A 288,358-nucleotide genomic window follows, 5' to 3' on the forward strand; every position below is an offset into this window, starting at 1 on the left:
GTCAGCATACAGAGATGAGGGAAGGAGAAGTGATGATAGTTGTCTTTCAAAGCCACCGTTATTCTTGATGGGGCCCTGCTTTCCTGAGCATGTCTGAACACCTGCCCGTCAATGAGAAGTGGTAAATTAATTTTGTGTTTTGCTTTGCTTGTGTGCACTTTTTTTGCTTCACCTATTAAACTGTCCTTATCTCAACTTATGAGTTTTCCAGCTGTTACCCTTCTGGTTCTCTTCCTCATCCTGCTGTAGGGGAGTGAGTGAGCAGCTGAGTGAGGCTTGGTTGCTACCTGGTCTTAAACCATGGCTGGAGGGGAAATGACAGAGAAGGACAACACATATTTATTTACCTTCTTCTGTACTTTTCCCATACTGAAGAGTTCCAACCAGGTCATTTCAGTTCTCAGGTGGAAAACACTCCAAAGCTTGAACATCCCTTAGGCTCTTGCTGAAGTTATATCAGTTCTGTTTAACTCTGAGATATACCTGAGGCACCAAAATGTCAAATCTGAAGGTGCTGACAAAACTTAGATTTATGAAGCGACATCATTGTCTTACCTGCACTGTAAGCAACTAAAAGAGAGAGAGCATGTGCTATCTCCATCTGCATTACTTTATACTGATCTACAATTAACTTTACCTGCCATTTCACTGCCTATTCTCACAATATCCTTCTGAAACTTTTAGTCATCTTTACTGATTTCATTAGTACTCAGCAGAAAAATTCCTTGTGATTGTTCAACCCCTTTCCCACAATACCTTTCAGTTTCTCTATATTTCCTCTTGTTCGGCTTCAGTGTGATGTGGCTGAATCAATCCATTCCCATCCCACAGAGCTTTAAAATGAGAGGGTCATGGACAGCATTTCTTGTTCTCCCCCAACTGAAGGATAGTACAGGAGCAAATTAATACTTGTTATACTTTCTTCTTAAAACATTCACTGTAATTTTTTTAAAGTTTAACAATTAACTCCATTCTGTCTGAGCTATGCTATTTTCCTCATTTCTCCACTAAGAAGTTACTGCTGCTGAAGTAGGATTCCCATTAATAAACCTTCAGTAATTTATACTTTGTACCACTAGGTGTCGAAAATATGTCAACACAAAGAGGAATGACTGTCTCTGAGCGTCGTATCTTCAGACATAACAAAGCAGGAGAATACTGTGGCAAACCATGTCATCATACTGTATCTCAGTACCCTACCATCACAGTAATGAACAGTCACCCAACTGCAGGGCTCCTGCTATTAACAGTAAGAGCAGGCAAAACCCAGGCAACCTAGGAAAGTGCAGTATGTAATGTATTACTTTTATGTCACTGCCATTTTTCTAAAATATTTATCACTGTCACTAATTCTTGCTCTATGACCTTTTTTTTATATTTTGTATGATCCATTGGGGCTTTCCTTTCAAAGATGTCATCTGTCCCTTATTCAAGCCAGCTCTGCTCTTCAGGTAATGACCATCAGAAGAGGACTGAAGCAACTTTTTAAACAAGGAATAAGAAACATTTCATATTTTTGTACATAAAAAAGATAATATAGCTGCTCTTTCAACAAATCTTTGTGATTTCTTTAATTTTGGTCTTGTATTGATTTACTTGAAATAAATATGAAATATGATAGAAATATGATGGAACACATGCAAAACAAAGTTTGGGAGGAATTTGTTTTAGTAAAGTGCTGATGTTACATTTTATACCATGGCCCTCAGGAAGGCAGTCCTGACATGTTAGCTTTCAGAAGTCACCAAAAATACAACTCAAATACAATTTTGTTTTAAAAACCCATCCAAAAAATCCCTCCACCAACTTTCTTCACTGCCAGTGGAACCATTATAGTTCAGAGGAAGACTGCTTAATCTACGTTTAATTTCTGGCCTAAATTTTATAGGACTCAAAATAAACAGCCCTATCACATTACAGCAGTGCCTCTAGCCTAAGAGAAAACATTATGTGACTGCCAGGAATATATAACAAAGCTGTGAAATAAACACCCCCCGCCCCTCCCCAATTTCAGTTTTTAAAGAAAGATTTTTTTTTCCAAGCCCCACAAACACCAAAGGCAGATAGAGCCAAGTTTGAAGAGATCATCATCTATAGTGCAAGCTACAAGTTCTTCACTGCATGTAACCAATTTAATTTTGAAAGAAATTTTAGGTTAGTATTTTATTAATATCCAATTTATCCACTCTACATCAATCTATAGCAAAAGAAAATGGGCTATTGAAGTGATTCACAAAGTGGAATGAAATACATAGGTAAAAACCAGAGCCATCCTGCCTTACCCCATGGCCTTTCGTAACGCTGAATACAAGATGATTTTACAAGTTTTGTGCTCACCAGATGTTAAGTGGAGTACACAGTCTTCCTCTTGTATTTTTCCTTCCAGCAACTCCTCACTTGCCTTGCTGTGGCTCTCGACATAAACCCTGGATACTGTGCCTCTGTGCAAATCCCACAATACATGGTGTTTGTTACTCCATTCCCATAAAACTCTTCAGGGTTCATTAGCTAAAATGAAATGAGGCTCTTGGAGCACATCTTGACAGAGCATAATTTTAAAGCATGTTAAGAAGTGGCTGGCCTTTCAAAAAGAGCTTAAATAGGGACTATTCTGGCCAATATGCATACTTCTGAGATATTAAACAAAAGATTGAAATTCAGGATGGAACAGCATACACAGTTGGATGGAGTATCTTTCTAATTAAAACAGCTGGAAAATAAATGGTCACACAAACTGGAATGTACCTTTTAAGACCTCAGCTGGTGAAACTTTAGAAAACATAGTTGTTACATTAGGAATAACAAAAATGCTAAAAGGTAATAAAAAGTTGGTAGCACAGAAAGTATAGATAATAGAGCAGACAAATAGTGACGCATTATATGCCTAGAAGTATATAATCACATCTTAGAGCTGCCCATTCTAGAAGCATTAGAGAATGGGAGCCTTTGAAGCATGGCTGTATACCAGCCAGTGCTTGGGATTCTGTTATTACAAGCAAGTTTTAAAATGTCATTTGTGCTTTTTTTAAAAAAAAAGTACCTCTGAAAATGAGCAAATTGTATTTTACTCCTCAGTGACACTTCTGATAAGCATAGTGGATTTATCTTCAGGAAATTACCTTTTGAATCATGACTGCCACAGTATGGCATAGGTATTCTGCTGACCAGGTCAGAGACAAAAGGTGACATGCAAATACTTCAGTGAATGTCTATATAATTATCCTCCTCTCAGTCACTTCAACATTCATATTTTTTTCCTTTGCTTCCAAATACTGACTGCCACATGGGTAAGTATAACCTTTTCTCCAGTTAGGCACAGCCACTGGAAAAGGGTCCTGAAGAGAATCATGTTGATAGCTTTGGATGACTTACCAGCTCTGCAAAACTCAGTATCCTCAAGCCTCAGCTCTTAAGCCTCTCTGACAGGCCACGTTTCTGAATCTCTACAGAATAAAAGGGGCAGAAATATGTAGGAGAATAAAGATAACAACTTTTAGTTATTAAATTAGGAGATTCACTGTTGCATGAAAAACTAAACAACCTTAACACAGGATCTGCAATAGTTTGTATTGCAGTTGATAGGCTTGTTCCACTGAAAGAAGGAAACACCTTTCTGTAACTGTAGGAACAACAGTTTGATATGCAGAACTAAATGGAGCTAGTGTGGAGATAACAAAAATGGCTTTCAAAAAAATAAACCTGAATTACTGAAAAGACATAAGGTTATAACAAAAACATAGGGTCTTAATACAACAGAGGCAGAAAAATTTTCAGAATGTTTATTTCAAGGAGGATACCTGAAGCAGGAGAAAGAGAATTTTTAAGGGTTATCAGAGAGGAAAATCTTTGTAGTAATTCAGCACTTTTGGAAGACTAATGTGTCCATTCTGTTAACCACTTTCATGGACGTACTATAATAAATGCTGAAATTAGCTTAACAATGTAATACACATAGTTACATGAAAAATCCATGACCATTTCCACTACTACAAGGCAGTGACAAGACCTGGGGAAAAGCCAAAGCAGATTTAATCTCTACTACTCATAAGAAGTCGTTGTTTTCCAGTAGGGATGTAATCCAAAACTAAAATGTGTTTTTGCTACTCTTGGTCATTTACCAATAAGTGTTCCTGATATCTGTGCCAGGCAATATTTTGAAGTGTTATCTGTCACTTTTTACTAAACAATAACACAAAAGTTGTCTTTCCATGGATGTATAAGGAAACAAATTTGGCCAGGGAGATGAGGTGGGGAACAAAAACTGAAAAAACATACCCCCAAAACCCAGAAGCTATTTCAGATACGACATTCATATTCTGTAGGATTCAGAACCACCTTCCACATCGGTTACCAGGGAAACAGCTCTCATGCATTCTAAAATCCCACATGTTAAAAGCACATTCTGGAGAATTTTTCTCAGCTGATGACAGGGAATATGATTCAGAATAAGAGTTTTTCCATTTCCAAGGTTAAATTAACAGAGGGAGAGGCTCCAAACATATATAATAATAACTATCCAAAATTCTGTGGAGAAGAAAAAAACTTAAAAAAAAATATTTTAAGTCCATATGGACTATTGCTATGCATATATCTGAACGTCTGCTTCTGGCACGGCCTATTTGACACCTACATAACTTGCTACTTCAGTGTTATTTCTGCTACTAAGTGTAAAGGTGGAAATGACAATGTATCTTCAAATAAGCCTTTAAATGATGAGAGTCTTAGAAAATCAAAAGATATTAAATACATAATTTTTAGTGAGGAACAATGATACAAACTTAAAGTTCAGTGTCTCATTCCTGTCCTTCATGCTATAGAAGTGCAGGACCAAGTTACTCTTAATTTAATCATTCGAAGTAATTCCAAACATTTTGAAGGAAAGCACTGGAGCAAAATCAGCATTGAAACCAAAAGTTACAACCTCTGGTCAAATCCTCTAAGGTTTTGCTCATGTGGTATGAGGCTTTGTAAAACATTTCACATGCTGAACAAGTAAAAGCTACTGTCCTCAGCCAGCAAAGAATCTGCTACTGTTGAAAATATCGATGCTAAAAGTACTTCTTTAATAATTTCATTAAAATAATAGAAAAGGTAGACCACAGACAACACAGACATGTGTGTATGCGTGCACGAGTGCATATGTGTCCTATAAAACTGATGGTAGCCCTGGACAGGTTTTAAATAGGGAACAAAAAAAATTTTTCAGGAACAACTTCCCTGGATAATTCTCTGATTAAACCTCACTTGTACTGGGGAGACCATAACTGAACCCATAACTCCCAGAGTGGCTGCACCAGCTTGGAAGAGGGGGAAGGCCATCTCCTTCCAACTAATGACTGCACTCCTCCTAATGCACCACATACAACTGGCCTTTGCTCCCTCAATGGCACATTGCTGGCTCACATTCAACTGGCTGTTCATCAGGACCTTTTCCAAAGCTGTTTTCCAGCAAGTCAGCCCACAGTAACTGGTGCATCAGGCTGTTCCTCCCCAAGACTTTGCACTTTCCTTTGTTTTGAATGAGGTTTGCATTCATTGCATGAGGTTTCTGTCAGCCTGTTGAGGTCCTGGAGATCTGGATAGCAGCACAGCCCTTGGGATTGTCAGCCACTCCTCCCAGTTTGGTGTCATCAGCACTCAACCCCATCATTCCATGATTCTATGCTTAAAGAAGATATCAAACAGGACTGAAACCAGCATTGCCCCCTGTGATACATCACTAGTTACCTGGCCTCCAACTATACTTTGTGCTGATGATAACACTCTGTACCTGACCAGTCAGTGCTCAATGCACCTCACTGGCTGCTCTTCCAGTCCATCACTTATCAGCTTCTCCATAAGGATCTTATGCCAGCCAGTGTTACATTACTTATTAACTGACAGTGATTATTCCCCAGATAATACACTTTCCCACAGAACTTGACTCAAGCTGACTTCTTAAGGCCATCTCACTAGGTATACAAGCCATGTCCACTAGTCCACACCATAACCCAGCTTTTAAAACCAAACAAGAAAGTGGAGAGAAGATGTCTACCCAGCCAAAACCACCAAGTCTCACCACTTCTGTGACAGGCAGAAAATATGGCAGGGGTGTGGAAACAGTTTGTGTTGAGATCCAGAACAGAACTGGGACAACTCTCACACTCCTTTCTGGGTGGACTACAGCTGGATTTAGTGACAGAAAACCAAAACAAACAAAAATCCTAAACCACTCTAGTTGTCCTCTAATTCTGGCAGTTGCAAGACAGAAAAATTTCATATACAATGCAAAAAAACCTAGTCAAAAAGGTGAAAAAACCCACTGAAACAGTAATAATCTAAGGAGGTCATCAACACAGACAAGTATTTTTACATTTTTAAATATTCTTCAAATTCTTTAAAAAAAAAAAAGAAAACTCCTATAGGAATTAGAGAAACTAAATGCCACATTACTGAATAATTTAATGAAAATGCAGGTGATGATAGAGATGCCATAATATATAATTGAAAATGTTATACGGGAAGACTGGAAACAAGCATGCAGAGAATAGGCAGGCCAGAGGAACCTGCATGTTACAGCACAGCAATACTCCTCTGCTTTGCGACAGTCTTGCTTATTTCCAAATTACCCTTCATGATTAAAATTTAAAGTTTATACATTCCTTTTTATTTGTTTTTGCAAGATCACATCAATAATTGTTTAATATTGCAGAAAGAGAGAAATTTGTTCTTGGAGCTACACAGGCCTTTGTACAGAGGCAAGATAGAAGCTGCAGCAGTGTGGACAGACTGGGGAATGAGGTGCTGGAGAGAAACCCTACAGAAATGAACCTGGGCATCCTGGTCAATGGCAAGCTGAACATGAATCAGCAGTGCCCTGGCAGCCAGGAGGGCCAGCCCTGTCCTGGGGGGCATCAGGCACAGCATCACCAGCCTGGCAAGGGAGGGGATTGTCCCACTCTGCTCTGCACTGGGGCAGCCTCACCTCCAGTGCTGGGGGCAGTTTTGGATGCCACAATATGAGAAAGACATTAAACTGTTAGAAAGCATCTAAAGGAGAGCTATGAAGATGGTGAAGGGTCTTGAGGGGAAGGTATGAGGAGTGGCTGAGATACTAGGTCTGTTCAGCCTGGAGGAGACTGAGGGGAAACCTCATTGCAGTTACAACTTCCTGTGAGGGGGTGGTAGGTACAAATCTCTTTACTCTTATGATCAGGGACAGAACCTGAGGGAACGGCCTGAAGCTGTCAGATGAGGTTTAGGTTGGATGTCAGGAAAAGGTTTTTCACCCAGAGGGTGGTTAGGCACTGGAACAGGCTCCCCAGGGCAGTGGTCACAGCACCAGCCTGACAGAGTTCAAGAAGCATTTGGACAATGCTCTCAGGCACATGGTGTGACTCTTGGGGTGTTCTGCACTGGGGCAGGGGTTGGACACAATTATTCTGATGGGTCCTTTCCATCTCAGAATATTATGTGATTCCACTATTCCATATCACAATCGTTTTTAAATGTCATCAACTTTTGATTACAATTATGCTGTTGTAAAAAAAAGTTATGTACAAGTTAAAAGATTAAATAAAAACCAAACAAAACCAACCAAACAAACCCAAAGACCCCCACAACCGCCCCCACAACCAAAAAACCAAACCAAACAAAAAAATCCAAAACTCCATCCCTTGCACACCAGAAACTCTAGCTAGAATTTGAAAGAAACACTTAAATAGGCAGCAGATAAACATTTTGTATCCACAAGTAGCTTTGGATTTGTCAAAATAGCTCCTCTATGTCATATCTTCCCAGGAGTCCTAGGAGCAGAGCTTTCCAAACTGAAGGTGAAGTGCGATGGGGACACTCACACATTTTTCACTGCTCACATTCTCTGCTTTAGTTAAATCAGCCATGAAGACAGGAGAGAATCTGGAAATCAGATTTGAAATCAAAAGCCATCCTCACGATGTAAGAAAGTAAAAACTTGATGCACAAAAGTCATCCTCTTTCTCTTAGAATGAAAGACCAGCTCTGACAATAAGAAGTATTTCCTTAAAGGATCTTACCTCTGGTACACACATCACAATACCACCTATTTCAGTGATATGAGAACATAACCACAGAGTTCAAACATCAGCCTTTTGCATGTGGATTTGGCACAAACCTATGAGAAGGTGTGGAGTAGCTGGGCAAGTCCTGTGATACGTGGGACAAAGACAAAACTATGAGTTACTCTCAAAACAAAATGTAGAAGTGGGAGATCAACAGCAATCAGTATTAACACACTTTGAGCTCCATCAAAAGAACATTTTAAGGACTAGTCTGAACATTAATCTATCAAGACTTGCTCAAAACTACACAAAAGTTTTCATGTGTCATCTTACAGACATAGAGACATTCACAGAGCAAGCACGCAAAATGAGAGTTGCCTCTGTGTCCACTACAAGTAGGTCCAGCCACGCCCGGTCAGCTCTGGACACAGCAGGCTGCGGGGACCAGCCTCCGGTATAGGAGTGACCGGAGGTCTGGCTCGTGGATCCTTCCGGGGGACCACAGGGACAGAAGCAGGCGGCGGAGGAAAGGAGGCAGGCTTAGAGCAGGGTTAAATCCAGAAGGTTTTATTGTACCTCCAGGCGGAGGTCCTCACCATCCAGGGGAGCCCAGCTCCAAGGCACAGAGCCAGGGTGTGCAGGGGATTTTATGGGGGGGTGGCGGTCAAGGGAGGGGTTACAAACGGACCAACCAGGGAAGGGAAGGGTAGGGCAAACAGGGTAACAGACATTAACAAGAGTCAATAGTAACAAAGTAAGGGAGGGGCTCCAATCCCAGGACCAATCACTTGGCCTCCTGGCTAGAACTTTCTAGAAGCCTGGGAGGGGCGCCAGAGTGACGGACAAGGCCCTGGGAGGAGACAAAGCCGATACATAGGGAGATTAACATAAAACAGGGAGGGCACCAACTGGGGTAAACCAAACATACAGAACTTAAGGGGATGCCCGGACTAAACCAACACTTACACTCCCACAGAGAGTTTCCCAGCACAACATTTCTTCCCCCCTTTTTTTCCCTTTTTTCCCCCCTTTTTTTTCCCCCTTCTCTCATGGAGGCTGGAGCCTATCTGCTTTATGAAACTTACACTCTTGACTGAAATTACTTTAAAACAAAAGAAAAATCTGCCATGCATTACTCATGATTTGCCTCTGAACCATGAGTAGTCTTCCACTCTTTATGATCCAGTGATATACAGTGCTCAAATACATAAATTGCAGTCTGTTTTTCTAAAATGTTTGCTGAGACTATCCTTCATTAATTGGATCTTATATTAGTATTTTGTGCTGCTGAACACAGGGAGGCTAATTTACTGTTCCCATAATTCTGTTTACTTTTGCTTACAAATGAATACTATCAGTGTGCATAAATATCTGATGGTGAGAACTTAGAAGATGGGGTTAAACTCCTCTAGTGTTGTCCAATGAAAGGACAGGAGGCAATGGACATAGACTGGAATAGAAGAGATTATATTTAAATGTAAGAAAAAACCTTTTTATTTAATGTGAAGGTGACTTAATATACAACCACTCTGTCCAGGGAGGTTGTCTTTATCTTTGGAGGACATTAAAAACCCAAGTGGACTCAGTCCTGAGTAGACTGCTTGAGGTAAGCCTTCTTTGAGCAGGAGCATAGCAGATGCAATCTCCAAGGTTCCTTCCTACCTCGATGACTCTGTTATTCTGTGACTGGGTGGATAAAACCACTGCCCAAAATAACACAGCAGTGCAGCAGGGAGAATCTGGAAGGCAACTGAAACCATGTCCTCAAAGACAGAGACACCTCATATAAAACTTCCATTGAGCCAAAATATTACTGAGCTTGAAAAGGTTATTCAGGTCAAAAGAGAACCAGAGAAGAACCCAAACACCACCAGTCCTGCACAGCTCTGGGAGATGAACCAAACAGGATCTTAAATAGAGAAAGAGTGGTGACTACATGGAAACAGTCTCCTAAGAGGCTGAGTGGGATCAAAGCATGGCTGCTGTGAGTCCAGTTCTGCATACCATCCAACTTCCATGTAGATGTTTGGACTGCAGACTGGAGATGATCTATTATTCTCCAACAGTTTTCTTTTTTTTTTTACTAGTAGTATTATTTAGTTCTGCTCAAAAAAGGCTAAAGTACAGACTTTATATCAGAAAAGATAGCAGGTAAACAGTTTGGAGTCCTCCAGTAAGATTATGGATTGCCAGAAAAAAAATTTGGGGCTATTCAGAAAAGAAACATAAAATCTCCCTAGCCCACCACATAATAATCTTAACTGCCAATCATAAAGAATGTCCTCATCTTCCTTTCTTCTTGGTCTCCCTGAATCAGCAGCTTCACAGCTTTCTAAATACTAATGAATGTTAATAGTAAACACTAATGAATATTAATAATAAATAATAATATTCTTGCTCTGTCTAAGGTTTTCTCTGATGGTTTTGCACTATAGTCTTTTTTATAGAAGGAGAAGCTGAATAGAGTGCAAGAAGAACGAGGGGATAAACCCAGAGATTACTCAAACTTAGTCTGGCCCTTTAAAGTTATAGCGCTACAGTTATTTAAAATTTTAAACTTGGACTCAAACATTGTAATGGAGAGGTTCACTCTCAAACCAATTCTCATTTTACATGGCAGCTAATAGGCACACAGGATTTCACCCTAATTTCTCTATCAAATCTAAGTCTTAAACTAGCCAAAATCTTTCCTCCAAGATAGTTACGCGTGGTAGGTTGACCTTGGCTGGATGCCAGGCACTTACCAAGCTGATCTATCACTTCCACTTCTCAGCTAGACAGGGGAGGGAAAATCAGATGGAAAACAACTTGTAGGTTGAGATAAGGCAGTTTGCTAAAACAAAAGTGAAAGTTTGTGTGATTACAAGCAAAGGGAAAGAAATTATTCCCTACTTTCCATCAGCAAGCAGTGTCTGGCCACCTCCTAGAGGGCAGGGCTACAGCACATGTACATGTTTCTCCAGAAGGCAAACATTGTAAATAACAAATGCTCCCCTTGCTCCTCCTTTCCTTAGTTTTATATCTGAGTGACATCACATGGTGTGGAGTGTCCCTTTGGTCAGTTTGGGTCAGCTGGCCTAGCTGTCTCCCCTCCCAGGGCCTTTTCCACCCCCAGCCTGATGATGGGGCAAAATGTTGAGAGACATGGCTGATGCTGTGCCAGCGCTGCTCAGCAGTAGCCAAAACACAGCTGTGTTATCAACACCTTTCCAGACACCAGTGCAAAGCACTGTGAGGGCTGCTGTGGGAAAATGAACTCCAGTTCAGCCAGAATCAATACACTATGAAAAATATTTTCACCTAACTCAAGGATTGGAGAAATCCAGATTCTAGAACCCAGCCTCTCCGGGCTGCTCATCCTGGGGGTCACCCCACCATGACTCAGCAACGTTAACCAAGCTGTAGACAGGAAGGCAGAAGTTTCCTAAAGACAACATCCCCACTTAAAATTTTTGTCTCATATTTTATGAAGCTATACACAGTTTCTAGATGAAGCAGCTCCTTATGATTTGCCTACTAGATTTTGTCTTTCCATTAAATTTCCTGTATCTTTGACTAAAATCACACTAAGATTCTGTTATTTCTTGTTAAAAAATCTACAAAATTATGCTTGGCCTGAAACTGCAAGAATTATTTGTATATTCTGCTTTATGTTCAAACTGCCACCCTGCTCAACAAAACAACTCGTCCAGTTGTGCACAACATGCAACAATCATAGCTGTACACTCCTACATGTAGCTGGAGAAAGTGTGCTTTTCAGTTTTTTCAGTAAGAAAAAATAGAAACACGATATATATATATATATATATATGTATATATAACTCTTTTAGCCTAGTGGAGTTTATTTGTTAGTCCTGTGTTTTTCAAAACAAACTGAACTGTTCTCATGCTCACCTGTTTTCCGGGTAAAAACAGTAAATGAATGGAGGAAACCACCTGGTGTTTTCAGTTAAAGCACAGCAACATTGTACATCATGTGATATCCTAGAAGCAAACAGGAGAGAAACAGAAAACAGTAACCACTATAACATTTAAATTACATAAAGGTAGAGCATTATACTGAGAAAAAGCAAATGGGAGTAAAAGTTACTTCACAATATTTCAAGACATCAGCAGCACAGATTAAAAACTCGTGTAGTGCAGTGTTTTAACATACAATTCATATTTCTTATAAATATTCACAACACAATGCAACAGATATCAGTGTAGACTCTTACAGCAGTCAGACACAGATTTCTACATGGTTAACAGGCAAAAGCAATTGCAAAATAGATATGTGACACTGAAGGTGGATCAGTGTTCAGGGTTTTCTCTTTTTTTAAATCAGTTTTGCATTAAAGAAGTTTTGTAATCCAATATTGAGAGAAGCCTGTTTAAATTTAGTTCTCGATCGACAGTTTTGTTCAGTCTTCCTGACAATTTTCTCTTTGAAGCCTGGTTGGTTATTTAGTGAGCTACAGTATTCATGGTGCTAAGTCTTGACCCATGGGCATCAGAGCTGAAGGCAGAGCCTGTAGCAAAGGAGTGTTAGCACTAGTACAGTGTACTGCCAGGTCACTGCACTCGCAGACTTCTCTGGTGCTGGTTGTAGCAGAGAAGCAGCTCCTACACTGGGATCTTTGACCTCTGAGACCTTTTGCATCAAGCTGTGAGAGCACAAACAGCTGCCACAGAAAAGCAAAACTTGCCTGACTGAGGCTGCTTCACCCCAGTTTAAGATTTTGTATCAGGTAGTTTGAAGTATCTGGTTTTCTTTTGGCCACTGCTGTGGGCTTAGTTTCCACCCCAAGCTGGTTCCAGAGCAGCAGGAATTCCATTAGAGGTGTGTTTGGCACCTGTGTGGAGCTTACTAGCAGTGGCTAGAAAGGCTTAAAGCTGTCAGCTTCATCTGACAGTGAGGGCACTGGAGCCCTCACCGACATCACACCAAGATGAACACCAGTGAAACAGAACTCGTGGAAAAAGTCATGTGGTTGATGTAGGATGTGGGAGTGCAGAAGGGACACTCTGCAGGGTGACTCCAGGCACTGGGCTCAGGCCTATGGACATCAATTCCTGGGCCTCAGCACAGCTATCCATGACACCACGGCATCCTCAGAGTACCGTGGTGCTCCAGGATGTCCTTTGGTTCCTCTCAAAGGAAAACCAGGAACCAGGGGAGGGAAGGGGAAGGGGAGGTGGAATGAGAGGATGCCTGTTGCAGCAGAGCTCTGGCTCCCCAAGGTGTGTGGAAGCTGTAAAGGGCAGGGGATGTGCCTGCCATGGGTGTTGGCCAGTTTTAATTTTGGAGGGCTTTTCTGGACTTACTTGTATTTAATTCCTTGCTTATATAGTTGAATCTAGCACTGCGCCTGTTGTTTTGTGTTTTTTAAGGCATAGAGTCTGGGAATATTGCTCACACCCAGGTCTCGCCTGCAGCAGTAGCAAAGCATCCTTCAGAGCGGCTGCAGTGCTGTGACAGGGGCTGTCTCAGTTGTCCTGCCATTAGCACCATCATTACAAAAGGCATGTTTGATGTTCCTTAATACAGAAATCACTGACTTAGAACAATTATTATTGTCTCCTTTGAGGACATGGAACTGCAAGCAAGCTGCTTAACGACTGTAACCACAGAGAGCTGCATAACCACTTGTGCTAAAATTGCAAACATACCTCTGTGCTGAGGGTGGTCGAGGTGGGAACTCCTTCAGGCTAAAGATCCCATGGCTTCAGGAATTTTTTTCAGGTTCAGCCCCTTCTGTTCTCAGGCTAGAATCAACTCCATAGCTGTTTTAGGACACACTTGATAATGTAGCAGTATGCCATACTCCATGTCCCAGAATTTGAGACTCATGTAGAGGTCTGCAAACAGTGGAGAATACAGTCTTTATGACCTTCTAAACATACTGAAGGTCTGTAAAATCAGAACATAATTTTTAAATCTCTTTTCAAGGATATTTCAGGTGCAGAAAGCTTTATATTTATTTTTTATTTTTCTTTTTGTTTTCTGTGTTGGGGAGAAACATTTATTGCATAGAAGCTTGATACTCAAGTTTATAATGACACCATATGCATTAAAACTTAAACTTTACAGGTTTTTAAACGTTACAGGTTGATTTTTTTCCTCCTCAGCTTTTCTTTCTTCATGCATCTGTTCAAAGTTTCCTTAGAAATTGCTACTTTACTTTATCATCCTCCTATCATGCTTTTCTCTACTTATTTATTCTAAAGAGAACAAACCTTCTAATGATACTTAAACTTTTGAACTTCCAGAGTTTTAAACACTTTTAATAACAAGGAACAAGATTTTGATTTAAAATTTATGCAACAGGGATAGGTGAAACCATTAGAAAATAGAAATATAAACAAATATTTAAACAAGCATGAGGATTTTTTTTCCTCCATAGGCATTTGTGTTTATATCTTGAATATAAAATATTTTTTAAAATCTAAGCTTAGTATTTCTAGGTCGATGGAAAACAATTGTCTCCAACTTTACAAAGTAAATATACAGGAGTAAGTAATTATATAACAGTAGTGTGAATATTTGAAAGTGAAATATTTTTGTAGTTTTTATTAATATTTAGTTTTTATATCACTCTCCTGACATGAGGATATGGCAGGTTTTAAAGGAGTCAGGATCTCTGAGTTTGCTGATTGTGGAGTTTCATACAAATGTGGCTATTCTCTGAATGATGTTACTCATTCCTAGTGCAAGTAAATATTTGCCTTGTTTAATAGCATTAGATGACCCATACATACAGTTTGAGATAAGTGTCAGAATTAGGTTTTTTGTTGGAACAACTGAAGGATATACACAGCAGTACAATTCCCACTATGCTAACCACTTAAAAAATTTACATCATATCTCTGTTCCCACATTAGGGTTGGCTCTCCAAGGAAAGAAATCAAGGTCTAAGTTTATTTTTTCTGTATTTGTCTTACCTCTATGAGCTTTATTCAAAGCACCTTTTAACAGGCTGAAGAACTTTCATAGACTCATAGAACTGTAAAGTTGGAAAAGACCTCTAACAGAACCGAGTCCAACCCTTTAACTCAGCACTTCCACACTTACCACTAAAACAGATCACTAAATGTCATATCCACATATTTTTTTTAACACTTTCAGGGAATATTTCCCAACATATCACACTCTGGTTCATATATTTCTTCATCTAAGAACAAGTTAGTATAATGCAGGCAATCCTCTGGGAAATTTATTTTTGGAACAAATATTTATATGATATGCTTAAGCTTTCTTCCAAACACTAATGGTCTTTTTTCCAGCTCACTAACTTTTTTCAATAAGCTTGCACTACTTACAGTCTGGTTATTCTGTAGCTGAGTAATAGAATTGTGCAGATTAGAAGACTGTCAATATTTTCTGCTGAGCTCCGGTGGGCTTTGTCAATTCAAAATTCTGCTACATCTCTCTTGATGCATGACATGGTTTAATCCCAGCCAGAAGCCAAGCCCCACACAGCCACTTACTCACTCCCCCACCAGTAGGACTGGGAGAGAATTGGGAGGGTAAAAGGTAGAAAATTCACAGGTTAAGATAAAGACAGTTTAATAGGAAAAGCAAAAGCTGTGCACACAAGAAAAGCAAACCACGAAATTAATTCACTGCTTCCCATGGGCAGGCAGGTGTTCAGCCATCTCCAGGAGAGCAGAGCCCCGTAACAGGTAATGGTGATTTGGGAAAACAAAAGCCATCACTCCAAATATCCTTCCCTTCCTTGCCCCCACTTTATACACTGAGTGTGATGTCATATAGTCTGGAATACCCCTGTGGTCAGTTTGGGTGACCTGTCCGGGCTGTGTCTCCTCCCAGCCTCCCATGCACTTCCAGTCTCCTCCCCAGTGTGACAGCATGAAAAGCAGAAAAGGCCTTGGCTGTGTGTAAGCCCTGCTCAGCAATAACAAAAACATCTCTGTATTATCCACCCTGTGTCCAGCACAAATCCAAAACACAGCCCCATACCAGCCGCTGTGAAGAGAATTAACTCTACCCCAGCCAAAACCAGCACAGTTCTGCTGAAGAGAAAAACAGCCACCTAAAATATCTGTCAGCCAGTGGTATTTCCTAGACCAGATATGAGCATCAAACCCATTTCCTTTTAACTCCTCTGGCTGATCCACCATTAATGAGAAACATCCACTCTCAGAGATTCAGGCATATGAACTCACAACAATCTTGATAAGGCTGCCAAAAACAAAGGAGTATGTAAATGGTTGGTGTCAGTACAGTTTTTCTTGAGAGCTGATTACAATATAAATTGTATTGTACCATCAGGAGTGAAAATTCTGCCCTCAGCTAAAAAGAAAAAATGTGTGTTTTGCAAGGGGTAGGTTTGAAATTTTAAAAAATCTGGGGTGATGTACAAAACCTTATAACTCAAACATCTTTTTGTCTGACATGCCCATATTACTGAAAACTAGCTCACACAGAGTTGGGAAAAATAAATCACCCCTTTTTGTTAAGCTGGGTGGTTGTTACGTTTGACCTCATGGAGGATAGTCAGAAGTAATTTTCAGCGAATATCTTGTAAAAAAAATCATAAAAGAGCTACAGGTAGTTCCCTCCTTCTTCTGTTGCACATTGTTATTCTTCAAGAGAAGAGACACAAACAATCATTTACTGCTCTCTTCTGCTGATCAGATTTCCATTGCTATGGAACCATTGTTATGGTTCCTTGAAGATGAACATAATCTTTAAATCAGGAGGGTACCAACCAAAAAGGCCAAGCAATAGTGCTCTCTAGCAACCAGGAAGAGAAGTGATATTTTGAGTAGAGGTAGGAAGTAGAAGGAAATGTTTACATGTTTCATAGGCTTGTAGTTTATGATGTGCTTTACATGGAAGTAGTTGGTTGAGTAGAAAAGGTAATGAGTACAGGAGTGGAGCAGATGATGTTTTGGAAAAAACATGAGCAAAAAGGTATTAATGTAGGTTCAGTGGGGAAGTAACCAGTTTTTCTATTTTTAAATGTTTACTGTTTTGGATTTTTTTTATGGCTCACAGCAGCTTTTTGGGTATTGTTGATATGGAGAGGGAATTTCAAGGCAGAATACTTGATACTAATAATATTTTAGTTTTACTCCTAACTTAACATATACACTTTCCTAACTATTTCTAGCTATGTGTATGTTCATACCTACTATGAGCGAGAGTAGTGGTGGAAAACCATGAGAAATCCTGCAGTCATTCACTCAAGAAGTACTGAAAAATGAGAAATCTCTTATTTTTTCTGAGCCTTCATAGAGCATGGTCATTTTAATCTGTAAAAAATGGATACAGATTTTTATTTGGCGGTGGCTTATATCCACTTTTCTTAGGAGCAGACAGCTATGTAGGACACAGACACTCAAACAGAAACAGACCCCAAATGTTATGCATATTCCAAAATTGGGAGATTAAAATAAACTTAATTTTGCTCTAACATAATGTGTGGCTTTCTCTTTAGGGTGGTGGGTTTAGTTTCTATTTGTTTTGCTATTCTATTGTTTTGCTATTTTACACTTTGATAAAGTTTTACTTCAGCTGACTTTTTTATTTTGTTTCGCACTTTGTGTACTTTGTGCATGTCATTGCTCAGTAACTCACAGTAGCTGCACTCCTTAAAAGGAATAGACTCAGAGAAACTTTCTTACTGGCCCAAACTAGTTTGACAGGTTCAATGACCCCAAATACTGGTGCAGTGAAAAATATCCCAGATTCAACCACCTTCCAAGTGCACACTGCTTAACATACCCTTCAATAGAAATGCCTGGGTTAAAGATATGAATTAGAGTAGAACTCAGAATGTGAATAATTAATTGTATAAAAATCACAAACCAGTCTAATTCTCAAAAGGGAAAACTTGTCCTTGCAATAGGAATACTTTTAAAACAACCAGCAGCAGCCCAGGTTTCTTTCTACCAGGTGTCTGAGACTTATCATAGCCAGATTTTGCTAATCTAATTGTATGGTAGGCTAATCTCATCTGGCAATGTGGAGCTATCCACTATCCTAACACTGCAAACAAACAAGAAATTATGAGAGCAAAATAAAACTGCTGGTGTACCTTATCTCCTGAGAGAAGTAAAAAAGACATTATGGATGACCAAATGAGGAAGCACTTTTCATATTATCATTCTCATAAGTGAGAGGATAAGGATTTACCTCTTGTAAATTCTAAAGGTTTGATCACATAGGAAAATTTTCCCAAGTAAATCCACATGTTTATGCTGACGTTAAGATTTACTAATGTTTTGTGTTGTAAAGATTTATGGTGTGGTGGAATAAAGGAGCTTACTGCACATCAATTATAAGTCTGCAATCCTGAGGTATGGGGAAAGAATTCCCATCTTTTCATTATTAAAACCACTAATTAAGATTAATATTACATAAATGTTTCTACATCTGTAGAGAGCTTAAACTCACCATCTCCTGTTAGAGCGATGCCCCAGCAGCAGTCTCCTCTGAGGTTTATGTATTTTATAAGGCTGGTAAAAATAAATTAAGTAAGGGCAGCTTCAGAGTGACAGAAACATTTTGGACTAAATGCTGTTTAATACATGTTTCTACAGCTGGAAAAAACAATGAAGTTTTGCACTTTTACATTATCTTTTAGTAGTCTAAACTTCACTAAAAATAACTGCATTACCTCCCATGAAAGTCAGTTTGGATGGACTGGTTTTACTCCCTGTGCTCCACTGACTGTACATGGAAAGCAGGAGAGCAATTCCACTGGATTGCATCACAAATATGGCAGAGCTGGAACAGGAAGACTGAGTATAATCACTGTTGTTCAGTTTATCATAAAGCATTCAGTAACATTAAGCAAATATTTTTGAAAATTTATCAGGGTGTTTACTTGTGCTCACTGTTGGCAGTGTTTAATTAGCTAAACTACAGCTGATAGTAGCACAACACCAGCGTTGTTCCACTCTTCTGGTGATTCTCTTGGAGTTCCTTATTTATTAAAATTTTACAGTAAATGAAACAAGACATTTTTTGAATTTTTGGCTGCAGGTTATCTGGGCCTGTTTTAATTTCTACTCAGTATTTTTTACAATTATCCTTATGGATTAGAAAGTATTTAATCATACCCACTTGACAGCACCTTGCTATGCTCCCCTCAGACATATACCAGACATATGCATCTGGTATGCTTGCTTCTTAATTTCTTCATACTTATGTTTTACCATTTGGGTAAAACCAAGTAGGATCTATAATATTGCTAATTTTGTTCTAATGTACTCAAAAGTATATGTTTGCTACCTCATCCTTTGGTATTTAAACTTCCCTTTAACAATTTTTGTACTCCTTATCCTTGAATTCTGATGATTTATGACTAGATTTTTTTCCCGTGTGTTGTATTTCCTTTCACTTCCCTTTGCTATTGAGTAAAAATGAACGTACAGCAATATCTGTCTTGTTACTGAATCCTCAGTATTAATCTGGTAAATGTCTTAAAAGTTGTGGTCTTTCTTTGCAGAACTCTGTATTTCTTTTTATTCCATACTTCACTTAAAATTTTCCCAAGCTATTGCAAACCAGCATTTTCAAAGTACCAGGTACATAAATTATTTCCAGGAACGCTCCTCTCTTGCCAGTAATAAATACCAGGTATGGGGATTGTTCAGTCTGAAGAAGAGGAGGCTCAGGGGAGACCTTATCACTCTCTGCAACTGACAGAAGGCTGTGAGGTGGGGGTCAGTCTCTTCTCCCACATAACAAGAAACACGACTAGAGGAAATGATCTCAAGCTGTGCCTTGGGAGATTAAGGCTGAATATTTGGAAAATTTCTTCACTGTAAGGGTTGTCAGGCACTGGAACAGACTGCCCCATGAAGTGGCTGAGTCACCATCCCTAGAGAAATTTAAAAGCTGAGTAGACGTGGCACTTAGAGACATGGGTTAGTGGTGAGCCAGGTGGACTCATTGGTTGGACTTGATCTTAGGGGTCTTCTCCAACCTAAAGGATTCTGATTCTAAATTGCACGAACTTTCTGAAGTCATACATACATATACACAGATGCATGCATGCATACGTACACAGGTACATAGACAGTAAATATCATCTACTGTGCAGTCATGGCTAAGTAAGCATGACTAAATGACCCCAGCTTATTGCAAATTCCCATCTGGAGAAATAAAGAACATCCCTGGACTGATGAGAGGATGCCGAGGACGAGAAGACGACCCCAGCACCTCTAACAGCTCTGCCAAGCCCCGCTGTCACCTTGTGTCACAGGGCAGTACCTGCAGCCAGAGGGACGCGGTGGAAGTTTCACTCAAGCCGGCAGCGGACGGATGGTGACAGCGCCAGAGAGGCGGGAGTCGCTTTGCGGAGCAGGGGTGGGGGTGTGGGGGTGTGTGTGGGTATGTGCGGGGGCGGGGAGACACGAGCTGGGTGATACTGCACGACTCCGACCAGGGAAGCGCGGAGGCAGCGAGGGGCTGCGGTGGTCCCGCATGGCTCAGCCAGAGGTAGGGGCATGGTGGGGCTGGCGTGGGGCCGCGGTTCTGTGCGAGGGGCGAGAGGCTAGTGTGCGGGGAGCCCAGGAGGGCTGCCGTGCGAGCTGCAGTGGGGCAGAGCGGGCTAAGAGGGCGGTCGGGGCCAAGAGGCTGCTCCCAGCGCCCCCCGCCCGCCGCTGTGTCCGGCCCGCCGCGCTCCCCGCGGGCGGCACCGCCCGGGCAGCTCCGGCTTTCCTCCTCTGCCTCTCACGAGCCCCAGCCAGGAAGCGTCCGGCCCACTTTCTCTTGCCTCCCCATCCTCCGTGGAGAGGGCACGGAGGCAGAGTCAGGGGAGGCGCCTGGCTCTCGCAAGGTACTTCTGGTCTCTTGACCACAGCATTCATGATTTCCTCATTATCATTATAGTCTGTGAAACATAATCCCCTTCAGCCAGCAGGAAAACCATAGCTGTCCTTAGACGTAAAATATCAAGGAAGTCAGGCTCTTGTAGAAAACACCTTTAAAACAAACTTGTTTAATTTAACGCAAAAAAAAAACCCAAAACAAAACAAAAGCAAAACCCCCAAACAAAAACCACCAACCAACCAAAATACAACTTGTAGTTTTCATTAACATCTATGAAATTACAATGGTTTTACAATAACTTCCTGAAAATTCTTTACATAGGTAAGCATTAGCTGTAAGACTATGGCACTCTCAGACATCACAAAATGCCTGGATATGCTTGCTATGCCAGTAGAAATGTGCATGTACAAAAAGAAAAATAGACTTAAATGCATTTGTACCTGTGTCTAATGAAAGCAGTAAAATTGTGTGGCCTGCCATTGGCTTAGTGTTGAATTCTTTATGTCATGATTCATATACCCTATTTTCCAAATGTCACAGCTCCTGAACTTATGGTTAGGTGATGCACAGATATGCACAAATATATTCTTGTGCTTTCTTTAATGACAGCCTTGAAGTCTTGGCAAAATGCCTTAGACTTTACCATTTTTATTTTCAAAGGTATTTTTATTACGTGGTATGATGTATTCCATGCTGCTGTTTTCCCAGTGTACTTTTGGCCTAAGCGTAAGTGGTTACTCAAATAGTTTTGCACAGTAAGAAAGTCCCCTCCCTCTGCACCAGTATCTTCGGTCTTTGGATGCTTCACAATCCAGTGTCCTGCCTGTTCTCACCACAGATCTCAGTACATGGTTAATGGCCATCTATCATTACCTACTTCTTCTCTTGCCACTTTAGAAAGGCATCTTCTTAAGGAACAGTACATACATATTTGATACCACTTATCAAATCCCCCTGATATTACAGGCTTGATGCAATTACAGGCTCAACGTCAACCGCCAGTGGTCATATTTGTAAACGTATTGGGCACTTGTAGGCTCAAACAACATGGCTGAAAGCTGTTGTCTGGAATGTGTGTCTAGTGTGTCATTAGTCTTCCCAGCTCCTTTGGGAGGTTTTGTTTGTTGTGGTGTTGTTGTTGTTGTGTTTTTGGGGTTTTTTTTAAACAAAAATGATAGGGAGAAGGAAGAAAACAGTTGTCTTTGTCACAGAGAAATTTTGTTCCACTAGAGCAGCAGCAGGTCTGCTCTTGCTTTGAATGCAGAAACACCAGACTTTCTGATAAAACTTCCACTCTTTAGGGCCCTGGGTTCACAGGTGATACAACAGGTCAAGGTGACTGCTGTGCACTGAATAGCCATTTCCACGTACCCATAAGAATTTTAAATAATGCCTTGTCAGCCTAAGTGATGGAAATACACACTTTCTTTTAATGCTTCAACCTCTGTCACTTACAGATCTTTGCCTACCAAGTTAATGTTTGGAATTTTCAGATAATCAGTGTTAAAAGAAGCCGATTTCTTTTTCATAGATGTTAGGGGAATCTAATTTTTACTCAAAAGACCTCCAGGCAGACAAGGGAAACAACTGTGTTGCTCACAGAATTACTGAAAGCAAAGACTATGCCAATATGAATAGATCACAGAAAATGAATCTGCAGCAGCTAAACTTGTCTGCCCTTTCATTAATTTCTCATGGTTAGGACCCGTCTTTTTGCTTGCTGTGCAACAGAAGGCTAAACAAAGGTCACACTCATGGCTCTTAAAGGCAGCACATCAGGACATTTAATGACAGAGAGTTCAGGAAAGGAATTAAGCTGTTTTTGTAGCCTAGGGTAAAACAACCACTCTTTCCTACTTTCAACAACTGAAGAGTAAAGAATTAAAAAGACTACGTGCTAGGATACTGAGGCCATAATAATATTTTCTACTGAGAAGAAAAAATAATTAAATTATGCGTATTTTGCAGGTAAACTAGCAAAATCATTTTCATCTGCATGGCTGGGGATGTAAGGTTTTTCTTCCATGCCTTGCAGCATTACACTGTTGCCCTCTGCTGCTATGTACTGTAAGTATGAGTGTGTATTACTCAAGTCTTCACCATCAGAGAAAGGGAGAAAGAACTTTTAACCTGCACTACTTTGTACTGCAAAATGTTTAAAGAAGTCTCTTAGAGAGATGCTAATAAAGTATCTCAAGCCCAGTTTGTTTTTTTTTTCTATTAACCTTGAACAAGAGAACAGTCACCCAAATGACTCACAATGGTTTCTCAGTTTACATAAACTTTTCTCTGCTTAGGAAATTTGTTTTGCTCATTTACATTGTACAGAATAATCTCAGTTAAGCCCAGTATCTACCTTCTAGCTAAGTAAAGTTTTACTCCTGGTTTTTAACTGAGGATTACATTTTGCTATCTACAGTGGAGTTGCTTTTGTTTCTTATTAGCAGAAATAAAATCAGCATGTATGAGTGTGAATATGTATCAAAAGAGAATTGTTTAATCCATAACCACAGAAATCTTCCACTTGTAGCACCATTTCTATAATTTCTTACAAGAGATTCAAACAATTTCTAGACCATATTAAATAATACCAAAATCAATTAAGCTGTTTTTACATGTATTAGTCATAACATTATTTGAACACTTCTGACATCTGGTAAAGAATCTGAATAATATGATTATGTATATAAGATAAGGAAAACTGATTTCTTCTTAGTACCACCACAGCCTGTTGCAATTCAAGAGGAATAGCTCCAACAGCTAAATTATAGTCATATAATTGATTTATATGTTAAAAGATTACTATGCAAGGGAAGTATCAAATATGACTACGTTTATATCTAGCCTTTTGCCTCTCAATTACACTCAGGTTGTTTAACTTCAGCAAAGTAAAATAAAACAGTGAAGTTCTAAAGCACCTGAAGAAAAACCTTGATAATGAATACTAAATCAGTTGATCTCTTGAGCTAAAATAAATCAGGTCTTATCAGTAACTGTGAGGGTTCTCCTAAAAACATGCTGAGAAAAGTAGTCACCAAAATACTAATAAAAATATTATTCCGCCTTTCCAAAATCGGCATTTGAAATAAACCAAGTATTCTGCAGCATGTGACAACAGATTAATTAACCTCTAGTATACAATAATCACACTTGTGTGCACAAGTAACGACAATTGTTAAGAGACTCCAGATACTTCATTGTGAGATAAATGGATTTTTATTTTTAGGGAGAGAGTGATTCCTCTTTATAATAAATGTATAAAAGTGCAATATCTTAAATATTTACTGCATGCAAGTAATCTTTTTTTTGTTGTTGTTAGCATCATATAAAGTAATCTTATGCAATAGTCTCTGCAAGAATACATTTGAACTTATTGTCTCATTAATGCTTCCCTTCACTTGAGTGCCAGCCTGATCGTTGCATTAACCACCTCATACAGGACTGCAGGAAAAAAGGCAAATTTTCAGCAACATCATAGCAAACAGCTCTCTATTGACAATGCGAAATAACATACTAAAATGGCATAATTTGGCCCATGTTTGCCTACTACATCCTTCAATCGACTGTATTCCAACTACAACGTTATAGTTTTGTTTTCTGAAGTGCCTGTCCAAAAGGCTAATTGGATCTGCCCCTGATTACAGGAACCTTCTGAAGCTGTTCTTATTCACAGTTTGTCTTTAATGCAGCCAGTATGATCAATTCTGTAATGACTACCAGAATTGAATCTGGTATGTCAAGAAACTTTCTCTTTGTGGCAAACAGGATAAAGGAAAGATACCAAAAAATAATCAGAACAAAATGGCAGGAGGAACAAGAAACAAGATTAAGCAGAAAGTGCGTTCCTCTTCAGCTGTACTACACATCATCAGTTGTTGAATTTTACCAGACCAATTTACATTTAATTCACAAGGATCAGAAAGTATTCCAGAGTGCACATATATAAAGCAATACTGTATTTTCTTCAGATGGCAGGAAGCAATTAATGGGTGTGATAGATGACTGTGAATGGAGAAGGGAGTGCCTTGCACAAGGACACAGTGAGCCTTGGATGTCATGCCCAGCAACACAGCATTTTAAATAAGATAGAAAACATAAAACATTTTCTTTTTTTTTTTTTTTTAGATCTTACTGGAAAAGAACTAGTTATGCTTTGTTTGGGTTTTTGAGGTGTTTTTTTGGTGAAATGAATAAAAGTCCAATTCTTGTATTTTTCCATCCTTAACACTAAGTTTGACTTGTTGGTAGCTGTCTGACTACAGTTGCATTTAGTCTATGTACACAGAAACTCGTGATTCTTAAAGGGGAGCAAGAGAGAGTTTTCCTTGTTCTGCAATTTCTTTTTTTTTAGAATAAGTGTGCAATCAAGACCTTTCAAAGTGAAAAGTGCAACACTTCCAAGCGAGAATAGCTAATATTCCACAAAGTGCATAAAATAAAGGGTTTAGATACTACAGCACTAGGACTAGGTTTTACAGGGAGGAAAGTGTTACTCCCTTTCTTCCTCATTTCTAAGCCTCTTGGCAACAAAATTCTACCTCTTCCGCTTGGTCAGCTTACCACTTGTTGGACATTGTTCAGCCAAAGTGGCTGAAATCCCTGAAAATTAGACTACTAAAGCAGCCAAGCAAGAAGAGCAAAAATAAGGTGTGGGGGTTTTTTTCACCCAGTTCATTGGCAAAGCAGAAGGGCTGACCCAAGAGAGAGGGAAAGCTCCCAGCAGATGAAAACCAGGATCAGAGGTGGTCTCAGAGGGTAGATCCTTTCGGTAGTAATGAGCTGTGAGAGGGGGTCTGGTGCCTTCATCTCAGATACTGATATGAGGTGTGCTCCTGAGGCAATTGTGTATTTTGTGGCAGTTTATAAACATTCTGGAACTCCTACGTGGTTGGGACAGTATCCTACAAAGTGCTTTGTAATTGTGTGAGATGATCGTAGTGTCTGAGGAAAGGTTTTAATCACAAGTATGCACAACTTATCACACAGTTACAGTTTCTACATCTATTTCACGCATCTAAAAGTCACAACTGACACTGTATTTTGTTGACATTCTCTTCACAGAGATACAGACATAAAATAAATCCTTCCCCACTGACTGATCCTTCTCCCATACATTCTGCAACTGGAAAGAAAAATGAGGAACCATTCACTCTAGTCCTTGCTTAGGCAAACTGTTTGCACTCCAGGAATCCTACTTAAACTGTTTTGTTCACTTAAAAGAGACCTAACTGATTTTTGCAACTTGCCTGAAATACTATTTCTTCAGTAATGAAGATCTGAGATCTACTGATTGTTGACCAGGTATGACTCAAAATCCTGCAAAGTAGCAGGAGGCCTCTTGCTGTTAACTCCTATCATGACATAGGTGAACAAAAAGATCTAAGAAACACACTGCCCTTGCAGCACTACTGCAATCACCCAAAATCCTTAAGAAATTTGCCTCACTGTCTGCAAAGTCTGAGTTTTCTTTTCCTTAGGCATACATTTTACTTCTTTTCTCCCATGCTTATGAGTTTCCACTGCAGACAAGCCAAAAACCCCCAACCTTTTATAATACTGTCAAATTACCAACCATCTCCACTGTAACAAACCCTAAATTTTTTGATTATCTGGCTGTAATAAAGATATTCTGGAAATTTTAGTATTTAGACAATGATGATGGAGCATGTATAATTAGAAAGTAATTTTGGAGTAATACATCTATCCAACATTTATAATAATAAGAAGCATTTTGGGGGAACAGTAAGCCCAAATATTTCAGAAAAACTAAATTACAAGGAATGAAGATGCTATAGTACGAAGATGTGGCCAAAAATACTGTATTTTTAACCAGCAACATTTCTGAGGGGCAGTAACTGTACAGTATTAGTTTTTCAAAAATTATTTCTGTCCCTCAAGCAACACACAATACATGCAAGTGACACTTTAGAACAGCAAATGCTATTTTTAAATACTCTTAAGTTTAAAAATGCATGTGACACACCTTCCTTGGAAGAAAAAAGATTAAAAACTGGTCAGATAAGGATTTCCTGTAGCAAGGTAAATGAGGAATCAGCTTAAACTGTATTTTGAGAGAAAAAAACCCTGCAACTGATTTACATTAAAATTTATGTATTTTTTGAATCTATTTTCAAAATCTCTATTCCTTTCTTACCTGCAGCATGACTACTGTGAAAAAGCTCAAGATATACTTACAGTAAAATTCTTTAATCATCTACATTGTGACCCCAATGTATTGGCTAGATAGAAAAATTTCTTGTTCAACTGATAGAACTGAAAATGCTATACATAACCAACGGCAAAACAGAGGAAATATCAGTAGCTCTACTTCTCAAACTAAAGATTTTTTCTTGCAAGATTTCTATTAAACTAACAAGCTGTACAGGCTTTAGTTGTTTAATGTCTATTAAATTTTAGAATTTATGGTTTATGTCAAAAGAGGGGCCGTATTTGCAAAAGTGTCTATTTCTAAAATACCATGGTTAATTTAATACCAGGACATCTAAATTTTCTAACTTACTTATGTCAGTCTCTCCAAAACATATCTACTTTACTGATCTTTTAACTAGAGGTAGGTCATGTGTAGGCCTTGTTAATATGCTGTGAACACTTCATTAGTTCACTAATGTAATAGTCTGCAGGATAACTATGCACAGAGCTCCAAGAATAGCAGCACATGTAATAAATTAAATGTCTAAACTTTATTTCTTTCATGTGGGTTAACATGTCTTTGTTTTCTCCTAATATTTCATTCTTTTGTGAAGAATGTTTAGCAAGGAAAGGGTCATGAGGTTGAGTAATCTGAAAGTCTTCTGCACCTTACAACTCAAGGCTGGGAGTCTAGCAGTATCTATATGCAGCCCTTTTCCCCCATACAGAGTTTTTGCAAATCATGCAGTCAATTCTGACTGTTATCCAGCATTAAAAGTCTCTTCTCCATTTCCAAACTTTAAAAAGTGATTCACAATCATGTAGCAGTATGATTAAAAAGTACAGTCCATACACCTTGACAATCAAAAGAGACTGAATTATAAAAAGTAAACTGCCCTTATAGCTGCATCATCCTACATCTGTAAGGACAGCGCCAGTTAATTTGTGAAAAAGGCAAGTTCCAGGTTTCTGTAAAACACGTATTACAGCTTTCTTGTGCTAGTGAACATTTAGAATACACAGGTTCCCAAGACATTTTCCTTCCCTCCTCCCCCATTTATAACATTCAAAGAAAACACATCATTTTGGCAAAGTTAAAAGGGTTTCTGTCTTGATGTTTTTGCCTTCAGCTTCATGTTAGAGGCACAAACTTCTGGACTTAAGCACTAATAAGGCATAGTAGAAACCACCAATTAAAACAACAGCAACACCACCACCATCACCACCACAATGGAATATACTACAAGTGGGAACAGCTGTGTTATTTAAAAAGAAAATGTTTTGTAAACTGTCATACTGCAATGCTGTGTTAGGTGATTCATGTAAAGCTTGCCTTGGCATGCCAAATATTTTTTTTTCCAGAACATGCTCAAATGATCTAAACATTGCCACAGGTTCATCTCACCTAAAAATACCAGAAAATAGCCCAGTGGCACACACTCTTGAAAACTTTTGCAATCACAATATAACTATAAAGCATGAGTAAACTTTTGTTTTGTTTTTATACAAAACTTGGAACCATATTTCCTTTTCCCCCTGCTCCCAATATCCCGTAAGAAAAAAACCCAAAACAAATTAAAAACCCCAAAACTTTTGTTAGACACCACTGTCTGGTGTGGCTTTTTGTTTCGTTGTGTTTTTTTTTTTTTTTTTTTTTTTTTTTTTCCCCCCCCCTCTTTTCTTTTTTTTTTTCTTTTTTTTTTCTTCCTTTTTTTGGCTACAGTTCCATTTCTAGCACTGAATCCAGTGTGGGCAAGGTATTCCCAGGTTAAAAAAAGAGATAGTATCAACAGCGGAACTGTGAAAACAGAAGCTCTGTTCCATTTACAGCATGATCAGGACCAATTTTGTTAAGCTGTATGTAACAAAGAGTCACTGCTCTGATCCCCTATTCAGAATGTCAGTGTCACTTTTTATAATCTAAATCTACCTGCTTTAGCTTCATTAAATAAAACACTTTAACTCCTTAAAATCATTAACAATAGTGACTTTTTGGTTGTTGTTTTTATACCTAAGGTTTCTGCAGTTTCTGAAAGACTGATTGATTGATGTTTTGCATTTTACCATGGTATTTGTAGGGCAACAGCATGTATACATTAGTACTTATGTACAATGGTTTGAAATATCTCTGAATTTACTTTTCCAATAAAGACTGTAAGAAAAGTAAAAGTAACCTAATGCAAATCAGTCAAATAAAAATTAAATTTATATTTAAAGCTTATGTTCCAATATGAGATAAAAAGGTCTAAGTTCTTCTAACAGGATGGTTTTCTATAGCTGTATAAAGCCCTGACAAGATTTACGCACTGTTTTGAATGTAAATCATCTCTGTCTTGGTATCTCCAATTTACTTCTACTCAGGAATGTGCAAATGATTTTATACAGCACGATGCTAGTACCGCTCTGTACTATAGTATTTTGTTTTGTAAATAAAAACAACAACAAATCCCTAGTCAGAAATAAACTGACAAAATTTACATTCTTCTCTCTTAAAAAAGTAAATAAAATAACATTATTTAAAATGTGAATTAGCTATAAGACATACAATACAATTACATAGATACATATCAATACAGCACATTCAATTTGCCAAAAATTAATGATTACAAAGCCAATATGGATGCTGCCATATATATATATATATGTATGTACAATGATTATAGCATTCATAATTGCACTATACCTACAACCAGTTTTAAATTACGAGGTGTTTTAAGAGGGAGCAAAAAATAGCAACTGTTCTTATTATTGTTCTTTTGGATTTGGGAGGGTTAAGGATGAAAAACGTCTCATTAGTATTTATTGTTAACTTTGGTAATCAACTAATAAGCCATTCTTTTTTCCACCTCCCATCTGCTGCTATGTGGCAGCCATTTTTGTATTAAGTGCACTCTAGTGCCAACTCTAGTTGGCATTATAGATAATCAATCCAATTACATGTCTGAAGTCTTGAGTTTTCTTGCTAGCAATCATGCACCTGGTCAAAAAACACCTTTCAACCTAAGCTGCAGAATAAAGGCTCATCAATGTGTGCTGCATTTCTGTTGTTAAAAAATTGCACATTTAAATTTCAAGAATGATTTTCTCACTGCTTCATTTACATTTATAAATCTCTTCTAGAGAACTTGAGAGAGGCTATTTTGCATGAAAGCCTATCAAATGCCTGTGAATCATTAACAATCAACCTTATCAAAAAAGGTTCCTGAACATGATCTCTCATCGGTAACTTCTTGTAATACAACTAAAGGTGCCTTGACTTTATTACAGAAAACAAGCTCATGTCATAATCTCTGACAAAATGAGAGATCTAAACTGTCTTTAAATTACTAGACTACATGAGGGTCCATGGTATACCTCATAGAATATTCACTTACATGTTGGTTTTGGCATTAGAAAATGGTACACTTTCTAAAAGAGGGAACATATGAACTGAAACTGTGTGTGTCAATCATTTGGCAGTTGACTCAATCAGGTCAGTTCCCAACCCATCCATTTGGCATTTCAATATCTTATGTTTCAAGCGCATTGGTTTTATAATAAGCCAGATTTGGCAACATGAATTTTGTACAATAAAAACAATTTTTCTACTGTGGAAAAAGAATACTTAAAAAAGCTCTAACTTAAGAAAAAACACCCCACACAAGTGAGAAAAACACTGTTTCAGGCTGTAGCCACCGGGGAAAATGTAGTGTCTGACTTTTCTATTTGGCATTTGTGAATAAAAGAAGAGAGAAAAAAAAATGGCACATGGCAATTAAAAAGAGATTCTAATATATTCCATGTACATCCCAGATTGTATCTTAATTACTTCATTACTGTCTTCTGTGCACCTTTCTTAACTGTAAAACTACGGTTAAATTTATTATCCTCAGACAACTGTAATTCTGTTTTGCAATTCCAATATTCTAGTCTCAGAAGTGAAGACAGAATGAAGACACCCATGTAAAGAATTTAAAAATCACAGTATCAATACTTTTTGATCCTTCAAAGAAAGTACATACTGTAAAATTAGAATGACTGATGACTTAAACTGTGATGATAGTATTTTCCTGACCAAATCTCTCAACAGAAAATATTTCACCCAGGAATGCAACTGGGGAAAAAAAAAGGCCATTGTACCTTTTAAAAGATAAGGGGAGTAGGAAAGGAGTGGGAGAGAAAGGGTTAGGGAAAGAGGAAACCAGCTCGATTTTGCTTCAATAGCAAAAAACTGCTATCCTTTGTAAATGTACGACTGCAAATTTGAAACACATTGAGTCACAAGGTTTTGCCTAAAAAAATGAGGAAATGTGCTGTGAATGTACTTCAGCATCTTTTGGTTTTCCTCCATACAGTTTAAATAAAATCATAATATTAACTACAAACTCTGTGGATGTTCACAGAGTCCAGGCCGGCAATAAATTAGTATTATGCAAATTGTTTTCACAGATTATAATACAGTCCCTCTTGTGTATCTTCAATCACGGGAAGTTGGTTTCAGAGGATGCCCCAGGTACAGTTAGACCAGGTTGTACTCCTTTAGGTTTAACTGTAGGATTGTGTCCTTGACAGCAGCAAAGACAAAGCGGATGTTCTCTGTGTCTGTAGCACATGTGAAGTGAGAGTAGATAATTTTGTCACTGTCTGGATTCAGGTCTACGAACATCTTCAGGATGAACTCTCGTGCTGCCTGTGCATCCCGCTGTGGTCCTGCAAGAAGAGAAATTAAGTTTTCTTAAAGTAAATTTAATGTATCAATCTCCTTAAAAGAAAATAAGAAAGGCTTAGTCTGTGGTCCCCACATAAGAGAAGATGGGGAGCCTTTTACTCATCAAAAATATATAGTGGCTGCATTCCTTGTGGTAGGAAGTAATAAAAATAAAGATGGAAGGAAATTTCCGAAGTTCACCAAGTCAGAGCTTTTTCCTGCTGACTATCTTCTTTCTTCACCAAGATAAATCATCTACCTGTTTAAACAGGTGATTTATAAATGCACAGAATGAAAACAAAAAATTAGCTACACAATTGAATCCTTAAAATGTCTGTAGAAATGGTGAATGTTCAGTCTAAACCTACTATATTACATTATACTGATTGTAGCACTGCAAGATCTACTAGTCTTATATGGATTTTAATAGGAAGCATAGTGAAATTATATCCTGAACCCGGTCTGACACTGTCATCAATAGAACTTAATTTACTTTAAGTGGTAATAAAATACACAGCTGCTCTCCAGCTAAAACTGTTGCCTGCAAAAGGCTCGTGTTCTAACCAATCAGTTGATATCTAAATTATGTATGTTAATGATCCTATCAGATCTAAATTAAGGTTGTAACTCTCAGAAGGACAGAGTCAATCTAACCAAACTACATTTTCAGCCTAGAAGATCACAGAAGGTAAAGTAACTACTTCCAGCCTGGAACACTGAGGATTCATTCATGTTTACAGTCAAAAGAGCAGTGCAGAAGCAAGAACGTAAGCCACATGTTGGTGAATTCTGTTCCATTATTCTAGTGCTGGCACCAAAAGTCATTGTTCCCATGCTCTCCTGTTTGTGAAATGTGGTTTTCTACAGAACACACATTTCTGTGCTTTCACCTCCTCCTATTTTCTTCATTAGTCCTGTTGTTACACAGAAATATAAATACCAGCACCCAGCTGTTATGTGTAGCTCTGTCCTTCAGTAATTCTAAAATCAATAGTTCGGTGCCCAGCACTTGTCCACGTTTCAATAACTGGATAACAGACCTTATTTTTAATACTTCTAGCTTAAAATTTGTAACACTTCCAATTTGCATAACTATAAAATTTAGGAAGGGAATGTGTGGAAGAGAAAGCACATACTTTCTGGTGTGCTGCAAATCCATGTGGAGGGGGAATAAGCTTTTGCAGTGCACGGGTGTATGCATGTAAACAGATATACCTACATGCACATACATACACAGATGACACATTTTCTGAGATTCAGAGATGTAAACAGATCATAAGCTCTCTGAGGCAGGACAGAGGGCTGTCCAACACTTCTACAGCTTCGAAAACACAACTGGCTCTAGCCTTCAGCTTAGTCAACCAGACTCTATAGATAAAGAGCAGCAATAAACAAGTCTCACAATAGTACAAATAAATGTGAGTACTGGGCTTCCAAAGACATTATTTCCTTATAATAAATCACTTAGTTTTTTAAACAGTTTCCTAAAATTTTGTTAAAGAGTTTCACAGTAGCTACACACAGTGTTTTCTCAAAATCTATTGGGCTATTCAAAGATATACCCAAATTTGCACACCTCTGCTCTTATGTTACTTCAACTTTTATTTGACTGAGGTTCCAGTATGTAAAAGTATGTTTATGACCTCAGGAACTTAGAAAAAAAATTGAATGAGGTAATGGTAAATCTAGACTTCAAAGTGTTTCAGATCTAAGTAAGAGACTTAGAAAAGAACTACCATATGAGTTAGTAGCATTCTTGCCCACTGCTCTCCCTAATCAGCAGTTTTCAATGTCTCTATATGATACAATGAAGATCTGCACACAAATGCTACATCAATATTTTTCTCTTCTTTTCCTCCCAACTATAGCTTCTTTTTGTGTTTGTCCTCTCTCCCTCTCCCAGCCTGTGAGCCAGTTTTCCAGTACTAACATGCAAAGCGTGTCCTCATGTGATAGGCTGACCTAGGAGCATGGCTCGGCCTCCCTTCCAAAGCTCTTACAAATGCACTGTGCAGCAGAGATCAGCTTAATTTAACCTGTCCAATTTGCCACCCTGGCCAGCAGCTCTCATTCTAGGCTACTTTCTCCCTTCTGCAGGAAAATGGATGAGAGAAGTGATCCAGCTGAAAAATACCTATTTCTGATACCTTCCTCAGATCTCCAACTTCCCACATCCCTAGTGTGCTGGGACAGAAGAGGGGACCACATGGTGACCTCTGCAAGCCACAGACTCCACCCTGCCACCAGAAGTAATCAAATCAAACTTTAACTTTGTCTCTGGAGTTAGGTCCTACAAGGTCTACAGAATTAGGAAACAAAATACTCTTGAAGATTTGCAGGTCTTGACTCTCACATCCCTACTAGTCCATAATGGTTTTTTCCCCCTCACCAATGGCAAGGGACAGGAGAAACAAAGTTTGAGTTCTGCCTTTTTTTCTGGACAAGCATTTTACACAGGCTTTGTCAACATTTTAAAGGAGGTAACAGAGCAGACTGTAGGGTCTTCTCACCTTTGGGATGTCATCTAGGGAACTTGTTACATGAAGTAAATTAGAAAGAACAAGCATGTTTCTATTCAACTGCCAGTTCTCTTTTGTACAGTACCATGAAACTAAATTTACACGGACTCATAAATAATATGATCTGATCCTGCAGGCTTTTTACTGATCTCTTTCCCTTTAACGAAAAACAAAATGCACACTTTTCCTATTACTACTTTCCATGTTTGAAGATGAGAGTTCTAATCTTTTTCTCAGCTTCCCAATCAGCTATTCCTTCCTGGCGGGACAAGATCGATTTTCTTTTTAAAAAATAGGAACATTTAGTTCTTTAGAACTCTTATTATACGAGTTTGATTTTTCTCTGTTACCAAGGCCTCCTCCACTCAGTGACCTCAAAATACTTAGCTTTTCCCCTCATGAGAACGTTCTGAAAGTACAGTTTTAGTAGAAACACTTACACAGACCACAATTTTTTTTTATGGACAAGCACATTAACTTCACCTAATTAATGTAAAATTAAAACACAATTTTAAAAGATACCAATAAAAGGGTGTAAGGGGTGGTACTAGTTTCTCTGAGTGTTACAGAGAGCCTGTGACACTTCCCCTTAGGTATTGAATCTTATACAAAAGCAAACCCTAAAAACATCAAAAATACAAAAGACTATATGTACAATTAAGGAATATGTTTCTATTTAACACTTGTATTTCAATTCAAACCCTCACCCTTATCTTATGAAAAATGACAGAATGTGGTTCACTACCAATATGACAATACTCATCTAGAAGTCAAAAATTTCCCAATCAAGGTTCTGGCATCCTACCCACAACTAATTACAGCATAAAATGAAATCTTAGCAGTCTAAAAATCCCACAAAAGTTCAATTACATTTTACAATTTTAAAATATTTTTTTAAAGGAATATATCAAAGGATCTGTCTGTCTAGCATTTGGACAAGACTAGCACAATTTGCCATTACTACAGTGTAAACAGAGAATGAGCTTTGATGCCATTATACTTACCATCATACTCTGGAAAATAATCAACTAGATGGGAGTACATAATTTTCTCCTCTAATAGATCTTTTTTATTTAAGAACAGAATAACTGAAGAGTTCTGGAACCATGGATATGTGATAATTGTCCTAAAGAGTGCTTTGCTTTCTTCCATTCGATTCTGGAATAAAAAAGAGAGGAGAATTTTGGTGGTCATGAAATTTTATTTTTTTAAATAAATTAATGCACTTTTACTTCATTTGGCGAAAGGATCCATTTCCTGTTTTGCACTTTCCTACCAATATACAAGATCCAATTAATTAAAGTAATAAGCAAGCAGTTAATTAAATATTCAGGCATTCTCCTTTTGCAAATTCAACCAGTTAAGTGTAAGTATTCTTCAAAATACTAGTCATGAACATGAAAGTTGTAACAAGTACATTTGCAAAGTTCGAATATGCACAGCTACAATCAGCCAACACACTGGTGGTTACTGAAATGCAAGTGATTCATGGTAGGGACAAGTACAACACTGCAACACAACTAATTCAAGGTTTAAGAACAGTATTTATTTTACATGCCTTTCCCAGATTTTGAATATGGAGTTAAGCAATTCTGAGAGATCAGCTTAAAAATAGTTGCAAGTAAATTTGAAACCTGAGAACATTTTGTCAACACCAAAGGTTTATGACATAGAATTTTAAAAAATTGTAAATTTTTCACCTTGTTTCTAACATTGTCAGGTGAGGAATTGTTTGCACCTGGTGGGCTAATACAATGCTTATTGTTCAGAACCCACTAGCCTATGGAAACACACAATGCTAATTCTGTAGGAAGAAAAACTGGAAAGCAACCAGCCAGCCCAGTTATGCTAACTTTTACCAGTTCATCAGGCAGTCAGGTATGACTGTGGGGTCACTGACCACCAGGAACCATCAAAGAGACTCCCCAGGACAAATGAATGCACATGCAGAGAGGAGAGACATGTCAAGGGTTTTGGGGAAATTATTATCATATGTATGTTTATTCTGGGACAATCAATGCATATGTATGTAACATACAGTACATAAACAGAAAATGTCCTGTATTCAACATACACGGTATTTGGAGGAACTAACCCCTCCTGCATCTGGCCAAATAAAGAATGCCTGCTTCTTAATGCTACACTGGGGCTAAGGAGTTTCATTTTTATTGATTTTTGATAACAACATCACTGGATTTACCTTTAACTCCTAGGCTGCTCCTGAAACGACTTTGCACTATAGCTGAAATAGCAGCGAAACCTACAATTCTATTTGTAACGCTCTTTTGTCATTGTAGATTAATGTTACAATTCGATTAGTTCTGAACTGTTAGGCTGACATGATGTGGTTAATACAGAGTCAGAACAAATATGGTTTGAAACATAGGAACTAACTTACTCTTTTTATTATTATTATTTGAAGCTGCAGCCCCTAAAAAAGACTGTTTCACCACCAAATGGGGCTCCAGAGAACGACAAGAATGTGAATCCTGCAGATTCTGCTGTTGCTGAGACATACAACAATCTGTCAGATAACTCAGACAGTTTTGCCATAAGTGTATCTTTACTTCCGTTAATTTTCATTTTAGAGAGGCCAACAACATAAACATGAATAGGAACTTGAAAAAACCCGAAGCATAAAACAAAAAACAAATAGTGAACTAATTCAATTTTGTAGTCGAAGTTGATGATTTGGTCTGTTAAACTTTATTGCATATTGCTGTGATGCATGAAAGTAAATAGCTGAATTTATATACTGAGAAACTAATATGGAGTAATAAAACACTTGCTTTCATGCAGTCAGATCTCATGACTCACATTGATTTCAATAGTGCCAAGATTTCATTCTGAAAGGAAAGAAGCTCTAATGTCAACACAGCTGAGCATAAAATGTAAGTCCTTAGACTAATTGTTAATATGATGGTATTTTCTTCTCAACATTTATGAAGACTTCTTCTCTGAACAAGACCTTAAGGAAAGGCAATGGGAACTACCTAGTATAGTTGTATCTGTTTTATGGTCCACCTCAAAAAGTTCAGCTCCATGGCACACCTGCAACTCCAGAAATACTTTTTGCAAGTATCAGTGTCTTCTTCATGAGACTAAACACGCTCAGGTCTCTCACACTGTCTTCACAGGACATTGGCTCTGGGTCTTTCATGGTTCTCCCAACAGATTATGTGACCATGAAGTCCCATTTATAAACCCTTTGCAAATTATTTCAAAGAGAAATTGAAGCAAACTGTGTGGGTAAAGACAGTGAACTGACATATTGATATCCTGTCATTCAGATGTGTGGTCTACAGATATTTTGCAGGAATTGAAAGATGGCCTAGAGATTTTCAAGTAAATTTTATCTGGCTGTATAAAGAAATACAGGTCCTCAGTTTGCCATAACAGATTAAAATGCTAAAATTGCTTCATTATTTTATTTTCCTATGATTCATTGATTAACAAAAAAATTTTAAGTGATTAGTTTTTTGACTAATCAATCTCTGCTTAACCTTCTGCTTTCATCTCTCTGTTTATCCAATTTTTAAGAGCAAGTCAACTTTTATGAATATCACAGCAGATGATAAAAACAATTTTTATGCCAGACTTAATTCCTCTAACAATATTGCTTATTATCCTCTAAAATTTGTCTTAAAATGGTTTTCTGTTTCTAATGATAGCTCACTCCTTTGCATGCTCACTCTTTTCCTTTATTAAATATATGTGCAACATTAGTGCCATAATATTTTTGATTAATCACAAGATGACATGGTTGAACTACTGTTCTGAAAAAAAGTTTTCATTAACAGGATGCCCTACTTCCTGTGTAAAAAACAGTTTCATGTTACAGTACTTTTACGAGAAGTAGGGATAGGATTACAAGGAGTATAGAAAGAGTCCAGCATTGGGGATCTGACCTTCTGTCAGATGCAACATGAAGGAAGCTTTGCCAAACCAAGCAAGACAGTGTGGCTCTTCAAAAAAAACCCAAAAAAACCAGCAACAGTGGAGAGCAGGCAGCATTTAACAGTTTGTTCAAGTACTTAATCTCCTTTTATGAGCAGCTCCATCTCACCAAATTCCTTCCAGAAAAATCTTGTTTCAGCTTCAACAAAAAATGCTGCAGATAGAAACTTGAATAAGTAATATACAGAAACATGCAGCTGGATCTGGCTCAAGGCTTTCTCAGTAGCCTTTCTCAATGACAGCCATTGTCAGCAGTGAAGCCAGCCTTCAACAGCAGCACCAACAGCTCATCATAGCCCCCCTGGCTCTGCACATGGAAAATAAGCAGCAGGATTACTGTTTTCACCATGCCTGAGGATCTGCTGGACTGGGCAACTTTCCTGCTCTGCTTTTGTCTGCAATGAGTCCCAAACTGCATAAAAACATACTGGTATCACCAGCTGTTCCTCTATTTTTCTTACTAGGCTATACGGATGCCAGCATAAAATTCTCCATCTTCCATACAACATGACAGAGTTGCCAGTCCAATGTAAAAATATCATTATGAAACAGAGTAAGAAATACAGCAGACATACTCCAATAGTGAATTTGTTAACTATAAACAGGATACATAGTCCTGGACCAAGTTATTCTAATATTTAAATAAGTATCAAGAAAAACCACTGTACTTGCTAATTAATCACATGACCGTCCAATTTTATGATTACATACATGTTTTTATGAAACAAAAATAAAATGAAATTTCTTTATACTATGTACCTCATAACAGATTCTATGCTGGAAAATATCTGTACAACCATTAAACATTAACACAAATACAAGCAGAAGTATAAACCACGTTTTCCCACATTTTATCCAAATGCAAACTTACTCTTCAGTAAGTTTTAATGGATTAAAAAGGATTACACTTCCTTCCAATTTTATTTTTATATGTATACTTTCAGTTTTCTTGTTAGAATGATGTATTTCTAGTTTAGATGTAAATATTGAAATTCTCTTTGCTATCTGTTGCTCTGGAAAAAATGCAATTACTCCTGCAATTAGAGAAATAGCAAAATTTAAGTAATTTATAAGCACTTGATTGTCAGATCCTGAAGAATACCTGCAAGAGTGCTAAAACAGCATTTAAGAGCTGTATCAGCTGGCACCCAGTGAAGGGAAAGCAGCATTTCCCAGCTAACAAACAGTGCTTTGACAGAAAACACTAAGTACAATATTAATCTGAAACAACAGAGAAGCATTAGTGGAGCTTCACCCTTTATTGTCTTTATGAATATCTAGAGTGGCATCTAGTGGGCATACTGTATCTCACATACTGAACGAAAAATGTAGCAATTGCTTTTCTCTTAAGAATTTGTTAGCGATTTAAGTAGCGTCTGTTAAAAAAAAATTAGGATTTCACAGATTCTGAGGAACTACATTTTATTGGAATGCAGTGGGAGAGAAGGTGGGGAGGAGGTAAACGATGCATTTTTCAGTGAACAATTTGTGTATGCTGGCAAAAATGCTTATTTGAGTCAGAGGGAATTCAGAGATGGTAACTGTAGAAAATGAGATACTGACGCAAGAGAGCTTCAGAAAAAGCACAGGTTAATATTTCAGAAGGTTAGTGTCACTGTAATGGACTCTATTATTCTGGTTTGACAAAACCTTTTATTGTGAATGTTTATTATGTACAACTCTGTATTAACTAGGAATGTCTCCATTATCCAAGTAAGACTTCTGGCAGTTATTTTCATAGAAGCAATGTCAAGCTGTACAGAAAGACCTACAGTGTATTTCTTGGCTAAAAATTTAATAAAGCTGCTACGCAAAAGCAGGGAAACAGTAGAGGAAATCAGGAAGTGGGAGGTAAGTGCAGAGTCCTCCACTATGTAAAAAAGTAAATACAGTATCAAAATTGGAAGTGCTTCACATTTTTGCCACCAGTATGAAGCACAATCTTGTAGCCCTACTGGTATGACTAGTCACCTAAGTAAAAACTGCAATGGTTTTACAAATATTTTGATGAGTAACACAAGTGCCGTGAGAGGCCATTTCAAACAGAGCTCAGGAATAATTCCTTTATTTTGTTCACTGTCTTCAATCATTCTGTAAACTAGCCTGAAAAAAACAGCTTCTGGTAGACGACTGGGAAGACATCTCTGTAGGTGAAAACTGTATTTTTAAATCACCTGGAAGAAGAACTCTCAACTCTCCAACAAACTGATTTTCCAACACTGCACTTCCAAATACATGGCAATTTTATAAACCTAGCAGAGACACAGATGAAGGAAGTGGCAGCTGAAATCCATCAAATCAACATGTTCAACAACCATCAAAATACAAAAATACTGTCCAAACAAAAAACGGTCTATAAAGTAGTCATAAAATGTGGTTCAAGTATTGCTGTCAAGTACTTTTTAAATGCAAAAATAGCTCTTAAATTATTTTTCATGATAAAACATGAATGCCAGAATCGGCTATCGATTATAAATGTAGGAACATTTACCAGCAGCATTTTTGGCAGCCTCTGTATGCTGTTTCATGATCATTCAGCCCCCCATTTTCATTAGGAACCACCCACTTTAATAAAAGAGAGAGAGTCTCTTGACTCTTCCTAATGCAAATCTTTCCCAGCATTGACAGTTTACATTCAAAAGGTTTTTCATCCACAAACCAAAAATAAATATGCATTTGTGTGGACAGGTATGAACAGATACAATACATCCAGCAATGAGGTCTGTCACAGGTAGTTAATGTGCTATTTTCTCAAGTATCTAAATAAACAATCAGTTCAGGAGATTTGATTTCCCATGGAGAAAAATAATTAAATAAGTATGAAGACTATTTGAGGATTTTAATTCTAACTGGGAGTTTATATAATTCCTCTGCCATATGCTCAATTGTTCTGGATTGTTGGTTGTTGATGAAAAAACCAGCCAACTGAAGCATTACATTTATTTATGATGTAGAAAGAGAGAAGTGCTCTGATCCCAGAATTGTTTTCTTTCAGCCTTCATGCTAAGTCATGTATGACTAACCTGTGAATAAGGAACACAGAGTGCTGGAAGAGAAGTGGAAGCACGCCCAGATGTGAACAGCATGAGAGTTCTGATGAAAAAATGAAATGTGTTGTTCAGATAATTGCCTCTATGAAGAGTAAACATACTCAGAACTGTGCAGCCTCGTGCCATTTCTTATTTTGCCCACAATAAAACAAAGTGTGACTGGAACACTGTACCAGTTTATTACCTGTTAACGTATTACACAAATGAACACTACACAACTTCCATCTAGGCTCATCTGTTTTGCAGATGTACTTTTGTTCAGATTCAAAATGTAAGCATGCGTGCCTGCATCTCCATACCTGTACAAACACAAATGAGCTAACAATAAAAATACCTATCCTGGGTTTCATGTAATTATTTTAATTTAATTTTAATAAATTAGATTTTAACTGGAATATTTGTTAACAAACTAAGCAACACTGATCCTTTGTATGTGTGACAATCTACAAATAACAAAATTTTCCATCAATCAAAAGAACAGTCCCTTTATTCAGTTACTTGAAGCACAAAAACATTGCAGAAAACCACGCTACAAAGTTCGTTCAGTTTCAATCTGCAGTTGTGGCTGAGATACCGAAGCCCTAATTTTCCTAATATCCTGGTTTGCCTTCATCTGATAAAATTGCAATACAGGTCTTCAGTGCAAATTAAGTACGGTGAAGGTAACAACATTAATACAGATATCTACTGTCAAATAAAGTAGGGTTCTTCATGGGTATTAAAGAAGCTATGGTAAAACTTTATGGCATGACTTCAAAGATGCTCCCCAAGGAAACAGAAAAAAACCCTCTTTTCACATGTCTAGAAAATACTAAGTTTTTTCTAGAATAAAAGAGGAATTTATATTGGAGTGGATCTTTATGTGGAAGTCATCAGGTACAACTCCTTGCTCCCAGCAGGAAAAACTTTTGTCATTGTACCATTTTACTCATGGCTGTGTTCAGTCAAGCTTTGAACATTTCTCTTCAGGATCTAGATCCTACCTCTCTAAACGAACAGTTCTGCTTTCAGCTCTCATGATATAGGAACACCAAATCAAAAACAGTTTTACTGAGGGCCACTGTATTTACAGACTATTAAGTCACTTTAATCATCCCCTGTTGGCAATGTTTCAGACAAAACATTTTTAAGACCAGCTTTCTTCCTGAAGCATTTAGCTCCATGCTGCTTCCATAAGAGACTCAGTCGTCTATCCTGTTCTTCCCGTCGTCTATCCTGTTCCACTTGTCTGAGACCCCTTGAATTCCTGAAAGATTTGTGCAATGGCTATTGGAAATGTTGCTCAAGCCACCTCCAGACCTCCTGGTTCTGTTCACATCTCAAATTACAAAATTATGCCTTTTTACTGCTAGTGACATGCAAACATCCGGTAGTGGTAAATGAACCCGCTATTCTACATTTCCAATACCTGGAAGACTTAATGGGGACCGCAGCTTACTTTGGAAATAACAGCTACTGCTTTAGAAGTCTGTAAACTCAGGGTAAAAAGCTGTCAGACAAGGGGATGCTGAATGAGAATGAGAGAGCATAAAGGTACAGCAGCAGAATTCTCAACAGTGCAAGCAGCAGTCTTCACACATCTGGCTGCTATGCCACTGCAGCAATGGAGCAGGTTTAGACAAGTTTCTGAGGAACTCAATTCAGAATGAAGAGAAATGTACCTCATGCAAAAATCTGTGTTGGAATATTTCAGAAGTGACTGATCAGGATTGGAAGAAAAAAGATCCAATCTGGTTATCATACCAGCTTAGTTGATGCAGGTTCTTAAAGGACACAAACCATTTGGTTCCATATTGTAAGGAAGTGAAAGCCAGTGGACAAGAAGATGGGGAAATATCTTTGCAGCATAATTTTTTTTTTAATGTCCATTGAGCAATACAGTATTTGCCAAGCTCTCTGAAGAGACAGATCCTAGAAAACACCATAATATGTCCGAAAGGAGGCCAGGCAGGAAGTAAGTGCAGTATTAGACACAGCCTGAAGACACAGAATCATGGAATGGTTTAGGCTGGGAAAGACCTTTAGGATGATAATGTGTCTAGAATTTGTTAAGCCAAAGAATCAATTTTCCTATTATTTTACAGAATTCTTAAACCATTCCTGCCTGCTTCATACATTACAATCCTTTTCCACAAGAACTGTAATCTGGGATCAAACCTGTAAATACATGGACTATAACCAGATGGTACATTTGATAAAACTTTAATGAAAACTGAGTTACAGTTTGATGATTAAAGGGAAGGGAAGGTACCACTGTTTTAAAAGAAATTCCATTGCATTATAATGTTAAAACTACCAATTTTGGCTGCAGCTAAATCAAATGTAATTTCTTAAGACATAGTACAAGCTAGAAAAAAGGCTTTAAAACAAAAGCTGTTTTTTAAAAAGTACAGTACTCTACTTAACAATCTCCTCTTACCAAGGAGGTTCATAATTTACCTCCAATCCTGTTAGAATCTCACATTTTGCAATTTAACCAAAATGTATTACTTCTGATGAGAAAAATCTAAACTGCCATTTTCCCCCCAAATATCTTGTGCAATGTTCAGAACACTCATGATGACTTACATCTAAAAATACTTCATGCTGTCTAATGCCTCTGTTGCTTTGTAGCCTCTGAAAAGACTTATTTTTGATAGTTTAGAAAATTTCTAATTTTCACTGAGCCTATTCATTCATTCATTTAGCTGAACTGAGGAAATTGTATTCTGTCTTTCTGGTTCTGCTCTGAGAACGCTAGAAAAACAAAAACATACATATAACCACCACAGAGCTATACAAACTATATGAAATTTCATATACCTTAAGACTTTTAGTGCACTAATAAAGATGTACAACCTTCGATAAACACTGATCTCTATTTTGCTGTTTCTAAATACTTAACTAGCTGTGTAAAGATAATGAAACCCTCTTTTTTATGGAACTCTATTTTACAAATATACTTCTATGTCTCTAGTTCTTCTGTAACTGCAAGTGATTACTAGTTCTCTTACAAAGCTGGAACTCATTTTTCTAATTATTGCACTGAGACTGAGATTTTACATGTTGAAAGGAGCTACCTCTAACACACATTCAAATGCAGAACATCCTGGAAATCTAGAAAAAAAATTCCTTCATTTAATCTAGAAAAAAAAAACTTTATTAAAAAAAGTAAGTTGATTTTAAACATGGAAAAAGTTCTAAACTGTGCTGCTTGATAAAACTGCCAATTTCTCCAAATTTGCTGGCATAATTCAGAGCCAGAGCGTGACCTAAAAGGCACAATATGATGATTCCTTCATTTTTTATCTCGCTTCTAATCCTATTGGAGTTTTCTGAAAAACTGAAAAGGTCAAACATCTAATAATTTAATTTATAACATGTTCTCCTTTGTCACATCACATCAGACTGATGGAATATTTACTTAATTTACCGTACTATTAATGTAATTAGTATATTACGTCCTCTGGTTCAAATTTTGTCCTCCTTTTCAACAATGAAACTAGACAGACTTTCTATTTTATTAAGGGCAGAATTGGGAACAGTTAGCTCTCTCTCCTTTGTGTATGTTGGAAGAAAGAAGCATTTCATGACTGTACATCAACTGAAATTTTTGCAGGGTGTGTTAAAATATACCATCCTTACTGACTCTTCCCATTTTGTATTTATGCACCAAAATCAAGTTATGCGCAATCTAGACACACACATAAAACAGAGTTTGCCATTGGGTCTGAGTATAGCCTGTTAGAGAAATCACAGCTAAAATACAGTTGGGACAGCCAGGCATGCTTATCTTCAGGACTGAAGCTCCCTACTCTTCAGATATTTGTCATGGGAGTGCAATTTCATGGATGTGTCATTTAGAAGTCATCCTTCAACGTCTCTGAATAACAGGCAGTCTGAACTCTTGTCTTATTTTCTATGTGGGTCCCCTTACACAGGAGTTATATTCCTCAGAACTTTGAATTCATAACTCCTTCAAGGGCATGAAAATATAAAGAGTCTCCAGCTCCACATCACTTATATCCAGTGCGAGACACTAACAAAGCCTCCCAACTAAGAGTAACCCATCCAATTTATAATCCAAATGCATTTCTCTTGAATAAGGTAAACAAGGAAAGAAATGAATTTACAGCTGACCATCCACAAGGCACTACATTTTGAAATAAAAATCACGAGTCTTCAGGGCTCTAAACCACTTACATAGTGAGGAAGGTCATACAACCCTCCCCCCCCCAATAGAAATAGTACTTTTTAAAGATTTCTATTTACTCATGAAAATCATATTAATGAAAAACTGTATTACTAAAAAGGATGTCAGAAATGATTAAACATTACAGTTTTCTTTGTAAAAATGTACTCAGGAAAAGAGACTTCAGGCAATATGCAGTGGACTAATTAGAAAAAGAAAGTAGGCCACCTTACAAAAATCACAGTTTAATCAGGCCATGAAAGCAATGAAAAGGAAAATAGCAGAACACTGTAAATTGTCAAGTCAGATATTTTAATTTCCGTATGAGGCACACAGACCAAAGAAGGATTAGATTCTATCCTAGTATCACACTGATGGCATATATAATAAGAAAGTAGAGCGTTTGCACACACTCCCTTCACTTTGGTGCTAAAATTTCAATACTGTTCCACAATTTAAAGGTAAGTGTGAAAAGTATCTCTTGGCTGGTTACCAAAGTCTTTGAGTTAAATCCCTGTCTTCCCTCTTGAGGTTGTCACACGTTAGTGAAGAACAAAAATATCTCTGCGGGCTAAATTTCTTGATTCAAGGTGTCAACAAACACATTTAAACCCATATTTCTGCCACACCCACATTCAGACAAACTATGCTTTGCTTTATGTGGAATAAATAAACACATTAATTAATATTAATTCCGGGACTGCAGTGTTTAGAAACACAGGGGAGAGAAAAAGAAGGGAAGAAGGCAGTGTCCTGGCATACCAACAAAACCTAGAAAGACAGGCTACAGGTTTACTGAAAGCCAAAACTTAGGCTCCCCAGATTGGTACTCAGCTCTATGACTGTCTGGATCCTTTCTAGCGTTGGAGTAACACAGGCCTAAGTGTGCTGGAAAGCCTATTAGGCTATGTATGTTATGGCTTGAAAACAAAAACTGGTCTGAATTAAAGTCATGAATGTATTTCAAACTGAAAGTCAAAAACGTTCGAAGTTTTCCTCTGTTGTTAAAAAGAAACATAAATAATTCAGTAGCAAGGTGTAAAAACCACCTGCAAGAAGGTTTTGACCTCCATGAAGCTTACTTTGGATAGATAGAATAGTATTTGGAAACTATCATAAATAATTTTTCTCTATGCAATTTCCAATACATTTTGCTTTGATTTGTATAATTTAAATGCTAAGTATTTGTGCGTTGACTTTGTGGCTACAAAAGAATAATGCAAACAGAAAAAGATAGAACCTTGAATCAAGCCAAGTCTGACAATTTCTCTTTTTTAACAACACATGCCTAGCTTCCAAAATTACAGGAGATGAAGTTGGTGCAGGCTACATCCTAATTTCTGGAAGTTCAGCTTTGAATGACACAGATGATTATACAATTAACATAAAAATAATTTTGCTTCATAAAAATACTACAAATGTAAAAGTTCCCAGAGCTCCCAGGCTTTTTAAAAAAATTAATCCTAAAGAAAGTTCAACATATAAAATGTGATTGTCCAGGGACATCTGTTTTACTTTATGTCAACCATTGTCTTAAACAGTGCAGCCATTTAAAATGTTCTCCTTTTTTCATGTAACTTTTTAAAATATGTGATTAAAGATCTGCATGGGAAAGTGCTAATAAGTAAAAATCATAAAAGTTTGATGAGTAACTTAAAATAGCCCTCAACATAAAAAAATTGTCCTTAGTCTGCATTCAAAATAATGGATAGTGTGCTTTCCACCCTCAGCCCACCCACTTGCTTACTTCTCTTTCTGACATAAAACTACAGTGTACACCTTTGGCTTTAAGTCAAAGGAATGGAGTTTACTACTTCAGGGTCTGTTCCTTAGGAATCTATACATTTTGTTTTCATTTACACCACCTATTATTGTGCCTCTGCTCATAACAGTAATTATGCAAACATTTCTCTCCATTCAACCATATTCCTCTTCAACACAAAACAGAGACTTCTTTGAATCCTTCATGGAGTGGGGCAGCGTTGCCCTACTTGAAGATTGAACCCTTCCTCCCCTTTGATCCCTGAAGTGCTTCTCACTCCACTGGGTGCCAGTTGTGCATGACTGATTGTAGATGCATTTAGAAAACACCTGGGACTGGACTGGTAAAACTTTTTTTTGAAGTCGTGGGTTTTGTTGACAATTGCTTACCTCATTATCTGACTCCACAAGCACTTGATCATATTCACTAAGAGCTACTAGGAACATGATGGATGTGACATTTTCAAAGCAATGTATCCATTTTCTTCTTTCTGATCGCTGGCCTCCTACATCCACCATTCTGCAAAATTAACAACCACATCAACTCCATGAACACATTAACAGATAAACACCCAATCACACACACCATGTCAAAAATCATGGGTTTAGTTAAAAACATAGTTGGTTTGTTTTTCTTAATGTTTCTTTTCCCACTGATATTTAATAGAATCTGCTTCAAGGAGACAGTTAATCATGTTTGCTTTAAGTCTGATTTGTTTTCTGTATTTGAACTGTTGTGAGTCTCAAACCCCTCAGAGTTATGAGATATAAAGGTCTCATGAGCAATGAGTTGGCAATGTATGCCCTGTGTATTCAGCAAAACAGATGTGAACAAAACAGACGGTGGACTGCCTTTTTCCCCCCAAATTAACAGAATCAAAATCCACAACTTGTTAAAGCCGCCCCATTTTAAGCAGACAAATAGAATATGTGTCTACTAAAGTTTTTGGTAGCCAAAATCAAAACTCAAGTTTGCTTGCAGTGTATTCCTACTTAATCTCATGTCTCCGTGTAAACACAGGCGTCTAACTTGTAATTACAATTCCATAGTTATTTTTTAAACAACTGTACTTGCACTAAAGTATGTTGATTCCTCTCTTAAAGGAAAGTAATTTATCTATAAAATCAACTACACAAATGGTAACCTTTTATTCCATAATTTACACAAATGATAAGGACATATATGGTTGTATTTTCAGATTATTACTCACAGTCAAACTTCGATATATATTATTGAAAAGATGAATTGCAGATTTCTATCAGTAAAAACTATTCTCAAAAATAACAAACCTAATTGCCTTTGATCCTTCTGACATCTCTGAGTTCCTTATGTGGACAATTACATGAAGATAAATTGACCAAGCTCAAATTTTAGAAATAGACTAATTGCTTTTTATGCACTTAAAAACAATATCCTATAAGTGGCATTACCAATGCAAAAGGAAACAAAAGAAACAAAGCAAGTGGCTGCTAAAACTTTTTTTCCTACCTGAAAATGACGCTTTGTAAGTCAAATGGATATTCAATGATCCCTGTTGTTGGGACTCGAACTCTGAGCACATCCTGCTGGGTTGGCAGATAGGTGGAATCTGCTATGCGGTCCAAGTCATTAAGATAGCTATAAACAGGGAGAAACAACAGGAATGCTAGACAGTGACACTATCATCCCACTGAGGAAAAGAGAAAGGAAAACTAGGGAAGGAAATGGGCTGTGGGGTAGGGAGAAATACAACAGAAAAAAAAAAGCATTATCGGCAGAAAAGAGGGCACAAAATATAAAAATGTATTCCATCCCCACTTATGTAGCTGCAAGCTAATTCTACAAGAAAGGTAGCATAATTATTACGTGTTTTTTTCCCATACAACTTTGCTCGGCTTTCTTTCACATGTAAATGCACTGAAGTTGTCAATTACATAATTCTAGGAAATTTAGAGACATAGTATTATACAGAGTGTGAGAAATACACAATTACTTTGAGTATGTAACATATTTCTTGATATTCATTCTGTAGTGCCTACATATACACACCTGGATAAACTAACATAAACCTTCCAAAGAAGAATGGACTGCTATAGAATATACCATTCATTACCAGTTATAAAATGACAGGAGGATAAAGAGCACTGTTTTGAGACTAAATTAAAAAAGGAAAATCCCAACCACTGACAATTAAAACATTCTCCAGATCTTGTTATCATAAGGCAGCACAAATTATTAGTGGGATCTCTGGCACCTGAAGTCCTGCATTCACACTGAAACTTCTAATTAGGTTGATAAGTCTGCAGTACATGAAACACACTCCAGCTGGCTAGCAAATAAGCCAAAAATACTGTAAAATGCTTGTAAAGGTTCAGTAACTACAACATAAAACTACTCTGCTTATTGGTAAATGGTGAATTTCAACCATAAAGCACTAGTGGACTGAAGGTTTTAATCAGCTATCACAAGAAACTTCCTCCAAAAAAAGAAGGTACCCATGTGTGTCCAGGAGCTGGACATCCCATGAAATCAGTGCACCAGAAAGCTTATGCTCCTCCCAGGGTGGACATCTAGCAGAAAGGCTGCTGCAGGAAACCACGTTCTTTGACATTTGGCTAGCTCACAGCAGAAAAATGACCTACAGCTAGCCACTAGATAAACTATCCTAGGGATTCCCTCATTCACTCTCGGGGATGAGAACAATGGTCTTTGTAATTTATTACATGATGATGAAGTGCCACCAACTTCTGAACATGTTCTTTTCCCTGTAGTAATTAGTGAAGGCACTGTTTTTAAATAAAGCCACACAAGAAATAATCAGACTTCTTCTAGATGTTCTGAATTACTTTTAGTAAAATAGTGAGAAGAAGTTATGCTGAACAATGACAGAAACAAGGAAGTTTAAATTCTACCTTACAGTAAAAATACAGAAGAATTACTTTGTTAGCTTTGGGGAGGCGCCAAATTATTATTGGCTCAATTATAAAATTTTATTATCAAATTTCATTCACTGTGCCTTTATTAATGGAGTATCAATCCAATAGCAAATACCAATGTGAGAAAGTTATATATATATAATAGATATATTTTTATATATATATTTATATATATGTATAATGAACAATAGATCTCAGATAAGCCAGAAGGTACGACTGTGAAAATATTTTCTGAGAATGCTGATTAGTTTCTGGCAGTGATAAAAAGGCTTGAGAGTCTGAGCACTGGATCTGCCCTCAGATTTTTTTTACATAGAAAGCAGCAGGAACAAGCTCACGACCAATTTGTTGGTGGAAAAGGAAAAAAAACCCATGTAACTGAATGAAATCCACCATAACCATCAATGTAAGAAGTGACAGACCCTGAACTAGATTCTTATTCCCTCCCATTCGCAGAAGAATTTGTTGTATTTTGTGATGAAATTTTGGAAGGATATAAAGAAGCATTGCCAGTCATTACGTGCTGCAGTGATATTCATACGAGCAGGAGAATTTTAACTGAATAAATTGGCAGGTGGCCCATTTACACAGTTGTCTTGCTGCATTCGTTTGGCCAGCTTTAGCTGCAGTCTCTAAGGTGAGCCTGGTTACTGCACCTCTGCACAGTGGACATGTTACTAATGCATCTGGTAATGCACATCTGGCTGGTTTTAGAAAGGTGATAAAGCAAAAGGATAGATACTGTTTGATTGTTACATCTCATTTGTGTTTCAAGAAATCAATAAACAAGCAGGTGAGGTTTTGTGTTTTTTTTTCTGTCCTAAGTTTCAGAAACATTACTTTATCCTTAAAAATACTTACCTTTTCCTCGTCCTCATTCTTTATGCTCAAGTTCTGCTCACTCAGTAACTAAACTCAGGTCAGTACCTTTTCATTCATTTCACCCATAGCCCCTTACAAAGTCTACACAGTCCACAAGAGTCTTTATGTATCCTTATGGAGTCTTACTTCATTCCCCAGATTTCTTCACTTAGCAGATTAAAGAGAGTTGGGCTCTCTAAGAACTGTCTTGACTTACATATTCAAACCCATAATCAAGGAATTAGTGTCAAAACCAGGAGGAGTATCTCACAGAAAAAGAAAATCAGAAGGATGCACTAAATCCCCTAAAAAGAAAACCTTTGTGACAGTCAGAATCTACAGGCTAACAAAAGCCATTTAGAAAATACCCTGCTTTTTTTTTTGTTGTTTTCCAATAATATTTAGCCCCTACCACTTTTTCTTCTAACTTAAAATAATAAAACTTAATAAAGGAATGTATTATTGTATCAATTTATTTAAATGAAAATATCCCAGTTATTTGTTGCCCAATTTAAAGTCTTTTATTATTGCTATTTTAATGCTGTGACTATACAGCAAACAGTCAATGAAATTCTTCTTAGATAGAAAAGAAACAGTTTTCATTTTGATTTGTGTTTTTTCTGTTTGGTTTCTTTTTCTGTTTTTTGGGGGGTTCTTTATATTCTATTTTAACACAGACACTTCTGCGGAAAAATTACTTGTGCTGGAACTCAGATTTAAATCAAGTTTTGCACTGTTGTTCTGAAGCAAAGGAACAGGTATTTTCTGCCACTGACAGTTCTACAGCCAGTTACACTTCCTGTTACCCTAGGAAGATATGTAACTTCATGTTCTGCTATCAAGTTCAGGAGGATTAAACATTTTTCTGAAAATCAAACGTAAAGTTTTGCCAGCAGCAGCAACACAAAGTTGCCTTAAAGATATTTGAAGATCACTAAAGATGGGGTGAGTTTCTTTTAAAATTTACATAACCTCTAAAATAAAGTAAGAATTTCAAAAAACTCTGTTTTCTTTAAGTAAGAACTTCCATCATTGGAATTGACATCAGGGCCTTTCCTTTCCATTTTATGCACTCTTTTATATCATTGTCTGAAGACTTCTGATCTGTTGCAGAAATTAAATGTCTCTTTTCAGTTAGGTGCCATCTTCCTAAAATAGCAGTGGGAGCAAATCAACACACATAAGCTCAATACATTATCATAACTTTTGTATTAATTGCAAAACACTACACCTCTACATCCATGGTACTACATAGACAAAACCAAATACATTTTCTCCTTATGAAGCACAAGAATGGATTTTTGCATTGCAACAGAAGTGGTGGGGTGATGGTCTGATTATTTTGAACAACTGGTTGCTGAGCTGAGTCACTGTTTCAAAATGCTGAGGGAATATGTAAGTGAATGCAGGTCACTACATAAAAAGAAAAGACAACTAGAATACAATCAATATTTAAAGACATACTAGCAGCACACACATTTTTCACATACTACTACTCTAACTGTTCCTGTAACACTGAAAATTTATTATTTGGCTTATGACAGTTAATCTGCTGTCAAAATAAAGACTTATACTTTCAAATCTTCCTTGTACCAAAAGAATTGACTATTTAACATTTTTTTTAACCCTCATGAAAGCTGGAGTTTAAACAAATTCCCTCATCATCAGGGAAGTGCAGCATTGCATACATAAGCTTCAAACATTCTACATCTTATTAAATAAGTAATTTATTTATTTTTAAATTACTTCATTAGGCAGCAACCTTAAATTAAAACACCGAAAGTGCCATCTAATGTCAGTTGTCTTCTGCTTTCAACTGTGCTGGCTCCAGACCACCCTAGCTGCTGCTATGCCCATCCCCAGCTGCCAGTTCTTTCACTTGTGCAATGGCTCGATAACAGATTTCCATCAAAATTATTTGGAATGGTGGAGAAACACTACTGAACTTGTTTTGATTAAGGTTTATTTGATGGATATGTCCTGGGATGTGGCAAGTCCACAAACTCCAGCAGGGTGGAATTACTTCCTCCACTGGCTTATCTGCAACCAGAAGAGAAGTTGTGAAGCCAAGGCTATGTGAAATGTATTGGGTTTCTGCAAACGGATGAGAAGTAAATGAAGATTTTGATGGGCTTTTTAATATATCTGCTTACTAATAAACTGATTCACTGTGGTTCTAAAGCACTTTAGCTAATGCAGCCCTGAAATACTGACAACCACACTGCTCCCGTGGGCAAAAAAAATCCTACCTACAAACAAAAAATTTTAAGCACAGTGTGTTTTAGAGTAGATGCCCAACTTGAAATGAATTAACGAATACTGCAATCAGTCTTAGCCATGCACCTAACTCTTCAATGTATACTACAACTGGGTATACATGTATTCTTACAAACAAACCACAAGACTTGAAGTAACCACAAGCTTCCACAAAAGGAGAGTTGCCAATAATTGCCCAGTCCAGATATTTTCTCAGTTTATTAGCTTCAATTTTTAATGTCATAGTAACAATATAGGTATTGGAAATACCCTGGAAGCCATCCTGAGAGCTAGTCCAACAGTGAGTAATCACCAGCATTACCACAGGAAATTCAGTTGTACAGGTAGTAGCAACTGTGCGAGACATTTAGCTCTCAGCTACACGGTACTCAGAGCTCCTTTTCACCACCTACTAAGAAATCTTGTTTTGATGAGTCACGCTTTAGCTATGTGGCCTCTCACCCAAACAGTACCTACTCAGTCAAGTATTCTACAAAGGAAAGAAAATGGGAAAATACATGGTTCTGACTAAATTTATAATACAGACCAAGTTTCAAAAGTTAATTATATCTGTAATTAGTTTTAATAAAAATGAATTTTAGTGTCTGCTGAGGTAATTTTCCAGGGGGTTGCTATAGTGACAGGCAAGTGCATTACTGAGGCGAAGAGTATGTAATGAGCTGCTGGCAGTGGCCCTCCCTTGATGTCAGGAGAAGCTGCCAGCATCTAGCAACATGCCTGTGATTGGCAGGCTGACCAGAAGCAGAGGAAGCCTTTTGTTTCCCAGTCAGAACCAGGAGCGATGTAATTAAGTTTAAGGCACTTTTTATCACCTATGACAAGGTCCAAGCCTGCAGCCAGCTTCAGGGAAGCTGCCAGGCTAGGGGTGTTCACAATGCCCGTGAAAGAAGCACATGTCCAAGGTACTGTCTGTCCACATTTCCAAATAAATGTCAGGAATGGGATTATGGGAGTCAACTGATTGGCTTTATACTTTCCTACATGTATTTCCCATATAGAAATCAAGCAAGGTAGCGAGACCACTAAGCTTAATAAGCAGAGCAGAATTGTTTCAACCAGTGAAGTTCTTTAAGAAATGAGTATGACTCCAGTCACCATGAACAGGTAGCTCAACACTGAGCCTTAATTTCCTAGGGCTACATCACCTAATTAAGACAGATATAAAACTTACTTGAATTTACTTTCAGAAATTAAGGTACTGGAGCACCTTCAACATGGGGCAGACACTTCAGCTCCAACTATGAGCTACTACTTACTAGCATCTTTGAGGCCAGATTTTTTCCAAGTAATCAGGTCATAAAGATGCATTTTCTAAGGAATAAATCCATAGGATGAATTTCTGTAACTTTAAACTATGTTCAGCGTATAGCCTAATTGATCAGGTGCAGGTAGTAAGGCATGGGCAGACAAAGGCAGAAAGGGTACAGCCTTCAATCCATCTCTAACATCATTTCCCTTTCTGAGGTTAAAAGTGAGACTGGTCTGCTCATCAGTACTGTCTAATAACTTTCCTAAAGTCAGCAGGCAAAACTGCTGTAAAAAGATGCTGAATTAATACTCACTACCACACTGTTAAACCCTGTGCTTGGAAGGAGTCTGATTGAGACACACAGTGAGCACAAGTCCCTGGAGAGCAGAATGCCTCTGAAATGCACTGCTGAGGAGAAAGGATCTGACTGGCACCACACCAGAAACACTCTGTTATAAATCTCTAAATAAAACCAAATGTGTTGAGATAGAAGTAACTATTGACACTGATAGAAAGGTCAGTATAAAACCAGTAAAGATGATTTTTTACCACCCAGCCAGCCAACATATCCATATGGGAAGAATGAGAGTACAGGGAAGAGGGAAGGGACAAACCTCAAGAAATTATACAGATTCTGTTGTTTAACATAAAAGCTTGTTGGGTGATTTCTGTGTAACCACAGCTATAACAGCAAGCCTTACCAGCAACATTTCATATGCAAATGCTTTCACTGCATTCAATGACACGACACATTTTGGTATGATAGTAACCATAAACATTTACATATTTTCAACCCCAAAGTTTTGAGGTTTAATGCAAAATAAAGTCTTTTCCTCAAAATTAAGACAGTTCATGGGTATGACTCTCTCCAAATGCTCTGTTTCATACACAGACAATGGCAGTGCAAGGGAAAACAGAAACCTAACCAAAGTCTGTGACTAAGGATAATGAGACAATAGTAAGATTTGATGTATCTCTGTCCTTTGCAGCCTGGCTATTCTGGAGTGGGGTAGGGCTATACTCCATACTATTGTTTGGATTTGGTGTGGTTTTGGGGTGGGGCTGGAGTTTTTTAGCTTGTTCAGCAAAACTTTGAGCTGGTTGATGAGACCACTCTCCTAAAAAAACCCTAGCACTAATTTTGACCATATGCTGAAAAACAAAAGCCTTGCTTTTTTTTTGCGTCTTTGAGAAACCATACAACTGGCTTTTCTTTCAACAGCACACAAGCAAAATGCTAAAGCTGCTGTAGCAGGATTTTTCCTGCCTCACAGAGCTGCCAGAATAATTGACACAAGTGTCCTCTATGCTAACAGGCAGCAGTCCAGTAAATTGAATCAATTTTCAGTGTACAAAACTAAATGTAAACAAGTACTGGCTGTGTTCTCAGAATTTCTGTAGAGGTTTGTGTTTCTAAGACTCTACACCACTGGTGAAGAGTCAATTGAGGTTGAAGCAAATTACCAGTTTCCAGAACTATCTCATCTTAATCTGAAGTAGACACAAAAAAAACTAAGATTGAAGTGAGGTAGGAAGAAGTCTGTACAGCGTTGTTTCTGTCCATATTCCACCCAAATCCTACCTAGCCGTCTTCCTCAATTTCCTACACCACTAAAAGCCAACCTTAGCAAAGGCTAAAAAAGACAAGTCACCAAATAAAAAAATGCTAATGCAAATTTTTCTTTTTAGAAAATGTGGTGTAAAAATTATACAGTCATTAATAACATGTTTGGAGTTGCATGAAAAAAAGGTCCTGAAACAAATACATACTGTATACTTCTTTACATAGTCCCACTTTCCTTTCTAAATTTTCCAAGTTCTGTTGCATAATCTGCAGTTTTTCTATGGGAAGCAGTACTTTGGTATGCATGTCCTATCTTTCTTCAGACAATGATTTTATTTTTGGGATTATACCTAAGGTATAAAATAGGATTTGCATGGTTTTGCTGGTAGCACTTGATCTCTGAATTTCAGACTTCCGTTTTTATTTGCTGTTTCTACCTTACCCTAAACCTTACATAAGGCTGTGTAAACTGTGAATACATAAAAGCAGAATCTATGATTCTGCAACACAAATTGACCTCAAGTATAGCTTTAGGACCGCCAGGTACATTTTTTCAAATGAAGGTAAGCAAGAACTAACGAACAGTTTATTAAATAATAATGTACTTATGCATCTTTGAAATTACGACTATATGGTTTTCTCACTGCAACCTAATGGCTGTTATGCAGATATCCCATAGATAGTTACTCAAAATTTGCTATCAGTTCAGCTGCATATCAGGTCCCAATTTCAGACAGTATTACTCCTGAAAGACCCATCATGCTCTGAGAGTTTGCTACACCTTTATGAAATAAAAGAATGATTGCTAAAGGCAATGCCAAGAAATGGAGTAAACTGCCTTAGTAAAAACTTAGATTCATACACTGATCCTGTGTACTCCTAAGCACACTGTATTTAACTGTATTTAACACATGCTAGATCCACTGAAATTTAGCTGTTTCAGAAGAGTAACGCAGATGCAAAATGTTATCTTTAGCTGACAGATATAAATGAATTGTTTAGCTGAAGTTTTGAAAATATTTCAAACTCAAATGGAATACTGTCATACAGAAATTACTAGATTACCAAAGCCTTACAACTCCTGCAGCAGTTTCACAAAAGGTGTACTTTACTGAGCAGACAATCACTAGGTTTCATCTCTTTCCTTCCTGTTAAAAATCAGTGATATGCTTTCAGATTCACACCCTTGAGCTCTTATTACATAGTAAAATTCAGGAATCTGCATTTCTATGCTAGCTGTCCAACTATCTCATCTCACAATATTTGCAAAACTGTGAAACTGCAGGAACTGAGCTGTTAAAGGTGACAGCAAGGCAGAAACAAAAGCTTGAAAGACTATACATGTATGAGAATGCCATGGGCATGTACGACTAATAAAGCAGTGCATTATATAATAACAAAATGCACTATAGATATATATATGGCATAGCTAACACACTTACGGGAAAATTACATTTAATTATCTGAAGTGTTAGAAAACATAGCCATGGAAGGGAAACTAAATAGATATGCTCAGTGCTTGTGTAGCAACGAGAAAGTCCTTGGTTGGAGGTACACAGCGGCCAAATGCTACAATTGCATGTGGCCTGAGAAAGATGAAACTGAAAATCTGAGCCAAGCAAGGCTCTGGGACACTTTCCAGGTCTTAACACTTCCTACATTTTGTTCATGAATGGTAAGACCTTAGTGTCATACTGGAGAAAAATGGTGATGAACGTTCGAAAATTCCAATTACAACCTAAATTCTCTAACACAGAAGACTACTGCCTTTTCTTTCCTCAGGCTTTGAAAAAGTATGATACAATCAAACAGTTGACTGGTAACCTTTTTACATTTGGGTTAAGGTCTTGGCACTCAGAACAGTATATTCTGAATGATCTCATCTCACCTCACACAGCTACTACTTAAGGCAATTCTCCATGTTATTAGTTTCATCTGTCTCACACTGTGGGACAGCATCTTAAAGGGAAGTAATTTAGTGGCAATTAAGTGGCTAAGTCACCCTGTAATTAGCATGGAAAGCAAATAACCTCTATGTATCTGATGTGCTCTTGACTTTGCTACAGGGAAGTCTAAAGGTGATTTTAAAACAACATGGGCATCCAAGCTTTGGAGCATCCAATGGTCAGGGAAGAGAATAGAATGTATTTGTTATGCCTCTAAGAAGTTCCAATCAACTCACATTATGCAAGGAATTTTCTTTCTTAGACACTACTTTCAGTAAACATACGTTGGATGTATTCTTCCAGAGTACAGGCAGTGTACTAAAAACATCAAAAGTGCAACTAACAATGACAAAACAACAACAACGCAGGTCAAAAGATGGCAGAAAGTGAAAGTATTATGTGTATGTATATACATATAGTATATATACAGAACATACCAGAAACCTGGAACATAATTTAGAAACAATAAAATAACAGGAAGAAGACTATGTGTAATTAGAGAATAATTTAGGTTGCAAAAGACCTCAAAGATCAATGAGTCCAACACCTGATCAATCACCACCTTGTCACTCAGACCACAGCACTGAGTACCACACCCAGTTACCTGAACAGCTCGAAGGATGGCGACTCCATCACTTCCCTGGGCAGTCTGTTTCAATGCTTAGCAACTCTTTCTGAGAAGAAATTATTCTTGATGCTCAAAAAAATGAGCCTCAGCTGGTGCAGCTTGAGGCTATATCCTCTCATTCTATCTCCTGTCACCTGGAGAAGTGTCTGACCCCCACCTGGCTACACCCCCCTTTCAAGACAGTTTTAGAGAGTGATGAGTTCACACCTGAGCCTTCTTTACTCCAGGCTGAACACCACCAGCTCCCTCAGCTGCTCTTCACAGGAATTGTGCTCCAGACCCTTCACCAGCTCTCTTGCCCTGCTCTGGACACGCTCCAGCACCTCAATGCCTGTCCTGCAGTGAGGGGGCCAGAACTGGGCATATGATTTGAGGTGTGGCCTCACCAGTGCTGAGTGGAAGGGGGATGAACCCTTCCACACTCTTTCTGATACAAGAAATACCAGATGGGGTCCTGCTAACCACACTATTTCTGATCCAACCCAGGATGCCACTGGCCTTCTTGGTCACTTGGGCACAAGCTGGCTCATGTTCAGCTGCTGTCAACCAGCACCCTGAGGTCATCATCTGCTAGGTAGCTTTCCAGCTACTCTGCCCCAGCCTGTATTACTGCCTTGACCTGCTGTAGCCCAAGGGCAGGCACTCAGCACTTGGCCTTGTTGAAGACATGGTGGAAAAAAGCAGTATAGGCAGCAGACTGAAAATACTACTACTACCACTACTACTACTACTATAAAAAAACAGTGGAAAACCACTGAGAAGATGAGAGACTCACGCAAGGGATGAACAAAGAACACATCTGACATTGACACATATGCTTACCAGACACTGGCACATATGCTTACAAGAGATCTGGTGGATAACAAACCAATCTGGTTGATACATCAAGACAGCGAGCACCGAGTGCTTGTTTCTGTCTTACTGCCTTGTGAATCTCAGTAGAAACTTTTAAGCAATTTGTTTCCTTGCTTTGTGACAGGGATATAATGCTAACAATTTTGTTTGGGTGCTTTACTGGTAAACACACATACTGTATTTTTGAAACAATGTTTCTTTGGTTTCTGATGATTTTTTATTTAGTGGACTTACATACCTGGAAAAAACTCTACTTGCAAGCATATGTATACATAGAGGTGTTTCTAAAGACTCGAATACAGTGACTAACAAGTCTAATTTAAAACATTTTGCAGAAATCCATAGTATGAACTATAATGAAGTCACCAAATCTGCAAAAACTCATGGTAAACTGCTAAACATGCTGAGCTTGAGAAATAACCAATCAACTACCACATGCACCTTTTGCAAGACAATGTACTAGGAATTTGTTTTTATAGCTATTCAATGATTATTCACGACTATTTTTAATGCTACTCAAAAGATCTAGTATGGTGACGATTTAACTGAAAGTAGGTCAACACTATGGTGTTCAGCACAATCTGATCGGAAGTAGCATCAGATCATTATTTTCTACTTAGGAGAGTAATTATGTTTTTAGCCTCTAAGGTAGAGCACACAAAATACATACATTTATTTCAACTTTAAAACCAGTATCACATCTGTTGTGGAAACAAAGTTAGGACCTACAAACACAAGAAATTCAAAATATGAGTCAAGTTCTGCTCCACCTTCTACTAAACTTTTCCACTCATTTCAGTCCAGAAACAATCTGAAAATATATTGTTAGTAACGTTGTCTCTGAAGTTTTCTATTCACCGTTTATGTATCCTGGAACTTTTCTCTTTATGTAATATTCTATGTTTCCTTACCACCTAAAACCAAAACACAGTATGGTATCTTTGGGGACAGTGAGAATCTAAACAATACAAGAGAGATGCCACTGTGCTTTGCACCACTCTACACCAAAATACATGTGCAAAAATGATGGGTTTGGAAGGTAACCAGGACAGAGAACTGCACAGGACAACAGAAAGGGCAAAGAGAAGTTATGGTGTGGTGACAATATTGCAATGAATCTGAGGAGACCTATGTCATGCATCCCTAGGTTTTCAGCTGCCTATATTGTATCAGCAAGATCCTAGTAAGCTTATCTTGACTAATTCACTTAAAAAGTGCTGTGCTAGATGACGATGCTCTGCACTACTGTGCAGATAAACGTCATTCCACAACTGTCATGTCTAATGTCCTGAGCCGTACAATAAGCTTAATGGAAGCTTCGTGGTACACTTTCATAAGTAAGAGGCTTCCATTCATGTACACATGCCAAATGGAGACTGGAATTATATCACTGCAATAATTTTTTTTCATAGCTAATACAAAAATTCATATAGAATCCATGGAGGTTTTTGCCTCGGCTTAAATAAGAAACTATGCTGTGTTCTGTAGCATTGGTCAACATCAAGAGGGCGTCATCCAGTTCTTTGACAGCAGCTGAGAAATTTTATCTGAGCTGTATGCTACATAACTAAAAGATAACTCAGATTCACAGAGTAAACCTTCAGGCAGACATCAGATTCCAGTGACAAATTTCACATTGTTTTTTAATCAGATGCTGGTCCCAAGAAACTAAAGGCATAACATTTCAGACATCTTTTAGCCACATATGCATTTTTATTATTGTTGATCTAGAACAAACAATTTAACTTGAAGTGCTTTCCTGATGTGTTCTTGGTAGTCACGTTCTTTAAACTTTGTTTCCATAATAGAAAGGCAGTTCTGTATAAAACAAATCCCTGTGTTTAGTACTATTTACCTTACCACTAAGACTGCAAATGCCAGGGAGGGAAAATGGAAAACAGGAGTTCTTGGACATTTCAATTTTTATGAACTGTATGGAGGTTTACTTTGATTGCACTTCCCAGTATTCACTACTGTCACACTACATGAAATTATTTTTGCCCATCTTGTATTTGTGATTATATGTTTGGAAGAGAGTAGGTTGAATAGGTTTAACAAAAAATCCTCTCCCCAAATTAACCATCCCTAGAATCTTAATTTAAGACTTTGAATGATCACAGAAATTGGTGAAATATTTGGTGAAATAAGCACAGATATAATTCTAAAACAGATGTATGCCACTCCTTAATTCAATTTGGTATGTGTATATTCAGCTATGTTTGTGGTGCATATGCATATAAATATGTACACAGACATGTACACTAAGCTGAAAAGTAAAAATTACTTTGTTAGAAGCAGGAAGTTATATACAGCTGTTCATCACTACCATGTACTTACTATTTAGTTGAATCTGATAATTGGTATTCCCGTCGTCTATCGTAACACTCCTGAATTCCAGGGTCATTCCACAAACTTCTTATTGCATCTACATACGGGTTCTCAAAACTCGACACCTTCTCTACATCAACTTCTCGAACTAACAGTGCATGAACCTAATTCAAAACAAATAAAACAGTAAAATTTACCTTATTTGCTGTGTTTGCAGACAACTCATATACAATGAACATGATTAATAATTCTTCACATTGGTCATATCACCAACATGTATGTTCAATCTGAAAAATCAAATACCATGAAGATGATTGTGAAGATGAAAAAAGGAGGTAACCTTTATGCTAACATCACAGGCAGTGATGCTGCTCTTGGGAAAATTGTATCTTCTTAGGCTTCTTTCTTTTGGGTCACCAATATTTTTGTTACCAAAACATGGAAACAAAGAAAAAATCGACATGACAGACAAAACGGAAAGATTCTTTAAGTACCACCAAATTCAAACTGGTCATTAAGATCTAACTACTGCTAGTTCAACTCTATCGTTCCATGAGCAAAATCTAGATGGTGTGACTGTTCAGTTCAATACACTTTTGACAACAGCAGACAACATTTTCTATGGCCTTCTGGGAATGTAACAATTTCCCCTTTATTTACCAGAAATCTTGTAAACACTCACTATTAAATTCTTTTTGGCAAACCATGTCCCCTAGATTTAGGATCGTCTTCATGGGTTTCTGCAAGTATTTAAAGAAAGATTCCTGAATAAGAAAACTGGAATTTTTGGGAATGGTAATCATGACATCTGCACCTGAGGAGATACTGAAATAGCTACCTTGTCTCCTTCTTTATCCCCCTCAGAAAACTGTGGGCATGATTAAAAACTGATTCTGAGCTTCAACAGTGTTACAGCTTTATGCTGGTCTTCCTGGCAATGCTCTTTTTTGCCACAATCCATTATATACTTACAAAAGTGTATTTTTTTTAGGATCTAGGCTTCATCATCTCAGTCTTCTACTTACTATCTTTATTATCTCTTATTTTTATGGTAACAGGAAAATGATGGCATTCCCAAGTTACTAGATGACACCTGACCCTTCACAACCTACTTCAAAGAGCTGAAAAAGTTCTAGTAATTCAGCACTATTATTAAGAAAAATGCTCATACTTTCTCTGTTCTTTGGCACTATAGGACAATGTTAATGGTGGTTAGATTTGAATAAGATCAGTTGACATTTCACTACTTGCTTTCTTTGGCTATTTGTGTACATTTAAATTAAGCTAGGTTTTACCAAAACGCTCTATATATTTCCTGAACTACCACAGTGGTTATGACAACAATAGCAGTTAGCTGAATAAACTGAGTAAATAAAAATGTTTAATGCCAAATATGTATTTCACTTCTCCAGGTATAGGAGGAACTAAATCAGTCATCTTTCTTTGTTTTTTTTTTTCATAAATCAGTGTAAATCTTCAGAATGAAAATTTTAGCCCAATCTCTGAGGAAAGGCTTCATCAACCAAAAAGCTTCTGTCTTCTGTAGCTTTAGTGTGGAGCAAAAATGCCCAGAGATCAACCCAAACTATTAGAAGTCAGAAGACTGGCCCGTCATCTTCTCCTGGACAATTCACGATCCCATTGAAAATAGAAGGGTAAAGCAACCAAAAAGCACAGCATGTTTTCCAAATGCCTGATTTGTAAAAAACATGCCAGAAAAACATCTCCATAAATACACTACATGAAAAGCCACAGACCTTTTTTCTCTTTGTTTTCTTATTTGATTTCTATGTTTGTCTTCTTTGAAAAGCAGGTACAACCTAAGGACTGGAGGGGATAACCACCCCAGAAATCTGATCTTGCCACGGACTACTGCAATCCTGTGACTGAATTATGAACCAGAAACTTCTATCAAGTCTGAAATTTCTTTCAAAAAAACTCTGAAACAGGATTTCAGACTTAGCTGACGGACAGATAAAGAAACCACCGATTGAAAAGGAGAAGCTAAGAAATAAATCATCTGCTTGGTGCCAAATGTCTGCCAGTGGTTGTTTTCTTGTGAAACTCCCCCAAACCTGAATTAATTGCAATGGGTTGATGGACAATAAAAGGAAAGTACAGTTAAGAACTACTTAATTGTTTCCTTAAACATTATTTATTTTTATTGCTAAAATTCATTCACTGCCTAGCCCTGCTTGAGATCAGGTCACCAGATAAAGTAGGAAAAAGAGGACATTATTGACACAGTTGGAATGGAAAACATAATAAAATAAATATAATCGTATCACTTTCCTTAAGCAATGTCTTTGGCTTCTGGATCACAATGTATGATATAAAAAATATGAATGAAAGCCAAAGTTTCAATTTCATGCATGAAGCAAGTTCAAATTTTTACAGCAGTGATTTTTAAAAAGCTGGGACCTACCCAGACAGCATATTTTATTAAGTTCATTTCCAAGAATTATATGTGCAAACCAAAATTATAACATCCAAAAATTTATGGGAGACCTCATAAAAGAGATCTGACGTAGCTTCTGATCCAAAATGTTTATAATTTAATGGATAACTAAACAGTTCTCTGCCCATTCTACCATGCAATTTTCTTCTATTTGTATCATTACATTAAAATGCTGATGTGACTTAAGGTGTTCATTAATAAAGATTTGTATGTTCCTGTCTAAAAATAATGCCACAATTTTCATTAAACATCTCTAATTTTGAATGTTTTACATTTTGTTAAAACATACTAAGACAGAGAATCATAGAATATCCTGAATTGGAAGGGACCCACAGGGATCATCGAGTCCAACTCCCAGCCTTGTGCAGAACACCCCAAGAGTCACACCATGTACTGATAGCATTGTCCAAATGCTTCTTGAACTCTTGTCAGGCTGGTGCTGTGATCACCGCCCTCTGGGTGAAGAACCTTTTCCTAATATTCAGCATAAAACTCCTGTTGCAGAGTTTCATGCCATTCCCTCAGGTCCCGTCACCGGTCACCACAGAGAAGAGATCAGTGCCTGCCCCTCCTCTTCCCCTTGTGATGACACTGCAGACTCAGATGAGGTCTGTCCTCAGTCTCCTCCAGGCTGAACAGAGCAAGTGACCTCAGCCGCTCCTCACACGGCTTCCCCTCAAGGCCCTTCACCATCCTCGTGGATGGTGTCCTCCTCTGGACACTAATAGTTTAATATTCTTCTTGTATTCTGACACTCAAAACCGCACACTGGACTCAAGGTAATGCCACCAGAGAGCAGAGCAGAGCAGGACAATCACCATATTCTAAAATCCCAGCTACAGAAAGACGATGACACCGTGACTTTGGATGATCCCAACACCTTCTGGTAGGTTGAACTTAAATGGAACTATGGATATGTACTTTAACACTTAAAGACTGAGAATCCTGCAGCTGTCAGTCAGTCAGTACATGCTACATGGTCATCCACATATAAGGCTGCCAAACCCCCACAAAATCTGTGAGAGCAGCATCTTCCTCATCATGGCTCCACTTGCAACACAAAGCTATAAACAACTATAAAGGCACAAAGGGAGAAATAAGGGTGCGTAAGAGCTTCTTTGTTCCTTCATAGTGAAACGGTGAAATCTCAGTTGGGTGAAATGAAATCCTTCAGAATTTCAAAACAATATACACAAAGCCTGTGTAAACTAATCTGTGAAGTGGACTCTATGATCACCTTATTAATGCCATTAAGGGGCTCCTCAAATGTTTAAAATACTACAGGAACATGCAAATGAGAACAGTGCATACATTTTGCACTCCAAGTATTACACAATGACTTCTCATAATCAAATAATATTTTAATGATCCCATGACCAAATTTTTTATTTGCAAAACATCCCCAAGAATTAAGATATGGAATAAGCAGATGTAAACTGTGCAGGTAAACTCTTCCATAAAGGTGAGAAACTGTATGCCATTTCTGAGGAGCTACTCAAAAATCTTACCTCTCCAGGTTACCTAACATAATTGTAGTATGGTGGGGCATTTTTCTCCTCCATGGAAGCCTTTATTACTGAAGTATTTCCAATGTTTTATCTGTGTCTGGTATACAAGGCAATTTACCAGGGATATAGTACCATTGCAGATATATTGGCAGAGATTTTAGGCTTGATGTAAATTAGAGATATAAGTTTGTTTTTCAAAAGCAAAATGAACTGGAAATGTATTCTAATATTTGAAATTATATGACATTAAATTAGTAACATTATGGTAATTTCTAATCATTTTTTATTCCCTGTGCTGCTGCAATATGAGGAAAGAACAGCCGAAACAAAAGATACCCGTTATTGGAAAGGAGCGGGGGGAGCATCTCACTCCGTCTCTTTGCTACACAAGATTTACGCTTCACAGAGATAATGCAATAATCTCCTCAACTGCAGTGATGACAGAGGCAAAAGAGAGAAATTTCACCTTCAGATTTTACTTATTAATTCTCCTCTTGTGTTTTTCACTAGATCTAGTTGTTTCAACTGTAGATATAAACTAAAATATGTAGATTTGTTAAACAAAAATTATAGGCTCTTTTGTCCTCTCTTCTAAAAGTTTAATACCTGTAACTCTCCAGGCAGATCCTCAAGACTTTTGGCTATTTTCTTTCTCAGAAGGTGAAATCATTAAGCATTAAAACTTTTAAACACTGCAATTTTGCTTGTTAATGACTGCATAGGCTGTTACACTCTTCAAATACTGACATGGCTATAAAGCTAAGCTGGAAGACGACATCACTGTGCAAAAACTGAACAGCAGGTTGCAAAAACCTACTACAAAAAAATCATAACTAATATTTACTTTTGCGTGTGTGGCATGTTACACTTGCAACAGATTACAAATTAGGTACTCTCGTATCTCCTGCTGGTAATAAATATAGCACCTTAGCTGAAATTTTCACACACTGATCCTAAAATTGTGCAGCTAATGAATACCTTCCTGATGAGTGCTGTAAGAATGTGTTGAGGATCCCAGAAACAGAAACAGCTTTATTCTCTGGAAAACATTTTTGCTTTGTAGGGTTGGGCAATTCTACTTCTGACTTTCTGAAATATCTTTATGAATCAGACAACTGCCATATCCTTTCCACTGCTTTAGTAATTCACCTCCAAAGAGCTGGTTTTGTCTTTTTAGGAGACTAGGTATTCTGCCCTGAAATTACTCAAGTCTGCCTAAACATCCTACTTCTTTACACTCACTTCTAAAATACTTTCAAAAACCCAAACAAACCCCACACATGCAATTTTATTCTAATTGTAAACAATAGCTTCAATTACAAGATTGATTTATACAGATTTAACTGCTTGACTAGGACTGACATTAATTCTCAAGTTCAACTTGTTTTCCAGGGTTGTCAAATTCCTTTTTAAAGAAAACACAGCAACAAGTGAAACACAGTCCATGTAAGCAAAGAGAGATCCAAAGCACTGGACTGCAAAGTTATTTTGCTAAGCTACTACTGGGTTTATAAAGTAAACACTCCCATTAAGTCACGTTTTGACTAGTTTTCCAAATGTTACTTTTACTGACAAATTTGCGGAGGTTTTCAGCAGCTGATGAAATTCTGTGATTAACACTTTGATTCAGATAAATCCTTAAAATTCCCAAGGATACAATGAAATATACCTACTAAAGTTTTGACATAATTAAAAATGAATTGTAGCATTTTATTTATCTAACTTTGATAATCTGAACAAAAAACTAAACTAAATCTTTTCCTTTTAGACGTAAGTCACTTGCAACAAATTAAATCGTCATCAAGTCCTCACAATTAGTAACTTACAAGGCCAAATAGGCAAAATCTTTTTCTAGCGATGAAACCTATTTCCAAATTTAATTCAAATCTTCAATGACAGAAAGAAAAAAAAGTTTCAGATTTGAACCAGGATAAGTAAGAACTGGCAACAAGATCTCCCCTCACAACAGTTTTTGTAGCTAATGAGAATTATCCAAATTATTGCTCTATCTATAAAAATACAGTATTATCACCATGTATTTACAAAAACACATTCAAGCACGGAGCTCTAAGCAACTTGGTCTAGTGGAAGATGTCCTTGTCCACAGCAGGGGGGTTCAAACTAAATGATCTTTAAGGTCCTTTCCATGCCATTCTATGTGTATACAATCACATTTTCAGAAAAAAATATCAATGTTCGAAGCTTTTTTTCCCCTATTTTTTTCTTATTTTGTGTGTTTTTTGTCTTTCTTTTTTCTCCTGAGGACAACTTTAAGCTGAGACCACCAAACCATTATTGTGCTGTAATCCTACAAATAATTACAAATTATTACAAATAATTAATGTTGTTGTTGTACACACAACATATAAGAAAATACTTCTCCTACTTTATAAACACCACAGGTTTTTAGAGCTTTGTAACAGGCTTTGCTGCTTTTGAAGAACAGAGCTCAGTAAGTCTTGAAAACAGTAAATTTTCCACCATATTTTTGTAGAGTGGTTCAGTTGAATTTATGGAAGAAAATGTTATGGAAACATGGACATGCTGAAATTTTCATTCCATTTGCAAGTAAAATAACTGTCTGTACTTCATAAGGCCGCAGGAATCTGCTACCTCAGTCAACCACTGCAGTACATGAGAAAGTGCATTAAAAAAAAAATAGAAGGACAATGTTTCAATACTAGAATTCTCACTCAAGAAGCATACCATTGAACAGAACTCCCAAGAGCCTCACTCCTGTGCCTTGATCCTGCACGACAGACTTTTATTTTTAAGAGTAAGAGCAATAGCAGCCTTGCTTGGTCTCATGGATTCAAGTAACTAGAAATGAGAAGACTATATGCCTCTTCACAGAGTGCAGGTCATGGCCAGTTGATTCACTCAGTTTAGCATCTACTTGCTCACACAAAGATACTGCAGGAATTGCACTGCATTTAAGACCTAGAGAAGAACCTATGGTGAACATAGGATGGGCACAGGGAAACAAACAGCAGGCTCTTTTTAACTGAATATCCTGGTTTTGGCTGGTATAGACCTAGTTTTCTTCTCAGCAGCTGGTAGAGTTTTGGATTTAGTATGAGAATAATGTTGACACATTGAAATTTTAGTTGCTGCTAAGTATGCATACTCTAAGTCAAGTCTCCCATGCTCTGCCAGCCAGCAGGTGCACAAGAAACCAGGAGGGAGCACTACCAGGACAGGTGATCTGAGCTACCAGGGGGTATTCCATACCACAGAATGTCATGCCCAGTATATAAACCAGGGAAAGTCAGCTGAGAGGCACAGATCACTGCTGTGGAATGGGCTAGGCATTGTTCAGCAGGTGCTGAGCAGTGGTACACGGCATGCCTTGTTTCTCTTGGGTTTTATTCCTCTCTTGCTCTCTTTTCATTCCTGTTATTCTTACCATGACATTTTAGTTTATTTCAATTATCAAACTGTTCTTATCTTATCCCCTGAGTTTAAATATTTTTTGCCCTGACTCTCCTCCCCACCATGGATGTAGTGATCAAGTGGCTGTGTAGTACTTCACACTAGGCTGGGATTTAAACCAGGACAAGGCATCATGTAATCATATCTGTGTTTCAATTCAGGAAAGGAAGTACTACATGGAAAAATAATCCTCTACACAATTCATACTAATTAGAATTGTCAGATGTGATAAGTTTTAAAAAAAAGAGCATATAAAAGAAAAACATTTTGCCTCCATATTTTTAAGCCACACTTTTTGATCTTTAAAGGAGGAGAGTGCCCTCTGCTGACTAACACATAACAGCAGAGGCAGTTTTTTCAAACTGGTATTTCTAGAAATATTAGAGAACTGGGAGGGTCCCTTTCAAAATAATGAATGATTCCAGCAGGAATTTTCCTCTGTAAAAATTGCAACTAACTTAAATGGTTGCATTTGTGTGCTGTCCAACCAAGAAGATTGTCTTTCTAAACAATTACCTCACTTCTTGGACGTAAACTCTGAAAATGAGCTTCAGACTTACCCTAGGCACACAAAGATACATGACACACTATCACCTACTTATTTTGAGTGTGTTCATTAATCCCTTGATGTTTAGAGCAATGAGTTGGCAGGACTGAAGTAAGAGGGCAAAATGTAATCTCAGATGAAAACCCATTGTTTAGAACAGGGTCACACAAGAATGAATTCAGCCCCAAGATGTCAAACATAGCAACCCCACATTATTTTCTCTAGAGAAGCCACAGACATATTATACCATGGTGATGAGTATCTATTTGAAACATTCCTTGAGGGAAAATTAAGGTTTTATGCCATGTGTGACCTAAAAAAGTGATAGCTTCCTTATAAATCAGGTACTATCTTCTCCATTCCTACAAACAGACTGTATTTGTACTGGCTGGTATCAGATGCCAAGAAGAGCTTATATAAAGGAGGATGGCAAAACACTGCTGACTCCTTTCAGGGCTTCAAGCAAAATACCAGTCTCCTGAAACATGGTGCCAAACTTATATCATTAGGAAGGAGGAAGAAAAAACAATAAACCACATCTTTCTATTACTGAAAACACAGAATCCAGTTTTCTGTTTTCAAGAGCTTGAAAAACTCCTCACTCTGCTGCTTGGTGTGTTGATTCATATGTATTTTTCAGTGATTAACTTTGCTTATTAACTATTCAGTATTTACAATGAGAGGTCACAGTAGCCTTTTAACAACCATTTGGGAAGGCTTATTTATCCACCACAGCACAATTGGATGAGACTCCCAGGAGAAATAAAGCATGTTCTTTATAAATGTACCATTAGTCATCACATGAGAGGAAACAGATTTTTGAAGGGTTATGTTTGCTTTCCTATAGTACATTTTAATAATCTATGTGGTTTATAAGAGCCTGTGCTTTCAATAAGAGTGACATTTATGTGAAGGCAAACAACATTGAGGGCTTTTTTGAATTAATTTTGATTAAATTGTATCTGGAAGAAGCTTGTGGGAACAGAACAACACAGGTAGAAAAGTCACAAACAGTCTACTGAGAAAAACTGTCTTCTCATTACTAGTATAACTAAGTTTCTGAATTCAGTCACCTAAGCCTGCTCTTCAATATTCTCTGGAGATTCTCCAAGCAAGGGGATAAGATCTACAGATGAAGTAAGCAGTCACATACTGACAATCACATCGAGTCTCCTGGAGTCAACAGGTTCTACTTAAACACAAATATATAAATTTACCCTCTTCTTTTTTTTTGGTTGTTTGTTAGTTTCAGAAATGTCCAAGGCGATTTCCCAGAAAATCTTCAAAACAAATTTATCAAGTTAATTTAGGGAAGCTGTTGATGTAGAAAAGACAGGCTGTTTGAGTTATATCCTGCTATCCAGAAAGAACGTTTATTAATAGGCCTTATCTACCCTGTTCAAAAGTATTATCAGAGACAGGCAGCTACTTCGGAAATCAGCATGCAACTATAACATGCACACAAACAAACGTTTTCAGTTGGAATTGCAGTATTAATGCAGATCCTGGTTGTAAGGCTGAACTGGATGGTTAGCAAAAATAATCTGTAATTAGTCTTTAAAACAAAATAATTAATCCATTGTAAGAAAAAAGGAGAGGATTTTGTTAAAAAAGCTAGCAAAGCACTCTTGCCCTGACCAAGTATCACCTGATGCATTAAAATTTGTTTTCTTCAGTGGGCTTTAAACTCTCTCTCAATATGAAAATAACCCTAATTACTTTTTAGACAGGGTAAATAGGTATTTTGTTTCAAACTTCTGGCATAAAATGAATCACAAATTGGATTAAACATTAATAACATTTAGCTTCACTGGATAATTATAGTACTTTGATTTCATGTAATCCCCCACCTGCAGAACACATCTCCCACTAGGAACACTTTTGCATGTTTACAGGTAGGTCAGGACATTATTAACCAAATAAAAGAGAGCACTGCTGGAGGGGAGGAATCAGAAGAAGATTTACCCTGGTCTTGCAGCTACCCAACACTTTCTTTGGAAGTGCTGATCAGTAAATCTGCAAAGCACCACAGCCCCACAATCACTCAAATTTGCAACGATGGTGAATGACCTGACAGCCCATGCCACAGTCAGCACCTGGCAGTTTGTGGATCCAGGTACATGATCACTGCTGTCCTTCAACAACCTCTGCAATGTAAAATACAAAGCAACAGGAGACTTGCACAGGACAAAACACTCTTCCGTAATTGTCATCACAAATCCTAACATGGAAATGCTATCAGAGGAGGGTAAAAGTTTAAAAGGCTAGAAAGCTAGAGAATACATGACACAGACGTGGCTTTGCCACCTCCTTTGTATGTTGGTGCACTCTCCTTCACACTACTGTATGCTGTTAATAATATATATTCTATATATTCAAACGACTGATTTAAATGACAGATTTAGTTAAAAAGGCCAACACTAAATAGATATAGAGAACACTTAATGATGCACACTAACTGGGTAACTATGGAATGTAGCATGGAATGTCCCTTGTAATAAAGTCTAAATTTAATGATCTAAATGCAATTATATCTTGGTTTAGGCATCAACGTAACAATGTTAGAGCACCTCCTATTCCATAAAAGTACTCTCAGTTGCAATCCGTTATACCATCAAAAGTGGGTTTTAACCAAAATTGACTGGCTGTGGATTATAGCAGATTTACAGTAGCTGAATAATTACACTGGCATCACACTGGTGGCATTATTTTTAACCGTATAATAAAATAATAAAAATCAATTGATGGAAAGCTAGAAAATTCACAGTAGAGTTCTAAGAAAATACTAAACTTTCTCTTATTTGTGTCATGTGACAAAGGAACCACAGAACTTATGTTTTCCAGAAGATTTCAGTGCTGTTTCCCCTGCATCTTCTTCATATCAGTAACTTCCTTTTATAGCACATTAGTTGCTGTAGCTGTTAAAACTGCTGCATAGTGAATGTTTAAAATTTTAGAATATGGCTTTAAAAACCCAACAAAAACGCCTCAGAAAATAGGGTATGAAATTCCGCTGTAAGATTTTTCCAAGCAGTAATCAGTCCTCTTCTTTGATGACAAATAGTCTTTTTATTATTTTTCAAAATTCAGCTTTTCGCAGTACATAAAAGCCTTCCTTATGTAGGGGACCTATGACAGAGAAAGTTACCACTATATCCAGAGGTCCCAGTAATTCACCACCAAAAAAAGTATTTATCCAAAAGTAAATTTGGATCAGCAATCACATTCACCTTTCATAAAACACTAATCACAAAACAGTAAAATCATTACATTCTATAAAGGAAAAAAGCTACCATTTTGAGGTCAGCAATACTTTTGCACTTGGTAGGCCATACTCTTTTCAGTTTAAGCAGCAAAAAGCTGGAAGTGTCTGCAGTGCTTCCTCCTGAGGGTCAGCATATGACTCAAGTTCGATGGAGGGAAAAAATCACATAAAGAACAAAACAGTTCAGACAAGAACAAGAGGCTCTGCCTGTCCACACTTCTGTGGCTGCTGGTCTGCAGAAGCCATCTCAGCTTCCTGCACCACAGTATCCCAAGTATTGCATAGTGCTGACAGGTCCCAAAAACTACCTCAGCTCTGAAAAGCCACTTGGAAAACACCTTAGCGAAGAAAAAAGTAACCAGGTTTGCTAAAATGCAGGCTCTTGAGAAGGAAGCACAAGTCTAACGATAATTCAACTCTGACCCAATGAAGATCAAGGATTTGACAAGCAGTGTCATCAAATGAAGAGTGTTTATACACATCGCGGTTGGTGTCTCAATGCTTTCAGAGAAGTATCGCAGTTTGTCCTTCTGACACATCATTTATTTTCTAACAGGAATCCACAAATTTTGTCATGCCTCCTTGCAACTCCATTGCTGTAACTGTAAGCAAAGCCTTTAATAAAAAAAATTAAATAAAGTGCTCAATCATTGTCAACCTTCAAACATATACAACCTTCTTCACCTTTACAACTTACAAGATCAATGGCATTGTATTTGGTATGGCACTAATGCTTCCATGTCAAGAAACAAATAAGAACAGGGAGGAAAAAGAAAGTGAATAAACAGCAAAATAAAATCCTCTAACTTTTCAGCAGTTTAGCAGCCTCATCTTCTGTTCACTGAAATCTAAAGCCAAATAACTCCTGCAATTCTTACTGAGTGAGCACTTCAGAAATCACTATCTCTACAAGAACCTGATAAATTGGGCAAACTCCATCAGGGTCTTACAAAGATCTGGAAGTTGTGGTGTTCTCCTTGCCTTGTCTCAGATCAGATCATACTGGAAATGTGTCAACCATATATATTTGATGAACAACAGTAAGTAGTTTTAAAGGCTGTGTTGTCTAATCACAGGTTTTGTATGTTCAAAATGCCCTGTAATCCTTCTGTGAATTCACCCCTGTGAATTCAGTGGCCTTAGTTTACTTCTGTTCATACAAAGTACAGCTTCTCAGAGCATTTTCCTGTTGCATGTGATACAAAAAAGCCCAAAAGAACAAAATTAGCCAACTGACAAACAAACAAAAAAAAGCCATCTCAAAATAATGGCAACAAGAAAGAAGAAATGGGAAAGGAAATGACATCTTTAAAGATGGTGATCAGTGTCAACTCCTACTTTCCTAAGATCATAGGATTATAATTATAAAAGCAAGACTGTATACTCTGAAGCCAGAGAAATATTAAATACTCCTAGAACATTATTTTATAAGCATATTTAAACTGATGCCGCTATACTGGTCTCCCCACTTTCACACAGAGATTCAGTGGGTGAGATAAAGAATTTATTATTTAAAAAAATTACCAGAGAAATACAGCTCTAACCATATGACTATAGATTTTTTACCATTATTTTCATGGTAAAGGCACCATCATATTTCCTTGTTTCATGTTCACCTGTGTAAAGCATCTTATTACAGGTAAGGCCAGCTCAGTATTAAATGTTCAAGTGATGTACCAGCAGTACCCACACCAACACAAAAACTTAACTGTTGAATCTTAGAGACACACAGCCCAAAAAACCTGAAGACAGATGATGTAAGCAGCACTTTTCACCATGAGATCTTCTCCCTATTAATGCTGGTCTTTCCTCCCAACATGAATAAATATAAAGATGTTGGAACAAGGAACAAGCAGAACAAGAACTCAGAGAAACCAAATTACTCATCCAAATGTCACAGTGACAGCCTGCCATGAGCTTGTGAACCACAGGCAAATGGCATCAAACAAAGCAGGACACAGCTGCTCCTCCTAAACGGCGCAACAATGAAGATGCCTTACAGCTTCTAGAGAACAGAAGAAGCTGGCCATGCCTAGTGATTCTACACTTTCATAATTAAATTGTGAATTGCATTTGCAGAATACCAGGGACTGAATTTGACTGTGGACTATATTTGGTAATCCCTAAAGTATGTTGTCTGAGTCAGGCTGCAAAAGAAAAGCTGAAACTGAAAAATCTGGTGAGGTTAATAACCGCAGATAAACCAGGAAGGAGGCGAATAGAAGAAAACGTAATTTATGAATGAGAAGAAATCTCCCTTTTTCCATTCCTGCTTCCATTGCCTTTAGATTATATTTCAAAGAAGGCTGATCCCAATCCTAAACCCCCAAAATGTCACCACTACAGTTCCCATCTCAACACCTAAACTTTGACAACATTACTGTACACCCTGAATCTTTACTTTTAATACCAACAAAGCACATTTACTTAATCCTAAATAAAACTTACAAAGCTGCTTGCCAGAGAGATGATAAATCCATTCAGCTGATCCTTCTGACATAAGCATCATCACTTTGGTTACAGTCATATGCTAACATCACACACAGTAATATGACTACGTGAGAAACCAGTAACACACTACAACCTAAAGGAAATGGCAGAAACTTTTGAACAGAAAGTACTATAGGAATGTATTTTACGAAAAGGTAATCCATATCTACAGAAATTCTAACAAGTCACCGTGTTAGGTATACCACAGGTAACAAAACTCTCTGTTCAAGCTACGGTATTGTGGTCTGTTCTCCAAATTTAGAACAAACTGATCCTTCTGTGTTTCTACAAATCTTAATTTTTAATTTTCAGAAGCCACACACTGTTGAAATCACCTACTCTGGACAACATTTACTGAATGAGCCTATCTGAATGCTAGTGGTTTTTTTGTACAATCTCTATCATCACCAAAGCCAGTACTGCACCAGTGACTCTGGATGACAAAACAAGGCTTTGGGAAGTGCTGAACATAGAGGAACAGAACAGACATAAGGAGAAGAAGAAAAGCAAGGCTTAATATTGTGAATAAATGCCAGATACAGCATATGTGCTTCACTACTTTTAAATTGAGTGGCTGGAAATAGTTCAAAATTCTTAGTGCAAATGAAAACATGGAGCTACATTAGAAAACAGCAAATACAGGAAATAGTGTGAAAGAGGACCTGAAACTGCCGTTTCTCAACTCTGCACTAGAGTTTCTCCAAAATGCAGAGAAAGCAGTTCCTGCGCCTTGAATCAGGACCTTACAGTGAACTGTATCTATTGACTTACCTGAAAAATGCATATTTATAGACTAAAGAGGGTAATTAGAAAGAAAACAAGAAAAAAGAGCCAAGCAAAACCTTTGATACAAAAATTGCTTTCCTTGGCATCATGTGAAATGAGTGAAAGGACCTCCTCTATCTTCCAACTAAAATCTATGATTTCACTCTTCTGATCAATATACAAAAAAAATTTGTCTTTAATTAAAACCTGAAATCACACATTCAGAATAGATTACCCTGCCTGTATCACCCTGAAGATTAATGTCTCAGCTATCATCAACATTACTTAACTGGCAAAAAAAAAGACTTCGACATAAAAAACTATCAAGCATATGTAATTGTGTTAATGCAAGGGTAAACTGCTGGCAAGACAGACTTCTGGCAACTTTGGAGCCAGACAGCAACCCTCTGAAATCAGAACTATTAAGCAGACCAACCACCAAAACCCACCAAACAAACCACGAACACACTCACATACTTTTCACCACTGCATCCTTTTTCACCCACGCCATACTCTTCTTACTTGTTTCCTCAGACAACCTTCCACTAGCCATTACTTACTTATTTTTATCCTACACTAAGCTCTTAAAACTTAACCAGATATACACAAATAATTGTATATAAATAACAGTTCTGATTAACACTCTGCAATTTCAAACTGTTTTGTTTGATGAAGGCCTCATAGGTAAGTTGATAACCTAGCCCCACCTTGAGGAAAACACCCAACAACAAATAACTTGTTACAGCACTGCAAAACTAACACTTTTTCACGTTCTGTTGGAACTCAGTTCAGGAGCCAGACATTTAGACCTTAACTTCCTTTAAAGACATTAAACTGTTCTGGGTCCTTTCAGAAAGCTTGTAAGCCATCTAGCTTTTATGTTCCTAAATACCAGTTTATCATATTAAAAAGAGAAGATCAACCAAACAAAAGAAGAGATACTGTCTCCCGAAACCTAAAGGCAAGTAACTCCTGTAATTCTGTACTGAATCCTGTGCTGTAGATGGGAACAGCCACTTTATTTTCTGGACATAAAAGCTAGATATTAAATTGAGTTCACTCTTTGGCAGTATGAGAGCTCTTAATGAATCAGAAGCTTTACTGGATTCCAAAGCTCCATACATTTATCATGCAGTTCTTCAGGAACTGAATTTGAAATTACTGCTTTGGGTTTCCTCTTTGATACATTATACATACACATATATATATTTTTTTACATCACAGCTATGGCTCCAGCTAAGTGCTATGCTTGTTGAAGTTATACCCACTGATGAATTTTTATATTAATTTAGGCTATTGCTTATGGAACATATTTTGTCTTTTTTCTTTTAATTTCTTTGCACACTTTTCTGAACAATGAGAAATACAATATTGGACCCTAATTTTTAATGTATCTATTTTAAGAATAAATTAAGAGGTTCCTACATTTTTCTTTCCTGCATATGTAAACCTGTAAACCCTCAGAAAAACTAAACGAAGTGTAGACATACTAATTTAGTAAACAGTCCTTTGTTCAGATCAGGCTGATTATGGAAAAATAAAAGGGGGAACTGTATTAGGATGAAGACTTGGCTTTTATCTGGACCTCCTGCTCACCTGTGAGTTCTGCCCTAGTTTGAACCCTGAGTGTGGGACACTGGATATGTTCACAGATGGCATATGTTAATGGAGATTGTTAGTTACTGTTTTCTCAACTACTTGGCCCAAGAATGAAAGACTGGAAAAGACTTCTGAGTGATTTTTGGTCACTTGAAAATAAGGTGAGCTACTTCAATTTTCAAGGTGCTACGTTTATTTCTCTAGAGAGCCATGTTACAATAAATGTTCATGAAATTGCAGCAAATTAGATCATTTAGATTTATCACTCCCGGGACTGTATATACTACTGAATTAAGATTTTCTGTAAGAAGAATCCACCAGACAGGAGGAACCATGTAGGCAGTTTGCAAGTAAAGATGGTAAATGGTACAAATCGCTCTTAACTCTCTTTCACTGTGGAAAATCATGGGAGGAGTCGGTAATCAGGAATATCTGGTGTACTGCAAGCCCCTGCAGCCACCTCCATTGCAGCAATCACCCAAAAACAGAGAAGGAAAGGTGCAAAACTGATTGTATGGAACATAGATGAGGTAAACAACAAGAAACTTCTGGATGTACATAGCCTTAATTTGGTTTTACTCATGAGATATCTACTAGAAATGCTGCCTTTAAAGGGCAACAGCTAAAACCTAAAGGTTTTTTTAGAAAGGTAAGTGTTCTGCTGACATAAAATATTTTACAGTATTTTAATACAGAAATGTATTCAAACTGAAATGTATTCAAAATGCATAATCCTTTGCCAAATTTCCAAAGTGTTCTTATTTCTAACACCTATACTACAACATCTGAATGAAGACACTTAGCACACATCCTTTCCTGTATGAATAATATAAACTCTTTCTAAAGCTGAGGGAGGCTAAAACTTGCTGTATATAAATAAATCTCAGTTACTGTGCTTGCAACTCTTTAAGTGAGACCCATTATTACATCAATATTGCTCCTCTTTCACTAAACAAAGAACAGTTATGTACTTATTCCACTTGTATAAAAATTTTTGAAAAACTGAAATCTTTAAATGGCGATTCATTGGTTCATTTTATTAAAAGATTACAACTTAAGTTATAGTTCAATAGAATAGTTCAATAGGTTTTGATTAAAAGCAAAATATATTGATTCAAGACAAATTTTCCCCTTTTTTTTAGGACCAGTATGAGAAACTTAAAAACTCTCATTCTTTCTTCCACATGTTATTTATTGAAGAAAATGAACTAGAAGTGTTCATAGTCAGGAGTTCTAAAAAATTCTGAAACTGAAAAAGATCCCGCCCCCACTATATGCCATATAAACCTTTCATAACACATTAAAGAATAAAGAAAGAAGGTGATTAAGTGATTTGTCGCTTTGTGTAACCATTCAGCAGTATTTAGATTTGACCACTTATGTGTTATCTTACTAAAATATAACTGAAAAACATCTACTGTGGGATGAATTGAAGCTTCTCTTCACACTAGTCTCATTTTTCCAATACTGCTTCTCTCCTTCTTACACAACCCTAGTTTGTGAGTTCTGAATATATTAAAATATTTTCAAGACAGAACACACTAGTCCTATAACAAACCTGCAAAATGGAAGTTTAACTCTGGAACCACCTTCCTAGAAAGCAAGCCTTTGGTGGCAACAGCTGACTTCTTTCATCACATAACCAATCACAATGGACATTTACGCCACTCTTGCATGGTTTGGATGAAATACATAAACAGGAGTGCTACAGTGTTTATATGCATTACAACAGCTGTTATGATGGAAACATCATTAGCACTAAATATATTCTAACAATGAAAATAAAACGCTAAATAGAAAAATGCATTTTAAAATGAAAAGGTTTCTTTTCACTGAGAAGTTGCAAATCTGTATAAACTTGGGACAATCAAACAAAAATAGTTATCTTCAATTGTTAAACGTGGATTGCAACTGGTGTGAATCAGGGTAGATTTCACTGAAACCACTGTGGCTCCGACAGGATTTTCCAACCTTCACCAGCCTCTTAGCCAACACCTTGTATTACATTATCAAACAAGCACCACCTTTTCATGAATATTACTTCAGGCCAGTAAATGGCAGACATATGATTGGTATGAATCCAGAATCTCTTCTGTCAAATGGATTCTAAGGGTTCACAGTCATTCTGGAGATATGAAGTATCTACCATGTATCTGAAGCTAGATGTTAAAGAGATGTCATTACATATAATGTAAATCTTTTCTATTAAGGCAATCTGCTCTGCTATTCATCTACCTAATTTCTCCTGGGTATGAAATATATGCCAAATAAAAGGCTGGTATTCAACACAGTTAATATTTATGATATTTATGACTGACTTCATATTAGGTCAAGAAAAATATATAATGTAATATATAAAAATGCATTCTGGATAACTTCATAAAATGATTAAATTGGGGTGATGTGTAAAAATACAGCTACTCTCAAATTTTCAGCCTCCCCTTGGATGCAATACTAAGTAAAACACTAAGAAATTACATAAATGAGTAACATGATTTCAGCAGAATATTGCATCACAAAGAAAAAACATTTTTAAAGACATAAAAAAATAATTTTTTCCTTGAGAAAACATGAAATATGTAGAAAGGAGCAAAATACATTAAACTACTTCCTAGTCGTATTAACTTCTTTAAAGTGCAAGGAAAGTGTTAGATATAACTGAAATTGCAAACAGATAGGAATATATCTGCTTTGTTATAAAATACTGTATTTATTTTTAAAGCTAGAAAATAAGCATCATGGAGGTTTTGCTTCTCATCATTTATCTATAGCAAGAGAAAGTAAAAAACGCTGGCAAGAGATCACTACTTTTGGATCAATAAATTAAGAGGGTAAGAGCCACAGGCCTCAGAAACAGCAAATAAACAAAAATTAAGTGCTATATGCACATAAGGAGAAAATAATCTCTTTATAAGAAGTCTGGAAAGTGAACAGGCTATGCCCCTATATATTGACTGTAATGTGCTTAATACAGCATTACAACCACCTTATTTGAACTACAAAGGCTGAACATTATTTCAAAACAAGTAAATAAATTCAAACTGCACATCAGTCATCTTCTACAGGTTGCAATATGTAATAAGAATTTAAACCCACTAAAAAAGGCATGGATGGCATCATCTTAAGAGAACACTGAATTCAAAGTTTTTAAAATACTTCAAGGTCTCCCATATAGAACTCTTTTAAGCATTATTTGTCTGCAAGTTTGTGGGCAAGAGTTATTTCTACATCCTCATATTTAGTAATATGCAGCTTAAAATCATTGGCAGAGGACATATACAGTGTCTGAGATAATGATATTTAAGCTTCAGTTTTCAGTATCATTAACAGTTGAATTTGAATTGGAATAATTAATTAAGTTATCTAATCTATTTACTATGAATTTTGAGTTATTTCACTAAGAGAAGAAGAAACAGCATGCATAGAGAGTTTTCTTAATTCTAGTCTGTTTCAATTACATTTTTTCTCTCAAAAGAAGGCCCTTCACTACTTGAAAAGAAAAAACTGCAGGTCGATAAAGACAAATTTACAGAACCAAGTTTTCAAACAGACACAGCTTCTTCATAAGCAAGGACAGATATTCTCAGCGGGAAGCTAAAGGAAGTAACATTAGTTTGGACTTCCTTACATAAGTCCTTGCACACTTCTCAGTTTATACTTTCAGTAGCTTTGTGCTCCTGCACAAGTCATCTAATCCCCTTGAAAAATTCTTAAACAGGAGATATAACTAAAATGAGAAACTTATAAACAACTCAAAGCAGTTTCTTGCTAGTCTAGACTACATACAACATTATGGAGAAGCTCCACTAAAAACTCCTGTTCAAGGAGCAGAACTCCTCCCTACTTTCTTGCAAGACAGTAAGAGAAGTGCTCCCAATGAACTATTTTCTGGCTCCAAGCTAGATAATCCACAAGATTATCAGAAAAGAAAAATAATTTTGAGGGATCAAGTTCTATTTTGTCTTCTGAGTATGCACATTCCTGCATGCATGTCAAGCCTCAACTTGGAGGATGCAAGAAGTTTGAAGAAGGTTTTGGGCTTGAAGAGAAAACAAGGGGGCAGAGGAGTGAAAGCACAAAAGAGGTGGCTTGAAAAGAACTGCTTCAGAATCCTGAGTGCAAAAAAATGCCAGTTCTGGCTAGCATTATACAAAATTAGGTGCATTTGACTTCCTTTTTGATTAATCTGTGATTGTTGGGTCTGACAGTCCATCTCTCCCATATCCCTGTCCTCACTCCAATCCTCATGCCCTCAGGTCTTCCCTTCAAACTTATTTGTAAGTAACACAAAAAAAAATTGCTAGCCCGGACAAGGAGCAGAATAAAACTTAAACCACAAAACCCAATCAAAACAACCACAAAAGATGCAGAATGGAACTAAACAAAGAACAAGACAAAGACAGTAGTTTCTTTATAATTAAGGCTAAAACAAACTTTCCACTAACTTCATCAACACAAAGTTTCCTTTTCAGTTTTTTACTTATTGTAATCTGACTGGAAGACAGTGAAGGTTTCAGAAGAAATGAACATAAACATTTATTTTCTTGTAAACACTCAGTGAAGATTTGTAACAACTTGAGAGTTAATGACTTGTCTCTTTTTTCCCTTTGTCAAAAACATACTCAGCTAGTTTATAAAACCAGAATACAAAATTCCACATGAAAAACAGGAAAAGAAATAACAAAAATTTTCTACGATTCCCACAGGTTGCCTTCTAGCCTCTAGTCTGTAAGAAAAACAAATACATTTCCACTCCTCCAGATCCTCCTGTCCAAAAGAGTAAGGATAATCCATTCAGGAATGCATTGCCCAAGAACTTTCAGGCATAAAAAAGTAAGATTGTGAAGGGAAGATTTTTTTTTTTTCCGGAGATGCCGTTTCCACAAAAATCATGAGTCCCAAGGTTCTTGGCAGGGTAGACATCCTACGGCTGACATCATATTGCCTCACCAGCCCAGAGGGGACCATATGAATCCCATCCAGGCCCAGAAGAAGGGCTCTAAAGGACAAATTGTAATCACACACAAACTGAAAAAAAATGAAAGTGAAGTATAACCACGAAGCATTAGGGACCTTCAGGAAGGCAGGCAACCAAGAAGACATCTGGGGCAGAAGGATAAATGGGGCTGTTCTAGGAATTACAAGGTAAGTCTCAAATTGTTCTCATGATCAATGAGGTTGTTAAAGAAAATTGCTTAATAAATTAGGAGAAAGGAGCTTTGAAGCGTGAAAACCCATGAAGCCTTTAAAAAATATGATTTTTTCCAATACCTGCAAATTATCTAAAGGAAGAACTATTTAGGGTATAAGATATTTTTTCTGAACAGCACTGAACTTGGGAATACTAATCCCTTCTTCTGTATGTCAAAAATAAGCATAAAAGAAGTATTAAAAACATGCTCCAGAAAAAGTGATGATGAAATATGATACAATGGACCTACTGCCCCAAGTAAGGGCAGCAATCACAAAGATATCTTTATCCCATCAAGATTCTGAAATTAGACAAATTATCTGAGAAAAAGTAATTTTGCTTATCTGATCTTACAGCAGATCACTCCAAACAGAGAATCTAACCAGGAAAAAGAAGGTTATCTAAATGTTCTCACCAAGCAGCTATCAAACTGCCAAACAGACCCACTTCCCTAGCCCTGTGAAATTACAGAAGTATTTCTGATCCACTGCAAGTCATCAAAAACAAAAGTAACTTGAAGTATTAGCACTCAGGTATGTGTACAGCACAGCCATAAAAACATGTTCAGCACCATGTCACTATTTTGTAAGTGTTGCTACAGAATTAGCTCCCTTTCAGGAAAAAATGTGTAAATTTTGAATTCTGCTAGTGATGTTAATTTTTCCAAATATAAGCAGAATGGTCCATCATGCAACATCCTGACCAATGTTCTGTTTACTGAGAAAGCAATACCAAAACCAGCAATAACAGAACCAGTTTTCCTATTTATGGCTTTCTCTGTAAGTACTCAAAACTTAGCTGAAGCTCAGCAAAAAAAGGTGTGTGTGCACATGCATCAAAGTCACATAAATGGGACAAGATTCAATGGCAAAAATATTGCTACTTTTGGTTTCCTGCATTACATTTTTTGGCTGAACATGCTCTGGTGTTGAAACTGCAAGTGTTTGCTTTTTCTTTACTATCAAATTTAGATTGACCAGAAAAGATAAAACATGTTTGCTTTTTTTTTTCTTCTCTAAGCAATGACCATTTAAAGCAATGTTTTATTTCTAATTATCTTCAAAATTTATTTCAAATACTTCCCTATTTTGACATTCATGATAAAAACTGTATGGTTTTGCACTTGGAAATAGGTAGCCATTTCAGTAGTTATATTCAGTAACTGAAAATAAGTTAAATTCAAAGTAAGTGAAAAAGCAGATTACACAGAATTTGGTATCTGTTGCATTGTATCACAATTTCAGAAACACAGAAAAATTGCTATGCAACTTAGTGCTTATCGCAGTTCCTAAATGTCAACAGCAAATATTAGTCTTTCTGAACAGTAAAACAATAGGCAATCCGATGAAGACTTTCTTTTTACAGTTCTAGTTATTTGTTAATTGTTATTCCTGCTGAAGGCAGACAGCAAACCTGCACAGTTAAATATAGTAACACAAAGAGAAGCTTATATAGCATATTAGGTATGATCTAAACAACTTCTGAACACTGGAAAACTGCAAGTTTTACAATCCTAAAATAAACCATAGTGCTTTTTTTCCCCGAGATTTAATTTTCTGAAACATCAGTGGCAGAGTAAAACCAAGTATAAATTAATAATTAAAATGAAAACCCTCATATGGAAGGGCAGAAGAGCTAAACTGAATCTAAACTAAGCTTAACTGGTTTTGATGGGGAGAAAAGGGCTGTGGGTAGGGAAGAAAACCTAAAGCAATTGATTGATTTTGTTAATTCAGCATATGAAATGGGACAGAGGAACCTGTTAGAACAACACAGTTTGGAAACATCTAATTCTGGCAGCAGGTGCAGAATTATTTTCTTAACAGAATCCTTCCTTACTGTGGAAATATATCTTCTGCCAGCAATAGAAAAATGAGAGAAATGTCTTGATTCCAAAACTACGTACAGACTAATTATTCTTGCGTTAAAGTCTCTGGAGACACCTTGACAGGTTGAAAGCAGAACGTTAGAAGTCTTGCAGAAGAACTAGGAGGCCCTGGCTGCTGAAACAAAACAAACAAACAAAACCTCAAACAAAACACACCCCCCACCCCAAACCCCCAAACAAAAACAACAACAACAACAAAACACCAAGAAACCCCACCAAAAAAAAAGGGAACAAAAAACCAAATAAAAAGCAGTCAACCAGCCCCATCCCCCAAAACCACACCAAAATCAAACCAACCAACCAAATAAATTTTGAACCAAAGCTGAGAACCACATTACATATCTGGTATTAACTTTTTCACTATCATTTTGAGAAGACTATCAGGAATAAATGGCAGGATCATATGTTGCTGTACAATTAATAACTGCATTTTTGCAATCTGTACTTTTCTCCTGTATGATTCCCTCCCTTCCATTCTTTTACATATTTTCCATTGCTGCAAGCATTTCCTTCAAAGACCTTGCAAGGTACTTCCCTAGGGGTTTGTCTTTGACCCCATACTACCTATAAACACTCCAGCTTCCAAAAGTGTGTCCTGGGGACAGGACAAGGGGAACAACTTCTAGTGACACAACTGTACAAAGTTACAGTACTGTACAGTACAAGCCCAAAAACTCCTATGAGATTTCTAATTACACCCTTCATCGTCTTTTTCTGTTTTCAAGCAGCATTTTCAAACAGAGCAATACACACCGCACTTACTTACATAAGACTCTGAACTGAAGGAATGTGCATACAGCTATTGAATTGTGCAGGAGTTAACAAATTTTGAAATTTTCTCCCAAATGTTATGCTTTTATTAATATGAACTAATGGGGTTTTTTTCCTCTTATTTCCTGAACATTTATTAGTAAGTTCCTAAGTACTACTACAAATCATGAATGCCCTAACATATGAAGATTTTGGTATGAAATTTTCCTATGTAGCCAACATTGTTTTTTACATCAACTAGAAATCTGGTTCTAACTTTATTTTATTATTGTCTTTCTTATACAGCATATGGTGCTGAATGCTTTCTCTATGCTTTTAACTGATATAATCCAGGATGTTAGGTTTTTTTATTTAATAGCAAAACGAGTTCACATAAAGTTATGTTAGCACAGACAGTTTAGGGTTGGCATGGTTTATCCAGTCTGTTACAAAATTACTTTCATCAAAAAGAACTAAAGCAGCATCAAGAAAAATTTTACCACAAATATGTTTATAAGAAGATATATAATAGATAGATAAGATACATAAGAGATAGAACTTAAAACCAGTTTTTCAAATAGCTTGGAACTTTTTCTGAAAGAACTGCAGTATGACACTCTCTTTTAAAAATGCACCTGAATATCTGTATTAAAAAAGCCAAACATCACGAAACTAAGAGCACTATTAATCAGTTAGCAAAACAAGATTATCAAAGAACAGACTAGTTCTGCAGATCCACGGAGACAAACCTTGCTCTAGCAGGAGATTACATGACAATCCACTTCATTACAAACACAGCTATGTTATCACAGCCTAACAACTGCCTGGGCACCTGTATGGAACATTTTCTGACCTCTGCCTAACTGTTTGTTGTGACTCACGTTGTTGTCAAGCTAAGAGGTAAAAAACAAGACTGAGGCAGTGAAGCCCTTCAGTACTGTGTCACACCTGATGCTCACACAGCTCACTGCCTTCTCCTCTTTAAGGCCTCTCACATCAGCATCAGAGAGCTCAGATTCAAAACCCTGCTTCTGATTTCTACAGGGTTCCCCACTTCACACTGAAATGAGAAGAACCTGGTGTCTAAAGGCTTATTTGAATCTAAGACATAGCACATGCAGAGCTTATAGAAAGGCAGATAGAGTTTATGAACTAAGGAGGTAACTGATAAACCATCTGCATACTGTGTTTATAGTGAGGGGAAAATATCAAGAAGAGAAGCAGTTTCATTGACAGGAGCAACACGTTAGGCAGACACAGCTGCACTAGCTTGTTCCATTCTAAAAGCAATTCAATCAGAGGAACAATGAAATGGCCTCCCCCAACCCCCAAATGACTGAATCTCACCATTTATATAACTGCTCATGTAGCAAGGTGAAAACCTGCTTGCTCTGTAACAACTATCAACCACTTTCCTAACTCCCTTGATATGCTTGTTTTGTTCCAGTTTTCAAGGCTATTTTATGAATAACTTAAGCTCTAAGTAAAGTATTACTACTTTGCTTGCCTCCTCCTTTTGTATTTACAGAGATAACAAGCATGACTCACATGCATATTAAAACAGTGCTGTCTTCCTGAGTTACTGGCCAAAAAGCTAAATTGCTTGTGCTGTTGTTCATAACCTCAGCACCAACAGAAGGTATTAACACGTTTACTATCAGCCTCACCATTATTTTTTTCAGCATTAGTGACAATTAAAATACTATGCTAATTTTATTCTGCTGCTAGTGCTTAAGGGAAGTTATGAAATGCAGAATTGTTGTTCTTCTAGACTTGAGTTCTTAGGGAGGAGAAAAACCTAAAATGCAGCCTGAGACAGTCATCAAAGGAAACATACACATGGAGGCTTTCATAAATAAAGGTTCCTCTTCTTTCTACCTTGAGCAGCAGTTACACCATCACCTTGTAATCAGATTCAAAAGGGAGATCCAGAAATTCCATTCTAGGACCTTTAAACAAATAACTAAGAGAATACTACCTTCTCTTCCCCAGCAGATACTCAGTGGGTGTTACCAAGACTTTAAAACAAAAAAGTATTGCAAATTGTAGATTTGTGTTTGTTTGGTTGATGTGGGGGTTTTTTGTGGGATTTTTCTTTTTTTTAAATAATTATTTTGTTTTATTCTGGTACATTAGGTTTAGTCTCCTTGGTAAGTGGAATAGGAGTGAAAAGTCTCCAAAATAAGAGTCAAATGAACTGATAGATGAATGGCTGTGACATGGTATTTACATCAACTACCAAAAAAAGTGTGACTTTGCCAGGTAATCAGCAAATTCCTCCCATTTACTCCAGCTACTACCACAGGAGCAACAACAGAAAAAAACCTCAAACACAACAACATACTGAAATTATAAAATTTACTTATCATTATGGGATTTATGCCAATCAAGGCCTACAATAAAATTCGTTTCACAGTTAGAAGAAGGAAAATAATGAATGAAGGAGATTAAAAAGAACACAGTTAACTAGACAGTGAATTATCAACAACAAAACTAACTCTGCATTAAGTAACATACTACTCCTAGTCTGCTTGCCATCAAGCATCCAAACCTAAACCCAAGGAGTATTGCTCCTGAACAATGTCTTTCTGGAGAAGGATTGCCATAAAGAGTTGCTGTCTGTACAGACTGAAAACACGATCAGCCCATTAGTAAGCACTTACTCTATTTTTTTTTTTAGCCCCTTAATTAAAAAGGAAACAGTACTTCAGCAGTTAGATCTTCAAAAGAGTTAAAATGAATCAGTTCAGGCAGTATGATTTGAGGTGGAGTTTTTTTTCACCACCCCTCCAGATAGCAGAGCTGGAAGGAAAGAGATGACTAAGGTAGCACAAGGACCACGCCATAGATTTATATGATTAAGAAAAAATAGTATTAAATATATCAAGTTTAAAAAAAAAAAAAAAAAATCACAGCATATTCCACCAACAAAAACAATAGTAACTGAATTGCAGTTGCTTACTACTGAAATCTTTCTCTGGATGTTTCCCCCATATTTTTCATATCAGTAAGGTATTCAGTAATAGTAACCTTTGTCTGTCAGGGGCTTAACAAAGAAAATCTTCAGAAAAAAGGAAAACTGTATCTTACAAAAACTGTGCTCATGTCGCTCACCAAATGACTCACTGAACACAGTCTCAAGCTTAATTTTAACTGGGTCCTATATAATAAATACAGAGCATAGAAATAAATCTGCAGTTTACTTGAACAGAGCTTTTATTACTGGCAGCACTCTGCATATCACATATTGTAACTTAGCCTTTACACCAAACATAGAAAAGATGCAGTAGCCCCCTAAGAAGGAATCTGGTAAGTGCCATACTTTGGGAGAGGAAGGCAGTCAGCTGAAGACCTGCCTTTTGACATTTCAAATATACTGAGCCAAATTATGCAGCTTTTGTTCACGCTTATGAAGCCTTTCATGAATAATCTAGTATTAATTTGAGCAAGTACTTATCAACATGATTACAAGGACAACCACTGGACTCATCCCAATTAGTGGTGAGTTTTAAGTGCCCTTGGATAAGATAAATATTTACAGGCCAGATCTAGTTCATTTTTTACTAAAACATGAAACAATTTCTTTTAATACTTGTTTAATGCACTTTTTTTCAAAAGGTTTTTACATGAAGACTTCCACTGACTTGTGAAACATGCTTGGAAGGATGCTTGATGTCAAGAGGGAGATGCCTTGTAGAACAAATAAATGGAAAGAACACATTTTTTCTTTTAATTTCAACTACATCTTCATTACTTTGCTGAGGAAAATTTGTAGGAAAGACTTGTACCATCTCTGTGTAATCTGAAATGCAGGTACAGTGGCTCCTGAATAGAAGCCTAAATACTGGTTAAAAGCCAAGAATAACTCCTCCTACTGATAATCTGTGTAAAATCAGAAGCAAATAGGTTTCCATGAGAAAAAGAGCTCTGGGGTAAACTACCCATTCCCGCTAACTGCATGCAAAACACATGGCAGATAAACCTCTGGTTCAGGCTGCTGGTCTGTAGTGGTAGTGGGGTGCTGGTTAAATAAACAACGAGAAGGTAACTGTAGGTCAAAGATGTTAAAACCTGGTGTTTTTTGAGCCAAGTTATGTCGTACTGGAAGTGTCTTGGTTTGCTTGCCTTGTGCACCCCACTGTCAGTACACCCAGCTCAGCTGCCCTATGGAATACAGATTATGATCGTTCACATGCACTATCTGTATGGCAGTGATGTGCCCCACCAATACATGCTGTGAACCCACACTGACAAGACAGAGGGGGAGGAGGAAAACACTGCTTAGTTGAGTCAGACTCCTTCTGGAGTCTGAGGCTGGCAGTGTAATTAAGAAGTATATTCTCAGAAACCTCACTATGCTTCCACTGTTCATCTACTAGGCAGAAATCACTTCTGTTAACAGCATTTGACTAGAAGAACTAGAATAGGAAGAAAATAAGCTTCGCATTCCTAATTTTTATGTCTGACTTCTACTCAGTTGTAAATACCTATCCCTCTGGTTTCATATAATTGCAACAGTGATAGTGGAAAGGTCCAAAACCAAGTGTGTAGATTAAAAAGATCAGAGGTGGTAATGCAAGGAAAAAAACAGGGTGGTGGCAGAAAGCAATAGCATTTATTTACTACAAATTGACTATGCACAATCCTGCAGTTTCCAAAACTAGAATTCATTTGTTACAACTTCTCACAGCAGAAGACAGATTTACTAACCCTAAAAAAAGTAAGGAAAAGAGTCAGTGAAAGCAGAATTCGCAGGTTGGACATCAAAAGTCCTTCCTTGTGTTTAGAAACTGCTAGTACAATTAGAAACCAATTGAAAAATGCTCTAAAATAATGTCAGACATGTTTTAGCAAGGAGTATATTTTGGTTCTAACTGTTTTAAAAAACCTGATGCCAGAAGAGGCAGCATTAGTTTTGTCCCATTAAAAGAAATTTACTGGAGCTTGTCTTAAACTGTGTTTAAGCTAGATTCTCTTTTTCCTGCTTGTTACATAGCCAATATTAAAACAGAAGTATTTTTTAAGATAATTTCTTTACAAATTGACTTACTTACAAGTTAAATTGTAGTTAAATCACTGCTGTTTCATACCCACAATACAGAATTGCACTTCTTAAAATTAACTTGCCCACCATTAAAAAAAATGAGCACTCAAAACCAAAACAAAACCCCAAACAATGTGTGACATTCAGAAATCAATGAAGGGAGAAAAAATTCTTGACAGGCAACAGTTCACACTTTCAATCTCAAAATAAAGATGTAAACTTACTTTTTTTTTTTTTTAACCATCAAAAATACTTTCCATCTTGATTTTGCAGGTAAGTGAATAGTATCAACCTCTATAAATTAAAAGGCAAATAGATCATCAGCAAAGAAATCAGGTAGGCAAGAAATGAAACCTGATAGCAAAACTTCAGTTGCTTACTTTAGTTTCAGGTAGATCACTTAATTTAGCTCAGGGAAGAAGTCTGTTTCTTGTTTTAATCAGTGGAAGGCATATTCAATTAACTGCACAATCCTGTAAGCTGGTATAAACATATATTAAAAATTACCCCCAGAAGGATCTGGTATGGACTTAATGACATTTTCTAGAATGTTCTATCACTGCATGTGAGGTCTGAGGTCAAAGTCAGAAAACCAGCCAAGCAATACTTATTTAAAGTGGGGGGCAGGGGAGGAGACTGGGAAGAACGAGTTAAGCATAAGATAGTGATAAATCATCTTTATACCCTCCTGACAGTTCATGCTTTTAGCTTCAGGCACTACTCCAAGTTAAGCTAGAACATCCTCCATGCTGACCTAACTTTCAGCAGCAGCTAATGGATCTGGCAGACACTGCTCTGCTTTCTACACCTCATGAAAGCCCATGGTGGTCAAATCACATCTCAGTACATGAATACTGCAGGGGAATGGAAGTACATGTGGGAATCTCAAGGCTGGGCATTGGTAACATGTATCCAAAATCACTGCAGTCCATTTTCTGAACCAGCTCTCAAGACTGTAGAGCATGTACTTCTGTATGCCTGCACAGTTGCCCAAGGCACTGACACACTTCCAGCATTCACTTCTGCAGTCATACAAGTTTTGAAGCAACACCAAACCAGCAATGATTAGTAATTTGGTAAAATGATGTCATAAAGGGAGGAAACAGTTTTGTTTCATTCAGAGCTCAGAAAGGGGGAAGAAAAAACAGTCAATTGCCATAGTCAAACTAGTTTGCTTGAAGTTTTCTATCTTTGAATTAACTAACATTAATATTAATTTAAATGCTGTGGGATACCATCCAAGATCCATATTTAGGCTCTTAGCTATGCTGCTTGTGGTAAATCTGACATTTTCAGGGCCATACAAGCCAGTGAAAGTGACAGGGACTGAAGAAAGGATCCCGACAGCCTACTGCAGCAGCTCACCAGGTATGTAAGAGAACTTAGCACAAAGAGACTGGGTAGTTCGTGGTGATCCAAGGCAGCACATGCTAAGCACGTTACTGCTGCTGCTCTCCCTTTGTGAATCCATGCAGCAAATTGGATGTGGGGTCACACTGGGACTGCTCAGGACAAGACTGCTACTGGAAGTAGGGCAAAGGGCACAGAGTCTGGGGCACTGGATGGAATCACAGCTAATGATGGTGGAAAGGAGGGAGGAAAAGCTCTGCCTTTTGAAGAGTCTCCCCACAACAGCTCTGAACACTTTTCCAGCAATGGTCTTCATTTTAAGGTCTAGTTAATAAAATTTCAGGCATAACCACTGGTCTCTATTGAGTACAGGTTTCCACACAGCAAGATGTTTTAGATGAGCGTAGAGACTAACATTCAGAATGGCAAGACTCCCACAGAAAAGATGAATTATTTTAAGGGATGTGAGCCTTTCCCTTATTCTATAATTGGTTGTGCTGAGGAAAAAAAATTCTATGAAGTGCAGAGGAGAATTCTTAGCTCACTTACTGATTTTATTTATAAATGGTAACCATGATGGCACCCATAACATACCGTAACAGTGGAGATTTATGGTTGTTTCTTTCATTAGACTCTTCTGCTGATGTAGTGAGGCATAATTAGGAGATGGAAATGAATACACATGTCTAAATTTTGCATGCAATAGGGTTCTGGTTAAGCACATTTTTACTCAGCCTTTCAAAATACCTATGAACTCCGATTTCTAAGACAAAATTACTTCATAGTGAAAGCATGCATTAAATTTCTGCTCATTGTAAAGATGAGATAGTTACTGTCTCTTTTCTTGTATTGTACAGAAGGGATGTTATATATTTTGTGCAATGCTGCCAACTGCAAACCCAAAGTTATGGCATTGTTTTCTATTTGATTCCTCAGCCACTTGGAAATACTTATTTTTAACAAGAACTGTAGTAAAATTACCTGGAACTCAGCAGCTGGTAAAAATCTGTATCTATAAAGCAGCTGCTGGAAAATGCAACTGTATCAGGAACCACAACCACATTTGTGTATCTAAACCACATTTTTCCAACTCTATGAAGCTGTGTCAAATACTGATTCACATGATTACTTCCATTACCCTTGCTGCTAGAGAAAACTAAGACTGTCCTGAGAAACTCACCGAATTCCAAGAAATCTGAACGTTCAAAAGGAGTATGGAAACCAGGCGCAAGGCACAGCAGTGTTAAGAGTTCTCATTTAGTATCCTCACTTACACTCTTCAGCTGAACACAATTGCTGACAAATTGAACAAAATTTAAGAATACCCAAAGTGAAAGGAAAAAAAATCCCACAAGCCTTAACACAAGGTGCTAACTGCCAAATATAAAAAAAACCCCAACAAAACAGCTGTCTAAGGAAAAACCTTATTTGATACCCTGTTGAGAAATAACTGTGTCATCTTCAAAGATTAATGAGGCCATCTAAACACTGAAAAAACATTACTAAACAAACTCTTTTCAGGGACTAACCCTTGCTTTACAAGTAGCATCCTGACAACTAAGCCTACCTATCAACTACATTCCTCCCTTCATCCACATCTCTACCAACCCTCTCTCTCTCCAAGGCATACTTACTTAAATTTCCTCTCATTGTAGTAGCTTCATATGAGAAATCTAATTTTCATCCCTTTCCAAAGAGGAAAGAATTTGTAAAATCTAATTCTTGTGTAGTTTAGACCAGTAATGAAGGACACAATGAAAAATTCCATTAAAATGTAGAAAAGCCAGAATTTGATTGCATTTTATGTTGGCAAGGATTCTGTCTGTTTCAGTACATCCAGACATTTACAACACCTGCCTGGGATGTGCTCATAAAAGGCTGTTTTCTTCTGCATATCCTAGCCAGTATATGATAAATCAGAAAAGACCTACTGGATCACAGAAATCCATCCCAGTATGCCTTAAGAAAATAACTCTGAATAGTACTGACTTTAAAGTAGAAAAAACTAAAAACATTACTGTTGCAGTTTCCTTATTTGTCAGATAGGCAAAACACTACCCACATTGCTGATTCATACGGTATCATCAGACAGCAGTGCACAGGAAGCTCTGCAGGAAGACCACAAAAGCTGACGAGTGTCCAAAAAGGGACAGATAGGCAGAAACACACCAGTAAGAACATACACACCCCACTGGAATCAGGCAACAACAAAGCTAGTGAGTGAGCTATAGCTCCTCCCAATCATTAATCCTCAGAAAAAGAACTTTTTGTTTAAAATAGGGCCTTTCATGATGAGTCTAATAATAAGGCCACACGATTTCTTTTCCCTATCAGAAGCACTAGAATATCCCACCGGTGAGATTAGAAAAATTCCAAGACTCAGCTTGGAAAAATGACTGGTGCTTAGACATTTTTCATAGAATGGGATTTTCAAGCAGTAAATAAACTATACACAACACAATATCATTACAAAAATTCTAAAAGAGCTTCTAAAAATCAACAAGCTTGCAAAAATAGACATATCCCCTCTAAATCACTAAAGGGTCCTTCAAACCTTCCTGACCATACTTTAAATGCCACCTGCAAGGTCTATGTTCTCTCTTTCAGAAATGCGTCATTTATCTCAGTGTGCAGGCTCCTCTGCAGGCTCTGCTGCAGCCTCCGAGAAGATGTGTCCATTCATGCATTCCTCAATCTTTTAATACATAAACAAATCCCGTTATGAGCAAGTTTGAATCAGACACAAGTAACTCCAACTTTCTTTAATAAAAGTCCATTTCATACTGCACGTTACAGTAGATACATGTACTAGTAAATATTTTCATGTCTTTTAGTGATGTCTCAGCTCAATACCAACAGCTCCGCCATGGCTCATTATCAAAGTCCTATTTAACTTGTTTTACTGCAAAAGAATTTTTAAAAGTTGCTGGCAAAGTGGCAAGTAGTTGGAAAAACTCCATCTTTTTCAAAACAAAGACTAAGTATTGATGTTAATTTCTTCCCCAAATTCCTAATGCACAGCTAAATAAAAATATCCATTAACTATTTCTGAAAAATGCCATCACATTTCATTTAATCCTGTGCCCCTCTTTTCTTTGTAGACTACTGGATACAGCAGAATTTACAATATCTGATATGTTTTTGCACTATTTTGAATGGTTTTATTTTCAATCATTCATCATTACTCTTTCAACTTTTCAAAGGTCAAGGCATTATTTAAAAGTTAAGAGTGACAGAGAAAGTAAAAGAAAGAAAAAGTGAAAAAAATAACTTAAGAAAATTCATGAAGTTCTAGGGTAATATTTCACCTTTAAAGAAATCCTTTTTCAATCCAGACTTTGAATAAAAGCAGCTTTAAAAAACGCATAGGGTCAAAGGAGTAACAAAACCATACATTAAAAGTGTCTCAAAAATGTTCTGTGTCAGAAAACAGTTTTACCCGATTCCATGGGTCTATGACTGAGGGTAATGCCTATCAGTACACTGTATCTACAAATGGCTTAGAAGATTAACAACTGAACAGTAAGCCACATTTTAACTCTGGCCAGTAGGTCACATTAAGAAAAATGGAAAGTCATCATCAGAAACAATCTTAACTACTACTCTGATCATAACAGCTTTTCCACAGTACCATTTGTCCCATCAAAGTGCTCAGAAACTCAGAAGAATGACAGGACCAATGAAGAGACATGAGAGTTAGAGAAATGTTAGGAAGCAACTCTTGGTTACTATCCCTAAAACCCAATATTCAGCTTTCTTTCTCATGTTTGAAATTGTTCACAGAAGCTACTTGCTCATAGTAAATTATTTTCTTACCTACCCAGTAACTTACGTCCACCACAGCAATCTAAATATTGAACAATCTACCATCAAGATCTCTACACTTTCTTGACAAAGACCAAGCACACAACCATAGCCTTGTGATTGTTTGTTTGTTATATAACTGTTAGGAAAAAATTAAAATGTAACATGACTAATGTCATGCTTCAATTTTCCTCTGCCAATCTACTCTTCCGGAAGCAAAACCCTGGATTCTTGCCTTATTACTTACCTTTATGCAATCATCCTAAGTGAATACAAAGTCTAAGAGTGGAGCTACACAGGCCCATAGCCTGAAAACAGGTAGGCATGTGACTGGACTGATGAAGTGTAAACATCTGATTACCTCTTAATGCGCAGACTTTAAGGCTACTTTAACCACAGGGGAAAGAAGAGCAAAATGATCTTTCAGAAAAAGTAGAGGTCAAAGGAAATGATGTGAATACCTCTAGTGGGCGATATATCCCACAATACAAAACAAATTATACTTTAGAAACAAAAAAAGGGGGGCTGGGGGGGGGAAGGAAGGCAGGGTGGGTTGTGTTTTGGTTTTTTTTGGTGGATTTTTTTAACAACTCTTTTGCCAAGCCAAAGCTGAATTTTATTATAAGACAAAACCTGCTTGCATCTCAGAAATTGTAATTTTTACCATAGAAGAAAAGCACACTGGACATGGGACTGAAAAAATCTAGAGAAAAATATTGTCTATTTAATCTGAAGAACTATTAATTGATTGCAGCAAACCTTATTTCAAGCATCTTGTGTGTTATTAGAAATTACAACGAAGAAACAAGTAACTTCTAGTCATTCTACATGGTATAACCAGCACACAACAGGATCTGAATTCCCAAAAAAAGTTTACTGCAGGAAGGAAATATTCTCATAAATTTTCAGAGGAAAATATGACAAAAATACTTCAATCCGAAATTAATTTTTGAAATAATTATTAGACAACCTCAGCCTATCTCCTGTAGAAATGAATTAACTAATTAGGAAACAATTAAGTATTTCCTTCTTGAAAATACTTATGTTTATCCATTATCTCTATAAAACTGTATTGTATAAATAGCTATATTTATATAATGGCTGTTAATCATGAAGAAAGTCAGAACCATTCCAAGAGTACACAATCTCACTACCTTAAAATATGTGCCAAACTCCTACTACACACAAAAGTTGCCCTGAGCGCATTCCACATATTCATTGTGAGAGAATACACTCACGTGAACATTTCCTTTCAGACACACAATATGTTCTGCAAGCAAAATAATTAAATAACAAACATATCTAAAATAAGATAGTCAGAAAGGAAGGAATAAAAAAAAAAATGCTAGAAGCATGCTTTCCTACATTTATGGCCCTTTATCCAGTGTGTGAGCAATCACAAAATCTACAAGAATCTGCCAGCATTATTACCACCCATTCATGCTCCACTCTAGCAGGAACTGTAAAACAATGGAACTGTAAAGATAAAACACGGCCATCAGGCCTCACACAAGTGTTTTTGTATGAATTACTACATCTCATTAGTGAAAGGCAGTTAATCACTTAAAATGCTGTATTTAAAAAAACAAAGAGCTTCACGTAAAATAAAATATTAAAAAAGGAAGAAATCTTTTTGCTCTGCAAAAAGAGTAGATAAAATTTAGTTTTCAAATTTATGTTGAACTGCAAGCTGACAATTTCCTCATTTCATATCAGTAAAATTAACTGCTGATTTACTGGAGAAAGGAAGAGTGTTCATTTACCTATATGTTTATTTTAAACAAAGGTATTATACACTCTTCATGGAAGCATTCAACCCTGCTTCTCCAGCTTACCATCATTTTCCCCACACATTTGGAAAAATAGCTAGAACTTGGGCTTCTGTTGGGATGAAATACTAAACACTTAAGCAGACCATAACAAGACAAAACAAGTAATCTACTAATCCTTTAGAGCAATACAGATAAATGCAAGAGACCTCTGCGGTAAACAGAGAGCAAGCAAATGAGTGACTAGGAGAACAGAATGTAAACTACTACATATATGGGGGGCTTTTTGTTTGTTTAATTTTATTCAAATATAAAGAAGGAAAACAGCAGGAAGCAGGACAAAATGGTAGGCCACAGGTAAGTACATAAAGACATGCTGAGGTCAAATGTATGTAAGACTTGAGAGGTGCCAGAAAGAAAGCCAGGGAATGAGAGGAGCAAATGTCTGACGGGAGACTGATAAAATGATGAGAAATACAGCTGAGGAGAGGCTGCTATCTAGTTAAGATTGTCAAAGTCCTCACAAAGGACTCTTTTCAAAGTGCTCAGGAAGAAACTGCTCATGGCTTTATTGGAATCCTAAAGCTCCCTGATCTATGTCCCCATGGAGGAAACACAGCTATCAGGGAGATGGGCTTTCCCTCATGTTACCGCTCCTGGGGAAAAAAAAACAAGCTATCCTCAGTTCCTTTGGCTGAATACATGTGGTTAAAGGACCATGGTAGTTTAAATCTTCTATACACTCTTGCATGTTATCAGACTGCAGCTATCTATTTCTTGCTGAAATAATGCCTATGGAGCTTCCAGGTATTAGAAGCATTCAACTCTTCTGCAAGACTTGCTACTTACTGGGTCATTTTACTTTGGTTTTGAGGGCATGGAGAAACACCTCAGAGAACTTAAATACCAACCAAGCACTACAGATTGTTAAATACTAACCAAGAACCATACAGGTTTCTCCATCTGCTGGAAGAGCCATTTAATTATCCCTGTTCCAAAGCAATAAGCATTTTATTTCACTGTCCCAATAACATCATTCTTGCTTTTTTTTTCTTTAATAAAACCCCTTTCTAAACTGAAAAACTTACTCTCCCAGTTTGCACACTGCTGCTTTATATTCAGTCCTTCACACTCTGTTTCAGGTGAGGTGTCTGTGGGAAGCCCGTTCCTCCAAACCACACTTGTTTAACATTAAATTTCACCAAGAGATCTAAAACACTTAACATCCCCAACTGTTTACCCAAGACAAAAACCTATGCAGCCTGACTCCATACCTGCTCCTATTGTCCCACTTCTGCCTGTAATTTTATTAGCTTTCTCCAGTGGATCTGTCTGACACAGAAAAAAAACAAGCTAACAAAGCAATTATGGACTTGAAGATAATGCCAGTAAGATTTTGAACTTTGAAAGCATTTCCGATATCTGCTCATTTTGACTGCAAAACATTTCCCAAAGGAAACAGGCATAAATACAGACAAAAATTAATCAGAAAACACTCTTAGAAACTTAACAGCAAATGTCTAGGTCTACCACAAAACTTGCTTTTATGTTTCCAGCCTCTTTAAAAACTTTCCTGTAGCCTGTTCTTACAGGCTACAGTTACTTACATTAGTTTTATTGTTATGAATATTTAAGAAGTCTCACAGGAAATTATGGGAATGGGATTCAAGTAAGGTTTCCTGCCTGTTAATCACCATGGAGTGACACCTTCCTGATACTGTCTGCTGGAACAGAGAGGCAACTTGTCCTTTGGAAGTTTTATTACAATGAAATAGTACAGGACAACAGTGGTATTTGGTGTTTAGTATAGTGGCAGATTCATTTGTCTAAGAAGACAAACTGCAAAAAGCTTAAACCTGTATTTTATTTTTTTAAAAATGTGCATTTGAATACCTGTGGTTGCACACGAGTTAGTTTGTACAAACAAAATTTGGAAAAAGACAGGCAATTTCCAGAATTGCTTCTGAACGTTTCTATAAAAACTCATGCTTTCCCTTATTTCATTAAATACTTACTACTCTAAAATTCAAAAGCCATACAAAAACTTCACAATTTCTACTTAAAAAAGAAGTTATGGAAGCACAGTAAAATTTACTCGGAAGGGAACTAAAAAAGTCTATAAGCAACCATTTCCTATGACAGACAAATTCCTAAGAAAAGAGATCACACTCACCCATTATCTTAAACCTCAGAAGAGCTCACATTCTGAAGTTTAAACACGTAAAAATAAATATCTTTCAGGATACAATGCTCTGCCATCAGTTCTGAGATATTAGCTTCTAAACATTGTTACACTTCTCAACTGGCTTTCACTACTCTGATAACAAATCTTTCAAAACAGTCTGGGTTATTATAATACAGGAAAATGCATTTCACTCTCTGCCTCTTTAGTTACATTTGTGACTATGAATCCAAACACAATCCCACAAGAACTAACTTGCTAAACTTAGAACTTGCCTCTTGCTGCACTGACTATGCTAAAATAATCCAAATGTTGTGATGTTGCACACCACACAAAGAACACACCTGCCTACTTAACTGACTGCGAGGTATAAGGGCACATCAAATTCCACCAGCATTCAGAGACTCAAAACACTCCAATTTTAATAAATCACAGTTAAAGGTATGAAAATTGGTACAGTAAGAGAAAACTATTTATACTGTAGCCCCCAAAGTCTATTGCAGAACATGAAGAATTTGATGGAAAACAAAGGGTAATTTTTCCTTAAGCCCAACCACATCAATACCAGTTTGACCTGCAATTTTCTAAACTACTGTGTACAACAGCTACTGTGCTAAAAATATGCTGTTACTCAAACTTTGAGATATTCTCTCCAGAGATAGGACCTCCTGATAGGAGATTCAAATTAATAGGAAGTGCCCTTCCTGTGTTTTCTAGACTGCTAGACTAATGAGTTTGTTTTCAACAGCCTGTAAAAAAAGGAGCAGATTTATCTGTTGACTGGTGTTCAGTGCTTTAAAGTAAGTGACCTTGTATACAAAGCCAAAGTGTAGTAGACCACAATCACATCTATTTAGGCACAATGCTGTAGCATGTTTGGTTTTTCCTGTATTCCTGACGGAATTCGTACAGGAATTGCCTTGAGAACATGGTAGTTGGTGACTTATTTTACTCTGCCAAGTAGCCCTATTATAAACTGATGGGAATGCTTGTGAAGGACCTGAGCGCAGACAGACTCCTACGCTCAGAAAAGTAATTTTTATGTAGGGAAAGTCAACAGTTCTGGCCATGTGTATACAGCTATGCTAAACCTACCCAACTCATTCAGCCATATAAAAACACTACAAAAAGTCAGCACGTCTAAAAAATATCTACAGAACACATACTCTGTAATATAATACAAGGAAAAAAAAATCCTAATCTACCTTTAGGATTTCCAGATATTAAGGCAAATTTACAATCAATGCCAATTTTTAAGAAAAAAATGTGCTTTATGATCAACTAACTTTTCAGGCCAGTATGCTTCATGCTTTGCACACAGCAAAAACATGGAGCCAAAAGGCTGAAATGCAAATGAAAATGCTAATACTAAATAGACATTTGATTTTGATTTATAGAGGATGAGGGGAAAACAGCTCCAGCATGCATTTAGACTAGGAAATTTAACAGTCAGGAGTCTTACCAATTACAAATTTTTCAATCTTTTTCATGTGCACAAAAAAACCCACCCACCATTACAGAAGGTTAACAATATTGATTCTCACAGATGGGATCCTCCTGACTTCCTACTGCATGAAGTCACGCTCCTGCAAGACTCTAGTTATTGCACCATTACATCACCAACAATGTGATGACCATCTGCAATGACTTCACCAAATGCACATGAAAAAAACAACTCATCTTTAACCTTGTAATAAGCTTTATCTTTCCTAAGTTAGCTGTCTTAAAACGCTTACAGCAGTTCAATTCTAATAATTAAACTTCTTATGTTTAGACACAAAAGACTTTAATATTAACTCAAGTTTATTTCATTTTCTCTTTCCCAGTTAATGGAAGCTTTTTTATTGTAAATTTTGCTGCTCTTCGATAGTTTCTCTTAATAAAAAAAAAATTGAATAAAAGAACTTTTGAGTAACTTATCAAAGAAAGTATTACTTTCATCCAGGCCTACTAGATAATAATTAAATACTCTTTCACAAGATGGAAAGGAAGGTGAGCCATCCACTTTGCAACAGATCTTAAATTCTTCATTTGACAAAGTTGCTATTAATGGATCAACAGTAAAAATGCAAACAAGTTCTCAGGAACTGTTATCAAATAGAGCCTGCTTGAGCAGGGAGGCTGGACCAGATGATCCACTGTGGTCCCTTCCAATCTGACCCATTCTGTGATTCTGTGATATTGGAAGATATGGACATGTAATTCTGTGGCTCGCCATGTATTTTAAGTAAATATTAAGCATTTCATTCCTATTCACAGAATGCGACAAACTGTTGTAGTAATCATACTATTAAAATCTGAATATTAAAAAAACCCGGGAAAAAGTCAAGCTAGTCAGACATGAACCTTAGATACATTTCAAATGTATTTTGTCCTTTTTAACTGCAGTAACAGCATCAGTCTCAGAAGAATCTGACTGTTTTAAGGACTTTACGGTGTAGAAAATTTTAATTTAACAATCTGTTCACACACAGGTATCCCCACCTATTTTTCTAATAATTTGAATTTTTTCCACTTGTAATAGTAACCCTTATGCAGTAAAGTTTTGCTGCACATCACAAGAATGGTTTAACTGTGCTCTAATCAGAACACGGCCTCACAGTAAAAGACAAGGGTTACTGAAGTCAAGTGGCAGCCTCCCATTAAACCTCTGTTCTGTGACGATCCCCCTCAGGCATCTTAAGAGAAGTCTCTTGTTTAAAAGCAGCACATTTGTGTGGTAGAAGTAGAAAGAAAGGCAGAGAACTAAATGCAGGACAGGAAACACCCTTTTCTTCTGAGCTTTTAGTATCACTTCTGTGATGTGCAATTTTTTTTTGAGACCTTCAGTATACTTCCCAAAATAAAAAGAGGAAAAGCTTCAGCTACAGAAATAAACAAAAATCTCACCTTGTTATTTTCACACTTGTATGGGATTTTGAGGGTATCCATGGCCTTGATCATGGCCTGCATTGCTGTAAATATATTCTGGTACACCAGTTTTGTAAAGCCCCTTTTGTCTTCATCAGAGTAACCTGATCCATGAATGATTCTCATCTGCTTGATAAATGTGCTTTTGCCACTCTCTCCTGTGCCTGCAAGACAAATAAGAAGGATATGCTTTACCCACTGGACACAAACATGACTTTTTTTGCACAATGCTGACAGCTTGCTTACTGCAGGGCTGAACAGTGTCAAGTGGTGCATGGAAGGTAACTACAAGGACCAGTTCGGGGTCAAACAGCAGCATCGGTAGCAACTGAAGAACTGAATTAAAATTTGCATTTTGATGTAACAACTAAACTAATAAGCAAAACTGAACTCCAAAATATACATATTATATATGACTGCATATTTGAAAATCTTCTGTTCCTAAAGGTGTAATTATTCAAAACTCTAACTTCATGTAACTACTATGAGACATTTCATCACAAAAATTCCGAGAGTAAGAAAAAATCTTCCTAGGCTAACGCTCAGGATATTACAGTAATCTATTGGTATTACAAGCAACAGATATATCTGTGTTTTGGTTTGGTTTTTTTTTGCAGGGATGTTGGCTTGTTTCGGTTTCTTGCCTTGTTGTGCTTGTTGGTTTGGTTTTTTGCTTGTTTGTTTGAGGGAGTGCAGTTGGGTTGTGGTTTTTTGTTTTAAGCTAGTATTGTAAAAATCAGAGCCCATTAAACTTCAATCTCAGAACCACGTGAAATCACTGTTAATTAAAATTTGGCTCATATTTATTAATGAGCAGTCATTCCTTCCATTAAATTTTTTTCATGTCTTTATATGCTTTGTACTAAAAGTAGTTTATTGATGAAATATGACTGTTTGTCAACTTAAAGTTAAGATCTGTGTTGGAAACTTCACAAAGGTTACAACACACAACACTTTACTCCAATTCAGCAAGCTCATCGGTGACTACAAGATCTTATCTATGTTATCCCTGTGTTTGCTTGTGAGGAGGAGTTAAATCTGCACAGCTACATAAGCCCTGCGTTCACCCAGCTACTCAGCCCTGCAGAAAACAAAACACATTGCTCAGTGCTGTGTTTTTCAGACTTTCAGTCTGGGCTTTATTTCTGTCATTTCTGTAAAGCTTTCATGCCTCATGGCCAGGACAATGGCAGCCTTATAGGCCTCTCATATAACGTTTTAGGCGTCTTCTCAGAAAAGTGTATTTCACAGCAGTGCAGTTTATAGGAGTAACCCTTAACTATTTCTGAGATAGCACACAGTGCAAAATCTAAGTCCTAAAAACTTCTGCCCTTACCACGAGCATAATTTTGAAACTTTCACTCCCATTTCCTGCACACATATAATGAACTTCTAATGCAGGTTTTCCTTACACATTCCCAGAAAATCAAACATGATGTCACAGACTACAGAATCAGAATGGCTTGGGTTAGAAGGGACCTTAGAGACCATCCAGTGACAACACCCCCTCTTGCCCTAAGCAGGGACATCTTCCACTAGAGCAGTTTGCTCAGAGCTCCATCTAACCTGGCCTTGAGTACTGCAAGGGATGAGGCATCAGCAACTTCTCTGGGCAGCCTGTACCAGTGCCTCACCACCTTCATATGTAAAGAATTCCTTCCAATAGCTAATCTAAACCTACCCTCTCTCAGTTTAAAGCCATTTCTCCTTGTCCAAGCACTACATGCCCTTGTAGAAGTCCCTTTCCAGCTTTCTTGTAGGCTCCATTTAGGTAACAAAGTGCTGCTTAGATCATCTCCCTAGAGATCAAGACACTGACTGATACCAACTTGTGCCTTCTACTGCCTCATTCATTCCTTACAGAACAAGTTAAGAAATACATTTTGGTAGTAAGTTCCTAAAATTTTACCTATTTACCATAATAAACAAAAATAACACTGGGTAACAGCCTGAACAGGACTGAGCGGGCCTGTTTCACCTGGTGAAAAGAAGAAAACCTGAAATATGTAAGAAAAAAAGTCTATGTGTCCTTCTGAGAGGATATGAACGCCATATGGGCTCTGCTAGCGACTGCTTCCACCATCATCATCCTACAAATACATCTAGCTGATACAAGGTGAGAGCAAAGGTGAAAACAGCAGTGCAGTGGATCAGCAAAATGGGGGATAAAGTCATACTGAGACCAGTTTCCTGCTGGCTACCACTGTATATTTAGATTAGTCAAGTCAGTTCTCTGAAGCCAGATGAGTAGTATCTTCTCATCTGTCAGAAGACTGCTGAGGCCACACAATGTACCTGAGTCTCCATCATAATCAGAATACCACCACCACACTCCCTCATCTTTTAAAAAACATGACTTTCAACCTCCCCCCGCACCCCTCCAATCCTAATACAATTCTTTGCCTAGTACTTAGGAAAGAATTGAATATTGTAACTGAAAAAAACCCCACACTCCTGATTCAAGCATGTAGCTTGATTGATCATCTGACTTTTAAAACTTTTTCCCAGATAAAATCGACCTAACAAATGAATAAAAAGAGATTAACTGTCTTCTAAAAATAATAAAGAAATGTCTGTAACAGTGATGAACTCCCATTCAAGCACGGCATAGAGAATTATCAAATTTTTAAGAGCCTAGCATCTTAAAAACTGAAAATTTCTGGAAACTTCTCTTTTTTTCCTTGAAATGTTAATAGCAACAAGTATTACTGTATCATCAAGAATTTTACAACCAGAGACCTGAAAGTACTACGAGTAGTATTATATCCAAAAACAGAATCAGGAAAGAAGTCAGGTTGCTTAAACACAGAGTAGATCCTTATACAGGCACTTGCACCACTTACATACATAGCATGTAAAATTTGTTGTATTGTTGCTATTTCTCCTGGTGCCTATGCTGCAAAAATCAAGCTACAGAACGTTGAAATGCAACATTCTTTGGTCTGTGAAACTTATGGAAAAACTTTAAACAAGGTTAATTTTAAATAGGTGACAATGCAGCTACTAGCAGAGCAGTTTCAGAACTCGAGATAACTGACAAAAAAGATACAGGAGACTGACTTAAAAGTAAGACAATGTCAGTCTAGAACTGACAAGCCTTTCCTTCATGTGGTTGTGCTATGCATACCTGTACTTGTTTTTGCAATTCTCTGCATTGCAACCTTAAAAAAACTCAAATATACTATCTTCAGATCAAATATGAAATTGTTTTTTAACTAAAACAACAAACATACCATTCTCTAAGCAAAATTCAAACTGGCATCTGTTAAACAGAAACACTGCTAAGCTACACCTGATAGTGTTTTCTCCCCCAGGTTTGACCTATGAAAATGCAAGAAAAACCCACTATTTTATTGCTTGAAATTTTATATTTAAATTAGATAGAAGAGGACATTAATCATATGTAAGGACAAAGGAGAAAGCCACTGAAATCCACTGCCCTGTTACTCACTGTACACACACTCACTGTAAACACACATATTTACTAGGAACTGTCAACCAACAGTGTGTACATTTGCAGAAAACTGGCTTTCATCTTGGGGCTTGGATGCAGAAAGAAGCCTAGAAGTACCTGGAAAGTGAAGCTTCATGGGTCAGAGTAGAATCAACATCCTACACAGATGAGCACAACCATACTACAACCACAGTTTCATCAAACATTTACTCAGACAAAGCAGTCGGTCGTACACTGCCTCACAGATTTACAGAAAAGTGGAGCAATCAACCTTATCAGATAGTGAATAGCAGAGTAACTCCTAGGAGGAGTAAGCGCTGAAAGAGTAATAGAGAGGTAACGTATGAGGAGAAAAATACTTGCTTTCAAATATTAAAGTTACATTTCACTTGGAAGAGAGTTTTATGTCCTCTGTGCTACTACTAATTCAGTAATAGAGAAAACAAAAAATATGGTTTAGTCTGTTGCTGTTCCAGCAGTGGAATGCAGCAGGATCACATTTCTGCCGAAACCAAGTATGGCTAAATGAAAACATAAAACTATGCAGAATTCAGGCCTTGGACCAGCTTGGCTTTGTAGGTGACAAAATCAGTAGAAACGTATTATGGAATGCATGAGATCATCCCGGGAGCTGAAGCAAAGAACCACTTGGAACAGCAGCTTTCAGGCTCACAGTTGAAGGCTACTGTTGGGATGGATTGGCTGGTAAGACTGCAGCAAAACTCCCTGAGGTGGAGATGAAGCTGCCCAGCTCACCCTGTAACATATATCTGGGTAAGTTCTGGCGCAGAACCAGAGTATCTCCTCTCCATCAAAAGAAGACAGCAAGGCCAGTGAAACAAGGAGGCTCCCACACAAACAGCTCAGTCCATGTTATGTGGTCATGCACCTAGGCAGACTGTGTTCTCAACTCGACACCTTAGGAAGAGATCCTTACCTCTACAGCAGCCTTGACCATCATCTTGGTCAACAGCTGCCACAATGGAGTTGTCCTGCTTCAAGCTGGTACAGCTATTGCTCAGCATTCCTTCCTAAATGAAGCCTGCTAGTGCTCTATAGAACTTTTTTCTCTACTGCTGAAAAAAGTGTTCTGTCCATGACATTGTATCACTGCATCATACCTCTTGAAAGACATGTAAGTACCAACCTACATCTCCAACCAATTTATACTACTATGTAAGTTAATAACTTCTATATAAGTTGTAAGTTAATAACTGAAACTGACCATCTTGGTCACAGAAACACCAAAGAATTTAAGTGACAACTCATCCAGAGACATGAACAGAATTCCTGTCAGGAATTACTACTAGTCTTGATAATAAATACAGTAGGCATACCTGTATTTTTCATAAAATGAACAGTAGTACCATTGTACCTTCCTCGTGTGATTATCTAACTCCTTAATTGACATTAATAGATTAAACCTTGCAAGAGTTGCTTGATGTTAGGAAACATTTCAATGGCATTTCATTTAGCATTACAGAAAAGCCTACGAAACAGGAAAGCATCTCAAATTTCAAGCAAAAAAAGCCAGAAAGAGAGCTAAGGTGTCCTGAAGTCTGTTCCTACATCAATAGCACCATGTTTTGCAGTTATGTTAAAAACTGAATGGAATAACTACAAAAAGCCAAGTTCGGTGAGAACCCCAGCAATGGCTTTTTGGGATTTAACAATGCACAGGTTTAAGTTAACCACTCAGGAAAAAATGGGAGAGGGGTACATATTCTTCTATTGCCAAGTGTTTGCTCCTCTGATAGAACATCTTTAATTTCAAATCACTATGTAATCTTCTCACTTGTTTTGCTTACAAACCACATCTGCATATTCCACTTGCTTTAAAAAAAAAAAAAAAGCATATAATCATTTCACCATTCACTAAATTATCTCCTCTGTATCATTTTAGTAATTTATAAACATTTCATTAAGATGACTGTCAATATTCTACACAATATTATTTCATTAATTACTAATGTAACAACAAAAAAGAGCCTGGCAACACGAGAAAAGGTTTCTTCCAAGAAAGGATGGATAGAATTTTACGAAGTAGCTCATGAAGTAGATAACTACCTCAAATAAGGAACATGAAACACCTACATTCATGTAGAGCAATTTGTTTCAAGAATAATCTTGAATATCTTAAATATTTAGGAAAAACTCAGCAAATGTTATCCATTACAAATATTACTAAAGTTGTTCCATCATTTCCTTACCTACATTATAAAAACTGTATTAACCATCTTCCTTTAAAAAGGGAAAGAATACCTGCTCTTATGTGGACAGCTAGTCTGAGTGCTTTTTACAGCAGAAAAATCGTCTTACAAATTTAATCTGGTTGTGTTTGAGAAGATAATAAAGTTATGATTTTGCTTGTCATTCTAGTGCAGCCACAAAACTTAAGAGAAACAAAACTAATACTCATCCCCATTGTGCAAGTGATGCAATTACAACAGTTCAAGTGAGTACTACAATAAAGCCTAAGACAGACAAAAAATGGAAGGAAATGGAGGATAGAATTAAAACATGAAATTCAGGTGATATTCTGTAGCTTCTTAAATTAATGCAAGCTTTTTCATAAACCAGAACTTCAAACTCCTTTACAAGAAATGCAGTTAACCAAATACCGCTTTGTGCCAGATAACCAAAACTACACTGCAAAACTACTATTATGCAGCTAGGCACAGCTCATTACTGAAAGTCAGCACCCTCTTCTCTACACCTTCAATTCAGAAAAAAACCCCAAACCCAACAACCAACCAAAGAAATCCAAACCAGCAAGCCCCCCCCAATCAAAACAACCAGACAAATCAACAAAAAAAAAATTACGACACCCCCTAAGCCCCCACCCAACAACACAGAACCTCCTCCTTACCTTTTATAGCTATGAACAGGTAATCCTCACCATTTTAGAAGTATCTTATTATGGTTTACATGTAACTAAGAGGCAAGAAACTGAGAGAAGAGATAAACTGACTGCTTTCACAGAGCATAAGTAATTCCTCAAGAATTCTCACAGCTTTATAAATGGGTTCAAAGCAGGGCAGGATCCCACCTTGTGTGACCTTCTCCTCCTTTCTCTTGAAAGGATCCCTCTGATAAACCAGGGACTCCTTAAAGAGAAACAACTCTTTCCACTCTGTGCTTAATTTTCCATTTTATACCATTTGGAGCAACTTCGACAAATTCTGCCTAAAGAATTAATCTGTGCAGAAAAAGTGCCACAAATCAAATTTCACCCTCAAAAATATTTTCGTGTTGCTATTCAAAACTCAACGGAACAAGAAACTGTTTAAAATCAGTCTGTTGGCTGCTGTTTTTCCATGGAAATGTTCTAAACAAAACCAGAAGCAAACATAAGCATTCATAAAAGAAGGTATCATACAAACTCTTACCTTCCTTGCACAGAGGGAAGGCAAAATCTAGCACGTGATTAATTTCAAATTAATGTTTATATGAGGGCGTTGGAAAGCAGACTCAAGTAGATTCCAAGGCACATGCATGTCAGAATTGATCGTTTATTATCTTTGAGATCAGTATAGTACACAACTATCTACAAATCGACATGTATATTTTCTGTAACCTATTTGTTAAAAGAAAATTGTAATAATACACTGACCACCACCTGATTTTCTGCGAAAACTACCTTAACTACTATTTGGATAAAGACTGGGTTTAGCGCTTAAATCTTTTATGTTTCCTTCATATTCCACCTGCAGCTCTTCAACTCTGCAACTAAGCTGGACTGAAAATGATGGGGGCTGAGACAGGCCATACAACCCTACACGTCATGCAGGTCTCCAAGAGGATTCTCCAGGAACTGCAGTATGAGACCTGTCTCCCTGCCCTGCAATATAAGGCTTGAGTTAGCTCTACACTTTTATTAAGGAAGATACATAAAATGTACTTACCTAATGATTAAGTCTTTCAAGTTTCTTTCACCTTCTGTTACTCAGAGGAATTATGAACATATGTTCATAATTATGAACATTATATACATAACTAGTATTCCTAACAACTCTGAGAGACACCATTTCAGGGACAGTATAAGCCACTGTGATTAATCAAAAGCAAGGATAAATAGTGGTAGCATTCAAAATTGCAATAGTGTTCCTTTATTTTTATCATGGAAGGGAATAAGAGACCTTTACTACTTTAAACCCTATGTCTTCAGAAAAAAGTGGTCTTCATGTCTAAGATACAGCAACAGAGTTTGTTTGGCCATCTGTGTTTCCCCCATGTCATGGGCTAACATTCTTCTACCATACTGAAAACTGCAAAAGATGAATATTTCTCTGACATGTTCATCATCAAACATAATTATCACGCACAAGAACATATCAACAAAACAACAGCTGTATTTACCATGCACACAAAGCCTTATACTTTGCATGTTCTGCTTTCATAAGGTATAGTTAGGAATTCTGTGAGCTGTTTTCTACTCTGTTTTCAAGAAGTACTATAGTACTCAGAGTATATTGGATGTGCATTTGCATCCATCTGAAATACCAATACTAATCAGTGTATTATGTAATTTGTTCATTTTTAACAATACATTAACAACAACTAAGTGCAAAAACATGACAACACCTTTTCCAAAGTTTTTTTTAAAATAATATTTACTCTATTCTATGTTTGTGAACTCTGTTTTGAAAACCTACCACTCATACATAAAAAGGCTCTATCCAGGAGCTGAAAGTATACAGTACAGCATTTTCTTTATTAGAATGTGAACATGCTTACAGGTTAATTGCTTTGCTATACCAAAACTAGTAAAAATATGAATTTACTGAAAAGAAGTCATATGAATAATAGCACATTTGTTATGATCAAATATTTATGTCAAGTAACATTTCTGATGGTAAACGTTATTATCTAAAATTGAAGACTAAGAACAGCAACTGCTTTGTAGCGTTTTGGTACATTTTTCCTCAAAAATGGTTGGCCACTGCTTCCAAGAATGATAATCACTCCAATTCTGAGCTTTAGTCTAGATACCATGAAGCACTCCTTTCAGGGGAAAAATCCAAATGAATGAACACAAAACCCCTTTGCTTTTCAACCTTTTTATATGTCCTTCATTCATACCAAAGAAAGACCATTTTCATATTGATTGAGATGATTTAAAAATAAGAAAGAAAAGCAAATCATGCTGGTTCTTCTCACACATGAAGAGAATAATAGTTTTCCCACAAAGCTATTTGAGGTCTTTCTGTGTCAGGTTGTATACTCCTGAGGAAGGCATTCAGGCTGTTCCCTTGGTCTCTTCTGCTTGTGCTTTTTTGCTGTTCATGTTTCAGAGCTCTCTATGACCTATGTACTAAGAAGATAACATGACAGCTGTTCCCAAACATGTAATTAGACAAGAGTCAACTTACCAGTATAATTATCAAACTTACACTACAAACATAAAGGAACTATGTATCAAATATTGGTATGCATGTACCTGTCAGATAGCTTCCTTGGTCCATAGACAGGTAGCACCAGACATGAGACAGAGGTTTCTTTCAAGCCTCAAATATACCCCCAGCGCTAAAATCATGAAATAATTTTTGCTTTAGTCTAACTACACACAAACAAATACAAACAAAATGCAGGGTCTTTCAAGCAGAGCCCTGAGCTGCCTGCAGTAAGGCATCAGCTGGGGTAATTAATTTTTTTTAATAATACACCTTACAACTGTGTTACACATTGCATATCTTTCTGGTTTCCTAGGGGAACACATCTTGAGAGCATGATAAAGGCAATACTCAATGGTACAGCTAAAGTCTTACAGTAAGTATTTTTCTCTAGTATTTAACCCCTTACTCTCATGCCTCCACACTCCTCTTCCTTCCCCAGGGAGACTGAAGAGATGGTGATAACTGAAACTCACACCCACCTGGTTTCAGGCCCTCTCAATGAATGAGCATCCATTTCACTCCCACACACCACCAACCCAGTCACTCCATTTAGGGCCTCAATGTCATTACAGCCGATCATAGCCTTAAACTGGAAGGAGGGTGGGGTGGGGGGAGCTCAGGTATTTTATAAGGAACAAAGAAACCTCCTAACAGAAAATAGAACAGAGCAGGCAGCTTCAGCAGATTGGGCTGCTGGGAGAGCAAAAAAGGAGGTGAACTGGGGAGCACAAAGGCAAGTCCAGAGCAGACACTGCTTTCAAATCAGCAGTTGTGAGTAGTCCTGGAAAGAACTTTTGCCTTCCCCTTCAAGGCAAAGCTCCTCCCGGCAGGCCTTCACCCCGTGGACATGCAGTGCTGCAGAGCCCAGGGCTGTTCCTCTTGCCAGCCTCCTTCCACGTGCAGAGCCGATTAAGCAACCATTAGAGACACTGTCCCCAAAAGACCCAATCCCTTACTACAGGCAGCGTTCCCTCACGTCTTCACCCCCAAAGGCACACACAGAGCCCAGCAGGGCTGACAGACCATGGTAAGAAGCTCTGGCACAGCTGCTATACAGTAAAAACACATTACTCCATTTTTATTTTCTTCCCTCAAATACTGTGAGAGGCTCAAGTGTTGGGTTTGTGTTCCCCTTGTTCCTACATTCACAGTGTTGCTCACAACTTTGTGTGTTTCTCGGCGCACACTGGCAGGGTTGCGCGCATACACTGTGAAATCCAGGCTGGCTCCAAGGCCGAGCCTGTTATAAATCCACCCAGAGGGAAGCACAGTTCCAGATATTGTGGCACATTTCCTGCAGCTTATAGCAGATCATCCTGAGCTTGAGAGTGCTTTTTAACTGCTACTTCCCCTGGAGAATCACTAGTTTTTCAGGGGTTTTGCTGTCCTCTTGCATTTTACATCTTCACAGGCTTTGCAAGAAGCCATATGTTAATTAAGCAGCTCCTCCAAAATTAAGGTAGACCCCTTGCACACTTTTTCCTCCTGCAAGGAGCAGGGACCTGGGCAAGCCAGCTCATTAGCTGGATAGGAGTGGCACAATTGCTATGTTATCATAGGTCTTATTTCAACCATTACAAATCTAGCAAGTTTGGAGTAATATTGATAAAGATTGAACAAATCATGTTTTAATCATGTTGCTTGTTTATTTTTATATAAATACCACCTATGCACATACTTTCATGTGCATACGTACACACAGAGTGATGAAGTCTCTAAAGACATAAATACAACACTGGCACTCTGAATTTAAGAAATCAGGTCAAGGGTAATATTACCAAAGAACAATTTTATAATTAAAAAAATTATAATTAGATTCTTCCCCCCCTCCCCCCCCCCCCAAAATCCCTGCTTTTTATTAAGAAAAAAAAAAATTTGAATAGCTAAATTCTGAGAGGACATCCTTGCTAGCTTTACACAGTACATCATATAGGTATTTCCATGCTTAGTACATGATAGAAATGCAGCATTCTTTTCAGATACTGCATTTGCTCATGAAAATAGATGAAAAGGTGAAAAAAATTTAAGCTTGGGGAAAGTGAGGGATGAAAACTACTACTGGGTCAGTAATAACAAGGACTGTCACAGTCAGTAACAACAGAGACAAGCAGGCAGGTTTTACGGTCAAAGCATGCGGTGCCATCTTTCTGCATTTGCATTTTTAACAGCACACAGTGTCCTAGCATGCATACTGCTTAAAGCTTCGCGTTGGTATGGCTGAACAGAGTAACATTTTAACGTTCTGCTTCTCCAGCAGAGAAAGTCAGGAGGCAGCACTCTGGGGCAGCACTCTGGAGCACCACGCTGTGGCACAGACAGCATCCACGGCTTGTGCCCCTTCAGACTGCCCACACAGGGCCCAGCTCCCATGCCACTGACCTGCTCAGCTGAGCAACTTCAGCAGCTCAAAGGAAGAGTTTACAATCACATCTCTGACATGCCAAAACAGACAGCTACAGGACCTCTTGTTCTCTTCAAGAGAAGCTTCTGATCCTCCTTATACTGACCTTATTGCTGAAGTTAACATATTTATTTAGACCTGATTATATAATTTGATTCTACACCAGATTATTACCTACACTGAAAATTTTTACATTTTTGTGTATTTTTATTTACTTTACATAAACAAAGAATGCATGGATTAATACATAACTACTTTTTACTTACAAAGGTAATAAAACTCGTTAAGATAACATCAATCAGAACTCAGTTAAAATTGTGGAGAAGCAACACGCCTTCCTGAGTCTCAGAAAAATATCCTTTTACTGGATACTCTTACAGTATTAGAAGAAATCTCCAGAAATGCATGAACCAGATGGGGTCTGAGTTACAACTACTGTTTTACTCAAACATCAGCTACTCTAGCCAATAGCATGTACCACCCAGATGTGGATATGTAACTTAGGAAATGCCACCTCCTTTCTGTCCTACAGTTGATTCATTGCTCTGACCTCTTCTGAAATGAGATGTGGCTTTCTGTTTAATTAATTAAAGTCCACATGCTGTTCATTAGCATTTAAGTAAATTATTTGCATTATAAATCCTGGTTCATCTGAGATAAAGTTCTAAATTCACTCACTATTCTTAGTAATTAGGCTTTCTATGGTGATGGGGTTTTGTTTTATGAACATTCATGTAATTCTGGTTTTCACTTGTATTTGCATCTGGTTTCAAAAAGATTATATTGAACATACTTCTAGCCCCTTTCAGAGCTATGGAGAAAGATCATGATAACACTAAGAATCTGTTTCTGTTCTTACATAGTACACCACAGTAGAAAAAATTTAACTGTCAGGGCAAAGAACTGTAACACAACAGCAGTCCACACAGGCACAAGGTGGCAGGGTGAAGGACTAGTTTCTGTTAGCCCTTATTCTTCTTTTACAGGAAACTTTTACTTCCAGGAAGTAAACATTTATTTAACACGTCATTCCTTTGCACAATAGTTGAATGAGAAGTATTCTAGCCCAAATTTTTAGTTTATGTTTTAGGTTATTAAAATGTTATCCACACAAGTCAATATTCTTTATAAATTTTTTTAATTCTAATTTCAGTTCACCTAAAAAAACCCACAACACAACAACCAAGGGCATATCCATTTGTCAGCCCAAACCAGAGTTAACTATCCAAAGCTAAACAAGGATTTGCTTCCAACAACCACAATGGCATGATGTTGAAAGGTGATTATATTTGGCACCTCTGTATTTACTTCTACTTTTGCATCATTCTTTTTATACCCTTGTAGTAAGAATAAAAAACAAAACAGAACAAAAAAAAAAAAAAAAACCCAGATATTTTACACAGGCCTGCAAATGTAAGGAGTCCCTGTCTGTGAAGGTGTGGAGGAAACATGATGTGAAATTCCATCAATTTCTCAATGTTTTAAAAAGACTTTTTGTTTGATAAACTGTAGTCTTTGATTCCTTTTCATATAGGATTGGACTGTCTGAAAATATATCATGAAAACTCTGGGAAATGCAACAGAAGATATTAAAAATTTTCTTTTTGTTATCAGGTTTGTTTTAGGAGAAAGAAAGACAGGAAGAAATTACAAGCAACAGCTTATTTGACTGAAAATTAGCCCACAACTTTTACATCTATAAAAAAATCCCCACAGCATAACATTCCTATTGCTCTAGAGGCCTTGACTCTTGTGTAACAAAAGTTGATTTTATGGAGAGTACAAATGCTGAAAATGCTAGCATTTTTCAAAACAAGGAAAGGTATTGAGATAAACACCATCTTCCTACACTAGCATCAAAATTTCTAACCAACAGACCCCTCCATGCAGCTTTCGCTGTTGTTCTGCGTAATTTGCAAAATGACCACCAAGCACACAGGTGAATGTCTTTCTCCTAAACCTCCAGCAGCTGTCCAGCCTCACCCTGCAGGTTTCTGCACTGTGCAAACCAGAAGAGGAGAGCTGTGAGTGTCAGAAACAACCTCTGCCCAGGACACGATGATGGGAGCTGCCAGCCAGCTCTCCCCTGTCAGGCACAGCTCAGCCCTTGGGGAGGGAGTACCAGGAAAGAGCCCTTCCTCCACTCACTGACTAGAAACTGACAAGGCAGTTCCCTATAAAGGTCATGGTGCAGAATTTATTTATGGAGACTTTTAAGCTCCCTCCCCAGCCTTCAAGTGCAAGCAACATGGAGCCATTTGGCTGCTGTCGGACAGGTGAGCGAGAGGTGGCTGAAAAAGGACAAGGCTGACACTATCAGCACCAGCAGCCAACGCTTAGTCCACACTTTGCAACATTTTTGTTTTCAAGACAATGGGAAGCAGAAAACAATGTGATAGCCAGGGAGTTCTGAACTATCCTTCTTTTCTCCTCTGGTCAGTTGTCAGGTTTTGGGGCATTTTGCTGACTCCAGCTGTCTCATTTGTCATGAAAAAAATGAAAGAAAAAGCCCAGCTGCTTCAACAGTATTACCCTACAGATCCAGCCACCACGGGAAGTCTTTGAGCATTAGCAGAAGGTTAACACCACCACACCCTCCCAGGCTGCTCAATCACGTGTACGCATCCAGTACAATCAACGCCTCACACTAATTACCAATTATCTAAAACACATAAAAAAGTGTTTGCCATGAAGAAGCTGCATTCAGTTTTTCTCTTTTAACATCATCTCCAAAACCATGTAAGCATTCTGACATCTACTGCCAAAGGATGCTGGTCCTCTAATCTCTGCCACATGGGAACAAGTCCCAGAAACGACAATTGAAGTATTTGGGGATGGTCTTTAATTTGTAGCAGTTCTGGGAAAATGTTATCTACTGAACTCTAGGTTTATCAACTGATAAAGCAATTTAGTTTACTAAAATATAAACAGTTAAAGACTACTTTTTCACTATTGCTGACAAAGAATAAAACTGTGGAGACATGTTTTAGACAACAGATCAGTGCATCCCAGATGCCTTGTGTTATTCCCTGACACAAAATCTAAAATGAATGTTCCTGTTCAGATAAATATGAATCCTTTTGGTTGTCATCTGAGATCACCTATTTTGTTGGTCAAGTTTCCTTATGCCATCTTAACAGCTTTCTGTATTTCTAAAGATGAAGAAAAAACAAATTTTAAAGGCTTCTGCACAAGTTTTCAGAAACTAGCACTTTTGTCAGGTATCATATAGCTTCACTTCAAATTGCCAAGTACTTTCTTTCCCCAACAAAAAAGCTTGGTAAGTCAGAAAATTAAGAGAGGGTTTTCTACGCTTTAACAAGAAACTTCCAAACTGTGAAAAATCACAAGATGAGAAATTTCTGAGTTGTGACTACAAAATTGTTTCTGCAATGTAAGTCTGCGGCAGGAAACAAGACAAAATGCGTACTATTTGCATAAAAATATGGATTTCTACACTATGCAGCTTACGGTCAATAACTAAATTTCAACTACCAGAACCACAAAAAATTGCAAACCTTGTTGCAACTAAGAGGACCAAAGGTATGTTCAGGGTATTTGCAGGGAAAAAAACCCCGAACAACCCACAACCCCTCCCCAACGTTGCAACCATTACTTCCTTCTATACTGACTCCTCTGACGTCAGCAGTAAAGAAAAACCAGTCATATTTGAAAGAAATTAAGTTACTGAATGGAAAAAGAAATTTTTAAAAAGTGATAATGACCTCAGGGAAGGTTAATCACACCCCTCCCCTCCTTTTTTTTTTTTTTTTCCTGTGATCCTTATTAAGAATTCTTTTCTGCCATCCTTACTCTTTAAGTAGTCCCAACAGATTACTGCAAACTGTGGCCTTATTAGTATGAATGAGGGTAAAAAACAAGAGAGTAGACATAAAGTATACTGCATATCCATTTAAATAATTTTAGAAGTATTCTTGAAAAATAAGGAATAGGAATAAAGAGCATCAAATGCTTTCCAAAATTCTCTGCCTATCCCTTAATAACCAAAGTACCTAAAACAATTTCTTACGATGGGAGAAAGAGTCTAAGAACAGAGTTACACCATGGTGTGACCAGTTACCACACATCATATGCTCCACAGTAGTTTTTGCATGGATAGCTTCAGTAATGTGCAAATGTCAAGTTTCATCAAACTGCTTTGTTAGTCCTTTTTTATTTCAGTAAATCCTGCTGCACTCAATAGCTAATGAGAAGATTAAATACCCTTAAACACTGTCCCAAAAGGTGACTTCACCTATACCATATTACCAAACGAAGAAAAATTTATTTGAAGAGTGAACTCTCTAATTTTGTAATAACCACTTCATTTTTAAACTAAAGTATCAGATGAAAGCAGCAGGAGACTTAAATTTTTGCTAATTCTCTGATTTTATTCTACTGTAGCTCTGCTGCTACAAGGTTATTATTAACCTGCTTTTTAAGTTCCACTTGAGAAACAATTCTTTGGCAAAGTATTTCGTTACATCACACAACTAGGTGTACAGGTCATGATCCCATTCCTTCTCAACACAGAAGTGAAACATATTTACCTGAATGAGAACATTTGAGCACAGCATGGTTACACCTGTTGTGTGTGATGTACCAGTCCTCTAAACAGTTCCTCATAAATATGTTTGTACTACCGTTGTTAACTCTTCTTACAAAAAGAAAGCACTTACTATTAATAACCTTTTCCTGCATTACTTTTAAAGGCTACTGGTACCTAACCAATAAGCACCAATTACCACAAATTTTGCTACTATTTTTCTTGGTTTCTTTTTTTCCTTCCTATAAATCTCATCTGCCTGCTAGATTTTACTGCAACTTAGGAAAAAAGATCCACATACCAGTTTTCTACGTGAGGTATCCATTTCATCAGTTATATAAATCAGTTATTAAAATGTTACCTTCATTGTTGCTTTGCATATTTATGATTTTTAAAACAAAAGCCAGTATCAAGAATAGTCTCAGTGCAGAGAAGCTGCTCCATTCAAACTACATCTCCACATACTGTCATTTGGATTTATTCAAAACTCTGCTTACAGGCATTCCATGATCACACAGATTTCTTTTTGACCCCACACCCTCCACCAGAAGGTGTGTTAGGCTATCTTCAGTAAAACATGGATGCTGTGACAACAACCTGGGATGAAATAAGTGCAGATGCAGTGATTTGTACATTATACTGTGTATCAGCTTCCAATAACACCAACACTTTTTCTCTCAAACAATACATGACTGAAGGCAATCTAGTATTTGCAAAACTTTGGAAGGCAGGGGAAATTTGAAATAAAAGTTCTACATTTTTATAGCCCTAACTACTGTGGCCTAAAGCCTAAATTAAGTATCTTAAATTCTTCTCTTTCCTTGCATAGGTATTTTCTGAATTATCAGGACTTAAATGCAACCATTTCTATTTCTGTAGAAGAACAATATACAAACTTTATATTGGAAAGCACCTATAGCACAGGGTTTCAGACTGCAACTACTAACATCTACTACATCACCAACATAACTTCCTAGGACAAGGAGACAGCTCCTTTATGCATGGCTGATGCATGGCTGTTGATGCATATGCAATACTGTACATATGATTTAAGACTGTGAAACCACAAAACAGAGTGTTATTAAACAAAAATACTAACTTGACTTTTGCAAGGAAGGATTGCTAACATAATGCTACATGAACAGATGTGTCTTTTTATTTTACCAGCAATTTCAGTTAGAATTTACTGCATCATATAATTACACTACGATTTGTTTGCTTGAACTGATCATTTTTCTAATAAAATATGCTTTCCAAAAAGCAAATCTATACATTTATTAGTTTGCTCAAAAGTCATGAGAGAGAGCCTGTAATTATCTTCATTTGTGAAGTTGTGAAGTTGGACATTAATGTTTTTTATTTCCATGTCCCATAAATTCAGCTAGCAGACTGACTAGCTCCAGATCTAATACTGCCTAATGAGTTTTTTTACATATTGTGCTTTCTCATTTTTATTTTATTTAAGAAACAACTATTTTTCTTCTTACCAAGCATAGTACAAGGTCCATGGTGGTGAACTGTAGTCTAAATAGGGTCAAAGCTCTTGCTTTCAGTACCATGTAACATCACCAGGCAGTATTTGACTCCTACAACATTATGGGTTGCTCCCTTAAAAATGCAATTGATGGACTAAGATTAATTTTTCTGACTTAGAATACGATAATTTCTGAGACATACTTCCCCAAGACTTCAAACATACTCTATCAACCACCTGATCAGAAGCATCCTGTCCCTTTATTAAAATAAAATTTTCTTTTCCATTTCTATTGGTAGCCAAAAATCTTCTGAGGAATGTGTAAAACATAATTGTACATCAAGTTAAAGGCATCTAGCTCACTTCAAGGCATGAAAAAGTTCCACAAGGAGTAATTTTGTAGACATAAAGCTGATACATAGGAAAGCCAGCATCAAACCTCTCATTCTAATGGCGCTGTTGTGCAGCTATGTAAACTCCATAGGTCAAAATTATTTTAAAGGTTGCACAAATATACTTGCACATGCAAAGAGAGGCAGGAGGATAGCTATCTTTTTTTTTTCCTGACAAAAAGACAGCCTGAATACTGTCAATTCCTTATTTTTAATATTAAAACATCTGTTAAAATCTGTTTTTCTGATGCTTCTGCTGAAGAATACTGGTATGAATTGACAGTAGCTGCTACCATTAACTGAAACAAAAAGTCAAACAAAAAAACCTGGTAATTTAGATGTTAACAAAGACACTGCCTAATCAAAGAATAAACACCTCTCTGATCAATTAGTTATGTTGCAATTTAAACTTACTGCAGGGACCAATGTCGAAAGCAAAGCACAGGGGGAGTGAAATGTCATTCATGATTCAGACAATTTAAAATAAAAAAGACCATAAAGAGGACAACTTAATCCAAATATTTTCAGGTAATGGACTAATTACTAATTACTACTGGCACTGAAACACAGAAAAAGAGTAAGTAGCTCATGTTCCTCATGAAAATGAGACTTGATCAGAAGATGTTTCTCAACATAAATCAACCTACTTCAAAGAACTAATATTTCATTACCTCTAGCAGTTATAGGGAAAGGAAAATTCCCGGGGTGAAATGCCAGTTCCACCACTTCTATGCAGATTAGCAGCCAACTGCCAAGACCACATTTTTTTTCACGTATATAAAATGCTATTTGGAGATGCATTGCAAACACAAATCTGTTTTCCAGTTGAAGTGCCATTAGCAGCTCTGAAAATCACAGAAGTATAGAATAATTTAGGTTGGAAAAGACCTTGAAGACCATCAAGTCCAACCATTAGCCTAACATTGCCAGGTTCACCCGTAAGCCACATTCCTAAGCACTCTCCAAGGATGCTGACTTGACTGGTTCCCTGAGCATCCTGTTCTAATGCTTGACAACCCTTCCCATGAAGAAATTTTTCCTGATACCCAATCTAAATCTCCTCCAGCACAACTTGAGGCCATTTCCTCTTGTCCAGTCACTTGTTACTTGGGATATTAATCCCTACCTTGCTAAACCCACTTTTGGGTAATTGTAGAGAACCCCTGAGCCTCCTTTTCTCCAGGCTGAACAACTAACCTGTAGACTTAGCGAAGGAAACCATTTGCCAGAGTGTCCCTGTGGGCAGACATACACTAGTGCTTATTTCAAAAGTGTTCTCCTGACCCTAGCTTAAACGTCCTCAACTCCTTTGCTGACTGTGCTCTTTCCCACTGCTATCAAAGGATCCCTGAGCGAGAACATTTATTTCTTTAGAAAGAAACCAGTAAATATTGAAGTTAAGGACCACAACTCATGCATTCTAACCACAAACAGGCATTTAGTCCCTAGGATCAGATTAGACCTGGTTTAAACAAAAAAAACCCACCCTTGACCATGGACATTGGGTTCTCTGCACCTGTTTTGCCCTACAGACCCACTCTCATTCACATTATCTGCTAACTTAGAAACAGCCTTTGTCTGCACTCCCCCACGTATAATCACAGGGATAATAATTATCAACTATATGGAGGTGACAGAGCGACTGATTAGCTCGTGGATGGGCAGCATTTTGAGTATCTGCAGTGTTATGTAGCTATTCCCTCTTATTACAAATACTCTTGTGCTCATACCATCCAAGAAGACAGCAGGGTATAAACAAGAATCTATCTGGAACATCCTTGGTTTCTCCAAAGTACAGCTTTGTACTTGCTGAAGCCACTCTGGTGACAGCAGGTTTATTTCATGAAACTTAACAATGATCTGACATGCTCCCTCAGAGCACATGCATTGATTATAGTTAGGATGCTGTTCAGTGGTAATACAATCCTGTTCCTATAGTACAAGCTTTTCTATGTCTTAAAAGGTTATTCGGTATTTATCAGCCAGGATCCAAAAACCCATGAACAACTAAGTAACTCCTCAATACCACTGCTATACACAACAGAAGCAACAAGAACCTACTGTTGTTCTCATTAATCTCCTACTTATTTATTCCTGCTTAATAAAACCAAAGAAAATGTAAAGAATTTATTAATAAGTACTTTTGAGATTGACATTTTGTTAATTACTATCTTTTATATTTCATTTTGGCACTGTACTTACACTTCCTTACCTCCCAGGCTTTGCAGTATGGCAACAGCCCCTCCAGAGGGGCTCACCTGAGGAGGCAGTCTACCAGAGCAAGGCTGGTATAAAGTGTAAGGACATTTTCTCTGCTTCAAAATACAACTATAGGAGGAAATAACCTCTTCTACTTCAAACAGCTTTCTGCTTAGCTTAGTCATATAGTACACAGAAGCACTTAATTCCCTTCTCTTGTTTGGTCAAATCAGTTCAAACTCCCAGTTTCAACCACTCAAGAAAGGTAACTTGCTCACTGCTATGTATTGTGCATCCCTGTGTTGAAAAGCAGGATGCATCATCAGATGAAGGAAGGAAAGTGGTCATACTCTCACCCTTGATCTGAAGTTAAGTCTCAGCTTCTGATCCTGCCAGTTCTACTTATTTACACACATGCTTACTCATTCACCCTACTCTCTCAGGGCTTCTAAATCAGATCAAAGGGCTAATAAGTGCTCGTTAACAGAGGTCACAGCTCTCTCCAGGAACCCTGCAATCTCTCTAAACAGATTCTTCACCTCCACAGTATGGCATGATGAACATACACAATCAGGTGTCCAAGCACACCAAAAGCTGCAGTGTGAGAAACCAGTAACTAAAGAAACTAGATGTACTGCAAGTAAGTTACTGAATTTCAGTGCCCTTAGACAGATGTTTAGAGGAGTTTAGAGACACGACCTTTCACATACACATTCAAAAATATTAGTCAAAATTACTTCCAAATACCAGTATGTTTACACCAAATAAAAGAGAACATTAAAATGCATTTCCCAGTAAGGGTTTTCAGAAAAAAAATGAATGACTGGTGCCATAAAAAAGTAAGTACCTGATTGTATGCGATAGAAAGAATGAAAAAGAACTCTGTGAATAGTCACTTTTTATGGAGTCATAACAAGATGTTCTCAAGATATTTAAATGAGAAGTTTAGTTCAGACATTTAGGCAATATTGGCTAAGACATGAAAATCTTATTACTCCTAGGCAAGTATTTCCAGTCCAATGTAAACTAAAATCTGCCTCCTTAATAGCATTGCTACCTTAAGTCTCTTTTCCATCTCACTGTATAAACTGGGTGATGTCCTAGAGGGGGAAACAGAATCACCTCTGAAAGTAACAACTACTGCCTTTCTACTTTCCCTACTTGAAAATTTAGTTTCAGTATGACACTTTTCCAAATAGAAGAGCTATTGCACGAAGTAAGATAATGATCCATGAAGCCCTGAGTTAAAGCCTTATCATTAAGGAAAGAATCATGCAGCATAATTCAAACTGTAATGATTATTTTAAGTGGATCACAAAAAACCAGCAAAGTTGGCAGCCTGCTGTCATTCTCTGGTAATTTACAGCATCAAAAGCACTACGAAGTAAATGTGAAGAAAAAAAAGAAAAAAACCCAACCAAACCCAAGCCTAGATCAGTCTGAATCGTGATTTTGTTTGAGAAATGATTATATGGATTAATTAATTGATCCAGAAATAAAGCCTGCTGTCATTTCCAGCATCATCCTGAAATGTAATTCATAACACTATAATTACAAAGAGATTACTGGGAAGAGCAAGCAGCTCAAGATACTTTGTTACAGAGATACCATTAACTTAAGAAAAAGAAGAAATATTCCTAGGTGACTTTTATGTCACAACACAGAATCACAAAAATAATCTACCATGCTTGATGATGGATTTAAAGGGCTGCCTGAAACTGATGAAGCAGTAAATTTCAGAATTTGCAGTGTGAGTTGTTCATGGAGGTTTTCTGCTTCAAGAAAACTTCATCAGAGAATCATTTTCCCTCTCTCTGTGAAAGGGGATTCATTCATAAGGCAACTGAGTCCAAAGGGAGAATGGCAGAAAGGTTTATTTTTCATCTACAATTCATTTACATTTGCAAAATTGTAAATTTCATTTACAATTCATTTACAATTGCAAACCTGACATATTTCAAGATTCCTTCATGGAAGGGGGCTGGTTTGTTTTGCTTTCTGGGGTTTGTTTTTCTGAGAATGTGTTCTTTCTTTTCTTCTTTTGGTTTTGTTAGCTTTTTTTTTTTAAACATACCTTATTCTCAGGGGGTGTGGGTAAGACCAAAAGACAAACCTTTGTGGGAAGCAAAGGCTTTTGTACAGTTAAATCAGACTATTAAGAAAGGACAGGGAAAAAGATAATTCAGCATTCAAACTGCTTTTGCCTTCCTTTCATTTACTGGTTTTCACAAGGAAAGAAGAGAAAATAGTATATCCCCAAACAGCTGACTCATTACTGGAATAATCTCAGGAGAGCGTGGAAAACAACTTGCCATCATTTGATTTTACAGGTTAAGATGCAAAGAAATTCTACAGGTTGAGAGCTCCAAAGACAACCAAAATCCAACACCAAACAAACAAAACCCCAACACTACACAGTGTTATGACACGAGGAAAATAAACCCAGGAGTCGATTTTTCGAAAATAAGATTGAAAGTAACATTTTTAGAAAGTAACAGCAAAGAGCCAAGCACAACTACATACTCATTTGCTAAGGTCCAGCCCTTCTCAAGGATTTCACTGTCTAGTTTCCATAGGAGCACTGAGCACCAGTCTTTAAAACAGAGACCTATGGATGGGCTAAGGTTCCCACTCCAGTGCAGCCTGACAAATGTCCCATGTCTCCCTAATTGCACTGCATGAGATGTTTTACCATAAGACCATGCCAGTATCTCCATTTCTACCTGCAGCACAGCCAAGGCAGATAGAGCTAAGGTGTGCTTCACAGCCTCCCTCACGCTTCACTATCCCACGTATCACAGTCATCAGTGGACATCAAGACAGCAGATGCTTTAAGGTACCGGGGATGGGACACTGGAGATGTGATGTACCACATCACTCAACGACAGGGTACAGGCTTATCTTCAAACACTAGCTAGGAGGGGTGTTCTTAAAGAAAGCAATAAGGATGTGGGAGTAGGACTTGCTTTGGAAGCAGGTCCCTCTCTGCATACAAGCCTCTATCCTGCCCTACCATTCGCAGAAATCCCATAAGGGAAGACACCAGGCACTCTAGCAGGCATCCACACACTAAAGAGTAAAGTCCTGTCAGCTTAGACAGTAAAGCTCTGCAAAGAGCCCAGACAGGTGCTGGTTCCTCTGCTACTCCAGTACCTGGCCTGAGCATGGCAGGACTGCAGACTGGCAGTACATGTACTTCTTCCTTACTCCCAGTCTCGTCAATCTTGACTGGATAGACTGGTTATTTAAAAAAGTTATTTACATGTATTTTAGATTACATATATTTGGTGCACAGTACCTTTGTAGAGAATCACAAGTCTTATGCATTTCTTTCTTTCATGAATGTACACACTGAGAATTAACATTCATCTTTGCAAATAATCTTCTGACTTTGCAGCACATTTCTACCAGTGGTAAGTATTGTGAGGGTAGGAGAAGAGGCTATTTTTCCTTCTGCTACCTTATCTAGAAATAATTTGTCTTGTGTAAAAGGAATTTGCTGACAGCAGACAGAGCATCTTTTTGAGTACCGTGGAAGCAACTGAGTTTACGATCACATTTATCACTTACCAGGATGCTTTGGTACTGACCTGGGCTTACATGCACAGTTAGCATCATGGACCTAGTTCACATGTGGTGTCAGAACATTGCCAATGTGTGTGTATCCACGTTGGAGGGTTTCAATCCTGCTGTGTCTACTTAGTTTATAGTGATGTGTCAAACCCCTAAATCCACAACTACCCTACATAACGATGCATAACGATGTGACATTACCAGAAGCACGGACACTGGATCAGGCACTGAGGCCCCTCATCCTACAATCAACTGCTTCAAGCTACAGCCTGTGTCAGTCCTGTAGCTATACAGGAATCAGCTGAAAGACAGCCCTGTATCAGCCCACAATTCAGGATAACGAGCTACCTTGCTGGCTTCCCAGACAGACTTAGGCTGCAGAGGTGGCTGCTCTGGGAAAAGCATGCTGCCACACTGCCACTGAAAGACTTCTGAACTGCAAAACTAACATTTTCACCGATTTCCCCTCAGGTAGCTGGTCACAGTCAGCCAGGACTACCTACAAAATGATTCTTTGTACACCTATAAGCACTGCTAAGAGAGTGTAGCACAATGAAATGTAAATCCCATAGGATTCCCCCCACATTTTATGATTGAAGGTCAGGGTGAACTGGTGACTCAGCTGATCCTTATCTGCAAGATGATGCTCCAACACAGTCAATGTATTTCACAGAATCACTAATTGGTTGAGGTCAGAAGGGATCTCAAGCAGGGCCACAACAAGCTGCACAGTATCATGTGTAGGTATTTTTTTAATATCTCTTCAGAAGGGATATGCCACAACTGCCCTGGGCAACTGGTGCCAATGCTCAGTCATCCTAACAATGAAAAGTTTTTCCTGATGTTCAGAATCTCCTGTGTTTCAGCCTCTGCCCATTGCCTCTTGCCCTATCATCGGGCATCACTGAAAACAGCCTGGCTCTGTCCTCTTTGCCCCTTCCCTTTGGGTACTTATATAAATTGGTAAGATCCCTCCCTGAATCTTTTCTCCTGGCTGAACAATCCTAGCTCTCTTAGCATTTCCTTCCAGTAGGGTATTCAGGTCCCTTCATTACCTCAGACTCTCCTTGCTTGAATCCCTCCAGGAGTTGCATATCTACCTCTCTTGTACTAGTAAGCTTAACCTCAAACTCACTGCCCACCAGGCAGAAGGACAAGAGGGCTAAGTGCTCTCTCGACTAGATAAGGAAACATTTTCCCCTGAGGGTTGAGGCTGCATCTGTGTCAGTACAGTGTCAAGTCCTGGCTGTGCTTCAGATGTGTTAATACATATCTGAAAATTATGTGAAAACTTTGTGGGCTCCGTAGGTACATAAGAAAACACAGGTAAGCAGTGGTCCTAAGGGCTTCAAATTCTCATTTTTGTAAGATTTAATCTATTCATGAAAGTCTGACACCTAGATGACGGTAAGTAGAAGAAAGTACTCTGTAAGCGTATCAGACTATTCCAACTGCAGTTAAGTCCTGGAACACCCAGGTCTTCCTTGATAACAAGAAGCACTCACTTTCTACAGATAAATCCAAGTCCTCTGCAGAAGACGCAGAACTCCTTACAGCAGGCCTCCTTCTGGTGCAACCTAAAGCTGTTTTCATATTTCACACAAGAGCTAAGCAGCTGCTACCAGCATTCACCAAGCATTGACCCTTACACAAAAGTACTGGTGTATAGTCTGCAAAATCATACAGTGCTCCCAAGGTGGATGAGCCATGACCATTGTGCCTGCAGTACAAAGGAGAAGCCTGCAGGTACCCTGAGGCATAGGCACAGACGGCTGGGCTTGTTATGTCATTACAGTGCTCAGAGGGATTGCTCAACACTATTTAATAGAAATAATGACAGCAATATGGTACATGTGCCTGAAGTACACTCCATCAGACTAATTACTCTGAGTCTTTTAAATTATAAATACCTAAACACCCAACATTTATCATCCTGACACCCAGTTTAAACATTTCTGTGCTGTACCAGAAGAAAAAAGAAAAACTTGGAGGTGAATTCCTGGACAGGCAAAAAATACACAACAGAGTTCTGTGCTGGGGACTAGTCACTGGAGTTCTGTGGAAGATAGAAGTTGCAGAATTTGGGCAATTTTCATTGTTAGAAGAGGGCATAAAGCATTCTGAAAGGCAAGTTGGCCAGAGAGGTCAGAGTATCCTTCACTGTTGAAAGTGAAGGGGAGGATGGGGAGGCGAGTGCACTTATTTAGCAGAAAAATCGAAGAAGGATTAAAATTAAATGAATAATCAAATAAAATGGAGAGGTTGAACTGTCTGTGCAAACATTCTAGATAGGTGATAAGCCCACAGAATTGCTGATATATTGATGTAGATTTGAAGAAGGAGGTATAAATAAGTAAAAGATTTATGCAAGTTGAAGTTCGGTGGTTGGCTTTATATTATACTTCAGAATTGGCTGGCAGACAGCAATCTTTATGCTTTTGGTTTAAATTCTAAAAAAGGAAAATTGAAACAAAAGCTGATGCCATAGCAGATGACAGTCACAGCTAATGTGAAAGACAAGCAAGTGGGGCTCCTCCAACACTTTCATGAAAAGGGAGAAATACACTCTCCTAAGGCCACGTAACTGATGCTAAAGGTCTCCAGCAAATTATCTTGGTATTTCTGCAAGTTTAAAAATTGCGATTCCTAAACCAGAAAAGCACCATACAGAAATACTTCTTAAGAAAAGGAGCATGTGTCAGAACCACAGTCAAAAGTAACTGCAGGAACATACGATTATGACTGTAACATGATTTGCTGTGTGTACACGAAAGAAGTTCAACACCAGTAGTAGACACATGTTATAAGCACAGAGTGTTCATTAGAGCAAAAATCTGACAGAATTAGAAGTGTAAATAACTGGATTTACATTTAAAACAGGAACAACTAGGAGTCATTTCAGAACATTTTATGAAGTAGCCTAGACAGCCCCACTTACAACGAAGAAAAAAGAAAAATGAAAAACAGTAAAAACAGCCTGGATAAGAAAGCAGGTAAAAGAAGAAAACTGAAATAAGTAAGCCAAAAACATGGGAAATCGCAACCATTTTTAAGAGAAAAAGTCAAATTATGACCTCTGGGGCTCCACGTAAGACCTAACTTTTTTTTTAATGACAAAACACACCAGTCCCTCACAAAACTGCTGCTATAGAATACTCAATATTTATTAACACAGAAAAAGACCCACACAATTTTCACTTTTTTTTTGTTTGTTTTTAGGGAAGTACAGACCACATTTGCAATGACAATGAAAGAGTACCCACTGAAGACAAACAATACACAGGATATATTCAAGTTAGAATGTCAGTCAGAGGGTCCAAAGGTTTTCGGACTGACTAGGAAGGCATACTGACCTGAAACTCTTAACTGTCACCCAAAAAAACCCAAAGGGTGAAAAACGGATGAGGGAAAGATCTCACACACAAAGACCTATGGAGTTACAATATTTAGATGGTATGCTGTACAAAGTCACTGGTTTTGAAGAACTAGGCATCTGCTAAGCAACTGATCACACAAGAACCCAACACAGCACGCATTAAGTAGCAGTTGTTTAAACAGTTAAGTAGTAAACTACACAAGCAAAAGTCCTCAACAGACAACTGTCTTCCAAACAGGATTCCAACAATATTAAGACTTAAAAAAACCTTAAAAATCTTCACCCATGAGATAAAATAAATACATAAAATTATTACTAACAGTACTCATAAGTGATGCAGAAGCTGTGAACTGGTAAACAATGACAATGATATGATGCTGAAAAGTATATTAGACTAACCGTCTAATATAAAACAGAAAGAGGCAAACATTGTGCATCCAAATGCTGTTAAATATAAACTTGTTAAACAATGACTAAACCCACCCTAAAAAGCAATTATTTAGAAAAGCATTTAAATTACAGCGGTCATCTAAACATGAATAGTTTAATGTCATGGCTCAGTAGGCTGTTACACTCCTTGAACACACCTCAACTAGCAGTACATGTATACTTGTCATAAAAAGAATATACACATCACTGTTCAATTCTCATGATCTGTACTTCAATACTGACCTTGAACTGGAAAGAAGTCAAAAACCAACTACAAAAACAATTAAAAAAGGATCATAAAATCCACTCTACAGTTACAAAGTTAGAATTGAACTACGCAACCATCCAGACTGAACCCCAAGATACTGCAGTATTTTCTTTCTGTCCTCAAAGCTGATAATCAATGTAATGTAATGTTCATGATTATGATGAACTTAAAAAAATGAGTAGTGCAGTTACTTTATTTCTTATGCTTTATCTAATGTCAGAAAATGAATTCCACAATAAATAAAGAGCAAGCTTATCAGACAGGCTGCTGGCATTTTGTGCAACCATGTATTCTGGTTCAAAAAACCACATACCACCCTTTCAAAGGACACACACACACAAAAAAGAAAACCCCATCAAAAATACCCACAAAAAGAAACCTTTACAAACCCACAAACAAGCCTCAGTTATTGAGCATAGTAATATACACAATTAATGTCACTATACCTAAATTACAGTCTAGATTAGTAGGTTGAAATACTGTTTTAAATAAGACAGTTATACTCCATCAACAAATAAACATTTGTCTTGCTTATGGTTCTGTTTTGACTACTTCCCCAGAGTTTTGATCCTCTGTACACATAAAAAAAGTTGCGAAGAAATGGGAAGGTATTAGAAAATTCCATGTCACTAAGCAGAAGCAGCTTGGTATCATGTAAACAAGGCAAAACAAACAGACACAGAAGGTGATTACATGTTTCTCCAGCTATAGGTTATTCCAGAAAATACTGTCACTCCTTGAAAATAAAAACAAATAAAATATAAAGCAAAAGCATTGCAAAGTATTTTCATGATTTTCATGAGTTTCCCCCTGCTTTTTTAAGCTATTGTAACAAAAGACTATGCCCTAGCAGCCTGACAAGTCATACAGTTATAGTGACTTTACATAATTGCAAGTTAAAAAAAAATCCCACCATATTTTGTTGTTTTAAACAACAAAAAGACCATCTCCTCCTGCTTTACTGGCTTTATATTATTTAATGGGAAATCTCCATAGACAAAAAAATGCAATATAAATATTTAAGTCTATCCTTCTCACTTTACTACATGAAATTGTAGACCAAAAAAGTCTGTAAATCAAAACATTCAGACAAAGTATTTTCTGAGAATAACCAAATGAAAACTGCACTAATAAAACTAACGTGGTTGTAAATTTACAAAACAAAACAAACAAACAAAAAACCCAACAAGCACAAGAATGTCATTACCCAGAGAACGTTAGTGTCATACATTTCTCCAAGAAAACAATTTAAAGGCATACATACTAACTTCACTGTTCAGCATCAGAGGCTTGCATTTCATGAAGGGAACACAGCCACAATTAAGCTACTAGCAAACTCTACTCACGATATCTAGTTTTAGTTCAAAGGCTAAAATCTTCAGAGATTACCAAGAGTCTAGTTCTTAACCCTAATTAAATCTAGTAATTAATAGGAGTGCATTATTATGTTGTGGAGCCAAACACAGAACAAGATCACAGTGAATCTGAATTCACTATTATCTTGTCTTGCAGGTAAGAGCCAAAGATGAATGCAATTAAGTAAATAAACCCCAAGAGAACAAAAATTTTTCTGGGCAGAGAAGGTTTCTGGATTCCTATGAAGACCAATGGTATTAAAATCCAAGCTTAAAGGATTGAGACAAGCCATTTTACTGATGCTAACTGTGGGGGTGGTGGGGCACTGACACTGGTTGCCCAGAGAATCTGTGAATGCTCCATCCCTGGCAGTGCTCAAGGCCAGGCTGGATGGGGCACTGAGCAACCTGGTCTAGTGCAAGGTCCCTCCCCACAGCAGGTGGGTTGGAACTTTAAGATCCTTTCCCATTCAATCCATTCTGTGATTCTATGAAGCATGTTGTTAGTCAATTTAATAGAATACAGTAATTCCAGTGAATCTTTGTTCCATTTGTAGAAAATATGCGGTTCTATGTTTAGATGAAAGCAAAATTACTCCTAAATTGTCTCTTCTGCCTTCCTATGAAATAAGCTGCTAAACCAGGAGAGACAGTCACCTAAGTGAAATCCATCTTTGCATCCAGTCAGAGTAAATGTTTATTAATTCCTTTAATTTATTTACCAATTCAATGCTGAGATAAACAGGAAACTGAACACAGTACAAAACAAAACAAAATTAATGTTATTTCTTCTCAGTATTCTCCTCTTACCAAGAAAAATAGAAGTATGTTTAGGTGCATTTTGTGTTTTCAGAGGGGGGGAAAAAAAACCATGTATAAAGCATTGCTATTACAGCTATCAAGTTAGGAAGATGTACAACAGCTTTAACTCCAGGAAATTACTTATTACCAAAGCAATCCAATCATAGCATCACAGAGCATTTTGGGTTGGAAGGTACTTTCAAAAATCACGTATGCCACCCACTACACCAGGTTGCCTGCCTCCTTGTAAAAGATTTCTTCTGAGAGTCCAATCTAAATCTACTTAGTTTCAGTTCAAAACCATTGCTCCTTGCCTTCTTACTGACAGACCCAGGTAAAAAGTCTTTCTACAGCTTTCTTATACACACACACTCCTTGTATATTGAAAGTATGCTCCAAGGTCTTTCCGGCATCTTCTCTTCTCCTGGCTGAAAAACCCACACTATCTCAGCCTCTCTTCATAGGAGAGGTGCTTCATCTGTCTGATCAATTTTGTGGCTCTTTTCTGAGCTCTTTTCACTCTAAAAGGTCCATGTCCTTCTTGTGCTGAGAACCACAAAGACAGATGCAGTATTCCAGGTCCCACCAGACAAGAATCACCTCCCTTGACCTCCTGGCCAGCTTTTTGATGCAGCCCTGGATTTCCAGGCTCCGAGTGCACACTACTGTCTCAAGTCCAATGTTTCATTCACCAGTACCCCTACATCTTCCTGCACAGGGATACTCTCAATCCATTCATCCCCCACGCTGTACTGGTGTCAAGGGTTGTCCCAACCCACATGCAATGGAGCCCAGACCTTGGACTTGGCCCTGTTGAACCTTGTGAGGCTCCAACAGGCCTGCTTCCCCCTCCTGTCAAAGGTATCAACTGCACCTCTCAGACAGACTGGTGTCACCTGGAAATCTGCTGAGGGTGCAACTTCCCACTGCTTATGTCATAATGAAGGTACTAAACTGTATGATTCCTTGAGGGACACCACTCATTACTGTTTCCATTGGACATTAAACCATTGATCGTAACTCCATGGATGCAGCCATCATGTCAATTTTTTATTCATAAAAGAGTTTATCCATCAAACTTCCTTCACTCCAATTTAACAGTAAGAATGCTGGGGGGGACACCATATCAAAGGCCTTACAGAAGCCTAGATAGATGACATCTCTACCTCTTCCTTTGTCCACTGATACAGTTACACAATCATAGAAGGCCACAGATTAGTCCAGCAGTTAGTTCTCCATGAAACCTTGCTGAGACTATAATGAACACCTCCGTATCTTCTATATGTTTCAACAAGTATTTAAAGAGTATCTGTTCCATGACCTAAAAACTAAATTATAGCCTGAGTTTTGTCTTGAATTTTAACATTACCAAAGAGATTTCCCCTACTTGGGGAATTAAAAAGAAGTTTCTCAAGTGTTTGTCATGGGGTTTTATACTAAATCCTTTTGCCATGACATGCAACACCTGTAACTTCCCAGATCAAACCTCCCCACAAAAAAATCACTTAGAAGAATACTTAATGGATATGGGGAAGGGTAAATGAGATAAACAGATTGTGATCTCTAAATCTCTCTCTTAATAATGAGCCAAGTCAGTCAGACAGCTGTTTGGTGGCCTGCACTCCGACATAAGATACTAATCCCGTCACTGTTAATGATGACCAGGTGCATACATCATAACCACCCCTCAAAAAAATTGGCAGTCTCAGGACAGGAGAGTTTCATGAAGATTGTTGCTGTGTATGAAAATACTTCAAAGCATCAGGTTCCATCAACCCAGAAATAAGAAATTAAAAGAAGGAAAAGAGAATTTAACAAGAGTTATTCAAATATAGGTGTAAAAACATATCCTTTATTTTTTGGCCTTTTCTCCCCAGCATAACTACACAGCATCTCTGTTTCCAGGCTACTATTATTTTCTCTTTAAAAACAAACAATAAAACAGAAATACAGGTGAGAAGTATTTTAAGAATCATTATTTTCCCTCCCATAAGATCAACTGAGTTAAAGCAAATTTTACAAAGGAGTACTTTCGGTTTGTTTGGTCTTTGTTTTTATTGTTCCTTTTTGCAAACGATCTTTGAAAGGTTTTAACTACCAACATAAATGTTTCATTTCAACACCATCTAGACAGCACACTCCAAAAAGGCAAGCACCAGATCCTCCAGCTAACTGGACAGCTGTGTAAAATTCTATTCAAGATACATGAATGATGCCTTCATTTTCAGCATTTAATTTCAATTGCTTTTATTGCTCTGATCTATGAGACTAAGTGGCACTTACAGTGCTTCATAAATCCATTATCAGAGCAAAATATAAGTTCCATACTTGATCATCAATTTCCCAAGCCTGATCAGTTACCAAAAGCATAAAGAATGATGCCATCTTTTCCAACTTCTATGTATTTTGCATTTTTCTGGCCTTCTGAGTTAGCAGTAGCTGCACTTAGCTACTACAGAGGTTTTCTGTTTGACTTTCTGGATGATGCTGTTCACCCAGAAATGTGGGCTGAAATACCTTTCAGTATTCTTTTTCAACATTTTCTAATATAAGCAAGATAATTAACACTAACATTGAAGACGTAGGAGTTAAAAACTCTCCTGTGATGGGTTTACAGAACAAGGAAATAAAAGCAAGTTTCCTTAACTCACAGAAATATTTTCATTCAGTACAAGGACTCTTGACAAAGATTATCATTAGAGCAATGATAGGACCAAGCTTATATTAGTGTCCAGTGAGCATATAGCTGAGGTACAGTGACAAACACATTAACAAAACTAGATAGTAATGTATATTTTGTGCCGTAAGAATAAGTACTATTATAATTAAATATTTTTTCCTAATGGGTAATTTCAAAGTGTACCTAAAACATGTTCACTGCATTATACCTTAGCTTATGAAAGTATGACCAAGAGTAGGATCTCTTTAGGTTGATTTCATGGCTATATTGTAACTAAACAAGTAATTTCTACCTTGATTCCTGTTTACTCAAAAAATCTCTAACAGGTTTGCTTTCTCCACATCCAGATACACCAAGTTTCTACAGAACAGAAACCTGTGCTCTTACCTTGGATTTAACTTAAAGGTGGCTAACCCCATCTGGGCAAACACTCTTCTGACCCACGTTTGGTGACACTTATCAAGATTTGAATTATATTTTTCATTTCATTTTTTTATATATTTAACTTCAAAAGATTTAAGGATCTAACTGCACTCAGCTCTTTAGAGAAGACTGGGGGTAGAGTGGAGAAATACAACATTTCAAATTTTAACTGCCATTTCCACAATTTCCTTTGGGAAAAGCAAATCTTCCTTCAACAGACTTTTGACAACTGAGACTGAGCACCAAAGTACTTCAACAAGGACCACAATGGCATTCTCCTAGATACAAAATAAAAGGCATAGATAATCAGTCAGAACAGAGCCTTGGGTAAAAATCTCATTCAGGTACTCTGAAGCAAAACCAAACTCAAGACTACAGCACTACTCAAAACTACCTACTCTCATTCATTCTTAACAGATGCTTCTTCCACGCACAGGTCAATCTGAATTACAAACAGCACAGCTCCCAGATGAAGCTGTCAATACATGGCTGTCAATATTGCTGAGGCAACAGCGATATAGCCTTTATCTTTTCAATTTACTGAATTCACTAGGTGCTTCCACTTCCATAAACTTTCTCATGTTCTGTTGCTTATTCAAGCAGTACATGTATTGCACACCACCTGCTTTCCACAGAAAGAGAAGGTGAACCACCACAGTGGGGCTCACCTAAATCATACAGTTCATTACAGTAATTTGTCAGATGATTCTGCCTTAATGGATTGACAAAGGAGGAATCTTGTTTGGTGGGATTTTTTTATTTTATTTCTGGAGTAGCCACACTACCTTCTCAAACACAGAATGAAATCAACAACAGTACTTTTCTGTTAGCAACTGCATCTGCATCAGGGTTCTGGGATAAAACCCTGTACTACTTATAAACACCAAGTAGAGTGTACAAATTAGGTAGTTTGATTATTCCATGCCATTTGTCCTTTGAAAACTTACATAGGACAAAAATCTGTAGACAGTCACATTCAGTTTAGTCTCAGTATCAGCACTACTTATTGAGGGAAAAACATGCTTTTAGAACATTTCATATTTAAACTTTATTTTAGCCTGAAAAAAAATGTTTGTGCTATTCCTGGAATTCTCCCAGTAACTTTCAAAACTTAACTTCTAAATCGTTGGTATCTCTTGGACTTGTCTCATCCATTTTTAATAGATCTAACTTCTTTGCACAGATTTAATAACATTTCAAACCTGTGGCATGCTTCCTTCTTTGCAGACAAAACTATGTGTATGGCTTCCTAGTGTTTCCTGTATGCTAATTCTTCCTCTGTTTTCTCCTGCTTTCCTGCTCTTTGTTCTTGCTGGGTTGATAATTACAGTAAACAAAAGGTGAATGCTGAAAAAAATTCCATAATTTCATCATAACAGCTGTTCATACACAGTTGCATTCATGTACAAAACCAGATTTTCTTCCGTCTTCTACCATTCAGCTTAAGGAAGCTGATGGAAAAAAATACTGTGTTTATAGCATTCTATTGCTGCAACAAAGCTAATTCACCATTAATCAGACATCTACCTGACTTCAATTTATGCCTGTGATTAGTTTTGCAGAGATTGCAGGGTAGTACTTTCCCCTATGAAATTGCTGTTACCACCATACAACAACAAAATTAAAATGAAGCAACTAAAGGAGTAGAATTATTATTTCTTTATTTTGCAACACACACTCAAATACATTCTCAAAAAATTTCTCTGCTCAGCATGTATTTTTTCATCCTACATTTATTTAACATTGTTTGTCAGTGTAACATACAAATAAGGGGTCACCTGGCTCTTTGACATGTAAATAAAGTTAAATTAGTCTGAATTCTTTAACTATTTAGACCTTCAGCTGAATAGCCGGGTAGTAAAAACAAAGAGCACAAACACTTTTTAATGGCTGCACACAAGATGTCCTTTTGTGGTGCACTAAAAATAAATGTTCCTAAATGTTTTCTATATATATGTTCTTCCACATTGTCACACTGATATCCAAATGATGATTTGTGTTTTCCTACCCCACAAAGAGATATTCTTATATATGGGTGTATCTGTGTATATGAAAATACATCAAGGTGTTATACATCCAGAATGAAATCATATTTCCTTAGAAACAGCTTCTGCTAAATAGGATAATATTTACCTATCTAGCTACAGTATGCATGAAGAAGTAGGTTAATTACCTGTTCATTTTACAGTAGTAAATATGTACTGTGTCAATTTCCTGAAATTATTTGAAAGAGTTCAGTATGAGTAGGGCAGACTGATAAAAAGACAAGTTACAAGAAAAATAAGGAAGCTTGTTTCTCCAGCTGAAGTTATATAAAATGAGTTTGCCATTGTTGGCTTCACAGACCCACTTCCTCTTCACTATATCTGCACAACGTCTAGATGTTTGTGAATACACCAAGTTCTGTACTTAAACATCTAATTCTGCTGACACAGGATAAGAAATATCTGCATATATTCACCTTATGTTCAAAAGCATCTTTTGGCGTTTGACTGCTGTTCATGTCAATTCAAATGGTTTATCATCCACCTACTTTCTATGCTAACGAGTGGAGAAGAACACTTGTATTGAGGCAAGTCTCTTCACTGACACATCCACAATCTTCAACATAAACTCTTAAAAACATAACTCTTAAAAAACTTGCTTTGCACATGACACAATACCAACCAATATGCTGGGAAAAAAAGTAGCACTGTCACACACATCTCCAGAACTTCATCTGGCCAGGGATTACAGACACATAGGCATAACTAGCACAACACTTGAAGATTATTTTCTTAGACACTCAAGGCTTTTCCCAGTAAGAAAACAGCATACAATATTTACGTATAAAGTTGACAGGCAGACTATGTCCAGGAGTGATGGTTTATGGCTACAGTCTGTCATGTAGGCTCAAATACTGCTTTCTGAGTCCTTGCAAAATTTACATGGATGGAAGGAAAAAATTATATACATAAGTATGACAGCATATAGCTCTTACTACTTAAAAATAAATATGTAAATATATGCTTAAAATAAAAGCATGCAGAACACATTGACATAGGCAAATATAAAACATTAAACACCTCTTCTTTTTCTCCCCTAATTACAAAAACATTTGTGTTTTTACAGCTAACAGCAAACAATGGATGGATATTAACAACTGTAAGCTCTGGAGAACAGAGGGTTTTACAAAGTGTCCAGCAGTAATGAAATCCAGAAGAGTTTGAAAAATACAGGAGATTAAAACCAAATTCGGTGGAAGACTGAATTTGTTCCAGAGTGTCTCAAAACACTACAGCCAATTTGTGCTAGCTGAAACTACTACTATGTAATATGCTTCAGTGCATATTTATGGATCTGGCTTTCCACAATTACAACTGCAAAAAAACCCACTCTGTCCTGTGCTAATATGTTAAAAAAAAAAATCAAATAATGATGTACAAAAAAGTATCTACAAGTGGTATTTTAATGTTTAATCAGAGAGTGTTTATTTTTAAACTAATACCTAAAAATAGCACACAGTAGAAGTTTTCCACAAATTACTTCAGATTTTGAACTCTCTGATTTCGTGAGCACATTAAAAGAATATACCCAGCGCAGTGTGCGTGTGTGTTCATGTGTACGTGTGTGACACAGTAACAATTAGAAGGAAACTAGTTTCAAAGTTTCCAAGAAGGCACTGTGTCTTTCACAAGGAGGAAAAAGACCTTCTCCTCTGAACCAAAAAGATTAGTTTTTTCTTTATCTTTGCTACAAGTGTGCATTTTTATGTGTGTACATCTAATTTTTAACCACATGTAGTAACAAAACAACCTAGCACAGACACACTTCTCTGTGCTTTGAAAGGTTGGTAATACCTTTCACTTTGCTCTTGTAACTAGTCTGAAGAATATGCTCAGCCACTTTACAACGCCTAGCTTAAATGGCACTAGTATTCTCTTTACAAGCCAAAGGGTATTCCTTAGTCTCATATTTAAAAATCTTTAATGCACTTAGGTTTTTCAGACCCATAATACTTCAGAGTGGGACTGAGAAGCTGGTACTTCTGAAAAAAAAGAAAAAAAAAAAAGAAAAAAAAGAAGACCCAAATATGTTTGCTTATGTTTACATAAAATAAAATTAAACAGCACTAGCAATTTTCCTCCTAAAAATGAGGGGGAAGAGATGAAATGGGACAGTAACCATCTATTCAATGTTAAAAAAACAGATGATTTTAAGCACATTCAGATGGTTTTCATGCTAACAGCCTCACCATTTTTAATTAATATGTTTTCATTTTAAAATGTTTTTGTCTGTCTCATAACCATGTGAATGACCCACACGAACAACAAACTTAGTAACTGAGCAATTGCCTATGCTGGGCAAGCAATGAAAGTAACTAAAAAAAAAGTGCTCTAAGGTACTTAAGATAAACCTACTTATGAAAGAAGTTTCCCTAAAATTTTTTTAGAAATTGAAACTTGAGTCTACACAATACCAAGACTCCCAAGAGTCGTTCACCACACACTGCATTTCACAAGACAAGATCATTAAGTGTTAATCCTAATGTGCACATACATTTTCAGTTAAACAGACAGAAGCTGACAAAATGAAAGACAAAAAACCGCATGTTCAGTAACAATTTCGATACTGGTTTTATTACCCGGGTATAGAGCTATGCTGCTACATGCAGCCAGAAGTTCACCCTTCTAGATCTCTAGTACATCATGACTCCACTTTCACAAGCCTGTTGGAGCTCTTCGGTGGCATTGATGATGAATGCAGGAATCTTCTATGCAGTTACTCAACAGAGCTTTCCCTAACTCTTTCTATGGGTTGGCTGCTCCGCTTTTCTTCTGCAAATCGCCACACAGTATCTGGGCCAAAGCAATGCCGTAACTGGACTCCAATCTATCATCACCTACCCCAAATACTTCATGATAGTGATGGGAGAACTTTGCAAAGCAGCACAAGTTCTGCATTCCTTACTGCAGAAGTGAATCTCTGAATTTCTTCACTAGGTAATATATATTGGTCTCATTCAAAGAATTTCATATATTTCTGAAAATCTGGGAGAAGCCTCTAGCACTACTGCAAGAAAAATCAAGAATATACAGAAACAATTTGGACCTGAGTAACAGGTCAAATATATGAACTGCCTCTCCCGAAGCAAGTGTCTATCATTAATCATACTTATCCACAGTATTAAGTAAGAGCAATCTATTTTATCTTCTTTGTCAATCTTGGAAGTCACATCATGCACTGCCATAAACCAAAATCAGGCCAAAATGCGACAGAACATATTACCGCGAGTGCTGCATCTGTGTCCACGACTACTCTCCCACACCAGTTAGAGATCCCAATTTTCTCTATATCCAGAAGATAATCTTCAGGAAATAGCATATTCATATGGAAGCACTAAAACATGTTTGAACTTTTCCTTTCAACTTGCCTTACCTCACTGAAGAGGCAGTTTACTCCCCCAGTACGTATCACTACTTCATATACTTCATATACAAGGCCCAAGAAAAAAATCTTCACCGTAAACATCCTGCATCCACTTGGAACATACCCATTCATCCACACACCAGACAGTAATGCAAAAATATTTAAAGGCTTGTCAGTCCAGGCAGAAACTATTACCAGGGAGCTACGGGACACAGTGCATCACACTGGACATATTTTAATTCAAAAGGCTTATTTTAACATAAGCCAAATTTCTATTAGATAAACGCTGCCTCTGCATACTTGCAGCTCTAAAATAGCAACCTCTGTTTTAATTAAGGAGAAACGATACAGTTGATTTTATTTCCTGACCAGTGGGTGGATTCCAACGGTATTAAAGATCCTGTAATCATCCCACACACTTCAGGTTACCCCTCAGCTCGGCATGGGCATCTGGGCCTTTGAGGCTCCCTTTCCTGTACAGAAACCGGTGCACGAGCCCCTTACCCCACTTTACTTCAATAAATAAAAATCACAATAAAAAATGCAACCGGTGATCTAACAGCCTTCCCGAAGCTCACGGAACAATGCAGATATCACACCCGTCACCATCGATCTCCACAGCGACTCCCCCTGCGAAACCCTTCCTTAATCCGCCTCGCTACCATCCCTCTCCCACAGACATCGACATTTGCCCATCGCCCAGCACCCCCCTCACTCACTCGCCATCCGTTCCCTCTCCATTTGGGAAGGCCGCTTCCCATTCCACACCGAACCCACCCGCCGACGATGCCCGCGGGCGGGCACACACGCCCCGTTCCCCGCGGCGGGGGCTCGGCCTGCGGCTCCCCGCGGCGGGGGCGACGAGCGCACAGAGGCACCGCAGGCATCGCCACCGCCGCCCTGTTCCCGCCGCCGGGTGCCCGCGCCCCGGCACGGACCGCAGCGGCCGGAGGGCGCCCGGGGCGGCGGCGATGCCCGGGCTGCAGCCCGGCGGCAACTGGAGCGTGCGCGCCGGCGACGGCCCGAGGCGAGCGGCCCGAGGCGAGCAGAAGAAGCCCCATACTCACCCAGCAGCAGCAGCTTCAGCTCACGGCGGGCGTCCCGCTTGTCCCGACGCAGCTGCCGCTCGATCTCGTCGTTGATCCGCCGGGCTTCCTTGGCTTCCTCGCTCAGGCAGCACGCCATGATGGACTCCAGAGTCATTCTTCCTAACTGGTTCAGACACAGCCCCCACCCCCCCTAAACCCGCACGCACACTCGCACCCCGCCGCCGCTCCGGCCCCGAGGGGCACAGGCGCTCTGCGAGAGCCCGGGGGCCGCCGCAGGGCAGCCGCGCAGGCAGGGCAGCCTCGATGCCACAGAAAGGCGAGAAGAAAGGCAGGGCCGCTGGCGGCGCGGATCCCCGCTCCCTGCCGCTGACACCCGCCGCTGCCAACTCCTCCTCTCCTCTAAATCATGCACCGAACAACATGGAAACATCCACCGCGGCGGCAGCAGCAGCGCTACCCAGCCGAGCCGCCCCTCGCCCTGCTGCTCCCCTTCCCTCGCTGCCGCCCGCAGCCTGCGCGGTCCCCGAGTGTCCCTGGCGGCCGCCGACACCCCCGCCGCCCTCCGACGCGACCACCCCACCCCCCGTGGAAGCGCTAATGCCCACTAATCCCTCCCCCGCCCCGCACACGCACACATCTCCCCGCCGCTCCCCGCCCCCGGAGCGGGAGCCCGGCTCCTGCGGGGTGGGCGAGACCGCTGCTGCCCGGCAGGAAGAGCTTCCCCGCGGCCGCTCTTCCTTCCCGCCGCCTCGGCCGCTCGTCTTTCCAAGCAGAAGTGGGGGGGGGGGGGGGGTGGTAAGGGAAAGCGGGGCTCGCTGTCAGGGAGCTGCCGCTGTCCGGCTCCGCTCGGTTCGGCCCTGCCCGCGTTGCCAAGCAGAGCAGCGGAAAGGGAAACGAATGCACTGGCAGGGGTCGAGCTCGACCGGCTTTTAAATGGTTGGGCTCCGCGGGCGTGGTGCGGCAGGAATATGGCGGCCCGTCTCCCGCCGCCGCTCCCGCTCTCTCTCCGCCCCGCTGCGCGGTGGGGGCGAGTGGCCGGGGCAGCCGAGCCCCCGCCCGCGCTGTGCCGCCCCCCAAGGCCGCCCCGCCCGCCCTGCGGCGGCGGAGGAGGGCAGAGGAGGGAGGCGCGGGGAGAGACAGAGCGGATTCTCGCACCAAATGGCCGCGAGGAGCTGTGCCTGCTCCGGTTTGTCCTGCCGGGCAGCGCCTTCCCTAACGCCGTGTTTGCTTTCGCTTCCCTTGTTTTTAGTCGTGGGCACACATTTTTATTCCGTTCCCATCCTAGGAGAGATGAGTTGGGTTGGCAGGGACTGGCGGAAAAGGTGGCGGGTTGAAAGGAAGGAAGGAGTAAGGAGACGAAAATGCCTTTTCCACCTTTGGCCGGAATGGGAAGGCAGAGCGGGACACACGCACACCGTCAGGCACCCGGAAGGTTTAGCGCCCTGCCTCCCTACTGGGAAGGCAAAGCCGTGCGTTCGGCACGAACGCGCTGGGACGCCCCACGGAACGCCGCCCGTGTGGCCGATATTCGGCTGCGGTGAGTTCTATTCGCCCCCAGCCCCAGCCCCTGCTTCAGGCCCAGTCCCTGGAAAGCTGTCCCCACGTAGCCTCCGGTAGCCCCTAGCGTGATGCAGTCCCAGAAAAGCTGTCCCCACGTAGCCTTCGGTAGCCCCCAGGGTGATGGCACACAATCGAGTAGAACGCACTGATGTACCTTCTAGTTTTTGTGAATTCATAAACGTCTCACAAAATTCCCACACCTGCACTTCCTTTGGCCACCTCCATTTTAAGCTACTTGTATATGTTGCCAAATCGGCTGTGAATCTGGTACTAGCCTATGTAGTGGGTAGAAAGGCACATCACACTCTTACCTTCTAGCTCCATGTCTGATACCCTCACCAGTACCTGCTGACATCTATTTTGAAATTCATATGCTCTTTCCTAAAAGTTTACATATGTACTGACAAAATTATTTAAGCAAGGTCTACCATAAAGAGTAAGACAATGAGGGAATTAAAAATAAACAAAAAACAGAATAAAACAATCAGGGAAATAACACATTCAATCAATTTTTAGAGCATGAAAAAAAATTACTTAAAAAAATGCATGATTTCCATGTAGATCTATATTGTACTAATATATATATATAGTGTATAAAAATGGTTGATACAACTTGGAATCTTTATTCTAGTCTATGACCTTTAGTCAAAATTGGGTAGGTCCAGCTATTAAGAATAGATTATATTTAATTCAAAGCATATTTTCTATTTTAAAACCTGTATGTATATGTGTCTCTATGTATTCACCTGTTTTGTGTTCTGGTCCAAGATGCATTAATATTACATACAATTAAGATTTCTAGAGAGTCAACACTGAATTACAGAGACAACAAGTAACAAAAAAGGGGGAGGTTACATCAAGAAAATAATTATCAGGATTTTCAACATAAATACTAGAGTTTTCTAAATGCCAGGGTCCAAAAGAGTGAAGGTGAGTGTATGGTAAAGCTCCCAAGGAATACTTGCTGGATGTTTTGTACATGGTTTCCAAATCCACAGCAACCATCTTCAGGAATCACATCCTGAAAAAAGGGTAGGAACATGTAAATGAGTTTCCAACCTTCAGGTAAACTGAATCAATATTCCCTCCACAGCCGTGGGCACACTGTTCCAATAAAAAGTGTAATCGTCTGCAGTGGGAGAAGTTGGACAAAACTTTCTTAACTGTTTTATATGCTCAGTATAGGAGGCATGAACACAGTGTGTACCTCAAATGCAGAACTGTCATTTAATTTTGCATTTTTAATGAGAAAAGACACCCCACAGACTGTAACTGTAATCTGTATGTACCACTCCTATTGATATAACTGGATTTCAAATCTTTAGATATCTTCAGATTTTTAATGGATGAGCCATCTAGTCCTGAGTAAGGCATCAGCAGATAGCCATTATACACTGTTTTACCCATTTGCTTCATGACTTAGTGGAAGTCAGAAGAACCCCATTATGGACAATTACATGATAATAAACCTATGAGGAAATTTCTTTCCAAACCTCAATTCCATAATGGTTGGCTTTTGTTTTGAAATGTGAAACATCCTTTATAAATATTTTATCCTAATAACAACTATCAGTAAATGACCGAAATCTTTATTGCCCATCCAGGTAATTATTATCCATAGATACTATCCATATTGTTATGTAATCCTGGACAGCTACTTCCTGATAAGCCTTCCCTGTAGCACTAATAATCTCATATTCCTCTATCCAAGTAGTCTCCAGTACATGGCTCATAGCAACCCGTTGCCTGTGAGACGTTTTAATGTTGCTTACTGCCACAGGAAATTAAAAGTGGGACTGACAGAGGGAGAAAAAATGGTATAAAACACCCTGCACCTTTGGTATTCTCACTCATAAGACAGCAAAGATTGGGAAACTACCACTATGTTTTATCATCTCCATAACATTCTTTGCACTAATCTATACCAGTTTTCAATTTCTTCCTTCCACATGCCTGAAGATATTGTCACTCTCCTCTGTCTCTTCTGCCTAAGACAGGTTTTCTGTGATGTTTTGACAGGTTCCAAATGGTATCTGAACTTGGTACTCACATGACAGTAAAACAGAAGATTGTGTATAGCAACATCATAGGATTTTCATAATTAGCCTCCCATCTTAAGCAAAGGGATATCTTGCGAGTGCTTTTTGGTTGCCATTGTGCATTAAGATATCTGCACAGTGCTATGCACATCTCAGTCTTGTTTGTGAATGCTTCCAGTAAATTTACAGGCTACCAGTATGTCTGAGTTGAGCAAATTATCCTTCCAGTATGCCATCCTAATCACGTTTTTGTTTGCTGGTTTTGTTTGGGTTGTGGTTTTTTTGGTCTTTTTCTATGGGAAAAAAACCCCCAATTATCTGCTGTTTCTCTGTTGTTAAATGAATAACATCCAGTATTTGCAATTTCCTTCAACTGATACCAGTTTGTTCCAGTGTGTGTAGTTTTGAGAAATCACCTTCTGAATGTTTCTCAGTGTGACTATTTCAAAGTGGAAGGTGCTCGCCAAGGTGCTAAGGTACAGGCTAATGACTAGCGAGGAGTTAACCCCCCTGTTTTTTCACCTGATTTATGCGGAATTTTAGAAACTTGTTTCCTTCTACCTGTTTACATGTCGAGGTTCTTACGGACGACCTATCTCTGAAAAAGCCCAAGTATTTTTCGAAACGCTGTTGTTCTTCAGACGCACCTCTTAATACTACTTTGCACCAGCGCCAGAAGAGGGATGTTGTGGAGAGGAGCCCGCGTGGCAGCCCCGCCGTGCCCACACGCGCAGCGCAGCGCGGAGCCGGACGCGCGCCCCGGCCGAGCGCGCCGCTCCAGGAGCCCGCATTCCCTCCTCAGCGCTCCCCGCCGGCGCGCCCGGCCGGCCCCAGCTCCGGGACGACAGGCTGGCAGCCGGATGATTGGGCTCCTTAACTGTGCACGGAACTGATCCCGGTGTATTGTGTTGGGTGGGAATGTCGTTAGGGTTTTTTGGTTGGTTGGTTGATTGGGTATTTTCCCAGAGTTTGCTTCTAGTTTAAGGATTTGCATTGTCTTTCACAAAGTTTCGGTTGACCCTTCAAGCGTTCTCATGGAAAACATCTAGTGGGCACAATGTGATCCAGACCACCGCTTCTGTGGGAATAAGCTGCTGGATCACCTGCATGAGCCAGTTGTTCCTGTATTGTTCTGCACAAGTCTCGTGGAACAGGACCATAAATTTCAGCCCAGAAAAAAAAACAAACCAAAAAAGGAAAAAAAAAACAAAGCAAAAAATCTGACCACGCTTGACATAGCCACATGATACAAATTACATTAATAAATTGGTATAGTATGAGCTGATATTACATTAGTATGGCCACTCACTGAAAAGGAATACTTGAGTCTTCAGTAGTGGCACCTGCTGTTTCTCTGGTGACTTTTGTGCTGTTGTATTGCTCTTATCATTAAATGGATGCCAATTACGGATCCAGGCTTATTTTTATTTTTATTATTTGACAATTATATAGGTTAAAATCTCCTCCCAAAAGTTTCAGCAAAGCCTGTGATTAAGTGTTCAGCCCGGGATGTAGTACAGGGGATACTAGTCTTCCACCTCTGTGACGTAAATTATAAATTCATATTTTAGCATAATAGAAATACTATTGTTTCAAATACCTTTTATGTGCATTTAATATGTTGATCACATTCAAGCACATTTTTCTTTCAGCTTCTTGAATTTTTAGCAAGGCAGCTTTTATTCTTTATGGATTTTTTATTTTTGTGCAAGTCCAAAATAAGTTATTCATATATATAATCCCAAATATTTATTAACCTATAGAGACTTTGTATAATGTCTAGTTCATTTGCAGTCAGTAGGACTTCTCATGCTCTGCTGAGTTAATGGCACTGTATGTTTGTATTATTTATCTAAGACCTCAAACATTCTGTTCTACCTTTTACTCTTAGCTTACAGTCTGCTCTTGGATATATGCTTCGTAATTCTGATTTCATTTAAGTTTCACAGCATAGTAACTCCATCATTTTCAATGGAATTACACTGTTTTTCATTATAATACGCAGTAGTGTCAGACCCTGAGCTCCCTTTAAGATATTTAACATACACATTGTAATCGTGTGACTCCTCCAGTTTGTTCAGTGACTATTTCAGATATAGTCTAACCATTAGAAAGCATAAACTCATAGGCCCTCATTCCCATCTTAGTTCTCACGGTGTCACAGGACAGGGAGGCAAGAGTTACACATTACCCAGACAGACGTAGTTCTTTTGGTATTTCATGGAAAAGTATTATTTATAAATCTTTCCATCATCCAAAGAGTGTGTCAGCTGAGGGTATTTTCTTGCAATCCAAACCACATCACCAGAAGGACCATGGACAACTATCTCATTGCCCATAGTTTTATGATGGAAGACTAATCCAAAATCAAAGCATGCTTCAATACTTTTCACAATCTTACACTGAAGTTTAGTATGTAAAGTGAAAAATTATTTCTCCAGTGAATATGATCAGAAAATAAATACCCACTTTCATGTAATAGTACTTCATGAAATTGTCTTTTCAATATGTATTTTATACACAAATTAAATGCAAGAATTTAGAAGCTTTAGTAATGAATTCTGTACCTTTTATGTGCTTCATGTCTTGTATTAATAGGAGCATCAATATATTTTGCACGTTACTACCAAATCTCTTAATGAAAAACATAATGAAATGTGTGAGGGATAAGTGACATAAGGATAAAAGTTATGACCTAGTCAATTGCATTTTCAGATGAGCAATTAAATTATTTTTATTGATATATATAATTTAAAAACATTATAAAAGAAGTCCATCAGGATACTCTTTCCAGTGTTTATGGTTTTTAAGTGAGTGCAGAGAAGGATCTTAAGACAACAGGTGATCAACGTTTTCCTCTAAGCGGAAGTACAGTAATAGGAGAGGTATCTTTCTTTCTCTATATGAAAATCTATTAGAAAAGCTTGTGGTACTTAGAAAAAATGGTCCTCATTAAGTCTTATGTAAAGCCATCACAAATACTTGACAAAAGTAGTATTTCCATGGAAGAATTTAAAATAATGGAGAAAATGGAGTTAGAAGATAGCAAAATAATTGGCTTCCATTTGATACTTCAGGAAGTATCAAGCAGGAATTGAAGCACTCAGTTATATACTGAAGTGAAAATGTGGGTTGAATTGTAAGCCTCATTCTATAACTATAGTTACAGTTATATAACTTTAGTTATAACTATAACCTCAGATAGCCAGAGAGTATGTTTCCTGAACCAGTATGGGATAATTTCTGAACTTGAATTTAGGCAGAAATAGAAAAAATTCCCATGCCCCAGATGCACAGCTAATAGTAGCAGTGCAGTGATTGCTGTTATTAGTAAAATTCCCTGGCAGTTAACATGGAATTTAGATAGTGCTCTATACTCTTAAGGAAGATTGGTGAATCTATAATAATATTTAAGGGAATTACAGAAATTCATTAGTAGGGAAAAGGATGACATATGTTTCATTTGTCCTAAGAAACAGAGAAAAGAGACTTCTCAACACTTAGAACATGCTGCTTTGGACATATATAGAGAATTGTATAGAGTGCTAAGATGGTTTAAAAACAAATTTGGATAAAACCCATGTATTACCCTGTATGGGTATAGTTGTGAAGCAGGCTGTCAGGGTACTGTATTTCTATGGGACTGCTTCCTAATCCGGTTGTATTTTGAATTGTGGCTTTGCATTGCCTTACATAGAATCTAAATAAAAATCCTCTGAAATTTCGGGTTTGTTTTCTTGGTTATATGTTTAAGGAGATTGAAAGAAGTTGGTTTTTTTTACTCAAAAATAAAGAGTGTTTCATAGAACTAAAACTTTGAAGAAAGTGGGAAATTTTCAGAATCAGTGGTTAAATTTTGGTTTGGATACTGAGAGCAATTGCAGCTGTATTTTGAATTACATAGGATATTCAAACCTCTTGTTTTTATGAGGGAAAACTTTTGTCATTAATACCTGCTTCTGCTAAGAAACTAGTCATGATTTTATGAGATTTACAAGAAAAAAAAGCTTTGAGCTCCCCCTACTGTTCTTTCCATTGAAAAAGATGGAAAACCTGAATTTTGTTTTAATGGGTGAAGTACCAGTCAGATAAAAGAAAAAATTAACCATACAGAAGTACCGTTTTAAGTTTCTGGTAATTTACTATTAACAGTGGAGAGAACCAGAGTGTTTAAGTTGTTTTCCAAGTTGTTAGTACTCTCAAGGTTTTTGGCATTCATAGCATAATGTGCATGAGAATGTGTACCTTCACATACTACAGTTTTCCAAGGTTTCTGTGCGAAGATATGGTTTATTTTTTGTGTATGCATACAGTTAATTTTGTTCCATTTACATGAAATTGGTGGATCATAGAACTTATTAAATATTGGCACATTCATACAAGTGATGAATTTAATTTACTTTTCCAGATAGCTTTCAAAAAGCTGTTATTTATTGAGGTGATTTGGGAACTCCCCCTGCAATTTATAATAAATTAATACTTGTGAATCTACTTTTTGAGTTCCTTTATATTATTGTCATCACAAGTTACAAAGAATACTTTAAGAATTAGAATTCTGACCCATATACTGACTGACTTTACAAATACTTTTCCCTGAAAGTGTTTAATCTCATAATGGCCAAATTTGTCTATAATATAGTTCCTGAGTTCAACATCATCATCAGTGCTCATGATCAAAGCACTTTTATCTGTTTATTAGTATTTCTTGTTAAATAAGACTTACTTTTTTCCAGTAAAAAAGCCTGTCTTTGCACATAGGCTGAGCTTTATTTGGAGTTCTGTGCTTTCATTATTTTAACAGCTGAAAAATACTAATGTGCTGGTTATTTCAAGTGTTGTTACACCCATTCTCATAAATTCTCTGCTAGACTCTTTAAGGTGACCTTAAGGTGATAATATTGTAACAAAAAAAAAAAGTCAAAATTCTCTCTGGTGTCTCATATATGTATTGGTACTTCTCTTTAAGTTTCACTATGGAGATTAAAATTCTTCTAATGAAATAATCTTTCTTTTTTACCATTCCGATTCCCAAAAACTAAACCTCTGTTTAAGCAAACCTCTGTTTCTGTGGCCTGATGTCACCAAACACCATCTGTTCTGCATGGAGGTGTGGGGTGAGGTGAGAGTGAGCTGGTGCAGGGGTCTTTCTAGATTTCAGTAAGAAAGGCCCAACAACAAGTGGCTTAATAAGATTACTTCAAAAAGATAGGCTAAGAAGAGGGGTATAGATAGTAACATCTTACATCTCCTCAGGTGCTGGGCACTCCATGCAGCATTGAACAGTGCCTCAGTGGATTTTCCCATGGCACACTGCACAGAGCAGATCCTGTCTGGGGGAAAAACTCACCCTTTCAGTCCTTTGAGGTCATCTTTAACTTCTTTACAAAAACCAGTTCTGTTGAAGGGCAAGTCCATGTAGGGAGGTATCATGTCAGTGCTAAGCAGGAGTTGCCCACAGGCAGCTGCCCGCACTGTCCCATGTTAGTTGCAGTGTACAGTCAGGATCAGTACATTCCATCCCTTGATCCCCATACAGTTTACTTTTCCAAAATAGATGTTGTAATTTACCAATCATATTAATAACATATGGGATTCTCAAGTGCAAGTTTCAATAGGAGAAATGCAGCCTTTTCAAGATCACCAGCTCCTCAGGTTTAATGTCTTCTGCAAGGATCCCAGTACAATATCTACCTGCATTCTTTTCAAGGATTGCATTGCTCCTTTGTAATAGTTCATGAGAGAATAAACCAGTAAACCAAAGTGATTGATTTTTGATGCCACTTTGTGGTCTCATTAGAGAGATACCACTCCAAGATTCATTAAGACATTTGTTTTTATCCTCAGATCATTCACAATTTTTCTGTCCCCAACATTGTCCAGAGAAGGGCAATGAAGCTGGTGAAAAGTCTGGGGGTAAGTCATTTGAGGAGCAGTTGAGGGATCTGGGGTTGCTTAGCCTGGAGAAAAGGAGACTCGGGGATGACCTTATCACTCCCTAAAAGTACCTGAAAGGAGGCTGTAGCCAAGTGAGGTCGATCTCTTCTCCCAGGCAACTAGGATGAGAGGACAGTCATGCACCAGGGAAGGTTCAGGCTGGACATTAGGGTGTATGTCTTCACAGAAGAAGTTGTTAAGCACTGGAACAAGCTGCCTGGAAAGGCTGGGGAGTCATCCATCCCTGGAGATGTTTAAGAGAAGACTGGATGGGGCACTTTGTACCATGATCTGCTTGACAGGGTGGTGTCTGGTCAAAGATTGGATTTGATAATCTCAGAGGTCTTTTCCAACTAATTGATTCTATGATCATGTAAAGTTCAATTTACCTGCAGTTTTAATTCTATTTTCCTGCTGTTCACGTGCTCAGTTAGTCTTTTTTTACCTTCATGATTACTATTGCTCTGTCTTTTCCTTAACAAATTGAAAAAAACAGCTCCATGCTCTTCACAAAAGATTTATCAAGTCCTACATTGAGGCTTACATTGGATATAATACTTCTAACAGCTGACCATGCTGAGAACAGCCAGTTCCAGCAGCGAGCTGACAGTATTATTTGTTGCTAGAATTCTATGTTATAAAATGTAGATCCTACTGTTTGTTTAATCTGTTACATTCCCATTTTGTCTCCATTGCCCTATTAGACTGCTTTGTTCATGTCACATGTTTTTATGCTTTAGTACCAGATTTGTTTTGCCATGCATGTGGATAAACCATAACCATAAATAGTTTAGGAGTATATTTCCTTTTTTCTGTAATTCCATTTGATGTCTAGACCATTGGGATTCCAGTCCTAATGGATAGCAGTTGTAAGAGAAATACCTACGCAAAGCCCTGTGTGCTAATACAGATATTTCAACCATAGACGTTCTCTCTACAGGTATGTTTCCTTCCCTCTTCCATAGCAAAGCCTTCCCTCTATTCATATAGAACACTTAGAAAGGAGTAGAACTCAGTTTGGAGAAAACATCAGCCACACTACCCATAAGAGAATAACTCATTTCACATTTACATGAATCATTATTAGTAAAAGGTCACCATCAGTTATCAGCTCCCTTGTTAACTAAGCAAATATGACTTGTTTGATTCAGAACATTGTTCCCTCAGTGAATATTTGGGATCTGTCTTGCTTCTGGCTGTCCATTTTTTTGGTATCCTTTTAGCACCCACTGATGCCTTTTTCTCTGGTCCTAGAAATACTAGCCAGACACAGGGTGATAACAAGGGGTTATATCTTTTTAAGGATCCTTAGGTGCACAGTTCGTCAGGTGGAAAACACCGAAGATGCACACCCCGCATAACGTGTACAATTTTTATAGATTTTGCAAATTAGCATCTCTGACAAGAGTCCCCAGTTAGATGCACACCTGGTGAAGTCACGCCCCTCAGCACTAGTACCTTCTAAGTTCTCCACCCTCAGATGAGGGCTAAACTCTGTTTATAAAAAGTATGTCTCAAAGAGCTGATCTCAATCTTGGTTTCTAAGGAGAACCAAGATAGCATAGAGGTCTTGGAATGTGTTTTGTCTTTCTGCCTAGGAAAATACTGAAGCTAAGTTACAATAGTAGACTACAGAGCTACAAATACATGTGTAACACAGAGAAAAGGCAAAAATCAAGATGGCATCACTACCACCCTCACAATCTAATCTCCAAGAAGCTCACTCGTTTGAAGGAGTTTCCCAGTAGACACATTCTATGTAATACCTTCTATGATGACTGTGTTAAAGACTTAATCTGAGTCTGTTATTTAGGAATTACAATAAAGATCATAGAGATTAGTTTACTTTACACATAGACTTTTGTGGCCATGTGCCACCAGATTAATTTTTATTAACTTTGATTAGTCATTATGATACTAGAAATTAAGCAAAATTATAAAGTCATTAAAGTGTGCTTTACTTTAAAGTGAATTACTTTCTGATTGAAGCCTCACAGACATTGATACAGGTTTTATTTTGATAAAAATACTCTAGCGAATTAAAATTAAGAACACTGGAATTTATTGAAAAAGGAATTAATGAAGAAAAATTGGGAACACAGAATGGCGGCCTGCTGTGCTGCAAGGCAAAGGAGCAGTGCTGGATGTTTAGCCAACGTGACAGGTGGCCAGAGGCACACCTGCTGGACAGGAACATCAGTTTTTATACCCCAACATCGAGTCCGTCCCCTTTCTTAACCCTGACCCTTTAGGTGTTCCGGACTGGCTTGGGCATCTCTAGGGGTCGTTAACTGGGTGATTGCAGGCCAATGAAATTGTGCATGTCATCCTTTACAGTAATTATGGTGAGCCCCAGTGCCCCTCCCTCTTACCTCAACATCTAGAAACTTCTACCTTTTAGCACAGGGACTCAATTCCCCTCCCCTTTTGACTTTCATCCTGTGAACCAATTTACAGTACAACAGACTTACAAACACAAACTCATTAACCAATTAACAACTTCTGATAACACAGTCCTAATCATTATACGAAAGCCAACTCCATTCCTGTTTTTAACAATTTCATGTAAAAACATTTGGAATCAAGGTTTAACTTTACAGTAACAACACTGTTTTATTTATAACCTTTTATCTGTATTAGCATGAACAGTTTAGTATTTCAAGCTTTAAGAAACATCCATAATGAAGTCTCTATACAAAAAAAAGAGCAGCCTTTAATGGTAAACTACATTAACACAGGCCATAAAGAGAAGGTGTTTTTTTCCACTAAGAGCAAAGTCTAATCAATATCTGTTTAGAAATCCTGCCTTACCTGCTCCTTAAGTAGCAGTAAGTAATGAATAGCAGTACAAAATTGGTTTTAAATATTAAATGTAAATATATTTGATGAATTAAATATTTTTTAAATTGTATTTTATTGCAGGATACATCAACAGAATATTCTTAATCTCACTCAATTTTTTGTGTAGCTTCATAAAAATAAAAAATATCAGCTATGATGTGGTAATTTCAAAACACTTGGTTGTAGATTCCACTTTACTCAAATAAGCTTTGCATGCATGAATAGAAGTGAAATCATCTTTTAAAATGTTTTGCTACATAAATACAGGCTGCAAAGCAAAAAGCCAATTAAAAAGGCCTTGTCTTGTCTTCCTAACAGTTTATCTTATGTTTAGGTATTGGAGAATTGAAATACCTGACTCCTGGTGTTAAAGCTAGCTGTACCATGGAAAAAAACTCCCAAGTCCATATATATAAAATGCTAAAAAACCTGGGATAGCTGAAAAATCAGACCATCAGGCTCCGTCTGAAAATCTTGTTCTTTCTAGGATAATTCTAAATATAAGAATTCTGGTCAGTAGATTTAGTTATCTAAAATACTGAGTAAGTACAGATGGATTGGCAGTCGATACTATTTACTATGTAGAAAGATAAAAAGATTCTTGCATAAGGCTACTGCACATATCTTAAGTGTTACATGCCTGCAAAAAGGTCACTTGTCAACCTGTCTCTGGTGTCAGGTAAGGGGTGTCCCAGCCTCGAAGGGTAACCTTGAGAGTCATCCCTGCCCAAGAGGAGATGGCCACTGCACAGCCAGCTGCAGTGGAGGGAGAGAGCTCAACAGGCTCTGGTGGTTACATATATTTGTAGTGTAAAGTCGTCAATTAATAGTCAGATTTTCTGCTGTGTTCATGGAGTTTCCGCTGATTATTAGCTCAGTCTACAGCCAAACCATTTTGGGGGGGGGGGGGGGGGGAGGAGGCTGGGGAGGTTGGTGCCAAGTTTTCACAGATAGCCTTTCACAATAGGATTAACTTTGCTTAGATCCACTTGCTGAGAATCTGCCTGGACCAAAGTTCAGTTAGCTCAAACAGGAGTGCATTTGTGACACAATGTAGATTTGGGTTATTTCACAGGATCATGACTCATTGGATTACAGTGTAGTCTTCTGTTACTCTTGGGGATTCAGTGTAACCACCTTCATAAATACATGGAGCTCCAATTCATAGAAAACCATTTTTGCTTCCACTGCTGGAAGCAGAATCTAGTATCTGGCTGCTTGAATGGTCGGGGGCTTTTTTTGATGTTCTAGCCTAACGTGTTTGCTCATGGGCTGTTTATTCATCGTGTAGGGGACAGAGGAATTTATCAGGACTCTCTGCCCCAGGTCCCTGTCTTCTTTAGAATCCATTTCTAAGCTATTTTATAATAACTTTTAATTTGTATTTGTTTTCTTGGAACCTAGATAGTTACTTGAATCAATAGAATTAGCTACCCAATATTAGCCAAATACTGTCTAAACCCCCAATTCAGCATCTTTCTGCTGTTCAAGAAAACGTGTGAACACAGTTGAGCACAGTGACTTCGTTAAGTGCTTGCATTCCTATTTTGATAGTACAGAAAGGCATTTTCTCTGTATAGTAAATTACAGTAGCAGCATCAAATTAATAATGACTTTGATCAATTTGAGTCAAGAAAGGAATATCTCTCATTACTAGACATGAGAAAAAAATAGAAGTTAGACAGTTAGTATTACCTACCTGACAAAAACACATCATGCTCCATATTAAAGCTTTTGATTTTCACAAAATTGAATGCTAGTCTGTCAATTAGTTTGATTAGTGAAACCTAAAGTTAGAAAGAAAACCTACCAGTAAAGGAAGACTGAAATATGATGGAAGATTGTTAAGCAAATATAGTTCCAAATAGGCATGCCTTCTCTTGTAGGTTTTGAAACCCGTCAGACGAGAGCATTTGATCTTGGGTCAGACAGCATCACTGTAGTCTTCACAATGTCATGTTGTGACGGTGGCAGAAGCCTTGTTATTTACTTACTCATGACAAGAGCCATTTCATTGAAACCACTTTTAAGGTGCTTTGATTCATTTCTGCCTCACTGCTCTTTCCCACTCTTCTCAGGATTGCATACTTGCACATCTCTACATTCATCTTCCCAGCTCTAGCTCTGCTTTCTCTCACTCTCTGTTGGGGTGGCTCAGCCTGCTCTCAGGCTGAAACCATCAAATGTCAGTCCAACCAGGGCCATCCACTGGGTGGATTTCCCCACCCAGGACAGTGGATCGGAAGGCGGACCAGAAGAGATCACTGAGTTCTAGGTTACCTCCCCCTGGGTGGCTCCCAATCTTAAGTTACCTCCCCCTGTTCGAGAAAGTTCTCCCTTTCTTAGTTATTAATTGGTTCCCTGTTGTGACTCCCACCTCCCTGTTTTCCCCATTTGTTCTGAAAAATTGTATCCTCCCCTCTGCTTGTACCCCATTGGTTGTTTCCTCTTTCCCCGCCTTACTCTACCCCCCCATAAAAGGGTGTGCCCGCTTCTTTTTGAGGCTTTTTCTGGTGCCTGCTCTCTCCTGTAGATAAACCTGTTGGAGCTCACACCAGAGGCCTCTCGCGCCTTCTTTGCTTTCCGGACTGACGCGGGCCTGATCATCGGCTGCCCGACGTGTTTCCTCTCAGGAGGAGCCAGCGCACGGACCCATCCCACGCCGATTCCACTGAGCCGTCCAGCGAGGATGCTGTGGAGGCCAACGCTGCATCCCCTCTGCCCGAGGGCATGCCGAGGCTTGTGATTACAAGCCCCTGGTTGCGTTAATTCTCTTATTTTCTTTTCTTTTTTTTTTTTTTTCTTTTCTTTTTTAAATTAAACTATCACTTGAGATATATCTAGATTCTGTTTACTATTCAGTGCAGTATATTCTCATCTTTTAGTCTTTGGGGTAATCAAGCCATTAGCAGCATGATCTCTTACAACTGTGATAGCAATTGTATGTACCTCATTCTCCAAAAAGATTTTATATAAAAAAATCACAAGCTGTTTACTTTGTATATGTTTTGTTCACTGTATTCTTAAGAAGTTTGCATTGCTCCTCTGACCTGGCTAGAAATAGAGTGGGCAGTATTGATTTTCATTATCAATTGTTCTATACTGCCTCTGAGGATGCTCCTCCAGCAGATAGCCATTTGTCTCTGTTGTACTCTGATGAGTTACCTTTAAAGATACATGGCAGTTCTGGCTTCGAGGTGGTATTCCCCAATTTAGTACTCCCACTTAACAAAAACATGTCCTTCTTCCGTTCCCTTCCATCAGCTGGAGGCACAAAAGGAAAAGAACATGGGTTAAGAACAATTTACAGCAATGAAATAAGAAAACAAATACTAACAGCAACAATATTAATAACAGAAATGTACAAAAGAGAGTGATTCACATGCAAAAATGCTCACTGCAGACCCTGCATCAATAAACAACACAGGGTGCCTTCTGCTACATTTTCTCAACTGGATGAAACCCCTTCTTGCCAGAAGAGAGTCTCTTCACCCCACCCTGGCAATGATGCGAGGTGATAGAGAATAACCTGTGTGTCCTAGCCATGCGCCTCCTGATTACTGCAAAATTTAACCCTGTCCTGGCCAGAACCAGGACAATGGCCAATTAGAAACTATATTTTTGAATTTTTTCTTAGTTTTAGAAACTTCACAATCTTTCAAGATTGAGAATCCTGTATGACTTATATTTTCTCAATAATCATGCAGCCACTGGTAATGCCTTACACATCTTGAAGTGGGAGGAGGTAGAGGAATTGGAAATGAAGGAAGGAGTGAAGTTGAGGCTGGGAAGAAAAGGAGTAGGTAAGTGTGTGTGATTCTTACCACCAAGAAAATTAATCTTCCCCAAGACGAGCCTGTTTTGCCTATGATAATAATTAGTAAGCTGTCACTCTGTCTTTATCTAAGCCTATGAACTTTTCCATCTTACTTTGTTTTCCCTTGTTGTGTGGAAGAGTAGTGAAAAAGCACCTGGGTTGGGTGGGTGTCTGGCAGCCAGCCAAGGTCAACATACCATGTACAGCATGATTGCATTAATCCATGTGCCACAGTAAAACTTAAGCCTTTGTTAGACTTTTCATGTGGTAGTGTAAAATGAGCAGGCACTATGTGCAACAACTAAATAATTTAAACAATGGCTAAAATTTCCAGCATCACCATGTCCTTATACCTTTAAACTGTATCAGAAACGATGTCTGTATGGTTTGTACCTATAGTGTTCCTTGCAGGTTGGAGATCTGAATTTGAAGGCTATCAGTTGGTGCCCAATAATGTAAAGAAAGTGATCTATTAATAACATTACATGAAATACACTAAAATGTTCTTCATACAGTGAATTTATATTTAGCAGTTAACACGTCTTTGAGAACGGAAACACCATTCCTGGAATTACAGAATCATGAAATTGTTTGGGTTGGAAGGGATGGACATGTTGCTTGCTCTGGGCTGCAAGTGCACATTGATGGGTCATGTCCAGCTTCTCATCCACCAGCACCCCCAAGTCCTTCTTGGTAGTGTAGAGAAATGGCTGAGTGAACAGGGACATGCATATGTGCACAATCCAAGCTGTATTAGTGAACTGTCCTTGACTAGGGAAAGAAGCTAAAGCAGTGCTGGTGTGGCAAGCCAACAAGATGTTGGGGAGGGGGATGCTGACCGTAAAAAGAGAAAGACGTATGTTAGTTAGTCGTGTGCATATTAATCTGTAACCAATCACTTGCTATTAAAGGCCGTGTGAACAGTAGCTGTAACCCAATAGTATGGAGCTTGCTTACGCGTGCTTGGGGAATTAGAGTATAACTGTGGGTCTGACATAGAATAAATGGAGTACCAGCATATCTCTATGAGAAGCGTGGTTCATCCCGGCAGATCTCTGGCTATTTGGTAGGGCTAATCTTGATCCATTCTCTGCCCAGCCTGTGTGTGTACTGGGGATTGCACTGAATGGGATTCCTCTTTGATATTTTCCTCTGCCAGTACAAAGATCTATTTATTAATTCTCTAGAGAAAACTGAAAATGGGTGTTTAAGCTGAAAGTGTGAGAAAAAGGCCGTGAAATGATGTTGACGAGAACAGTGGAAAAATGAGTGATGAAAAAACAATCTACTTCCAGACTGAGACATTATTGGCAGTGAAATTCAGGGACAAAACACTTTGCTTGTTGATCAAAAAAATTTGTTTAGGTAATTCTTAGATACCACCAAATAAACACTAGCTTAGAACAAGGACACTTCATTCTTGTATTGGTTTGGCATGGCCTGATTTTAGGTAGCAGGGAGGCCACAAAGATGGCTCCCCTGAGGAAGCTGCTGGAAGCTTCCCACCATGTCCGGCAGAGCCAATGGCTGATGGCTCTGAAGATGGACACGCTGCTGACCAAAACTGGGCCAATGAGAGAGGTTGGTAACACCTCTGTGATGACATATTTAAGAAGACAAGCAAAACAAAGTTAGGAGATTTTGGATTCTAGTCAGAGAAGAGGAGGAGGTGAGAACATGTGTGAGAAACAACATGGCGACACCAACATCAGTGAAGAAGGAGGAGAAGGAGGTGCTCCAGGCGCTGGAGCCGAGATTCCTCTGCCGGCCATGGTGAAGACCATGGTGAAGCAGGTTGTCCCCCTGCAGCCCATGGATCCATGGGGGATGCAGCGATGCACACACAGCCCATGGGGAAGGTGCCCGTGCCAGAGCGGGTGGATGCCTGGAGGAGGCTGTGATCCAGTGGGAGACCCGGTGGAGAGAGAGGGCCCTGCTTCCAGGCTGGAGCAGCCTGTGCTTGGAGGACTGCACCCCGTGGAAAGAGAGAGCCATGGCGCAGCAGTTTTGGGAGGGCTGTGTGCCCGTGGGAGGGGCTCACGCTGCAGCAGGCGCAGTGTGGCTGCTGCTCATGAGAGCGGACCCAACTCCGGGGAAGTTCACAGAGAACTGTCTCCCGTGGGAGGGACCCACGGCCTCACAGGGTAAAACTCCTCTCCCAGAGCAGCAGAAGGAAGTTGTGGTGATGAACTGACCAAGCCCCCATGTCCTGTCTCTCTGTGCTGTCGGTGGGAAGGAGGGAGGGGCTGAGGAGGGAAGGTGTTCTAAGGGTTTATTTTACTTCTCATTATCCTCCTCTGATTCTGTTAGTAATAAATTCACTTTGCAACTTAAGTTGAGCCTGTTTTGCCCTTGAAGTGTTTCTCCTGGTCCTTATCTCACTCATGAAGTCTTAGTTAATTTTTTTTTCTTTTCCCTCCTCTGCCCAGCTTTGGCAGGGGAGGGTTAGCGAGCGGCTCTTGTGGGTGCCTGGCACTGGGCCAGTGTCAAATCATGACAATTCTATTTACTCCTATACTTCTATACTCCTAGTCTCCTATTTCTATACTCCCACTCCTTCACTCCCTGTGCCCTCCTACCTCCACATGCACTGAATGTGATGCTGGATTTTGTCCTTTAACTTTTTTCAAACAATGAGCCTAAGATTGGCCAGGTGCCAGAATGCTTCTTTTTCTGAGTTGGGCAAATGTTTCTGTGATTTAATATGTCACTGCTGTGAAAATGGGTTTGTCCTTGCCTACAATTCTGAAAAATATTACTTTTTTTGGGGAAATTGAATGTTTTTCTTGGTGTTTTCGAAATGATATCAATCTTATATACATTTCAGTTAATTGCTAAATTCCCAGTCTTCCAATTTCCTATATGACTATCATCTTTAGAATGTTCAAGCAGTATTGTAGAATCTTTAGTGAGTCAAGTGAATTTTCTTACTGTAACAGATGAAGTCTCCTTATCTAGTTTTTGTTCAGTTTTTGATTTGGATTCTATATAATAATGCCAGCTCTTACTTCTGAAAAACTTTACTCCTCCAAGGCTTTTAAACAATAATATTAAAATTTTGCTATAGTTTTTTTACTTAATCTCAACTGCCTCATCTTGCCAAGTGAATCCAAAACAGTGTTACTTCAGGCTCTTTTAAATAGTTAACACAGATGAATGTTGTATGACCTTTAGAACAGCATCCAGGACAGTATCAAAGATCGACTATAAATAAAAAGAAGGTAAATCTTCCCTGGAAGAGAGCTAATAACCAGAAAATTTGTTATTATATGTATTATATGAAGAAAACTGATTCTGTATTAAATAGCTTTTTTGTTGTCATTTTGTAATTTTTTCCTTCTGGAAAACCACTACCACTGAACTCAAACAAATGTCTTTCATGAAATGTAGGCCAAAGATGAAGCCTACCACAGAAGAAGTATTTCTTTCAATAAAATAGGTGTTTATGTTTTGACTGAGGAAGCATAGGAAAATTCGGCACCAAAAAAATGATACTACTCAGAATGCAAAATACACTTAAGACACAATTAATGCTTTTATAATGCTTAACTCAAACTTACAGCTCAAAAGGGAGTTCTAGGAGTTATTACTGATAACTCTATCAGCCAAATATGCATTAGCAGCTGAAAATACAAATGGATGTTGACAATCACCAAAAGGGTGCTGAGCACCAGTCAGACACATCTGGTTGGGTCTAAGTCTAAACTGTGGGTTGTGGGTACAATTTCCAGTGTAGTTTTCTCCATTGCAAGTATGTAGTGGAGTTAGGGAAAACTCAGAGACTGGGTGACTGAAACAGGCATTTGGTGGAGCAGCTGCTCTGCAAGAAAAAGTCAGAAGGACCAGCTCAATTTATTTAACTTTCAGTTCTCTCATTTTGAAAGGAAGTTGTGTCTAGAAGTCTAAAATGATCAATGGATTACCCTGACAGGAAATCTCAGAAAGTATAAAAAAATTCTGAGTCAGAGCAAGGCCATTTAATGTTGCATGGGCACCTGCTATTAGTAGAAAGTAAGAACTTGATATTGTCCTGTGTCTGGCCAGAATAGGGTTAATTTTTGCAATAGCCAGGAGGAGGCATGGCTAGGACATGAAAGTTATTCTATACCACCTCACATCATTTTCTGGGATGGGAGGGAAGGGGCCCTTCTGGTTCGGGTGGCTTGGTGATAGTAGGGTATGGCCAGGTGGTCTCTGTGTGGTGAGCAGTCGTGTTTGAATAGTTTGTCTCTCATGCCCTGTTATTAATATTGTTGCTGTTACTGTTCATTTTCTGATTTCATTTGCTATTTCCAGTAAATGGTGCTTATCTCAGCCCGTGATCTTTATCCTTTGTGCCTCCAATTCTCCTCTCCAGTCACCCACACAGGGAGGTGGAGGAAAAGGGTAGTGAGTGAGCAGTGCATGGTTTGGAGGGCTTCAGTGGGAACACTAAATAGGGGAATACCATTCTTAAACCATGACAAATATATATTGAGTAAAATGTCAAAAGTGATTAAACTAGTAATGATGGAATGCTGAACAAGAGAAATAGAAGTATTATTGTAATTACGCACTAAATAGTTAATTCTTGACTTGATCCAGTCTTACCATGTATAGCTCTGATACAGGTCTGGCAGTGGAAGTCATATGAGAACATTTTCTGCCTGTGCTGCTAGTTGCCTCTGCTTGGTCTTCTTCAGGTCAAAGTGCACATGCATTCAGAGGGGATACCTGTCTGTTCAGCAGCAGTGCCAATTACAGTAGCTCCCTGAGTGTCTTGCTTCCTTACAGTGCCTGGGAGATGTTTTACCTGAAAAATTTTGTGTTCTTCAGGCGTTAGGATCCCTGTGCAATACCATCTTACGTGTTAATATTACAAACCTGGAATGAGGACAGACAATATTCCTCCTTTCAAATTCTAGTTGAAAGCTATATTTTTATATATACATATTTTATTCTGTATGATTGAGTCTGTTGTTACATACATTTAAGAAGCAGACAAAAAGCATATTTCTTGATATAAGCATATTTCTTGATATGTCTATCTATACAAAAAGCATATTTCTTGATATGTCTGTCTCTTGATAGAGCTGTTGAGCACTACCCTCTGGATGTGACCATCCAACCACTTTCTTATCCATCTAACAGTCCAGTCACCAAATCCATCTCTCTTCATGTAGAGAGAAGGATGTTGTCAGGACTGTGTCAAAGGCTTTACAGAAGTTCAGATAAATGGCATCTGTAGCCCTTCCCTTGTCCACTGATGTAGTCACCCCATCATGGAAGGCCACTGGCTTGGTCAGGAAGACTTGTCTTTGATGAAGTCGTGCTGGGTGTCTCGAGTTCCCTCTTCTCCATGTGCCTTAGCACAGCTTCTAGGAGGATCTGTTCCAGGATCTTCCCAGGCACAGAGGGGAGGCTGACAGGTGAGTAGTTCCCAAGGTCCTCCTTTCTACCCTGTATAAAGATGGGTAAAATAGTTCCCTTTTTCCAGTCCCCTGAGACTTCACCTGACTGCCGTGACTTTTCAAGTATCATTGGCAACTACATCAGTGAAATTGCTCAGGACTCTGGAGTGTATCTCATCAGGTTCCATGGACATACATACATTCAGGTTCCTCAGATGGTTACAGACGTCATCTTTACTTACAGTGGAAGAGACTTTGCTCCCTCAGTCCTCATCCTGCTGTCCATCTACTTGAGAGGTGGGAGAAGAAAGGTTGCCATTAAGGACTGAGGCAAAAATACTGCTGATTACTTCAGTCTTCTCCTCATCCACTGTTACCAGTTTTCCAGCACTGTTTATCAGGGGGGTACTCCTTATCTGACCTTTGTTTATTGCCTAATGGGTCTGTAGAAGACCTCTTGTTCTTTGCATTCCTTAATAGGTTCAGTTGCAGCTTTGCCTTAGCTTTCCTCGCCCCATCCCTACACAACTGAACTTTACCTCTATATGCTTCCCAGGTCACCTATTCTTGTTTCCACTGTGTGCATTCCTTGTACTTTGACCAGCAGTCTCCTACTCAACCATGCCAGTCTCCTGCCTTCCTTGCATGATTTTTTACTCCTGGGGATTGCTAGTTTTTGTGCTCTATGGATGAATTCCTAATAATCTGCCAGCTCTGTTCCACTTCCTTGTCCCTGAGGGTAGCCTTTTAGGGTTGGAGGGTTGCATCCAAAGGTCAATGGCTCAGAGTCCTGATGGGCATCAGTGACAAGTGGTGTCCCTCACAGGTCCATATTGGGACAGCGTTATTTAATATCTTCATTAATGACACAGATGAAGGGATTGAGTGTGACCTCAGCAAATATGCTGATGACACCAAGATGAGTGGTGCTGTTGCTACACCTGATAGCCAGGTTGCCACCCAGAAGGACCTGGACATGCTCGAGGAGTGGACCCATGGCAATCTCATGAGGTTTAACAAGACCAAAGGCAAGGTGCTGCACCTGGGTTGGGGCAACCCCTGGTTCCAACACAGGCTGGGGATGAACAGATGGAGAGCAGCTCTGCCCAGAAGGACCAGGCAGAGGAGAGGCTGGACACAACCCAGCCATGTCCACTCACAGCTCAGAAAGCCAGTTATCCTGGGCTGCATCCAAAGCAGTGCGGGCAGCAGGGCCAGGGAGGGGATTCTGCCCCTCTGCTCTGCTCTGGTGAGACCCCACCTGCAGTGCTGCATCCAGCTGTGGAGTGCCCAGCACAGGGGGGACATGGACCTGTTGGAGAGAGTCCAGAGGAGGTCACCAAGTTGATCAGAGGGATGGAGCACCTCTCCTGTGAGGAAAGGCTGAGAGAATTGAGACTGTTCGGCCTGGAGAAGAGAAGGCTTTGGGGTGACCCAATTGCAGCCTTCCAGTACCTGGAGAGAACCTGCAAGAAAGATGGAGAGAGACTCTTTACAAGAGTATGTAGTGACAGGACAAGGGGGAATTGATTCAAGTTGAAAGAGAGCAGGTTTAGATTGGATATTAGTAAAAAATATTTTACTGCGAGGGTGGTGAGGCACTGGAACAGGTTTCCCAGAGAAGCTGGGGATGCCCCATCCATGGAAGTTTTCAAGGCAAGGCTGGATGGGGCTCTGAGCAAGCCAGTCTAGTGAAAGATGTCCCTCTCCATGCCTGGGAGCTTGAACTAGATGATCTTTAAGGTCCCTTCCAACCCAGGCCATTCTATGATTTTATCATATCTGAAAGCTACCTTAATGAAAAAGCATGTTTTCTATCCTTTCTCAGCACTGTTTCTTAAAGTTAGTATATTTTTCAAAATTAGTGTACAGTAATTACTACTCTTAATATAACTTACTCTGGCAGTTGGAGCTGTGCAGATCTGTGTAGTGAATCAGAAGCAAATTATGAATTCTGTGCAATGAAACCTGTGAAATGGTTCCCACTCTAGGAGAAAAGTTAGGATCAAGAACAGTTAGCTAAAGGTGTGTTATTTTCCTGTACATAAAACCTTCCAACTTAATTTCAGAAGGAAAAAAAGATGTTATATCATATATGTTATTTTACATACTTAATTTCTATTCTTATGTACACAATTATATATAATTATACATTACATATTTTCTTCTCTATACATGATATATATTGTATATCTATTATTATTTGTTATATGCTATAGCGACAGTACATAATGTTTCTATTTTTGTTCATGCTGCCTTTCTGTAGCCTCCACACTCAGTATTTACTCATTTCCTAACTTCAGGGCATTTCATTTTCTGTGTGAGTTTTTCAGTGTTGCTTCTTGTTACAGTTATGACTTTCAGAATTCATCTAGATAATTTTCAGTGCAATTTTTGGAGGAATAATTATTTTCAAACACTTTCAATTTTTAAAATTTATTTTTCAAGGACTTTTGTACATAGACGGTTGATATGGTTAAACACCAATTTTGAAAAACAGAAGATAAATTTAAAATAGGAAAAAGGGAGACAGTGACTTAGAAGGAGAGACAAAAGGAGAGCAAAGGTTTTCTGTCCATATCTGACAGTGAGACAGAAAGAAACAACAAACTTTTGAGAACAAAAAACAAGCCAGTGGTAGATAAATGAAAAAAATTCTATTTCCACTGAACAAGTCCTTTGCATTCAGTCTTTGTTACATGGACATGGAGCTCCCAAGTCTACTAAAATGAGTGCTAATCCATGGAATGGAGGGCATGGCTAGATTTTGCAGGGAGAAAAGAACTGAATCTATTGCACTATGTCCAACCCAAGATTTGCAAAACAAGGAATATTCAGCACTTTTCCCCCTCCATAGTCCATGAAGTATTTTCTTTTTCCATGTTGGCCAAGTTTCCTATTTCATTTTAGGTTTTTTGAAGCATGTTTCCTTACCACTCCATGTTGGCAAGAGATACTGTACAATTGATAATTACCAGATCTTGTGTCTTCAGACCAAGTTTCATACCTTTTTGGACCTCTTGGTGTGAAAAGAATGACTCTCTTCTTTTTAACTTGATGTGCCTTTAGGTTGCCCTGAGGTAGACATTGAGATTCTGTAGTTTGTTACATTTAGTGTGTGTTGAAGGGTCAAGTCCTGTTGCAGTAAAATGCAAATAATAAGGAGCACTGGGCACTTGTCATTATGCAATTATGAGTTTCAAACAAAAATATGATACAGCTATCTAACAATGACAGAATGAAACAACTATTTCCTCCATGCTTTAAGCAGATTTACAGGCTCTTCCAATACAGCTTTGCTTGATGGACCTTGCCGCCTAGCAACAAATCTCAGGCTTCTGGACAAAAGCTATACAGAGCTGCCCTGTCAGCAGCTCTTAAAACCAGTCAAATAGTTCTGGAAGTTTTGGTTTTGTCCTTTTTTGCACTTAGCATTCAACCCCACTGGCATTCTGCAGAACAGAGGAAAATAATTTTTAGCTATTTAGCTTTGGAATCAGACAGCTATTTAGCCTTAAAGCAGGCTTTAAAAGGCTGGATAGAGAAGTTAAAAAAAAAGAAAAGGACAATATGTGAAGTTGTTCCTTTAACACATCCTTACTAGGCAGTAAGCGATAATGTGGAAGAACACCAATGAAGTAGGATACCTTCCAGACATCCTCATAAAGTCAAGAGAAAACATCTGCTGCCCACCCACTAACAGGGTAGAGTGCACATCCCCTTTTTCATCTCCTGATGCCTCTAAGAAAGCTAACATTGGTTATGGTGTGAGACTGAAAAATGCTTGTACTGTGTAATCAGATTTAAAAAATTAAATTTTATGTATATGTTAACAAAAAAACTCCAAAGAACATATGGCCTAGAAAAATACCGGAAGAAAACAGTGAGAACAAAAAGCGGTTCAACAGATTCAGCAAAAGGATGGCTTGTGAAAAAGACATCATTTGCCAAAGTGACAGAATTGGGTCTGTTTGGGACTGTTCTCTGCAGAGACATCTGGTATCTCACCAAATTACTTTATGCTTTTGAAGATCTAAAACAGTAAAGGGAACTGCCTTTGACTGCAAAAGAAAGTAGTGATTATAGTCGCAAATGCAATATATAGGATGTATTAGAAAAGAAATGAGATCTCTAGACAAAGAGAAAACATAAAACAAGCGTAAAAATTATGCAGAGTCTGGGGTCTGCTCACTGTTCCCTGGGTCCTGCAGAGGCTCTGGGTGATGCCTGGCATTGCAGGACTGTGCCCTTTGTTAGGCAGAAGGTCAGTGCCCCTTCACAGCTCGTTGTTTGGGGCTGCAGCCATTTCCCACCAGCCAGGGCACAACCTGCAGATTGCACTCCAGGCTACCAGCACTAGGTGTGTTCTGCAACAAGTCTGTGGGCTGCAAAAGGCCTGCACATGAGAGAGTGGAATGCAGGACGAGATATCATCAGAAGTACCACATAAAACCTATGTTTAGAGCCTACACAATTATTGACATACACAGAACACTTTTGACGCTTCCTCAGTAAATCAGCCCTTTTGGAATGTGTACCAAAAGCTCTATGTCATGTGTACCAAAATTCAGTGTAGCAAAAAACCCCCAACCCAACCCAAACAAAAAAAATACCCCAAACAAAACCACCTCCCCCAACTCCACAAAACCAAAACCAACCAACCAACAAAAAAACCTAACCCCCCAAAAGACCCAACCCAAACCGAAATCAAACCAAACCAAACCAAAAAATTTTGAGTTGTAAACAGAATGTGAATCAAAAGCACTGAATCAAATGCTGAGGAAAGGGACACTCAACATCATTTTTTGAAGAAAACCAAGTTTGGTAAGGAGCAACTTGAAGCAGTTTCTCTGCAAGATTTTGAATTTCAGTTTTGGAGACATCTGTGTAACTAAGTAGCATGAACAGCAAACCTTTAAAAGTAAAGATTCTGGAGAATATGTGAATTTTATTTTGCTTTAGTTTAGTCTGTGACACCGAAAGGTATGGAAAGCACAGGAAATATTTTGTCATATAGTCACAGAGCATTGGTTTTGCCATTTCACTGATAATGGCCCTGTGTCTCGTCTTTTACACTGAATTCCCCAAATGTCACAGTGAAACAATTTGTTCAGATGGTGATGTCAGACTTACTGAAATAAGTCTTGTTCTGGTACACTTGATAGCACTTAAGGTGCTTCAGTTGCTTCTGATGTCAGTCAAAGACAGCATGTAACATTACATCTGCGTAAACAGTGTCCTCAGAATGTTCTGGGGATCTGTCTAATTTCTCTGGAAAGCTCTCTGGTGTTCGTTCACCTTTAGAGTTTAAATCCTGCTGCCTACCAGCAGACTAGAAACATAACTTTTTAAACAACAAAATTGCTCTTAGTCAATCTACAGTAATAATTTTTGTTAATTAGCTGGTGTCCCTATCCATGAATGAACTGAAAGTTGTAGGAGCAGCACTTGGACTCCATTTTAAGTTATTCAGCCTTGAATGTCACACCGTGTAATGCACTGTACTGAATGTTAATGAAAATCCTGTGATCCCGTGTATATAAACTAACCTAGCAAACTAATGGGAAACATAGCAGTGAAAGATGAGTTTGTTACCCTGTTGGACGGCTCAGGCCACGTCGCTGTGGCTACTGCTGTATGTCAAAACGTTTCCCTACCTAGAGAGCTCCTTACAGGCGTGCTTTGCTGGCAGAAAGCTGCAGCACTGCCTGCTTTCTTCTAGCACTGCACTGTCGGCTTTTGGTTTGTGTTATGGGGGGGTTTTTGTGGTTTGATTTTTTTTTTTTTTTTTGTATGCGCGTTTGAGGGTGGTTTTTTTTCTTCTGTTTGTTTTCCTTTATGAAGGGAAGCGGTACTTTTTCCTTGAGCTGCTACGTTGCTATGTAACACCCGCGCTGCCGCGATGGCCGGGCGCGGCCATTTTGAACGCGGCCGGGCGGCGGCCAATCGGGAGCCAGCCTCGCGCGCCACGCGGCGGCCGCGGCCCAGGCGCGGGGGGGGGGCGGGAACGGCGGCGAACAACGGCGGTGCCGGGGAACGGCGGCGGTGCCGGGGATCGGCGGCTGACCGCGGGGCGGGAGCGGGGAGCCCGCGGAGCTGGCCGTAGTCGGTTCCGGGAAGGTGGGGCCGTCGGGGCCGGGGGGCGGTGGCGGGGGCGTTGTGGTTGCGGGAGCGACCGGCTGCTGGCTGCTCCCGGCCGCCTCTCGCGAGCCCGTGTGGGTGGTGGCGGCGGACAGCGTAGCCCCCTGTTGATGCCAGCTGAACAGTGTGCGGTCTGAAGTGGCTCCCGGAGTCGGTGTGGATATTGAGTGGGTGCAGTATAAAACCCCCGCTATTTTTACCCCGGTGCTAACCGGAGTTGTCTGTAGGCTGGGTGCTGTGTTACATCCTTAAACACAGTGGTGCAGCCGGTCAGATAAAGGGTGCCCGGCCCCGGTAGACCCCCAGGCCGCGCTTCGCAAGGCGCGCCCACCCTGAGTGAACGCGGCTCGGCCTCCCTGTGGGCCCCGCAGGTCGGCATGTGGCCGTGGCTGCTGCGGGCAGTGCTCTTGGGGGCCATCTGCTTGCCCACCCTATACGTTTAGCCAGCCGATTATTTTGATCGCTACAAACTCATAGCTTCCTCAAAACTCCTAGCATGGAGCTGGATTTTTCACTTTTACCATGTGCTGTGTATTTCTTGTGATTTGTCGCCGGCTAGTGTGATGTCTTCTGGTATCTGTATTGAGTACATATTTGTCATCTGCATAGATTCTCAGAGCCAGTCAAGGTAGTCTAACTTCACTAACTTCAGTGCAGAGGAGTTCAAGTTTACGTAGTTGTTTTCCATATGGAAAGCATGGTGGGTCTGATTAGTTTGTCCCTTTTTCTCTCTACCTAGAAGTGCGTTAAATGTCAGTGCTAGGGCCAGGAGCGCATTTCTTCAATTAGAGGTGTGGTGTTAAGGTGTTGCAATGAAAGCCCCCATGAAAAAAATATTGCTTAAGATCTGGAGATACAAGGCTAATATTCTGCATATTGATATATCAGCAGAAACCATTGGTGCCTTGAAACCTGTGGAAACTTCCTGAACCCGAAGTGTTGGGTTATAATTTAATCATTTCTGTTCCTGTGGCCACAGTGTGGTCATTAAATGCTAGTAAATCAGAGCGAAAAAAAAAGTAAAAGGGTCTGGAGAAACTGTATTATTAGAGTTTCTATCTTATTACTACATTTCCAGTCATAGATGCTAACAATATGATAATTTTTTTCTAAACTATGTTTGTACAAGTGGCTATCCTCCTATGCTTGTATCTGTCCAGTAACTTTTCCTAATTTGACATACAGAATATTTGAGAAGATTGGTTGAAGCTTTCTAGTCTATGATAAATAAGAAAAAGTATTTGCAATGTGAACAGTGTTTGATATCCTGTGTGGAATACTTAATGCAGTCTTGAGTATAAATAAATAAATGTATCTTCTAAATATACTGACAAATGTCCCTATTGAGACTGTAGAATTACTTAACCCTTAATAGATATGCCATAGCAGTATTTAGAGATTCTTCTTGGAAGTTAGTAGTGGTTTTTGTATGTGGGTTCTAAAGTATAACAAAAGCTTACGCCTGAAAAGTGCTTACTGAATTTTACTGGGATATGTATATCTGGTATGCAATAGCAAACATATTTAGGGAGACAAGTTTTATTATGTATGATGAGAATTTAGACTTTTAACTGAAGTAGCAGAGAAGCTCACAGCTAGTTCTGTGTGTTTCCCTTGATGGTGGGTCAGGGAGTATGCAACGCTTTTGGGCAGACCTCGACACTACAAAGTTAAATCTTAAGATGAAAACAAGATCTCTACATCAGTCAGTGCTTAATCAGGGCTTTTGTGTTCTTGATAGACCTGTTAGTGTGGGGAGAATAAAAATGCAGATTTTTTTTGGTTTGGTGTTTGGTTTTTTTTTTCCTGAGCGCTTTACTCATTCAGCTTTACTTGCACAGGTAGTGAGCATCACAAGACATTGGGTTTTTAGCTACACGTTTAAAGGCGTGTACAAGCTATACAATATCCAGGAACATTTCCATGTTTTGGGTATGCATGTTGAATTCACACTGTCTTGCAAGATAGTTGCGTATTGAAAAAAATTTATATTCTTTTCCTTTTCTTATTTTAGAGAGAAATTTATCACATAAAAGAAATGATTGAGTCAGTCAAATTAAGAAGACAGTGCATGCTGGATTTCTACTCACATTATGAACACCTTTGTGAACTTCAAGGCTCTCTCCCACTGAAAGCTGTGAAGGCTAATGTGACTCATGATACTGTTGATCTAATTGTAGATCACATCAAAGCTACTGATTGGGCACCACTTCTGAATGCTCTCAGGCATAGTAAGACTCTGACTTCTATTGGAATAAGAAGTTTACATCAACATGGTCTTGAAGAATCAGGTCTGTATAAAAGATAAATATGTTGATGTATGCATGTTAGAATTAATTGCATAAATCTTCTGTGCGATTGAATACATGAGGGGAGGAATTGTTATGCCTAAGGAATTATTTTTATTTAAGAAAGTACACAAAAGAGGATATGGTTATAACTGCCTTTAAGCCAGTAGGGACTGGATTTTACTGATGTGTAATTTTTGCTTTTTATTAGGTGTTGAAAGATACAAAACTTACTTTAGACGGAGAATTCCAGCAACTCTGTCAAAAGACTTGACTGGCCAGCTATGCAAAGCTGTGAGAGGCTGTCTCAGTATATCAGATGTACTAAAAAATTTAGAACTGCAGGGTTTACTTCTGAGGGAAAGAGACCTAGCACTTTTAACAAAGGTGAGAATATAATAGTATACAAATAAATGAAAAGTATGCCCAGAACAAAGAATAGTATCAACTAAATTTTATAAGTATTGGTTGCAGACAAGGATATTTCTCTTCTAAGATACCTTTGTGTAGTCTTTATATATACATATAAAATGATTCTGCTGAGACATTTAGTATAACCTAGTCTTAACTGAACCTAGTCTTAGAATCACATCATGGTGTATTTAGAAAGGTCTTAGCAACATCTCTGCCATGTGTTTGAGGCATATGACATACACTTGTGATTGAAACCACTGTGCATGTATGTGATAGAAGGGAAGTTGTGGGACACCAAGGAGATAAAAACTGGTCTTCAGATGTGTTATTGAAAAGCTCAGTGTGCTCATGAGTGGCTTCTAGGAAGGGAGCTTGCTGCTGGTGCCCACAGGCAAGATTCCTCTGTGCTAAAGAAATGACCCCGCTGAAGCTGAACTTGAAGGTTTGCTTATTTTGACCCTTGTCTGAATCCCCTAGAATTTCTTGTAAGGAACAGAGTTTAAGCAATTTGGGTGACTTGGTCTTTTATATTTTTTTTTTTTTTTCGCTTTTCAAGCCAGATAACAGCATTGTTTGTTTTATTCTTAAGGGCTTGGCCTCAGCTTCATCCCTGGAGAGTGTCTCCTTAGCCCACTGTCCAATTGGAGATAGAGGGTTGGAAAGTAAGTTCAGAATCAAAACCTGTAAATATACTTTTCTCTTTTTAAGTTTCCAAATAGTTAAGCAAATTTTTCAGTATTTCCATTCCTGTTTTAAATTTGTATGTGGAGATTAAAATAACAGTCTTCACTTTATTCTGCATAACTCAATAGCATTTAAAGACTTGAATTTCTTCACTTCATGCTAGTAAATAACTGTACTAATTTATAGTGATGTTTATACTTTTATTTAAAACAGCATTCATATTTTTTAACTCCTGATTCATGTTTCTATAAGTAAACTGAAATAAAATATGTTCTAGCTTGTTCAGATATTCTTTGCTGAACATTTGCACTAGGAATGTTTAAACTGAGAACACAATAAGTGTATTTAAAATATACTCTGTATTTCAGCACTAGTTCTTTGTCAAAGCTTTTGGCTGTTAAAGCTGCTTCTTAAGAGGTCACTGAAAAAGTGTGTTCTGATAATATGGAAATGCTGTGTGAACATAACATGCATGCTTTTGTTTTCTTCAGCAATCTGTCAGAGTATAAAGAATACGGCTACTATCAGATTTGTAAACTTCACAGCATGTAGCCTCACATGGCGAGGGGCAGAACATATAGCAAATGTATTAAAGGTAATTTAATTGACTTTCTCAGAATGGCGTGTTTTTAAGAACGTAATACATTTAACTTTTTACTTTTACTTTAAAGCTCAAGATCCGTTAAGGCACTTCATGAGGAGCTTGTGTGTGAATACTGAAGTTAAGTGTGCATTTTTATGAAAGCTGTGACTTTGTATGACAAAAGGAGCTTAGTTTACTGGTGTGGGATTTAAATTTGGTATTTCTTAAAAAATCCCATCAATTAATTAATAAAGTCGTTTCTATAAATGAAGACTAGGGCTGTAAACGTCTGACAACTGTTTTAGGGACTGCTTCTTTTATTGTCAGTAATTTTGAAAAATGTCTCAAGTATTCTTAAGCACTGGGTATGAATAATCAAGTTTACAGTTTAGAAACTAGTGATTAACTGATCAATAAGCTTGTGCCTATTACTGTATTTTAATTATTGTTAATTGTGATTTCCATGAAAGCACAACATTTCGTTGTATGTATTTCCGATTCAATGTGCCTTGAAAGTGTCTGTTGAAAGAAGGTAGTAAGATACTTCGTAGCCAACTGTAATAATTTGCATTACAGACTAGGTAGTCAGAACAAATATGAGTTACCAGTAAGGTTTAAAAATCAGTTATGTTTCTTACAAATGGTGTGCATATACCAGCATATATTTCTTATACCAGCATTCAAGCCATTGAACATGATTTACAGAAAAAAGGTGACTTGTGATCTTGTCATCAATTATGGCTTTGCTGTTATATTTGGTAACAGCTTCTTTGTTTGCAAAGCACCAGGCAATAAGAAGACATGGTGAAGCTTGGGCTGAAAGCCTACGTTACCGGAGACCTGACCTGGAATATATGTCAGGTTTGAGGCGGATTACTTTGAACTGCAACATGCTTGTTGGAGATAGAGGAGCAAGTGCCTTTGCAGACTGTCTAGGAGAGGACCTTTGGCTAAAAGGTATTACAAAGTCTTTTACTGATGAACAGCAGAGTAATTCAGGAGTTTCTGTATAGTAACTATAGATATATTGATGTATAAATATTGAGATATTCCATATAACATAGAACTTTGCCTACACCAGCAAATTCTCCGTTTACTTCATATCTGGTTATTAATAGTTCCTGTGAGGATTTCTGCGAGGAGATCTCAGTATCTCCATCTCTTCTACCACCTTTTCTACTATCTTTATATCTCACTGCTACATCTCTTAAAATATAGTAGTGACAGGCAGAAGACACAAAATTGTCAGTTACAGCAGTTGCAGCCAGAGGGGTAATTCACTTGGTAGGTGGGAAAGAGTACTCTTTTTTCCAAAGAAATGTCTCTTCCTCTTTTGAAGTATCTGAATACTGTTGTGCCCACAATAATAAATACTGCTTCAGTATTTCTTAGAAATAATTTTTGTACAGTATATCTATACAAAATTTCTACTGGTGCTGGAGTAGCACCAGTTATATTTTGTATGTGGAATCAAATACCTGTTTTATTGTTTGGTTTTATAGTTTGAGTCAGGTCTACAGATAACATCCATACTGATGGAAGAGGATCAGGTTAGAGAATACTTAAACAAACTGGTCAAACAGCAGTCCATAGGCTTTAAAGGGATGCATTCGCAAGTGCTGAGGAAGCTGGCTCAAAGACTATTCTCAGTAGTCTTTGAAAGATCATGGTGATTAGGAGGGGATGCATGAGAACTGGAGGATAGCTAATGTCATGCCTGCTTTCAAGAAGTGTGGGAAGAAGGACCCAGGAAGCTATAGACCAGTCAGTCTTACTTGGATCCCTGGAAAGGCAAGGATGTGCTGCCATCCAGAGGGACCTCAGCAGGCTGGAGAGATGAGCTGATGGGAACCTCATGGAGTTTAAGAAAAGGAAGTGCAAAGTCCTGCACTTGGACAGGAGTAATCTTGTGCACTAGAACGTGTTGGGGGCCGTGTGGCTGGAAAGCAGCTCCGCAGATCCTGGTGGACAACAAGCTGTCCATGAAAACAGTGAAGTGCCTTTGTGGCAAAGAGGGCCAGTGGAGTTACAGGGTGCATTAGGCAGAAACTTGTGAGCAGGTTGGGGGAGGTGGTTCTTCCTCTTTACTCAGCACAAGTGAGGCCGTGGAATCTGTGGTACAGGAGAGAACTGGAGCTACTGAAGAGAGTCTCGTGAAGGGCCACAAAGATGATGAAGGGACTAAAGCAGCTCTGATATCAAAAAAGGCTGAGGAAACTGGGACTGTTTGGCATGGAGAAGAGAAGGCTCAGAGTGGGATCTTATCAAGGTGTACAAATATCTGAAGGGAGGATGTAAAGGAGATTGAGAGAGACTCTGTCCCATGGTGCCTGGGGACAAGGCAAGACTGAGTGGGTAGTTTAAAACCCTGGTGGTTTTTCCTCAACATCATGGAACCTTCTTACTGTTTGGGTGACTGAACACTAGCACAGGTTGCTCACAGTGGTTGTAGAGTGATGCATATTACCTCCTCTGCAGATGTTAACAGTTATTTCTTAATGTTGAAAAGTTCTAGTTGTCTTCTTTGAAAGTAATACTCCTGTTTTTGCATGTGTCTTACCATCATGTTCTCATTCCTCATGCTTCATGTTCTGTGAAATGGAGGTTTTCAGCAGGATTAGTTTTTTATATATCAACTAGTAAATTAAATTACTAACTGATTGCAGTACTACCTCCACTGATTTTTTTTTTCCTCCTTAAACATTTTAGCACTTGATTTGCAGCAGTGTGGAATATCCAATGAAGGAGCAAGGTCATTATTAGATGCTCTTCAAACGAATACAACTTTAGTGGTACTTGACATAAGAAAAAATCCCTTAATTGGTATGTATCTGTGTCTGCATTTATCCTCTTTGTGTGGTTGTTGGGGTTTTTCTTCTTCTTCAGTAACTATATGGGGAAAGGTAAACTGCTTTTAAAAAAAAAAGAACGTGCCACAGTAATTGGCTGACAATTTTTAAAATGGGAAAACAAGCAGGATAGGTAATGTGTATTGTTTATTCAGTGGTCTGTTTCTTCACATAAAGAGTTGTCTCTTACAGAAAATTCTTAATAAGGTATTTTAATTCATTCTAGGTCATGGTCTGATGAAAAACATTATTGAAAGAGTTCTTAAGAATGGAAATAGTGCTGATACCGAGGTATGTGTTACGCGTTTTGGGATGAGTTTGGGGTTTTCTTTGTAGCTCCCATTGCATTTATTTTTTTTAGTGGGTGACTTTTTTCAAAATTAATTTAAAACAACTATTCTAGTTACAAACAGAAGTTTGACTCAGTACCAGTAAAACACACTGTCTAGGGGAAAACCTAAAACCACTACTAGGAGCATGTTACTGTGTTGGGCTTTTTGTATGATCTCTTATGGAATTAAGGCTGTCACATGTAATAAAATCTGGATATACATTTAATTGAAAGAAAAATGGAAAGGTGTGTGTATTTGGACATTACCATAGAATGTTAAATGAATGTTGCTCCTGGACTGCTGGAGGGCTTTCTATTACATGTGTCCTTGTCAACATGGTAATAATAACTTCTAATTAAAAAGTAAAGGAAACAACAAGTTAAAATTTGACATTTAGTTTATTTTGAAACTTACTTCTTGTCACTAACTTCTGTAACTAAAATTCTTTTTAAGTTACTCAAGACTGTCCTTTCCAATGCAAACCATCTATGAAAGCAGAGTTCAGTTGAAGTACAGTGCCCTCTTTCATCTTTGTCTAATAGTCCACACAGAGTTCACAGTAATGTGCATAAACTGAATATCTAGACCATTTATGATTAGATATACTGTTCAAATATACAGAAATTGGATTCAGTTCTCAAAGGGGTCCCATCAGTCCCAGTTCTTGTGCTGGAATGTAGTGCTCTTTTGGTTTTTGAAAAGACTAAATAAGGTCAGAGCTGTGGATATGTAGGGACTGCCTAATAAACTCAGAATTTGTGTATAGAATTTCTGGAGGATTAAAACAGTTCCCCACTTCAATCTCTATATGACCTTTTTTGAGAAGTTGAGGTTGGTTGTGAAGAAGTAGTCTTTCTGCCTGGCAATCAACAATTGCAAAATGTCACAGGGACCACCTGAAAGTAACATCTACTTGCAAATGTTAAAGATAATTGGAAAGACAAACCATGGAAAGAAGCAACTCTGGGGAATCTCCCATGTGCTAAAAGATCACTTGAGTCAAGATACTAGTTTTGTATTCAACCAGTTAGTGTGGTATCTTAAGTTTCATTGGCAGTGCTAGTAATTCCTTGTACTTCATTAACAACATGAATGAAGAAGTACTGACCACCAGCTTGCTAAGTAGCTTTGCATCTTCCACCAGGCACAGCTGTCTTTCCTTTTACCCTGCTTTGTGTAAAAACTGGTTGTTTGTTTTTCAGTAGCATGTAGTTGACTGCTTTTTGGGCTGGATTTTTAGGTTTGCAAGAAGAGTTACATACTGCTAATTGAGGCCATAAAATCTGATGGGCAGCTAAAACAAAAGCTGTGTTTTTTTAGCAGCACTGTGTAGCAGTATAGTGGACTGTAATCATAGATATGACTGAGTGTAATAGGTGGTGAAAGTTTTTGTAGTTTCTGAAAGACTGAATAGCTTAATGGAAAATCAATTGAATGTGTCTACAAAATAGGATGCTTTCAAAACACATTTTATATTTTGCTGTCTTTATGCTTAGATGGTGTTGTATAGCAACAGCAGTAGGCACCTAGATGAGACAGGCTATGGGCTAGATGAACTTTAGGTTTAATGTAGTAAAGCTGCCCTTTTAGGTGTCTAGTAAAACAAAATGACTTTTGCTCTTAAAAGCCTACAATTTAATTTTATTCTTTCTGGGTGTGTTTTAGTTTAAATGATAAATTTACTTGCACAGGGGCTAGATCCAGCTGTAGATGCAGCAAAATTTATACGAGGATTAATTGAGTCCAAAGTGAAGAAAAAAATGTTTTTCTCGACAATGATAAATTTGGATTAAACTTGGTTAGTTAGAGCACAGTAATGGCATTTTAATCATTCTGATGCTTTAGATGGGAATAACTCTGGCGTACTGTTCCTAGTACTCTCATGTGGGATATAGGGCTAGCTGAGACGAGCTTTGTGTTAGTGTCATCTGTATTTATCCTTCAGTGGCTGCTTCAACACTAGACCTTGTACTAGTGATGCACACTGAGAAGTGCAGGGTAATTTAAGAGTATCTACCAGGAGGAATTAAACTTCTTATCAGGACAAGGGGAACCTTTAGGAACAGAGCTGTTGCTGTAAGGAAATGAAGTCTGAAGAACAGCTGTGGCCTTTGATCATCACTGTCTCTTAATTTTAGTTCGGGGCTTTTACTTTGTAAGGATGAATTTTCATTACAGGCAGGAAAAATAAACTTCATGTTTTTTAAAATACTGACTTTATCAGTAATACAAAATCATGTTAGGAAGTTTTTATTACTCTGGAGAGCTTTAGCCTGAGCCAGTCATTCCTATCAAGCCAGTTTTCTGAGAATGAAGTGCAGAAGCCAGGGTTGCCTCTTTATAGGGTTGATGCTGGGGTTTTTTTGCTATAAAAGGAGAAGCGTTTTGCACAGGAGAAAGGATAATATCAGATCGGATATTATAGTGGTGTTTTGGAAACACTTTCTGGTAATGTAGGCTATTACCTGTGTTTGACTTTGGGCTTTGTGAGACTGTTTCTTCTTGATTCTACAGTTTATTAACTTTTATGTAAATAGCAGTGTTCTCTATATCTGACAAATCCCCTCTAATTTTAAATGAGCACCTCTTCAACTGTCAGTAAACTGATTTATTTTTCTTAAAAAAACCCCCAAATTCCAGTATAAGTGGCTGATATCTCCGTCTTCCAAAGATGCTTTGAAAACTAAGCCAAAGAAAAGAACTATTGTCCTAGGAAGTGGTCGGAAAGGAAAAGCTACTATTCGTATTGGTAATTCTTTGTTTTTCCTGGCTATAGTAAATACTTTCTAGAAAATTTTATCTTACTGCTTAAGAACTTTAATTATAAAATGTATGATGCGTCTAAATCTTAGTGTTTTACAATACACTTGTCTCAAAAAAAAAAACAACCCACTTCTTCCTAATTCTACAGTGTGTCTTCTATCATCATTGGTATCTGTAGGAAACTTGCTTTTGTTTTTAGTGCTGCTAGATATGTGGCTGGAAAAATGGTAGGATAAGCTGACTTTAAAATGTGTGGAAGCATTGCACATATTTGTTCTGTGTCTCCACAGGCTTTCCCTTCTGCAAAGCCTGGCAGTAGTAAGTTGTCTAATTCTCCTGCTGTTGTAACCTTTCTTTAGCAGGCTGTCCTCTGCCAGAGCAAACAAACATGCATTTTTTAACTGATGTACAAAATGTTCTAAGATTTTTTTTAAAACTTCATGTAAAACTATTATAAACAGTATGTTTAAAATAATATTGGTATCTTGAGTATTTATAATTAAGTATTGATAGCTGCAGTACACTAAACGTTTTTCAGTAAGCTACTAAAAATTTCACTGTAATACATTTCACTGTCTCTCATCTTCGCTCTAGTTATCTGGAAGCAGAGAGGTAAGCATAAATCAAATAGAAGTCTTTGTACAAATTAACTGTGGTGATCAGGGTGGTGGTGGTGGTGGGAGGAAAAAATGCCTGGCAAATGTGGTTGTGGAGGGTTTTGTGGTTTGTTGTTTGTTTTTTTTCTGTTTTGGGGTTGTTCATTGTGTCTGGGTTTTTTATGTGTTTTGGGTTTTTTTTTTTAAGCGGAGGAGGGAGTCAGGAGATGAAAATTATGCTGTTTATTATGTTCAGAATGAATTGAAATTTTGAATCCCATTGCCTAAATTATTCATTTCTATACCATTATAAAATCAGTTTTTTTATTGATCTCAGAGAAACAATAACCTGAGTTCTCACTAGTTTAACTGTAGGAAATACTAGGTGATTAGTTTTCTAGACTTACTGACTTAGAGTGATCGTCCACATAAGGTTTCTTTGCTGAGTCTACTTTGATGTTGTATGATTTAACAAAAGACCAAACCAGTGAACCCTACTTTTTCTTATTAGTCCTCTTAAGGGAAGAGATTGCCGGTGTCCTCAACGAGCGATCTGCATGAGTACCAGCTTTATTTTTAATTATTGGGCCCATAAATAAAACAATGTTCTTAACTCTGCAGCCACTAGAGGGCAGTTTGAACCACATAGATTCTTTTATTGTCTACGTGGACTGTCTAAACTCTGATGTGAGACAATGGAGTTGGGTATATGAAATTAGTAATGTGAATAAACCTCTTCCACTACAAAACTTTACCTCCTTTTTTGAAAACCAGCTTGTCTGACTTGCATCAACAGCAAGTAAGTATACCAGCATCTAATTGCAAGTTTTTGGATGCTTCAGCAAAATTAGACTGAATGACAGATTTCCTACAGTCCTTATTATTACATAGGAAGTTTTATGAACAGTAAGCTGTGAATTTTTATGTGAAAAAATAAGTATAATGAATTCTCTTTTCTTCTGATTTTGCTCTTCAATCCAGGATTATCATCTAAAAAATCTGTAAGTCCTGTGAAAAAAAATTCCTCTGTGAGAGAGAGTTACTCACCAAAACCACTAGCACCAGGCACAAAAGGCTTCCTTCCTTGGCGGACTGCAGAACGTGCAAAGAGATGCAGGTGAGGTTTTCATAATACACGGGAAAATACTAAGGCATAAAATTTGCTTGATAAATATAGTAAAGAACAATGTTAGCTTTTTAATATAATTTGAAAGTTACATAGAATGTCATCATAATTTTTTGTTTATATAAGTTTTTGAGAATTTTTCATAAATTCTACTTTAGTAAGTATTTTTAAAAAAATGTGATAGCTGTAGGAATATTCATATGCTGCAAAAAACCCCACCACAACCCAACCTTGTCTGTTTGTTCTTGTGTTAATAATGATGGTGTTAATCATGATTGTGTTAATCTTGTGTTAATAATGAGAAATAATGATTTTTCAGATGTATCGTAGCTGAAGAGGCAAGTTAGTGTTCTAAACTTGTAGTATAGTTGATTTGAGATCCAGTTCAAGGTGCTTAGGTATTTTCCTGCCTCTTCTTTCTGGTTCACTTACCCAATACCAGTATAATTATTGTGATCATCTAAGTCCTGTAAATTAAAATAAAACTGAACAAAAATTACACATGGAAGCTGTCTTTTGAAACAGTTTTTGTTTGGTTGGTTTTTTTTTAATCTATTCCCTAGACCTTGGCCTCTCAAAATGGAGATTATATAACTATTTAAGCAAAAAAAATACTTAATTCTCTATTGTAACTGTAGTTATTAAGCTTTTTTTTCAAAATGCTGAACACCAAATTCTCCTGTTGACTTTAGTTCAAAATAATTAACTAAATAACATGCCTACTAATGTTAGCATCCAGTAGCGTTTGCTCTAAATCATGATTAAGTAAGGGGTACTAATAGAACAAAATGAGAATGTAATGAGGCTTAAAGGGATATAGTGCAGTATCTGATGCTCTTTTATACTCTTACTGGTTCGTCTGTCCTAGAATCCTGTGTTTGGAACATTATAAACTTACTTTCCTCAAAAGTATGGTTTTGTTTTTTTTTTTCCTATCTTTAGAGGTGGGACAATGGATCGTGCTGGGAAATTGCCAGTGAAGATTCAGGTACTTTATCTCACATAGTGGTTTTGTTTTTAGTGGGTAAGGGTCTGAAAAAAGGGAAAGGTGTTTTCAACAGAATCTCATTGTCTGGAAGTTAAGACTGGAACATTCTTTCAAAGATTCACACTCATAAAAGTGCAAAAAAATAGTTTACATCAGCATTTTGTTGAAGCTTCTTTGATACTTAGTACTTCATTTCTATCTCTGTATATTTTGGTTTCCTAGTCCTATGAGCAAGTGAGTCGGAGTATAGTCACTATCCCTCCGTAAGCAGTAAGAACAACAGCATTTTTCTCTGTACCATCTTTTCTGTCTTAAATTTGGATTATATACTTGTCTTTGCACCTGCCTGTGATCTGCTTTAGTAAACTTACCAGCAGGAGAAGAAGAGTCACGGTCTTTCTTCCTTTTCCTGTGCATATCATTTCCATCACAGAAGGATCTGATGGCTGCGAAGGAAGCCAGCAGTTACTCTCTGGCGTAGGCTTCACATGGCCTGCAGTGCTTTGGTAAAACATGGGCTGGCACAGGATGCCCAAGGGCAACAGCTCCTTTGACCCACCCCTCTGCTCTGACATGGGTCTTCCCTGGCTGGAGTGAGGGTGTTGGCTCCACCGTGGAACACCATCTTCCTGCTTCCAGCCTGATGTTCCCTTTGCTTCTTCTCACTCTTTTTGTTCCCACCTCTTGTGCCTGCCTGTTTTTTACCTTGCAATGGGCCAGCTGGGAATGGCTATGTTCTGCATGGGGTAGCCCTGGCTGTGCCTTGCAGAGGCCAACTCTGCTGCAAAATCCTCATCAGAAATATGCAATATAGGCACACGTAGGATTGATTTTTTAATATTGTTTTATGAAAATTTATTTCAAAGTTGTATGGCTGGGCAACGACTGTATTTAAATTAAGCTGTTGTTGTGATTTAGTCTGTGATTTTTGCTACACATGGTAATGCTATGAGTGGGTGTGTTTTTCTTTTCTGGTGTAATTAGACAGGTGGTCCTGTGAAAGTGACAGTAGAAAGCGCTTCTACATCTGAAACTGAAGACACAGAAGATTTAGAGGATGTTATCCACCAGCCTGATTTGGCAAAATCATTGGATAAGATTGATGTAGCACAGTATCAGCAGTTACAGGTAAGAAGCATGTTCAGTGCCTTAGACTCCATAAAGGCAAATTTTATCAATTAAACCATGTTTTATTCAGAAAATTGTAATTAAATATATAACCAGTTTTGGAGCAGGATTTCAGAATAACTTAATACAGCTGCAGGATGAGTAATTTCTCTGTTCCAGTCTTGAATCATAGCGCACAGATCTTTTGATCAGTGTTATTGCCTGCAGTATTTTCTTCCAAGTATTTCCTTTATAAATGTAATTTAATTTTATTTACAAAAGCTAATATATAGTTGTTGCTGTTAATCGCTAGAGAGACCGTGAAATCACAACATAAGTCCAGGTCAGATGATATGGCTGAAGCAGAGCTAAGACCCCTTTGATGCCAAAAACTCATCTTTTATAGCATGGATCGCAAAAGAGAAAGTAAATGATTGGCCCCTTGGCTAGCCACCCACCACAGTGAGTGGCTGAGTGGTATAACCACCCATTTCAAAATATTATTCTCACAAGACTGAAAACAATTCCACTGCTCTCACAACAGCCTGCACCTGTGGATAGTTTACCAAACTTTCTCTGTTTCTCAGCTAAAGCATGAGAAAGGAAAAACTTCACAAATGCTTCAGCAGCTGGAAAATTCCTCTGCTCCTGCCTTTTAGCATCTGCATACAGTGACTGTTGTGTAAAATAAGTACAAAAAAGAGCTGAAGGCATTTGAATTACATTTTATAATTGAGCCTAGTAAACCTTTTTCATTTCCTTTTTATGATTACTTTTACTTCCTTGATACTTAAAAAACTTAGCAGTAGTGAAATGGACTATTTCTGCAAATGTCTTGACTGGGAATGTTTTTATAAAAGAAAGAGGTAGAAAAAAGGTATATATCAGTGGCTCAGTAGTGCTGCTAAGGTAATGTAGCCCTATTTAAAAGTAACACCCTCAGGCAGAATAACTGAGTTGTTTCTGAAGTGTTAAGATTTGAATTCTGTTTGGAAAAGCCAATGATTACTTCTGTAAATAAGATTTACAGTCAGTCTGGTTCTGGTGGTTGTTGTCTGAGCACCACACTGGGTGAATGTACGGTTCATATGTGTAAGTATTGGACTGTATACCTGTCTTCGTGTAAGAGGAGTGAAGTTAAGTTTTAACTTGCTGCAGGTCTATCAGTAGTGGGAATGTTTAGGGTGGGATCGAGTTGTGGAACGCAAAATGTCTGTACAAATACTGCATAAATAACTACCAGCCTCTTCAGCTGATGTTTAATTTTTCTTTAGACCTTTTTCTCTCTAGAACTTTTGTTCGGGAAGATTTCAAGGTTTTCACATGTTGCTGGAACTTAAAGTTGTGTAGCAGCTTTTACTGTTAGTGTGCAATATATTGACATTGTGTTGTGTGGTGGCCTCAAGACTCTTTCCAAGAGCTCTGTGTCTGAAATCATAGAATTCCATGTCATATGCAAATTGCTCCAAAAACTTCTATGCAGGATCTACTGTGCTTTCAGGAAACTTTTGACGTATTTATTCTTGGTGTTTGGAGAGGGAAGAATATTATATTCAGGACACACAGAAGAGGCAGGCAGTATGTTGTGCTTTGGGGAAGGGTTGTCAGACTGACCTGTTACTTCACTGTTAGCTGTAGTACTACATGGAGGGCAGCTGCAAGGAAGAGACCATTTGTTATTAATTTAAACTTCCTTGGAAGGAAACCCACAAATTTTGGCAACCTACCCCAAAACTGGTTTTGATTTTTGTGTGCTTGTGAAGGTCCATATTTTTGTGCCTTCTGAATTTGAAAACCAAAATGCTTTTTTAGGCCATGGTTGCTTATCAGGTAGCACTGTTTAAGCACTCTGCCCCAGATTCTGTGCCTCACCTGTTGTTTCTGTTACTTTGACACAAAGCAGGCTTCACATTATGGCAGACTCAAACTATGAAATTGTCACCACTGAATTGTCTATTTCCCCTCTGTCACTTAGTGCCTTTTCATTTCTTGCTTCAGTCTTTTTCTCTTGTGCCTTTCTTCGTGTTTCTCTGATAACAAGACAAGTTGATCCAACTTGCTAATATGGCGAAAACTCATGTAGTTAAACAAGGAGAAATGCAAAGTCCTGCACCAGGACAGGGATGGAAAAACAACACCAAGTGGCAATATATGCTGAGGGAGACCATCTGGAAAGCAGCGTGACAGAAAAGGCCCTGGGGTCCTGGTGGACACCAAGTTGAGCATGAACCAGCAGTGTACCCTTGCAGCAAAGAAGGTGAATGGTATGCTGGACTCCACTAGGAGGAGTATTACCAGCAGGCTGAAGGAGGTGGTCCTTCCTCTCTGCTGGTGAGGCCACACCTGGAACTGTGTCCAGCTCTAGGCTCCCCAGTTGTAGAGCAACATGGGCAGACTGCAGAAGGTCCAACAAGGAGCCCCAAGGATGATTAAGGGACTAAGCACCTCTTCCAGGAAAGGCTAGGAGAACTGGGACTGTCCAGTCTGGAGGAAAGAAGGCTCAAGGAGGGATAAATACCCAGAGGGAGGGTGCAAATAGGATGGAGCCCATTTCTTTTCTCTGATGCCCGGTGAAGGGAGAGACACAGTAGGCAGAAGCTGAAACGCAGGAGGTTCTGAACATCAGGAAGCACTTTTTCATTGTGAGGGTGACTGAACACTGGCACTTGTTCCCCAGGGCTGTTACGGCATCTCTGTCCTTAAGAGATACCAAAAACACCATCCTGACACGGTCCTGGGACGCTTCTTCTAGGTAGCCCTGCTTGAGTTCCGTTCCAGCCTTAACCAGTCTGTGATATTTTTCCAGGACAGTGTTCAGCTAGCTTAACAACTCACATTGGTTGATGTGCTTGGGTGTACTTCAGAACCGGAGTACACCTTTTTCCCTGTTAATATGGTACTGTCATTAAACAGCTCTTACTGCACAGCAGCTTGTGAGGGGAGCTGCTTTGAAGAACTGATCCAACTGAAAAGTAGTCCAGTGTATTTGGTGGTAGCAGGCCTTTCAGTAAAGTGGGACAACCAGTTGTGTTAGAACAATGATGGGAATGCAGAATGCGAATAAACAGTAAGAGGTGGGAGTTCTTAAACTGCTGCTTTGCCAGAAAAGCTCTCCAAATATCTCTTGAAGAGACTAATGATGAGACTTTCACTTAAGTATGCAAGTCTTGGAAAACTTCTCTACATTCTTCTGGCATACTACTAAATGAAGCAAATAATACTTAGTTGTGTTTTCATTAAAAAAGAGCCTTGGCTAACGAAAGCCTAATTTCTGTTTAAATGAAAAATAAGAACTGATAAATATTCATTCCTTCCACTAGAGGGAATCAAATGTCAGAGTTGGTTTTGATGAAGTGTGTAGTTGAGGTAACTCCCATACTTTTAAATTTTAGCGAGGGATTTAAATGGTGAACTTCACCCTTAATCTAGTTAACAGGGAAGTAGAGGTTGCACTGTAACTGTTTTTTTTTTTTAAAAAGTATGATGCAGTCAAGTAGAAGAACATGGCTAATTAGTTACTAAATTTTTTAAAATATAATTTAGTTTTTAAACTTCAGTTTTATACTTCTGTGGAGTGTTGAACAGACATACTGCTTATGATAATTCTGGGGGGTGCCTGTATTTTTGGTACTCAGTTTAATCTTAAAATCTATCTGGGCTGTAATACTTGAAGGCTTAGGCTTATAGCTTGGATGTACATTTTGCTTTCTGATATATTTAAGTAATTTTTTTCTTCACAAAGACTAGGGCATTGTGTCAACTAGTGAATTTCTTAAAAGCAAATCAAAGATTAAAGTGTACATATACTTGTAATGGTGACAGATTAGTTCCTTTAAATTCTCTTTGATACTGCTTATGAGGAGATGCAGCTGCAGTATTCACTTTTGTTACGAAGTCAGCCCATAACCATGAAATACTATATACATCTAGAGTGTGATAAATCAAGTTTAAACATTACTACAAAGCATCTACATTTCTGTTTAAAATATTATGATCTTTTGATAACTTCTAAGCCATTGACCTTTGACATTACAAACCAGCAATTTGAAGAAAAAGCTCAGTGCTTTCATCTTTAAAATTACCTAAAATCTGTCCACAACAAAAATACTACAGAACTATGGTTTCTAAAGTAGAATTCCTAGCCTCCATCCTAGTGTGCTAGTTTGAAAACAAACCAGTGGGAGGCACCAAGTCAGAATTAAAATTTAATGGAAATTAAAGAAAAGGAAAAGAAAAAGAAAGTAAAAGAAAACACTGACAGAGTCAAGATACAACCTGAGTCCCTGTTAGGCAGGGTGGTGGTAGCAGTCCTCTGAAGTGGTGATCCTGTAGTAGAAGGGGTCTGCTCTTCCTCAGAAAGTCCAGTGGTAGCTGTGTAGCTCCTGTCCTCTGGAAATCCAGTGGAAAGAGAGTCTCTGGTGTTCAGAGTCCCAGATTATATCCACAATGGGATGCTTGGTTCCTCCCTCTGGGTGGAGCATCTCACAATGGGGTAGTGAGTCATGAGGCCAAGTGTTGATTAGGCTCATTAACAGAAGATAGTCCGGAGGGAGTTATCTCTGAGTCATGCAGCAGGACAATGATGGGCCATTAACAGCAAGATAGTCTGGGGGGAGGAGGCAAGGAAACACTGCCCCACCTGATTTCCACAGCTCATGAGGATGGTAATAGAATACACCTCAACCCAGGACACCTAGAAACTTTAAAATACAAATAATTATATGTATGTACCGGTACTATAAATGGAAAGGTGAGAATTCTTCAGTCTGTGATAGCTGTGACTGATCTTCAAAGCTAGGTTGTAGGATTCCAGGTTACATGTCAAGTTGTCAGTGTGGAACGTTATGGTTGCTGCTTTCTGTGCTCTGCTTGTGTGTCTCTTAGAGGTTTTATAGCTCCCATTACTTCCACATCTAAGGTAAATGGCAGAAAGATTGTGGTATTTGTGGATGGTTGTCCTTAGATATTTGCCCCCTACCCTATGCCTGCACCTTAGATAGTGCTAAATCTCTTTCGAAAAAGTGTCTTTGAAATGTGTTTTTCCTATACCTTCTGACTTCTGCATATGTAGCTCAAGTATGAGTCTGATGAAGATATGACTAGCTTTCTACTTGCAGCGTTTGCGTGGTTGATGCTAGTCTGGGGATTTTAGCAGTGTGCTTCACTGGAGTAGTGACAGACCCATAATCATCACTTTAAGTGGTTGTCACTGGGAGGGCTATATATAGAGTGTTGTAGAACCTGCATCTTTGAATCAGTTGCAAAAGTACCTTGCAACTTATAACACCTTTTTGCATTTGTAGAAGGATTATTTTTACTATGTATTCTGTTGCATACCAGTCCTCTCACCTGATTGCTTATATGAAGTGCAGTGATAGGCACTTGAATAAGCTTTTGATAGTAAACAAACTATTTCACTACTATTTGAATCTTTGATTCTCTTTAGAACTGGTTGATACGGTGTGTTCAAAAAGTGGTGTCCTTTTACATATGTGTGCCTGTATACAAAGTATATAGAGAAAGGAAGAAGTTTTGTATACTTGCATATTTATATGTTAATTCATATAGTCTACCCTCTGAAAAATAGAATAGCCTGATAATTTGAACAGTTTTCACCTTTTGAACCAGAAGATTGTTAAGGTGTGCAAGAAAAAAAATTCTTGCTTGTTTTTCCGGTTCAGGTGGTATAATTAAAGATGATAATGCTCTGCTGGGATGCAAGAAAATGTGGTATTGCAAATTCTGTCTACTCTTACTGAAACTGAGATTTGCTACTTAGAACTAATAGTTAAAATAAAGTTTAGGCATCTCATGAATAAGACTAGAATATATTTATGAGGTGTTTTGGGTTTGTTTTTGTTCTTTTTAATTCAACACTAAACTTGGAATTGTGATAAACTTTTTACTGAAGAACTAAGTGCAGCCAGTTAGAGTCCAGTTCTTAGACTCCAGAATTTTGTATTCTTACTGCTGAGAGTACAGTTCTTCAGGATTTTGTCTTCTTACTGCTGTAAGAAGGAATAAAATCCTGGATAAAAACTGTAGTTGGAAAATCTAGATATGGCTGCTAAGTACTTCTTATTAGAGCCCAATAGGAGCTTTTGATGATGTAGACATTTAGTTAAAAATGATGCTTGAAAAAGTGAAGGGAAAGTAAAGAAGAGCATTCATTCCTGATGGTTATGTCATAGGCCAAGGAACTTGGGCTCTAATTTCATGTTATGTGTTGCAATCTTACAACTCTGTGAATCACACTTACTTCTACTTTTCTGTCTCAATATTTTGCATCCAAGAATTATATACAGGTAGACCTGTCTTGATTTTTGAAGAAGATGTGTTTGGAATGCCATGTGCTAGTTGTTAATTGGACATGTTGAGGTTTTTTTAATTGCATGTTAGTCTGACATTTTGAGATAAATTTCATTCTAGTTTATCTGTGTTTTGATAGATGGAGCTGGAAGAATGCCTGGGAAAACTAAAGGAAGAACAAAAAGCTAGAGTAAAGGCTGAGGAACGATTACTAGAGGTAAAGATACTTAACAATTAATGATCTTTACTTTTAAAGGAGGCACTGCTCAATCAATCATCTTGCTTAATTAGGAGTAATTATCAATGACCACTAATGTGGTAGCTTCTAGAGTTTCAGTTCAAAGTCATGTGGATCGTTTACTAGTCTAAGGGCAATGATGAAATCTGTCTTTAGTAACGTTTGTTTGTTCTACTGATTCTGTTCCAGAGCCTTGAACTCCAGCTCAAGCTACTCTTTCAACCTGTTTTATTCATTTTCTGAAATACTTATGATATGGGGCATCCTGATACTTGTTTTTCTCAAGAAAGGGATTAAATCTGTTGTGCTCAAAAGCTGTTTGTTGCAACTGTTTTCTATTTGCTTTATTCTGTATCTTTGATTTTTAAGTTTTGTTTTTGCAGGCAATAACCATATTGGATGGTTTTCTGCATGTCAGTTGTTGTGAAGTTCAGTTTAGCTTTGATGAAACTGAACAGCTTATCACAGTTAAATTGTGAGGTCTGTTTCCCCTCTGTCTGCTGTTGCTGACCTAAAAATATTCTTCAGCATGAATAAGCAGAATTTCTTGTAAGATGCTTGAGTGTAAGGTAGTGTCAACAAAATGGATTTGGTCCTTACATGTGATTTGGAGGGGGGTGAAAGTAGTGATACCCTTTGAAATACGAGCAACAAGTGGTACCCCACAGTACAGGGAGCAGATATCCACAAAGGACTCTGCACTTCTCAAGGTTCATTGCAGTCCTCTTCTGTGACTGTCCCCATCTTCCTGTAATGTTATGTACACCAGTGGGCTCAGCTGGGTATCTGTTGTTTAGATACTTAAATGCTTTTTAGGCTAAACACCCCCTTCAAGAAATCTTTCTGTATCAAGGCTAGGCTGGTTGGACTTACCCATCTCCTAGGAAAAGGTGTTAAACCAAGAAGCAGTAATCTCTTAAAATTGTTTCTTTTGATGCTTGTTTATCACCTACAGTGCACTACACAATCTTAAGCCTGTGGTAGTACTTGATTGCATAGCTGTAATCTTAAATGAGTGAGTTAGTGCTTCCCTCAAATACAAAACCTTGTATATCTTGCAGTTATCATGCAGTTTTCAGTTTCATCATTGATTTGATTAATGGTTGATGTGGAGAAAAATGGAATCACATTAAACTTCCAGTTTTGGGATGCATAGTGCAGGGGAGAGATAACACGAGTATGCATTCCCCATGATACAGAGGGGTGAATATAAGGACATTGGCCTTCATAAAGGTTTAAACTAGTAAAATAAATTCTTTGGTGTTAACATGTCATATAATACATTCAAAGTAAAACAATGTGAAAGCTAAATTCTTCTGCTTGTACTTGCTCTGTAACATCCGGTACATACTGAAGACAGTGCTGAGCCAGTGGTTTTGAGTGCCTGCTGGAATATCTATGGTAGCGTAGAACTGAAGCTGTGCATAAGCAGACCTATGCAGAGCTCATGTAACAGTGCCCTGAAAATGTGTGGTGCAGCAGATTCTGCATCTTGTTCCATAAGTTATTTTGGATATTCCTTTTAATGATGCTGCTGTTTAGGCACACAAAGGTGAGATTTGATATTTTGGGGTCTTTTAAACTGAAAATTAAAGAAATTTCTTCTTTTTTTTTTTCCCCCACCCGTATAGACAGAAATCGAAAATGCAAGATTAAGGAATCTAAATATCTCCCTGTCCGAGGTTCTTCATGCACAGTCAGTAACCAGCTTGATTTTGGAAGATGAAGGTGTTCTAGGCAGCATTGAGAACTCTTTTCAAAAGTTTCATGCTTTTTTAGACCTCCTTAAGGATGCTGGGTAGGTTGTCACTTTACTTAAGTTTTTCCTGAGATCTTTCCATGGTTATCCTCACAATGAAGTATGCTGCCTTCTACCCCACCAGATTTCTAGGTCTGTACTCTCAGAGAGCAGAGGTGCCAGGTGAGGTTTAGATTGGATATTAGAAAAATTTTTCCACTGCAAGTGTGGTCAGACATTGGAACAGGCTGCCCAGGGATGCGGTGAAATGGCCATCCCTGGAAGCGTCCAGAGGAACATCTGGGTGTGGTGCTTAGGGACATGGTTTAGTGGTGAACCTAGCAGTGTTAGATTAATGGTGGGACTTGAGGATCTTTCAACTTTAATGATTCTATGATTCAATGATTCTGACTTACTATGAGGTTCATCCTGAGGCTGTGTTCTACTTTTGTGACAATCAGTTTGTAGAGTTGCCATTACTACAGGAGTTTCAAACTTCTCAGGAAGGCAAAAGTGCATTTTCACTGCATGAAAAAAAAATTCTTCATGCCTATGTCTGTTCATGGCAATAAGGAGCTGCTCTGAAAGTTACAGAATCCCAATCATGAAGAATGCTTTTTTCAGTAAGCTTCTATGTATCTATCGTATGCTGTGCTATCGGTTAATGACTGCAACTTCTCACCACTTGCTGTGGCTTAAAACCCACATGTGGTTGGTTTGGCCAACTTCCAAGCTGCAGGTGAGTTCAGTGATAACTAGGAAAGCTTAATTCTCAGCCTTGTAACATTTGTTTTGAATCTGCACACTAGTTTGTGCAAAGACAAGAAAATACCTTTAGCTACTTGTTTTCATCTTGGTTATGATACTTTGAGCTTCTCATAAAATAATAGAAAACTATGTTCAAAGCTTGAAACAGATTCTACTTCTTCTGGTTTTAAATGTTTAGTCTTTCAAAGAGTAAGAATTGCTTGTGTCATTTTCTATTAAACCTCTATCTTACAGGCTTGGACAACTTGCTGTATTAGCTGGGATAGACCAGTCAGATTTTGGTGTTTTGGGGTATCCAGAAATGAATTCTACTCTCAGTAAGCCTGTGAACCTGGTAAAGGAGAAGTCTTTTGAAGAAGAAAGACAGGAACATACCCAGAATAGCAAAGTAAGTCTAGAAGGAATGCTAGAGGCAATTCTACTTGATACTCTTTAATATACTTTTCAGCTGTTAATCCCCCTCCGATTCATGAAGTTATTACTGCAGCCATTTACTGTAGCCGCATTTATACAGATCATAATAATTCAATGGTTAATGTAAGCTTTTAAAGTGTTTACCACTTGGAGCACAAACTGTAGTATTCTGTAATGTATTAAACTTTGGTGGTAATTGTGTTGTTTCCTAGTCTGAAATAGAAGTTCCAATAGTGGTATGCATCCACTAAAATTGGAAAATACCATGACCAGGTTTCTTAGAAACATTTAATAATGAAGTATAGTGTTTTTAAGAAACCTGGTCTTACAGGAAAGGCTGTACAATGTACCTTCCTGAAAATCACAAATTATCTTATAAGTAATTGTAGCGTATATGTCCAGTCCTGATAAATGTCTGTGTGGCCATGACATGTGTTTCAGACAACTACATATTTGTAGTCTTTGTAAATATTGCATAAGGTTTTAGGTCCTACTCTGTCAGTTAAAAGTAAATTCTGGATTTTTCAAAGGAGGTATTAAAGTTCCTGTAACAAAGAAAAAAACAAGCCAAGCTTTTTTAAAGGCTATTAAAAATTTAGGTACGGGCAGCCTATAGCTATGTCCAAGTTGAATAAAACTGTCATACCAAGAATCACTCTGCACTCACCTGTGTTTCTTAAATCCAATGTCTTCTCCTCTAACTGTTCTAATTTCCTCAAGAACACATGAGCTCCTTAAATATGACGCTAGAAATTTGTGGATTGTTTTAACAGTGTGGAGAGAATTCCCAGTTTTGCAGTTTGAGGACTCTCATTCTTATCTCCTAGTACTGGTGATTAATTTGTATTCTTGAAGCAGCTAGGTGGTGTGGCATAGAGTGTGGGGACTACACTCCTGTGAACTGCTAGTAAACATAAGGAGTGGCAGGTATTTCAGAATGATAGACATGTTTAAGTTTTGGCTGCTTTTGTGTAACTGACACATCTCTGTAGTATAAATTTCAAGCTAGATGTGAAATTGTAATGTGCCTATTCTGTGTCATTATCACCCTAGCAATCTTCAGATACTTGTTTTGAAAGGTGATAAAGATTGTGCAATTGCTACTACCTCTGCATCTTAACTATGTTAAAGACTCTATTTTGCTCTGCAGACTCCATTATATATGGCAGTTGCAAAACTGGCTTGCTTTTCTCTAGTTGCCTCATTTTCTTCATTGGAATCTTTTGTTTCAGAACAGAGCTGGGGACATGCAACTTTCTCTTCCTAGCACTTTTCAATCCCAGATGGTTGTGAATAATGCTTTTTCATCACTTGGAGAAATACAGGAACTTCAGGCTGCTGGACAGCAGTACCAGCCAGGTTCATGGAAGGAAAATGAAGCTCAAACAATTAACCAAAATAAAGAGGATAAACCTCGAAGCAGTACTCCAGTATTATCTGAAAGAAGAGTCAAACAAAATGAACATGCAAAAGGACGTCACTCAGCAAGACAGTTGGCTACCAGTATGCATTCATTTTCTGATTCCAGTGTACAAATCAAAAGTGATGATAGCAGGATATCCAGTGGTATTTCTAGAGAAAAAAGCAAAAATTCTTCCTCTAAGAAATACATCCCTGTAGCAAATGAAACAGCAACTCCAAGTATCGGAGTGAGAGGAGACAAAAGTAGACTGCAGGCAGTAAATGTTAGCTCTGGAACTGATACTGTAGGATCTGGCTCTGAAATACAGGGAAGTATGCAAAGTGTTACCAGCAATTGAAATGGTTCTAAGTTGTTGTAACTGTTCTTTACACTTGCAAGATTAATAATAGGTTTTGGATGTCTCAGTATAATTAGTGAATTTTTTGTAAAGTTTTGTAGACTTTATGACTTTTTAAAGCATTGCATGTTGCTCAGTATTCCTGTTTCATGTTTGCATTCTTTGTCACTAGATTTTTAGTTTTGAAAACATGTGATACACCTAAAATGGTACCCATCAGTTTGTACTATATATAAGGGACTCTTGGCATATGGATTTCATTATCACAGATCTTTGAGCTAATAAAATTAATTTGAGTACAGTTTTTTTTCTAGTGTTTATTTTCAGTGTATTCCAGTAGGAGTGCAGAAATGGTTTTGGGCCAAACATCACTTCCTGCATAACAGTGTGTGGGTATGACATTCCCAAAATTAGTGGGAGTTGCAGAGCCAAAAATGAGCCCAGAAACATCCCTATGAGAAATCTTTAAATACAACCATTATTAGTGCTATGACTGCAGATCATAGTATAGCACATGTTGGAAGGGACCTCGGGAGCATGTATAGTCTAACTCAGATTGCTCTCTGGACCTAGTGAGAATGCAAGACTGAGACAATTACTGTTGTTTTGAAACTCCTGGGATTTACCCCCCGCATCTTGTTCCTGATTTGCAGCTTCTGAACTAGAAAAGACTTACCACATACAGGAACTAGGCAGGATGATCTAGGCTGAACTGGGGGAAAAAACAGCCTGTAACTATTTTTTACTGAGTCATCTCTTATGTGAGTTCTGGTACACATAAGATCTGTAGAAATTCCTGACTCCAGTTGCTTGACAAATATGAAAAAACTCATGAATCCTCAAATGGAATTTTTCTACAGAGCCAATAGCACAAGATTACCTTAGCTATTGCAATATTGCACAAGTAATTGCACAATGAAAGTATGTTCTTTGTACAGAGTTTGTCACTTCAGAATATTAGAAGGTAATATATTAATTTTCATTATTTTTTTACATATTTTCCCAACTGTTTGTCTAATTTTTCAGTCATTTTTTGATTGTGATTTTGGTTTGACCAAACAATTACATGCAGTCTGTATATTCAGCATTAAAAGGCTGCCTATTCCCTTTTTAGAATCTAATATTCTAAAGCTAATCACTGAGAAATGCTGGATAAAATTACAAATTCAAAAGTGTTTTATTTGTAAGGATAGGAGTTAGGAATCTGTTACTTGTCCCTAAAAATACCATGAATAACTTAGGACAAATTATTTATTACATGCCCATAAGCAGGTTATATAAATATATTAAATATTTTTCATGTTAAATACTTCTTAATATTTGTGTTTAGAGCATGAATTGCACCAAAAATCATCCTTTAAAGCAAAATTGACCCGGCAGTTTGCAATTTAGATGAGCATACTTTTTTTCAGTGGGTTAATACTTAGCCTTTTTTTTCCTGTTAAATCAGAAACAGGAAGGATTCTTCATGTCACTAGTGCTGTGGTATTGCACTCTCACTGTAAGAATCTGTAGTGCATGCTTTGTATATAGTTGGATCTGAAATTGGCTGAGACAATGGATTGAAGCTACTAGGGGAGAAGTATTCTTTTTAAGGCTATCATGAATATATCAGAAGTTTCAAGGTTTTTTCTAACAATTTAAAAACTTACAAAAAATATTTTACACATACAAACATATATATTCTCTATATATTTAACAATAAAGTATTCTAATAAAAAGTAAAATTATTATGAAACCATTTAATGTGTGCAGTCTGAATATAAACTTTTTCATTCTCTTGCTATTAGTTAATGTTTTACATAATTGTCTGTGTTCTTGTTTGACATAAAAGCCTGAAATCAATAGGCCAGGTATTTGCTAGAGAACATGTAACTGTTTACTCATAAAGCTCAATAATTTTTTCTCTTTTCACTTAAGTCTTCCTAAGAGCTATTCTTTAGAGTTCAGAACTTTGATTTCCAAAAAACAAAATAACCCCAAACCCTTGTTTGAACCACCAGTGTGTAATATTTCACCAAAATTTGCTCATCTCACTGCTTTGCTGGACCAGACATCCCATCTGCCTTCTGAAATAGCTTGCCAGGTTGCTATGTAGTCAGCATTATTTGTCTTTTAGTAATGACGTCAGTTTGTCAGCTGTGGCCAGACAGAGAGCTTGTGTACACTTGCTCTCCTTGAGTGAGCTGACTCTTTTCCAGCAGTAGTCCATCAAGGTTTTGTCCAGCATAACGTGAAGTCATGATGAACCTAATAAAAGTTCACGGAAAGCTCTGAAACTTCATTTACCTTTTTTCTGAGGGTTTTTAAAAATTCTGTCTTTTTTTCCAGTTATTCATCATAGTAAATATAGCTCTCTCTGCTTTTGTGTTAATTATGCAAATCCATGTTCATCTGCAGGGGTTGATTTGTGGCACTTGAAGGGTCAAATTCTCTCTCAAATGGTAGAAGTAGAAGCATTCCTGGAAATCATGGTTTTGAAAGCTTATATTGGGTGACTATGAATATTGGTATGATTCTGTGATAGAATTCATGGTTTTTGATGTAATTAAAATACTAAGTCATAATTGCTGCAAGCAAAATACTAAAATAGGAGAAATCTCAGTCAATAGAAACAAAACTGTAATGTGACCTATACTATTTCTCCTTATTCTTTCTATCTGCAAAAGCATAATAATCCCTTCTCCACCTTCAGGTTTGTACCTTCTTATCAATTTTATATACTTCTCATCAATGCACAGTAGGAAGAGGATTTTCTAAAGCTTCTGGGTGCCAAGGCTTCCAGCAGAGTTGTCCTCTGATCTCGTGCAAGCTGCTATTTTTGACCCTTCTGGCCAGGATGGGATTTCTGTGAACTGAAAGCTCCAATACCTGGTATTTACGCCCAGTGTTCTGAGCTGATACAAGCACTAGCTTTCCTGGTTTCTATTTTTGTGTTCTAGCTCTTTGTGGCAGCATTTGAATTACACTTTTAAGTCCGAAGGTTTAATTTCCCTTGTGGTTTGTGCCACCCAATTACAATTCAAGACTGATCCTGCTTGGATGTTGAAGGACTTTCTGTAGTAGTCGCCAAGCTTCCTGACCTGAACCCCCAACCTACACTATGTCTACTTCCACTACCCTTACTACCTTGGATACCATTTACCTAGCAGACTTGAGTTTGAAGTTGCTTCTCTGGGCCTACATAGCTGGTTTGGATTTAGTACTGGAAAAAGACCATATGAGAAGTGTGTATCTTTTGATCTTATGTCTATTTGAGACACTAGTAAAAATAATTAAATTTTAGTCACATCTATGTTATTACTAATCATTTCAGTAGATGTTTCTATTTAATTATAACTATTTTTTCTAACCAGAAATAATGTAGTTGTTCTGGGTGTTGTGGTGTGAGACATACTTTAAAAATACCTTGGTGTTTTGAAGATAATGTATCCAGCCTGTGATGTCTATGAGGTTTGCTGTTATCTCTTAAGAACTGAGGAGGTTTCTGGTGTCTGAAAGCAAGTTTGGTGGATTTTTCTTAAGCTATAGCTATTATTGAAATGAAAGTTATCTTTGCTCTACCACCACTCTCTCTGTTTACAATTCTTTTAACAAAATAACTTCCTTAAGATGAAAATCTTTTAACTAAATGCCAGACCAAGCTGTGGTCTGTAAATTCTTTTTGTTGTTCCAGGTATCACCTGGCTTGACAGGAAAAGGAGCAAATTCAAGTAGTCGGTATTTCTTCAGTGAAATAATTGGTAATGAAAAATGGTATTTTATATACATCTCAGTATTCACGTCTCAGTATAATGGACATCGATGCGTCATTTCTTAAAAAAATGCAGATTTCTATACAGATGATTAATGTTGATAAACATTATTTCAATTATTTCAATTTCATCATTGATGATTGGTGAATACCCATGAGACTAACACAGGGCCAGTGTTACAGGAAACACCAGGCAATCTAATGTGTTCAAGAGCTGTGCTTTATACAGCTACATATGAGAATCGTATATCTTGTCCAAGATACTTGGAAATTACGGAACTCTGATGCCCAACTGTTTTCATTCATACCTCATGGCATGTTTTGTCAAAATTGATTTACTGCTACTACCTTTAAAAATAACTTCTGAAAACTGACTTGGGCAGAATGTCTCTCCCTAAAACAATCAGAAAAAATTGAATGAGCTGAAGTCTCTTTCCCTCAGTTACAACAATTTCATTGTACTACTGCTGTGTTTACAATGAGCCAAGGTATCTGTGGAAGGAATGCTTTAGTATCCAGTGATGTTAGCCTCGGATTTGGCAAACCTCAAGGCAAGTCCAAGCTGTGCTATCCCTTATGTGAAGCTGATCAAGTTTCACAGCTCTCCTGTTTTTATTCTCTTCCGATGAAATCAAAATAGCAATTTGCCTGCAACAGACTTTTTGGGGAAACTGCACAACATGCAGGCATTTCTTGGTTTAGAGAAGGCAGGGATCCTCCTCCTCTACGAGGTAAGTATTTCACACAGAATATGAGAACATCTGCGTACTGTAAACCCACCTCTTTCGAGATGAATCACAGAATCACAGAAACGGTCACGTTGGATACAGCAGGTGATCTGCTCCAACTTCCAGCTTTATCAGGGACATACTAGAATACATGGCACAGGATTGCACCTGGGTGGTTCTTATGTGTCTCCAGCGAGGGAAACTCCACAACCTCTCAGGGCAACGTGTTTTAGTGCATGGTCACTTGCACAGTTAAGTTCTTTCTCATATTCAGGTGGAACTTCCTGTGCATCAGTTTCTGCCCGTTGCCTCTTGACATTTCATATGAAATATGAAGGACCTCCTAAAACTCACTGTAACTGTGGGTCGCAACTTTTAATTTCTCATGCATTCACGCAGACTGCTTTTAGAACAAGCGTCCCAGCTCTGCTGCAGCACCCATGTGGGGAAAAGCACAGACAGAAAATTACAGTAGGACATGCGATCACCGTATGTATGAGAATGTGCGTGTGTGTGTGTGTGCCCGCACGCCCACCCACCGGCGGCCCGTGTGCGCTGTACCCGACAGGGCTCGCTGCGCTCCCCGCGCGGGGCCCGCGGCTGTGAGGACCGCAGGCAGCGCCAGCGCCGCGGCCTGCCGGGCACACCCCCGCCCCGGCGGCCCCGCCCTCCCCGCCCCTCACACCGCCCCCCCCCACACCGCCCCCCCCTCACACCGCCCTCCCCTCACACCGCCCCCCCCTCACACCGCCCCCCCCCTCACACCGCCCCCCCCCTCACACCGCCGCCCCTCACACCGCCCTCCCCTCACACCGCCCCCCCCTCACACCGCCCTCCCCTCACACCGCCCCCCCCTCACACCGCCGCCCCTCACACCGCCCTCCCCTCACACCGCCCTCCCCTCACACCGCCTCCCCGCGGCCGCGGTGCCAATGGGCGGCCGGGACGGGGGTGGGAGGTGCCGGGCCCCGGCGACCTCGCGTTTATAGCAGCAGGGCGGGTGGCGCGGCGGTAGCGCAAGCAGCGGGATCTGCGGCGTTGTGGTCGCGATGGAGGGCGGGCGGCAGGTTGCGAACTTCGGCGCTGGGCCGGCGAAGCTGCCGCGCTCCGTGAGTAGGGCCCGGGCTGGGGCACGGCGGGGCTGGGTGTCTTCGTCCCCTCGGCTCCCCGCGGGATTCCGGCTGCAAAGCGAGGGCTGGGGAAGCTGTGGTAAATAGTAATTACAGGACTTTACCCGCACAGCGCTGAAACGTCGTGTCTTCTTCCCTTCTCCAACGAACTGCCCTGATAAGCTCGGATTTTTGGAAAGGAGCTCGAGTGTGGTTCATGGAATACTCGCTAGGTTTTTGGATTTTTTTTTCCCCTGCTGGATGATATGGCAGCAACAGCTATATCGTTAGTTTTGGGATGAGAAGTAGGACCTAACTGCGCAGGGATAGCTGTGTGGAGTGTTAGATTTGTCAGCTGATAGATAGCATGGTAATTCCCTGAGATGCCTTTTTATAAGAAGTTATAGTGAATGCAGTGTACACTCAACCCTCTGGAAAGTTGCATCAGCGGCCATGGATTATCCAGTTACTTGTGGAGAGGGGGTGGTTTCTGCCCAACTGTACATACCTGACTTTCAGTTTGAAGGTTATCTACTGTGGAATTTTTTTTTTTCGTTTTCTTAGTTTCCCTTATAGTATTTTTCGTTATTTTATGCATTACTTATTTTAAAAATTTCGTTAAATAAACTGATTTCTTATTTTTATTTGGGTCTCTTTCCCCTCCCGTCTCTTTTCTTGAGGAAATGTCCTTTGTGGATAAGGTTGCAAAGAAATTTGTTGTTCTGTGTTGAGCCCTAGATTCGAAAAGGGGCTCTCACAGGCACTGCCTCAGTACCTAGCTTTCTGATAGAGACTGCTGAAAACTGGATTTAAGATTTGAGGAGTGCAGGCGGGCACAGCTGAACTCTGTATTATTAATCTGTTTCCCCTCTTGAAAATGCAGTGTTCTTGTGTGGACTGCTGTATTATCTCGATGGTTTATTCCTTTTGATTGTGGGCTGATGCTGCCTATAATGCACTCAGACTCGGTGAAGAAAGAAGATGGAGTAATTCATAGATTATAATGGGTGTCGTAGATGTCTACTGTCAGGCATGTGCAGATTTTCAGATGAAGAATATTACTAACAGAATTGGATTTTATCAAGCAGTTTAGCAAGCACTACTCTAATAGTCTTTGTGTTCTCCCTTACTTTTTTCCCTTCCTTCTCTGGCATGGGATACGTTTCCTTGTAAAATGGGGTTAAAACTTCACAATCTTTTAGTTGACCTTTTGGTACCCAGCTGTTACAGTTGACAGGCCATGCAGACACCCTGTCAGCAAGGTAGATTTCTTATTCCTGAAATTGCCCAGTGTGCAGTTTCTTGTCAGGTCCTACGGTGCATGCATGCAGCATTTGTTTTAGTGGCTGTTCTACTGGGGCTTCCCCTTCTCCTGCTTTCTTTAGGAGCAGCCAAGAGTGTGCTGGCTCTCAGACAAGAATTTAGCAAAATCAGAAGCTTCAGATCCAGTGGTTAGAATCTCATTCTACTTTGTTGATACTCAAGAGCTATGGGAGAAGGTAGAAAAAAAAAGCATGGCTGAAGCACTACTTGGCTAGGACTTTTATTTTTGGTTGCCTCAAAACTTTGCTTAATTTCTTTCTTAACTCTCAGTAAGATAAAGGCTCATCTTCAAAAACTAAGGAACTTCATTCTGTGAAACCCGTCATTGTCATGTTGGCTCAGTTTAAGGTATCCAATTCCCCAAACTGATCTTTCTCTTATGTTTTGTTCAATACTTTGATTGTCCTATTTGCACAAGTCAAGAGAAAGGACACAGGGTGGAGTGGTGGGAGTGGGTATTTGGGATGCTTGCGTAGAAAGAATACGTACACAAACGTTAGATGTTCTGTAAAGGTTAAGAGTTCATTCAACTCCTAGAAATTGTTGAGAAAGCTGGAAATGTAACATTTGAAATGGTAATTTAAACATGGTGTCCACAACAAGCATATGATTTAAGTTCACTGTCTTACGAAAAGCCTTAAGCTTCTAGGTACAACAAAATTGTATTGGTGACTATACTTTTGTTAATCTTACTTGACAAGTGTCAGGTTATTGCAATATGGAATAGCTGGTATAGGCATGATGCATCAGAGACTCCAGGTAATGAAAAATTCCCTTAATTTATTTCTGGATTTTTTTCTTTTTTTAGGTATTATTAGAAGCACAGAAAGAATTGGTGGACTACAAAGGACTTGGTATAAGTGTTCTTGGTAAGACTTAAAAAAATCCATTTTTTTCATTATTTCGATGTTTAACTGAATTGTTTAATAAGACTTTATGATCTTGGTATTTTGGCTCCATTTCTAACAGACCTGTGTGTCTGTATAGATGTGTATAGATACCATATAGATGTATAGCATCCTTCCCATTAGGGAGGCAGTGCTGTCCTGCCATGAGGCGGGAAGTGTCTTCTGTGCCATATGGGTAGCTGACTTGCTTTTCAGCCCCAGTTGCACAAAAGATTTATGCATCAAGATGGTGAGCATTTTATTAGTCTATGAAACTGATTAGTTGCTAAAAGTAGAACGTGCAGCTGTCTCTGCGCAATTCAGATTAATGTTTAAATTGTACACTTACACGTGGAAGACAGCCTATGGATTTAAAAGGAATTACTGTGTGAGTGTCCTTAATGTTTAATTAGCTTTACTGTGTGAAGAAGCCTTGCTAAAGATAAGAGAACAAAACAAACTCCTGTACTTTATTATACACTTGTTACAGCATTAGCAGCAGAGAAGGTTCTTAGCATGAGGAAAAATTAAACCTTTCTAGAGAGTTATTTTTTTTACCCGCAAATGTGGTTGTTCCTGGCCGTAGTAAGGTCACGTAGGTGCCAACTGTCAATGAACAGAATTTGCCTGTATCTGGACAAGACTGCAGGTATAAGTCTTCTGTGGGTATTTAGGAGTATTTATGTACTTAAAGAGGAGTAGGAACTGGGAATGACAAGCTTCAGGCATTTTGGGTATGTAGTGTAAAAGGTTTAAAGCTTAACACAGTTTTAAAATCAAATTCATTTATTACCATCTTGTTTCATGTTATTTTTTCTCTCTATTCCACCAAAGAAATGAGCCATCGTTCCTCAGATTTCACAAAAATTTTAAATACAACTGAAAATCTCATGCGTGAATTGCTGTAAGTGAATTACTTTCTGCTTATTTTTATGTTATGCTTGTGCTAGTTGCATCAGGAGTGTCTAATGTGGAGATCTTTCCTTGAAAGCTCCTTTTTGGTGGTGTTTTTCATGCATGTGTACTGTGTATGACAGAATAATAACCTTGGGGAAGATACTGATCTTCTGTTTGATGCTTATATTTTTGAATGTGACGAAGGGTTCTTATTAGGTTAAGATGTTTTTTATATGTCTGGCTGAGGGGTTTTTTTTTTATTTTGATTTTTGTCACCTTCATAGAATTCATGAAGGTGACATGAACTAAAAGAAATAAGTGCAAACAATAAAAATCAATTCTCTAGTGGTATAAATGTGATATAGTGGTATACATGTCTCATAAGTTCTATTTTATTAACAAAAGCTCTGTGGATCAGTGTTAGAATCACTGATCAAGAGCCCTTTTCCTATTTGTAGAATGACACATTTTTTAAAATTTGAAATAAATATATATGGATTAGAATTACTCATAGTAGTTAATAATACTGGTTATTTAACATAAGCAGTTGACTGTCAGTCACAGCCAGAGTCATTGAGAAAGGGATTTTAATGAATAATTTGAATATGTAATTTTAGTGATTGTATGAGCAACTCTTTACTGCTCTTGCTCTGCAGATATACTTTACTGTACTGTTGCACTTTCAAACTGAAGGATCTCAAAGCCGAGTGCTATTGTAAGCGCTTTGGTGTGATGTTCTTCGCCTGACAGAAAAGTAACGATGCTAGCAATAGATAAAATTAAAAGTCAGCATTAATTGTGATGGAATATCTTTCAAGTTTGTGGGTACTCAAGGAGTGACTCAGGAGTGAGTTTGCTTAATGCAATGCCAGGGTTGGGGACGGAAGGCTTTTTTCAGCCAATTTTCATCACTAAAATTTATAGCATTTACTCTTAGACATTTAAGTTATTTCTCAAGATCATTGCTGAGGTAAGTTAATGGGACTTGATCTAAGCTCTAAGAAGAGTCTTCTAAAATGACAGAGTTCTTCCTCAGTCAGTGTTAAATGGATAATACCAAGTTGTATGCATCCTGTGTCACCTGGGAATAATATAAATGATTATTTCTTTTATGCAGAAATATACCAGACAACTACAAAGTTATTTTCCTTCAAGGAGGTGGATCTGCTCAGTTCAGTGCAGTCCCGCTTAACCTTATTGGTTTAAAGGAGGGAAGACAGGCAGATTATGTGGTTACTGGAGGCTGGTCGGCAAAAGCAGCTAAAGAAGCAGAGAAGTATGCCAAAGTGAATATTGTTCATCCCAAACTAGGAACCTATACAAGTAAGTTGATGATTGCATCTATCCATGTGGAATGCTTAGCTTCTTACTTGCTCTAAAAATGGATCCAGCGTAGCTATTGGGCTGTTGAATGTTAACTAGAATTGACTGTCCAGCACTCAAAAGATTGTCTGCCACATCTCTCCTTGTTCATTGCTGGGAGATTTGTTAAAGAGCTTAACAGTCTCCACCAGAAAAAAATTGTGAAATGGGGCCAAGCAGATCCCAGAAAATAAGTGGCAAGAAACAAGTGTCTAAGAAGGTAAATGGTCTGGGCTCTCTCAATTTCTTAATATTTACGTGAGTTCTTAAGCTATTCACAGGGATATTGGGAGGTATTTCAATTTCGTATACACTCAGTAATGAGATTGCTCTAAAATTTAGAAGCAGGTGTGAGATTTTAACCTTGTCATTGACCCAGGATATGGGAGACCTGAATTCTGTTACGTGCTTTTAAGGTTTCCTAAATTCTTTCCCACCACTGTGTCACTGAATATACATAAATAATTCTTGGAACAGGAATACATGAGATCTAGTTTCTTTTCCTGCTAGTTTTGCTCACTTTTCTTCCCTCTGGTCCAAATTACAACCCTTGAACAAAAAAGAGTGGCAACAAGAAAGACAAAGAATATCCCCATGTAAGTTAGTGTATTAACTGGTGACTAGGGCACTAACTTGGAAAATAAGTGTATATTGTCTGAGGCACAGGAAGGAATTGAACCTATGACTTTCTAGTCTGGGGGAGTGTAATTCACCATTTCGTAGCTGTAGATAAGAGGAGAGACAGTAAATAATGGTGGAGGCAATAGCACCATCTCCTGCCCCGCCCTCCCCTCCCCCCCAAATCAGGTTCTGGAGGAGAAAAGAAAGAACAGCTACTTGTTCTATGCCAAACCTGTTCTGTGCTGTCAGGACATGCCTGCATATTGCCTGTTGACAGAGGAAATCTTAGTTTTGTAAATCAGTTGCAAAGATTAAAATGGGAGGAAGGTAGGTAACCTTGTGTTTGTTCAGCTTGGGCAAGACTTAAATGCTTCTGAGATTGCACAGAAACAGAGCTTTAGAGAACTTTGCCAGTGAGAATTTGGATGTTTCTGTGGTTCCAAAGGCAGCACGAAGATTCTTGGACTCAGTGTCTGAATTCCTCTGAAATGCTGTTTTGAACTCCTAGGGCAGTAGTTTGTAGTCTGGAATTGCAAACTTGGAGAAAATCGTTTGAGGAATAAGGGGTGAAAACAAAGGGTTTTGCAACTTAATGATGGCTCACCAGAGAGTTTTGGGAATGCACTGGTGTATTGGTTTTGCAGATACACCATCTTCCTGGTAACGACATGATTAATAGTCTATATGGCAAAATTGTTCTTGGTTTCCACTTAAGTTTCATGTTCAGTAAAATTGCATGCCAAGAAAATTACTTGTCTCCAGTGACCTCTGGGTTTCTGTTTTGTCTCCCAGGCATTCCTGACCCGAGCACTTGGAATCTTAATCCAGATGCTTCTTACGTGTATTATTGTGCTAATGAAACTGTTCATGGTGTGGAATTTGACTTTGTACCTGATGTCAAAGGAGCAGTCTTGGTTTGTGATATGTCCTCAAACTTCCTGTCCAAACCTGTGGATGTTTCCAAGGTAAAGAACTGGACATAGTGACCGCACAAAGCATTTTCAAATTTCAGTGCATGTAATTAAGAACTTTGAAATGTCTGGCTGAGACATTTCTAGCTGAGCAGTGAAATTAGCAAAGTCATGTTTTGTTAGTTGACTATCTGATGATGGATAGAAGTGTTGAAATTTCAGGTTTGAGATTTCGGTGTCTATTTGTTTTCCTTTTTCTCATAAAAACATACTTAACTATGTTGAAATTGTTCATGTTAATAGCTACCCAAGATTATTTAGCTACTATGTGATCTTCCCTAATGAAGAAAATACCTGCTAAAAAAGAAAATAACAGCTAAAATAAATATCTTCTAAATCATATTTAGTCTATAGATAGTGTATGGCTACAGCAGGGTTCTGTGAATCAGTTTTTAAATCCTGCCTCTTACACGAAAAATCTGTAACCTCTTTTAAACTCCTAAAGCTTCCTATGCCTCACGATTATGGTGTCTGTTTCATAGATAGTACAGAGGCAGAACATAGGCAATTACTATGTTTTTAAAGTATACTATGAGTAGAAGTGTTACTGACTAGTGAAATAGCACATTTGACCTTTCTAACCTGTGTGTAGCAAAAAGGAGTAGTTGTTGATGTATTCAACTTGGCCTTTCCTATCTGCCTCTTTGAACAGGTGGATTTTATGATGATGGTTCTGAAATACCAGATGGGTTGAAAATACTGTGAAATATGTAGGAATTTGTTTTTAGTAAATTTGCTTGAAGTAGTGTGAAATTGGAACAGTCTGCCTTGAGAATTATTTGCAGCTATTAAATAAACATTTAGCAAACTGTTGTGAAATTTGTTGTGATTATAATCCCCAGCTGAGTAGCTGTAAGTGCACTTTGAAATCAGAACTTCTCCTAACTCTTCTTTTGACCTACAACTTGCTAATTTTCAACACATTCTCTGTTCCATTCATCTGACTAGTATGCCTGGGGTATTACTCAGTTATAAGACCTACAAGTGAATGCATGTGCCAAGTTATTTTCTTTTTTCTTTTAAAGTTTGGTGTGATTTTTGCTGGTGCTCAGAAGAATGTTGGCTGTGCTGGAGTTACTGTTGTAATAATACGTGAGGACTTGCTGGGATTTGCACTGAAGGAATGCCCTGTTGTACTGGATTACAAAACACAGGCAGCAAATAGCTCTTTGTATAACACTCCACCATGCTACAGGTAACTCACCCTGCTATGTGATATCCCTTATTCAGAAAGCTGCTGCACTGCCATCTGCTGCTCTTACCTAGAAAAGCTTCCAAAGTTGTGTATTTGCCCTCAAGTCACTGATACATTGAAGTGTTTCACGTGATTCCGGTGAAAACATGGCAAGTGTCCAGCCATGTGACTGTAGTAGGATTTGCTTTGCCTAGTGCGACTCAGCCATAAAGGATGTAGTCCTTTGCAAAGTAAATACTATATGTCATAACTCTATTGTAGAAGTTTCAGGATGCAATTCTGGTTTACATGAGCACAGCTCTAGTCAATTTAGTGATGATGCTTCTCTCATTGCAAGGAGGTAATTTGGCACTTAGACTTGCTTCTTGGTCACTAAATACAGTTTGATTTAATTTCTTCCTGATGTTGCTCTCAGCATTTGAACCTCCACATCCCCACTGACTTTCTTTACTGGAAAATGGTCAGTATGGTTGTTATTAAAGTTTTAAATAATGTAAGATATTACAAGAATATGCATTCTTTTAAACTTCTAAAATATTTTTTGTTCCTGCTACATCTATCACTACTGTCAGTTTTGAAATGAAACTGTAAAATAATTTTTAAAGGCATTTTAGTAGTTACTTTGCTTTATTCTCTAGTACAGTTTTGCATAATTCTCTGACTGCCATCTCAGTGTTTGATTTGGCATCCAAAGATAAAATTGATCTAGCTTTATAATCATTGCTAGCAATCAAAATAATAAAATTGCCATTTGTACCTTATAATTTCATTGTGCAAGAAGCAGATCAGACTACAGATTGCTTTTTTAAAATTGCTGTCTCCTAGCTTCTGATAACCAGTGAAATGGTGCTTTGCTACTAGGATGTTTACATGTTGAGCCAGTAGTATCTACCCATTCTTAAGCTGAAGAATTTTTATACCAGTGTCCTCTGAAATGATTATTAAAAAAAAGATCTTCAATCCAGGTATCACTTTTTTCCCAGAAGCTTTAAAATTACTTTGAAAATAAAGATTTCCCGCTTATTCAGATAATTTGATAATGCAATTTTATACTGGTGTTTAGTTTCAGCTCTTATAGCTTGTTTGTATGTTCCAGAATTAAAAAGTCAGGTTGCTTAATGATCTCTGACAGATATTAAATGGTGTATAGGAATAAAGTTCTGTGATTCCTTTATATAAACCCTATAACTTAATTCCATCATTACTATTAGTATCACTTCAAATTCTACTGAATTTAAGTATCTCTGAATCTGCTGATTGTCACTGCAGGGTGTACTATTGCAATGACATAGGAGCACCTATCTTTATCAACAGAACAGTAAATCTTGTGAACATTTGTTTATACCAGATTTTACAGTGCAGAACTCGTTTCCCCAAGTTATGTGCATACTGTACAGTATGTAGTGCTGTAATTCTGTATTCTTACTGGCAGCCTGTCTGCCCTGTTGGCTGGGTACACCCGGTAAGAATTAACTGTACAATGTTTCCAGATTTTGGTCTGCTCAGTGTAGCTTTGTAACACAGGCAGTATGTATGTCTTTATTTTCTAGAGCTTGATGAAACCTCTATTTCATGATCGATTATTTTCCTGACTGCCAATTCACACATACTGGTTTTGGACACTGTATAATTGAATATGCCAGGTCTTAAATCCAGCCATTCATGTTTTCCAAGTACAAAGCTATTTCCATTTGAAAAACTGAAGTTCTACTTAGTCTCAGTACTTGGACACAGTGTTGTTCCTCTGATTTGAAAAGCAAAACAAATCAAATTCTGCAGCCTTATTTTAGCCACTGCAAAGAACTTCTGAAAAGAAAGTGCTGCTTTAACTGTAACTCAGTGTCTGTCAGTAGCCTGAACAGGGTAGTGGGAGGTTAAGGGAACTGAAAATAAAATTGAACTAGCAGTCTTTCTTCTTTCTCATCACTGTCCTGCCAGATTTCACTTCATGCTACAGACTGACATTGGAGTACACTCCAGAATCCAGAATGTAACAGACTGAAATATTGGCACGATGCACATCTGTTTGGCTTGGCTCTAACTGCCTGTTCCAGTTTAAGGAACTGGCAAGGCTTCTTAGTTCTCTTTTTCTCTGCTCTCTTCCTTGCACATGTTAATGGTTTGCTGGCAAACAGGCAGGAAATATTAACTGAATTTGCAAAAGCTACTTCAGCAGGATGTTAAATTAAATTAAGGTGATGCTAATGGCTTTAACCTCATGGCACAATGCCATTGACTCTTTGACCCTAATCTGTTCAGCTAAAATTAACAATGAATTTGCTATGAAAATCTAATTTCCAAGCTCTGAAATGCATTTTGCACTTAAAATTGTTTCAGAGATACTATTTTGATTGACATAAAAGAAGGTTTCAGCTGTCTGGGTTTTTGTGAATGACTCTAAGGCTGACTTTTAAGAGTTCACTTGCTCAAGGAAGTGAGGGCAAGAGGTGAATGCGGCCCTGTATATTTGCCAAGGGCATGGTCTACACTTCTCTTAAATCCTTGACACTGGAGTAGTTGTTAGTGTGCTGTCATAGCAGGATTGCGCTCTCAGAGCTGTAAGGTACTTCCTATAAATGGCAGTCTGTAACCTTGGTTATTCTGCAGCCTTTCTGAAGTGTTCAAAGATTTGGTACTGGCATCCCCTTAGAAATAAAAAGTAGAAAAATTTAAAACAGCCTCCTGCTAGATATGTACAAGGGAAACTTGTAGGGTAATGTTCTCTGAGCCCTCCCTTGGAATCAATAATGAAGGGATTCATAAGAACGAACTTGTTGGAAATAGTCCATTAAAACTTGGGAGCAGGTTTTCATGCAAATTTTTGTAGTCGTGGGAAATGCTGAACTTGAACAAGCTGAGTTTTGTAGCAAAAGCACAAAGGCAAAGGATTTTTTTATGTTGCACTTAGTAACTAGCATTGAAATTCTTGCTCCCAAGCCATGTGATGGCAGTAGGCTTCCAGATCTCTACTAAGAACTTGACTGGTAACGAATAATTAAGTGTGATACATCATTATTTGTTTCGCCAGACTTCACTGTTCATGTGGGCAAAAGGTCTTTGTAGACAGAAATGGGATTAGAGTTTTTATTTTTAACATTTCTGAAAAGGTGGTGAAATTTCTGGCATATTAATGTTCATGTATTTGAGATTTACTCTTGTATTTTTGCTAAGGCAGCTGCACAGGGTGAATGCTATTAATTTTCTTGCTAAATCTGGCTCCTTCTAGGCAGTTGTGTAGTCCTTTTAGGCAGGACCTGACAGGCAGTTGTGTAGGCAATCAGTTGGCAGTCCATGCAGCATGTCTGGGGATGTCTTTGGGAGCCATGCAGGGCTGCAGGAAGCCTGCAGTATGTGTCCTTCCGTGGTACAAAGGATTAAGCAGGGTCCAACAGATATGTGTGGCATATGAATTTCAGGATGTTTCATCTGTGTCCAGAAAACATTGTCTGTTTAGAGTTGTCTTAACTTATAAAATAGTCTAGATTTTGATTTGTTAATCTTAAGTGCCCTTAAATCAAACATGGCATTTTGTTGCTGAAACATTTTGTGAACTATTAGACAAGACTTGCTTTTTTCCTGTTTGAATAATTTCACTGAAAAATGTTCTTACCTTTTGCAGTATTTATATCATGGGATTGGTGCTGGAATGGATAAAGAATAATGGTGGAGCTGCAGCTATGGATAAACTTAGTTTAATCAAATCACGGATGATTTATGATATTATAGACAAATCTAATGGATTTTATACGTAAGTTGTTATGCTTTTCCCCTTGGTTTCAATATTTGCTACATAACCAGACATTCAAGAGTTTAATTGCAGTGTATTGTTAAAGTCACCTTTTTTGAGGACTCTATAGATACTATTTGTGCAAACCATTCACTTGGTAACTGCCCATGGATAAGTTTCATTCCAGTAGGAAGTTATTTTAACTTACCTTGTATAGATCAGTAGTGAAGTCTACTAAAAACATATTCTAAACTTTATAAAACAGGAGCCTAGGAGAAGAGTATACAAAAAACAGATACACAGATTCTGGTTTGTATGCTTACTGAATCCTTTGGGGAAATAGAGACCAAAACAGAGAAAATTGCCTGTAAGAAATTGTAGAGACCACTTTGCATTTTATTTTCCCTACCACCATCCAGGAGTCAAAGACTCTGCTTTTTCCTCTGTCAAGCAGAGCATTTTTATTAGTTAATTATGCTAACTTCTGAAACACTTTCTGAAATAAAATAGGAAGATCAGACCTCAAAATGGAATACATTTTCTTTATATACTTTATGCACAGTTTATTTTCTTTAGTTATTTTTGCTGGCTTTCCAAAGCAGATTCAACCCTCTCACTTTTACATAGAGTTGCTCTTACATTACATTTTTGAGCTCACAGGACCTATGTATATCAGTTAAAAGCTGATACTGTAATAATTTTAATACTTGCCAAGCTCAGACTACTAATTGACCATGAAACTGCAATATATTTTCCTTCACCTTCAGTGTAAAAGCAACAGCGTGGGCACCTAATTTACTTTCAAGTCAAAGTTAGGATAGGGCAAATTAAATTTGGATTTTAAATTAAAGCTGTCTGCAATCATAATTGGCAGGGATAAAGTTTCATCATAATATTTAATACATTCTGGTTATCCATGTAGTTAATGAGAACAGCTTTGCCTTTAGCATCACCATGATCAGGATTGTGATCCTACTCCAGAGAAATCCTGGGGGTTTTTCATAAACGTCAGAAAGCAAATGAAGCCTAGAAAAAAAACATTTTGTGACAAACAGAAATCTGTATCTGGCAAGTTGGTCTGTAAGGCAGTGAGTGGGAAATGCAATGCAAATGGGCTGGTAAATAGTCAGTTGGGAAAGCAGAACAAGCTTCACTAACTGAGCTGTGTGCAGCTTCCTAAGCAATACGGTTAAGACTGTGAATTTTTTAATTGTATCTATAAGTAAAAGGAAGACTTAATTTGAAGCTGCCTTCCCAGCTGTAACATGGCACTTAAATCTGTGGCATATATCCCTGAGTAAGCCATGTGACAAGCCATTCAGCAAATGGAGCCTTTCTTCCACAAAGTGCTCTGTGCCATTTGCAGTTTGTTTTCCAATGTCTGTGCACTAGCTGAATTACATCAGATTGCCTAGTAGCGACTGGATATTCCAAAAACTGTAGCATGGCTGCAGTAATTCAGATATGGGAGTGCTTAGAAGCATAGGCCTTTTTGAACATTATTTTCCTGGTTGAACCTGAAGTAGAAGATTTGCATAGGCAGATGTTATCATGGATCTTTTTTTCATCATGGAGACATCTGGACAAAGGAACAAGAGAGGAACTGAAAAGAATGGTACCCATTCTTTTACAAATAGCATAATAATAGCTATGAAATTCACATGCAGTTTATGAAAACTTACTGGTATTGAATGCCTGCGAGAATCTACATCACAGGAAAAAATAAATCATAGGAATCTGAAGGCTTCATATCTCCTTTATAAGTAGAAATGCTAAAAAAAGATATTTAAATCTTCTTGTCTTCCTCCATCATTTCTTACCTTCACAAAATAGTCAAAGAGATATTACACGTATTTTGAGTTTTCCACTTTGGATTAAATGGGATTTTAAGATATATTAAGGAGCTGTGATGCATCTCATGTGATGTTGTGGCCATGTATGAAATGCAAGATTTGTTCTAGAGATACTTCTTCTCTACTTCATGATTCCAAGTAATACTAACTTAGAAGATGGACTGAAATCGCTAACAGAAATTTCTAATGTCCATGAAAATTTTCTTATCCTGTGTTGTTATATTTCCTTTAGTTCTGTTTAGCTGAGTGTAATTCTGGTAGCACTTTAGACTAGTTGAGAAGTGTCAGTCCTTGAAGATAAAGAGGAGAAACTGCTTTAGACTTAGTAAAAATTCCCTCTAATTACCTCACCTATCCTAAATAACATTTCCTTTTTTTTTTGTTTTCTTTGATTTGGTCTGTATACAAGCCTCTTGTCTGTTTCTCTGGCATAATTTTGAGTATGTCAAGAAGGGTTAATAAGCCCTCCAGTTTACCACTTCCATTATTATACTTGGTTAAAAAAAGAAGATTTCTTTCTTTCACAGAAAGTAATGATTTCACAGTTTTGATTATGAAGGATTCACTTTGGTTCTAAACGTGTGATTATTCACTTTCTCAAACTGCATATAGCTGAAAATATAAATTTAGCACAAAGTGGATGAAGCATTACATTTTCAACCCTTACAGATGTCCAGTGGAGAGAAAGAACCGAAGCAGAATGAATGTCCCTTTCCGCATTGGCAGTGTCAAGGGCGATGAAGCCCTGGAAAAGAAATTTCTTGAGAAGGCTGTGGAACTTAACATGATATCTCTGAAAGGACATCGGTAAGTATTACTCAAGTATTAGTGAAGTGAATCTCTGTCCTGTGCAGAATAAACTGTTACTACAGTGGTACAGCATCAGGCATTGTGCATTGGCTTACCAGCCTTTCTCACGCATAAGCTGTTCCTCATACTGGTTTGGCAACACTTGAGAATAGCAGTCTAGAGATTGTAATCAGAGATTTCTGGTGTCTCAGCTGCTGCTTAGGTGAAGTGGTGGGCTTCAGAGAGCTTTATTCTTAATTCTTCTTTCTTCTGGAAATCTGTCTCTGTGCAGATGCCAAAGAAGATACCTTTTGAGGTCAGACTGTGTCAGTGTACAAAGCCTCTCAAGTGGCTTGTCTGCCTGGTTGCAAGAGTTCTTTCCCATGTTCAGTAGTGTTTGTGGGATTAGTTTTTTGATGGTATAGGGCTACAACTTTGGAGCTATACATAACTAGTAAATACTAAGCTTCTCTAGATTGCAGGCCTGCCTTGAAGAATTAAATACTGCTTCTCATGCACATAAATGTGAATTCTTTCCTTTTAGAGTAGGAATAGATTTAAATGTCTATGACTGCTAAAAGTGTCTTTTTTTAGAATATACAAAAATTTCCTGGTTCTTTTCTTTTCTCCTCTCCTCTCCTCTTTTCAATTCAGGTCTGTGGGAGGAATCCGTGCCTCTTTATATAATGCAGTGACTGTAGAAGATGTTCAGAAGCTTGCAACATTCATGAGAAGCTTCATGCAGATGCATCAGTCATAAATGCCCATGGGTTAGAGCCATGCTGCACATCTATGAAATAAATGCTAAAGAGTTTTAACATCACTGTGGTATTGCACAGCTGTAACACACAAGTTTTATTTTCTTTTAGTTCCTGTAGCAATTTTAGTTCACTAAATGGGATTGAGGCCCAGCCTTGCAATGATGTGGCAACTTCGGCTTTGCTGAAGGTGAGGATCCCCAGACTGATCATGATTGGTTCCAAAATTTGAAAATGTGTAGTTAAAACATTGTAAGATGCTATGGATCTGAGTCTGTTTCTTGCTTCCAGTCACAAGTGACTTCAGCAATGCCATCTTTGTAAACAAATTCAGGAAGCAAAATTTGTGATAAGCTATCTGTAAAGCTTTACAAATACTCTGTGTCTGCATAATGAAGCTAAACTAACATGGTCTCTAAGGGCATCTGGTTGGTTTATGGGGTATATTCCAACAGTATACCACCACCAGTAGTATTTAGGAGTTAACACCAGTGTTTCTAACTTGAGGATCCAGCCTTCAGACTACTGCTCCCATGCTAGAAGTACTATCATAACCATTGCAAGTAACTGTGGTTAAAGTCTGCAGGACTGGGCCTATCTTCCTATTAATATTTATTAGTTTAAAGCTAAGATTGAGTCTGATTAAATCAATTTCTAAGATGCTTTTTATTTCTCTATGCATTTTATATCTCTATGCATTCAACTCCTGGATTATTAATGCTATATTCCTATTTTGGAGCATGCATGTTTGCTGCTGCAAAAAATGTGGATTTAATTTGTTAACCTTGTGCCAGACTGGATTGCTGTATTCCACTCAATGTGCCTCAGATTTTCTCTGCACTGACTTTGAGCCCAAAGTGCAGCAGAATTCTTTGTCTGGTGTTTCTTAAGTGTTTTCCCTCTCTACTTGCTCCAGTATTTTTTGTACCTTTTCATTCTTTCAGTTCTGTAGCCTTTTATATGTGGAACTTTGTCCAACTGAAGTAAATAATAGTCTTGACTTCTCTGCCTTCTCCTGACAACTACAGTGCACTTTTGGTCCCACTTTCTTACTGGGTCCTTCTAGCTTATTGCAGACTTGGGTACTCTGGGCTAGAGAGGTCACTGTGGTTATGCAAAGATCTTCGGAAGATGTCCTGTTATCGAACCCTTGAGTTACTTTTTTTCCTTAGCTTGTGACTTTACTGCCAATGCCCATATATTGACCCTAATCTCCTGTTTTAACTTGTGTAGAAGTTATCTGCCACTATCAGAGTGTTTAGTGTTACTACAGCTGGTTTCAGACTAAACTCTTTGGCACACAATGGGGATTTTTTTATTTTTTAATTTTTATGTAACGTCAGTACAGTGGTAACAATTTATTAATGATAATGTTGTACTGTCCCTTTGTTGATGGAACCTCACGGCAAGTCAGTGGAATCTTCTAGGGTTGAGTTACATTCCTATCTGAAAAGTCATCATTTTAAGACTACTGTTTTGAGATTTTTGTCAACTTAGTGTAACTCAAAGTAAGTAAATTATGTGAAAAAAATAAAATTTAATCATATCATGATGTGATGTACCAGTGTGTTTGAAACGTTTTGCTTTTGTCACTTTCAGGATGAAAGTCAAGACTAATGTGTGTTAGAATTTTAGATTCTGGTATACTCCTTTTCCCTAAAAAGCAAGCTTCCCTCATGTATGTTTTATTTCTTTCCAAGAAGAATCGTTCCTATAGGATCCATGGAAACAAAAGTATTATTATGAATGCTTGAAGAACCCTTTTTGCCCTGCCAATTATGAATATCTAATTTGGATTCTATATGAAGTTTTTTAACTTTCTGAATTTTGCATACTTGCTTTCAACAGTAGTTCTGGCTTATCTCTTTCAAAAAACTAGTCAATCTTTCTATTTTATAGTAGTCTTGCATTTGTCTTAGCAAGCATGCTTTTTGTGTGTGCTTACAAAAAAGCTTGCACTGATTTGTACTGCTGATTCATGAGCCCAGCAAGAAACCTCTTGCTGCTTCTGAATTGTGCCTAGTGTCTTGTCAATTTTTTTAACCCAGTAAGGCATCTTGTCAATTTTTTTAACCCTGTAGAATTAGAAATAGAGTGAAGACTGCATTAAGCAGACAATGGTTGACTGAATATCAAGTGAGGGGCATACAGGAATACTGGGAATACAGAAGCATGTGCTGAATTAATTATTTACTTGAGGTTTGTTTCAGACTCATCCATGCAGCAATTCTACCCTTCCAAGCTGTTTGTCTGTATTGGGGTTTTGAGACCTCGTGGACAGCAAAATCCTGATTCTCCACATCAGATTGGTAGGAGGAATTTCAGCAACAGGTTGCTGAGACTCCTGATCTTTTCTTCTCATCAGCACTTACAAGCTGGGTCAGTAATTTCAGTGTTTGGAGGTAGGGCTCTTTTGGTGTGATATGAATACTCCTGAGACATTAAAAGGTGTTAAAAATAAAGAAAATTCCTGTCTCACCTGAGTTAGCCCATGTAGAGAGGTAATTGTAAGATGAGCTCTTTTCAATGAACAGTTCTTTCAATTCCTTTTCTAGTGAATCATCTCTATCGCCTAGCTCTTGTGTTTGATTTCACAAAAGCATGTTCTAGCATTCTCCTTTTTAATTTAAAAGTCCCTGGCCAGTGTCTTTCCCAGACCTGGCCTGAAAAAAGAAAGCTGAATGCTCCCTCTGTTTCTGCTTTGTGCAGTGAGGGGTGCTTTAGCCCAGGTGCCAACTGTCCATCAGGAAGGTACCATGTCCCAGAAATTCATGTCTGTTGTCCATGGTAGGAACTTCCTATGGTAGTTACCATCTGTAAGCCCAGTAAGAATTAAGTAAGAATTGGAAGTTTGGGTTGCCAGGTCCTTATTTAACTAGTAATTCTAGTGGAGAGAAATGATTCATACAGATAGCAGTGTGGGGAGTCCTGCTCTTGTGTCAGCTGATGCTCTATATTTTCATATGTTTTCCCGTTCAAATTAATCCCGTTTTTTCCTTTTCAACTGGAAACTGGCTTAATATTTTTCAATGCACCCAGAGATATTTGGATGTAAAAAGCTTAAGCATATTCCTGACTTTCAAGTAAGTGGTTGGAATGAAACAGAAATAAAAGACATCATATGCTGATGTATTAGTAGTTGCAAAGGGATCCTGAAAGTGTTATTAGGTCTGGCACTATACTGGTATATGTTTAATTTTCACTGTATTTCATTCTCTGGGTAGAAAATAAAATGAGGATGAATCTCTTTGTACTTAATAATGATATACCTAATTAAAAAGTGAAATGTTGTAAGGTTTTACATTAAATCAGTCACTTTTAATTGGAAAGAAGATTCCCCATTCCAGTCAGTAATTGGACTCTTGGTAATTTAAAACCAGGATTCACGATAATCTGTGATAAATACAACTACAATACAAATACAATACTTTTAGGCTAAAGAAACTACTAAGTTATAATTACCGATGAATTACTGAATGGTTGGAGGAGAGTGATCAAAGACATGCAAAGATAGATTTATTTTTTGTAAGTAGCTGAAGAATAAATGTGTATATGCTGTAACAAAACCAAAAGCTGTACAGTTTCTGAAATCTGAGAAAATTGGAGTTCTATCTTTATGCTATGCATAAAAGGCAAAAATTGTATATTTTTGTAAATGGATTAATTACAAAAGAGGTATGAAGAAATCATGTCAGAAAGGTTGAAATTTGCTGAACTATTATAAGAGAAATTGCCATTAAACTAAGAATTTTTAGTATAATGAACCAATCTAAGTATGATTAGTGTTGTAGTTCTGTGATGTAGTCTAAAGAGATTTGAGACACATATTGCTAAAACTAGGGATAGTAGTAACAAACTCTTTACTGTAAAACTTAGTAAATATTCTTCCATAGGGTAAGCAATAGTCTTTGGAATTGAAACAACTCTGAGGAAGTTTCAAACTCTGGTGCTGGGTTTTGTAGCTTGGCAAACCAGACCTAAAGAATTGGAAAAGCTGGAAAACTTAGTTCTGGACTGGTAGTGCCCTGTCAGTATAGAGTCACATTGGCTTTTCTTTCTTTCCAAGGCAGCCCCAATCATGCTGCTTTTGGACACATTTTTATTGTGAAGACATACGTCTGGCCTTAGTGTTGGACATGTTAATGCTTGTCTCAGTTGTGATTGTGCTTTGCCTGATGTCCCAGGACTGAGTTGTATGGTCAAGTCTGGTCTCTCTCTGAGTACTGAAATAGAAGGTTTTGCCTGTGGAGGTATTTCACTAAACCACCTAAACTGTACCTCATCCTTTTTGGTACGTCATGGAAGCTTGTCTTCAGTTTCCTAAATCTATCTGGTGATGTGAAGTAGTTTGGGGTAAGACAGGACATTGCTCTGGTGCTGTGAGGGGTCCTCAGATGTGGCAAGAGAAAGGGTGATAGACACTGATAGCAGAGCTATGTGCTTTGCAACTTCTGGATGAAGAACTGGACCAAGTTAGTGGTGAGTTATGGGCAGGGTAAATCTGGGTGACAGCTGGTGAATAGGAGGATATATTGCAAGGTTTAGAGTTATTTTTTATTAGAGCTATGTGTAAATATAAAAGAGAGGAATAGAAACAGAAAAAAAGCATTAAGAGTATAATACAACATTGTTATTTTGTGACCTGTCAGTGTACCAGTTAGAACCACTTTGAAGAGGTGGCCCTTTGCCTTTCTTCCCTACCCTCATCACCAAGGAGGAGTACTGCTTATTTTGTGGCTCCATGACTACTAATATGACCATAAGGGCTGTAGCAAAAACCTGGCGAGAACAGGAAGCAAGGCAGAACACACTTTTGCGTGTCAGTTATATATCAGGATTGAGCTACACTCTCAATTTCCCTGCACAACCACACAATGTACCCCCAATGTATGATTTACTTGATCTATATTGTAGCGATAGCTGCAGATGAACAAAATTCTGTATTCAATTACTTCTCTAAATCTCTGTTATAGTCGGAGGAGCAGTCCCATTGTGTTCCAGATGCCCACTAGCAGTGGTTTTAATTACAGCATTACTTTGAAAGCAAAGTGCTTGTTTGACAGCACTAATCAGAATCTTTAACTGGCAGTAGAGTATACATTTCAGTAAGTGAAACATAATCCACTGTATTACCACCAAACCTTTTTCACGCAAAATTCACACATTTGTAAGTGCAAAGTAAGGCAGAATATTACTTCTGTCCCTACTGCATTTGACACAGAAAAGACAACCACCTCCAGAATTGTGATGTAGCTCTCTGCCAAGTTTTGATTGGTTTTACATCTCACTGCTGCTTGGTAGATGCTCTGAACTACACCTGAATGGAAAAAAAACAACCCCCAAATTTTCCCCTTGTGACTAAGAAGGCCAATGGTGTGCTGGAGTGCACAAGGGAGAGCACTGCCAGCAGGTCAAGGGAGATGATCCTCCTCCTCTGCTCAACTCTGGTGAGGGCACAGCTGGAGTGCTGTGTCCAGTTTTGAGCTTCTCAGCTCAACAAAGACATGGAGGTGCCAGAGCAAGTTCAGTGGATGGCAACAAAGATGATGAGGGGGCTGGAGTATCTCCCTTATGAGGAAAGGCAGAGGGAGCTGGGCCTGTTCAGCCTGGAAAAGAGAAGATGCAGAGGGGACCTCATCAGTGTCAATAAGTACCTGAAGGGAGGGCATCAGGAGGGTGGATCTGGGCTTTGCTTGGTGGTGCTAAGCAATAGGACAAGAGGCAACGGATACAAATGGATACACAGGAATTTCCATTTGATATGAAGAAGAACTTTACTGTGAACTGAGTACTTGACTGAACCTGGAACAGATTGTGAAGAAAGGCTGTGGGGTCTCCTTCACTGGGAAAATTCAAGAATTGTCAGGGCACAGTTCTGTGCCTTGTGCTCTAGGATGACCCTGCTTGAGCAGGAAGGTTGGACCAGATGACCTACCATGGTGCCTTCCTACTGTATCCATTCTGTGATACATGTGTAAGGGAATGCATTCAAAAAATTGACCACAGATCCTTCAAATGTTAAAAGAAACCATGTGTAGATGAATATTACATACCCTTGTTTTATGAAGTTTTAGTTTCTGTTCTGACCATGTTGATTCCCATGATTTTATATATACCCTTAAATGTGACCTATTTATCCAACATTGAAATAGTTCCATGGTTATTCCACTGATACTGCTTTGGGGAGACCTTACTGTGGTCTTTCAGTATACAAAGGAAGCTTATAAGAAATAACAGAGCAAGACTTTTTGTAAGGATCTGTACTTAGAGGACAAGGGGATAACTGTTATAAACTTTATACTGAAAACATTAGGTTTAGATAGGTTATAAGGGAGATTTTTTTTTTATGGTGAAGGTGTTGAGGCACTAGAAGAGGTTGCCCAGAGAAGCTGTGGATGTCCCATCTCTGGAATGATTGAAGGCCAGTTTGGATGGAGCTCTGAGCAACCTGTTCTCGTGGGAGGAGCCCCTACCCACAGCAGGGGAGTTGGGATAGATTATCTTTGAAGGCGCCTTCCAACACAAACCACTCTGTGATGAAGCAGGTTTTTTGGAGAAAAACAGTGTCTTAGTTCAAGATTTGTACCACCGTCACTTTGACACCTTGCAAAATGATAGATGTTTGTGTGACAATTGATGCTCAGAATGGGATAAATGAATAGTAGGGGCAGTTCACAGCATAGAATCACCAGGGCTCTGCAATACCGAAATAACACGTTTAAATATTGAGCCAAATTGCTGCTGAGCATTGCTAAATCCTTACTGAAAGAAAATTAACAGCAGTGGAAGACTGTTGTGCCCAGTATATTTGCTTCCAGTTCTCACTTTCATAAAAATTTTGTTTATTTAGACAATTCACCTAAGGTTCTCATTCCTGATTGTAGAAAATACAGAACTTATATTAAGAGTGCTCATACAGAATGAAAGGCATTGAGGAATTTACTTAAAAGATCAGATGTCTGTGGATGTGATATGAAGCAGCACACACTTTGTGTGGCTCTCCCCGTATCTGTGAAAATTTTGCAAAAAGGCATCTTTTAAAGAAGTTTAGTTCTTAGGAATAAGACTGAACCAGAAGTAGAGAGGAAGTATATGTCTGTAGATTAATAAAACTGTATTCACAGAGGAAGATGCTGGAAAGACAGCATAAACAATTTGGAGTGTTGATACCCATTATCCTCTGTGTTAACCCCCAGAGAATGTGAAAGGCTCCATTTAATGTCTTTTACACACAAAGAATAACCTTGTATTTCAGTCTGATCTCAGTCACATTAAACCAAACAAACAGGCTAACCATTTAGAAAATGTGAAAAGCTGGGAAGTTCTCTGTCTCAGGAGATACTGATGGGAAAGATCCACAAGGGCAGAAAGGGGTCAGTGATTTACAGTACCGTGCTTCTCCTTTCTCTCTGCTGAAGTGCTTGCAAACACTCTGTGTGCAAAAGACATTGGGATGGAGTCCTACTCAGTATAAAGCAAATAATCAGTGTTTAGGTGTGAGTCAGTCTGGAAAATTCAACTCCAGGCAAGGTCATAAAGGTCAGAAAATGCATGTTTCAAGTCTTAACAAACTTACACTTTGCAGAGCAAATTGTAGTTCAGGTTGGGAAGAAATCTGTTTTGTGGACAATAGCTTAGCCCAATCCAGCTCTGTGTAGAGCAGAGGTCCAAGAATACAAAAGAGAGGCTGTTCGTAAGTTGCTCGAGAGTGACGTGCCAGATGAGCAGTATTTTACTTGAATCAGGGCATCACCAGAGATGGCCACAGCTCTGATGTGACTTGCAAGGCCTAAATCTCTTCTGCAGGTAACCGCTCTGTCTCACAGAAGGGGAAGATTCCAGTCTCCACAGGCAACTGGGGACAAGCTGGTGTACATCCCTGAGAAATCATGAGATCCTGGTACTGCAGCTTGGAACTGTGAAACAGAAATTTATTTCATTTAAGTATTTAAAGGGCAGTGAATTGGTTGTTACATGTCTGACTGATTACGTTTGGAGTATCTTTAGCCTGTGTCTTGGGGTTACTTTATGATGTGTATCCCCTATCGCTGCCCTATGCCCAGGAATTAATTTTGTGCCTTTCTATGTCTCTAAACTGAGCCTGAGAGGGGGGAGGAAAACCTGAGCAAAACTTTTTCAAAGCAGTTTGCAGCTTGTTCAAGGTCACACACAGATAGAGACTTCTTTTCAGCTGCGGCAGGAGAGCGAGGAAGCACCCGGCTTGCTGCTTTCCAGTCAGTTTCTGGCCAGTTGTTCAGCTTCTTTTTCTCCAGAGAGAGACTGAGTTGAAATTTTTTTCCTTCCCTGGAATTTCAGATTTTCTCTCTTTTCTGTGGACTGCTTCAACATCAGAAAATATCGGGAGGACTTTCCACTGAGCGCAGAGGGCCTGGCCCTAGGCCAAGCCCCAGCTCCGAGGAGACCAAAGGGAGAACTCGAGCACTTGAACACTTTCCCAGGTTTTTTCTCCACAGTGAAAGATTTTATTATTTAGCATTATTATCCTTTTCCCGGGTGTTTGTTAAATAAATAGTTTTTATCTCTTTCACTTTCCTTCGAGGAAAATTTATTTTTCCCGAACCTGGTGGGGGAGGGGTGGTGACCTGCCTTCTCTCAGAGGATTTATTTCTAAATTTGGCCAAACCAACACAGCCTGTTTTACAGATTATATATATCTAGCAACCCATCTAGAAAACCTGTGATCTAAGGGAGCCTATGGGTTGAAATGTCCCAGACTGCTGAGTGTTGGGGTTCCTTTGAGTTTATTCTTAGAGGGATGCTTACCTTATGAATTTTTTTTTTAAATCTGTAAGGGGTATTATGTTGTTTGAAAGTATGTCTCAATAAATCCAGTTCCTATATTAAATTTTTGCAATACTATTTAAAGCTCTGTTCTAGAAAGTGGTGATTATTCTCTGAAAAGAATATAATTACTGCTAAAATGTTGGATAAAAGAGGATTTTATTACCCTTATTCCATTACTTATGCTCATTTAAATTATTTGGATTGTTTCTGTTTTACATTGCTATTAAAGAGAACTGATATCAGATTGTTAGTTTTAGCACAAAGATGTGAAGCTACAGTGGAGAAGCCAGAGACCTCACTGGCAGTGGGCCTTGGTATGTGCTACTCCAGGCATATTCTGAGTCATGGCACTTCTTGAATCTCTTTCCTCATTCACTGCTTCAGTCAGACAGCTTAGCTAGCTGAAGGTGATGTGCTACTCATCACAGTATATTGCAGGATACTTTGCAGCTCATCACAGAGACAAAAACGTGATGATATGTGATAAAAAGGGTCCCAGAAGCTCAACACTCCTGCTGCCACTGTTTGTTCTATTGAGTGGAATACATGAGGACTAATGAAGGGAGACACAATCAGAACTTGGCTGGCCACACACTCTGTTCCATGCTGCGATAAAGGAGAAGGAAAAGTAATTTCCATTGGTTAAGGGACAATAAGTATAAGACACACTATTAATTACAGCTGTGCTATGACAAAATATGGTACCGTGTTTTATCATCCTATTACAAACCCCATTATTCAATAACAGGTGTTTAAGACAGAGGTAGTTAGGATTCACAGTTGAGACAACATTCTGAGCAAGAGCAGATCCAGCACTCAGACACTGAGCTGGAAATAGTAGCAAAGATGAGAGGAATTGTTCAACTCTTTCTGAATTCCAGAAAGAAAGCAGATCTCTTGGCAGTAAGGAAGAAGAGATGACCAGTGTAACTTAACTGGCAGGTTCCCATATGCTGTAGTAGGAGTTTTAGAAGTCCTTTCAGTGAAGTGCTCAAGCTCCTTCCCTAACCTTGGGCATGCTATATGAATTTTTCAGAAATCACATTGGTGGCTAATTTCCCCAGAGTCTGCCCTTTGCAGGGAGATAGATACAAGGCTAGGTGGCTGCAGTGTGGGAACGTGGAAGCTGACGAAGTGCAAAGGAGAAGGAATGAGTGGGGTGGGTGAGAAGTCATAGCTGGGGTACCAGTGTCCGCAAATTTCATTGCTGCTGCTGTTTGTTCAGCCCAGTGATCACAAGTTCAGTGCTCTTGGAGAGGTGTTGCGTTAAAAGCCAAAAATTTAGGTGTGTTTCTTCACAGAGCTGCATTAAGACAATGAGAATCTGTCATGTATCAAAGGGTGCGAAACAGACACTTCCAGCCGCATGCTTTCCACCAGCCCCTCCAGGGCTCAGGCAGCAGCAGACTGAGGGTCGTCCTGTAAAAAAAGCTGCTCTCCAGAAGTCTGTAGCCCTGCATCCTGGTGGCACTTTTGGCAAGAGCTGTGGAGCAAATGACCTGATTATTCTTTTGTTATTATAAGGACCGATGCATGCATTTTTTTCTTTTGTTTTCCTCATTCTTTCTTGATCTGTGACAACTGAGGATAAACTGGCCAAAGGGCAGATAGCTCGGCTTGCCAGCTGAGGGCCTTTTATGCTGTGGCTGCTGTTGTTTTGTGGAGAGGTGGATGAGTCTCTGTGTCCTGCATTTAAACTGTGATGCCCATCCTGTGCTTTTTTCCTTGGACAATAATTGAGAATATGCCATGGAATCACCCAAAGTCTTGAGTCTAAGCATATGGGCATTGATGTAAGATATCTGTAAATGTTTCAGTTCCTTCCTTACAACAGATAGCAACAGCCTGCACTGTGGTGTCCCTGTTACGTGTGGCTGCACCGCTCCTGTCACTTACTTTAAGGGGAGTGTTTGATGCTCCAGATCTGATTTTCCTGAGGTAATGCTGAGTGCTGCTGGAAGTGTAACAATTATGGTCTTTGTAGACATGTTATTACTGGTGGTGTAGATCTTTCTGATGCACCATGTTTTCCCATGTGCTGCATGATAACAACTTAAATTTTTTAAAATATAGTTTAAAAACTTACCCCTAGCACCAAATGAGCTAGTTCAGGATGGTCATTAATACAGTGTTTAGTGATAGAAAGTAAAGTCTGCCACACAGTTGTACCATGCTTCTGTTAATAGACCATTCTTTGTAATATCTTACCACACACATTCTTTTAGTTCAGAAATAAGTGGATATAAATTGAATTTATATGACTCTTGGAACTCCAAACCAGTTATCTTCTCATCCAACATATGGTAGCTATGAGGCTGAGAGATCGGATTAATCTGTTTTGATTTTGTTTCACTTCAAAAATAAAGGTCCCATTAACAGTTATGCATAAAGTAATTGTACAGTGTAGGACTTGTGACATATGTTTGGCCTTTCTAAAACTTATGAACAGAGCTACAGGCTACTGAGTTTACCATAATGCCAGTCTGTTGTGTCCCAGACCAGAGCAGGGAACTCAAGTGACAGAGCAGATAGAACTGATCTGTTCCAGGGGATATCTCCTCTTAAACAGAGACCAGCCTCAGGTTATCCTTCTCCGGTTTTTCCACAACCTCAGGTTACCCATCCCCTGTTTTGCAGGTTTATGCCATGAGACAATTATCAGATGTCTGCATTGCAGGTGCATGGCGTGCTGGGACATTTTTTGTGAGTGGGGCAGACATAATATGGGGCTGAACAAGTGTTACACTCAGAGAGTGGGATCTGAAAAAATCAGGGTGGAGTTTTGTCCTAAGGGGTGCTCTGCAAGGTGCTGTCTTTGTATCATGCTTCTTCCCGTATTAGGCTTTGATTTCCAAGTCCTCTGATTGTGTCCTTGTCACTCAGAGAAGGCATTCAGGATTTAGTCAGTTTGAAATATAGACTGAGAGTCTTAAGATGGACATGTTGGAGTAGAAATGCTGAAGTGGCCATCACTGTTACAAGGCTCTGGTTTGGTTTCAGTCATCCTTTTTTTCTCCCACTGCTGGAATTATTGAAATAAGCACCTGCTGCAGACAACAACCCAGCCCTCAACTTCACTTTCATGTACTACTCAAGGTATGTCTGTTTGATATTTTTTATAGAGCCTAATTCCTTTCTCTGCTGTCAAAGAGAAATGATGGCACTTGATTGCTGAAAGACACAGAGCGACAAATTTCATGTCTGATGGCTTTTATTAGAAGGAGAGCTCTCTTGAAAGTGGTGCTGCTCAGCAGGGCTAATTTAGAGTGACTTTTTCACACAGATTGATGTAACTCTTGTAATAGGTTTGCAGTGCAGCTTTTGCTGATGTTGTGGAAGAGCTTCCAATTCCTAGGCAGAAACTGGGGAGTGGGACAACTCTTTTGGAGAATCTGTACATGTACTGTGGTCCCTGACTCCCTGGTGTGGTACCAGACTCAGGAAATCACCTATTGTATATCACAGTAATAACATGAAATAAAATATTAAGGGATTTATCATCAGCTGCAGTCTTTTGCATTATTATTCTGTATCTCACCCTGCACAAAATGAGCTTCTGAGCCAAAGAAAATACTGACACAGTAAGGAAAGAATATAGCAAGGCTGAAACTGGACTTAAACAAAATTCTGTGCTTCAAAGCACTCTTTGCCTTTTAGAAATAATATGTTTATTTTTACCATCTCTACTATAGCTAAAAATAAGCAATATTTGGAAGACTTGCCATTTATCCCCTGGTTACACAGTCCTCTGTCAGTGCTACTGTTTATTTCTGATTCAATCTTGTAGTATGCCATAGCCAGTGATATTGAAATGCTCTAGAAACATTAATTAGGCATTCTAATAAATCAGCCTGATTGTTCAAAATATTTATAATATTTAATTGTGCCTGGTGCAACACCTCTTATAGATACACTCTTGAATGAATCCTTAGCCATAAGCAAACTAGACATTATCTCTATTCTTCATAGATGGGGTTTTTTTCTGTCAATCTTGAAATCCTTTAAAGAAGCCTCATTTTGTTCAATGAAAAATTAAAAGATAATATATATTTTTTGGCTTTTGGAGTTCATGATGAGTCTTGATCACATTTCAAGCCTATGTTCTTTGTAGACTTCTGTTATCTCTGACACTCTGTGACAATACATCTTACTGATTAGGTTTATGCAGTGTTTGTAATGATGTCCTTGTCCTGGCAGGAACGTGGCTTTTACATTTCTTGCTACTGTATTTCACTCTTAAGTTAGTGTCTGCCTCGGATGTATCTATCTATTTAGAAAATCTGACACCTAGTTATGAGGTGTAATAGCAAAGAAATTCTCTAGTGTGCAATCCCAAAATGTTCCTTTCTGAAATTCCCCTTCAAAAACCCACAATTTTTAGTTTTTGCTTTGTATAACACTTCTCATTGCTAAATTGCTAAATAATTAGAGAAAATCTGCCTTAAAGTTTCTTTAAGTCTCCTCATTCCATGATGTGTTCCAGCCATAATACCAGCTATACCTAGTGAATATGTCTGACTTCTTTGATAGCACTATAAAGCAGGAATTTTAGTTTTATTGCAAATCTCTCTGTGCATTTATGATGTCATAGTAAGAATAATTATCACATATGTAGTATTCTATTCATTTTTTTACCTTGAAGATTTCACAAGTATTTTCATATACAATTATATTTTTTATACAAATGCTTTAATTATAGCTCTTAGATATTACACCAAAAGGAACAGCTTGCGGGCAGAGAAGGAATTCTTTATTTTTTGTATGTGAACACAGGTTTTGCTGCATGCTGAAGAATCACTTTTGTTAAGAAGCACTTTGATGTCATGAAGTCTATAAATATACCTTTCACAATGAACTTAATGCTTTCCAGCAATGTGAATACTATTAAAAAAAAAAAAAAAAAAAGAAGCAGCATGTTAAGTTTTTAAATATCAGATAATAAGACAGAGAATCACCAAAATGCCAGGAGGGCAATCTGAAATGAGAAGGCTGGTTAGGAACTGGATTGTAATTTGGTCAATAAACCCTGTTTATGATAGTCTTCCAGCCACTAACTGTGTCTGCTGCCAGAGGAAACTGGGACTATTAACTTCCTCTGACTGAACCACAGGGAGAAAGCAATAATTTCTTTTACAAGCAGAAGGAAAGGTTCTGCTCAATAAAGAGCAATTAAACATTTCCTATAAAAAAGAATGCTCAGGAGACCTCATGCCACTGTCAATGTGGCTATCAAAAGCTTTCCTTTGGCTCTTTGAAAGATATTCTGCACTGTTTGTGTATTTATTACATCTCTGCAATTACAAACTTGACTGAAGACAAATTTTGTTGAGGTGAATGATTCCACTGAATGACTAAGGATCTAATGGATTTCTTTCTCATCCCAAGGGAGTAATCTTTGATGTGTTTTCAGAGATGAGAACTAAAGAGGTATTCTTATATGCTTATCTTGCTTTGAATGACTAGAGATGACTTTTTAATTATTCAGATAATTCTCTCTTTCTGCTTCTTTAATTAATTTTGAACTTTTTTTCTCAGTAAGATATTTGTTGCTTTACTATCTTGAATCAATTACCTGTTCAGGAAATTAGATTATCATGTGCTGTATAAAGAAATGTTTCCTTTTAATCTCCTTAGGCTACAAATATATTTTGGCGCTATTATTTCTGTTAAAAGATACTAATTTTGTGATCCTTGTCTGGATCATAGCATTCTGTGTACCACAAAAAGAAGAGAAAGAGCAGTCCTTTTTGCATGGAGTTCGGAATTGAACAGTAGTGAAAGATGCAAAAATAGCAGACATGGCTTCTAGCTGTAAGACGAACAGCCTGGGAAGAGAATGACTTCATTTTCATAACATACTGGCATCATTTAGCTGTATGAGTAATTTTCTCTTAAGGAAAAGGGTAATAAATTATTGCCAATTACTCCTTCAATTTATCATTATCAACATATAACAGTCATATCACTTTAGCAGTTCGTAAAAATGTGGTATTTCATGGGGTTTTATTAGTATCTGGATTGCTGTACAAAACGGCTTTCAGAAGAGGGAGTCCGCATCATTACACTGCTTCCCATCCATCACCAGCTGGCCATCAAACGATACAGGAGTAAAGCAAACAATGAAAATTACTGCCCACATGCTGGTCCTCTTTCCACCATGGTGTCAGCAGTAATTGAAAGCTTGGCTTGTCTAACTGCAGCTGAATTCATGCAACATCTACAGCCAAACAAAGCATTCATTTTACTGCTTAGTTCAAAGCTAATTCCCAGTAATGTTACTACTCAAGACTATTCTTGAGTGGTGGGTTAAGTACTTCAACACTTAAGCAAAATCATCTCTGAAGGCCAAAGAAAAGCCTACTTGACCCTACATTTTGTCTAAGATCATTCTATCACATTGCATTAGAAAAAGTATGTGACAGAAGCGTGGGAGCTCTTCACCCCACAGGCAAATCACCCCATCCGTATCTGTGTTCTTGTGACCTGCTTAGTGTTCAACCCCCTCAGGATGGGTTACAAATCCAACTTACATGTTGTTGTGGTTGCATTTACCTTCTGAATAGTAGAAAATGGAAAAGGAGGAAAGCAAAGATTTAGGGAGATGGAATATACTCAGATGCAAGTATGGTATAGAAGATGAGTGTTGAAAAAGCTGTGTGAACAGGCTTTATTCTAGCTCCTACACTGCCTTTCTCTTTAGCTGGGTAAGAAAAGGTTATAGTGAGAAATACTTCAGTGTACTCTCTATCCCCCCATTGGAAGGATTGTCAAAGCCATAAAACTAACAACACTATTTCATTTCTCCTTGAAATAGGAATGGTGATAACACACCAGGGTGATGGGTTACAACTTCAGAGAGATGTGTGCCATTCTGCAGAAGTCAATGAAGGTACAGGTGTATAGAAAATCAGATCACAGACTGCTGAATAAGAGAGAATTCCAGTAACTGAAAGAAAAGAAGGGTTTGAAAGCTGCTAATATTTTCTGTTAGAGCAACTGAGAGTTAGAAACTGGAGACAAATTTTGACTCCTCCTTTGGGTCAAAAATGTAAGCATCAGGTAGCATTTTAGAGTACAATCCCCAAAAGTTTTGTAATGATTTAATGTATGCTAATTCGCAATAATAGTGAGAGTGTGCAAATTGTTTTACATAATTATTGGCTATGATATGCCAAATTATTTGCAGTCTAGTGGTTAAAATAAAATATTCTTTGCCTAAAGATCTTTTTGTTCCATTCCTTCTTGTTTTACCAAACCAAATCAAGAATTATCTGCAAGGTACTTGTGACCTCTTGGGCAGGCAGGAAGGGGAAACAGAAATGGCGGTAAATATATTCAAGCTCTACAAAATGTCTACAAAAGGCATTTTCATTTTAAAAGCTATTTTTTAATGCTTTAAATACTTCTAGAATTGGATCATCTGCCTCAGTTTATTGGGAAGGAATCTACCAGGCTTGGAGGTGTGTGTGGCTGAAGCACATATGAACAAAGGATTTGACGTAAGGATTTCTCCTTTAGGAAAGACATGGACACTGAGCAGCAAAGAGAGATGGACGAGCAAAGAGAGATGGAAGAGCCATTGCTGATGGAATAGGCTTACAGCAAGTAAGAGACATGTAACTCAACAGGTGTAATTTTGGGGGTTTATCCCAGACTTCCATGAGATTGAAGTCATGGCTTTTCTTAAAAGTCTTTTTACCCCAAATAAATGGACAGTAGCTGTCCATGTGTGTCATTTTTTTTGTTGTTGTTGGAAATATTTGGAACATTCTTCTACAAATTTCTAAGAGTTCATACAAAAAGGTATCTATTATTTGGAAACACTTTTTCTACTGCACTGGAGGTTCAAATATTCAAGTATCAAATGTAGTGCTTTCCAAATAATGTGACTTGATTTGGAAATCTGTTCCCTTAAAGCAAAAGAGAAAGACTCTGGTCAACAGATTCCCTTAAAAAGGGGAACACATTCAGCACTAGAAAACTTAAAGATATAGCAACAAATCCCATACTAGTAATTTCACAAAGACAGGTATCTTAGCTGTTGCAAATATGAGAAAAAGGAAAATAAAAGGGAAATAGAGGAAAAATAAATGGGTAGGTTTTATATGACATATTTGAGGGTCTTTCCCAGGTACCAATATATTTCTTTTAAAGCAGTCTCACACTACTTAATGAGTGAAGCATAGATGTGTGTGTGCATCAAAAATGTACTATATAGCCACCTTAGCTCTATATATTCCCTTTGGAAATAAAAACAGGCAACTTTGCTAAGATATTGCAGAATTTAATAATTGATTAGTTTAAGATTTAATGGTATGTTTCATCTATGCATTAATCATTTCTGATGTTAATGCTTTTGAAAGTCATTGCTTGATGACATCATGTAAATTCAGCAGTCTGACAGTTAAAAGAAAGGTTTAGAGGTCTTGGATAAGTTTTTGCAAATTAGTATATTGCAGGTACCAAGAAATTTTAGATGCAGTATCTTAGCAGCGAAACGAAAATCAATCATAAATCACAAAGGGTCTGCATTGACTTTGTTGTTTGCCATTTTTTCTGCTTTTATAAGATGTGAGTTAGCCTTTATCTGGGAAGTATTTTCTTTATCTGAGAAATATTAATGTTGCTTTCCATATGACTTGGATTAAAAAAGATATTTTAAAACAGTGACTGTAAATATTTAAAGAGATCTTCATTTCTGTAAAATTCATGTTAACAGCAGTCTGTGAACACAGGAGGGAGACAAAGACTTGGTTAAGATAGATGCAGAGACGTGTTTAAAAGCTAAGCTTCGGGAAAGAAATGAGTAGAATGAGTACGGCTGGTGATTTACAAGTATTATGTTTGATTTAAAATAATATTTTTGTCATATGCCATATTGCTTTCTAAATTGCCCCCTAACATTACTTGGTTATTATTATTATTATTGGTGAGAAATAGCTTACCCTATTTCTTTTTCCTTTATTAATTGCCTCAAATGCGATAATTTCTTAGCCTATTTTTGAAAGCAATATCATGGATAGGATAGACTTCCCCTGTCTGTGCCTATAGCTAATATTGAAGAATTTTTGCCAACAAAAAAATTACATTGAATCACATAAAATTTATATTGTCTCTGCAGATTGTACTACTAATATTTGAAGTAAGATGCACTTACTCTTAATTATCTTGTTTTTGAAATTGAGCACCATTTGCCGTGTGTGTGTAGCATTTTGCAGTGCTTTCTTCCATTTGAGAACTCTTAGCGAAGAGCTGATATGACAAAGATTTTTCAAACTGTTTTCTTCCAAAACGTCTTGGCATAAAAAAATTAGCAAACCATGACGGCACCACTTTTACAGTCTTCTGTGGTTTGCAGTGAAAGCAGAGCTGGGAAAACTTGCTGGATGTTTGATAGCTGGGAACATAAGCCCTCTTTCCCTACAGGAGAAGTACAACGATGTGCCTGGCTTTGCCAGTGTAAGCTAGCCATATCTCTGAAAAAGCCTATCCAGAATCCATTTTCCTTGTACACATGAGGTCTGTCTGCTGAGATTGAAAGTCGGCTCATTTTTCTGATTGCTGATATGGTTTCCTACTTGCTGAAAGGTGAACTGAGACTTCTTACACTGGCCAGCAAAGAGCCAGAGGATGGACTTTTCATTGCAGTCCTATACTAAAGAAAATAAAACTGTCTGGAAGTGAATCCTATCAATTGACTTAGAGATGATGGAAAAGAGCTGGATATGATAAGGCAACAAAGTGATAATGTGGACAAACTTCGGAGCAGTAGGAGTAGTTTGCTATGTGGGCTTTACCAAGTTGGTTACCCTGTCCTTGTAATACTGTTTTTGTGGTTTATATCTGCTTACAACATTTTAAAATGAAAACACAAATTAATCCTTAACATTTTGGTATACTAAAAATGTGCAAAAAATAATTTCAAGGAATTAATACTTTAAGGTACAATTAAATTCAGGGGGTGCGGAGTTGAGTAAGTTCATCAGTACTACTCTGTACTCTAGATATCAATTCAATCCTGGATGATTTATATCCTTCTCTTAGACTCATAATCACCCAGCCTTCTTTGTGCTGTTATGAATTTTAACTAGGTAATCAACATTTCCAAACTGCATCAAAGAGCTGTCTTACTTCCACACGTGAAAGTAATTCATAGTGACAAGAAATATATAGAAATAAAATAAAGGACTACTCTACTGGACAATGAAAACCTCTTGAAACGTGGCTAACTTCCATGCTATTAAAAAGAAAATGCAAGCCAGATGTTCAGTGTATGTGTTTAGACTACACAGATGCAGCATCTCTGTGACTTTTAGATCAACAAAACAAACTGAAAGTAATTTTTTTTTAGTGTAGAGAAATTCACTGTACTCTAGCAGAACCATAGGATTATAAAATCATAGAATAATCAAATGGTTTGGTCTGGAAAGGACTTAAAGGTGATCTAGTTCCAACCCTCCTGCCATGAGCAAGGCTGCTCAGAGCCCCATCCAAGACCTTGAACACTTCCAGCGATGAAGCATCCATAACTACTCTGGGTAAGAGAAGCCGCATTGGGAATTGTTCCTTAAATAAGAACAATATTGATTGTAAATTGATGGTGGATCTGTTGAGCTATTTAATAACTATTGTTGCTGGAACAGTGCATACCCAGAGCCCATACCTTTAATATATGTAGCAAAATGAGTTCTCAGGCAGTCTGGGAAAGCTACTTGGGCTATGTGGCAGAAGCAGTACTGTTCTCTCTACAATGCTTTTTTTAAAATGAAGCAACTGCTTTGCCAGCTCTGCAATAGATCTTTGCTGGCAATAGTGGTTAGCATAGCACAATCTGCTGGAGTTTTAGACAGTTAAGTTCTGAGCAGCTAAACAAACTTAGCCATAAACAAGCAGGCAGAACTACAAGAAAACCATTGCACCAGAGGGAAATTTTACTAAAAGGTAACTGTAGACCCTTCCTTCCTTCCTGCCTTCCTGCCTTCCTGCCTTCCTGCCTTAGAAGTCTGCAGAATGGAAGATGATCCTTCTTTCAGATGGAAAAAGAGAATTCTGCCTCAAAACTCATTTTAATGTGTTCTAAAACTCAGTTAAGTACATGCACTGGTAATTCTTTTTTTAATAGGTAGGCTGGGAATGGAGTACAGCAGCTTATTCACTGACAGTAACTTTGAATCATAGCTTAAAACTTGGCATCAATATCATATTTGTGCGCTCAGTCTGAGATAGTCATCAGACACAAGGCTACTAGCCAGATTTATCATAACTTCTTGTGCAGAAGCTGTGTGTGTCTGTATTTGGTTGTCATTGTGAGGTTTTGGTTGTGGAGAGGCTACAGGGGTGGCTTCTGTGGGAAGTTGCCAGAAACTTCCCCCATCTTTGACAGAGACAATGCCAGCCAGCTCCAAGATGGACATTCCACTGTCCACCAAGACATTTCTAACCACCAATGAAAAGCACAGCACTGGGAGGGATGCTATGGCAAAAACGAACTCCATCTCAATGGTGGAGTATCTCAATGGCGTATACAATGGCGTAGTCATCATCAAGATATCAAGGATGGCCTCAGAGTCCTTCTGTTTGTTCATTAAGCAGTTGTCAAGGCAGTACTGGGGATTCCAGCTACATAAGTGTCTTAAGGACTTCATCCTATTTCCAAATTAAAGGAAATTATAGTATTCAAAGACTGGGACAGCAGAAGTGAAAGTATTAAATGAAGACTAGTGCTGTTAGAGAAGATGGTGGGACTAGGTGGTTCAAAAGGCAGGCAGACCCTTTTAGTCTGGGCTATTAATCCAGTGTCTGTCACTCTGCTCCTGTCACAGCATCCACTGCTGTCTTATGCTGTTTCCTGGGCAGGAGGGCTGTTTCACAGCGGTCAGGATTGAATCTGCTCCCAGAAAGAGCAGACTCCCAGAGGACCTGCCCAGCGACAGAGGAAATTTCTCTCACTAGAGGTGATAATGGTTCTGAGCCATAGCTGAGACAACACTTGACAAATGTTTAAAAAACTCACTTTGGGTAACATTAGTGCTTCAGTTTCTCCCTTTACTGGTGCTTAAGTTTCCTCTTCTTGTCTGTCACAGTATCTTTGGTGCCTTGTGGAGGCATGCTCACTGCGCTGCTGGGGTGCCTGCCTGCCTGCAGTTCCTTGGGGTGACTGATGAATCAAGTGAGTGCTGGAGGTATCTGTCTGTTCTGGGCTTCTGCCTCATAGAAAAGGGAATGAAAGGAATAGTCTGTGAATGGATATCACACCGAGGATGAGTGTGACTGATTGTCAAGATCACTGTCCCTATTCAGAATGAATTAAGATTTTTTTTAGGGCAGCACAACTAATCATGTAGAGTGAAGAAGGGATTAAGAATACTACTTTCTGCATCATAGCAAAGATACTTCATAATAATAAGCAGACAGACATCACGGCTGTCACATCAATATCAGTGATTCCATCATGTAAGCCCTGTCAGCAATATTGCCTTATTTAGAAATATATAATACTCCACACAGAGACTGCACACTAAATATGCTTGAGAAAATAAATAGTTAAAACAAATGCAGAGAGAGATAAACAAGAAGAGCAGATCATGTGTTAGCATTGATTTAGTAGTTTTTAGGTTTCAGCTCCCTGGGAAATGAACAAAAATTTACTGGTGTTAAACTGCAGACATACAGATACTTGAAGAGAAAAGACTTGTGAGGACCACAACTTTCAAGAAGGAATGAAAATGGGACTGTTCTCTAAAAAGGACTAAAAAGGATAAGGCTTATTTACAGTGTCTGGCACTGTAAATAGCTGGAACAACTATGTGACTACACATCTACTTGTTCATTTGAGCCTGATTGCACTCACAGTTATGATAAAAGTTGAACTTCTGTGTGTGTAAGGGAGCTGCTCGCAGGTCTTGATTCTAGAATATTTGGTGGGTGAAACAACACAGATGATGACAGAAAGGCCATAGCTCTCTGAAGGCCCGGCATATTCATGTCAGAAGGCCTTCCTGTGGTTCAGGTGGTGAGGGGGATAATGTCAGTAATTTCCCTTAATTTGTTAATGTTTTACTCATGTTTTCTTTGTATCTTCATATGTTTTCCTGTACAATGTCAGTAGAAGAGGGAAGGCAAAAATTAAATGAAGACAAGAAAGCTATGCACCTAATTTTTAGAAGGAACTTTGCGTGCTTGTGCACAGAGAAAGAAGCAACTTTGCAAGTACTGAATGTTACCTGATATTACTTGGAAGGACTTGTTTTCCTGTACAAGTGGCAGAGTTGCACTGTGAGCCCATTTTAATAGACTGACACATCCTTAACATATCAGAGTGGAAGCTTACTGAAAACTTGAAGTTATTGACTACTGATGTATTAGCATCATCTGTACAAATTTTACTACGTTTCTACAGATACAGCTTTATAATTAAAATATTTTAAAATATTAATTAAGTTTATGTATGAATTACAAATATTATTTCATAAACTTGCTGGCCATTTTTAAAAATTTCAACTCTTTATACCATGTATTTCCTTTAGACTAAAAATGACTGAAATAAAGCAATATCATGCAAGAAAAGATAGACTCAGAAGGACTGGTCTGAATGAGATAAAAAGGGAAAAAGGAGCTCTGCAATTACAATTGACAAGTTGGTTTAATATCCAGTGAAAGCAGAATGCAATTCAAGAGCAGCTGGATTAATTAAGTAATATGGCAAAACAAACCATGGGTTATTATCATTTTCAGTATGCCCCAGGACTTAGGGAGGCCTGAGGGCTCAGAGTTCAACTTCTCTCCACACAAAAACTGCTGATATCTATAATGAACGTAAGTGTCAAAATATAAAAAAAGTATTCTATATAAGATACATAAGTATATATCTGTCAGATTTTATACAAAATACAAAGAAGGTGTATTTTATCTCATAAATCTTATTATGCGAATATCTTATCTCTCCCTGTATATACAGGATATATAGGTAATAGATTGCTGTGATTATGAAATGCAGGCTAAAAAAAAATGGGGAACAAACCTCAATGTCTAATGTAATCAAAAATAAAACAATCTGAGGAAAGAAATAGGTAAGTGGTCTGGTGGAAGTGAGCGAAATAAATGATGTGACCCAGTTTGCTTTTACTGGAAATCTGCTGCTGCCTGAGGCATTATAAAAATCAATCAGACAGGTGAAAATAGAAAGTGAATGACCAATGGATGATTTAACAAATTTTTAAAAGTTTAATAGAAAACCTGGAAACCCTGAAAATGATTCTGTGTAAATTCACATGCCAACTGCAAAAAGACACACAGATCACGTCCTAGACTGACAGACTCTTTTGAAAGTCCCCTGCAGCCAGGATGTGCAGAGTAAGAGTTCTCACTGTAGTGCAGCGTGAAGAACAGTGCAAAAGAGACAGAGCCTTGTTATTCTGTAGAAAATGGAAAAAACTCACTTATCACAGGGAAATTAGGTATAGCAAAGTTTTGTTAATTACAGGGCCAAATTTCTTCCCTGATTAGAAGTTGGTCTTGCTTGATTTATTGCAATGGATCTGAATGACTGATAAAAGATCATCAATTTGTGAGAAACCAGTGGATTTGCATTAATTTCTATTGACAGATGACAGTGAAAAGCAGAATGATCAGAAGCATCATGACACAGGTTTGAGAAGGATGCAACTGTTGATGCGATGGGCATTCCACAGGTGAGTGTCCAGGAAGTACTCACACTGAGCAAGTCTTGAGGCAAACCTGCAGGCAATGTTTGTCTGTGTATAGAGACCGTGAGCACAAGTGGTAATTTTGTTCTTCCTGTCCAGACTGGCAACTGCCCAATATTGTCTTTCACTGGACAATAAACTGCGGATCTGCTTGATCTGCTGATGTATTTGGAAGCAGGTGGGTCACGAGTACTCAGGTGGAGGCTGACTCCCAAAAGAGAGTGACCGGAGAAAGCTCAACAGTCCCTACAGCTTTGCAAATACAACCCTTGACAGAACGTGTAAAGGTGAGGACAAAGGGGAGCTGTGGCAGGTAAACTGGTAAGTGACAGTGAGAAAATCTTTTATCAAAGTGTAGACGAAAGTGATCAGAAACCAGGATTTCAACAACTGGCTTTTTGTAAAACCAAGATAAAAGCAGACCTGAAAAGAAAAGAAAATATCTGAGCAACAGTAAATAAGGCCTGATGGTGTCCACAGACAGACGACATGAACAAAACTGTGCAAAACCATGTATTTCCTTTCAGAACAATAAAATAAAAAATCATACCAGTGATTACTAATAGAGATAGGAATCTGTATGAAATGTTGAAATGTATAAAATGTCCTTCAGTAGAAAATGAGCACAGCTTGACAACTATCATATTTCAGACCTGAAAGCATATGAAATGAGTAAAGACAGAGAGACAGTTCTTATATTTTGAGGAGAAAAGTTGTACTGAACAGAGAAGAAGGTAATCGGTCAAAGCAATCAAGGAAAGCATCAGAGCAGGAAGTTAACAGGTTATGCTTTGGAGCTGGTGAGTAAAAACCAGCTAATATCAGAAATAAAGTTAGCATGGAAGACCAGTATAGTAATTCTGCTGAAATAGATGACCTAAATTAGAACATAAACCTTAATTGCTACATATTTGTAAGTACAGTAGTGAAAGTTGTTGTTTACTGCCTTAATAGGTTAAACCAATGTAATTTTGTGTTAAATTACTACAGTAGGTGCAGTCCTGCTGGCATGAAATTGGTGGCAATGCTGTGAGAGAAGGTTTGAATTTCTGAAAGTAAGCACTAAATCTCAGAGAACCATCCCAGCCTGGGCTCTGTCCCAGGTAATAAGGTAGCAAAAAATTGTGTCTGAAGGAGGGTCAAATATAAACAACAGTCCAGTCATTACACTGCAATAGGGAAACACAAGGAGCATATCTGTACCTATGTATGCATAATAGGAACTGTGTTCTTTATAGTCAGTTACATTCAAAAAGTCATCTACATATTCAGTCCTAGTTTGATATACATTACCACTCAGCATATATGAAAAAGCACTTGCAGATTCAAGATGAAGAACATGATGCAAATTCTGTTTTCAAATTTAGAAATTCAGCATAGGACTATCTTCACTTGCACATTTTAAGCATTTTAAGCTTTCAGTTCGTCTCAAAATAAATGTGCCTACATATGCAGTGTAAAACACATATGAAGATAACAGTACATCTTTTTTTGGATTCCAAATAGTAAAAATGCCAAATGTTCACATATGTTGGCAGAATGCTTTATTATAATGGTGCTTATCAATAGAAATCAAATTAAAATAAGATTTGAGGGCAAGCTTCCTTGAACAAGAGTGAGATAGCTCTTCCACAAATCAACAATTTTGGTGCTGCTCTCTTCACTGTCTAGTCTCACAAAAGAAAGTCTTGCTGAACACACACTCTCCCCTAAGTGAGACTGTGAAGATAGTGCTGCCACTCTCCTTTCTAAAGCAGCCTGAGAGCACTGCATGGTTGCAACTCTGCCAGAGACAAATGAACACCAAGGTGATTAGAGGAAAGTATATGAATGGCTACTTCAACCTATTTAATAGTTTATAATAAATTTTATTAAATTGAGAATTACCAATAAAAACAGTAACAAGAAGAATGTGCACTTACTTATTTAAAATACAGAGGTATACTGTGATCTCTAGTTTCTGTATGATGCCATCATGCAAGAAAAAAATATCTGCACCATGAAATATCTTATCTCTTGATGTGTTCAATCCTCTGCTAATACGATTCAATATATATATATGTCTTTGTGCAGTTCATCTGCTACACAGGATCACCCAGGAAATTATTCCCACATATGATTGTCAAAATGTAACCAGTGGCCAGAAAAGGAGAATATCTTATTAAAAGTTTGTTCTTCAAATAACATCTCAGAATGTAAGCAGTACCACAGGCCAAGACCTTTGACAAATTTCGGAACAGTTGTAGATGCTCTGTACATATGCCTCATTTAGGTATGTTTATAGACGTATTTAATTACAATGCCATGTCTGTCTTCTTCTAATGCAGAAAAAGCACTCAGATTGGTCAGATTCCTCTATTTAGCTTCTTCTGAAAAATACAACTGGAAACTGATGAAGAGCTGTAAAACTTAGTATGCATTGGCATGGAGGAATTTCACAAGTAACTGTATTTACTGTTAATGGATTGCTGCTTCAAAGTCAGCAGAATTTCAGAATTGGCAGTAGAAAGTAGTTAAATGTCACAAAGCACACAATATGGGACAAACAGTGGGTTTGATTATCTGCATCTGTTGCATCCTCTCCAGTGAAGGTTTCAGAAATTTATGCAATTTATACACATATTGCTGATTTGACACAATACTTCTAGACTTATAGAAAAGCTAAGATGTTTATTGTATATCACTTGATTTCAAAGTAAAATATCCCAATGAAGATTTGTAAACCTAAATCAGAAGCCATCCAACATCTCAATAATGAAGAAACCTGTATTTACCTTGCATGTTGTTTTTGGTGCTGCAAAGCTTGTGAAGAGCTTCATAATCCAGATCTCTAGGAGCACTTTGTAAACAAGAGAAATGATAGTGGTGTCTATCTGATCACTGGGAGCAAACACATCAACCAATCTGTGCAGCTGAAATCATGTCTGAAATACCATGTTTGTCAAAAACGAAAATGAAAGGAATAAGATGTGATGGTGTTATGGTTATGTTTTACCCGGCTTCTATTTTTCCTACCTTGAAGATTGTTGGTCCAGTAGGAAAAGTTGTCCTCTGCACAAAAATGTGGATAGAGTTGAAATATACCCAGTGGGCCGAATTCCCAGTACTCCTGAGATAAAAAAGAACAGAGAAAAGCAAAATGAACGGAAGTAATTAGAAACCTACATCATTAATTTAGTACAGCTTTATGATCTACTGTTTTAAGGTCTTATATCACCAGCTGCTTGCCAGAGACACAGTCACAGAAAAAAGAGAAGCAGCTTGCATTTTCTATCATTCTCACTTCTTTTAAATGTGGAAATCTGGCAGCTGTGACCATCTAGAATGTTTATCCTAGTACTTCCTTTTTTTTTCCTGAAGTGGATTGCTAAGGAAGACCTGGTATTTTGGGATTCTGAGATTTGTTTTCCTCCCACCTAGAGATGGGGTTCTAGCTTTGCTCGCCTATAGGTGACAGCGAAGCTCATAAGGTCTCAGGCTTTCAGTGGAGAAAGAGGTGGTGATTATTTTGTATGTGGGGCTAGAGATCAATTTTAAGCATTCAACCAATATGTTTAGGTAGCAGTTTGGATTGTAAAACCTTTGGCAGAAGTTCTAATTGTGGCAGCTGGGCAGAAAAAGATCTGTATTACTGATTGCATGCAGCACATATTGGGCTTATTTGAGTAGCAGTATACAAACTGATGTATGCTTACTAATCTGTTACACTACCTCAAGAACACTTTCATCTTAACATAAGGCCCTGAAAAAAAGTCACTGCTTTCCAAAGATCAAAGTTGGTATCAGTAAAGACTGATATTCTCTGCTTTTTTAAAACAAGTTAACACATCATCTGAATTAAAAGTCCAGCCTCTCCATGGGAAAATACCTACAATAAAGATTTTGTCTAAAGGATTTAAATGAAATTGCTTTAGTAGGTATTCTTTCAGAGGGAAGGGGAGAGCTTACCATAGGTGTAAGAAGACCTTCATGATAAAAAAATTCTATCAGATACTTTATTAATAATGAAGGCTTTCAGAAATTCCAGCAGAGGACATAAGATGTCTGTATAGGAAATAGGTTCCTTTCTAACACAGCGCCTCATGTGTGCACACTTACCCACTTATTCATTATTTTTTGATCTGTGGTCCATCACAGCCCAAATTTTGAACAAGGATTTTTAAAGCCACTCTTAAAGTAAGCTGCATGAAATTATTTAGACTCTTTTCCAAACCTCTTTAAGAAATACCTAGGACACCCTAAAATTTCTGGGCACCACCCCCACCCACCTCATTAGAGTGGAGAAGCAATTTTGAGGAGAGAAGTGTGCTAAAAGTGCTAGAAAAATCTGCATGCAAAGACTGGTCTCCAATAATTGGCAAGTAATAAGAAAGAAATCATCATATATGTACAAATGGCAAACTGTGTCATACCTCAGCAATATGCTTCTTAGATATGATTGAGCATGCCAGTTCATTTTCAAAGCAGTAATTCGAACGGTGTAAAGGGAGACCCATTTATTTGCTTCCTTCCCCCCTCCACCCTCCTCCAGCAAAAGACAGAGCATTAGTTAAAAAAACAAATGAAGGAAAATTCCCCAAAGAACCTTAGAAAGGAACAAGAAAAACATCAATTGTAAACAGCGGGTGGGTCTTCTGACAGGCTTTGTTTGCAAATGATAACAATTACAGGTAATTTTTCATTTCAATTGGAAGAGCAGATACAAAAAAAAAAAAAAAAAAAAAAAGAGAGCAAGAGAAACAGAAAGCGAGTGAGATTTCCCAAGTGCCTTATTCCCTCCCAGGTCTACAACCTAACAGGAGTGTAGAGAGCTCGGCAGTTTCTTCTTATTCCATTAAGTGAGATCTAATTGTGTCTCTTCTGTCTGTTGGCAGATGCGGTTTCTACATAACAACAGCCCAGAGACAGAGCTGCCTGATTAATGCCTCCAGCTGTCATATGCCCCATTATCTGTGCATTTGCATAACTTAATGGTTTAGGACAGGGGAGAGAGGATGCTTAATTTAATGTTTAGCAGGCCCTTGATAGCTGAATAATTTAAGAACTGTCAAGGGAGGTCAGTCCTACAGCGATTCAGCAAGACAGCCGTGATTTCTGAATATCATTAAAATCCTTACTTAGGATAATTTGAGAGAAAAAAAAAGAAGGGGAGCACAGAAAAACAACAATGCTTGAGAGGAGGCCCGGCTTTTCTGTTAACCATTCCTTTCCTGAAGATTAGGAGAAAGACTTGTGGAAAAAACCCCATCAAATCATAGCATGGACAAGAGAGAAAGGGGTTAACCCTATGCAAGCTCTCTCTTTCTCTCTCTCTCCCTCCCGCCCTCCTTCTCCCCCACTCCTCCCCCACCTCTCCTCCCTCCCCTTCTTCCCCCATCCCCCAGTCTTCTCACAACTGAAGGGTGGAAATACAGAATTTTCTTAAATTCATTTAAAAGCCCAACACGCTTTGAATACGAAACGCTCTCGGTTTCGCTAGATGCTAATGAATATTATTAAGCTAATCTTCCATTTGTTTTCTAATTATGTGTCAGAAAGCACCTGCAGTGGCAGCTGAGACAACTGCCAGGGTGCATTTATTTATCTTCCAATCTTGTGTCTACTGACCGCCTATAGCACAGAGTGATTAGGATCAAATAAAAAGGGATATAAAAAAAATCAGATTTTTTTGCAGGTTGATTACTGTTCTTTTCCAAGTTCATTAACTTCTGCATGACATTTGACTCTATTTTAAGAACTGATAAAATGGAGTGTGAGGCATTCTGCCTTAATACAAAAATGAATGAAAGAAGTAATCTGTGGCTGGACTGATCCACCCACTGTATTGGCTCTGGCTGAGATGAAGCTAATTTTCCCCACAGCAGCCCTTTTAGTGCCGTGCTTTGCACCGGTGGCTAGAAAGGTGTTGATACCACATGAGTGTTTTGGCTACTGCTGAGCAGTGCTGGCACAGCATCAGTGCAGGCTCTTCAACATTTTCCCCCTCACCAGTGAGGATGGGCAAGATGTTGGGGGAATACAGCCAGGGCAGCTGACCCAAACTGACCAAAAGGATATTCCATACCATATGGCATCTGCTTAGCAATACAACCTAAGAGAAAGAGGGAGGAGGGGAAGTAGGCATTTGTTATTACTACATTTGTCTTTTAGTGCCACCACTATGCATCTGGAAGCCCCACTTCCTGGAAAGTGACTGGACATCATCTGCTGATGGGAAGTAAAGAATAAAACTTTGCTTTTCCTTTGCTTCCATGCACAACCTTTGTTTTCGCTTTATTAAACAGCCTTTATCTTGACCCACTTTTTTTTTTTTTTTTCCCAGCTTATTTTCTCACCCATGTTCTGGTGAGGGCAGGAGTGCTGGAGAAGCGTGGTGGACAACACACATCCATCTATCCATCCCACCACGCCCTGTCTATTTGGTAGACAAATCAAAGACTCGCACAATGAGTCATGGATCATAGAATCTTAAAATAATAGAATGGCTTGAGTTAGAAGGGACCTTAAAGATCATCTAGTTCCAATGCCCCTGCCATGGGCAGGGACTCCAATAGACCATGTGGCTCAGTGCTCAGCCTGGCCTTGAGCACTCACAGGGATGGGGCACCTCAAACTTCTCTGGGAAACCTGTTCCAGTGCCTCACCACCTTCACAGGGAACAAGTTTTTCCTAATACCTGATCTGAACCTACCCACTTTCAGTTTGAATCCATTCCTCCTTGTTATATCACTACATACTCTTGTAAAGAGTTTCTCTCCATCTTACTTGGAGGCTCCCTGTGGTGGCCGGTGAGCCTACGTTACAAGGGACAGACAGTTCTCAGTAAGACAAGTCCCTAGTGCCAAAAGAGCCACCTTGGGTTAGGGTGACCAGAAGGGCTTCTCCCAGGATGCCTGGTTCTGTTGCGGTAATCTACCCTAGTTCTGTTTGTGGTTAGCTGTTGGCCCTTGCCCCTTACCACTCCCCCAGGCCTTCCCCATTGGTCCCCATTCCCTAGTCCTGCCTTTTCCCCGCCCCCGGGTAAAAGCCTGAGTTCTTCCATTGTTCTTGTCTTTGCCTTTGCCTGGAAGGTTCAGAACCTTCCACAGTGTGGAAGCAATAAATGGTCCTGTGGGAATCCATGCAAAGAACCTTCCCATCTCTTTGCCGCCGACCATATCACTGAAGCTATCCGTGTGTTTGTGTGTGCATGCGTGTGACCCCAGAGAGCCAGGGAGGGACAGTAATATCTGGCACCCGGACGTGGATGGCCTCGGATCGTCCCCGACAGCATCTCCAGCAGAGCTTCACCGCTGGAATCAAGTTGCCTTTTGAGCAGCCATTTGCCCTGAAGGAACCTCTGAGTTTTATCAGGGGTCTCGGAGGAGAAGACCAACAACCTTGTCGGGAGAGAGAAGACTGGTCTGAGTTGGTGGACCACCCCTGAGACTTTTATTTGACCCTCTAGTGAGCAATATTTGACCCTCTAGTGAGGATACTTTTGTATCCTTTTCTGTTAACTTCCTTTTATTTCGAGGGTTGGGAAGAGAGAGAGATGGGGGCTGAGTTGTCCTGTCTCCTGCGGGAAGCTTTTCTCCCAGTTCTAAGATTTTCATTATACTAGAGGGAAGGTTTAAAACATTTTGTTCACTGGTTATTTAAGCAGTGGTTAGTTGAGTATTTAAAGTGCTTTGTGTGCTGGTTGTTTACATCAGGAAAAGGTTATTTGCTTTACAAGCTAGCAAAAGTTGTTGAGCATATTGGGGAACAGTTGGGAAATGTTAACCCCATTTCAAAAAAGCTTTTGCCCCTTTCCTCTTCCCGCATTCCTGATTCCTCTGTCCTACCTCAAGAGAAACTGGGAGATGGATTCTGCCAGATGGCCTAGGGGTGCTACTGACTCTGTGCCATCTCCAAGTTTCTTTTGTTCCGTGCCCAGGATGGCGATGGACAGGCGATCCCAGGTTCCTCCCCAAACCTCTTCCCTGTACCCACTTTTTCCACTGTACCCAGTTTTTTCCACTTCAAATTTGCTCCAAGATGGTAGCAGCATGGCCAGTCGCGCAATCCCAGCTGCTTCTTCTATTTTTAATTCTCCCGCCTCCCCTCCAATTATACAAGATGGCGGATGACACGTGGCAACAGCGCCCACAGGGGCTGCCCTTTCGCATTTGCGCGGGCCTCCTCCTCTGCCGGCTTCTGCCGATGTCACTGCCTGCGGCCCCGCCCATGTGTCAATGGCTGTGTTTGCATCGGGCCCCTCCCCCTCCTTCAGGAGCCCCCTCCCAGCTGCCAACTCCGCCTCTCCCTCCTGTGTCCCTGCCCCCTCCATCGGTGGCTCCGCCCATGGGAACCAACCCACTCCCAGTTCCCACGCTGCTGAGACTGAGATTGGGGGTGTGACAATCAGAAAGACTCGGGGACACTTAGGGACAGCGGCATCTCTGCGTGTACTGCCCTGGTCTCCTTCCCTTTGCTGCCCAGCCATAGTGAGCCTGCGAGTGTGTGCACTGGAGTGCTAAGCGCTGCGAAGGCTGCTGCAGGAATGCTGCGCCTGCACCTGCTTCTGCAAAAGAGGTTAAGAAGCCCTTGCACCCGCCTGCTCCGAGCCTTGTGACAGAGCGGCCGCCCCCGCCAGGCTCAGCCTGCCCCTGAGTGTTGGCTCTGCACCTCAGCCGAGCTGGCTTCGAGCTCTGGTAGCCACAGTAGAAACCGCGGGCGAAGCAGCAACGAACCCCCTGCAAAGCCCGTGGCACCTCCTGGAACCTTGACCCCGGTGGGTTCCAACTGCGGCTAGAAAAGCCCCGAGCCGAAAAGGCGGCACTTGGGGACTCCCTGAGAGGCCTGAGATAGCCCCAGAACACTAGAGACAGAGGGGATCTAGTGCCCTTTGAGCACAGCCTGGAAAAGTGGCGGCAGCTGTGGCAGGTGATACAGAGGCCTGATCCTGCCGCTCTCAGAATCGCTGCTGGCGCCACAGCAGAGAGGCAGCAGCTGCCAGCCCCCACAGGGAGCCCTGGGGCAGTGGCCAGCAAGCAGCATGCTCAGCCCGGACGGAGGGCTGCCAGCCACCCCCTTCAACCCCCTGACCGACGCCGGACCTCCCTTCCCCTGTGGCAGCTTCGGTGGGGTGCCTTCCCAGCCGCTTTTCTTTCCCATCATCGCGGCCGCAAAGCCCGCGACCCGCCACCCACGTGAGGCAGAAATTAGAGAAGGGGTTTATTCTTGTTCTCAACCAAGTGGACCTGGCGTCCCCCGCTGTAGCAGTGGGCTGGGGCCAGCTCCTGGGGGGACGCTTCGCCCCAGCTCCCTCTGCCCGCCCCAGCCGCTCCTTCACCGTCGCGACGCTCCTGGGCTGTGCCTCCCCGCCCCCTCTGGCTCCGCTGCTGCTCTGGGAATGCCCCGAGGCTGCCGAGCCGCTGCTGCTGCTCTGCACCCCCGGCTGCACGAGCCCCGCCCACGTGGTGCCTTTCACCTTGGTACCAGCTCTGCTCACACCTCCCGCCCCTGTGCTGCAGAAGAAGCGAAAAAAGAGGGAGGTCGCAAGAGGCAAACTGTAGGACCCTGACTGCTCCTAGAGAACTGCGAGAACATCATGAGAGAGGCAGTGGATCTAAGCAGCTGGCAGGCGCAGCTGGAGCATGCAGAGCAGCAGCCGAAGAAACAGAACAGTAACTTATCAGATTCTGATGCTGAGTGTAAAGATCAAAAGACTGAGGTGAAGAAGCAAGAGGCCACAGATGATACCTGGGAGCTGCCAGAGAAAAAACCCCTACATCAGCCCGACAAACACTGCTTCTGTAGAGACAGTGCGACCAAGATGAACAGGGTGCTGTCAACAGCCCAGACAAGCGCTGCCTGGAAAAGGAGACAACACAAACCAGCACCGATGTCCACCACAGAAACAGACATGCTGTCCCGTCACCAAGACGTCGACCGGATTAAGTCGGACACCTGTGGTGTCCCCCCAGATCTTACCCCCTTCTGTTGCTTTCCCATCAGTTAATTTTCCCTACCACCACCCCTCCCCTTTGCCTTTCCCACAGCCACACTCCCCAATACCCCTATTGAGATGCTTTCTATTAACTTGCACCCCTCATTTTATTTACTACTTGTTATCAATTCCCTAGCCACGTGTTCCCATACCCCTGTTACTGTTACACCATTCCCCTTTCCCCAAACCTTTAAGTAATAGAGGGGGAATGAAGAGGAGGGGGGAAGGGAAAGCCCCTCACCCCACCTGAACCTGCAATTTTTTAACTTTGTTTAAAACCCCAACAGAAGCAACTGCCAGAGCCTGTGCCCACATTCACCACCATGATGCCCAGCGCTCAACATCTATCACCCTACTGTCCTCTGGTACCACCAGCAGTGAATGCTTGGACTGTGCCACAGCCCAAACAGAACTGTGCTGCTTCAACCTCACCACCACCTGGGAGAGCATCCATTCCAGCGTCCAGAGAGAAAAATCCTCTGAAAGATTTGAGGACTTGTTGGAACATTGGGTTGTGGGTGTCTCTGATCATTTTGTTGTTTTGTGTATGTTTGGTTGTTTGGGACGTTTGGGTCTTGGGATCCCTGGGGGAGGCCTTTTTATTTAATACAGAAAGGAGGATTAGTGGTGGCCAGTGAGCCTACGTTACAAGGGACAGACAGTTCTCAGTAAGACAAGTCCCTAGTGCCAAAAGAGCCACCTTGGGTTAGGGTGACCAGAAGGGCTTCTCCCAGGATGCCTGGTTCTGTTGCGGTAATCTACCCTAGTTCTGTTTGTGGTTAGCTGTTGGCCCTTGCCCCTTACCACTCCCCCAGGCCTTCCCCATTGGTCCCCATTCCCTAGTCCTGCCTTTTCCCCACCCCCGGGTAAAAGCCTGAGTTCTTCCATTGTTCTTGTCTTTGCCTCTGAACCTTCCACAGTGTGGAAGCAATAAATGGCCCTGTGGGAATCCACGCAAAGAACCTTCCCATCTCTTTGCCGCCGACCATATCACTGAAGCTATCCGTGTGTTTGTGTGTGCATGCATGTGACCCCAGAGAGCCAGGGAGGGACAGTAATAGCTCCCTTCAGGTACTGGAAGGCTGCAATTGGGTCACCCCAAAGCCTTCTCTTATCCAGGCTGAACAGTCTCAATTCTCTCAGCCTTTCCTCACAGGAAAGGTGTTCAATTCCTGAAGTCATTTTTGTGGCCCTCCTCTGGACTCTCTCCAACAGGTCCATGTCCTTCCTGTGCTGGGGACCCCAGAGCTGGATGCAGCACTGCAGGTGGGGTCTCACCAGAGCAGAGCAGAGGGGCAGAATCCCCCCCCTCAACCTGCTTCCCACCCTGCTTTGGATGCAGCCCAGGACACGTTTGGCTTTCTGGGCTGTGAGTGCACATTGCTGACTCATGTCCAGCCTTTCCTCCCCCAGCATCCATAAGTCCTTCTCCCCAGGGCTGCTCTCCATCTGTTCATCCCCCAGCCTGTGTTGGGGCCTGTGCACCTTGCACTTGGCCTTGTTAAACCTCATGAGGTTCCCATGGGCCCAGTTCTTGGTGTTTTCCAGGTCCCTCTGAATGGCATCCTGTCTTTCAGGTGTGTCAACAGCACCACTCAGCTTAGTGTCATCAGCAGATTTGCTGAGGGTGCACTCAATACTTTTGTCTAAATCATTAATGAAGATGTTAAGTAGCACTGGTGCCAGTATGGACCCGTGAGGGACATCACTTATCACTGATGTCCATCAGGACTCTGAGCCATTGTCCACTTCCCCTTGGATGCGACCATCCAAATGTCTTATCCATCTAATGGTTGAATCCATCTCTTTCCAATTTAGAGAGAAAGATGTTTTGGGGGACTGTGTCAAAAACTTTACAGAAATCCAGATCAATGAAATCTATAGCCCTTCCCTTTTCTACTGATGTAGTCACCCCATCATGGAAGGCCACTGTGTTGGTCAGGCAGGATTTGCTCTTGACGGCTGTCCTGAATCACCTCCCTGTCCTCCCTCTGCCTTAGCACAGCTTCTAGGAGGATCTGTTCCAGGATCTTCCCAGGCAAAGAGGGGAGACTGAGAGGTGAGTAGTACCCAGGGTCCTCCTTTCTGTCCTTTTTAAGGATGGGCACAATGTTTCCCTTTTATCTGATCTCCTGGAATTTCACCTGACTGCCATGACTTTTTAAGTATCATGGAGAGTGGCTTGGAAACTACACCAGTGAATTCCCTCAGGACTCTGGGATGCAGCTCATGAGCTCCCATGGACTTATGTATGTTTGGGTTCCTCAGGTCTGAAACAAGTGATCCTTATTTACAGTGGGAGGGACTTCACTCCAGGAGAAAGATGTCCTGCTGTTTCTGTTGAGTACATTGTATTTGTCTGGCCCTGTCATCCTCCTCTCCCAAAACAGAGCTCTGTCGTTCCTGAGATCTGGTACTTTGAAGTCCATATAGTTAGGATTTAAACAACTTCAAAACACAGTGATTAATGATTCTGGTAAGAGCAGTATTTGGTAGATTCAGTGTTACCTAGTGGAATGACATTATTTACCTTTACTGGATGAGATGAGTCTGCTTTTCTGCTTGTGGTAAACCATCTGACTTTCTAGCCAGGACTTTTCCCCCAAGCACTTCTTTTTGCATATATTCCTGGGCAACCAGATATTTTCTGTCTTTACCCTCTTCCTTCAGTTGCTGTCTGTTCTGCTTCGCCCAGCTCAGTTCACCTGGCTCTAACAGATCCCCCCAAGGTTTTCATTGGGTTCATTGTGTGGATCCTTCTTCTAATTGGCTTTTTGGCAGAATGTGCCTTGCTTTAGGTAGTCAATTCTAAAAAATATCTGAACAGCTTATTTAGTTTTTGATTTAATCCCCATTGTGTATAAACAATTGCAAATGTGCTGATGATAAAGAAAGAATGTGTAAAACTACCAGAATCTTATGTCAGTGTATTTGTACGCACAGTCTATATGCATCTCTACACATAAAGCTATGTACATACAACTGGGTGAGCTACCTCAATTTTTTTCCCCCATGTTCTTAGATCAACAGCTTAGAGCACCATCTGACATTGGAGCACCTAGTGTTTCTCTGAGATTTAGAAAAAAAGTGTAGGGAAAATTGAATTGGAGGATTAAATTGAGTTGAAGGAGAACAATTGCTATGGCTGGTTGGCAGCTGCCCCAGATTTTGTAAGTGATTGAATAACCTCCCATCTTTGTGCTGTTGAAATTTCCTTCTAAGCCATTTGCGTTTCGACATTTTATAAATATGGAAAAGCAACAATTGTCAGCTGAATTAATTTTTCAACTGGTTTAGTCTGTAGATAACAAACTGTGTCTTCACCAGGCAGTTCTTACACTTGACAGACATTTGGTGGGGTGGGGTAGTTAGAGCTGTAACAGCATGGAAAGGAGAAAGAAATCTGCTCCTCTGTTTAGAAAGGGCTACTTTGTCCTTTTTATGATCTTTCACCAAAGTATGCAATACTCAACAGAACAGGATGAGTGGCACGTTTGTTGGGTGTTGTGTAGTGACTTTTATACACAGAATTGATCCATGGTAGCAAAGTCATGGATAGCTCTGGTTTGTACTATGGAGAGAAAGAGAAATGATGCTGGTGTTTTATTTTGCTTGTTTGTTTAGCAACATTAGTGTTTATTTCTTCCAGAAAGCAAGATTTTTAAAATTTCACTGATGTTTTTAATGTTTGATTTTCTTTCCAGTTGCTTTGTTTTAAAAGAGGAAATTGAGAAAAAAACCTGCATTGTGAGGCTCAGTTTCTGAGAGGTAAATTTCCATACGGTTCGTTTTTGGCCACTGCCTTTTTGTAGCTTCCTAGCAGGGAATTGATTAGAAGCAGTGTGAAGCTGAAGTAGAAACTGGGATCTTTTATTTGGTGGAAACATGTAGTTCCAGGTTAGAGAACTCACTTTTAAACATGCAGTCCTGCTCTGTTGGCCTTATAGTTATTTTGCTCATTTTTTTCAGAGATAAATTTAGTATTAATGCTGAAAACCCCCAACGACAAGGTTGTCCATATCTAGGCTTCTGCTAACAGAACAAGAATAAGAAAAAATCTGAAGGCAAAAAAATCCTTATGCTTGCTAACATAAATCATCACAGAAGTTCCAGTCAGCACATATGGTATGGTAACATTGCCCATTGCTTTGAGACCCTCTAATAGAAGACCATATGGGCTTCTGCTGCATCAAAACACAATAGGCCTGTGTTTAGGACTCCACAGTGACCTGGATTCAGAACTTCCTTGCTTTTATTGGTTTGTGCATCTGCATGAATATTTTTTCTTCTAGCACAGTGGGTTTTTTTTCTTTTTCTTTTTTTCTGATTCCTCTGTTCAGTGACAGATTCCAATGGATTGAGCAAGACAATGCTGTGCCTGTGGTTTTTGCATTTCACGTGATTGCCTTTGCACATTTTGTCATATTTACAGATTTCAGAAATAGTAAGAGAATATTACAAGTGGATGACTTCATCATAATAAATTAATGGAGAGAAAAAGTATTTCCTATTTTTCCTGGTGCATCTTTTTTGAATGACAGATTTTTTTTTTGAATCCTGGATTCAAAATAAGGGTGGAAATAAGGGTGTCATCCTGAGAATAAGGGTGTCATCCTGAGAATTTCCAGCTGAAACACAAAATGTTGTTAAAACTGTGGTATTAGGGTCTTATAAATTTATTTATCTAAAGACTTATACACCATTACTGAAGCAGGCATAAAAAAAATACCCCTGAATCTAGACACTTCCAGCACACTGATACTTGGTACTAAGGATGTTGGCTATAGGTAGAACATAGGTCCTTGCTTCTGCCACACTCACTAATCCCTAAAAATAATCAATCACAGCCTCTTTGGTTTGTTTTTTTTTTCCCTCGGAAAACCTGCAAATCCATGGATCCCACAGTGCTTGCATTCAAAAGATTCTTTTTCTTTTCAGTCAAGTGTTTTGGCTAGTCATTTTACCGCCCCCCTTGGCTGACTTCAGGGCCCCTAAAATCCATTTGACTTACATCCCCTCAGCCAGCTACGGGTCTTTAGTTCAGTCCTCCACTGGAGGAGGATAGGTGAGATCCTCCATTTCCTGCTCCCTTCCCAGAACAGGAGCAGATAGTTGGTGGCCTCTCCAGGACTGTACTGTGGTGTGCAGGTGACAAATGTCTTTGTATGACAATACTTCTCCTTCTCCCTTTCTTAAATGACCTGTTATGCATGGATTGATGCTAAATCTAATCAGTTTTTTGGAAGTGTGACAAAAATATAGTCACCAAGGGCTATGCATTCACCAAGGACCTTCCAAGCCCAGTGTAAGACAGAGGACAGCAGATGGATGTGGAGGACAGATGGGAACATGGTTATTAACACAATGATAAAGAGTGGTTGGCTGGAGAACAGTTTCCCTTTCTGTTCCCAAAGTGGACAGGTTTTCTCTGGCAGCTGGGGCTAGCTGGTGGGAATGAGAACAGTCAGAGGAGGGCAGATGTCTCCACATTGGTGAGCAGGGAAATAGGGCATAAAGCTCCCTTCAAGTGATAGCTCTTCTGCATCCAGGATGGGTTTAAATTGATTTTGCAGACAGGGGCTTTGAGAAGCACAAGGTTCAAATGGCAGTGGATGTACAATGGAAGCAAAAGGGACTGAAATTGATTGTGAAAGGGCAGAGGGGTGCATGGGTGCACTGAGGCAGAAAAGTCAGGTATCACTTGCTAATAATATAAGCATATTTCTGTCACTTTTCTATAAGAAATACTGCTGAGCAAGAATACAGGTTTAGCAATCTAGGAAAGCTAGATTAGATAAAATTATCATCATTCCAGCATCAGGTAACTGTTTAGTTTGTGACTGCTTCTTCTGTAAGTGATATTGCTTTGATGGTTATACTGTGTGAATTCAAATTGAGTTGTATTTACAGTACAATACGTAACAAGTTAAGTAGTCAGCACTGCCCTGAGATCTTGGTTATATTTGGGTAGAAGAAAGGTAGAGATGAGTATTTCTGGTAAATAACTTTAATTGCTCCAGGTATCTCCCCTGTTCAGCTTTTTTTTTTTTAACTTTCCTTTTAGGACTTCTTTCTTCAGTGTTCTGCCACACCTGTCAAGGTCCTCTACTCCTGTCTGTTTTTGGACTAATTCAAATAAGTCTCATAACTATGTGAAATTTTTGATTTTGAAACATGGGCCTGAAAGTTCTGTGAATGCTGGCAGAATGAAAAGTAGTTGCTAATATAGACCTATTCAAGAGTAGAACGGAACAGGCTGTCTACTTGTTTCTCTTCTATCCTTCTGATCCAGAGGGGTTTCCTTCAAATCTCAAAATTTGGTTTGGTTTTAGGGAAAAGTTCCAGTCAGCACTTGCTCTTCTAAATCAATTTCAAAACATAAATCCTGTGATAAATATTTGATCTTCTGCATAGAGATTCAAAACCACTTTTTGATTCTTTTTCTGTCACACAGAAAACATGAAAAATCTCACATTAATTTTCTTCCACTCATACATGTTTCTATGACATGCAAACATTCTTCAGCTGCACTAGATGTTATCTAGATGAAAATTTAAAAATAAAATACCCTTTTCCCTCTGTTTCCAGAGGCGATTAGGATGACAAGTTAATCAAGACTTCATTTGCGCCGTGCAATCTTCAACTCATCATAGCATATCTCTCCTAATCTAGCTGTTCATTCCATTCAAAGCAGACTTTTTCACAGGACTCTGGATATGTTGTGGATTTACTTCACTGAAAAATCCCTTAGACTTTTTCTTAACTAGTCACATATGAATTAAAAGCCAGGAAGACTGCAGGTGTCCCAGAGAGGTGGCTATTAAGTGTATAGCTGGAACGACCTCAGTGCCCTTAACTGAAATGTAAGGAGACTCAGAGAGAGCTCTTGGCAGAGTGTCAAGATTCCCTGTGACCTGGGGAAATCACTTACACTCCCTCTGCTCAAGGCTCCTCATTTGCAAAAGAAAAATTTCTCTTTGCTTTAAGGGTCCTGCACCACTAATGACAGTTGAGTGCTCAGCTTCTGAGCTGATGAAAGTCAGTCAAATATATGCTGGTAGTCTTTAACCTGTCTTGTGCCTTTTGGGGTACAATGTGCAAAGAATACAATTTTCCTATGCCACTCACTGTACTACATATAATTTACAGGGTCTAAATAAGTATCCAGAGAACTATATTTTGTGATGGGACTGAGAGTTATGAAGAACAGAGGTGGTTAAAGATAGTCTTTCTACAATTTGGTTCAAAGCCCTGGGTATTTGAAAACTACCCATGAGCTCAGAAGAGAAGCTAGTTGCAATCTTCTGCCGCCTCACCTGTATCCTGGGCCACCCTGCAGTCTGAATGAGGGAAGAGAATGGCATTTCATATGTATTCAACTGTAGCTTTTCTTTTGTTAGCATCCTCTGTAGCTGGCATATAATGAAATGACATTTATTTAAAAGCGTTGTTTCCCTTCCGAGGTTTTCATGATAAATGCACAGATTACTGCAAATTTTCTTCTCTCACCAATATGACATTTTACTTTTAAATGGACTCTAATGTTAATAAAATCTTCATAAACCCTGGCAGTGTAACAATAGTAATTTTTTGCTCAGCCATCAAAATAAAGAAAATATGTCCAAAATAATTTTTTTCTAAGGAGCTTTAGGAGAGTCTCATAAAAATGTTACACGAAATGGATGCTGTGAAAATTGGGCTAAAATAAAGGCTGGTCAGCTCAGCCTGAGGTGGAAGTATCTCCAGTCAAGTCACTGTTTCTCTGTCTTTAGTTTTATGGATAAAAGCCCAACAGGAATACAATTCTGTCTTAAATCTTTGGGTTTGTGTCATGAGTCACAGATTTTCAGTTCCCAAGGGATAAGAATAATTAAATATATTCAAGTTTAACTCAACATTTAATACCTAATTTTATGACTGAATTCAGAGTTTCTTTTGAGCAGCATATGTGGAAATCTAAGAGAATGGAAATGGAAACCAAGAAAATAATCTAAAAGCCCAGCCTGTGAAGCAGCTTCTTTTCTCTGTTCTAGTCAACAGCCTATGAGAAGATGCCTTAAAAGAAAAAAATTCTGAGCTCTCATCTTTACACAAATACATATTGTAATGAAACTCTATGAACTGTGAGGGGTCCAAGTACTTGTTTTTACTGACCATGTACAAAGCTAGTTACATATGTGCATTCCTGTGCTGGCAGCTTCTGTTAACTTTTAATAAAGGTGCAAATGATTTCTTCAGCAGTACCTACTTGAACAATATTTCATTTGATATCTATGTGAAATGTGCCAGGAAACACGAGGCAGTTCTGTTCCCCACAATAATGATGGCAACAGAAAAGAGAATAGTTTGCCATGTGATCGTGAGATCAAAAGAACAGGCAATGTGTGAATAAGCATGGAGACTGAATATTAGAGTGTTCCTAAAGCTGCTCTCACTTTGCCGAGCTGATACAGAGAAGACGGTAGGCAGCTTGAGGAAGGCTGTGTTTTTGTTTTGTTTTGTTGCTTGCCTGAGCAGAGGTTAAAAAAATGCAACAGATTCTTGACCTACTAGACACTAAAGAAAAACTGCTGCTGAAAGTCACCTGTAATATTTCAGTTGTATCCTGAGAAGAATGTGGTAGGTGCTAATTGTGCTGGAAACCTGGTGATCTATTTTTCACTGTGAATATTAGCTTATAATTTGTGCCCTTACTGAACTTTTGAAAAATGGTTCAATAAAAAATTAAATGTTGCCCTGTCACCTCTGTCAACACAATGCTCTCTCAACTATTGAAGTTCAGCCTCTCACTTTGTAGGCATTTAAAAGCATTAGTACAGGCAGAGCTATTTTGTTCAGTTGAAGAAAGTGTCCCTCCATTTATCTTGCCCTCAAATTCAGGACTGTGAACACACCTCTGATAGGGGTGGAAAAACTCTAGAAATTCTAAAAAGTCTGAGTGAAAAGTTCTGGGGTTAAGGAATCAAGTGTAAAAATTAAGGTCTTTCAAGCAATTGTATAGTATCAAATCAAGGCCAAGAATGAAGCCAAATTCTTACATCGCAGAGATGCTTTACAGTTTCTCCTGATATGTAGCTTTCCAAAGCACATTCCATAAAAAAAATTGCAATTTTGCTTCATCTGCAGAGTAAGAGGGTCTTGAGAGATCTACATATAGGTCTAACTGCAAGAAAAGGGTCAGACTGAGAACCCTCCTGGCACATGGTAATATACTGCTTTACGCTCTCTGAAACTGTGCTGCTTATTCCCAATTGTATTAAAAAATTGTTTCATGTGGAGGTATGTAATGACCAACATGGTAGAATGGGACATAGGGATATACTTGTCCTTTTCTTACTTCTCCCTGGTTGCACGCTTGTAGTCACCATGAGGAACAGGACACTGGTTTAAACCAGCATTCACTTCTCTGCTACATGCATGTGCATCTATTACAAGGGTGAAAAACCAGTGAGAATAGTAAACATAGTCAGCATTTCATTTAAATTTTTCTGTTGCATTCATGCCAACTCATAATTAACACTGATTAGTCCCTCTGTCTCCGAACAGGGCACTGTGCATTCACCAGCTTTGCTTTTTGTTTGTAAATAACTTGTCTAAACTAAAGCAATTTAAAAACTCCTCCTCACTTTTGTCAATAGAAAAGATATGTGCTGTTATTCACTTTATCAGCCAGTCAAGCAATGCTGTTTCAGAGCCTGATCCAGAGTTCATGGAAAGACTCCTACTGGATTTAAGATCAAACTCTTAGCAATGGCAGCACTTTAATAAATCACAGTCTTGCAACCTCTTTGACGAGCTGCATACCTTTGTGCTTCTCTATGGCCTGCTAGCTTTAGGGTTTTCTTTGTTTTTCAGGGATTTTATTCTACCCAAGCAACCCTGACTTATGTTCTCTACAGCCTCACTGAATGTAAATAGAGTTTTACAGATTGTAAGTCAGAACTGACTCTGATTCTCTGATGTCGTCTTTTTCTGATCCAAAGTTCACTGTCATGCTAGCTTGTCTCTTCCCCTCATCTGCTTTCAAAATTTCATTTCTCTCTTATTCTGTGTTTCCAGAGCTCTGGCCCCATCACTCAGCTGCTAAATCTCTGTCTCTGTCTATTGGGCTTCCTTCTTCCTCTCAACTGCCAGATCTTTGCTGGCTCCCAGCAATCTTCTTTCCATCCTCAAGTGCCATAATGTATTTGCTGCTATTTAATGAGTTAACAAAGATGGGTGAGCCTAAACTCTTATTCTGTCTCCCAGCATTCTTAGACGAATAGCACAATAAGTACAAGCCAAAGCAGTATTTTCCTCTATGGAATCTTAAACTCTTAATAGGCATGCCTTTCCAGTTCTCCAAACGAAATAGGTCCATATCCTCTGACAGTAACTTGACAATGCTCCATTGACTTCAACAACCTTACTTTAACTGTGACTGAAATTTACACCTTAGTATAAATGGAGCTTGTGTTTCACATAAATCACTAGAAACTAGTTAGATGTACGGCAAATTAAATTAAATATCTGATGTCAAATTGCTGCAAGTTCCCAAATTAGTGCTGATTAATATAAAATCTTAAATTTCTGTTTGAAGTGAAATTAAAATTACCATTATCTAATGGAAATAGTTCTGTGCTATATCTTCAGTGACAGTCATGAGTTTAATAATCTAACAAACCACTGGATGTCTCTACTGTGCCATGTCAGTCCAGTTAAAAATATACATATCAGGCACAAAAGCCTACTTACAAAAGAAGGCTATTTGAACATGGAAATATTTGAAATGATGGGATAGAGATGTGAGATGAATCTCTCGCTGGATATGCTATGAAATGCAGACATCCTGTACCTATCTGGTACAGTAAAATTCAACTGATTCTTACAAATAAGGAAGTTCCTTTTCCTTTTATAATTTAGGTGGTACCTGTTCTTCAGAGGTATGGAAAACTACGAATCTCTAGTGGGGTGATTTTTGATTGCTTTTGTTTCTTTAAATCAGCTAAAAGACATTCAGATGTAAATTTTAGACTTCCTTCTTCAAACACCCTCCTAATGCCTTATTCCTTTGCTGTCCCTCACCATGGACCAGAGAGGATGGAGATAGTGCTCTGGAAACTCTAAATGTTAATTAAGTAACAAAAGGATACATGAGAACCAAGGCAAATTAAAACAGGAAGGATAAAATCATAAAGACAGGAATACCTAAGGGTGTCAAAAGTATTACATGAGCTATATGCTTATAGATGTAAGGGAAAGGGGATGAACCCTCCGATAGATACCAGCTGGATTTAGTCACCATGGCTACACAAGATTTGTTCTGGCTGTCCCTTCAAGCTGTTTTTCCAGTGAGAAGGATTACAGGGCTGTGAGGTTTCTGTGGGACAGGCACCACATTGCTTCTGAGACAGGCTGGAAGCAGTACATCCAGACACCTGATGAGAAGGGTACAGGCATTTCCTCATTCAGACACCTCACCAGGTACAGGAAAGGCTGTGCTTGAAAGTGAGGCTGGTTCTGTTTGCTTGGCATCCTGTGCCACTCTCTTGGGGGCTGCTTGTATTCCATGTCAGTGTGTGTTAGTTTGCTAAAGGATTCCAAAAGCACTTAGTGACTTGCATTGTGCAGAGTGGGTGTTCTGTACACTGGATTAAATAGTGACTGTATGACCCAAGTTGTTCCTTCCAGTCTTGTTTTGATTTGAAGTTAAAAAATGAAGCATCAAAATTAATAATAAACACCCCCACCACATGATTTTCAATTTATCACAAAACTACCCATCTGTCAGAGTAGTTATAAGTCATTGCTAGTATGAATGCTTTTGCTTATTTGCAGTCCCTCACACAGTCACTTCCACTTCTGAAGATGAATCAGGATGTGCAAAATGTCTGCCTGGTTTGAGAACTGGGAGTTATGACAATCAAATACTTCTTTGCCATGCCAGTAATGACGACTCACTGGCATCTCTAGTATAGCTGCTGGGTATTCATGCAGAAGAGATGCCATGTGTGATGCTAGAAGGCAGTGATGGCAAATTATTGTGTTAGGCTAGCAAAGTGGGAATTTACAGAGTGTTGTCAGATACTCATGAATTATTCTTTCCAGGAAAAAGGTAATAAATGGGGGCTAGATAATCTTACCTCAGTCTTAATAATAATGACTGTAGTTGGTACTTCCATTTGGGTGGTTTTTTGTTTGTATTTTTTTATTTTTTAAATCTATAAAAATGTTGAAACAGAAAAAGCAATTATCTATAATGCTAGTGGATTCAATTTTACTTCATCCCAAAATTTTGGTCTGAGCAGAGCAGTTGAGTTTTAAAAAGACTGCTCTGCCCTCCTGTATCTGTAATAAATTCCTGCATGACAAAGTTTAAATATGCAGCTTCAGGGAACAAAGGAAGCCAGTAAAATGTAGATAAATCAACAGCTTTTGTTCAAAGGAACATTTTCACCTCTTCAGTGGCATGGAACGTGCAAGAAAAAAAACCCAGTATTTTGAATTTTATCCTGCCTTTCATTCAAAGCACTTTGCAAAAAAAAAAAAAAAAAAAATTAGTTCCCCTCATGATACAGTGTTTGCAAATGTTGATATTTCACTTTGAAGGGGGAGTAGGTCAAGACAAAATGATGAACAATGGTTTCTTGAAAGCCTGACATAAGCAACCTGTACTAAGAACCAGGAATAGGACCTGAATTATCAAAAGATAAAAGTATTTTTTACTGATTTTTGGAGATGAAATCGTGCAGAGAACAAATCTCTAAAGAATCTAGTCTACTGGTCATGGCAGAGGATGAAAAATCACCAGCTGACTGCAGGTGTTTCTGCATTGAGAGTAGAATAGAAGTAAACATATGTTAACTCTATTGGCAAACACACTCGCCTGCTCATGGCTTGAGCTAGGTCAGGTCTGTAACTGTATATGTGTTAATGCCTGACCTCATTGGGGATTTAGCTCTTAGTCTCTAGGTCAGTTTGAGACCCATAGAATGCTAATAAATGTGTTCTCTTACCTTGCAGAACCCTTGCAAGGATGACTATATGGATATTAATGGATATATGGATATTAATGGCTTTCAGGTGCTGAGATGCCAAAATGAGCATTGCTTATGTTTTGCCAAATATCTTACTTCCTTTGTCCAGATCCCCACGTACCTTGACTCATATTGTGCGTATCAGACACAAAAATTTACTCCTTTTCCCACCTGTGGCATTTCTCTAATATACATTTCTTAATCTTAAATTTGTACACAATTTGTACTTTTCCAGAATAACCAGGTTTGCAATTTCCCTCGGGGAGAATATTTGCTACTTCAGTAAATTTTCTGACACTCATTCTGAACATCTTCTTGACTTGGTATCCATTCATACCATTATACTTTATGCATTCTCTAAATAACTCCATCTATTACTTACGTTTTTCTAGCTTTAGAATATTTGGTGTCTCCTATTATGTCTCCCAACCATGCACTGAAGTGTCACTTAGCTAGACTATAATACAGAATTAGCTCCTATAATTTTGCCTCATTATTCACCTGTGGAACCTCAGTTTTCAGGAAGCTTTGTGTAAACTCCCTACCTGTTTGTCAATATATTTTGGACTATGGACTGAATGCAACATGCCAAATGTGAATATATGAGAACTGTACAAGGCAAGGACAAGCCCATTTGAGTTTCCTCATGTGACACCCAAATCCAAGCACTTTCATCTTTTCACTGCTCTGTATCATTATGAACTCTACATTGCAACCTCCTACCTCTTCTCCACCCTGCACAGCCAATCCAGAGTATTTCTGCCTGGAGAGTACATCTATCACCACCCTAGTGAACACTTATGTCTCTTCATTAGCTTTGATAGAAGTCACTGAACTGTTCCCAGTGAATTACTTAAGACACCTTTCTCACCACCCTCTGGTTTCTGAGCTGTTGTCCATCTTTAACAGCTTTAAACAGCTGCTTCAAACCATTCATCCAGCACATTTTTTGTATGCGTGTGTTGTCCTCAGATTGCGATGACTCATTCTGCTATTCTACCTATGGAAGTAACTTCTCTAGATGCCTTAATCCATTTGACTAGGCCTGTCCATCTAGGAGAACCCGGGGTTCCCTCTCCACCTGTGGTGGGATTTGCTTCTGCTGTCCTCAGATCTCTGCTGTGAACCCACAGCATGACTGAGATGAAAGTAAAGGGTGAACTGCAGCCTGCACCTCTTCCCTCAATGCCAAGGATGCTCTCTGCTGAAGCGTGGTAGAGCCCTGTGCCTCTTGCATTGTCAAGGCTTTTGGCATGGGCCTCAAGGGCTGTGCAACTCCCCTGAACAGGCTGGAGGGCAGGGTGCTTCTGCTTAGGTTTCTCAGAGGCACTGATGATCATGAGAGTCTGATTGCAGTCAAAGTGAACTAATGATATTGCCAGAGGATATTGAAGAAGGAGGGGAAGAGGGAATGGAGCTGCCTTTGAGACAGGAGGCTGCAGGAGGACTGTGAATTACACAGCTCTTCTAAAAGGCTTTTAATGCTTCATGGCCTCATTAAGAGAAGAGTGTTAGAGCTGCAAAAAGAGCCCTCTGCAATTCTTGTGTTGGGTGGGTAATGCATGTCACAACATATATCTATAGCAAAGCAAAGGAGTGCAGAACTGCTGCATGGTTGGACCCCAAAGAAAAGAGCTAGAACATTTCTTCTTTCACCCTCTACTCTGAATCCTTGCAATAATTAGCCAAAGTAAAATGAATATTAGCTTATGCTTAACTGCCTTTCCAGCATGTTACTCTGCATTGACCCAGTAGTGCTAAACCAATTATTTTTTGAACTTTATGGCTTTAAATAATCCACTGCTTTAAAACTCCCTCTACCCCTCAGCTACTTAACCACAGGCCCGACTGCCCTAAATCCTTTTCTTATACTTTGTAGCTTTTTAAGCAAGCCCCCTCTTTAAGCAGACATAATCCCTTCTCTGTAGAAAACATGAAAGACCTTGAACAAATCAAGATTTCTCCATGGAGAATTCAGCTAATCCTCTGCTTAGCTCCTAACAAGGAAATCCATCTTGCCACCAAGCACCCCATTACTAGAACTAATGCCTGACTTGAATAACAAGCACATTATTGTGCTTTAATTGTAGCACTGCTCTGTCACATGGAGAAGTTGGAGAGAAACGTGACTCGGCTTCTCCAGGAAAGACAGGTCACGCCTTTTTGTTGTTGTTCACCTTACTGTGATTTAAAAGCCGATTAAATTAACTATTAATATGAACTGCACATGCTTCAGATTAGATGAAACAGCTGTACTGTAGCTCTCTAGTACACTCCATTATTAAACAAGTGCTGTTACACTGGATTACTATTCTCCTCTACGTTGTCTTTTGACTGTTGTGAAATTCGTATGCCTAGGCTTGAAGGGGTATAATCGTGCCTTTAGGGAGAGGGAGGCATCACACATTTGGTCACAGAAAATTATGTTAGTGTTAAAAAGCAAACTAATCCACAACATGGATGCATGGTCAGCACTTTTTCCCAGAAAGGCTCTCAGCAGCATGAACTGGCTACTGCGGCAACAGTAGAAAGGAGACAGAACATTTTGTGGCAAAATAACTGTATGTATCAAAAAGAAATAGAATGTGCTGCTCCAGCTCTACCAGGGGTAGTGGTGCTAGCACTGGTGTAGCTGCTCACTGGGTAGCATCACAAAATGGAAACAGGAAGAGGGCATCTGGTACAGATTGTAGCATGATCTTGGGCCTGACCTTATGGGCCACTGGCATGGGGATTTTCATTGCAATTACTCCTTGGATCCTTGTGGTCCAGCAGCCACAGCTAAATCAGAAATGAACAATACTGTGGGGAGCAGGCTGTGTGCACCTCATCATGTACGCTTCATGAGCTTGGGGGTAGCACATGGCTTCCTCCTCAGCTTGCACAGGTTTGGGGAGAGGTGTCCACTGCATTCCATCAACAGCTGTAGGGGCAGATACACAGCCAGGAGCAACTGTGTGAGGCATGAGCCCTGGACAGGAAATGCACCTTCTGATGGATGCGCTCATGTAAAGCCACACTACCTCTGATTTAGTCTCCTAATCAGCTCTATGCCATGGAATTCGTGTGCTTCTTCTGCTATCGTGAAGCTCCTCTAGATGCCCTGAAGAAATATCGGACTATAGGTGAGTCCCCATTTTTTTTCTTGATTAGGAAGGACAAATTAATTTGGAAGACGGCTGGGGGAACTCCTGAATTAAACAAGGAAATACCTTTGATGCTGTTTTTCAGAGCTGAGAGAATTAACTGTGAGAATGGTAGCTCATTTCTACCCCTGATAAAAGCATACGCGTATTGCTACAAAAGAGTGCTTGCAACAAGAGAAGAGAAAGTGCTGTCTATTCAAATGTGATGAGAAATTAGGATGAAATACCTTTTTTATTCAGGCGTGGTTTATCATCTGATGTGGAGAGCATAGGCTGCATGTTTATTCTCTTGGTTTATAATATCCCTTTTTAACTAGGATTTTTTCCTCTCTGTACAACAAGCTTAGCTGTGGGTGCTGCTGTAGTTATGACTCTAGATTCTAAAGTATAACACTGAGGGATGGGTGGGATGGGGGAGCAGCAGCATTATATGTATTTAATGTGACATTAGGCAAATACTGAGCAAGATTTTAATTACAGTGGTTATGGCAAATTTTCCTACGGTGGGAGATGTCAAAAATCCTCCTATATTTAGAATACAAGAACCTCATTGCCTTCTCTTCCCATCTCAGGCTGCATATAAAGTGCAGAGTAGAGGCATTAAAGGGTTGTAGTTTAAGGGGAGTTCCACTAGATGATGGTATAAATCTTCATAATGAGAAAGATCAAAGTGGTCAGCTTAAACAGAAGTTCAGGCAAAGTAAAATGCCACACAACTAGAGGCAGCGACAGCCCCTCATCTTCCCCCTGCTGCATTATAGTGAGGTGCAACAATTTAATCTGTCACATGAACACCAGCAAGGTCCAGCAGCATCACAGTGGGCTGTGGCACCATGCAGGCAAACTGAATGGAGGGGAGATTTACTTGATTTAAAATCAAGTAATAATTTGCTTAATTTATTTTGCAAATTAGACTAGGCTAAAGTCAATTCATTTTTAAATGACACTATAAATGAGAGTAATTGTGTAATTATCAGCAAAGTAATTAAAGAGCAGAAGAACCATTTACATGAATCTGCAATAAAAAAAATCAAAGCTGGGTCTTACATTCCCCCAGCTGACAGATGTCAGGATGTTATTGGGGCACAAGTCTCAGTCTGTTTGTGTCAGGAGGAGAAAAGATACAGCTCTCTTTACAGCTAGGTAGCATCTTCTGTACCTCACTTGGATTGGCAATGGAGGCCTCAATAGGGAGTTTCATGAAGATCTTGTCAGGCAGGAGGAATAATTCCTGCTGAGCTATCAATTAGGAGAAAGGGCATATAGCAAAGACAATGTTATCAAGAAAATCTGCTGCAGAGAACAACCTTTTAAATATATTAGCAATGGAGAAATGCTTGTCTTAGTCTCTTGGGAGAGTACAAAAGAATATGCCACTTCTGCATGCCAGAATAATACCCAGATTCTCCACTTTTAACTGGGGGCTAGTGCAGCTCTCCTAGAATATGACTGCTCCTTGCAGCTTGAGGAATGAGAAATCCCAATTCCATTTTCGTTTCCATTTCTCAATGCACTGCTTCTGGCTGAGATGGAGTTCATTTTCTTCAGAGCAGCCCAGAAAGTGCTGCGTTTCTGATTTGTGCTGAAAACAGCCCTGATAACACACCAATGCTTCAGCTACTGGTGAACGGTGCTTGCACAGTGCCAAGGCTTTCTCTGCTTCTCATCCTCCCTGTGCCTTCCAAGTGAGCAGGATCAGGATGGGCAAGTGGCTGGGAGGGGACACAGACAGCCCAGTTGACCCCAGCTGGACAAGGAGATGCCCCATGGTGCTCAGCAAGAACAGTTCCAGGAGGGAGGCAGAAGGAGCAGCTGGCCTTATGGCATGTGGGTTCCCAAGGCAAGGTGTGCTGAGGCCCTGCTTCCTGGGGAGTGGCCGGGCACCTGCTTGCTCAGGGAATCCCTCGTCCTGCTTTGCCTGCACGTGCAGCTTTTACTTCACCGGTTAAACTGTCTGTGCCTTCATTCATGAGTCTTCTCCCTTTCCTTGTATTTCATTCCTACCTGGCAGAAGAGGGGACTGAGGGAGTGGCTGCTGTTTGGATGATGGCTGGAGCCAACCCACCTTGTTAATTTAGTAGATTTATTATCCTGTAGTTAATTAACTGCTAGTTATGTAATTCCTTTAATTTCCAGTATGAATAAAACCGACAATGAAAACCACAGAGTGGATGAAGAGTAAGTAAGTGATGAAAGAGGAAACAGTACTCAAGAATACTGATCCTAGTATAACCAGTGTGAGGAAGATACTTTGTGCTCTTTTTATAGTTCTGCTCTTTATATCAGTGTATTTAAAAAAGAAATGAGAAATACAGAATCTAGAATTCTAGAACTCTCTTCCATACAAAAATCTACTTAAGTTCTTATCAGTTCAAAGGCAAAACAAAGAATTATATGCTCATCAGATAGTTTCTGAAAACATGACACTATAATAGATACTGGTTTAATGATCTTAAAGCAAAATATTGAAAATCAGAGCTGATTTTATGCACACAATTTTGCACACACTTTTTTCAGAGGAGCTGGGAAAAAAAGGACCACAGCTAAGAGAGGTTTGACTCTGTGCCACACACCATCTGCTTAGCCTTTCATTTCAGCTCTAGATGCTTTTGAAAATGGTGACCTTGATGATTCTTTTTACTTGCACAGCTTTATAAAACTGTCTTGTTACATCCTGAGGGGCTGTAACTTCTAAGAATTGAGAGCCAGACAGAATCAGCTGTTATTGTACGTGGAGGTGCTTGTTGTACCGGGCTGATTGGTTATAAATTGGACATTGAGTGCACAGGCCTCTATAAGGCATCTGAGTAATTATGGAGCAATTTGCATCCTTTCACAGATCTGCTCAGGAAAGCTGTGAATCTCTAAGCCCAGCTCAATATGCAGAGGTGTGTGTGCAGAAGCTGAGCAAGTGCATGAGCAAAATGAAGTGCTGTATTTGGGCTCCTCCTCTCTGGCATCAGGGATTCAAAGCCTCTAAGATATCATGACACTCCCATTCTTTTTGCATGTGAAAATGATCAGCTGTATTAGAGGACTGTGGTTTCCACATGGAGCTGGATTGAGTCATAGTAGTTTCTGTACTGATGCTGTGTTGGATGTTGGTTACCCAGCAGGAGCAACTTGGCTGCTTATGGGAACCATGGGAAGGAGTCACAATTTGAACCCTTCCCCTCTTCCTCCTTTTCCTGACCCTTCAATATAGCCAAAATTCGTCTTTCAAAAAGTAGCCATGAGCCTGGAGCCCCAGACAACAGCTCTGGCTGCTTGCCTTGGAAATCGGCTGTCTCAGAATTGCTTTGTTCTCATTAGTGCAAAACTGTATTTCTTTCGCACACTGACCTGCTGATCGCTCCTTACTGTCATTTATTGAACTTAGCAGGTGCGCACTCTATTTTTGTGCTTTATATAATTAGGCCCCAAACCAGTAAGGGAAGTGGCGGCTGCCCCATGTTTAGTGTCAGAACTGTGTGCTGCCAGATCCCTGCCAGACTGAGCAGCAGCACAAGTGACGTGAGGGCATGTGCCAGTGCTTCTGTCAGCGTCAGAGCATGTGGGATGAAATGTCTTCTGGCTTTAGGCAGACAGGCAATGGTGTATCTGTTGTAAAGCCTGCACGCCCAGTAAAAATCCATCAGAAAACTGTGGACAAATGTGAAGCAGTGGTGTGAGTTCTTAGTGGTTGGCTACTTTATAACATGTGGCTGCAGTATTTCTGATGTGGTGCTAGCCAGACCTCCTTTATTGTCAAACCATGACCTGTGCAGAGGGAGTATTGTTAGTTTGACCTCAATAACATAAAAGCAAAACTAAAAGCTTTTTACATATCTTTTGCCAGCTAATGGGTCTTTATTTTCCCATCCCCCCACAACAATTATCCTTCTAGTATTTCCACAGACTAATTTCTGTAGCTTTCTTTCCCCCATTTACTGTAGGATTACAAAATTAATGCCAGGGATTCACTGTGTATGGGGCTTTAATGGTTAGTAGTTCATGGATTTTTACAAACACAGGCAGCAGTCTAAAGTAAAGAGATAAGAAACTTCATGACTTGACATCTGAAGTATTCCCAGACTTCAAAGAAGTTTCAGCTGGCCAAGCAGCCTCATTTCAGTAACTCAGAAGAAAGGTGTTAGGAAACCTGGGAGTAGATGAGTTCCCACCAGGGATAGAGCAATGGAGAGCATGAAAGAAAAGAAATCCCTCCTGGTGGAACTGAAGTGTCAAGGAGCTGGAGTCCTAAAGGGGCCAATGAGAACTTCAGATTGAAGTATATACAGGATGTTTTTGGCCTCAGCCAACTCTGAAATAATAAAGCAACAGTCAGACTTGGGAGATAAGAGAGGATAACCTTTGAAGCTGATGAGAATGTCACTGATGTATTTTTTTGGTTTTATTTATTTATTTAGAGGGTGGGAGCAGAGTCATTCATCAATTGCAAGTCATCCAAGAGAAGAAGGTTTCATTATGTCTGATTCATGAGAAGACAGCAACTGCCTTCTGGGCAGAAACAAGGTATGTCTGAATGTTTGGCCCCAGGGAATCTGACAACTCTGCACCAGCCACGCATCACCTAGGTTTTGGCAGAAATGTTAGTGGCAGCATGACTTATCCTTATCCTCCTGGGGATGACTGCCTTCCAGAGCACACACACCGGCAAGGCAAAGAGTGATGCAGAAGAGTGGCAAATGAAAGCTGTCCTCCCTGTCAGAGGGCAACAGAAGTGTGTTTCTGTGTAGCAGAAAGAGGTGTAGCTGAACTCTCTCTTTCCAACTCTCCTGCTTAATTAAAATTTTTAATGCATTACTGCTGTTCACTATGCAGTTGGACAGTGATGCTGCTTACCCTCTCCTGCTAGAGATATTCTTTCAGTTTCTCTATGGATCCTCTTAAGACTATTCTGTTTTTTTTCATGCTGTACCACAGGTTAACTGTAAACCGTTAAACATTTTCCCTGGGAAGGGACTCCACAGAAAACCTTACCATGGGACCCTTCCATAAAAAAAATTAATCATCTGAAACAAGTGACTGATTGCAGCAGGCTCCTGGTGATGGCTCTGATACTGGTAGTCATGATAAGGGAGGAAAAGCTGGTGAAACCACCCTCCAGGTATGTGAAAAACTGAAGACTGTCAAGAAAATTGGAAGTAAACAGGTAAACAGAGACATCCACAGCCTCACTATTTTGTGGTGCAACAGAAATGCCAGTAACTTGTGAGAGCCTGAGAGCAGTAGATTACCTCACTGTTGCAATTTACTCTCGGGTTTGGTGTTGCTGTGCAGAAGCCTTTCCCTGATGCTAGTGCAGTTAACCCCTGTGTACCAGTTTGATTAAAGCACTGCTGCCTTTCCATTTACCTAGTCAGTAGCTCGAGGTCATCTAGGAATTAGGGGCTCTAGATTTATAGAGCTCTTTGGTAAAACAGGACATTGTTATAGTGGGGAGTTAAGACATCACACCTCAGGAGGGATCCAGCCCTTTGAAATTACATGTAGTCTTTAGATCTGCATGAATTTCTCTCCAGTAAAAACTGGGTGATTTATCTGCATTATATTTATAGCATTTTGTATAGCTACAGAGTTCTTTATTTCTTTGCATAAATAACAAATATCTTCTGTACGTTTATTTTTTTCTTCTTTTAAGCTGCAAGAATTGTAGGAGATTGAAAATTTCTGGGTAGATGTACTTGCTATAAATGCATATTGTAGAGTGGGAATAATAAGGACTAAATTTTTATAGACCTCTCTCATTAAAAGTCACCTTCAGAAAACACTGCTGCACCTCACGTATAATCAAATGACACCTCATAACCCCCTAACAATTTTTAATATCCCCTGGAATCTATTGTATTATACCAAGGCTCAGACACTGTCTAGGTAGTCAAGGAAAGAAGTATACCATCATATTTAAAAGCAGTTATTGGGACAGCTTTTACAGGCAGTGGGCTAAGACAATTCAGAAACAATTGCTTATGTGATAGTTTGAGGATTTGTCCCTGTCAAACAGTTAATATTGCTTTAATACATGAAGTAGGCTGTATAAGACAGCAATAATGAAAAATGTCAGGAAAGACAATATCAATTGTTATTCAACATCCACATCAAAGATTACTTTTTTGTCAGTAGCTTTCAGAAAATGTATTTTCCATCAGATCTGATTGCGTTCCTCTTTGAAGTGCTCCATCCTCCCGGTAGATTTAATGTGACATCTAGGCACTTTTTAGTCCCTGGGCCTCTGAGGCGATTCAAAGAGGCACAACAAGCCATCACAGGTTTATCCTCAAAGGCCGACACTGTCTGTCTGATTTATTGTAACTTTAAGAATCATCTCCAGCAAAGCATGAGCCTTTCTACCCATCCGCAGCCTCAGACTTTTATCAATTCATTTGTATGCAGCCTGTACATTCTGGAACTGAGAGCCCTATAGCCACTCATGGAAAATGCATTACCTGCTACTAATCCTTTTTATCTTTAAAGTCTGTATTTTTTATGTATAAGTCATTTTGGGTTATCATAAAATATACATAATTCTAGCCCCAAAAAAGACAAAATGAAAAGAGAATATATAATAAGTTATGAGCTTGCTGTGTCCTTATCACCAAGGATTCTAAATAAACAGCTCTCCCTATGTAAATACTGCAGAAAATAAAACTGTGATTACTTTCAATAGGGAATAGGAATGCTTCCATTTTTGTTCCTCGTTTCAAAGCGAAACAGTGAGATGAATCATTTTAAATGTGTTTGGGAGCACTTTTATTTTCTGCTTCATTGCTTTGGGGGCCTGACACTTGTAGGGGTTGCCTGTCAAACTTCTGTCATATACCACAGACATTCAGAAGCACCTTATGGTTTCAACATTTTGCTTCAACTTCATGGTCAACCATAAGTTAATGTCAGCTGTTTTATTTCTTCCTTTTACTTTCTTTTTGTTTCGCGTGGGGCAGTGGGGGGAATAATACAGAATATATTCAAAGCACATGCAATATCTCATAGCATACTTTGAAAAAGTGGTGAACTGGCTGGGAGGGTGGTAGACTTCTGAGACCAGGGCTTTCTCTATAAGTTTTGAGTCAGTGCACTACAAATTCAGTGCACTATTTTCTTAAAATATGGTACTCTGTGAATAGTCCTGCCAATAACTTCACTAGATAGAGGAACCATGCAAACTTTTACCATTTTGGATGCAATATTAATCACAGATGGAACTTTTTAAAAATTAAGTCTTACTGTCTTCTGTCCATGTCAGTCCTGTGTCTCATGCATGCAGAGTAGCATAGGTGAAGCTCATTGAGAAGTAACAGGTAGGCACATCAAGCCGTATTTTGACACTTCAGCATATGTATATATTTATATATATATTTATATATTTATATATAAATACAGACAGATACACACAGAGAAGTCTCTGGGTGTATGCAAGCATGTATGTATACTGTTACTGGGACAGGTTTTACAGGAAGTGGGCTAAGACTGCTTAGTTTATCATAGTCAAAGTTAGTGTGTTCTTGCAGGTGATGTGGCACCAAAACACAGAAGTGTTTAAATGGCCAGCTTTAACTGAAGACACTGAGATTCAGTGACCCAGCAGGAACTAAAAGTCTGTATGTTTTTGCAGGTGTTGTCCCATATGTCTCTAGGGCTTACTGTTTCAGTGAGTCTGGTCTCTTGTTGTAACTCATTCTGTACCTCTGAGGAAAAGTTAAACAGTATACGCATACTAAGAGACATTCCATTAACTAATTAAATTAGCTGAGTTACATCAAGATAAAATATAAGGGAGAATAGAGCTATGCCTATTTGTTAGATGCTATGCGAGAAACTAACACACAGGGAATGTAAATTCAGATCTCTTTTTCAGACTTGGATATAATACTTGTAGACACTTTTAATGAGTATTTTCCCAATCTAATGCACAACACATAAATTATTAAAGCAGTGTATAAGGACAGTTGTACAACACTGATAAAACATTGCGGCAAGCAAAGCGACTGTATATATATCCAGAAATGACTTTTGGTGTCAGACTACCTGTTTTCCTTATAAAGTTACATAAGCCTCCAGGCATACAATGAAAAGTAAATAATACTATTTAAGGCACTTGTGTACTGGTCCTACTGACTTCATGGGGCTATCCACAGCCTACATGAGGAAGTTTGTCCCTCTGCATGTTTAGGATTGAATTATCCTTGAAAGCTCCTGGATCTGTGGGACTGACTTCAGCAAAAAGAAAGCCAGCCTTGGAACTTGTTGATTTACTGGCAAGTTCATGATGGGAAATGTTGGATCAAGTCCTGCTTTTCTTTCTCAAGGAGGCTCTGCAGAACATAATTCCCAATTAGACAGTTACTCTTTGCCAGCTGTTCCCTCGATCAGGACACGATTTCTAAATTTTTATCATAATATGGTGTCTGGTGAGAAAGGATATATTCTTGAGGGCTCCTTTTTTGTCTTCAACGCTGCATAGGAGAAATATGTACTAGGAAAAATACATTGCTGCCCTTTTTTTTTTCCTAGAATATATGTTTCTTTTTAAAGATGATAAATACTACATACTGGCACAGTTCATTTATTTCTCAAAGTCTGGTATGTCCTCTGTGTTTGTTTGTGCTCTTTAGAATGTTAATCACTATTTTTTTCTTGCCCAAACTGAGAAGTGCAACTCTAGTGCAAATTAAACATTCCCTCTTTTTATGAAAATGATGAATTATAAATATTCAGCTACAATAAGCACATTTATCACCAAAAGCTTGGCTTCCAGAATGTATCATTGGTCTTTTAATGGGATAGTTTGCTGGCCTATTGCTTCTTATCTGTAGTATTTTTTAAATAACATGCTTACATCTAGGTTGCGTCCAGACCCTAAAGGTGCACAGTGACACCAAGCAAAGAAAACTACTATGCTCTGCAGAGTTTTACCATGGGGAAACACAAATTGTGGCAACTTACTGTAGCAGGAGTTCTAGGGCACACAGAAGTATGAGGTATTCCTATTACTCACTAGCCCCAAGTGTTTTCTTTTCCAGGAAAGATAATTAAAAGTGTGTTCTACCTACCACTGAAATGGAAAGTCTGTTACCTTCACTGGAAACCAGAGCAAGCCATAAAAATGGCAAATATGTGTCCAGCTATAAAGTGCATACCTAATAGACAGGGGTTTCCTTTTTTAAACATCTCCCAGATGTGGAAGCACCAGCGTGTTTATGCTCATGACATTAAAGGACCTTATAGAAGCATACCAGGTGGGAGAAGCAGATTGATAACTGCAAATTCATGGGATCATAGAATCATAGAATGGTTACAGTTGGAAGGGACCTTAAAGATCATCTAGCTCCATTGGCAGCGACACCTTCCACTAGACCAGGCTGCTCAGAGCCCCATTCAACCTGGCCTGGAACACCTCCAGGGATGGGGAATCCATGACCTCTCTGGGAAGTAGCACAGCCAAAGTCAAACATGGCTCCCTGTGCAAGTTAATTGTGGGCAAAATAACTTGTCATAACAAGTTTCTTTCACTGTCTCATTAATAAGTCTTGACATTCCCTTAGAGGAATCTTGTACAAGGGTGAGAGAGTAGTACAGGTTTTTTATAATTTTTTGGCTTGGATTTTAATTCTTGACATCTGTGCTTTCACTTTTCTCTATTCACAGTACTGCAAACAGATCTAAATTATTGCTAGTAATAAGAAGTTTATTTCATAAAGGTATAATTTGTTTAAGAAGTCCTATAACACATCTTGTAATAAGACATACCTGATTTTTCTCACACTAGGCAGTGGCTATCAATTTGTCTGAAAGAGGATACATACAGCTACCTTTGTTTTTTAACAGGTGTAGTAATAATCCTAAAATTGGGAATTAGGATGGAATTGTGGAACTCTAAAATCTAGGCTCTGCTCAGAGGAGGCTTTCCTAGGCATATGTCCATTAACAGATAATCTGGTAAATTTGGGTAGGCTGGGGTGGCCATGCAATCTAATGACTACCTAAGCAAGGCTGATCTGGCATGTAGGGCAGGTTCAGCAGGGCAAAAATATGCTGTGGGAACACCAAAATCCCCTGGCACATTCGCTGTGAAGTTTCTGTACTAACTACTGCAAAACAAGATGCAGGAAGTCAGCCATCAGAGCTAGCAACATGTGGTGGTTTACCCCCAGCTGAACACCAGGTGCACACCAAAATGGCTCTACCTCCCCCCTCCTCCACAGGGCAGGAGAGAGAAAATACAACAAAAGGCTCATGGATTGGGGTAAGAATAGGGAGAGATCACTCAGCAATTACTGTGATGGGCAAAACAAATGTGGGGAAAAAAATTAAGTTTATTACCTATCAAGTCAGAGTAGGGTAATGAGAAATAAAACACCCTTTTCCCACTCCTCCCTTCTTCCTGGGCTCAACTTCACTGCTGAATTCTTCACCTCCTTCCTCCTAGCAGCACAGGGGGACAAAGAACAGTGGTTGTGGTCAGTTCATCACACATTGTCTCTACTGCTCCTTCCTCTTCAGTGGGAGGACTCGTCACATTTCTCCTTTGCTCCAGCATGGGCCTGTCATAGTGTCACAGCTTCCATTCACCTGCTCCTGTGTGGGGTTCTCCAGGGGTTGCAAGTGCATTTGTGCACTCCATGGACCTCCAGAGACTGCTCCACAGCTTCAGGGGAATCTCAGCCCCAGAACCCAGAGCACCTCCACCCCCTCCTTCTGCACTGACCTGAGTGTCTACAGAGTTGTTCCTCTCACATATTCTTGCACTTTTGACTACTGCTCCATAGCAAGTTTTTCCCCCTCTCTCAAATATGTTCCTCTAGAGGTACTGCATCTGTCATTAATGGGCTCGGCCTTGGCCAGCAGCAGGTCCATCCTGGAGCCATCTGGCTTTGGCTATGACCAATATGGTGGAAGCTTAGATCAGCTTCTCACAGAAGATGCCCCTGTAGCCCCTCCCAGTACTAAAACCTTGCCAGGCAAACACAGGGAGAAAAAGGTCGGGTCCCCAAAAGTCCAAAGTCAGCATCTACTGTGTTTTTTGCATAATATGGACATTATATATTCCTTCTGCCCCCACTCCTAACTGGAAAGAGCCCAGAAAATATCATTCTTTGTAACAACAACAACAACAACAAAAAAATTGCCTGCCTTGGAACTCAGTAGGAGATGAAGTGCTTTTTTACTTTTTTCTATTTTATTTTCATTGTTTAGTCTAAAAGTCTGAAAATGCTGAGATAAAATCAAAAACAATGAAAAAATGTATCACAACATGTTTGTAGATTTCTGTACATGTTCTTCTAGAGACCTATATTATTTAGCTTATGTGACAAGTATTTCTCTAACCTCTACCAAAAAAGTGAATCAAAAGAAAAGCATACCAGCAGGTCTCAGAGTTATTAATTATGAAAGCATGATGTTTTAATGGGATTTTCTGACATTTTCAGATTCTAACATATACCATTTTTGTGACCAGAACTGATCTTCAGTAACCTACATTCAATTATCAGTTCTGTCCACTAAGTTGCCACTAAGCAGACACTACAATGTTTTGCAGAATTCACAGTCTTCTCTGGGAGACAGATTACAGCAAGGTTCATGGTACTATCAAGAACCAATATTCATCTGCAATTAGCCTCTTGTGCTTGTAATAAACAACCTGTATCACTTCAAAATTCCTTTTACCTGCTAGTTCTGGTAGGCATAAAAGCCTGTTCCAGCTAGGAAAACCAGTGCCCTCTCTAAAGATGGTCTGATTTTGTCAGACCTAGGGAAGGAAACACACTAAAAGAATAGAAAATCTCTTTATAGCAAAAAAGGCAAATAATTTCATAGCCCTTTATATCCCAACCAGCTTTAAGGTACTGATTTAAAGGAAATTTCTTCCTAGCCTTAAGAAAAATGGGTTCAAATATATCCAAAGGTTTACACCAGTCCAAAGCGACATATTTCCATGTTGGCCAAGTCCAGAGTTACACAGACAAAAAACCCAGGCTGCCTGTGCTGTGTCCTGGGTTGAGGGGTATTCTATTACCATCCTCATGAGCTGTTGAAATCAGGTGGGGCAGTGTTTCCTTGCCTCCTCCCCCCAGACTATCTTGCTGTTAATGGCCCATCATTGTCCTGCCGCATGACTCAGAGATAACTCCCTCCGGACCATCTTCTGTTAACGAGCCTAATCAACACTTGGCCTCATGACTCATTACTCCATTGTGAGATGCTCCACCCAGAGGGAGGAACCAAGCATCCCATCGTGGATATAACTGGGACTCTGAGCACCAAAGAGGGGACTCCACTGGATTTCCAGAGGACAGGAGCTACACAGCCACCGCTGGATTTTCTGAGGAAGAGCAGACCCCTTCTACTACAGGATCACCACTTCAGAGGATTGCAGCCACCATTCCACCAGACTGCTACCACTACCCTGCCTAACAGGGACTCAGGTTGTATCTTGACTCTGTCAGTATTTTCTTTTACTTTCTTTTCCTTTTCTTTAATTTCCATTAAATTGTTATTCTGACTTGGTGCCTCTCACTGGTTTGTTTTCAAACTAGCACAGCTGACAGGACCAATTGTGGAAAACTGAGTTCAGTTTTGGGGCTCCAAAGAGATCAGAATATAAGAATACAAAAAAAAAGAAATTTTGAAAACTTGATACAAAAATAATCTGTGGAACTTTCATAAATCTTCTCCAAATATATTGTAATAATTTACAGCGGTTTATACACTTGGATCTATACTGCATTTCTGGACAGAGTTCCAAGTGAGGGACAATGTAAAAATTGCACAAGAGTCTTGTCCTTTCTGAGGCACAGGAGCTGCCCTTTGACATGTGTTCAGGGCTTGTCACGTGCATGGGACTTCCAGTCTAACTCTATCCTCAGAGACCGACAATTTTTAGCTCTAGTGTAACACATACCATACAGGTTTTGTGAACCCTTAGAAAGATGAAATCCTCAGGAAGCTGATAAACTTGTGCTTCTAGTGATCTTGCATTGTTGGAAGGGCACAGCTCTGACTCTAACATGTCATGCACAGCAGTGACAGTACTAGATTGTGAAATTAATTTATTTAATGCATGTGGCAGGCAGGTAATAATGTATTAACTACGCACAACACCCCAGCCCCCTGTACAAAATTTGGTATTTGGTAGTTGGTGAAGAAGCTCTGCAGTACGAGTTTAGAGAAGAAAATGCAGGGGGGAGAGGAGAGGGCTGCAATATCAGAGCCCAAGGATATTTGAGAAGACAATGGCTCTACTGGTTTGAGAGAAATTTTGGAAGTTAATATGTGTCTAGACGAACAGCAGGAATATAAGGAGAGAAGCTATGTTGTTTAATGTCTCCTGCACCAAAAAAGGATTATTTACTTGGAAATGAGCTGCATTCAATGAAATGGCTGACCACTCCCCTTAAGATAAAATCAAGCCTTTACTGAGGCTTTACTTCCTCAGCAAAAGGGTTGAAAAGAACAGATGAATAGTGATGGAGAAACTCTCTTTGATTGTAGTCAACAACAGGTAAGAAAAATAGAAGTGTTGCGTGGAAATAGTATGGGAAATACAGCCCAAACTAACTTGTCAGTCCTGGGCTGGCTTTGTGCATACTGTGAATGGAAAACTCTTGTAGATGAGAAGAAATGCTGTAGTCAGTCTGTGTATTTAATACTCAATGGCCTTTGCAGAAATGCCTAATCTGAGCTGGAAGCTGATGATTTCCTACATGTTCTCCATGTTCTCCCTACCCTGTCTTTCCAAGTTACACCTTTGTTTAATGACTTTTTTTTTTTTTAAGAGAGAAATTTTGAGCTAGAGAAAAAAACTCCCTCCTTGGAGACACTTAGAAGGTGACAGCTTAGGTAAACAAAGTATATTTTTTCCCTTCAAATGAAAACTGTTTGTGAATTTCTTTTCCCCAAGATGAAATGTGAATTTCTTCCTTGAGCATCTTGGTTTTATGAACTAGGGTTTAATATTTTGAATTTCTTCTTACACTTTTAGCATCAACTGATTATTTTTTACCAAATATGCTGATAATTTTTTTAGATTTTTTTTTGACAAGTGAAGCTTTAATAAACTGCTATTTTTCAAAATATCCCGACTCCCATTTATCATAGAATGATCTAATAAAGACAAATATTCAACCAATAATGAAAAGCTAAGTAATGTTTAAACTCTATTGTATGCAGGGAAGTACATTAAGGCAGATCTAAGAGACAGTTTAATGGATTTAGCTTTAACAATCAGACCTGGACTTATTATAAATCAAATACCACTGTATTTCAGCAGAATGTACACCCACTCATTCATTAACACTGTACAGTGCAGATTATAAATATTAGTGAAGACACCTCCAGCACTTGAAGAATCTTTCCTCAGAACAGCAATAATTGAACAATAATGATGACAGTCTTATTTTTATGAATCACTATAACTTATTGATTTGCATCAGGGACTTGAAAGAGCTTTCTCAGCCAGTATACAACAGGGAATGGTTATAAGCTTTTAAAAAGCTAAGGAAAGAAGGAGAGCAGACAGGAAGAAAACAAAATGAGAAGAAAAATAGTCGAATGGTGGTGGAAGCAACATTTGGTATCAGATAATTTCAGACATAATCAAGATGTAATGAGGGCCCCTAATTTACCAACAAGGTGATAAAAGATAAACTGATTACCCTACCTCACATATGTGTTTCTGCATACACATGCTGTTGAGGAAATTTATGGTTTATCTTTATTTTGCTTTACAAAACAAAAAAAGAGGCAACACATGTAAATATTTTATGAATTGCACATGCATAATAGTGTAAGCGCAGGAGGAAAGGGACTTTGCTGCTGACTGATATACAGCTTCAAACAACTTAAGCAGTGTAAAGTTCTGGAAATACGATTACTATGAAAAAGAGCAGAATTCTCCTGTCTTCTTTTTGTAAAAGGTATTTGTTAGAGAGCTTTCTCCTATCTTCTATCTCGAAATTGGTAGAAAATTGAATACTCTGTACAGATATGAATGTAATACTGGCATATATCTCTGTTTTCAAGTAGGAGGTGTTTGTGTATCTGTGCGCATTATTGTTAGCTTTTCTTCTCTCTTCTTTTTGGAAGACAGGAAAGGTCTCATTTCACAAACATAAAAGACAACTGGAATTGTTTAACTGTTGATCTGGTCTCAGCCAGGGTAGAGTTAATTTCTCAGCAGCTGCTACAGTGCTGTGTTTTGGATTCGGAATGAGAATGGTGTTGATAACACACTGATGTTTTGAGTTTTGCTAAGCTGTGTTTATCCTGAGTCAAGGACCCTTTTCTCCTTGTCTCACACTCTGCCAGTGAGGACATACACAAAAGAAACTGGGAGGCAGCACAGCTGGGACAGGTGGCCCGACCTCCCCAAAGGGATATTCCACACCACAGAATGTCAGGCCCAGAATGTAAACTGGGGGAGTTACCTGGACAGGAGGGCTGATCTGAGTTTGGGAAGTAGGGTCTGACATCAGTCAGTGGACGGTGAGCAATTGCATTGTGTGTCACTTGTTTCTTTTTTATTATAATCATTATTGTAATTTACTGTTACTATTCTATTTTACTTTCTCTTCAATTATTAAACTGTCCTTATCTCAACATGCAAGTTTTACTTCAATTCTTCTTCCCATTCCACTGCAGTGTGTGGGGAGACAGGGGGTCTGAGCAACTGGCTGCGTGGTGCTTAATCTCCAGCTGGGCTTAAACCACGATGACCATTTATTTTATTATACTAAGTTTGCACCCATACTTATTGAGCCTCAAATAGCTTGGATGCCACCAAATATTAAGTTCACTTGGACATTGTGGTATTTTTCTATAGCTGTTTATAACAAGAGCAAACTTACATATTTCACGTCAGGAATTCTTTATGCTGGCATTCAATGGTATAACAATTACTTTCTTTTTCAATACACTTCCTTTTTAATGATCTAGAATTCTCACACCTTATCTCAGCCTAATATACTGAAATCAGTCTCATCAAGGCCAGATTCTGAATAAAGCTCAGCTGTGCAAAAGAAATTTTGATGTTCAGAAGTTCACCATAAAGCTCCATGGTGATTGAAGTCTAGAGAATTTCATTAATAGGGATAATTAAATTATGGCAGTGTGTCCCTCTTGGAACCCTGAAATATGTAAGCTTGTAACATAATCCAATGAAACATAGATGTTTAGGAGTCTTTAGTATGAGTAAAAATGTCAGAAGTATTATTTTAATATGTTTCTTAATTGCTGTATAGTCTATGTTCATAAAACCATGTGTTGGCAAGTACAATTACAAAATGAACTTCAATATGAAGTACATCCATATTGATTAGGTTAGTGCAGATTACAACACAGTGGTCATATATTACCACACAAAGTGTTCACATTGTAAACATGCTGAAAAAGAATTCTTGCCAAGATACTGCAGCTGTGGATGCCCTGGCACTGGTTTTCAGGTTATGGCTCCCTGAGACAACAAAGAGAATTAACCCTTGGTGAGATTGCCCTTCCCCAAATGAAATGAAATACACAGTGGAACCAGAGCAGCAAGAATCTTGTGAAGTTCTTTTACTAGGGCACCTGGGAAACACCTTTTTGGGTCAGAAGATTTGAAACAAGTTAACAGTTGTAACATAACCCAGAGTTTTGATATATGGGAAGATGCAAACAACCAAGTAGGTACACCAACTATTAATCTTATTTGCCCTCTATTAGCAGCTCTAGGATGTTTTCTGGCTAAGTCATGATGCAACTCTCCAGAACAGCAAAAAGAAGAACTTTAGCCTGTATCAAGCACTATTCTATCCTCTCTGAAACTATCACAGAGGGATCTCCATGGTGAGCAGCTGAGGCACAGCAGCCCACTCTTGCTCTGCAGTAACAACTCATGTAGAGATGCCCCCACTTGCACAGATTTCAAGTAATATCTCAAATCTCAATTAAAGCATCTATGTTCTACTTTGCTTACAGTCCTAACAGTGTAATTGTGTACCATTACCGGATGAGGTGAATATCACAGTATTAAGAAAAGCAATTTTATATGAAATTTATTTACAAAATGAACATGGTTGCATGTGGAAGCCATATTACAAAATATGTTCTCAGAATCAAAGCAAAGGCTGAGGGTTATGTGGACATAGAAGCAGAACAGCAGCATTTTGGGTAGGTTCCATGTCTGGGATGCTTTCCCTCATGCTAGGAATCAGGATAAACATAATAATTAACCATGGTGCCTTCACAACATTTCGTATGAACTGTTCCAGGACACAGAAAGATACAATGCAGTAAACTTTTCATTTTCTGTGTCCAGTGCCAAGAACATAATTTGCCTTATTGATGACACTTCTGGATGATAATTCATACTACGATATTTGAATTAAAAAAAAAAAAGTATTAAGAAAAAGGTGTCCACTTAAGCAGTCTGTGAGAAATATTTCTGACTGTGAGCAACAGATATGTGTTCAGAGTTCCACTACACATATATGGGTTTTAAAAGAGATACAAAATAATATATTGGAACCATAATGATTATCTTTGATTTGTTCTAAGCAATTTCCACAGTTATTAGGAACTTCTGCTGAAAAGAAAGAGGACATATGTACATATGTGGTGGGTTGGCTCCAGCCATCATCCAAACAGCACTCCAGCCACTCCCTCAGTCCCGTCTTCTGCCAGGTAGGAATGAAATACAAGGAAAGGGAGAAGACTCATGAATGAAGGCACAGACAGTTTAACCGGTGAAGTAAAAGCTGCACGTGCAGGCAAAGCAGGACGAGGGATTCCCTGAGCAAGCAGGTGCCCGGCCACTCCCCAGGAAGCAGGGCCTCAGCACACCTTGCCTTGGGAACCCACATGCCATAAGGCCAGCTGCTCCTTCTGCCTCCCTCCTGGAACTGTTCTTGCTGAGCACCATGGGGCATCTCCTTGTCCAGCTGGGGTCAACTGGGCTGTCTGTGTCCCCTCCCAGCCACTTGCCCATCCTGATCCTGCTCACTTGGAAGGCACAGGGAGGATGAGAAGCAGAGAAAGCCTTGGCACTGTGCAAGCACCGTTCACCAGTAGCTGAAGCATTGGTGTGTTATCAGGGCTGTTTTCAGCACAAATCAGAAACGCAGCACTTTCTGGGCTGCTCTGAAGAAAATGAACTCCATCTCAGCCAGAAGCAGTGCATTGAGAAATGGAAACGAAAATGGAATTGGGATTTCTCATTCCTCAAGCTGCAAGGAGCAGTCATATTCTAGGAGAGCTGCACTAGCCCCCAGTTAAAAGTGGAGAATCTGGATAGTATTACTCCTGTCACTGGCATCCAGAAGTGGCATATTCTTTCAGAATTTTTTTTCTTTTGATGGACTTCTTTTGCAACGTATTTATGTATCAGCTTCTTCAGACTTAGGAGTAATAAGCTGATGTTCACAATGCACTGAACTGTCATTATCATGTGCTAACAATGTCCAATGTTAGGAGGCTAACATACGAAACTTCAGTTGACAGACAGTGTGTTGCATGGTAAAGTTGCTACGGCAGTTCTCAATTGCTTCAGTCAACAGCCTCTAAAGCTGCAAACACTAAAAAGCAAGAGGTATATTCTATCTGCAAACCTTGGTAGGTGGGAGAAAGTATCTGACTGGAGTTCTGTCATAGTTTCAGCATTAGACATTAAGGCTGTACAGTATTTTATTATGCATATTTATTTATTATTATTTATTGTACTTACTTTATTGATTGTTGGCAATTAGAGAGAATGATAACCTGATGATTAGTCACTGTTTGGTGGCAGGGAGACCGTTCCCTTGGTGGGTGAAATCTCAAGTTATTTTTGATCCTGAAGTATAGGCGAGAACAATCCCTAACTAATGACTAGGAGAGATGAGAAAGATATGTATCTCTGAGAACAAGTCTCCCTGTATGAAACATGATGTGCTAAACCTCTCCTACAGACCAGACACTCTGTACCACTTCAGTACTAAATAAAGATGAGGAGTATCATGATTATTTCAAATTGATAAACTGACAAAAAGTTAGTGTGTTGGTTTTGGTTACACTGTTCTCAGCCAGATATGCTTGTGTTCCCATGCTAAAGGATTTTCATTACATGATCCTAAGGAATATAACCTTGATTATTTTTTTCTCTCAAAATAAAAAGGAGTATTATACTCTAGAAGAAATCTGAAGATTGTCAAAATCGAAGAGGTCAATGGAAAATTATGCTTTTCTATTGGATAGGCATGATGAATGAGAGGTGACTCAAAAATATGAAAGACAATTCATTAAGCCTATGGAACAAAATACCTAGAAAAAGAAATGAAAAAAAATTATGCTAACAGGATCCTTCACTTCTGGAACTCTTGACTCACTGCTCATCAGACTTTCCTCTGAAAATCACAGGCTTCCTGTGAATGAATAGAATGAATAGACATAAAAAAGTAGTTTAATTCTCATTTTCTTTTCTTTCATTCTAAGTTATGGGTAGCCATTAGTCTGAGGTTGCTGCTTGCTAAGGAACAGGAGATTGTTCCCTTAAGATCCTTCTGTACAATCACACATACAGCTCTCCAACAGACAAAAAACCTTCAGGTCTTTGGGATCTTTGTGTCTGGATTTTGGTTCATACTTGTTGCTGTTAGAAGTGCCTGTAGTATACTATCTTCAGTGTTACCCTGAAAATATTTTACTCCAGGTGGTTCTCTGCAAATGGACACTGATGTTAGTTTGCTTCCTTACATGCTAAGCTTTTAAAAAACCACCAATTGGCAAAGAAACATTCCACTAATTTCAAAAAAGTACAAGTTTTCTGTTGCCAAATATGGTTTTAAAAATAAGCAGGAAGTGGCTTATTATTTGCGCATTTTGATATTTTATGGAAGATAAAGCTTTGAAAGTTTTCTTATTTTGGAGGCTTGCAGAAAAGACTATGGCAGAGACAAAAGCAAAGTAAACCTGTGCCATCCCACTGTCATTGCTTCAAGGTGGGGGTTGTAGTCAGGAACCTGTCAATGCTGAAATGTGTCCCAACTGAGCTGATTTTCCTACGTTTTTTTGGGAATAAGACCAGCAACACTTTCCATACAGGAGCAAAAAAAAAAAGGATAATATTTGATCACTGCTGGCCTGGGACTAAACATGTAGAAATCCTCTCTTACAACCTAAGTCTCTAAGTGACACACTTTCCTGAAACTTGCAGATTAATTGCATCAAAAGTCGCTTTTTTAACATGTTAGTTAGCATCCATTTAAACTTTTTTTTTTTTTTACTGATGGGATGAAGATGTAAAATAATGTTTCATTTACTCTGGATGGTGCTAACACCCCTCCCATGAGTAAGTTCAGATTGCAGAGCTCATAGAAAGAAAAAAAAATTTTGTAAAATAACATGGTACCTATTGTAACCCTCACTTTTCCCTTTGTTAGCCAAGTCAGTGGGTCAAAGCAGCATATTCCAGTTGTTTTGTGCTATGCTGGTAATGTACAGCAGTAGAAGCTTCTGTTTACTTAGGTACTTAGACTGTAGGGAGGCTTCCTTGTGTGATGGCAGAAATATGAAGCAGAGAGACCATATCTGGACTAAATATGACTTCCAAAGTGTACATTACTTCCAGTAACTGCTTTCCATATATACTGATCAAACATGCTTGGTAAGCTGAGTGTTTTCATTTGAATAGTAAAAAACCTTGTAACTCTCAGACAACTAGTATTTTTGTAGCAAATAATACAGGGAGTGAACACATTTCCTTGGTATTTTAGGGTGAAGAGCAAGTAGAATGGAAATTTTCTGTAGTTCAAATCAGAAGATAACAAACGGTGGGTTTTTTAGCCCTACCACTCATTCCTTATCTTGGAGTACCGCTCACTGAGATGCAGAGCACGGAGTACTCTGTAGGAGCTCTTTGAAAGTACTGTCAGCACAAATGCCTGTGGGCTTCGTGTTTAGGATAAAGGCTCATAAAGAAAAGTGAAGAAAAAAGTTTAATATTAAGCAATTTTTCAGCTAGGTTTACCAGGCTGTGCCAGGTGTGACATAAGCAGAGGTATCTTCTGCAGCAGAAGCTAACTGCTAAACTTAACAGGGCATTTTTCTTTGCAAACTCACTTTCTCTGCTCCCTAGCTTAATTTTTGGGCACATCTAGAACTCCAGAACCTCTTAAGTGGGAGGATATGCTTTTTTTTCCTTCCCTTTTGATGTCATTTTGCAGGGAGAATTGGCAGTTTTTTCCTTTGCCCCTTCTATCATGAGACTGCTGACAGCAAGCTGTGCCCCCACCAGCATTCCTGCCTCTGCTCCATCAGCTGAAGCTGTCTGCCTTTGCTTTTTTCTTTGCATGTGTGTATGCATGCCTGTGTTCCAGCGCGTGTGTGCCTTCCCACCTACACCCAGCTCCCCTGTCAGAGGATACTGTCCTTGAACTTGATCAAAACCCTCACAAGCTGTGCCATGAGTTGAGTCGCTTACCTCTGCCTCTGGAGGAGTTTATCTCCCTTGACAAGGTTTTGTCTGGTTTTAGTGGCACGGCTGGTGACAGGCCATGCACGCAACAGCATGTGACCCCGGCTTCTTGCATCCATGCGGGCAGTCGTCAGAGCTGTCACACAGTCAGAACAAGTTAATTCAGTGTGTGGAGAGAGAGGTGCAGTCTGTAATAATATCAGGCCTCTGGAGAGGGTGCTGTCAGGCAGCGTGTACTGGCGGCTGCCCCAGCTGCTATCTCCTCCCTACGAGGATACGAGCTGACAGGCGGCAGGTTTATCCGCCTGGGGCAGGCTAGGGAGCACGCATGTTAATTTTCTGTCTGTGCAACAGAGCTGGTAATATTGCTTGCTGTGGTGCTTGAGAAACCACTTCGTGCCTCTCACCTTGGTCTATCGTTGGAGGCAGCAAGATGCACTTGCTGGGGTGTCCAGAAGACAGTAGCAGGTCAGGGCTCCCTTCTGCTGAAGTGCTTGGGCTGCTCCTCCTCTGACCTTTCTTACTGTGCTATTCTTGATTTGCATGGATCACTCTGTGCCTGTATATTTCTTTCTCCCTTGGACAGGAGGTTGTTGCTTGTGGTGGCCTTTAGAAGTTATAGGGCTATTGATTAAGTTCACTTGTGTTTGTGTAAGTGTGTGTGTATATTGCATATATACACACACACACTATACCTATGTACACATGTGGAATTTCTTGAAGGATTTCAGCTCTGGATGAGGCATTGTAAGGCAGAATCTCTGCCTATAAAATGTATGTAATATTGTAATTAAAATTATACCAATACTACTAACAATCTGTGTCAGTCAAATGAAATTTCTCTTCACTGACAGACATGACAGTCTTCAGATCTGGATGGTCAAGGACTCTGTCTAGAAACATCCAGGTGTGCTTAAACAGCAAGACTTGGTAGCACTTAATTTAGTGACCAGAATCAGCATGAGAAAATGGTGGGATTAAACATAAAGAAAGAAGAAAAATCCGCATGTTTTTATATACTCCTACACTCTTGACTAAAATACATTTAATCCAGGAATACAGCAAGGAAAGTATGACTGCTGCAAAGAAAGTAGTAAAAATGCTACCAGCCTAAAAGGCTTTTACCTGGTGGGAGTGGGAAGTGTGAAGCTAGAGACGTTGTACATACAGACACATGGAAGTGGGCAGACCTATGGCTATTAGCTGGGACGTGAGTTGGGGAAAATTCTGATCCTTGCCTGCAGCTGCACTGGCTTTGCTTCTTCTGCCTTGCATAATCTAAACCAGAAAAGCTCTCCAATGAGATAAATAGCGTCTTGTCTACATAGCCAAATAGTATCTCTTTTGTCATAAACTGTTCTGTATTTGATTGACTGAACTTAGGAAAAAATGTTACTTTCACTTCACTCTTTATTTTTAGGCTGGGTAAGGCTGTGGGAAGGGAAATGTGGGAACAAAATCTAAGGGGGAAATCACTCTAAAGTCCATTGGTCTTTCTTGTAGCAATGCCTGAGTGGTAAAATCAGAGAGAGGACAAAGAATTTCCTTTTAACCTCTTGACTACAGTGATTGAATATGGATGAATTGGATTTGAGACTCACGTGTCTGAAGCTGATTCTAGAATTACGTATTTAGAAATGAAGACAAAATCTAGTGTTTTAGGAAATGCAGGTTAAGAGTTGACTCATTATACCTGAATTCTACTGTGGGCTCAGAACAAAGCGAAGGAAATGTCTTTTCACACCACGTTAATTAAAGCTGTGAACTCCTTGCGATAAAGATGACGTCAAAACCAAAGCTAATACGAATGAGAAAAAAGAGTAGGACACTAATAGCTAACAAGAATATTCAGAATTGCAACAACTTATGATAGTGCATATTTCAGAATCCAAAGAATCATTAATCTCAAAACTTCACAGTTCTAACATGAAACTGTGGCAGTGCAAGTGACTCCAGCCATTCTGTCTCCTGAGGAGAACTCAGACAACCAGCTGTGGGGGTCGGCAACCCCATTGGCATGTAACTCGCAGTCATGGTCAGAACCTATGATTCCCTTGTTCTGTCTTTTGCATGTTTCCCCCTAATTGGTTAATATTTCCCCCTCCCTGTTTTATGTATAAAGTTATGTATATTCATTTCCCTTCTTTTATATGCATCAGTCCTAGAAAGTTCTTGGTTCCTCAACTCCCCATTGAATCCTTCCCTAAGTCCCTCCTATGTGTTGTTCCCATTGGTTCCCTTGCTCTCAACTCTGCCTACTTGCCCCTATCCCATTGGCTGAGATCCCTTTCCCCGCCTATCTTGTACCAAGTATAAGATCCCTGGCCCCTCCTACCAATTTGCCTCTGCGTCCCTGTCACTTCATCGGAATAAACCTGCGTGGAACACGTACGGAGAGAGTCCCCTCTCTTCTTTTGGTCGGCTACTGCACGCTTACTCGACCACTTTAGAGGGAAGCTCCCTTGGGTGAGGAGCTCAGCTCCGTCAGCCCGCTTGACTTGTGGGTGTGTGACTGCCGTACCATGGACGGGACTGTGGCGAGACGTCCGGGCCCCTTTTAAGCTAGCATGCAGCTCCTCGTTATGAGACAACTAAAGAATAGGACATACATTACTTTTAGTGCTGCTAAGATTCAGGAGCAGGAAAACACATTACTTGGACTATGTGTTCTGACCCAGCTCGTCAACACATGCCTCAGATGGGTCAGGGCTCTACCTCCACTTGGGAGTGCT

The 288,358-nt window shown here is 38.8% G+C and overlaps 3 protein-coding genes across 6 annotated transcripts; 2 read left to right on the forward strand and 1 right to left on the reverse strand.

Annotated features, from left to right (window-relative positions):
* Nucleotides 1–27,490: 27,490 nt before the first annotated feature.
* LOC138102952 (guanine nucleotide-binding protein G(q) subunit alpha-like) lies at nt 27,491–142,096 on the reverse strand. The gene is made up of 7 exons (XM_069000779.1): nt 141,923–142,096; nt 102,659–102,843; nt 61,737–61,891; nt 48,593–48,721; nt 47,494–47,623; nt 35,169–35,322; nt 27,491–31,647 (listed from the first exon to the last, which is right to left on the reverse strand). Exons 1-7 carry the CDS (start codon nt 142,056–142,058, stop codon nt 31,457–31,459), a joined length of 1,080 nt encoding a protein of 359 aa, XP_068856880.1. The 5' UTR covers nt 142,059–142,096; the 3' UTR covers nt 27,491–31,456.
* Nucleotides 142,097–157,991: 15,895 nt separating this feature from the next.
* Nucleotides 157,992–194,899, forward strand: CEP78 (centrosomal protein 78). Of its 4 annotated transcripts, none has more exons than XM_069001555.1 (17): nt 157,992–158,081; nt 171,641–171,917; nt 172,126–172,301; nt 172,918–172,990; nt 173,504–173,607; nt 174,378–174,552; nt 176,305–176,418; nt 176,671–176,735; nt 179,417–179,525; nt 180,134–180,151; nt 181,117–181,252; nt 182,204–182,249; nt 183,234–183,377; nt 189,805–189,882; nt 191,535–191,701; nt 192,644–192,797; nt 194,056–194,899. In XM_069001555.1, the coding sequence occupies exons 2-17, from the start codon at nt 171,665–171,667 to the stop codon at nt 194,581–194,583; spliced, it is 2,340 nt and encodes a 779-aa protein (XP_068857656.1). In that variant the 5' UTR covers nt 157,992–158,081; nt 171,641–171,664; the 3' UTR covers nt 194,584–194,899. The 4 variants fall into 4 exon arrangements, with proteins under 4 accessions (XP_068857656.1, XP_068857655.1, XP_068857657.1 ...); XM_069001554.1 differs by lacking the exon at nt 157,992–158,081 and adding an exon at nt 169,506–169,605; XM_069001556.1 differs by lacking the exons at nt 157,992–158,081; nt 180,134–180,151 and adding an exon at nt 169,506–169,605 and having other exon boundaries at nt 194,056–194,898.
* Nucleotides 194,900–200,076: 5,177 nt separating this feature from the next.
* Nucleotides 200,077–216,109, forward strand: PSAT1 (phosphoserine aminotransferase 1). The gene is made up of 9 exons (XM_069001324.1): nt 200,077–200,174; nt 202,306–202,366; nt 203,219–203,288; nt 204,399–204,604; nt 206,057–206,229; nt 207,261–207,430; nt 211,050–211,178; nt 213,680–213,817; nt 214,454–216,109. Exons 1-9 carry the CDS (start codon nt 200,115–200,117, stop codon nt 214,557–214,559), a joined length of 1,113 nt encoding a protein of 370 aa, XP_068857425.1. The 5' UTR covers nt 200,077–200,114; the 3' UTR covers nt 214,560–216,109.
* Nucleotides 216,110–288,358: the final 72,249 nt, after the last annotated feature.

This window comes from Aphelocoma coerulescens, assembly GCF_041296385.1.
Source record: "Aphelocoma coerulescens isolate FSJ_1873_10779 chromosome Z unlocalized genomic scaffold, UR_Acoe_1.0 ChrZ, whole genome shotgun sequence".
In the NCBI taxonomy this organism is placed as follows: domain Eukaryota; kingdom Metazoa; phylum Chordata; class Aves; order Passeriformes; family Corvidae; genus Aphelocoma; species Aphelocoma coerulescens.

Bases quoted from the DNA above. Each gene is read 5' to 3' on its own strand.
- PSAT1 (XM_069001324.1), top strand. From the start codon at position 200,115: ATGGAGGGCGGGCGGCAGGTTGCGAACTTCGGCGCTGGGCCGGCGAAG. The intron at 202,367-203,218 runs GTAAGACTTAAA...ATTCCACCAAAG, and splicing joins ACTTGGTATAAGTGTTCTTG to AAATGAGCCATCGTTCCTCA. The intron at 204,605-206,056 runs GTAAGTTGATGA...TTTGTCTCCCAG, and splicing joins CAAACTAGGAACCTATACAA to GCATTCCTGACCCGAGCACT.
- CEP78 (XM_069001555.1), top strand. From the start codon at position 171,665: ATGATTGAGTCAGTCAAATTAAGAAGACAGTGCATGCTGGATTTCTAC. The intron at 174,553-176,304 runs GTATTACAAAGT...TAAACATTTTAG, and splicing joins AGAGGACCTTTGGCTAAAAG to CACTTGATTTGCAGCAGTGT. The intron at 192,798-194,055 runs GTAAGTCTAGAA...CTTTTGTTTCAG, and splicing joins AACATACCCAGAATAGCAAA to AACAGAGCTGGGGACATGCA.
- LOC138102952 (XM_069000779.1), bottom strand. From the start codon at position 142,058: ATGACTCTGGAGTCCATCATGGCGTGCTGCCTGAGCGAGGAAGCCAAG. The intron at 102,844-141,922 runs GTGAGTATGGGG...TTTGTCTTGCAG, and splicing joins GCTGAAGCTGCTGCTGCTGG to GCACAGGAGAGAGTGGCAAA. The intron at 47,624-48,592 runs GTAGGAAAAAAA...TTAATTTTGCAG, and splicing joins TTACAAAGCGTCATTTTCAG to AATGGTGGATGTAGGAGGCC.